Consider the following 258082-nt stretch of genomic DNA (forward strand, 5'->3'; position numbering starts at 1 on the left):
GTAATCATTTCAGACATCGTTACTCATGTCCTAAGCTGGGCCTTACTGGCTGCTAAAGGGGCCCCTCCTGGCTTGCATGATGCGGCCCTCTCCCTTTCCAACCCTGAGATTTTGCTATGGAGCCCTATGAGTGAGGGCAGTATTGTTTTAATAGTGCTTTCTTAGCCCCGGAAAAACAGAGGCCTCCGTGCTGTGACAAAGGCTTTCTTCACACAGAGCAGATGGACCAGCCAGAACTGTGAAGGAGCTATTCAAGGTGCTGAAACCTATCCCCCAAACAGGTTCAGCACCTTGGATAGCACTCTTACAGTTCAAGGTGGTTCTGATTGAAACCCAGAATGGATTTAGAGCCCCACTTAAATCGGAGCCACCAGCCTCCATTGCTCTCATGCTCAGGCGCACCCTCCCCACCTTCTCAGTGCACGGGTATGCCCTGCTGATTAGTGCTAGAAGCCGTGGGGGAGCATGCCGGCCCATGCTCTCCTCATCTGCTCCCAGTACGATCAGCTGGGCAGCGGGGAGGAATGCACATCAGCTGAAGACAGGCCAGTGCCTTATGCAGCCTGGGGCCTCCCGGTTGCCCAGCTGTGCTCTACATAGTTGGGATTCGGGCGAAGGGCACCTCCAGGAGCAGCATGTGGTTTCTGGGCAAGCCAGGAGCATCCCTGCTAGTTGGGGCTCCTGGTGGGCAGTGGGACGGTGAGAGGAGGGTGTCCAGTGGCCAAACGACGTCCATCCACTCCCATTCATTTGTTCCATGCTTGCCCACTTCGACCTAATGTTCCTCTTTGACTTCGTCTTGCCCCAGAACAAAAGACTCTCTCCAAAACCAGCTTCTCACCCAGCCTGGCCACACCCCAATGATTGCTCCATGTGTCTTTACAATTTAAACCTGCCTGAAATACCTTTTCATTAGCAAGACACTTCCTGGGTCCAATAAAAATGTTTGCTTTGGTCATAAACCATGGAAACACTCTGTGTGCTTTGTCCCCTGCACAAATACAGCCCATTGTGTGGTCTATAAATGCCACACTCAGGCTTGCATTTTGCACAGGTGGAGCGTGAATTGCCACCACGCCAGGGTAGGAATCCAAACAGACAGACAGAGAGGTGAGTACCCAACCAACCACTTGGTCCAGCTGTGGGGCACCTGGCCTGGGGCCCAGTAGCAGCCAGTTTTGTGGAAGTAGAGATCAGTGCAGGGTGCAAATTAATCCCTCTGACCTGGGTGTATCTCTTTAGTCTGCTCATCCTAGACACAGCTGCAATCAGAACAGAAGACATGATGAAAACCAGCAGCAGTATTGCCAGGGGGATGGGAGACAGCTTCCAGACCTTGGGATCAGGATGGTCCCTGACTGTCCATCGGGGACTAAGGGTGCATGTCTGTGTGCATGCATGTGTCTGGGTGTGTCTGTGTCTGTTTGTGCTATTGTGTGTTTGGGTGAGAGAGACGGGTCACTGTTGCAATTGATCAATGGGTCATCAATGCCAGACCTCTGCAGAAGGCAACAGGTCCCTCGGGGTGGACACTGCACTGGTCACTTAGACAGGGGCCTGAGGAATTGTGCAATATCAAGACACCATGGTGGTTTCTGACCTGGCTGGGATTGCCAGATTCCACCTATGATGCCGCTGTGTGCATGCAGTCCATGCCTGGTTAGTGAGACATTCCAGGGTTGCAGCAGTCGCACTGGGTTTGGATTCTTTCGAAACAGCTCACTGGACACGTGACATTTTGTGATACACGTTTTGTTTATGCATATCTACAGGCTGAGCATAAGAGGGGGGTTCACAGCATTAGCACATCAACAGAGTCTTGTTCCCCATCAGTCCAGCTCTAGGGGGACCCACAGCAGCATGGGATCTGTGCAGAGAGCAAAGTCATCTCTCTGATCCCTTTTCGGGCCCTGGTCCTGCTCTACCTGCTGGCTAACTCACCTGCTCTCCTTCTAGTTACCTCGGGCTCAACTGGAGCGTTCCTTGGGAGGGGCCCCAGCCTCCCATTCACAGACCTAGAGTTGGGGAGACCAAACCTGACCCACAGGTTTGACCCATTCTAGCAGTCTCTTTTCACAGCCACAGTTTTCTTCATGGGGGAAACTGGACCAGCTGGAACTCCCTGTTCTGCTCTGCTCATCTCGTAAAGATTCCAACAATGCTTCGTTTCGGCAAGCTTGGTCACCGCTTGGCTTTGGCAACCCCATTGCTGATGGGGGCCAGTCTACAGGGTCAGCCTCCTTCCCTCAGCCCCTTGGCCACCGCCCTGCCTTCCTCTCCACAGGTAAAGACGAAAAAAGATGGGGCGTTTCTCCTACTTCAGTCTTGGCCTCCTGGTTGTTGGGCTTCTCCTACAAGGTGAGTTCCTGCAGGGTCCCACAGAGCTGCAGCTCCTAAGCTCAGTTGTGGCTTGCACAGAACATTGTGGAACCATTTCCACACAGGCAGAACGCCGTGTTGTTGAGCTGTTTTTCTCGAGATGTGTGTTGCTTAAGGAGCCATTCAAAAAAACGAATCTATGGACAAAACCATTACACTGGAAGTGATTCTTGGCCCATGGACAAATTCATGGAGGACACGGCTATCAATCGCTACTAGTCCTGGTGGCCATATGCTACCTCCAGCATCAGAGGCATCTATGCCAGTTGCTGGGGAACATGAGCTGGGTTTTTTTATTGTACTCATTTCCTACTTCTGGGCTTCCTCATGGGGCATCTGGTTGGTCACTGTGGGAATCGGATCCTCGACTAGAGAGGCCTTTGGTCTGATCCAGCAGGGCTCTTCTTGTGATCTTATGTTCTTCAGGGCTCTCCGGAGAATAGGGTGATTCTCTGCCCATTTCCAGGAGCAAACTCCCATCTCCTCCATCCCACTTCTGCACATCCAATGTGCCCCCCACCCCCATGCCCCCACCACTGTAACCCCAGGCCAGCCTCTGACGGGGCTTTCCCTCCAACTCCTTGAGCAGGTGCTGAAGCCGACTGCTGCCCCATGGAGTGGTTGCCCTACCAGGGCTATTGCTACAAGCTCTTCAACAACAAACTGAGCTGGGCTGACGCAGAGGTGAGTGTGGCTTCGTGGCCCTGGGCAACCCACTCCCAAAGCACTGGAGATTTTTCTGCACAATCAGTCCTAAACTCTCTGTGTCCTGCTCCAGCTGGGCTAATGGCCTGTGAGTAGGGTGGTCAGGTGTCCTCTTTTACAAAGGACAGTCCTCTGTTTGAAGTGGTGCCTGAGGACTGTCCTCTCTTTGAAGGGCTGCCCTGCGCAAGTCCAGTTTAAAGATAAAGAACCATAAGAACAGTTGACCATCGAGTGTTTGCACCTGGACAGCAGACTGAACAGGCACACACACACCTCACCAGTCACAGTCTTACATGCTAGGGTGAGATGTACTGCATTTCTATTTAAATAATCATCATAGCAATAATGTCTAAATTTGCATTTATACATATAAATCAGCATATGCAAATGGTACACAAATGACTGTCCTCTTTTGGTGTCTTGCTTGGAGATTCATAAGTGGCCACCCTAACTGTGAGGCAGTTAGGCATGGTCCGAGGGCAACCTAGAACCAGTTGGAGGCAGTCGAGGGCCATGTCCGGATAGCCAGTTTCAGGCAGCTTGGTGAAGCTGGGCTTTGCAGAACCTGGGAAACGCAAGGTCTTTTGGACTGGAGTGGATGCGACAGAATCCAAAGTTTGGGCAAGTCCTCCTTACACACCCATCAAGGCCCAGTCACCAATGAAGTTCTCCTGGAGAAGTCGAAGGGGTGCTGCTGCTGCGCTGGCTTGGAGCCTGCTGCTGTGGCATCCAGCTGTTATAATTAACCATCAGAAATGAGCAATGTATTGTACAAAAGGTGAAAATAACTATACAAAACTGCAAAGAAAGGGGAACATACAAAGGCAAGCAGAAATTCATTCAAAGATGCACAAATCTGAGAATGCACAGACAGGCATCCAATAGAGTGTCCCTTTCACTGAGTCATTCACCTGTTCGACCAAATGGCAGGGCTGCTGGCGCCATTTATTATTGTCCAAAGATCAGCATGTTAAAAGGAACCCCTAGCAAGCCAGCACAGAAGAAGAAACATCTGACGTGTTTGGGCTTGTTAAATTCTAAATTGTGGCCTAAATGGAGGAATAACGTTCACTATTTCTGATGAGGATTGTTTAAACAGGCACTCTACCAGATGCCTATCTGTGCATTCTCAGATTTGCACATCGTCCAATGAATCTCTGTTTGTCTTTGTCTTTTGCTCTTCCTTTGTATGTGGGCTTTGTAGTTTGGCATAATTATTTCAAACTTTTGCAAATAAATTGCATGGGGGCGCACGCCTTAGAGGGCCACTGACGCCCCCCTTCGCTGTCTTCCATCCCTCTTGGGTAAAAATGCCCTTTCTCTTGCCCTCTCTCAGTTAGCCTGCCAATACGATGCACATGGCTCCCACCTTGCCTCCATCCATAGCAGTGCAGAGTCAGCTGAGCTGGCCAAGTACATTGTCAAGTATCGCAACGATGGCGGTAATGTCTGGATTGGAATGCGTGACCCCTGGAAGGTGGGTACCTGCTCTGGTTCCTTGGTTGCTTTTTTAAACTTTTACTGTTTCTAACATGTTTTTTGATAGTTTAGTCCACAGCAGTGGTACATCATAAAAAGATTTTGAAGTCAATAAAACAACTTGATTGTATTTATCTATTTAAAAGATGTGTCTCTTACCTTCTGGAAAAATATTTCTGAGGTGTTTAACAATAAGAATGTAAAATTCAACAAGTAACACTGATTTAATTTTTGTGAACCACCCAGAGAGGTTTGGCTATTGGGCGGTATAGAAATGAAATAATAATAATAATAATAATAATAATAATAATAATAATAATATAGTAGAACATTCCATTTGCAGAACAGCAGTAAAAACATTTAGTTCTGCAGCTGTTGAATCTCAGCAGCCAGAGAGGTGTGATTTGATCTCCAGAGGTTAGGGGTGAGGCTTCAGTAATCACACGCAGCTCTCGAGCCTTCTCAGCAACTAACAAAGCTGGGATAAATTATGCAAAATAATACAAATGACAAAATACATTAAATCAAATAACAGGAAGTATGCAACGTTATTGCTGGTTGCTGGCCCTGCAAATAGATCTGAGATGAGGTTGGGGATTGGTGTAATGGCTGCTGGTGTGTGGTGTCACAAAGGCAATGTTGGTTCCTTAAAGCAGGAGGAACACACAATATTCTCCTATGCAGTCCTGGGGAGGGAGCGTTTTGAAGTGCCTTCTCACAGATGATAGGTTGCTGGTTTTCCAAATGTGGTGTATTATCTTCATGTCCGTCTTTGCTTCTCATTGGTGCCTCTCAAATCCAAGCAGGGAATGAGGTTCATGAGGAAAAGACAGAAAGACTTGAAGGTGTATATGATGCATATAAATCCAGTGGACAAATTAACACATGGATGGACCAATCCTGGTGTGCATTCAGAGCACTTGATGGTTGGAGCACTCCACCCTGCCAGGTTCCTGGGTGGGACGGAGGGGTCTGGCCACTCCTCCCCTCTCCCCATTTTTCATTTTCCTCCCATTGTGAGCACGTAGAGCAGCTCTTGGGCTGGTCGGAATAACCTTCCCCCCTTGGGGGGCATGGTGAAGGACTGGGTGGGCTTTGGATACTGCATACAAATAACAAACATAGCAAACCCCTCTGTCACGTCTGCCCCCTTGAATCATAGAATCATAGAATACTAGGGTTGGAAGGGGTCTACAAGGCCTTCGAGTCCAACCCCCTGCTCATTGCAGGAATCCAAGTCAGACTCAGAGCATCCCTGACAGATGGCTGTCCAGCCTTGTCTTGAACGCTTCCAGCGTGGGAGAGCCCACCACCTCCCTAGGTAATTGGTTCCATTGTCGTACTGCTCTAACAGTCAGGACGTTTTTCCTGATGTTCAGCTGGAATCTGGCTTCCTGTCACCTGAGCCCATGATTCCGTGTCCTGCACTCTGGGATGATCAAGAAGAGATCCTGCTCTTCCTCTCTGTGACAACCTTTCAAGTACTTGAAGAGCGCTATCCTATCTCCCCTCAGTCTTCTCTTCTCAAGGCTAAATATGCCCAGTTTTTTCATTCTCTCTTCATAGGGCTTTGTTTCCAGTCCCCTGATCATCTTTGTTGCCCTCCTCTGAACCCTCTCCAGCTTGTCTGCATCCTTCTTAAAGTGTGGCGCCCAGAACTGGACACAGTACTTCAGATGAGGCCTAACCAGTGCTGAGTAGAGGGAACTAGGACTTCCCAGGATTTGAAGTCAGCCTCAGTTTGGCATATGGACCATTCAGTGCCACCGTCTCTTCCTTGATTAACCAAAATGCTTTGCTGTCAACGCAGAACAGAATGTGGAGGTGGACCGACCTCTCTTCAACCACCTATAAGGCCTGGAATGATGGAGAACCCAACAATCTAAGGAATGAGGAGAATTGTGTTGAGCTTTGGTCTCCCTCAGGTGAGCTCAGGTGACAATATTGGAGACAAAGTGATGTTGGTGGTCAATGAACAAGGCAAAACAGTGGTGGGTCTTGCAGGGATGGGGGTGAATTCATGGAATGAGAGCAATGTTTTGAACCCTGTCCCAGTCGGTTTCTAATAGTAGTGGTTTGCATTTCCTATGGACTTGACAAACCAGCAGGTTCACAGAACACTCTGCAATCTCCCTATTGGTATATCTAGAAGAGATGCAGGGCTGGCCCTACCATTAGGCAGAGTGAGGTGGTCGCTTCAGGCAGCAGATGCTGGGCAGAGGCAGCATGGTGTTGGAGGAGAGAGCTTCAGGCCACATGGCCTGCCCTGTACCCCGTAAACACGCCTGCTGCCCTCAAGTGTGGGGGAGGATGCCGTCCCATTTCCAGTGCTGGAGAAAGGTTCAAGTCCAGTTGGCTTTTGTATATTGAATGGGAGGGGACAGCATCTTGTCCTTAGCCTCAGGCAGCAAAATGTCTTTGGCCAGCGCAGAATAAATGGATAGCTATTTCAATGGAAGGATGTACAAAAAGGAGTCCCCCAAGGATCTGTAATTAACACATTCAAAAATTATCTGGAGTTGGTGGTGAGAAGTAAGGTGGCCTCATTTGTTGTTAACCCCACATTACTGAGGATGGCTAAAACAAAAGGGATTGCAAAGAGTTCAAAAAGGATCTCTCCAAACTGGGAGAATGGGCATCCAAATGGCAAATGCGCTTCAATGTAAGCAAGTGTATAGTGATGCATGTTGGGGCCAAACATTCTAACCACGTATACTCTGATGAGGTCTTAGCTAGTGGTGACTGACCAAGAAAGAGATCTTGGGGTTGTGACGGACAGCTCAATGAAAATGTCCACCTGGTGTATGGCTGGAATGAAAATGTCCACCAGTAAATCCCATGTTAAAATAAAACTGCCAGTCTCATGATGCTTTTATACAAAGCTATGGTGTGACCATACTTGGAATGCTGTGTCCAGTTCTGGTCACTGCACCTCAAAAAAGGATATCGTAGGACTGGGAAAGGTGTAGAAAAAGGCAACCAAAATGATCAAGAGGCTGGAGCAACTCCCCTATATGGAAAGTCTACATGGTTTGAAGGCTATTTAAATAAAAAGGTGAGGAACGGGGATCATGACAGAGCCATATAAAAATACACATGACGTGCAGAAACTGGATAATGCTAGAACCCAGGGTCAGCCCATGAAGCTGATTGGTGTAGGGATGTCAGAGAATTCCGTGACGGATCTCGGTGAGGCTGAATGCCAGTGCATTCAGCCCCCCCGAACCCCATTGTGGAACGAAGCCCCTGCCCCCCCAACCCACGAAAGGTGCACGGGACAAAGTGCCCGCCGCCCCCACCCCACGAAAGCTACACGAAACGGAGCACTTACCTGCTCCTGTTCGCGCTGCTGTGCGAATGGCGGCTGTCCTGCGGCCACCATTCGCTTGCTCCTCTTCAGCCGTGATAGGCTACGTAAATACTTACATAGCCTATCACGGCTAATGCAGGGATGCCATACATAATACTTACACCATACGTATTTACGTAGCCTATCACGGCAGGGGGGAAAAAACCCCAGAGTATGCAAATGGCAGCGGCTACCACCATTTGCGTATGCTCGGGTTTCCCCCCTGCCGTGATAGGCTGCATAAATTTTTACATAGCCTATCACGGCGAAAGAAAGGGACGCAAATGATGGCGGCTACGACAGCCGCCATTTGCATCCCTGCAAGGCTGCCCAGCAGCTGGATGTCCAGCTGCGGGGGGCTGGAGCCGGCTGGCGGTTCTGCAGCTTGGCCGCGGAGCGGAGCCGGCTGGCCAGGATTCTGGGGGGAGGCACAGAGTGCCTCCCCCCCGGCGAGGATTCCAGGGGGAGGGACGGAGCTTCTCCCCCCCCAGCGGAACCCAGCGGAGCCAGGTAAGCAGGGTTTTGTACACTCCTGGATTGGTGGGAAATTCAGGACAGATAAAAGGAAGCCCTTCACACAGCATGGAGTTAAACTATGGAATTTGCCACAGGAGACAGTGAAGGCCACAAACATAAATGGCTTTAAAAGAATATTAAAAAGATCCATGGAGGATCAGGGTATCAGTGGCTACTAGTCCTGATGGTCATATGCTACTCCCATTTCAGAGATACAGTAGTTTGCCTCGGTATACCAGTTGCCGTACAGAGAAGGGAAGATGGGCGGTTGGGTGCTTTTGCGCTCATGTCCTGCTTGTGGGCTTCCCAGAAGCATCTCGTTGGCCACAGTGGGGCACTGGATGCTAGAACAAATAGTCCATTGGCAGGAGCCTAAATTCAAAAGGCCACAGCGTAATGACATCCCCAAACGACTCATCTAGAACATTCTTGCTTCTGAGTGCATTGTCTTGCTTCCAGACATATTTGCTGAAAGCTGATGTTAAGGTTGTTTGCTCCTTCTAACTCCAAGAGTTGTACTCATTGTATTAGCCCCACCCTCAGGGCAAGGCACATTAATCAGGGACTCAGCACCTCTTAAAAGCTGCTGGATTCAATCTCAGAATGGAGCATCAGCTGCTGATTCCATTTTGCTTTCTAGGGTATATGCGTTGGAATGATGAGAGCTGCAAATCAGAGCGTGCCTTCCTGTGCAAGTACAACCTCCAGTGAAAGCAGCTGCTTTTCCTGGTCTCCAGAGGGTCCTCATCATCTGAGGAGGGCCCAGCCGAGATGACAGACTCAACAGACAAGGGGCTCTGCACTGGGAAAGAGCACTTTCCTGCCAACAAACCAAACCTACACCCCTATCTTTTATTGTACTCTCTCTGTAGATTGGCTGTGGGTTAGTTTGTTTATTTCTCTTGACTGTAGATTGGTGTAATGCCAAATAAACGCTGTCCTCCTTTCTTTGTTAATTGAATAAGATAAAATAGGATTCTAACTATTATCATCTTTATGGTCCAAATTACAGCCCACAAGAACAGTACAAACCCTGTTTGTTCTATAGGATGATGGGGCCAGTCCATTAGAGTATCAGAGGGAAAGCAGCATTAGGTATTTAATAGTAAACATAAAACAGATATTAAAGGAAGAGATGGGTGGGACAGAAGGGGGCTCTTGGAAGATGGAAGTGGGAGCTAAGGAGGTAGAAGAGAACCCAAGAGTAGAAAAGTCTTTTTTAATGTTAGTTGTTCTATCTGGTCTTGGTAGCTTGTTGTCAGTTGATTTTAGCTGTTGCAAACTCTTTAACCTTTTTGTGCATTATAATAGGTTTTAAATAGGTTTTATAATATATTCTATCATATTGTATTTTAGGATTTTAATTTTTGTGGACCTCCCAGAGAGGTTTGGCTATTAGGAAGTATAGAAATGTAATACCTGATCCTCTCTTAGCTGGAGATGCAGGGACTGAACGTGGAGTTTTCTGCATACAGAGCACTGGGCTTAGAGGGCACGTGGTCTTCTCAGAGCAGGGCTGGGGAGCCTCGTTGGGTCTTTGAATCCCAATCGGGGAAAGGTCTCAGGGCCATGTCCCATCTGTGGGAGGCAGAGTGTGTGGGGCCAACATGGGATTCTTGCTTATTTTAAGTCTATTCAGAAGTAAGCAGGATGAGCCTCTAGCAGGACAAGGACAAGGAAATAGGATGGAATCTCTCGGCAGCTTCCTGATCAGAGATAAGAGTTTTCCTTGCGGGGAAAGGGGACAGGGCCTGGGAAAGAAACTTGGTGGTGAGATGAGGAACCCAGACTAGCCACATTAGGCCTGTAGGCCAGAAGTTCCTTGTGACATTTTTAGAGGCTAACCAATGGTCATACCCTCCTTCCCTGACGGTTCAGCAGAAAATTTTGGGTGGAGCCCTTGGGCGTTAGCTGAGAAGGGAGTTTGAATGTGACATGTGGGCCCTAAATCCTCTAGAACTTATTATAGGGATGGCTGTCATGGCAAAATCCAGCCCTTTTGGGAGTTGGCAGCTGCCCCCAGCTCAGCTTGCATTTGTGAGCTGAGCCACAGGTTTTTACCCCAAATCCAGGAACTTTCTCAGTTCTTTTTTTAATCACCATTTACACAATTTACACAAATTGTGGCCGTAATATGCACAAGTTGTGGCTGTACTATGATTAATTTTGTGCAAATTGTACCTGGGTTCCTTAAGGAGGAAAAATGTGGGACATAAATGTAATAAATAAATAAAAATAAATAAATTGCACCTGCAATTTGCATAAATGGGCATCTAAAAAAAGAAAGAACAACAACGAAAATCTGTGAGCTGGCCAGCTGGATACAGATCAAGTCTGGCCAGCTCATGGGTAAGCCAGCTAGAGTCTAGGGGGCTGGGCTGCTGGAAGCTCAGCGAACTTCACCCCTGCCCCTGGACAGATTCCTCTGACATCAAAATCAAAAAAGGAACAGCTGCACCAATTGAATTCCCAATGTGTTTTGACACTGTTTTCTGTCAAGGGAAAAACTCCTAGAGATTCTTCTAGAGGATTCCCTCTCCTTTACGTCTTCCAATTTATGGCTGTATTTAGGTAAAACTAAGTGCTTTATGGCCACAAATGGTGTAAAATACGCCATTTACAGCTGTAACTTTCCTGCGATAAGCTAATGGCAGCCACCATTAATGTATCATGTTTTTCAGGCAGCTGGAGAGCTGCCCAATGGGAACTCCTTCAGACCCAGAGGTAAGGGCGGCTGGTCTGCCGCGAACTCCAAAGGTCAGATTCTTTGGAATCTGGCCTCATTTCAGTCCATAGAGGATTTCTCCAGCATCTCATTTATTTATTTATTTATTTATTTATTTTCTTAATCACCCATCTGGCTGGTCACCCAGCCACTCTGGGCAATGTACAACAGCACAGTCTAAAACAGTAAAATTACACATTAAAACATCATCTAAAAATACCCTAACCCATCCCAAATGCTTGCCTGAACAACCAAGTTTTCAATGCGTGGTGGAAGCTCATTAAAGAGGGGGCATAGCGGAGTTTCCTAGGGAGGGAGTTCCACAGAGTGGGGGTCACCACAGAGAAGGCCCTCTCCCTCATCCTCACCAGCCTAGCTGCCCTGGCTGATGGGACAGAGAGAAGGCCATCCAAGGCTGATCTTGTTGAGCAGCCTGTCTGGTATTGCTGGAGGTGCTCCTTGAGATTGGCTGGGCTGGAACCGTATAGGGTTTTAAAGGTCAAAACCAACACCTTGAATTTGGCCCAGAAAACAACTGGTAGCCAGTGCAACTCCTTCAGCACTGGAGTGATGTGATCATGCCGGCGGCTGCCTTTAATCAGGCAAGCTGCCGTGTTCTGTACCAGCTGCAGCTTCCGAACCGTCTTCAAGGGTAACCCCATGTAGAGCACATTACAGTAGTCTAGACAAGAGGAGACCAGGGCATGTACTACCGATGGGAGCAGATGGCTGGGAAGGAAGGGGCGCAGCCACTATCAGATGGAGTTGGTACAGCGCTGTCCGGCTCACAGCTGACACCTGAGCCTCCATGGACAGCTGGGAGTCTAAAATGACCCCTAGGCTGCAGGCCTGGTCTTTCAAGGGTTAGCCGTACCCCATTCAACACCAGGTCAACATCCCACAGCTTCCTCTTGTCTCCCACCAAAAGTACCTTGGTCTTGTCAGGATTCAGCTTCAGCTTATTCCTTCCCATCCAGCCACTCACCATCTCCAGACATTTGGACAGGGATTCCACGGCCAACCTAGGTGAAGATTTGAACGAGAGGTAGAGCTGCATGTCATCAGCATATTGATGACACCACACCCCAAACCTCCTGATGACAGCCCCCAGCGGCTTCACATAGATGTTAAATAGCATCGGGGAGAAGATGGAGTGGAATCCTGTGGCACCCCACAAGTGAGCGGCCACAGGTCCGAAACCTCCTCTCCCAGTGCTACCCTGTGGTACCTGCTGGAGAGGAAGGACCGGAACCACCATAATATGATGTTTCCATTTCCCAATCCCTCCAGGCAGTACACGAGGATACCGTGGTCAAAGGTATCAAAAGCTGTTGAGAGGTCGGTCAAGGAGAACAAGGAAGGAGCATTCACCCCTCCTCATATCATCCGCCAAGGCGACCAAGGCCGTTTCTGTCCCATGCCCAGGCCTGAAGCCTGACTGAAATGGATCTAGATAATTGGCTTCTTCCAAGTGTGCCTTCACTGCATTGCCACCACCCAAAATGGCAAATTCAAGACTGGGAGAAAGTTGTTCAGAACTTGGGGATCTGAGGAGGGCTTCTTTAAGAGTGGTCTTATCACTGCTTCCTTGAGGGCTGATGGCATCACTCCCTCCTCAAGGGAGGCGTTCACCACCGCCCTGATCCCCTCACCCAAACTCTCCTTGCAGCTCATAATGAACCAAGATGGGCAAGGATCAAGTAAGCAGGTGGTCGGCTTTACAGATGAAAGCCCTTGTCCACTTCATCAGGAGGAAGAAGCTGGAACCGATCCCACAAAACCGGTTTGCCACAGGCCGCCTCTCACTCGCTAACTATCCACGGCGCACAGAATAACATTCCTGATCCGATCAATTTTATCCACAAAGTGCCTTGCCAAGGCCTCACAGGAGGCCTTAGAATGCTCCAGCGGTTCTGGAGCAACTGGACCAACCAGGCGTCGGACCACTTGGAACAGCCTCAAGGGACAGCACTCAGCAGATGTGATAAAGGCAGCATAATATTCCTTTTTTGCTGTCTTCATCGCCATGTGATAGGCTGAAGATACAGCTCTAGCCTGTGTCTGATCGTCTTTGGAGCGAGACTTCCGCCACCGGCGCTCTAGCCGTCTCACCTCCTGTTACGAGCTCCTGTTTCAGAGCTCGTAACTGCGGATTGAACCATGGTGCAGTCCGAGCCCTGTTCAGGGGGAGTGGGTGTTTTGGAGCCACCCGATCTAATGCCCCAGTGATTGTGGCATTCCAGTTACCCACCAGGGTTTTGACCGAGTGGCCATTTGCGTGCTCCAGAGAATCCCCAAGCGCGTTCAGGAATCCATTTGGATCCATAAGATGCCTGGGGCAGACCATTTTAATGGGTCCTCCACTCCTGCAGAGGGGTTCTGGAACCAAGAAGTCCAGCATCACCGGATAGTGTTCTGACCATGACAAGGGGGTGGTGGATATACCCCCGACTTCCAAATCACTCCCCATTTCTCCAGAAACAAACACAAGGTCTAGCGCATGACCGGCTACATGGGTGGGCCCAGTTGGAATAGGATACAGCTCCCAGGAAGCCATGGTCTCCATGAAGTCCCGAGGTGCCCCCATGAGGACGGCCTCCAAATGTACATTGAAGTCCCCCAACACCAATAAGTTAGGAGACTGCACACACACATCAGAGACCACCTCAAGCACCTCAGCCAGGGAGTCAGTCATGCAGTGGGGTGGGTGGTATATGAGCAGAATCCCCAGACTGCCCTTCAAGCCCAACCTCCAGTACATGCACTCGGCAACCTTGGTCTCCCAGAGAGGGGGTCTGGTGAAGACCAAGGACTCCCAGTAGATAGCAGCCACTCCCCCTCCCTGATCCCCAGCCCTCGGCTGCTGTGTGTATGAAAATCCAGCTGGGCACATGGCCGCAAGAGTTGGAGCAGTGGCCTCAGCCAGCCAGGTCTCCGTAATACATGCCAGGTCTGCACCCTCATCCTGGATCATGTCATGGATGAGGGATGTTTTCTAGGTAACAGACCTGGCATTGCAGAGCAGCAAATGAAGGCCAGAAGGTGGAGTCATGCCTCCCCCAGCCATCCTTTGGCTCTAGACAGGGCCAGAATAGGGGACAGATATTACACATCTCTCCCTTGTTCCCCTTACCTGGCCCCTACCCCGGAGTTTAACTGTGGGGAAGCCACATTTTTGCAGAGTACTTTCAGTCTGTTGTTTTTCTTTACTTCAGCTTCCCTGCAGTTCAGCTGCTGTGTGCCCATCCCTCCACTTTAAATTTGGTAGGATTTGCAGGGGGGGGGGGTGTCCCTAGAGGTGTGGCCATGCCCTCAGTAACCTATGTAACTACAGAAACTCTCCTGCCTTTCCCACACATCAAAGCCCTAGAGCACTCTTTGGAGCCTTCCAAATCACCCTGCTCATCCTTTTCCCCAGTGGGAGCAATTAGCCTCAGTTTGCATTATGGCACTTTGGCAATGTTATGTTAAACCGCTTCTTTGATGCCATGCAAAGTTGCTTCTTTGATGTTATGTATAGTTGCTTCTTTGATGCTGTGTAAAGTCAATTCTTCACTTTATAACAGTACCAATCTGGTGAGGTATTGGGTGGAGCCTGCATTTGCAAGCAGGGAGGAAGTTCCCAGAGAAGGAGGGTGTGTGTGGAAGCCAGAACTCCATAACAGTTTTCTGGACTGGGGCAAAATGTGTGTGTGACGGGGTGCTCTCAGGGGGATCCTTCAGATGCTGTACTCGGAAACTAGGGATTTTGGCTTCTCAAGGCAAAAGTGCGCACATGGGGGGAAATGGGGTAGGAGCAATAACTCCATGGCAGATTGCTGGATGTGGTGAAATTGTTGGAGGGGGCATGCCCTCATAGGGAGCCTTCAGATGCTGCACTGGATAACTGGGGATTATGGCTTCTTCAGGGAAATCTATCTGCACAAATGGGGAAAAATTGGTTGCTCTCCATTCTCAATAAAGTAGTAGCAGCAGGGAGCCTGGACATGGCCTGGGAAACAAGACTCTCCCATTGGCTGAGCAGCCCCTGCCAGTTTGATGATGTTGAGACCTACTCACCCCACCCGGACGTACGTCCCTTTCAAATGCTGTGTGACCCCTCAAAACTTGCTTTGAGTGGCCCTGATGGACCAAAGTTTATCCCATGAAAATCCAGATAATACTCCAACGTGCTTCTCATTCCATTGCCATGAAGATCCCCCCTGCCAGGAGAATGTTGTATTACATTTAAGTTATGTTTTTCCTCCAGGGGTGAAAGCTCTCCCCATGTTTATCCTCATAAGAACCCTGTGAGGCAGTTTAGGCTGGCCGGCCCAAAGTCATCCCATGAGAAATGGGAGGCATTTGCTGGTCCTCCTCAGGCAGCCAAATGTGCTGAGCCAGCCCTGGGAGAACGTGCGTGGATGCATGTCTCCATTCTGTGCCCGAATGAGGCAAGGAGTCTCAATTTCAATTTCACCACATCTGTCTCTCTCTCTTGAGCGTGTGACTGACGGATGTGTGTATGTGAGACAGATTCAGTGTGTGTTTATATTTTCTGTGCCTGTGTGCTGCATTCTGTAAAGGAGGAAAGTTGCCTTTGCATTTGAGTTCTCTGCCATGGATGAAATATTAGCCTTTTGCTCCCAGGAGAGCATGGAAGGTGATTTCCACTAAAATCTGTAATAAAAATGTTTTTGCATTTTATGTTTATCATTATACATGAAATAGCTTTCTTTGAGTGTGTGTGCAGCACAAATGTTGCGTGAGAGTTCACTCCTGGGGGCAGAGCAGGAGGCCTGCTTGAGAGGGCTAGCCCCAGGGCCCACCAGGGCCTTGATCCGGCCTTGGCCGCATGGGCAGTGTGGCTGAGTGCCAAGATCAGGATCATGGGGTTGGGATCCAGCAGCCCTGCTACATACGTAACACTTTCTGGAGAGGCCCTTGTGGGCTGAGAGACCGACACTTCCTCCTTCCTGGTTCTTGTTCTGTAGTGACTCTCCGCTTGAGTTCAAAGGCTGCATCAAAGGGACGCTTCTGGTGGTTCCATTGTTTGTCCAGCACTTCTGTTTTGCTTTGCTTGCTTGCTCCTAACAACCATGCTTCAGGTTTATTTGTCCAGCACTTTCCAAAGGAATGCAAAATGCTTCACACAATAATCATTTCAGGCATCTATACACATGTCCTAAGCTGGCCTTATTCGGCCTTTAAAGGTTCCCCTCCTGGCTTGTGTCCTCTCCCTCTCCAACCCTGAGATTTTGCTATGGAGCACTGTGAGTGGGGCTCTCCCGGACATTTGCAGAGTGGGGAATCTGGCCCTCCACTCCATTGGAGTTGAGACCCTAGCACAACATGCTTTGGACTTGGCTACTCCTAAAGGCAGAAGACTCCAGGGTACAGGGATCTTGGGTCCAGCAGTGATGGTCATCTAAAATGGGCCTCGTTGCAGGGCAGAAAGGCCTAAACACGCCCTCCCCACCACCCCAGTGCTGGTGGTGCCCCACTGGTTAGTGCTAGAAGCCGCGTGGGAGCGTGCCCATCAGTGCTTCCCCTTCTGCTCCCAGTGGCAAGCAGCTGCAGTCAGACGAGTGCCATACGTGGCCTGGGGCCATCGTTGCCCATATGTGGGGCTGCTTCACCTGGCGCTTTTAACCTGCTGTTGAGATTGCTCACTCACGGAAGTCTGCGGGCCCTTTAGAGGACGCCGTGAACCTCCAGGGCGTCTCCTGCATTAAATGACCCTTGTTCCATTTTTAAATAGATCGGAGATAATGAGGTATCAAATTACCCTGCTTGTGTTCTGCTTGAGTTCCCTCCGTGAAAAAGGAAAAGCCGCAAGAAGATCAATGAAGCATATGGAAGGGAGAGAAGGAGGGGGAAAGGGGAGGGGGGAAAGGAAGCACGTGTCAAGGGAGTCCGTTGTGATCCTGCATTTACAACAGAAACAGAAAGCCAATGTTAAATGTGGGATTTTAGGCTGGTGTTGAGATGCTCGTGCTCAGCGTAGTTGGGATTCAGGCGAAGGGCACCTCCAGGAGCCGCGTGTGGTTTCCGGGCAGGCCAGGAGCATCCCTGCTTGTGAGTGATCCTGGTGGGCAGTGGGACGGTGAGAGGACGGTGCCCACCGGCCAAGCGACGTCCATCCGCTCCCATTCATCGCTCATCCCACACTTACCCACTTCAACCTAACGTCCCTCTCTGACTCAGTCTTCCCCCAGACCAAACAGCAGGAGCAAAATGCCTTTTCCCAAAACCACCTCCACATCCCAAAGCCAGGACTGCCCCCTGTGTTTGCACAATGTAGGCCCCATCTACCTTACAGTTGCTCAAGCAAAACACATCCTGGTTGCTCGGTCAAATAGCAATGTTTGCTTTAATCAGAAGCACTCGAGACCATCCCCGTGCGCCTCCTCCTGAAGAGTTCAGCCCATAGGCTGGTCTAGAAATGCCTGAGTTTGGCTTGCCTTTTGCGCCAGTGGGATGTAGACTGCCGCCACGCCAGAGCAGCCATCCAAACAGACAGACTGAGAGGGCAGTACCCCACCGACCACTTGGTCCAGCCGTGGGGCACCTGGCCCGGGGGCTCAGCAGCAGCCAGCTCCCTGAAGCAGAGATCAGTGCACGGTGCAGATTAATCCCCCTGACCTGGGTGTGTCTCTTTAGCCTGCTGGACACCCCAATGACCTTAGACGCAGCTGCACAAAAGAAGAGGACAAGGTGAAAAGCAGCAGTGACACTGCGAGGGGGATGAGAGACAGCTTCCAAAACAAGGCATCAGGACTATCAGGGACGAAGCACGCATGCGCATGTGCATGTGTGTGGGGGGGGGGCAGTGAGAGAGACTGCTCCAATTGGTCAATAGGGAATGAATGCTGGACCTCTGCAGAAGACAGCAGACCCTTTGGGGTGGACCCCGGTCCCTTGGAGAGTGGTCTGAGCAATTGTGTAGAACCAAAACACCACTGTGGTTAAACTGAGGATATGAGGAGAAACCACTCTGCAGATGCTCACAGCAGCCTTTTCTTGGTAGTTGTTATTTCCTGGAGCTGGAGGGGCTTGGCATTGAAAATAGGCCCCCGGGCCTGAGCTGTGGTAAACCCTAGAACTGCCCCATGGTGGTTTCTGACCTGGGTAGGATTGCCAGAGTCGATATATGATACCGTTATCTACATGGACCCCACGTCTGGGTGGTGAGGACTGTCAGAGGTACAGTACTCACCCAGGGTTCAATTTCCTTAGAAGGAGGTCACTGGAGACATATGCCATTTTATGATATAAGCTTTGTTCACACACACACACACACACACACACACACACGGTGAGCATAAGATGTGGGTTTCACAGCATTAGCACTCCAGCAGGTTCTTCCCCATCGCATGCCTAGGGAAACCCTCATTCATTCATTCCATTCCATTCCTGTATTGCCCATTCACCAGAGCTCTCTGGGCGGCGCACGGGATTTCCTGCAGAGCCATCTCTCCAACTCCTTTCCAGACCCTGCTCCAGGACTCGCTGCTCACTGACATTCTTTGTCGCTACCTCAGGCTCCACTGGCAGATTCGGGGGGGGGGGGGGGCTTCCATTCAGAGGTCTAGAGTTGGCCAAGCTAACCCATCTGAGCGCCTGTCTCTTTGGCCTCTCCTTTCCTCTACTCCGCGTCTTTTCATGCCCCGTTTTCCCCAGCCCGTTTCTTCCCAACTCTCTGGCCAGGGTCGCACGATGGTGGGGGTAAAAGGAGCTGTTGTGGTTTCTCCCCAGCCCCCACGCATTAGCCAAACGCAACCAGTTTGAATGGGACAGGACTGACGGCTTCCACATGGGATGCTGCAGAGAGACACCGAGCCCCAGCGTCGCGAAGAGGAACATTTCTAGGCATCTGGTGGGACAGCATGGAGAAGAAGAATTCTGTCCATGGCTACTAGCCACGATGGCCCCACAGGACCCCCGTGCACGGAGTTAGTGGCTGCTGCAGAGCATCAGCAGGCGAGGGCCTCCCGCCCCTCCGCACTCTCCTCCTGGGCTCCCCAAAGCCATCCGGGTGGCCACAGTGGGGAACAGGGTGCTGGTCCCGAACAAGGGCAGGCAGGCCTGTGCCCTCCGGACATTTAGGACTGCACCTCCCATGATCCCTGCCCATTTGGCCATTCTGGCTGGGGCTGATGGGAGCTGCAATCCAAAACATCTAGAGGACACCAGGTTGCCCACCCTTGGTCTGGACAAAGTCCCTTTGGCCTCATCCAGCAGAGCTGCACTGATGCCAACAGGGAAAACAGCATGGACTCCCGCCTTCACGGGCCAAAGAGGGGCCCTTGAAAGGGAGCACCAGTATTTGGAAGGAGGGGGCTTAGCTCTTCCCCGCCTGCTGATTGTCCCCTGCAGAAGCTCCAGGCAGGCTGCTTTTAACCAGGTTCCCTCCCTGCTCTGAAATCAGGCGCACGCCCAGCAGTGGAAGAGGCAGTGTGTGTGTGGGGGTATTTGTAGGCAAGGATCAGCAGGCATGGGGAGGGGAAGGGACACTGTCCCTTGTACCTGTCAGCTCCCCCCTAAAATGCCCTCCGCCCCCACATTATCTCAGCACACATGCCCGACTCCTCAGGGTCCACCCCCCCAACGTACCTTTACAGCAAGGAAAACCACAGCCTTTCTCCCTGGACTGGTGGCTTCTTGTCTCTGCCATCATTCATCACCTGCCAGCTCTACAAAGACCAGCCAATGGGCAGCCTTTCCTTGTGTCTCTGTTTGCTTTGTGCTGTGATGGATGCACAGGCTTGTTTGCTTCAGCATCATCTCCCTTCCTATAAATCTGCAGGGGCGGCCAGCATCTTGACCAGGATCAAGATTTGGCTCCAGGATCGCCTTTGGCTCCAGACCAGCCCCCTAGAGAAAGGCCTCGTGTGTATCTGTGAGTATATGCTGTGGGCGACAGCAGGTACCCAGGGCCTGCAGAGGGAAGGGCTCTCCACTGCTATGAGCTGGCCTGGAATGAACTCCTTTGAGAAGGGCAAGCCACCAAGGTGCTGGGTAGTAGTGGAGGTGTCCATTCTGTGGAAGTGCCCAGCAGGACTGGGTGGCAGCAAAGCTTGGAACTCTCTGATTCAGTCCCTGCAAGGACTTACCTTCCACCAAGGCCAAGGCCAAGAACCTTGCTTTCAGTGCCAAGGCTGAGCCGTGGCACCGGGCTCCAAAGTTTTGGGCTCTCCTTGTTAGCAGAGCCAATTCCACTGCCACCACCACCACCACCACCACCACCTCCATTTTCCTATCTGGCACAAACTATATTTAGGTAACTCTGGCTGTGGCAACTTGCTGCCCCATCACTCGTGTTGGGTATATTTGTAATTCCTGTCTGAATGAAACTAAGGCCTTTATACTCTGACATTTCAAAAACATGCAAAACAATAACATTTTGTGTGTTGTGTCATATATCATGCATTTTATGTTATTCAAGTAATAAAGCAATTTTAGATTTGCTAAGAAAAGTATTATTGCACATTTTTCACTATCCCCAAATGTCCATCTCCCTCCCCACAAAGCAAATCCAGAAGGACACACACACACACACCCCAGCATTGCTTCAACACTGATGGCCTTTTCTGTCTCCAGCTGCGATGGGTGTTGCTCACACATCTCCCTAGTGAGGTTCGCCTGGCACCTACATTGCATTCCTTTCGGCGCCAGGTGAAGACCTTTTTATTTTCCCAGGCATTTTAGCATTTTAGCTTTCTAGACTTTTAGCTTTGCTGTTTTAAATCTGTATTTTAAACTCCTGCACTGCTGCTAGGTTTTATTGTGGCATATTGTTATATTGTGGTTTTAATGTTCTATATATTTTAAATTGTTTTATTGTGTGCTGTTTGGTTTTAATTTTTGTGAACCGCCCAGAGAGCTTCGGCTATTGGGCGGTATAGAAATGAAATAAATACATAAATAAATTTTCCCAGGAGGACTGGAAGATGGGACAGGGCATCTACCTAGGACTCTGCCTGCTGGGCTGCCTGATCTTTAACCCCTCAGTGGAAGGTGAGTGTTCAGAGGGACTCTAAATCAAGGGGGCTGACTGGCTGGGGGATGCTGGAAGTTGTAGTCCAACACATCTGGAGGACACCAGGTTGGGGAAGGCTGCTCTAACCAGTACATATGCTGGCCTCCAATACTAGCCTGCAGGCCCCCATGGCCCAATGTAAGCTATTGGTACCAGAAAGGAAGAAGTACCAATCCCCTCCCAGCTTCTCAAAGAATGTACTGCCAAAGTACCTGGAGACAACATCTACTCTCAAGGGGAGCATTTTTTGCATGCTTGAGCTTCTGCTGCTGCTGCTGCTGCTCCCCCATCTTCCCCAACATCTTTCATTCCCATCGTCCTCCAGCCTTGCCAGCTTTCTGCACCATGCAGTGGGGGAAGAGGGGCTGAGAAAAGAACTTGGAGAGAAGAAGCAGAGGCTGCAGCTTCTCCTCCTTCGCTGGCTGCTTTAAAGGGAGAGAGGGAATCTCCAGGTTGCAAACTAGCAAGTCTGACATATGAATAAACACACAGACTGGGTTTCCACGATCACAGAGGGAAAGTAAGCCACAGTGTGCTGGTCACGAGCTGCCTAACTGGCAGAATTAATCTCAGCTGGCGCGGGTTGTTGTGACATCCGTATCTGGCAAGGTTGGGTGGCCGGGGTGCTTTGCAAACCACTCAGCACCCATAGAACAAGCCCTGGTCTTCAGGGTGGTTTGCAAACCACCCCGGCCACCCACCCTCACCAGGTTTGGACATCATGACAACCTGTGCCGGCAAGGGTAATTAGATTAATTAGGCCACTCGTGACCGGCACACGTCAGGATTGAAAATAAGCTGCTGTAGCTTATTTCCCCGCCCCCCCCCCCATGTTCGTGTAAACCTGCCCACTGCTTCCAGTGGGGTTCTATCTGGCAAGGCAGTTTTTGGGGCTTCAGTGTTCTTTTGATAGTCGGGGGAAAGTCCACAGTGGAATATGGACCGTACCCACTTGTTTTCGCTGACCTTTCATTCATTCTTGGGCTGCTGTTTTTATTGGTAACCTCTGTGTTTATTGCATTTTCATCAGTCACCTCTGTTTTCATTAAACATTTATGAATATATATTTATTGAATTTGATTGTTGCGGCTTTGTATGGCTTTTATCTCATGTGCTGCTTTGAGAGGGTTTCACCCTTGAAGGCAGCCTAAATACAGTTCTAAATAAAAGCAGGTATTTAGAAGAGGCCTGTATTACAAGAGACCAGTTTTCCTTCCGATCCGTGTCTGGTACGGCTTCATGCCACTGTGGGTGGCTCTTGTTTTGTCCATCCGTAGGGCTGAGGAGACAAGACGGGTTGCCACGCAAAGGACACTGGGATGCATGCAGGGAGTGGGCTGGGGAACTGAGGGGGAGAGAAGCCATGCCAAGCTACTACGTGCCCCATCGCCTGCTGGGAGTCATGGGGGTTGGCGAGCGAACAACCAATCCATGGTGGCTTGTCCTGCAGGGTGGCTTAGTGTGTCTTGCGAACCCACCCTCTGTGTTCATGATGGAGGGAGTGTGAGGCTGTATGTGATGCTCTGCTTGACTGCAAGAAAGCTCTGTGTGTTCTGTCGCTCCTAATAAAGAGGAAGCTGTTTATCAGCCTGGCTATGCCAGGCAAGTGCCGACCCGAGAGCAGGGCCCACTGGGGCACAGAAGCTGGAGCTTAAAGCGACTCCCCTGCTGTGCTCCTTGGCTGGAGAAGAAACCGTGGGATGGCAGTGTGTGTCTTCCTCAGGTGCTGGCAATCACACCGTGGCCCCTCGCTCTCGATGTGGCGCCGGCGGGTTCCCCTACAAGCAGTACTGCTACTACTACATCATGAATCCTGTGTCATGGGCGGATGCAGAGGTAAAATTCAGCTAACAAGGGGAAGTGTCCTTTCTGCTCATCAGTAGGGGCAGAGGGAGAGGGAGAGAAGAGCTGGTGTGCTCCACGCGAGAGTGGCTAAGAAGCCACGGAGGCTTGAGCCACCCCTGAGAGTGTCCGTTGGGTGCCAGCTGATTTCTGTAATTCCCTTGCCAGGTGCAGGGTGCCGCGACGTCTGCGAGGGTGGTGGCTGGGGTGGATAACAACCCCCCCCCCCAGCAACCCTGCAACGGAGCCTCTGGGTTCGCATGATCGGGGAGGGGGAGGCGCTGCAGTGGCTGCTCTTCCCCATGCCTTGCGTGCTGGTGGTGCGGTGCCTTATGTCCATCGTCACACTCGCTGGGCGCTGGTTGCCATGTCGTCCAGACCCAGAGATCCGGGCAGCAGGGGCGGCTGCCAACTGCTCCACGACTCATGGCTTGTTCTGGAGTTTGGGGGGGCTCGGAAGCCTCCCCTGCTGCCCGCCCTGCAAAAGCCTCCTTGGGCGCCACTGGCACTTCTGGGCGGGCGCTGCTAGGGCGGGAAGGCTAGCAGCACAGCATGACTCTGTGACTGCAGCAGCTCTGGCCTGAGCCTCCCCATCCTCCCCGTCATATCCTCCCCGTCATGCCAGGGGCTCTACTGCTGTCCCGTGTAAAGGAGAAGGGCCTTTGTCTCGTTGGGGCAGAAGCTTCACTAGTCCCCTGCAGGCTTTGCTGGGGCCCATCGAAGTATCTCTCCGACTGGCCGGCGGGGTGCTTGTGCAGGCGATCGGGCACAGACATGGGTGAACTGTGGATGCTGCTTTACTCTGGTTGCCCCTTTCTTCATTTGCAGGCCAAGTGCCAGGAACCGGGACCTTGGTCTCAGCTGGCTTCCATCCATTCTTCCAGGGAGGCGGCTGTAATATATGCTCACCTGAAAAGGGCTGGCGTTAGTGATGTCTGGATTGGTCTGGAAGCCACACAGGGCATATCGGTGGGTGCCCCTTTGGGCTCTCTTCATGCTGATTATTTAAACTGTTCGGATCTCGCTGCTTGTGCTTGGTCACTGGTGTTTCTTCATTCAGGCGTGTGATTGTTTGCCCTTTCTCTGCTGCATGCCTTTCCTTTAAACCATGACACTTAAAGCTCACTCAGCCCTTTGGGAGATGGGGTTATTTCTTGCATGGGGCAGCGGAGGCCCCTTGAAAGTTTTCCAGCCTGTTTCCCAAAATGGCACAAAGGAGTTTCTGGGCAGGGCCAGGGGTGGGGATTATGCTCCCAGATTTGGGGTGCGTGTGTAGCTATTGCTTCTCAGTGCTTTCTTTTCCTAAGACGAGAAGCTCTTAGAGCATCACCTCAATTCTCTTGCTGCACCCCAGAGAATTTGCAAGGGCCTCCTTCACATCCCAGAGGGCCTTGGGGCACAGACCTCCTCTATGGCATGAGATGGAACTCCAGCCGGCTCAGAGTTCTGGGGGCGGGGGGGGGGGGGCTTCCAGACAAAGCTTTCGTTGTGCAGTGACCCTGCCTTCCCTTGCCCTTTGGACAGCTCCTATCAGCCAGGATGACCTAACCAGTGGTTGGCCTCACAGCTCCAAGCTGAACAATATGTTACCATGAGATATATCAGTGGTTTGATACTGACAATACTTGGATTATTCTTCCCTGATACCTGACATTTATTTGATCTTTCTTTCTTTCTTTCTTTCTTTCTTTCTTTCTTTCTTTCTTTCTTTCTTTCCTCCTTCCTTCCTTCCTTCCTTCCTTCCTTCCTTCCTTTTCTATCCTGTGGTCAGCAGGGCTGGGAAACCAGGCGCTCCTGGCTATGGCAGCTCCAGGAGTTCATGGCTTCTCCTCTTGGTGCCCTTCTCAATGTTGTGAATCTCTGCTGTCTCCCCTCTCCCATGACACAGACACACGCCGGTTGTCTTTAACCTCAACAGCCCGAACCGCTCAACTCCTTTAGCTCTGGGAAGCAGCTCCAGGCCCTGGATCGTGGGGACTGCGCTGGTTGCCCGGCCGCCTGCTCTGTCTCTGTGTGTGTGTGTGTGTAATCCCTCAAGTCCCCCTTTTATCCCAAGAGGTTTCTTTCTTTTTCTTTCTCTGCAGCAACTGATCTGGGAATGGAGCGATGGATCCACCTACATTCCGTCGCTCTGGGATGGCGAGGGCCCCAGCGCCTTCTTCTCGGCAGCACAGTGTGTCTCCCTGCACAACTACTGGAACACAAGTACGCCGGACAGGGCGGCTCTTGGCAAGGAAACCAGCTGGGATTGTGGGGAGGGAGACGATGAGTCCAGGGAGGGATCCAGCAGCTTCCCCTTGGCTTTCTTCTGTTGACGGTTTCTCGCACGTTCTGGCAGGAGAGGGGAAGCCTGAGTGGCCCTTTGGTTAAGGGCAGGGCCCATAGAACTCTGCACCGTGCAAAGGTGGAATTTACGCCAGAAGTCAGTATTGCTTAGATGACGAGAGATAACAAGTTTCTAGTCATTATTTATGTATTTATTAATCATACTTGTATACCACTTGCTGTGACAATATCTCCAAGCAGTTCACAGCCAAAGCATTAAAATGCACTATAAAAATACTCAGATAAACAATTACAGGTACAGCAAGGATAAATAAACAGAAACAACTCACACAATTTAAAATATAACAGAAAAGCATCAAATGGAGCAGCATCATGTTAACAAATACAAGCCAGGCAGAGGTATCTTTTCAGGAGGCGTTTAAATAAAACTCAGCACATTTCCTGCCTCCTGAACGGTGCGGGTGCGGGGCGCAGGGGCTGTGACTTCAAAGGCCTGCTTGGTAGATGTTGGTTGGGTGTGGAATGACCAGCAAGGCCCCCTTTGAGGATCCTAATGGTCAGCTGGACATCTGTAGGGGAAGGCGGTCTGCTAGGTACCTGGTCCAGAGTTCTTTAGGGCTCTGTATGTTAACAACAGAACCTTGAACATGGCTCGGTAGCTAACAGGCAGACAGTGCAGTTCTTTTAACTTCAGGGTAAAACCTGGTCATTTGGACGTTGGGGATTGTAAAGGCTGCAGATCAGGGCCAGTGAAAGGGTGGGGGGAGCTCTACAGTACTCAGTCTTCCTCCCCCATGGCTGCCAGAACCGGAGTTATTTATTTCTTTAGAACACTGATGCCCCCACTTCCTTCCACAATGTAACTTGAGGCAGCCCACATGGGGGATTCCAGGGCCATCTCCCAGCCGGGCGCTGACCAGGCCCAGAGTTGCTTGGCTTCAGCAAGGAGCCCTGGGCCCAAATGCAGGGGAACTTATTTCTGGTGGGGATGGCATTTCATTTTATGACTCTTGTTGTCGATCCCTTAACGTTCTTAGAAGGAAAGGTGAGATATACACATTTTAAATAAGTCAATGGCCTTTTATTCCATTCTTAGCTGCCTTTCCTAAAAACAGCACAAGGCAAAGTTTCTCCTTGTGGGCCAAATGCAGCATAGAAGGCCTCATTGGGGAGATTATTCCCATGGTGGCACCACCACAGGGAAGGCCCTGCCTGGCGCACGTCCTCCACAGACTGTGCCTGGAGCAGATCCTCCTCAGCCACTTTAACCCCACAGTGAAATTAACACGATGGCTGGCTGGGATGCCCGGGGGCCAATCCTCAGACCTGAGTGGGAATAACCAGCAGCTTGGCGTGAGCCTGGAACCTAATGGGCAGCTTACTGCAGTTGAGCAAGGATGGGCAAGAGGACAGGCTCCCTTTGTCCCAATATAGTCTTGGAGCACTTTGACGTCTGTATTCAGGGCCCAGAATTTATCTGTCATGGGTTCAGAATTCCCTCTGGCAAATTGCTTGGATCTTTCCCAAGCAGGGTAATCACAGTTCTGATTTAAAGACCTGGGGCACAGTCTTCATCTTAAAGGATCCACAGGGTGCACTTAGGCCATCTGTAGAAGAGCAACATTCTGATTGCAGAACATCCCCACTATGCCTCCTGGCCTGCTCTGCATTTTGCTAGGCCCTAACATCCACTCTCACTCTTCTGTCCTACAGATTCCTGGAAATGGCTGCAGCGCGCCTGTTCTGATCACTTGCCATACCTGTGCAAATACAGAGCTGCGTCTTAGGCCTGTGATAGAGACCCATCATCCAGGACCACTTTGGACAACGCTTAAGATTCTTAGGTGCTATGGTGCCAAGGGACCAATCACCTGCCCCTTTCTCAGCTGCAAGGTCTCTTTTCCCAATTACTGCTGTGGGAACCTGCATAAAATAAAATCTCTTTTTCAGCTTTGGCTGGGAGCAGAACCAAGAAGGGTTTTTTCCCCCCAGCTTGGACTTCCATTCTATTGATAGGGTGTGTTCAAAAGTTCCTTTTTTCACATGGAAATTCTCCACATGATTGAACCCATATTTTTTCCCCTGCACTAACAGCACTCCCCCTGTAGTAAACAGATGGAAAAAGGCAGACGAAAATGGCAAGTTGTCCCAAAAGGGGAGGCAAAGCCTCAAAATGATGCTCAAGGGAAAAGAGCTTTTCGTGCACGAGGTGGCCCAGTGCCTTTCAGCAAGTCACCTTCTACAGGACAAGGAGGTTTTATTCCATTATTTTGTTGTTGCAGTTCCCTTAGACCATGAAACATCCATTTGTGGTCTGCAAAGTGAGAGGGGAATGTTTGATCCACCCTCTTGCAAGCTGCACATTGAACATGCACACGTCATGGCTCTGTGCTCTGAAGGGCACCTGTTCACCTTGTGTGGAAACGTACATGATGAGCACTGCTTGTTGATGCTCTGGCCAACCTCAGCCTTCTGTGGTGCCTTTCTCTAGGATGATAATAAATTATCTGCTTTGCATGCAGCTCCGAGTGTGTCTCCTTTGTCTTGATGCAGCCTCTGCCCTCGTTCTGCTTGCACACTGTGCGTGGCATTAGGGACCCTGTGGGGCAACCAGCTGTAGCCACTGAATGCCCTTCGGCCTGGCCCTACCACGGCGTGGGTTTCTACCCAGAACAGCTTTCCCCCTAGAAGGGGTGTCATGTGCACCACAGGACAGGGGGCCAGGGGTCAGAGTCTGGGGGTTGTTTCCCTCCTGTCTTGCTTGGGGGCTTTCCAGAGGCATCTGGGTGGCCACTGTGAGAAACAGGACACTGGAGTAGATGGACGTTTGGGCCAGACTTGCACCTCATGTCATATTGATACGATCCCATCATGGTGATGCTATATCCCTCTTGCGCATTTATACCTCATAGGACACACAATGACATCCGTTGCGGCATTTTGGATAATATGGCATAAAAAGGGGAAAATAACGCCAGAAAAGCAGTATACCGAATGCATAATGCACCCCAACACTTATCAGTGCGCTTATCATAGAATCATAGAAGAGTGGGGTTGGAAGGGGCCTGTAAGATCATCGAGTCCAACCTCCTGCTCAATGCAGGAGTCCAAGTCACAGCATCCCTGAAAGAGGGTTGTCCAGCCTCATCCTGAATGCCTCTAGCATGGGAGAGCCCACTTCAATCCTGATAAGAAGCACTGGTGTGGGTCTGGCCTTGGTGTCATGCAGCACGGCTGTACTGATGTGCTAAGCCGGAGCTCTACGGGAGGCCAAGCCTGGCTGCTCTCGGGAGGGACACATCGTCCAAGAGTAGCAAGAGAGATTCAGTAGCCTCGGCCTCCCAGGGAACTGCACCAGACTAGCCCAAGGGTGAGCCAGCTCCACCTCCCCATGGTCTATGGGGAATCAGGCTTCCTTCCTTCCTTCCTTCCTTCCTTCCTTCCTTCCTTCCTTCCTTCGCAATATTGATAAACCACTTCTCATTTTAAACAAATCCTGAAGTGGTTTACAAAAGAATAAAAAACAAAATGAGACAGAAACCACATGCGCGCGTGCGCGCACACACACACACACACACACACACGTATCAAAAAAAGACCACAGACACATATGCACACAATAGCATCAGGAGATTGGTGCAAAGACAGCTCATGGCTGGCGAAAAGCCAAAGCAAACAGTTACATTTTCAATAAATGCCTAGAACATGCCAGCGTTGCGGGCTGACATACCTGTCAGGGAAGATTATTCCACAGAGCGGGTGCCGCTGCAGAGAAGGCCCATCTCCATGTGGCCGCCAAACATGAGACCATCAGAAGAGACCTGCTGGGTGAGACCAAGGGTCCATCTTGTCCAGCATTCCGTTCACAGCGGCCAACCAGCTGTCGACCAGGAACCCACCAGCAGGACGCGAGTGCAAACGGAAATCCATAGGCTGCTGCATGGACAACATGGCCTCCAGTGAAGAGCGAAGCGGCCTGGGAGGTTGGCGTAGGGGGAGACGTTCCTTGAGGTAACCTGGTCCCGAGATGGAGAGGGCTTTGTATACGACTACCAGCACCTCACACCTAGCTGGGCAGCACACCGGCAGCCGGTGGAGATCCTTCAGCACAGGCATGATATGCGCGTGGGAAGGCAGGCCAGTCAGCAGCCCAGCCACTGCACACTGCATGAGCTGCAGCTTCCCAACCCGCCCTAAGGGCAGCCCCACACAGAGCACAGTGCAGCAATCCAGTCTCGAGGATGTCAGCCCATGGATCACAGTGGCCAGGCTGTCCCTGTGTGGCAGCAGGTGTAGCGGGCCCACCGGCTGAAGTCAGTAGCAGGCGCTCCTAGCCACGGAGGTCACCTGGGCCTCCAGTGACAGTGATGGATCCAGAAGCACCCCCAAGCTGCGGACCTGCTCCTTCTGGGGGTGTAACCTCAGCGAGAGCTGGACAGTCCTCTAATTCCTGGGCCTGGGAACCCCTCCCCACAGTGCCTCCCTCTTATTGGGGTTAAGCTTCAGTTTATTGGCCCCCATCCAGCCCATCACTGTGTTCAAGCACTGATCTAGGTTGTGCACAGCCCCTCCTGATTCAGACATAATGGAGAAACAGAGCTGGGTGCCATCAGCATACCGATGGCACCTCACTGAATCCGACAAAGCTGACTTCCCCTCAGCTGTTCAGTGTGACCGAACTGCAGGTGATGTTGTACGTGTGGATTCATTTGCAATTGTGCCACATGATGGATTCCGTGGTCTTAAAGCTTCATCATGACTTTCCTGTTCTCTCATTCGAATCTGCCTGTTGCTGCATGGGAATGGTTGCCTCAGCTCTACCCAGAAGGCCATCTTGAAGAATGGGTCACATGAGAATGGGGATAACTTGAACAGAGACAACACTTAGCTTGGATGAATGAACAGGCTGCACATCATTTCCTGACTGAGAGTAAAGAAGCCACATTGTATCTTGTTAGGCAGCTCAGTTCAAAAGCTGGGGGCCACTTCTAGAAAGCCCCTGCTCCTCCATGTCAAGGTCCTGACCTCCCTGAAAACATAGTCTTTGTGTTGTGGCACCAGAAAAATATAAGAGGGGCACGGAAGGGGCAAAATGAATATGCAGGGGGCGGAGGAGCATGTGAAAAGTGTTTTTCCATCAAATAACCACAGGGGTCCAGCAATATGGAGGCAGGTGGGGTGCGAGCTACTTGTCTGTGAGGAAGCTTGTCTCCCCCCCCCCGCCCCTGCCTATAGAGTCCTTTTATTTGTCCAGTGAATGCAGGTGGGGGCAGGGGAAGGAGGTCCTCAGATTCCTACGTCCGGGGTGTGCTGGTAGCTTCCCACCTACAAACACATGGCAAGATGCTCCAACCAGGTTACTTACTGGGAGGCAAGATACCATTGGGCCTTCCTGGCTCAGACCCCGAAATACTTTGCTCTGTCCTTGTTCTTCAGGCATGTTGCTGTGAGGCTCACTCACTCACTTTCAGCTTGAGGCAGACTGCACTCCGGCTTGCCTAGGGTTATCTGGGGTGGGGTGAAGGGTGGGTCTTCTACATAATGTTTATGGTAAGACGCCAAGTGAAAGATAATACAGCTACAGCTGTGTCTGACCACCATCGGATGTGGTGGACCATCGGTTTCAGGGTCAGGGCCTTTTCTGTTGTGGCACCCAGAATATGGAATGGCTTCCCCAAAAGAGAGGCTGCCTGTCCCATCTGTTGTCTGTGTGGCCAGCTGCGAGATCCCAGTCCAATTGTGTAATCTGGGAAGAGAGTTGAAACCAAAAGTGTGAAACTTGAATACTTTTACAATGCTGTATTCTTTCTCCTATAATGTGCGGACACTTCAGCCCTCTTCACTGATGAAGTCCTATATGGTGCCGCAGTGTTGGCTGGGTGCCATGCTGAGGTGAGGCTCTGACACTGATCCTCTGGGTTGCAGGCTGCTGGATCCCCCGCTCCCCCATGCTGCAGCCCCAATCAGATTGTGTGTGGGGAGGGGCTGTGGCTGCGTTTACTTTTTAAACCCCACATTCTCAAATGGAGGGTAGTATCCCTGGCTCAGCAACCCACCCCGGAGGCAGCTGGACCAGAAGAACGAAGACACGCTCGGGGCTGGCTGCTCAGAAGAGGATTTATTACCCCAGAGGGAAAAAGAGACACCAAAGAACGCGGAAGCTGGCCAGGAGGACAACATGCAGTGCGCATCATGTGCCATATCGGCCACCATCCAAGGGTCCGGATGGCCAGATGGAGGGGAGTCCATTGGACTCCACCCCCTCCTCAGACTCCCACACCATCCCTATAGGAGCACTCTGGAGAAAGAGTGATGCGATCGGGGTTTGGGGAGAGAATCTCAAGAAGGACAAGGACAAGGAAGCCGGACTGAATCACTCCGCAGCTTCCTGATCAGAGATAAGAGCTTTCCCTGCTGGGAAAGGGGACAGGGCCTGGGAAAGAAATGGGGGGGGGAGATGAGGAGCCCCCACGGGCCATATTAGGCACGTAGGCTGGGACTTCCCCATGCCCCTTTTGGAGGCTAACCACTGGCTATGCCAACCAGTGCCCCCTTCCCTGATTTTTCAGCAGAACATTTTGGGTGAAGCCCTTGGGCACAGGCTCAGAGGGGAGTTTGAATGTGATCCTGGGGCCCTAAATCGTCTGGAATCTGTGGCTCAGACAAGAGATGGTAGACAGCTTGTCCTGACCCAGACGCTCCTCTGCCAGCCCTCCCGCAGAAGTCAGGTTAAACCAGTTTTAACCTCAACACAATGCTGCTAGCATGAACCCTGCGCATTGGTGACCCATGGGCCACACCAGACTGTGTGGCAACGAAATAGCTCAAGGGCCTGTAAAGCTGCAGAGAAAAGAACGTACCCAGCAGGGTGTGGAAGCAGACAGTGCAGAGGAAACCAGCCATCTGAGCCATGCCACGAAGGCGCTCACGCGCACGGGGCATGGAGTTGTTCATACGTTTCACTGCAGCTGTTAAAATGAGCTAAAAAACAAAGGGGGTGTTTGGGACACTTGGGGCTATTTTCCTTGTCAGCCACGCACGGTGTGGGTGCAATGTAGGTGCTGGCTTCCCCGCCCCCTGAGCGGAAGTGGCCCTTGGAAAGCAGGGGTCGCACTTCTGGCCAGGAAGAGATGGGGGGATTTGGAATTGCAGCAGCCTTTTGTGGAGAGAAGAGCAGCGGGGCTGGAAGCTGCTTCCTGCTGATAAGGAGAAGAGAGACGAGCTGCGCGATTCCCGTGCTGAATGCTAGAAACGGCTAAGGAGTCGCTCGGGGAATTGCTACGCTTTGCTAGAGTGCTCCTACGCTGAATCGTTATTGGCTGGGAATCACTAATGGGGGGCTCTTCCTCCTTGGCCGAAATCACTACTAGGCTGGGAGGCTTAGAGCATCTCTACACCAGCCTAAAATCCCACCTTTAAACCAGGGCTTTCTGCTTTCGTTTTAAATGCAGGATCGCAATGGACTCCCTTTACACGTGCTTCCTTCTCCCCCTTGTCTGCGTCTTCCATACGTGTCATCGCTCTCGCTCGGCTTCTTGCAGCTTTTCCTCTTTCACCGAGGGAACTCCAGCGCAACACAAGCAGGTAATTTGATACCTCATTATCTCCGATCTATTTAAAAATGGATGAAGGGTCATTTAGTGCAGGAGACGCCCTGGAGGCTCCTGGCGTCCTCTGAAGAGCCCGCAGACTTCCCGAGTGAGCAATCTCAACAGCACAATGAAAGATCTGTGTGAAGGAGCCCTTAGAGCCACGCTAGTACCGTGGAGCTGCCTTAGCAATCCGCATTGGCTTGGAGCTGCAACGTCACTGAGCTTCCCCAGCTGGCCTGGTGCAAGACATCGCACCGCCCGCCGGTCCTGTGCCGCCTTCCTGCTGCCACCTGCCTGCCGGGGTCCCTGACTGCAATGCACCCCAGTTGTTGCAGCTGCCCCTGCAGGTGCAAGACATTGCAGCGCTCTCCAGTCCTGGGCCTAGAGGATCCCTGCTGATTGGCTGCATCCCTGGACTGTGAGTAAGGCCCAAGACACAGATGTCCACTGGCATAACCAGACCTTGGGAGAAAGTGTGGCGTGTGGGACTGAAATATATTTTTGGTTTCTTATGTGGCTGATCTCTCGTTACTTGACTGTTGGCTTGAATAAATACCATCACTCGTACATGCCTCTGGAGAGTGTGTTGGGGGAAGGTTGCTACTCAGACAGCCAAATGGGGGTCCCAGGTTTCCTGGGTGGGGGCTTGAACCAGAACTAAAAAATAAGTGAAGAATAACCCCTAGGCACTGAACCCGGCCCTGGCTGCCAACCCAAGGGGTAGAGGCACATCTAACTGAATATGTAGTTAAATAAATGTCATTCCATTTTGCAGTGAAATATGACGTTAGTGTGTTTGGGATACCCTGGAAAAGCAGGGAGGGCAGAGGCTCCAGCTTCGCAGGGAGGGGGGTATCTCTGGCTCAGCCACCCACCTGAGAGGCAGCTGGACCAGGAGAAAGAAGAGGCACTCAGGGCTGGCTACTCAGAAGAGGATTTATTATCCCAGAGGAAAAAAGAGACACCAAAGAACGCAGAAGCTGGCCAGGAGGACAACATGCAGTGCGCATCATGTGCCTCATTGGCCACATTCAAATGCATAGCCAGGTTTATGCATTTTCAGGAACATTTATTATTCGTTTCCACCTCCCCCCACTCCACCCCACCCCACCCCCACACACTTTGCAGCACACAAAATGTGTGCTTTCTTTGCAAAATGGAACAGATCATACAGTTTAGTCTGAGCTCGAACTGAGCTGGGTGGAATGTCCTTCACAAGAACTTTGGTATGTCACCAGATAGGGTGCATTTCATACCCTCAAAATGGTATGGTCTTCAAATCTAGCAGCAGGGCTTTTCCCTATGGGACAAAAGCAGATGTTCCCATTTGCTCTTTTAGAGCAGCGTTAAAGGCCCAAACTGGCTTTGGACTGGAAACACGCTCTCTGTTTCTGCTCTGGATCGACATGGTGCAAGAGTGCAGCACCTTAGGTAGAGAAAGGAGGCGACCCTGCACAGCAGCGCACAGGAAAAGGGGATGTTGCTAGTAGCGATTAGGGAGAGAATCTCAGGAAGGCGGGAGGTGTTTGGTCCGACACTGCAGCATTCAAGGATGTGGGGTGTTGCCAGGTGCAGCCTTCACCTCCTCGGTTGCTGAGGACATCATCCATTCACACCCCAGATGCTGGGTGCCCTCTCCAGAGTCCAGGCCTAGTACGAGGCTTTGTACTTGCAAACATATGACAAGGTGGTGGAGCAAGGGCGCTGCAACCATCTGGAAGCCACTGGAGCACAGAAGAACACACCTGGGCATTAGTGGGTGGGTCACATGTGGAGGCAGCAAGGTGGGAGGCTTGAGGATTTGCTCCAGTCAAAATCCAGCTCTTAGAGGGCCAAAATGGCAACCAGCTGGCCCTTTAGCGGAGGGGGCCTGCACCCCTGGATCCCTCCCATGAACTGGGGTGTAAATACTGTGGATCCAGCATTTCTGTGCCACTGTATCCCAGGACAAAAGCCAATTCTGTCCTTTGGATATATTGGCAAACTACGCAAATTTCCCTGTTTATTTTGAATTCTTCATCGTGCATTTCCATCCGGGAGGGGCAAGGAGCTGCTCCATGTCCCTCAAGAGTCCTGCTTGTCTCCTCCACCCACCACAAATTCTGGGAATTTCATTCTTGGGAACAGGTCCAGAATGACATATAGTAGAGGTGGACAACATGACCCCCGTCTGTGCTGTCACCACATGGACAAAATTGGGGATGGAAGCAAAAACTGTCAAATTGCCACCAATTTTCAGAGGCAGAGCACTGCGGAACATCGCAACAGCCAAAGTACCTTGTTTTCAAGCTAAATGTGGCCATTGTAGTGTTCCATAGTGGTTTGCTGCGAAAGTCGGTGGCAAATTGACACATACTTTGCCGCTACTGCCGAATTAAGCCTGGTGGCAGAGGAGTGCAGGCCGGGGGAAACAGGGAGGCAAAAATGGCCCCCTGACCTCCCGACGTCACCCATCCCTGACATATGGTCTAGAAACTTTAGAAGAAAAATACAACATTGTAATGAGGAACTCTGCATCAGATAACAAATTCTACACAACATGGTTGAATTATGGATGCACTGAATGTTTTCAGCCCCATTCCTGCCTGAGGCTGAGAGAGAGAAAAAGAGAGAGAGAGAGAGAGAACTGTGAGACACTCCTGAATCATAGGATCATAGAATCATAGAACAGTAGGGTTGGAAGGGGCCTACAAGGCCATCGAGTCCAGCCCCCTGCTCAGTGCAGGAATCCAAGTCAGAGCATCCCTGACAAATGGCTGTCCAGCCTCGTCTTGAAGGCCTCCAGTGTGGGAGAGCCCACCACCTCCCCAGGTAATTGGTTCCATTGCCGTATTGCTCTGACACTCAGGAAGTTTTTCCTGATGTTCAGCCGGAATCTGGCTTCCTGTAACTTGAGCCCATTATTCCGTGTCCTGCACTCTGGGATGATCAAGAAGAGATCCTGGCCTTCTTCTCTGTGACAACCTTTCAAGTACTTGAAGAGCGCTGTCATATCTCCCCTCAGTCTTCTCTTCTCAAGGCTAAACATGCTCAGTTCTTTCAGTCTCTCTTCATAGGGCTTTGTTTCCAGTCCCCTGATCATCTTTGTTGCCCTCCTCTGAACCCTCTCCAGCTTGTCTGCATCCTTCTTAAAGTGTGGTGCCCAGAACTGGACACAGTACTCCAGATGAGGCCTAACCAGTGCTGAGTAGAGGGGAACTAGTACTTCCCGGGATTTGGAAATGATTCTTCTATGAATGCAGCCCAAAATAGCATTTGCCTTTTTTGCAGCCACATCACATTGTTGGCTCATATTCAGCTTGTGATCGACAACAATTCCAAGATCCTTCTCGCTTGTAGTGTTGTTGAGCCACGTATCCCCCATCTTGTAACTGTGCATTTGGTTTCTTTTTCCTACGTGCAGAACTTGGCATTTGTCCCTATTAAATGTCATTCTGTTGTTTTCTGCCCAGCGCTCCAGTCTATCCAGATCACTTTGAATTTTGATTCTGTCTTCCAAAGTATTAGCTATCCCGCCCAATTTTGTGTCATCTGCAAATCTGATCAGCATTCCCTGCACCTCCTCCTCCAAGTCATTCATAAAAATGTTGAAGAGCACGGGGCCCAGGACTGAGGCCTGCGGTACCCCACTCGTTACCTCTCCCCAGTTTGAGAAGATCCCATTGATAAGCACTCTTTGAGTCCGATTCTGTAGCCAACTGTGGATCCACCGGATCGTTGTTTCATCTAGCCCACTTTGAGCTAGTTTGCTCATCAGGATATCATGGGGCACTTTGTCGAAAGCTTTGCTGAAGTCAAGGTATATGATGTCTATAGCATTCCCACGGTCTACAAGGGAGGTGACTTGATCAAAAAATGAGATCAGATTTGTCTGGCAGGACTTGTTTTTGACAAATCCATGTTGGCTTCGAGTAATCACGGCATTGTTGTCAAGGTGCTTCCAGATGGATTGCTTTATGATCTGCTCCAGAATTCTCCCAGGGATTGATGTCAGACTGACTGGTCTGTAGTTCCCAGGTTCCTCCTTTTTACCCTTTCTGAAGATAGGGACCACATTAGCCCTCCTCCAGTCATCTGGCACTTCCCCCATCCTCCATGATTTCTCAAAGAGAATAGACAGCGGTTCTGAGAGTTCTTCTGCCAGTTCCTTTATGACTCTAGGATGCAGTTCATCTGGCCCTGGAGATTTGAACTCATTCAAAGTAATGAGGTGTTCCTTGACCATATGCCTATCGATCACAAGCTGCAATCCTGCCCCTTCAGCCTGTACTTCGCCTTTGCCAGGGGGCTCATAGACCCTCTTTTGGGAGAAGACTGAGCCAAAGTAGGAATTGAGTACCTCTGCCTTTTCTTTGTCATCTGTTATCGTTTTGCCATCCTTATTTAATAGCTGAATCACCATTTCTTTCCTCTGCCTTTTACTATGCACGTAGCTGAAGAAAGCCTTTTTGTTGTTTTTAGCATCCCTCGCTAACCTCAGCTCATTCTCAGCTTTAGCCTTCCTGACGCCATCCCTGCAATTCTGTGCTATCTGCCTGTACTCTTCCTTTGTTACTTGGCCTTCTTTCCACTTCCTATAGGTGTCCTTTTTTGTTTTCAGGCCATCCCTAAGCTTTTTGTGAAGCCACATTGGCTTCTTCTGTTGTCTTCCACCTTTTCTTCTTGTTGGAATTGCTTGTGATTGTGCCTTGAGAATTTCCTTTTTTAAAAGCTCCCACCCATCTTGGACTCCTTTTCTCGCTAGCATCGCTTGCCATGGGACCTTACTGATCATTGTTCTGAGCTTATGAAAATCAGCTTTCCTAAAATCCAGGGTACGCGTTTGACTACACTCGGCTTTTGCTTCCCTTAGAACCAAGAACTCAAGTACAACTGAGCTCATGGCAAAGCGATGGAGGGTTTTTCCCCATACCCTCCCCTTCCATCAGTTGGTCTGCTGAGAACCTTCATACATACGTGTTGGATTCTGGATATTGGTGAGGGAGAGACACTCCAAGGAGGAGACAGAGGTGCTGGGGCTCCTGTTGTCCCAGAGAGGAGATCCAGATATGTATGAAGACCCATCGCTCCATTCCCAGATTAGCTTCTGTGGAAAAATGGAAGCCATGGGGTGGTGAAAAACAGATCTTTCAATCGCAGCTCACATAGGGTTTAGGTAGAGAGATGATGATAGGTAGAGAGATGATAGACAGACAGACAGACAGACAGACGATGGGCAGCCCTTTCCCTTGAGATGCTGCAGCTGCCCCCCTGCCCCTGTTGACAATCTCCCACATACTCCGCTTAGGATGCTTAAGAGCAAGTTGCTTCAGATGACTCAAGAAAGTGAGCCAAGCATATGCTGCAGGAGGGGATACCTCCTCCTCTCCCAGATGAGCAGGCCATCTGACCTAGGAGTCTTTGCTCATGACCTCCGTGCTGTACTGGCCCATTCAGAAGTGCAGGGGCTCACTGTGGCTGTCCCCATAGCCAGGCCTCCATGGACAGTCCAAACATACAGGCAGCGGCGTTGACCCACAGCAACAACCTGGTTCCAGCAGTTTTCATCTCCACTGAGAGCAGTTCTTCTATAAAGGGAATGGGTCTGAACTGCCCATTCAAGATCAGGCCATTACTTTGCATTACAACCAGGACTGCTCATGAGGATTTATTGTTGCTGGGAAAATCCATTCCCCCTACCCCCCTTCTGCCATGGTGAGGATTGCAGCTAAGCTTAGGGGAACCAGGGAAGCCCCAGGGGGGCGGCAGGTGATGCCAGCACTCCTGCTGATCAAAAAAGTCCCGGGGCTTCAACCCTGTGAGCCCGGATCCACTACAGCCCTGCAGGTAAGGGGGAATTCCCAGGAGGAAAAGGGTCCTGAGGCATTCCTGGCAGGTCAGCAGTCCTGATGCAGGGAAGGGTCAGTGGGGGGCAGGGGGAGGGAGGAGGAGATTGGCCTCACCCATAAGGAACATTCACCTGCCGTTTGGGCCCATTCGCACTGTTTCGGGCCAACCGCAGACCCACTCTCAGCCCAGTCCAGCAGTGGCCTGGTGTCCAGCCTGATGCCACAGAGAAGCAGAGTTTCTCTCAGGGATGTGTTGTTGGACCCTCCTAAACTCTCCAGGGGGAACTGCTGTGTGACCCCCCACACACACTTGGTGGCTGCAGCAGGTGCACTCCACTCACATCTGACCTTGGTCCTGTTCACAATGTCCTCCGCGAACGGTACTTGTGAAGTCACGCTTGCTGGGTCTACTGCCCCCACCGCCGATAGTTTTGGCCAAACAAAATATCCACAGTGCAGCCCCCCCCCCCCCCCGTAATATACTCTCCCAGAGTGTGCAGTTATTCTACATATTACAGGTTAGAAGGAACTGATTTCTACAGGAGGCTGCTAATCGCTGTGCCTACTTTCAGTTTCATCGCAGAATTGAGATCCGAGCTTGACACAAAGAGCTTTTCCTTTCCTGCCTTTCCGCTACATAGCCTCTAGGTGGAGCTGTGCCACAGCGGAATAGCTCAAATACACACAGAGAAACAGTGTGTTCAGAAATAATAGCCCATTTTCCTCACACTAAAGAAGCCCGGGAAAGTGCTCTGACAAAATAGAAGCGAAACCGGAGGATCACATTGTTGTCTAAAGAACCCGTAAACAACTGTGAGTATCATAGAATCACAGAATAGTAGGGTTGGAAGAGGCCTATAAGACCATCAACTCCAACCCCAGAATCACGAGCGCATAATACATGTCTCATGCAGAAAAGCTCTAAGAGAGAATGAATGAGTCTAAAGGGGGGACGGGAGGCACCAACCTTTGGTATACGTGCAGCGTGAAGACCAATCCAGACATCGTTGACTGTGCTTAAGCGCCTGATGTGAGAGGAAATTACTCTTTCCTCCGCCGCAGTGAGAATGGAAGCCAGCCCAGCCTCATTCCTCTGGTGCTGGCATTCAATCTACAAATTGAGCACAAATCTTCTTTTGAAAGTGAGCAAAAATATTGTGTGTGGGTCACCAGTTTGCCCCCTCAGATGAATGGCCCTGCACCCTGGCTCCCTGTGGCAGCCACCTGTTTCAGATGAAGGGTGCACCCAGACCGAGGGAGGATTCCTGGTGCTAACGATGACAAGGGATTGTGCAGCAATTCTGTCTTTTTGTCTTACTGGATTTTCTGCCATAAGCAATGGTGGGAAGATGCAGGAGGGCATCAGATTGAAGACAACAACATCTAGACTGCCCATAAACATCTGTGAATGAGGCAGGGTGATGGCCCTGGAAAAGCCTAATCTAGAAAGACTCTAAGATGTCCTGCCTTGATGTTATCATCCATGCCCCCTGATATTTGAGAGTCTGTTGGGGCTCCTAGCGCTACCAGTGGCAAGGCATTGTACTGCTGTTGTGTCTTTATTCTTAACAGATTTTTTTTTTTTTGCAATGGTAGGGACAATTAACAAGGGAGAACTGGTGTGTATAACAGAGAGAGAGAGAGAGTGTCCCCTCACCCTCCTCCGCTTTTGACTCCCCTGCAATTCCTCCCCCAGCCCCCTTTCCCCCCAGCTAGGGGTTGTGAAGGAGGAGAAAGAGTCCCTTGGGCTTCAAAGTGCATCTTGGCCTCTGTGTAACACATAACTCTGTCTTAAGTAACTAGCGATGCCACTGAAACCTGTATGGATTAGTCCATCCATGCTATGGATCTAGCATATTATTTGTAATTCCCATGAATATAAAATGAACCCTGACTTTTGACATTGCAGTATGTTTGTAATTGGAACTGAGATTTATTATGGGTGATATTGTTGCTGCTTCTGCAGCTGGTTCCCCCAAGCTGCAGCCTATAGCTCTGTGCTGATCGGCTTATAAACAGAACGTAGGATGGGCCGTGGAGGAGGGCAAAGGCATGGACTGAGTTTGCTCAAGCACTGTGGCTTGTCATGTCATCCAAACCCAATGGGGGGAGGTTGTGTGAGGGTTAAACAACCAAGCAGCTCATGGGTTCTACGAGGGTTGTTTAATCCTTACACAACCCACCCCCGCTGGGTTCAGACGGCACAACAAGCAACAGCTTGAATATTCAAAATGGCTGCCAGCTAGGGCTGTCCGGATTTTGTGAAATCTGTCCTGTGTTTGTTTCGTGGATTGTGTGGTGTTATTCGTTCTGATGCCCATTCACAGATGCATGCAGTTTTCCCTGTCATGTGGAAAAATACACAAATAGCTCCATAGGAGTTCGCAACAATTTACGTAATTTATGTTAGTATGTAACATTCACTGCATCGTCCCACATTCTATTCAGCTTTTCCCTGCAGATATTTTCCAGGATGGCATGTGTCTCAGCAGAAACATACATATTTTCCTACAGATAAATTTGTGTAAATTTCGGGAAAGTAAAAAAAAAAAGATCCGAAAGTCCACGGACTCCGTGTGGCTTGAGGAAGTCGGTCCGCAGCAGATTCCGCAGGTCGGTTTCTTAGAAATACAAACTCATTTTAGTCTGTCTTGAATTTCTCCAGCATCTCTACTGCCAGCACGCACCACAACCCACCGCGACTTAGTTATAAACCCACTGTGGCTTATTTAAGCCACAGTGGGTTGTTTGATTGTGTGAACAGACTCATCCTCTCTGGTGCCCCAGTGGGCAGGAGTGACAAGCAAGAAGATTTCTGCTGAACTTCAGAGGAACATCTTTCAATGGTAAGATCAGTTTGGCAAAACACTTTCAAGTCCAATATTTTGCATTTTGAATGCTTCAAATTTTGGATCTAGTGTAGGGGAATCACATGTTCTATATGGTTGTGTGAATCGGATCTCAGATTCAATGGAGACTGTATACCAAGACATGGTGTCCCCCCCCCCAACCTTTCTTTCAGTGGAAGCACTTACCTCCGCTGTGTCCCATGAGGAAGAGCTTTCAAAAAATTTATAACAGTGCCTTCTATAGTAAAGGGCCCCACCAGGACACATAGCTCGAGCAGCCAATGGGTCACCTGCAAGAAACAGAGGACCTCTAGATCTGGAATGAGTTGCCATCTGGGGGCCATCAGACCCCAATATTGCAGGCTTTTAGGAAGGCCCTGAAGACGGACTTGCTTACTCCGGCCTTCCCCTGGTTCTGGCCTGTAGCTGCAATTATATTGTAGGTTTTTAGTAATGGGATTTCTGAGAAGGCTGAAGAGAGAATCCCTCTCTCAGAAGATCGTGTTTCCCTCATGCAGACAGCTCTGGAAGAGTGAAGAGGAAGAGAGAAGAGGGAACCTCCAGGCAGTGATCATAAACACACTTTCTGGAGACTAAGTCCCATTTGACCAAAATGGGACTTAATTCTGGGTCAAGACACTTCAGAGTCCTGCCTGTGGGGAAGGGCACTGTGAACTTGCAATGGGGAATATAGCGCTATATTAAGTGCCACCTAGAAACAGTTATCCAGTTGTGCTTCCAGTGGTGTTACCCCATCAGCCCGCTTGTTGTAGCTGGGACCAGTTCTTGGCCGTTATGGTGCAGAGGAGCCATCTTATGTAGCAGACTTCCCTCCTTTTTCTCAGAGAAATGGAAGAACACAGCAGAAGCTGTGTCTAGCTCTCTGGGATCAGAGACCAGAGTCGAGGTCTCCATGACCAAGGTACCAAAACCGTAACCTGCAGAGGAGGCACCCATAACAGAACACCACTATGTTCCATAACTTCCTAACCATAACTGCTCCAAATTAAGAGATATATTAGAAATAGTAGTTAAACAACCTAATCGAAGTGGCCAATTTAAGTCATGGGGGCAAGGTGTGTGTATGTGTGTGTGTGTGTGTGTGAGAGAGACCCTCCTTCTATCTAGGCCAGGGGTGGGAAACTTGTACCCCTCCAGATGTTTTTGGACAGCAACCCCCAGCATTCCTCACCCTCCAACATCTGGAGGGCCACAAGTTTCTCACCCTGATCTAGGCCGTGAGAAGAGGTCTTGTACCACCACACTTTTGTGTTAATGCCCAGCTATCTAATGCATTGGGGGTCATAAATGCTTCCAGGTTGATCCCCCACCCTTTGCTGGACATCAGGAGAAGACCCCTGGAAGACTCCACCACCTGCATTGATGCTTATATCTTCGTGAAGTAGTCTCAGTAAATGAGGTTCTTTAGTCCAGGCACAATTTCTTGTGTTCATGTGGGTCCTTCATTTCATTTATTATATTTAATTTATGATATTTCTATACCACCCCATAGATGAAGAGCTCCAGGCAGTTCACAAAAATTTAAAAAAACATTAAAATACATTATATAAAGTATAAAACCATTCATGTAATGACATAGAACAAATAGCACACACAACAACAACATATACCTAAAACAATTTAAAACCATCAGCCAGAGACTATCAAAGAGACTCATTACATGCTGCCAAATGCCTGAGAGAAGAGGGCAGTTCTTGCATAAACAACTCTCCTGCAGCTCCCTCGCTGGGAAAACCATCTTGGTAACTGCTGGTGACAGATTAGCAACAGCTGAGCACCACTACGAAGGCGGCCTTGTGTGGGAAGGATCTTCACTGAAGTAACAATTTGGTTGAGAGTCCCAACACTCACCTTCCACTAAGGGGTTAAGGAACAGGCAGCCAAGCAGGCAGAGTCCAAGGTAGATGACCTGTCCCATCTTCTGGCTGCCCTGGAAAACAACATATGTGAGCAGCATCCCAGCATATTCCTGTTGTTTTTGCTGTCTGGTATAAAGACTCCCATTTCTTTCTTTGCTTCCTTGAAAGGGAAGGGGCCCATTTATCTCATTTAGAACCAAAAAACACCTGCAGGCTTCAACATTTTCAAAGGGAGAAAGAGGCCATTGCTTTTTGCCCTTCTGTACTAGGCACAAACTAGCTTAATCAGTCTACAAAGACCTTCCTGAATGTGCATCTTAATGAGAGGGCCACATATTGCTGGCGCCACCATCCTGAAGCCCTTTCTCAGCACACTTTTTCTCTTCTCAGTTTGCTCCACATCCAACGTGAGGAAGAATTCTATGAAACTCAAAAACTATCTCATTCCTTTCTGACTTCCAGTTGAGGTCCTGCACTTGAGGTCTAGTAAAGGTCCTGTGGTCCTGCAGTCCTGCTGCTGTTTGAAACTACCTAACCAACACTGGTGCCCACATTTTCTGTCTGAACTAGAAGATCCAGTTTCAGAGCAGGATGGAAGAAAGGTTGCTATACAACAGAGACTGGAAGAATAGGCTGTTGTTGCTTAGATATGGTTAGATTGTATCAAGCTCAGTTTCCCCTTCCTTGAATTTTGTGCAGTACCTCCTCTCCTTAGCAGAAACCCAAACCCCAAATATGTATGGGGTGGGGAAATATATGGAGAAGTTCCTCGAGCTCTCACCTCGTTGCCTGTTCTCCTTCTGGGTGGCTGGTCCGAGTGAAATTCTGTTTAAAGATTTGTCTGTAGGGTCATACTTCCTAGGAATATTTATAGGATGAGAGAGGTAGTGAGGATGGCATACAGACAAACAAACCTAAGCCTTCAGTCACACCCCAAATCAAAGAGAAATCTGAGAAACTGCCCCATCCGTTTTGGCAAACCTTCCAGGAAATCAGGCATGGGCAGGGGGGGGGAGTCCTTCCTGGGATGGGGAAAGGCTGGGGAATGTCAGGGGGAAAGCTAGCGTCCAAGGTTGCCAGGGTGGTGCCATACCTGGCTGTGGGGCAAGCAGCGATTCATTCCAATTGCCAGGATTACAACTGTCGCTATTATGGCCAATCTCACGGAGGACACTGCCTTGCTTTGGAAGGCTACGGGCGCTTCCGGACCAGGCTTTTTTCGTGCAATAACTCTGCAGTAACTCTGCTTCAAACATGGGAATGGATCAAGATGCTGTCATCTGCCATTTGTAACCCTCCTGTGTTTTCCCCACTGCTTCTTTCTCCTTTTTCTTACCAGAAAAAAAAATCTGTTAAGGAAGAAAAAAAGGACTAGGTGCACAATCTCTTCTGACTGGCAGCTCTAGGAAACCTCCATCTGGATGTGCCCTACGAGAATTTATACAATCCTTGGGCTGGTCAGTGCCTGACAAAGGCCACATGGAAGCAGCCTAAGTCACATGATAGGTGGTCCAAGCAGTGGCCAAAACAGGCAAAGCAGCATGCCACGCGCATTGCCACCACCACATGGAAGTTGCCCCTTCCTTTCTCACCGCTGCCAGCACCCACCATGAGACCACAGAGACTTTCCATATGATTTCTTCTTTCCCAGTTCAACATGGGACAAAACCCACCCACCTTTCCAGAAACGTCTCAAAGGAAATTGCGGGGGGGGGGGGGGCTCAAGAGCCCTAAAGCTCAATCAGACAAAAGACCCATAAGTCCAGCATCCCGTTTTCCACAGTGGTCAACCAGATACCCCAGGGAAGCCTACAAGCAGAACATGGGGGCAACTGCTACCCAACATCTTGGTGACTTTCCTGTGCCCTTCCATTCCAAACAGGTTGTGGGGCTGACTGTCCTGACCTGAGCCCCAGCATGGGAACTTTCTCCACATCCCAGCTGTTTCCAGTAACTGAGACTTGAGATGTGCATCTGGCAAATTCAGTAGCCCTGAGTTGTTCAGACGAAAAGCCTCCTTATGTGTTCTTTGCTCCTGAGGGCTCACGTTGTTTTGTTTGCCTAGAAGCTAAGTGGACTTTCTGGATTGGACTGACTGGGTACTTGAGACCTTCTCGATACACTTAAGAGGTTGCACTTTTGTTCCATGGAGGAAGCAGCCCTCCGCGACTCACTGAAGCTGGTACAGAGGCCACAATTGGGAGGAGTTGGGGGCCTTGCGTTGCAAACAGGTTCTTCAGTATTGAAGCATTAAAAGATTGCTCCCCCCCCCCCCGCCTCCAGTGCCAGTACAAAACCACATTCACAGAGGATGACTCTTCTTTTCCCACACTTCTGCTCAGGAGATCCAGTGTACAAATGGGCCCCTTCGATTCAAGACGAGATACCCAGCACATACCTGCCAAGTGACCTGCTCCAGGCAGTGCTGCAAATGGGGGCTTGAACCTCATTAGACACGCACACAGAGCCTGCACACCACATCCCTTGTGACAAGCAGACACATGGATAAGGAAGGGCAAACATCCAGCCAAGCTCCCAGCTAGCGAAGGAAGCAGACAAGCTGGAGAGGGTTCAGAGGAGGGCTGGGCAACAAAGTGATCAGGGGACTGGAAACAAGGCCCTATGAGGAGAGACTGCAAGAACTGGGCATGTTTAGCTTTGAGAAGAGAAGATGGAGGGGAGATAGGATAGTGCTCTTCAAGCACTTGAAAGGTTGTCCCAGAGAGGAAGGCCAGGATCTCTTCTCGATCATCCCAGAGTGCAGGACACGGAAGAATGGGCTCGAGTGACAGGAAGCCAGATTCCGGCTGAACATCAGGAGAAACGTCCTGACTGTTAGAGCAATACGACCATGGAACCAGTTACCTAGGGAGGCGGTGGGCTCTCCCACACTGGAGGCGCTCAAGACGAGGCTGGACAGCCACCTGTCAGGGATGCTCTGACTTGGATTCCTGCACTGGCAGGGGGTTGGACTCGACAGTCTTATAGGCCCCTTCCAACCCCACTATTCTATGATTCTATGATTCTAGCCTCAGTTTCATGGCTGGGTTCATACAACACGCTAACCCACACTCAATGGTTGAGTGTGGGTTGTTGTTGAACCATGGGTTATCATGAATGTGGTGTGGATTGTTAACCACCCTGAATGTGGTGTGGCTTGTTAACCACCCTGAACAACCCAACAACTAACCATGGGTTCTCAAGGTGGCTTGTTCAAGAAAAATAAGCCACACACATGGTTAACAAGCCACCTTGCAGAAAACACGCTGCATTCAGACAACACGATAACCCATGCTACAGCAACAACCTGGGCTCAACCACTGTGTGTGGGTTAGTGTATGGTGTGAATCCAGACCATGTGGGAGAGGGTGTGGAGAGGTGTGTTTTAATTGCCGTGCCTCATTCATGGAATTTTATTGGAGATGTCTTCTGTCTGAAACTCTCCCGTGTTGTCCCACTGCTTCTTCTGTCTTTTTTTTTTAGCCACAAACAATCCATTAAGGAGGGAAAGATGGAATAGCTGCTTGTTGCCTTTCAATTGGTAGTGTAGGAACTGTCCATCTGGAAGTGCGGAAGAGCTCCCAGGTTTAAGCCCAGAGTATCATCACATCACCCCAAAACAAGGACTGTGTGTGTGTGTGTGTGTGTGTGTGTGTCTCCATGAGCAATTTACTCCAAGCTGGCTGCGTTTGGAGGTCGTTAGGGATACATGACATCGTGGCCATGCAACAGCCACCCCGGGGCTTATCGGGGGAAAACGGATTTCCTGAGACTGCGTAACGTCCGATTCTTTTCCTTAAGTCGGGCTCTCCATGATATAGTTGCTGTGCGCCCCAGCCCCCACATTGACCTCGGGCAGGCCGGCCCCACCCAGGGGGGTGCCTTTCACCGTGACCCCAGTCAAGGGTGTTTCCTGTCCCTGTGTTTCCCATCACAAGCCAATGGGTGTCTACTCAGAAGTAACTCCCGTTGTGGTCAGTGCTCTTGTCCCCCTGAATGTGCACACCAGAGATCCCCCTCAAATGAAATAACACATTTTAAAGCACTCATTCCCTAAAGGCTGTAAAGTGCTTTCCCCAAGCTGCGGTTCTCCCTGGTTTGATTTTTATTGCCTTCAGAAGCAACTAATTCAGACCTTCGTTCCTGCGCAGCATTGGGCTAGAAAGGGGGCTGGTTTCCCTTTGTTTCCCCTCTCTGGTTCCCCTCTCTGTTTTTGTTTCCCCTCTCTGTTTTTCCCAGCAAAAACATATATGTGTCTACTCAGAAGGAGCTCCCATTGTGGTCAATGAGTCTTGTTCCCAAAATGCACACTGAGATTCCCATGAATCAAAATAACGCATTTAGAGAGCCTTAATGTCGAAGCTTTGACTGATCGCACCAGGGCAGCTAGAACACCATGTTCCAGAAAAGATTGTTTATTTAAGGAAGTAATGGGGGGGGGGAGAGAAAAGGAGATTGTTCCTGTCCCTCCTGTGTTTCTCAACACAAACCAATTAGTGTCTACTGAGAAATAACTCCCATTGTGGTCAATGAGGCTTCTCCCATGAATGCAAGGGAACCTCTCTTATACTCAAAGGAGGGAGAGCCTGCAGGGGGGAGTGTGATACACTTCCTTGTGGAACCCTGCGTGGAGCAAAGCTGGCTCCTTGAAAAATCCAGGAAAGCCACGATTGGCTTCTCCTTCTGTCTCCTTCCATTGTCGTGGAGACACCCCCCCCATCTCTCTCACCCAAACACATAACAGAACAAACAGACACACACACACACACACACACATGCATGCACATAAACATGCACCCTTAGTCCCTGATGGACAGTCAGGGACCATCCTGATCCCAAGGTCTGGAAGCTGTCTCCCATCCCCCTGGCAATACTGCTGCTGGTTTTCATCATGTCTTCTGTTCTGATTGCAGCTGTATCTAGGATGAGCAGACTAAAGAGACACACCCAGGTCAGTGGGATTAATTTGCACCCTGCACTGATCTCTACTTCCACAAAACTGGCTGCTACGGGGCCCCAGGCCAGGTGCCCCACAGCTGGACCAAGTGGTTGGTTGGGTACTTCCCTCTCTGTCTGTCTGTTTGGATTCCTACCCTGGCGTGGTGGCAATTCACGCTCCACCTGTGCAAAATGCAAGCCTGAGTGTGGCATTTATAGACCACACAATGGGCTGTATTTGTGCAGGGGGCAGAGCACACAGAGGGTCTCCATGGTTTATGACCAAAGCACACATTTTTATTGGACCCAGGAAGTGTCTTGCTTATGACAAGGCACTTCAAGCAAGTTTAAATTGTAAAGACACATGGAGCAACCATTGGGGTGCGGCCAGGCTGGGTGAGAAGCTGGTTTTGGAGAGTCTTTTGTTCTGGGGCAAGACGAAGTCAAAGAGGAACATTAGGTCGAAGTGGGCAAGCATGGGATGAGCAATGAATGGGAGCAGACGGACCTAGCTGCTGGGCGCCCTCCTCTCACTGTCCCACTGCCCACCAGGAGCACTCACAAGCTGGGCTGCTCCTGGCCTGCCCGGAAACTGCTCCTGGAGGTGCCCTTCGCCTGAATCCCTACTATGAGCATGACTGGGCAACTGGTGGCCCCCAGGCCGCATATGGCACTTGTCCGGTGTGCGTGCTGCCCCGCTGATTGCACTGGGAACAGATGAGGACAGCATGGGCCGGCATGCTCCTCCACGGCTTCTAGCGCTAATCAGTGGGGCATCCCTGCGCACTGAGGAGGTGGGGATGGTGCGTCTGAGCATGAGATAGAAAGAGAGTCAAGGAAAGCTGTGCAGGTGTGCATCTGTGTGTGAGAGAGGCTGTGATTGGGGCAGTGGAAAAGCTCTGTGTGTCTTTGTGTATGTCTGTGTGTGAGAGAGAGAATCATAGAATCATGGAATCATAGAATAGAAGGGGGAGAGGAGCTCAGCCCCCACTGCTGGCTCTGGCCATGCCCACCACCAGTACTTGGCACCCAGCCTACTGGCCCATCCCTGGTACAGAGGCTCAGAATGAGGGAAACGCAACGCTTGATCATCTGCTTAGCACCCTACGGTGCCCAGCCCCCAGGCTAGATTATGAAGCGGCTCAAGCAGGGTTAAAGGTGGCTCTCTCCCCCCTGCAATGGGGGCCCATTACAGTTGAGCCTCACTGCTCTTCCCAAGAGCCATTGAGCCTGGGGTGTCCTGCCTTTGGGACTAACTGAGTCCAGAGGATGTATTTATTTCACTTCTTTATTCATTTATTTCATTTCTATACCTGTTGCAATAGGTGCCATTTCTATCCAGCGAAAGGACCACAGGGAGACTAGAAGCTGACTTCCAGTATAGAGGTCAAGAGGGAGGCGCCTGGGCGAGCCCTGCAGATCTTGTTTCATTCTCAGTAAAGCTTTAGGGCATCTCTACACCAGCCTGAAATCCTGCATTTAAAACGAGGCTTTCCGATTCCATTTTAAATGCAGGATCACAATGACTCCCCTTTACACGCGCTTCCTTCCCCCATCCCCTTTCCCCCTCCTTCTCCCCATATCTGAGTCTTCCATATCTTTCATTGATCTCGCTCCTCTTCTTGCCACTTTTTCTCTTTTCATGGAGGGAACTCAAGCGAAATACAACGGGGTAATTTGATAGCTCATTATCTGCGATCTATTTAGAAATGGGGAAAGGGCATTTACTGTGGGAGATGCCTGGAGTGATCATGGCGTCATGTAAAGAGCCTGCAGACTACCGTGAAGGAGCAGGGTAAGAGCTCTGTGTGAAGAAAGCCGTAGTCACAGCACGGAGGCCTCTGTCTTTCCGGGGCTAAGAAAGCACTATTGAAACAATACCGCCCCCACTCATAGGGCTCCATAGCAAAATCTCAGGGTTGGAAAGGGAGAGGCCGCATGCAAGCCAGGAGGGGCCCCTTTAGCAGCCAGTAAGGCCCAGCTTAGGACATGAGTAACGATGTCTGAAATGATTACTGTGTGAAGCATTTTGCACTTGTTTGGAAAGTGCTGGACAAATAAACCTGAAGCATTGTGCTTAGGAGCAAGCGAAGCAAAATGGAGTACTGGAAAAACAACTGAACCGCCAGACGCCAGATGCACCCCTTCGCTACAGCCCTTGAACTCACACGGAGGACACGGAGAGCCACTACAGAACAAGGAACGAGGAAGGAGGAAGGAAGGTCTCTCAGCCCACAAGGGATTCCCCGCAGAAAGTTGTGCAGCAGGGCTGTCAGGTCCCAACCACATGATCTCAATCCTGGCACTCAGCCAAACTGCCACGGGGCCAGGGCCGGATCAGCCCCCTGTAGCAGGTCCCCGACTCTGCCCCCATACTTTGAACTCAGAGGGAAAGCCACTACGGACGGACCAAAGAATGAGGAAGGAGGAAGCGTCCCTCTCTCCGCCACAAGGGATTCCCTGAAGAAAGTTCTGCAGCAGAGCTGTGTGAACTCACACACAACATTTATGCATGCACACACACACACACACACAAAGATGGTTGTGCTATGCACAACGATAATGCAAGAACATTTTTATTACAGATTTTAGTGGAAATCACCTTCCATGCTATCCTGGGAGCAAAAGGCTAATACCGTGTCCACGGTAGTGAACTCAAATACGATGGCAAACCTCTTTTACAAAATACAGCACACAGAAAACATAAACACACACCGAATCTCTCTCACATACAGCAGCAGGCTTGTGCACACTCCCTCCCAGGTTTGGGGCACGTGTGCAGCTCTTGCTAATTAGTGTTTTCTTCTATTAACATGAGAGGCTCACCGAGCATCCCCTTCAACCTCTTGCTATGATGCCATGATCACTCCAGCAACCCCAGAGAATTTGCAAGGGGTCCTCTGCCACCCCGGAGGGCCTTGGAGCACTGGCCTCCTCTGGGGCACGAGACGGAGCTCCAGCTGGCTGAGGGTCTGGATCTCATAGTCTACAGGCAGCCCCGCTGCATGGAGAGGGAGACCCTGACAGGGGGCTTCAGCTGCCCTCAGTTTGAGACTCTTCATAAAATCACAGGGTTGGGAGGTGCCATTTAGCCCACTGAGTCCAACGCCCTGTTCAGCGCAGGGATCCAGTGTAAAGCATCCCTGACAGGTGGCTGTCTGGTCTCTGCTTGAAGACCTCCAGCAACTCCCTAGGGAGTTGGTACCATGATCTGACTGCTTTGACCAGTAGGAAGTTTTTCCTGATGTTCAACCAAAATCTGCCTTCCTGTAACTGAAGCCCGTTCTTTCTTATCTACAAGCTTGGATGACGGAGAGCAGGTTGTGGCCCTCTTCTGTATCACAGGCTTTTCGGTACATGAAAAGTGCTCCCATCTCCCCCCTCAGTCTTCTTTTCCCAAGGCTAAGCATCCCCTGTTCCTCCAACATTCCATCATAGGACCTGGGAGATCTCTACACCAGGGCTTTTTGTGCGATTGTCATTCCTCATGCACGGTATTTTCTGGGAGCTTTGCACAGCGTCCTGGTCCTGCAGTCATTTCCGCTCGCCACCCCCCTGCTTCTCCCGTGTTATTTCAGAACGGGGAAAATGCAGCACTTTTCTGAGCCCGGGCCACTCCTGCCATTGCGCAACAAGCGGCTTTGTGTGGGCAGTTCTGGGGGGCGTGGTTATGATGATGTTGCCGGTGACGCTGGTGGGGTGGGAGTGTTGCCCCACCCCCCCTGTCCCTTTTTGCCTCTTGGCCATTCTGCTGCTGGTTGGCCTGCAGAACACAACATGGGGGACGCTGCAAGCGCAGCGGAGTGGCGCTGCAGGAACGCAGCTGAGACCGCTGGGACCGCTGGGACCGTAGCCTCTATAACGGGAGCGGGGTCGTAGCTGGTGCGGCGCTCCACTCTGCAGTTGCTGCCCAGAAACCTTTACCCCCTTTCCACTCAATCTCACCATGTACACACAGATGAGAAAAGTGTAACTACTTGCTTGGGGGGTGGGGGGAGAGCAGACTTCCCAAGCTGGGGCAGTACTGTGAATTCTGTATCAAAGTGGCAGAGGTCGGGCTCAGAGGCAGCGGAAGTGAGAAGGGCAGGCAAGGAAGTTGAAATGGAAAAGTTCACGCCGAGTCGGGGGAAGGGCTACGCCAGAGGGGGTGGAGGGAAGGCGGACAGCTCACGTAACGCCCCACCAGGCTCCACCTACCGGTGTAAATGGCAGGTAGCAATATGCATTGTTTGTTTGTGTGCATCACAACAAACTGTGGCAAATTCTTAAAGTGATGGGAGTACCAGACCACCTTACCTGTCCCTGAGAAACCTGTACGAGGGTCAAGAAGCAACAGTAAGAACCGGACATGGAACAACCGATTGGTTCAAAATTGGGAAAGGAGTATGACAAGGCTGCATATTGTTGCCCTGCTTATTTAACTTATATGCAGAGTACATCATGAGAAACGCCGGGTTGAATGAATCACAGGTCGGAATTAAGATTGCTGGGAGAATTGTCAACAACCTCAGATACGCGGACGATACCACCCTAATGGCAGAAAGCGAAGAGGATCGTAAGAGCCTCTTGTTGAGGGTGAAAGAGGAGAGTGCAAAAGCTAGTTTGAAACTCAACATTAAAAAAACTAAGATCATGACATCTGGCCCCATCACTTCCTGGCATATAGAAGGGGAAGAAATGGAAGCAGTGACAGATTTTATTTTCTTGGGCTCCAAGATCACCGCAGACGGTGACTGTAGCCATGAAATTAAAAGATGCTTGCTCCTTGGGAGGAAAGCTATGGCAAACCTAGACAGCATAGTAAGAAGCAGAGACATCACCTTGCTGACAAAGGTCCGCATAATCAAAGCTATGGTTTTCCCAGTAGCAATGTATGGCTGTGAGAGCTGGAGTATAAGGAAGGCTGAACGCCGAAGAATTGATGCATTCCAACTGTGGTGCTGGAGAAGACTCTTATGAGTCCCCTGGACTGCAAGGAGGTCAAATCAGTCCATCCTAAAAAGGAAATCAACCCTGAGTGCTCATTGGAAGGACAGATACTGAAGCTGAAGCTCAAATATTTTGGCCGCCTAATGCGAAGAGAAAACTCCCTGGAAAAGACCCTGATGCTGGGAAAGACTGAAAGCAAAAGGAGAAGGGGATGGCAGAGGATGAGATGGCTGGATAGCATCACCGATGCAATGAATATGAACTTGAGCACGCTCCAGGAGAGAGCGCAGGACAGGAAGGCCTGGCGTGCTATGGCCCATGGGGTCACGAAGAGTCAAACAGGACTGAAGGACTGAAAACAACAACAACAACAATATGCATTAAAAAAAAAAACAGGCTGTGTAGAGAACTGACCTTAATCCCACAAAGAATCCAGAAGCAGAAGGTGCGGTAAAGATGCGGGAGAAAAGCTGCATGTGATGAAGCCCTTAGTTTCTAGTCCCCTGATCCTCTTTGTTGCCCTTCTCTGAACTCATTTCAATTTATCTGAATCTTTCTCAAAATGTGGGGGTCCAAAACTGGACACAGCATTCAAGGTGAGGTCTGACCAGGGCCTGTCTCCATGACAACAGAAGGAGAAGCGAATGAAGGAGTACCAGACTTTTAAAAAGGAATCAGCTTTGCTGCGCTTTGGTCCATGCAGGGCTCCACGAGCAAGTGCTCCACACCAGTATAAATTGCTTCACAGAACATACTTGCCAGCAGGCGTGGGGGTTGGAGTGAATGTCATCTGACTGGCAGGGGCTGCTCAACCATTAAGAGAGGCTCCCCCCCCCACTCTTTCCCTCTTCCTCCTTTCCCCTAAAGCTCCAGGCGCACCTGCATTTCAGGAGCAAGCCCCACTGACCACAATGGGAGTACTTCCAAGCAGACACACATATGCTTGTGCTGGGAAAGGCTGGGGGACACAGGGATGGGAAACCAACCCCCTTTCTAACCCGATGCTGCCCAGGATCTCTATAACAAAGGTGTGTAGTAGTTACTTCCTACAGCAATATTCCTTCCCGTGATTTAGAAACTAGACTTCTGTTGATGCAACCCAAAATCAAGCATCTGTCCCTCTTCTTTATATAGAACTAGTGGCCACCACGTATCTCCTGGCAGTTGTGTGATGAAGAATAACCTCCTTTGGCCCGTCCTGAACCTACAGCTCAGATGTTCATTGTTCCACCTTAGGAACCCTCTTTGTGCCTGTTATAATTTTAGGAACCACTGTCATATCCCTACACATGCTGACAAGTGCCACCACCCCTTCCCCTTCAGTCGCCTTTTGCCCCAACAGCCCCAGCCACTTTACTCTTTTATTGCAGGGCTGCAACTCGTGGTTGTGTGAAATGTGCTGCTTTGTGTGTATGCATCTGCCTGTGTGCGCAATTCTTCAAGTTCCCCCTTTAGCACAAGAGGTTAATTTCTCTCTCTCTCTCTCAGCAGCAGTTGGCCCGGAAAGGGGGCGACGGATCCTCGTACATGTCACCTGTCCAGGATGGTTGGAGCCCCCGCCCCGCCATGTCTTCACCCCGGAGTGTCTCCCTGCACAACCTCCAGAATACAAGTATGCAGGACGGGGAACCAATCGGGGTGGTGGGAGGGAGACAATGAGTCCAGGAAGAGACGCTGCACCATCTGCAGCCCACCAGGTTCCTCTCACATCCCCCCCACAAGACTGGAAAAGGTCAGTTTACATTCCAATTCCAAAGAAGGGCAACGCCAAAGAGTGTTCAAACTACCGCACAATTGCGCTCATTTCACATGCCAGCAAGGTGATGCTCAAAATCCTACAAGCTAGGCTTCAGCAGTATGCGAACCGAGAACTACCGGAAGTACAAGCTGGGTTTCGAGGAGGCCGAGGAACTAGAGATCAAATCGCCAACATTCGCTGGATCATGGGGAAAGCAAGAGAATTCCAGAAAAATGTCTATTTCTGCTTCATTGACTACGCTAAAGCCTTTGATTGTGTGGATCACAACAAACTGTGGCAAATTCTTAAAGTGATGGGAGTACCAGACCACCTTACCTGTCTCCTGAGAAACCTGTACGAGGGTCAAGAAGCAACAGTAAGAACCAGACATGGAACAACTGATTGGTTCAAAATTGGGAAAGGGGTACGACAAGGCTGCATATTGTCGCCCTGCTTTTTAACTTATATGCAGAGTACATCATGAGAAATGCCAGGTTGGATGAATCAGACGTCGGAGTTGAGATTGCTGGGAGAATTATCAACAACCTCCGATATGCAGACGATATCACCCTATTGGCAGAACGCGAAGAGGATCTAAAGAGCTCTTGTTGAGGGTGAAAGAGGAGAGTGCAAAAGCTGGTTTGAAACTCAACATTAAAAAAAAAAAAGATCATGGCATCTGGCCCTATCACTTCCTGGCATATAGAAGGGCAAGAAATGGAAGCAGTGACAGATTTTACTTTCTTGGGCTCCAAGATCACCGCAGACAGTGACTGTAGCCATGAAATTAAAAGACGCTTGCTCCTTGGGAGGAAAGCTATGGCCAACCTAGACAGCATAGTAAGAAGCAGAGACATCACCTTGCCGACAAAGGTCCGTCTAATCAAAGCTATGGTTTTCCCAGTAGTAATGTATGGCTGTGAGAGCTGGACTATAAGGAAGGCTGAGCGCCGAAGAATTGATGCTTTCGAACTGTGGTGCTGGAGAAGTCTCTTACGAGTCCCCTGGACTGCAAGGAGGTCAAATCAGTCAATCCTAAAGGAAATCAACCCTGAGTGCTCATTGGAAGGACAGATACTGAAGCTGAAGCTCAAATATTTTGGCCACCTAATGCGAAGAGAAAACTCTCTGGAAAAGACCCTGATGCTGGGAAAGACTGAAGGCAAAAGGAGAAGGGGACGGCAGAGGATGAGATGGCTGGATAGCATCACCGATGCAATGAATATGAACTTGAGCACGCTCCGGGAGAGAGCGGAGGACAGGAAGGCCTGGCGTGCTGTGGTCCATGGGGTCACGAAGAGTCGGACACGACTGAATGACTGAACAACAACAAGTCCTTATGGCACCAGGGTAAAGCCTGGTAATATGGATTGGTAAAATCTCAAAAGCCGTGGGGAGCCTGTCCTCTTGCCCATCCTTGCTCAACTGCTGTGGGGAGGCCACAGATCAAGGAGCAGTGAAGCGGCTCTGCAGTGCTCCAACATCCTCCCCCATGACTGTCGGAAGCAGAGTTCTTTCTTTCTTTAGAACACTGATGCCCCACCTTTCTTCCACAAAGGAACTCATGGCAGTCTACCGGGGGTGGGGTGGAGGGGTGGGTTCCAGGGCTCCCTTGAAGTTTTATAAGTGTTAGATAAAAAGTCCTTGCTTTCGGTTTAGAAGAAAAGAATGCCAGGCAGGCAGCAGTGGATCCAACACTATTTTATTGAACGTTTTGCAAAACGGGTGCAGAGCAGTCTGGACCCCGAGACACGTGTGCAAAAGCCCTTTATATCATATCGCTTCTATTGTTCTCACCAGTAACCAATGAAACAGTTAGTACATCGGCTCACTAAGTTAATATCCAATAAACAGTCACTATCAGCTTACCAAGCCGTTAGTCATGAGTGCGTCAGTATGATTCCCTTTTTGCTCCGCCTATATTTTCCCGCCACTCGGGCTCTTACGTAACTTGAGACGCCAATGGTTATGGAGTCTCCTTTTTTCTAACATAAGGAAAGGTGGGATATACACATTTTAAATAAGTCAATGGCCTTTTATTCCATTCTTAGCTGCCTTTCCTAAAAACAGCACAAGGCAAAGTTTCTCCTTGCGGGCCAAATGCAGCATGGAAAGCCTCATTGGGGAGATTGTTCCCACGGTGGCACCACCACAGGGAAGGCCCTGCCTGGCGCACGTCCTCCACGGACGGTACCTGGAGCAGATCCTCCTCAGCCACTTTATCCCCACAGTGAAATTAACATGATGTCTGGCTGGGATGCCCAAGGCCAAGCCTCAGACCTGGGCGGGACTAACTAGCAGCTTGGCATGAGCCTGGAACCTAATAGGCAGCTTACTGCAGTTGTGCAAGGATGGGCAAGAGGATAGGCTGCCTTTGTCTGGATATAGTCTTGGAGCGCTTTGATGTCTGTATTCAGGGCCCAGAATTTATCTGTCATGGGTTCAGAATTCCCTCTGGCAAAGAGCTTGGATCTTTCCCAAGCACGGTACTCACAGTTCTGGTTTACAGACTTGGGGCACAGGCTTCATCTTAAAGGATCCACAGGGTGCACTTAGGCCATTTGTAGAAGAGCAACATTCTGATTGCAGACCATCCCCACTATGCCTCCTGGCCTGCTCCGCATGCTGCTAGTCCCTAACATCCACTCTCATTCTCCTGCCCTAGGTTCCCTGGAAATGGTGCAGCGTGCCTGTTCTGATCACTTGCCATACCTGTGCAAATACAAAACTGACTATAAAACCTCTGGTAGATCTGCAGCTTCCAGGACCTGGACGGATTTTCCCAGCGGCCAGAATGGATCCAGCCACTTTGGGCAACAACTCAGATTCTTGGGTGCTGTGGTGTCAAGGGACCAATCCCTGCTCCTTTCTCAGCTGCAAGGACCCTTTTCCCAGCTGTTGCTGTGGGAACCTGTGTAAAATAAAATCTCCTTTTCAGTTTTACTTTGTTGGCCAAGAGCAGAGCCAAGACGGGTTTTCCCATGGTATTGCCCTGGCTGTGGGCTGCTAAGGTTTGGAGGTGCCGAGATAGTGATAAGCCAGATCCTGGTTTGCTTACACCTTTTGACTTTATTTGAAGTACTTACAGCACACAGGCGTACCCAATGGTTGGATCAGACAGCTTCTCTGAGCCCAGAGCCAAGGGGTAAAATTTATACCATACATGTCAGCAGTGAGGCAGCATGACAGCAGCAAGTGTTAATTAGCGTTCCTCTGCAACTTCCCCAGCATAGACTATCAGCCCCACATCAGAGGGGAGACACCCTGCAACTTGGGCCTTTCATTCTATTGATAAGGTATGTTCAAAAGTTCCTTTTTCCACAGGGAAATTCTCATCATGATTTGAAACCCATATTTTTTTCCCTGCATTAACTGCACCCCCATGTGGTAAGCAGATGAAAAGAGGTAGACTAAAGGGACAAGTTGCCCCAAAAGGGGAGGCAAAGTCTTGAAATGACTGTTCTTGTTGGAGGTAGTACGCCCAGAGCCTTTCAGCGGGTCACCTTCTACAGGACAAGGAGGTTTTATTCCATTATTTTGCTGCTGTAGTTCCCTTAGAGCAGGGGTAGGCAACCTGTCTCCCTCCAGATGTTTTGGATGACAATTCCCACCAGCCCCAGCTGGCATGGCCAATGATTGAGGATTATGGGAGTTGTCATCCAAAGCCTCTGGAGGGAGCCAGGCTACCCACCCCTGTCTTAGAACATGAAACATCCTTTGGGCACTTCAAGGTGAGAGGGGGAAGTTTGACACAACCTCTTGCAAGCTGCACATGGGGACTGCACACGACAGCTCTGAGCTTTGAAGTGTGGCAAGGTGCACGATGCGCTCCATCTGTTGATGCTCTGCCCAGTGTCTGCCTTCTCTGGCACCTCCGTCTAGGGTGATAATAAATTCTCTGCTGAGCTGCAGCCTGGAGTGTGTACCCTTGGTCTTCATCTTGCCTTTGGCATCCTACTGCAATGCTTATGCACAACGCATGACACCTGGGATCATGTGGAGCAGCCGGTTATAGCTGCTGGATGCTGGGCAGGGTGGAGGAGCCAGTCAGCAGCATCCTCATGCCAAGCCACGCATGGCCTTGAAGGGCGGCCGGTGCCTGGGGCAAGAGCAGCTGGGCAGCCGGAGATGGGCAGAGCATGTTGGGCCATCCAAGGGTTGAGATGGAAAATCACAAGCTGGGGCTGAGTAGAATCACCAGGCCTGGCCTGACGGTCAAGCCAGAAGTCAGGAGCCACAAGGGAGACTGGCCCATTCACCTGATAAAGCTCCCAGGAAACTTTGGGCCTCTTGTGCAGGTTCCTGCAAAAGCTAGCCAATGGGAACACATTCTGGAGGTGGGCTGCGCTTGGGAAAAGGCAGGAACCGGATCCAGGCCTTTCCTGCGGCCCGAGGGCCAAGGTGCCCTGAAACAGAGAGCTGTGGTTCCAGCCCTCCGGATGGCCTGACAAGCTCCTCCTCCTCAGAGAATGCGGTCTCCATCCTCTGCCTCTGAGCAGGACGCCTTCTGAGCTTCTGAGCAGGAAGAGGTGCTGGACTTGCTGGCTGTGATGTGGGAGAGGTCCGGGCAGGGAGCGTGGGTGAGCGCATTGCTGGCAAGGGGCAACTTGGGCAGAGGTGTCCTGAATGGAAGCGTGTGGCAGGAAGAGCTGGTTTCTGGTGGCGTGGGGTTGCACTGGTGTTACCGGCATGGTGGGGGGGGGCAATGATAATGCGGAAGAGCCCTGCAGCTGGGTCAGACCACAGGCCTATCTCATCCTGCGTCCCGGTTTCCCACAGTGGCCCACTGGCCGCCCCAGGGAGGAGCCCACAGGCAGAGAGCTGGGCCACCCTGAAGCGCGGGTGACGGCAGCAGTGTGTGTGCAGAGACAGACAGGCAGAAAGACAGGGTGGGCGGGGGAGGAAGACAGATATGGTGTGTGGGTGGCTGGGCAAGGGGAGACAGATGTGGCACATGGTGGACAGTGGTGAAGGGAGTCAGACACAGGGGAGGGGGCAGTGACCATGGCAGGTGGGCACGGCGGGTGTACTCTACTGTTTCAGGCGACAAGTGGGTGTGCCCTGGCCCTGGCAGCTTCCTGTGTGCCTTGGTTTTGTGAACGATGCTTATCCACTTTCAAGAATTTAAGTTCTGGCCTGGAGCCCTGATTCGATCTCGGGTCTTGCACGGAATCTGCATAGGGAGTGCTGCCTTCTTGCCGTGAGTTTTACAGTATCCCTGGTAAAAGGCACCTGCCTTTCCCAGGGCCCCTTCTCTGTTCCTAACTCTGTTCTCCGGTCCAGCATACACACACACACAGATGGGCCTGGGGTAGCTGAGAAACCGCTTAGCAAGGTGAGAATTAAAAAAAGAATGGAAACATATAGAAAGCAGACATACCATCAGTGCGGGCTGGGGTTCAAGATTGTTGTCCCAGGACCAGCTGAACTTCCCATAGGCTTCTGTTGAACATCCCACTGGTTATCAGTGCATCTCTGAGCCCAGTTTAAAGTGGTTTTGACCTTTAAAGCCTTAAACTATTTGGGACCAAGTTACTGGACAGGCTGCTCTCACTCATATCAGCCAGCCAGGACTTTAAGATGAGCAACATAGGCCCTTCTCACTAGTCCACCTCTGAAGGCAGTTAGGTGGGTGAGTACACGAGGGCCTTTTCTGCAGTGGCCCCACACCTCTGGAATGGGTTGCTCTCAAGGGGCTGTCAGGCCCCAACACTGCAGGCTTTTGGGAAGGCCCTTAACACTGACTCCCTTACTCCGCCCTCGCCGACTGTTTTATTGGGCAGTAGCTGCAATTGCAATGTAGGTTTGTAGTACTGGCTCGGTCAGATGTTTCATTGCTGGTGTTTCTTGTTTTTATGAATGTTTGTTGTTTTAATACTACATTAGTCTATTTTATTGTTGTAGATCACCTTCTCCCCAAAAGACTGCCTAGAATGACTGTAAATAATAAATTAATTAAATGTGCTGGATCAGGACAAACGTGATGCACGCAGAGCTTCATGCTGAGAAGAGAGTTTATTGTAATACGACTGGCTGAGAGAGAAACAGTAAGAAGGCAGAAGGGGGCCCAAGGTCAGCAGACATCCTGTGCTGTGCTGCAGAGGCCACTTCTGAAAAAGAACCCAGGTGGTACATCTTTGCGCAGCTCGCAAGATGATACGGCTTTCGCTCACATTTCAGTGCAGAAAGGGGCGTTTCCTTGACCTTCTCAGAGCTGGACTGAGTAATCCACAATTTAGGTGAAGCTCAAACTAGCGTACTAGGGTGTTCTGTATGTGCACATCCTCTGTTTCACCACACAGGGGGCACCTTTACTACAGAAAAAATGACACGGATTTCAAATTTCACAGTGAGATTTTCCCTGTGAAACAAGAAACGGTTAAGCCATCATCAAATTTGGCTTTTAGGCGAATTAGAAACCGAGTTGGACTTTGGCCTGGAAAAACCCCTCTTGGTTTCTGCTCTTGGACAACAGAATAAAACTGAAGAAGAGGGTTGACTTGATGCAGATTCACAAAGCAGGAGTCAGGGGAAAGGGACATTGCAGCTGAAGTCTGGGAGCAGATCTTTCAAGAGCGGGCAGGCAATTGGTCCCTTGACACCGCAGCACCCAAGCATCAGAGGCATTGCCCGAAGTGGCCAGATCCATCCTGGTCACTAGGAAGCGCCGTTCAGGTCCTAGATGCTGGGCATCTACTACAGGCCTAAAACCTGGCCCTGTACTTGCACAGGTATGGCAAGGCGTCGGAACAAGAGCGTTGCCACCATTTCTGCGAATCTACAGGACAGAAGAGCGAGAGTGGACGTTAGGCCCTGACTGGCAGCATGCAGAGGAGGCTGGGAGACTTACTGGGGAAGTTCTGCAGTCAGAACCACGTTCTTTTGTGGATGGTATAAATTGGGGATGGGGAACCTCCAGCCCACAGGGCGTCAGGGGAGACCCCTCCCCAAAACTTCCCTCCCTGAAGCCCCGTTTCCCTTTCAGAAGGGAGAGCAGGCGGGGGTGCAGCTGAGCCATATCTCAGCCACTGTGCTCCTCCACCTTCCCTGCACAGGGGAGGCAATGGAGGACCGAAATTGGTGCCTCGGTGGGCTTCGCTCCACCCGGGCTTTCCCTAGCTGGGGATTTTGAATTATTCTCGTTCTGCCAGCCATGGGGACGGGGGAGGGACAGAATGTCAAGTAAAGCAGAGCAACTCCGCTGCCCCCGAAATACGGTTTCCTTGTGGCGTTTGAGATTTTGCCAGGTCCTTAGTCTCAATCTTTACTTTGAAGCCATAAGGGCTAGGAACTTGGTGTTGGTCTTTCTTTTTGAAATTCCACCTTTTCAGGGTACAATCATGGGCACAGAGAGTTCACAGGGCCCTGAAGTACCAGAGATTCACTCCTCCTCCTCCTCTCTCTCTCGCTCTCTGGAATGTGTGGATAAGGGTGTGAGAAATGAGGCCTTGTTCTCTCTGGGCATATCTCCCTACCTCCTGCCCCCAACCATCCATCTTTCTGCCAAGACCACTGCTGCGTACTTGAGTTCTGGAGGTTGTACAGGGAGATGCACTTGTTTGAGGAGAGGGAGGTGCTGGGGCTCCATCCATCCCAGAGAGGCGAACTGTAGGAGGATCCATCGCTCCACTGCCAGATCATATGCTGCTGGGCGAGAAATGGGAAGAAACTTCTTTAAGGAAAGGGGAGCTCAAGGCATTGCCCCCTGGAGCAAGGTCAAGACAGCCTTCTCCAACATGGTGGCCTCCAGACAGGCTGTGCTGGCTGGGAACGCTGGGCGCTGCACACAGTGGGGAGGCCGGGCTCAAGACCACCGCAGGGCGTCTGTGCTGGTGGGGGAAGAAGCACGGCAAGGATCTGCACACACACGGATGGCACAAAGAGGGCTGCTAAGGGGAAGCCGTGGCCATCTGGCGCTGCCATGGAGCGAGCCAGCCACACACCCCTCCGGCCCAGGACTGGCTGCTCTGGCTTGCAGTGGCTCACAGAGGACTCCGGCAGACCCCTGACATGTCAGGTCTCGAGCCTGGGATGTTCTGAATGCCACGGATCTGCTCCACCATGGAGCCAGAGGCCTTTCTGCTCCTGGGAAACCAAAACACAGGAAGGCAGGGGTGGGGGGCGGGTGTGCGTGCCGCGACGCAGGAGGACGGTGGGTTCAGGGTGAACAAGTGGAACTGCCAGGAGATGTGGTAACGGGCACACGCATTATGTGAAGTAATGAGTGGGACCTCCAGGCACAAAGGCGGTATTCCACTGGAGAGCAGGTGCTGGCACAAACGGCAGGAGTGGGTGGTTCCTGTTGTGCGTTGCTGGCGGGCTTCCCAGAGGCTTCAGCCTGGCTGCATCGGGGAACAGGCTGCTGGCTTTGACAGGCCCACCTTGATCTGAATGCACAGGGGCGTTTGCGTGTCAAGGGATCGGTTGTGGTGGCAAGATCTTTAGGGAAGAGGATGCCAGTGAAGCAGCCATGTGCAATCTCAGAGGGGCACCCCAGGATCCAGGGATGCGGAGGACTGCACATGGCTGCCCGTAGCAACCTCAGCAAGCTTGGAAGTCATCCTGCCCACGTGCCCTATGTTACAGAGGGCAGTCCTCTATTTGAAGGATGGCCAGTCCAAAGAGAAAGACCCCTAACGAGGGAGAGCAGCAGGGGCCTTGGAGTTGCCCCCCCCACAGCCAGCACCTAGACAGCGGACTGAGCAGGCACACAGGGCCCCTGCCCAGTCTTCCCCACTAGGCTGAAATGTGCTGGATGTCTACTCAAATCATGGTAATTATGCCTAAATTCATACCTATATAAATGAATTTGCACGTGCAAATTTTATGCAAATCTGCAACCTTTTTTGCTCTGTTTTGCCAATGCGGCCACCTTAATCATGGGGCCTCCTGGACAGATCACAAGGAGCAGCTTCTTGAGCCAGGGCTACAACCGCAGCTGATGTGCTCTGACATAAAGGATCAGGGGAGGGGAGGCTGGAAGTGGCTGGAGCCAAGAGTCTGTTCTGTTTCAGCTGGCAAGCCCAGTCACAGCGAGAGCCTAGCTTCGTTGGGCACTATGCGGTCTGGCTCACACCAAGGTCTTATGGCAAATCAGGTTCAGTGGATTCTGACCGAGGAGGAGCCAGGTTTCTCAGAGAGGCAGGAATAGGACTAAAGTAGCACCATGGAGAGCTCCAGGAGATGTTGGGGCTGAAGCCAGAAAAGCTGGCCTCTATGTTGCTCCAACAAGCTGTAGATTGCAACTGAGCCTTAAGTATGGTTTTGGCTTCCTTTAGGCTGGTAAGTCTTGCCTCCCTGTTGATGGAGGCCTTCTCCTTTAAAGGGGCTTGGTCTGTTTCAGCAGCCTTAGGCTGCAGTGACACCGAGGTGGCTGCAGCATGGTGGTATCTTCATGGCTAGAATCCTCAGAATCCAAGATCAGCTGTGTGACTGTCTCTGGACACAGGGCAGCTGGTGCCTGTAGCCTTCCTGGAGAACTTGATCCTAAGGAGGTGGGAAGCTCATGATGCCCTTTTGTAACCAAGCCCTCTCCCTTACCTATTAATCCAGGAGCTTCAACCTCTGAGGATGAGGGGTTGGGCCCTAGACCATGACAGAGTCACAAACGGAAGGCAGACGCAGCCCCCAGTGTCTTCATGCAGATTGTCTGTTTAGCTCTTGAGACCCAGTCTCATGGCAGACTGGAGCTCAGTCTCATGCCTCAGAGGAGGCCCATGCTCCAAGGCCCTCTAGGATGTCAAAGGGGCCCCTTGCAAATTCTCTGGGGTGCAGCAAAAGAATCAGGGTGATGTTCTGTGATCCTCTCATATTAGAAGAAAACAATAATTAGTAATAGCTGCATGTGCCCCCAAATCTGGGGCACACAGGGCCCAAGCACTGAGAGAGAGGGTCCTGTATCTGGGCCTGAGGTTCAACGGGGCACAGTGTGGGTTGCAAGCCCCAAGCCATGGGGGAAACAGTGGTGAATTGTCAGTTATGCTCAAGGAAATATCTATGCAAACATATTGCCTTTTATTTCTGTGCAGTCTTATAAGATCTTGTGAGATTTGCTGAAATCAAGCAAAGGTATGTTGGAACAGAACAAGCCACGTTCAGAGCAGCGAGCAGTTCCTGGTCCGGGAGGGAGGGAGAAGTATGCCTCCCTGCGTGACATGTTCTCTTATGAACTACGCATCCCAGAGTTCCTTACACTTCCTGCTGGGATTTCCTGTGCACAAGCAGGAGGGGCAACAGGATGTGGCTGTAGGAGGGAGGGAGGGAGGAGCAGGAGCCCCAGAATAATCAGGGGCATTAAAATTCATCCAGGGACTGCTGGAGGGAGCTGGTGCTGCTGCTGACATGGTCCAGGCCCCAGAACAGATGGGGGGAGGACATGAATTGAGCGTGTGGTCCCCAGCGTGTGCTGAAGAGGTGAAGCTAGATTCCAGTGGCAGGAAGCAGTGTCTACAAGGCATTTGTCTCTCATTTTGTATCACCGATACACATACAGATCCTATTGCCATGTTTGTCTATGTTATTATGAGTTTGGGCGTTGGATCCCATCCAACTCAGTCGTTCTCGACTGGCCATCATCTGGCCTGGGCAGATCTACTGATAGGTGAATCAACCAGTCGATGGGCCTTAATGGCCAACAAAGGTCTGAACGGCCTCTTCCCCCTGATGAATGTCGCGGTCCTCAATGTCTCTGTGGAAAAAGCAAGCAGCTTGTAGTCCTGAAGCAGCTTGGGGACTGAGACAGAGGGGAAGCAGGGTCAGGGAGTGAAGCTGGAGCTCAGGATGACTGTGTGTGTGTGTTCTGCTGGGGTATCTAAGCCCACCACCGCTTCGCCTGTATACTTGTGAATAAATGCAAATATCACAAAATGGCAGACACCCTCCGCTGACCTCATTCTAAAGGAAAGCAAAGCGGGTAAGCCCCGTGCCCCTGCCCACAGAACCGGGGTGAGCAGAATGACATATACCAGTCAGGCAGCCAGAAACGCACAGAGCTTAAGCAGAGATTCTGAAACAAGTTCAAGGAGGTCAAGGAACTCTCCAGTTTTTTAAGAAACAGACAAGCGAGCACAGGTGGGTAAAGGGGAGCCCCCCCGCTCCGCCAGCCGTCATAGAGGTGGGAACGGGACCCAGATAAATGATAGGTAGGATGCTGTAAAGGGCATTTTAGGAACCAGTCTCAGAAATACCCCACACAGATCCCCAAGCCCTCCACGTGAAGGGCTAACACCTGAAGGGGGCACTGAAAGACACTGATTCGGAGTGAAGAGAGATCCAGTTAGGGATGGCGGAGAATTCCGCCATGGATTTCAGTGAGGCCAAATACACTGGCATTTGGCCCCCCAAAATCCGTGGTGGAATGGCCTGCCCCCCCGCCCCCCCGCGGATCCCCACCAGGACGAGACTTACCTGGGGCGGACGTTCCGGATGGCAGTGGCTCCAGCAGCAGCTTTGGTGGCGGCTGGTGTTCCGACCGGCTGCCATCGCCACCATTTGCAGTCTCATTTTTTTTTTTTTTACATAGATGTGATAGGCTACGTAAAGACTTACGTAGCCTATCACGTCTGGGTTAAAAAAAACACACGTACGCAAATGGCGGTGGCTACGGCGGCCGCCATTTGCGTTCCTTATTCTTCGCCGTCTTAGTCTACGTAAATATTTACGTAGACTATTATGGTGAAAATAAAGGGGAACGCAAATAGCGTAGTGGGCACTATTTACGTTCCTTTTTGATTCGCTGTTTTAGCCTACGTAAATATTTACATCGGCTAAAACGGCGAATCAAAAAGGAATGCAAATAGCGTCTACTATGCTATTTGCATTCCCCTTTATTTTCGCCATAATAGTCTACGTAAATATTCACGTAGACTAAGACGGCGAAGAATAAGGAACGCAAATGGCAGCCGCCGTAGCTGCCGCCATTTGCGTACGTGTGTTGTTGTTTTTAACCTAGACGTGATAGGCTACGTAAGTCTTTACGTAGCCTATCACGGTTGAATACAGGGACGCAAACGGTGGTGGCTACGGCAGCTGCCATTTCCGTCCCTGCTACCCAGCGGCCGGATGTCTGGCTGCTGGCGGAGCCGGCCGGCGGCTCTGCGGAATCCCCATGGAGCAGAGCCGGCCGGGCAGGTCTCCGGGGGGAGGGACAGAGCGCCTCCCCCCCCCATTGAGGATTCCAGGGGGAGGGATGGAGCGCCTCCCCCCCGTGAAGCAGATCCACGAAACGGTAAGTAACTTTCATACATCCCTAGATCCAGTGAGTACACCTGAATGAGGGCACCCACCACGCCACTGCGTGTCGCCTGCAGACCGATCCAGACACTGTTGATCGAAAAGCTTCTCAGATAATCGTAAATTATTTCCCCCTCATTTACAGAAAGAATGGAAGCCAGCTGAGCCCCGGAATTTCGCTCCTGGCACTTGATCTGCAAAGGGAAGAAAAGCAACAAATAATAGGATATTTTCACTGCTTTGCACCCAGCAGGGCTGAAATTTCTCAGAGCCTCCTGCCCCTGGAATTATCTTTTTTTAGTTCTCCCCACAAACTGGTGGAGAATTCCACCACCCCCTGGAAAGTTCAGCAAGATAGCACCCTCCATTTTCCTGCCACAAGTAGGGCCGGGGACTCGGGGAGGCTGCTTTTGCTCAGCCCTACCCATGGCCTCTTTGTTTTGCTGCTGGAGGCCCACTCGCTGTTTTGTGTTTTAAAAGATTGCTTGTTTTATTTTCTTTGGTTATGGAAGACCTCCTTAGGTCCCTTCCAATGGAAAGGCAGGGTATAACTTTTCAAACAGATCAGCAAGGCACCGCCGCATCTCCTGTCCCACGTCAAGGCTGCCCAGACTGCGGGAGCAATCCCAGGTGCTGGCGGCGGGGTGAGGCTGGTGGAGACGACACTTTTCAGGGCACCCAAGGAAGCCCTGTGGGGCCTGATAAGATTCTGCCATCTGGCGTGCCCGCCAGGCAGTGTGCCGCACCCTCCTGGCCGAGGCAGGCTGCAGGCGTCCTGCCAACCCACAACCCGAGCCGGGTGCTCCAGGGTCCCTCGGCCACTTTGCGGAGCCCTAGAGTGCGTGTGCACTCCACCCACCCAGGGCCCCGTTCCCCACCCCAGCTGCTGCCAGTCAGGGCTTCGCCAAAACAAGGACTAGCACTATACCCTGTAACACAGGGGCGGGCGAGCGTTTCGCCCTGGAGGGCTGCGTGCATGGTGGCCAGTTAGTTGGGGCTGCAGGCTGGTGGGCAGGGCCTGGGCTGGGGCTGGCCATGAGCAGGTCCAGCATTCCCCTTCCCCCTCCCACAGCCTTCCTTCCCTTTCTCTCTCTCTCTCTCTCTCACACACTCTCTCACACACACACAACACACACAGGCTCTTTGCAGGGATGGAGGTCATTGGCCATCCCCCTCAGAAGCCCCTGTTCCACAGCTGGCGTCAAGGGTAGGCCTGGTTGGGCATCTGCTGAGGGCCCTCACCAGCAGGGCCCCATGACAAGAGCCCCCTGGAGTTGCCCCTCCTCTGCAGCATTGCCGCTTGCTTTTTCCCCTGCCTCTCGCTCCGGCCCAGACAGAGGTGCTGGAGAGAAGGAGGAGCAGCAGACACGCTGGCCTCCTTGCTCCCTGGCTCTCCGCCTGGCAGTGACAGGAGGAGGAGGAAGAGCAAGAGCAGCTGGTGACTGTGGCGGGGAGAAGGTGGACTCTCTGAGGGAGGGGCCCTGGAGGGGGTCTGGCCCAAGGGCCCCCCAAGACCCGGGCTGGCCGTGCCCTGCTCCCTCTGAGCTTAGCTGCAACCCTCACAGGAGCTGGGGTGCGGGGAGACACGCCTTTCCCAGAAATGGCGGGGCTCGTTGTCTCAGTGCAAAGTACTTCGGGGTGGCCTGGTCTTGAATGGGCATTTCAGACCCACTAGCTTTGCAGAGGACCTGCTCCTGGCAGAGATGGGAATGGCCAGAACTGGGTAGCTGATGGGGATTGAGAAGGCTTGAGGCCTACAGAGGCAGGGTAAAAAGGTCAGGCCTAGAAGCAGGGGGTAGGGTGGGAGTGGTAACCTTCAGAAGAGTAGTTTCATTTCTCCAGTTAAGTTTCATTTTTCTGAGTTAGGTTTCATTTCTCCAGGTTTGAAACAGTACTTTTGTTTTCAAGGGAGGAGGGTGTAAAAAGAGAGAGTTAGAAAGACCAGAGCAGTAAGAGCAGAGCTGGGGAGTCTAGAGCCTGAAGAAGGAGAGGGAAGAAGCAGCCTGGGGAAGTCTAAGTGCAGCTAGGGTAGAGGAACTCGTGTTTTTGCAACATTTATGTTCTCTTAATGCCTTTTGTATCAGAATAGCTCTATTCTGTAAATACCTTTAGTTGTAGTTTGCGTGTTTTAATTTACCAGTAAACTGTTGTGGTTAAACCCTGTGCTGGAGTGTCGGTCGCCCCATGTCTATAGCCTAAACCCCACGTTATTGGAAAGGGAAAGGTGAAAGAAGGAAGCTGGGACTGTTAAGGAGGCAAGAGATCCTTCAGGAGCTGCTCAAGGGGTCCAGGACACAGGGGAACCCTGACAGGGATCAACATCATTGCCTGCCACTTTGGGCTCCCCTTGGGGGCCTGGCCCTGGGGACGGTCACGGTGCGTGCCTGCCCGTCAGAATTTACCGCTGCACCCCTGCTTGTGGGAGTGGGAATGGCAGTGGCAGCGGCTCAGACACCCACAGGGGCTGCGCTAAAAAGCCCTCCATGGGCACATGCAGCCTGCCCACCCGTCCTCGGAGATGCCTCCCGTCCAGTCACACATCTTGTTCTTTTCTGTCATTCTCCTTTGCACCCCCACCCCACTCGTGTGCTCCCCCCTCGCCTCTGTCTCGCTCCCCCCTCCCCAGAAAACACTGGCCTTTCTGCTCCTCAGGTGCACGTACCTCCGCGGTTGCCCATGAGGTGGCGCGGCCAACCAGCTCATAGCAGTGCCGTTTGTAGTAGAGCACGCCATCGCCGCACAGGGACCGAGAGGCCACGGTGGCATTGCTGGCGCCTGTGAGAGACAGGGGGCATTTGGGACTGGGACAAGCAGCCCAAACTCTGGCCGTGACAAGGACATTGGAAACCAGAAAACTGCCGTGGTCAGCTGGAGCCCTGCTGGGCAGCAGTGTGTTCACACATCCAGGGCTGCCGTTTTGCCACCCAGACCTTTGCCCTTAAAACGAACAGTTAAGCAACGGGTGCCGCTGCCCGGCTTCTCCCGGGGCGTGGTCCGAAGACACAATGAGGCAGCCCCATGCTGAAGCGAAGCAGGGCTGGGTCTGGCCCGTGCTTGGAGGGGAGACCACCAGGGAATTGATTGTAGTCGCCTTGAGTTCCAGGGTGGAAGAAAGGTGGGATAGAAATGTAATAAATAAAATAAAAATTCTCCCCTCTGCTCCCCCCAAGGTCCTTTCGTTGGCCCCTCTACCCACCGCCTGCGCCAAGCAAGGCCTGCACGAGTCAGATGGAGGCTGAGATGGGCTGTGCTAGAAACACATGGAAAAGCAGGAACGTGAAGCGTGGGCCAGCCAGAGCCACGTGCCTGCTTCTGTTTGGTGAGCAAAGACAGCCTCCGGACCAGAAGGCGGGGGAGGTTCTTCCGGAAAACTGAAGAGAGACGGCACTTCTTTCTTCCGGATGCAATTACCTTACATTGCCCTGTTTGGGCCTGCGGGCCAATAAGCACACTTGTGGGCTGATTAAGCACCAGCGTCTCTGTGTCAACAGAACTGGCCCCCCTCTCCATCCCACCCCCTGCAGCTTTCTGCCACATGCGGCACTGTGACCTTGTTGCCACTTCTTTCCTGCACCTCTGCCTTCAACAGCAGCCAGGCACAGAGACAGTAAAAAGGCAACTTTTCTCCAAATCACTTGTTCGCAACAATAGGGAAAGCTTCCCCTGCTAAATGTCTGGGCCTCAAGCTGTTGAAGGGGGCAACAAAACTGTGTGTCAGATACACGGCCCATTGTCCAAGCCAATTTAATAACCAATTAAAACTCATTTCTTTAATTGGCTAAAAGCCCTAGATGAGCCTTCCCCAGTTTGGTCCCCTCCAGATGTTTTAGATTTCAACTCCGATCAGACCAAGCCAACATGGCCGAGGGTCAGGAAGGCTGGGAATTGTAGTCCAAAACATCTGGAGGGCACCAGGTTGGGGAAGGCTGTCTTAAATAAAAGCAAATTGAAACACCCCCCTCCTTGATTTAGAGTTCCTCCAAACACTCACCTTCCACCAAGGGGTTAAAGATCAGGCAGCCCAGCAGGCAGAGTCCAAGGTAGATGCTCTGTCTCATCTTCCTGGGAAAACAACAGATGAGCAACATTAACAAAGAGGAGAAGGGGGAGGAAAATGACTCTCCGTTTGGCCTCTTCCAGGAGTTTTCATGAAATTGGCATGGCTCTGTGCAGGGCTCCACGAAGGACTGCACTGTACCATTATAAGTCACTGACGGAAACATACTTCTGGGTGGGGTGGGGGGATTGGAAGTGGACGTCATCAAACTGGCAGGGGCTGCTCAACCAGAGAGGCTCCCCCTCCAGGCTCAACTCCCCTTAATGGCAATCTAGGGAACAAGCCTCATCAACCACAACAGGAGCTACTTCTGAGTAGACTTCCCAGACCAATGCCCCATTCCGCCCATGTTTTTTCCCCCCTTTCCCTCTAAATACTAGGCTACCGCATTAGCAGACACCCCTGAATAAATGCGCAATAGTGCAAATGTGTGATAGTGCAGTTCGGGAATAAGCCTCATGGATTACAAAAGGAGTCAGCAGGTGCTCCTGAACTAATGTACAAATGCGTGATAGTGCTATTGTGCAATAGCATAAATACGTGTTAGTATCTTGCTATCACGAAATAGCACTGACATAGAGGGTATATGTACTGATGGAAGATCTCTGCAATGCTGTTATGAGATAATGCCTTAGTGTGTAATATGAAAGCTGAACTATGAAGTTTGCAAAATGGCACCAAAGGACACAAAGGAATATCAGCTGCGGATCCTCCCCATGTGTCATTCTGGGGAAGTGACCTGACAAAAACTGATTTTCAGGCTGTACTGGGAGTACTTGCTTGCCTGCGGTAGCACACTTATACACACTTGTGCTCTAGCACAATAACCCTAAAATAAGTGCTCTAGCACTTATTTTCAAAGTTTTTTAAAAAAGTTGGTCCCTCCGTATCCTGCTCCAAAACAGCATTGAAACGTCTGGGAAACAGGGAGAAAAGGGGTTGGGTCAGTGAGGTCACAGGCAGGTGAGTGGCACGCCCCCATGGGCAGGACTCTGATACCGAAGCAAGTGCGGGTGATGGAACACACCCCAACAGGACTGTAACCGAGCCAAAGTAAAGACGAAAAGTTGGACTATAACCAGTCTCAGAAGAACCATTTTTTCTGCAGTAAATTCCGGGATACCTGCTGGATGGCCACGATGTCAAGTAAAATATGCGACCTCCACACGCAGCGAGATTGGAGTAAATCGCTGGTGGAAACACACCCCAGGTTTCTCTAGGGACGGTGGAGAATTCTGCCACGGACTCCAGTGAGGCCGGATTCTTTAGAAGCCTCCTGCCCCCCTGCGGAATCCCCCCAGGACAGACTTACCTGGTGGTGGCTCCAGCAGCTCCAGTGGCAGCTCCGTCGGCGGATGAAGCGGCGGCAGCAGCTCTGGCTGCTGCTGGGCTGCTGCAGCCGCAAATGGCGGCCATCATAGCAACCACCATTTGCGTCCCTACGCTAGCCTGTGATAGGTTATGTATATATTTACGTAGTCTATCACGGCTAAAGCAGGGACGCAAATAGCATAGGGGATGCCATATGCGTCCCTGCTTTAGCTGTGATAGGCTATGTAAATATTTACGTAGCCTATCACAGGCTACCATGGGGACGCAAATGGCGTCCCCTGTGCAGGACGCCATTTGCGTCCGCACCAGCCCGGCAGTGGCTGGAAGCCCTGCTGTGGATTGGCCCGGCCAGCGGCTCCGCGGCATGGCTGCGGAGCGGAGCCGTCCGGGCAGGATTCTGGGGGAGAGGACTGGATTGCCTCCCCCGCGTCGAGGATTCCAGGGGGAGGACCGGATCACCTCCCCCCTCCCCAGTGGATGCCCCAACCGGAACCAGGTAAGGGATTCGTACATCCCTAGGTCGCTGTGTGCTCACGGCAGCTGTAACTGCCCTCCTCTTCTCCAGAGGCTGACTTCCTCGTCTTGACTGCCCAAGAGGTGCTCCTGCCCTGATGCTACCTATTGGCAGTTTGGGGAAGGAGGAGGAGGGAGGGCGAGGTCACGGGCCAGAACTGGCTCTTGGGACTCCAGGTGCTGACCAATAATGTAGCCCCTGGTAAAAAGTTCACTAGAGTTAGAAGGTGGACCTGCCAGTCACTCAGCTGCTCCCCCTCCCCCTGCAGAGTTTAGAGAAATGAAAGCAAAAGATGCCACCTGGAGACATATAAGTCTGTGTCCATGTAGCATATCTGATACACGAGCTGCAAGCAAAATCTTGTTCTGGAGTGGCTTCAGTTCTGTTGGCTTCAGAGAGAAGCCCACTTTGCCTCTGGACCCAACAGAATTGGACTGAAGAGGCCTGATTCTGCTCAAGCTTCAGATTTGGTCCAAATCCGTTGCACATCCCTAGCTACTAGTCACGATGGCTATAGGCTACCTCCTGGAGGCTGAGGAACAACAGTGGGAGGGGGCTATTGCGCCCATGTCCTGCTTGGGGGCTTCCCAGAGGCATCTGGCTGGCCACTGTGGGAAACAGGATACTGGACTGGACTGATTTTTTCTCTGATCCAGCTTGGGTCCTCTTATTTTCTTGACAGGTAGTGGGGTGGGGGCAAAGGTGTGGAGTTGCACAGACTCACCTGCTTGCTCGTTTCTTCCTAGATGGCTGCTTCTCCAGAGGGGTTGGTGTCCCAGGACAAGTAAGTGCAGGATGGTCTCATTTCCTTCCTATATTTATAGGACAGGAGGCGCTGAGCAAACAAAGCTGGGCATCCACCTGACCCCAGACAAAAAGTGATCGGAGAAACCTCACCATCCAATTTGGCAGATTTCCCAGGAAACTGGGCACAAAATAATTCTAGGCTCAGGTGGCAGGGAGGCTGATGAGGTCATGAGAAATGCTTGGCGTCCGGGGTTGCCAGGTGGAGATCACCCTGGGGCGCACGGCAAAGACAAGATCAGCCATTGCCAGCATTACGACGGGTTTCTGGGAGATACGTGAGGCATCTCTCACCATATCCTAAAAGGGCTATGTGAATCCATAGAAGCGGACTCCGGTCCAGGCTGGGGTGGGGGCTCCAGCTGGGGCTGCACAGCAGCTGGGGCTGGAAGCGAAGAGGCACGCAGAAGCAGGTTCTCCTCTGTTGTCCAGAAAAAAGGCGTTGTGAATCCAGAGGCCTCATCCTGCTTCCCAATCTCAGCCATCAGCAGGGGCGTTGCTAGACCTGGGCCCAAGGGGCTTCAGTCCGAAATCTCTGTCCTAGTGCCCCGGATCTCTTCCCCCGAGCCCTGAGTGTCCATCAGTGCCAATAGAAGGTTTTTTGCTTAATTACCATGCGAGGGGCGAATTTCAAGGGGAGCTGCAGCTGGGGAGGGAATTGTTAACTCTCCCCCACTCTGGAAAAATCTTCCCCTGCATGGCAATTAAGCTTAGGAAAAGAAAAACCTTTCCCATTGGTTGGGATGATCTGCAAATTTATTGAAGGATATTTTATTTGGGATTATTTGGATGAGAAGTTAATTGGCTGCCTCTGCCTCCTGTGAAATATAATTAAATCCCAGTAATGTTTGCATGTTGTTGTTCAGTCGTTGTGTCCAACTGTTCGTGACCCTATGTGTCAGGGTGGACACTGAGCCCATAGAACCTCAGAGCAGTTCTGATTCTGAGGAGGAACAGCCGTCCATGGGAGAGGAGCGCGCTCATCCCTCCCAGGCCCTGCAGCTGGCAGAGATTCCTCCTGCTGGCATTCCATAGATAGATAGCAGTCCTGGGAGTGAAAGAGCGTTGGAGGAGGGCTGGCTGGATGCTTGACGCAGACGCAAAGAGCTACGGAGGGCACGGAAAGGAGGTGTAGCGCCTGTTTGGCGCACAAGCAACGGTCAAAAGGGGGAGGGACTCTCCCAAGTTCAGGGTCTGCAAGTGATTCTTGTTCAAACGGGGACCAGCTGTTTCCAACCCGGGGCATAGGTTACTCTGCTGTTCATAGCTTAGTTGCTGGTGATTGAGTTATTAAGTCGTAAAAGGAATAAAGCCTTGAAAAGAATCCTTTGTCTGTGTCTGGAGTTGGCTACTGGAGTAGACTGAAAGAGGCCGGCTAGGGCCCCCTGACACCATGGACCATAGCACACCAGGCCTTCCTGTCCTCCGCTCTCTCCCGAAGTGAGCTCAAGTTCATATTAATTGCATCAGTGATGCTATCTAGCCATCTCATCCTCTGCCGTCCCCTTCGCCTTTTGCCTATATAGATATAAATCAACATACAGACATTTTAGGTAGATGGGCCTGGCCATGGTGTCGATGGGCCTGGCTCCTGGCTCTTTTAAGGTGCCTGGTAACATCCCAGGGGATGAGTGTTGTGCGCCCCAACTCCTTTCTGTGCCCAAAAATGGCCCTGAAGTTACGATAGTGGATGTGCAGATCACTCTAGGGGGGTGTGGCCATCAGACCTGGGAGAAGATTGCATGACCAGACTGAAATATATGGAATGTGCAACATCCAGCTACTAATTCTTCCTAAAGGGCATTATTATTTTAAACAGGGTACATCTGTGGTTGGGGCTGCCCCCCAAATGCTGAGCCCTGGCATTCAGATCAGGTTCTGAGCCCCAGCATTATTCAAATCAAGCCCGGGTTATGTAGCTTTTGTCCATCTTCTGGAGCTTTTCACTAACAGGGCTTGGGAATTAGCAGCAAACATGCTCAGTGATGCTGTGCAAGGAAACCCTGATGTGGGGCTACTTCCTTGTTCCTGGTTCTTTATTCTCCATGTCTAGTCACATAATTTTAGTACAACAGAATAATGCCCATGCAACTGCTGACATCAATGGCCTGGTTGCTTTCTCTCCCACAAAGCTGCGATATAATGGCTGGGCTCAGACAAAAACCCTGAACTGAAGCCAGGATTCCTGACAGCTGGTTTTGAGGTTGGTCACAACTATCTTTAAACAAACTGTATCCCCAAATGACCGGATGGAATGCTCCTGAGCAGTTGCTCTATACACCAAAGCACCGTCTCTAGTTCTGAGAACGAGACAGGAGGCAGCATTTTTTGTTATGGTTCTTCTCCTTCGTATTAATAATCATGTTTCCCATAAGATCCATCTATCTAGTGCTTCACAGACCACGAGAGAGCGGCCCTGCGGAGGCGGCAGTCTGACATCCAAAAGAGGGGAAACCACCAAGGAACAGGGGAGAGGCAGAGGCTACAGGGATAAGCGGGGAACGATGGCCGACGATGCGGTCGCTTCTCTTACGCACTTTCAGAAGGTGCGGGGGGGGGGGGCGGCGGTCCTCAGGTACAGGGCCAAGAGCTTCACGGGAAAGGCTAGCTTTCCCGTTCCAGAAGCCCGCAGCTTCTGTTTTCGGCGCCGCACGTCCCTGTTTTTTGCATCCGTTGCAGTAGCGGATTTCTGTATTCATTTCGTCTCTCGGCTGCCCGATAGCCGGGGCGCTCCGCAGCAGCCCGCCGCGCGAGGCCGGGCATCAGGCAAGACGGCGAGCCGCAGCATCGCCGAGGCCCTGCGGCCCGGGGCCTGGCCAGGGCCAAACGGCAGCTCGCCAACACCGGGGCTGCTTTCCCTCGCGCGGGACGCCGGGCGCCGCGCCTTCGCCGCGCTCCTCGACGGCGCCTGGGCAGGCTTCGCCCGCCGCTCGCGCGTCCCCCCGCAACGCCCGGCCGGGGCGGGGGCGCGGGCGGCCACGTGCGCCTCTGACGCTGCGAAGCGCCCGCCCCGCCCGCTCCCCGGACGCGCGCCGCCCCCGGGGGCTGCGCGGAGCGCGTGCGGCGCCAGCTCTCGGCAGCGCCCGGGGCCGCGGGGCGAGCTTCTGCTGCCCTGGCGCCGCGCGCCTGCGCTCTCGGGGGCCCTGGGCGGCTGGCCCTCGCCCAGGGGGGCCCAGCCTGCCGCACCCCGCCCGCGGACCAGGCCGGAGCCCCGCAGCCCGCGCCCCGCCAGGCGGCCCCTCCGGCCACGCAGGCTTCCGGGCGCCCGCGCTGCTGCCCCCCGGCCGGCCGCTGCTTCGGAACCCGGAAGGCTCCCCGGCGGACCTCCGCAGGCGGCCGCCGCTGACCGGCCCCGCGGGCTGGATGAGGCCGAACTGGGCCCTCCCGGGCCCGCCTCCGTGGCCGGCCGCCTCCGGGAAGCCCAGCAGCAGCAGCAGGGCGGGGCGGCGGCGCCTGGAGCTCGTCGCCCGTACGGAGGCCAAAAGGGAGGGCAGCGTTCTCTGGGCATGGGCAGAGGGCCCTCCCCCCCGCGCCGGACGTCTCGCGCCGGCCCCGGCCCGGGGGAGGAGGCGGAGGCGGCGCCGCGGCGGGGCCGGTTGCCGGGAGACGAGGTACACAATGGGGCTCGGCCCCGCGGCCGGCTCAGTCCCGCGGCCGCCTCTGTTGCTCCGCAGGCGTCTCCGCGGTCCGCCTCGCCGCGCGGCAGCTCCCCTGCGCTCCGCCTCCAGGTCGGTGCCCCCTCCGCGCACGGCCGAGCCCCGCTTCTGAGCCGGCGGAGCGACTTTGGAGGGGTGGCGCCTCGCCGCTCCGACCCGGCCTAGCGGGGACCCCTGTTCTGGATCGCCCCCGCCGCGCCTCCCTTGCGGGGACCGAAGATCCCCCCGCGGGGCCTCTCCTCTGCCGGCTCCGAGCGTGGGGTGCGGCGGGCGGGGAAGCCTGGCGGGGCCGGGCTCGGGGCAGTGGCGCGGGGCGCCAAGGAGAGCGGGCGGGGCGGGAGAGAGCCGGGACCCCGCGCCCCCCCGCGCCCCAGTATCGCCCGCAGCGCTCGGCCCCTGAGGAAGAGCGGCTCTCTCGGGGAGGGAAGCCGGCTGCCCCCGGCCGCCCCGCCACCGACCCCCAGGCGCGAGGCCCCGGCCCCGGCCGCGGCGCCGTATCGCTTCGGAGGGTGCGCGACCGGAGGCTGCAGCGGCCGGCGCGCGCGCTGGGCCCCGGGGCCTCGCTGCTGCCCGCTCGGCCAGGGAGCTCGCGCGGGAGGGGCGGCGTGGGGCCGGGCGCCGACTCTCAGCCGGGCGCGCCCGCGGGGTGGTTGTGAGGATGGAGCGGAGGCGGGGAGGGGGGACCGCGCGAGCCCCCTCGGGCGCCTCGCCAAAGGAAGAAGGCGGGTTGGCAGTGCGGCGACGACGACAGCAACGACGGGCCACCCGTTGGAGGGCCTTGAGAGGGGGGTCGTGCACAGGCACGCAGGAAAGCGCTGTTGCGCTCGTGTCCGGCTTGTGGGTTTCCCGTGGACAGCCGTCGGCCACTGCACGAACAGATGCTGCACTGGTTGGACCCTGGGTCAGATCCAGCACCAGGGCAATTCTGATGTTCAGGAAGAGGTCATGGGCAGTGCCTGACTAGTTGTCCCTGGAGGCATGGCAACCAGGCCACAGAGAGGACTTGCAGAATCCTGCCCAAAGCCCCGAAGCCACCCTGTGGCACGTCTCTGTGTGCTGCCTTGGGTTTGAAAGTTATTCAAGAGGCGAGCTGGGCAGCACACAGCCAAAGGGGGGCTAACACCCCAGTCTTAGCCACATTTTTCTAGGGAGCAGGTCCCCTCGAAATCTGTGGGGCTGCCTGGCACAGTTTATGAGCAGTATCTTTTCTTCCTCTTAGCACCAGTGTTGGGACACAGTTAATTTATACAAAACAAAAGAAGCCTAATGAAACCCTGTGACAAAATTAGACCTTCTGAATTCATTTACACCACCCCATTGCCAAAGGGGACCAATGCATTATATAAAAACATAACCACTTACCGATGAAAGTGCATATAAATGGAAAATATGACTAATGCTACCCTAATCACCGACCCCACATTCTTCCAGCAAGTATGCCAGCCAGTATTGAAATTTCTTGCAATGTTTTAAATATATATATATATATATATACACACACACACACACACACACATACTTAATTGAGCTCAGGTTTTGGTGAGTGTTCACTTTATTTATTTATTTATTATTGCCTTTCTATACCGCACATTACCCAAGGCTCTCTGGGTGATTTACAAGAGATTAAAACTTTAAAAATACAATATAGAACATAATATAAAAACCATTTACATACAAAAGAATTTAAAACACTCAACAATAAACGTTCCAGGACCGGTTAAAAACCTGTCAATGTGCTGTCAAATGCCTGGGACTAGAGGAAAGCTGAATCGATGACATTAGTGCCAGGCAGACTTCAGTGGGGAGATTATTCCACAGTTGGGGGACCATCACGGAGAAGGCCCTCTCCCTGGTTGCCACCTTCTGAACCTACCTCAGCAGAGGCACCTGGAGGAGGGCCTTAGATGCTGAAGATAATGTGGAGGTCAGTTCATACCGGGAGAGGTGCTCCGGCAGGTATTGCAGCCCAGAGCTGTGTGAGGTTTTATAGGTCAAAAGCAGCACCTTAAATTGGGCTCAGAAAGTTACAGGCAGCCAGTGTAAGTGGGCTGGGATTGGTGTTATATGTCCAGATCTTCTGGTCCCCAGAATCAATCTGGCTGCCGCATTTTGCACAAGCTGCAGCTTCCGAACCATCTCCAAGGGTAGCCCTATGGAGGGTGCATTGCAGTAACCTAACTTGGAGGTTACCAGAGTGTAACTACTGAAGCCAGGTTATCCCTGTCCAGATAGGGGTGTAGCTGGGCCAGCAGCTGAAGTTGGTAGAAGGCACACTGTGCCACTGCGGACACCTAAGCCTCAAGTGACAAAGATGATGCCAGGAGAACCCAAGAGCTGTGAAGCTGCTATGAATAATACAAGAACAGCTGAAGAGACCTTTGTCTCACGTGGGGGGCACAAGCCCCTGCTGAAATTTGGGAGCATCACAAAGAGCATGGCTAGGTAATATCAGCTGTGTAGGGAGCTAATTGAGCAGACCCCAGTCCATTTCCAAACTGCCTTCAAAGGCAGCTCATGTTGAGCACACTGTAGTAGTCTAACCTGGAGTAGTAGGGATGTACGAAAATCACTTTCGGGGATTATGCTGATGGTGCGGGGGGAGGCGTTCCGTCCCTCCCCCCGGAATCCTCACCGGGGGGGGGAGGCGCTCCGTTCCTCCCCCTCCCGGAATCCTGGCCGGCCGGCTGGCTGTGCTCCGCAGTGATTCTGCGGAGCCGCCGGCCAGCTCCGCCAGCAGCCGGACATCCGGCCGCTGGCTAGCAGGGACGCAAATGGCAGCGGCCGTAGCCGCCGCCATTTGCATCCCTGCAGTCAGCCGTGATAGGCTACATAAATGTTTACGTAGCCTATCACGGCTGATTAAAAAAAAAACCCAAAACCGCGCGTATGCAAATGGCCATTTGCGTTCCTTATTTTGGCACGTCTTAGTCTACGTAAACATTTACGTAGACTAAGACAGCGAAAATAAGGGGAACGCACGCTATTTGCGTTCCCCTTATTTTCGCCGTCTTAGTCTATGTAAATGTTTACGTAGACTAAGACGTGCCAAAATAAGGAACGCAAATGGCCATTTGCGTACGTGCATTTTTTTTTTTTTTTAATCAGCCGTGATAGGCTACGTAAACATTTACGTAGCCTATCACTTTTTTTTTTTAAACTGGAAATGGTGGCGGCAGCCGGTTGGAAGACTGGCCGCTGCTGCTGCTGCCGCCGCCGGCCCACCGCTGGAGCCGCCGCCGCCAGGAAGATCCACCTAAGGTAAGTCCTGTCCTGGGGGGGGCGGGGGGGCCGTTCCGCCACCGATTTCGGGGGGCTGAATGCGCTGGCATTCGGCCTCCCCGAGATCCGTGGCGGAACTTTCGTACATCCCTAACCTGGAGGCTACTGGAGCACAGATAACTGAGGCAAGGCTATCTGTGTTCAGTCTGCACAGCCTAAGCTGGTAGAAGGGACTCCATGCCACTAAACCCCTTGGGCTTCTAGTGACAGAAATGGGCCACGCAGAGCTCCCAGACGGCACACTTGTGTCTTCAAGGGAAGGGTAAACCTGTTCCTGCCCACTCTCTTGGGCAGATGAACCACCAAGCCATAGTACCTCCACCTTGTCTGGACTGAGCTCCAGTTTATCAAAACCCTCATCCAGTCCATTGCCGCAGCCGGGTACCGATTTAGCAGCACCTCATCAGAATTAAATGTCTGACAAGGAAAACCGTCTGTCATCAGTGTCACTCCAGGCAGAACCAAACGCCGTGCATCAGCAGCACTAAGGGCCCAAGGGTGGGAAGGCTACCAGCGGCCCTGGGCTGATGGGAGCCCCGAATCCTCTGTGCTGGGCGGCCCTTCCCTTCATGCTGGCCACTGTGCACCAGCGCGCCCTTTCCCTAAAATCTCTCCGGGGCTGCGCTCCAGTGGTGGGTGGAGGCAAAGGGCTGGGGCCAAAGCACCAGCATGTGTTAGTTTACAGCTCTCCCTGCCAGCAGTGAAGCTTTAGGAGGGGCATTTCAATCTTTTGGAATGGGTGGGGGGCTGCAGAAAAGCCAGGAGACCAGCAAATGATTGTTGGTCAGGGGAAAGGGGAGGGGCCAGGGGAAGGGGCGTGGTCATCTGGGGAATCCTGGAAAGCCAGATGGGGACCCCAAGAGGGCCAGGTTTGGTTCCTGGACCTGAGCTTCCCCACCCCTGGCTTAGAGGCAAAGCCACTCCTTGGCCAGGCATTTTGCTTAAAATATTCTCTCCTGATTTCCTTTCAGAGCAAGCGGAAGGATAGCACGAAGCATTGGACATGTCCACGGATGTATGGGTGGGCAGTTGGCGACCCCACCGGCCCCGGGGGCCAATCGCTGCCCTCTACAGCAGCCCAGGGCCCAAATATGGGCTCCCAACGAATGTTGGTGAGCAAATGCGGGGAGTTGAGCTATGGGCACTGGCCCATTCCTAAAAGGGGGGACGAAGACCCTGTGTCCTGTGTCGTAACCCTAGCACAGGCCAGCTGGGTGGGGGCATTCTCATGCTTTCACAGCAGCCAGCCACACATTACAAAGAACAACTTTCTCACACATCTCACACATGCACATGCACATCACTAGCCTATAAGACTTGTGCAAACCTGAATTTCCATCCTCCCTCTGTTGTGACAGTCACCCTGGGCACCAAGGACACTCATCCCCAGTCTTTCCAGGGGACATTTGGAGTATCTTCCAATCTTCCTGCCTGTACTCATGATGCCTTCTGTTGACACCCCCCGCCCCCCGGCCCCTGCAAAAGAAGGAAAAGGTGCATCTGGTGCGCTAGGAAATTCAGCATATGAAAAAGACCAAAGTAGATGAGCCTTGAAACCTTTCCCCAAGCTGGTAACAGCTCCCTCAGAAAATGGCCTTGGCTGGAAACATTTAAATTCCATGGACTCCATTGTGAGCTATGCTCCCTTATACTGAGCGTGTGCATTTTTCCAGTCTGCATTCTCAAACCTGGTGTGAAATTGTGACACAAATAAGATTCCAAGAAGGGGAACTAGCATGATCCATGGGACGGATCTTCTTCCCAAGGAAAAAAGGCTTAATAGCCTGGGAATTTTCAGTTTTTGCCTTAAAGCGGGGGGGGGGGGATTGCTGAGAGAGATACCATATAGACAGGTATACCATTTGGTGAGGGCAGGTACAGAGAGTAAATATGGAGATTTGACTCTTTCCATCCCTTGACTTTGGCTGTTTCTACACGAGGCATTTATCGTGCGCTCGTGACTGGCCACTCATGGAAGTCTGCGGGCCATTACATAATGTCATCAACCTCTAGGTCTCCCGCTCCTTCCCTGGGTAATCATGCTGTAACCCCCCCACCCCTGAGAAATAAGCTGGACTTCTTTTAAAAAGCAGGTTTGGGGCAGCCACTAGATGGCACAGTTCCATTACAAACATCGGGAACCCCCTTGCATGGCCAGCCAGGAGGTGGCGCACTTCTGCCTTCTGAAAGAGCACACCCTCATTGTGCCAAGGGAATGGAAGCAAAATGCCCTAGTAAGGCTGCAAAATGTCCTTTAATGTAGAGACACCCAATGAAAAACTTCTGACACGGACAAGTGGCAGGTTTCAGTGGTGCTTCTTTACACAGCATGTAAAGGATCAACATGTGGAACTCGTTGTCACTGGATGTTTTGATGATGGTCGGGCGAAAAGGGATGTACAGAAGATTAGACAACTAGGTGGAGGAAACATTTGTCAGTGGCTGCTGTCAAAAATGAAAACCTCCTGCCTCTTCTTGCATCCAGACCCTAGGGGCAAACCAGAGGGCACAGCTACTGCTGCTGTGCCCAGCTTGTGAACTTTGCTGCGAGTGGTCACTGCCGGCAGAGAGAACACTGAGCAAGCTGTTCCTTAGGAAAGCCTTCCCCAAGCTGGTACCCTACAGATGTGTTATACTGCAACTCCCATCATTCCCAGCCAGCACGGAGGGCTGCCTCACAGACCGTCACTCCTGTCTTCGTCCCGTCTGTGACGGAAACGCTCTCCTCCTCCTTGCAGGCTTTCAGCAACATGACCCTTCTCGCTACCGTGCCCCCGCGTTCAGCTTTGGCACCCGCCGGTTCCAGGAGCAACTGAGCTGCTCTCCCGGTCCGGGCTACCTCGTCCCACCCAACATGACCATGAAGGGCCGGGACGGGATTCCTGCGTTCTCCATCTACGGACGCCCCAGGGATGTTGTGACTTTTATGACTCCAGGGCCAGGTCAGACTCGGGAGCTGGGCACAAAGCACCTCCAGGATGCGGTTCAGAGGGGGGTTGACAGGGGAGGGCTGCCAAGGAGTAAACTGGTCTCCCCATTTTTCCTCTGGGAATAAAGGGGCACCAGCAGCGAGACCAAATGTCCTTATTCCAGTTCAGTCGCTTTCAAATGTGGAAAGTGTGACTACATGTCTGACAATGAGCCCTGAGGGTGTTGGCTGTGGAATTCTTGCACATTGCAAAGGATTCTGGGATACATTTTCAGGTGCACACTCAGTTAACAAGATGCCTGCTGGGCCTCACTGACTTGTGAACTGAGAGTGTGGCCTAAAGTGCACTCTGTACTTCCCTGCATTGTCACATTGCGGGGCAGAACGGATGGACTGGGTGTGTGTGTGTGTGTGCGCGCGCGCGCGCGCGCACGTGCAGTGCAGCTGTCTTCCAAGAAAGCTTCTCTATCATTCCTGACCTTCGCATGGAGGAACGCTTGATAATCCCTTGATAATCTCCCCAGAACATGCTTTGAAAATTGCTGTTGTAGATTAATGAATTAGGAAGAAATGCTGCCAAGACCTTGCCTAACATCTCCAGATCTCTGCCACTAAGCTGTGGATCCTCTTCTTCTCAGAAGCAAGAAGAGACAGGCATGTTGTTTACTCTAATCCATCCAAGCTAGGACAGGACAGGACAGGGAGACAGATCTTGGCTGGAAGTGGATGATTCTTTTTAGGAGGATTCAAAGCAGTGCAATGGAGGCATTATTGGTTTTGGTGCGCACACACACTGCTTTGCCCTGTTTTTGTCTCTGGTCAAGGAGGTTTTTTAAACACTACAAATCCTAGCAAACCTGTTCACCAGAGTCAGTAGTGGGTTAAGCGTAGATCCCCATGGGCAAGTACCCTCCTATGGCAACCTATCTTCCCCACCCTGGTGCCTTCCAGATGGGTTGGCCTACGATGCTCATAATTCCCCAGCCAGATTATTTTATTTATTTATTTATTTATTTATTGCATTTATACCCCGCCTTTTTTCCTCTTGCAAGGAACCCAAGGCGGCTTACATTCTCCTCCTCCTCTTATGGGATCTGTTATTATTGTGATTATCACAAACCATAATGTGATTATGGGATCTGTAGGCCAGAACATCTGGAGGGCACCAAGTCAGGGGAGGCGGCAATATTTGCATCTCTCGCAAAACCACCTCCAGCCTCATGGTCAAACCTGGAAGGAACCTGAAACGGCAAGTGCAGAAACAGCTTGCGGAGAGCGCGGAATCTCTGTCCCCGGAGAAGGCTGGGCAGGAGTCCTTTGTGGTGGTGCTTTCAATGGCAGAGGAGCCGCAGTTCTGTGGGAGAGTGCTTGGTTGGGATGCAGAAGTCCCAGTCTAGTCCTGGGCTTGCCCAGTTTAAAAAGGCTGCCCAGTGGGTAGCAGAGCTGGGAGAGGAGCCCCTCTTTGTCCGAGACCTGGAGGAGCTGCAGTCTGTCGGCATACCACGGGCCGACTCGGTCAGCCGTCTTCAAAGTGGGGCTTCTGAATAAGGAGCTCGTTGTCTCTCCTGCAACTCCATGCTTGTTGTCACATGAGACTTTGGGCCGAGATGTTGCGAGGGGTTCTTGGCTTCTGTTGAGGGCAGCATCTCGGTGTCTCGTCTCCACAAAAGTGTCTGTTCTGAGAGCTAAGCTACATGGTATGTTAAATGCATCGCATGTAGCGGATCCTTCCTTTTTTTACCTTCAAGTAAGCATGAGTTACCCTGATCTGAATGGGGACGGTTGCACGTGGGTAGAGGAGATTTAAGCCTCCCCTCCCCCTTTGTTGTTGTTCAGTCGTTCAGTCCTGCCCGACTCGTCGTGACCCCGTGGACCAGAGCACGCCAGGCCTTCCTGTCCTCCGCTCTCTCCCGGAGTGTGCTCAAGTTCACCCCCTCCCCCTTGCACTGGGGCTAAAAGAAGAAGAAAAATAATCCTCCTCTGGTGCTCTGTTGGATTCCTGGGTCCTTGTAGGGGGCAGTGACAAGGCCCCCAACATCACACCTGCCCCAGGCCCCATAAGCCCCTGGGATGTCCCCGCACCCCACCCCTCACAGTCAGGGAAGTAGCTCAGGGAACTCCGAGCGCAGTGATTTTTAGTCACACACTGCCTTTTTCCTAGATGTTACCAGGGGAAACTTAGAGTAGCTGCTTTGGGTGGTTCTTGATCTGAGGTGTTTGTGCAGGGCATGTAAAACCAACATCGGCTAGAATGCTCACTTACACGACAAATGACTCTCTGCAGTAACAGTGATCGCAGGAGACAGAGAAAAGAGCTCTGGAAAGGTTCAGCGTCTCGTGTCCAAAAATGCTTGACAGTCCAATGAATTCAGCCCCACTCTCATTGCTTTTCGCAGGCCGCTATTCCCCAGAGAAAGCCGGGAGGTGGGCCTACCCCTCCCCCCCCATCTACTCGCTTGCCTCACGGACAAAGGACTTCGAGAACGACCAGACACCAGGTGAGGGAGGGGTGACAGGACCCAAAGTGTGGCCTCCACTCTTCTTTCGCTATGCTCCTTTGCTAGACCAAAATATCCCCCTAAGTCCGGTCCAGAACCTCAGTACCCAGCCCAAATCCGGCCCTCCGGGGCTCCCCTTCCTCCAACCCCAGCCCTTTCCCCCAAACCACTGGTTGTTTGGTGGTTTCCCAGCTTCGGTGCAGCTTATCCCCATCCTAAAAAGTTGTAAAAGATGAAAACAGACATTTTCACCTGGTGGCCTGGCTTTGCCCTCGAGGCTCTGCTGTTCTCTCATGAATGAAGGCGGCGTCGGTATCCCTTGCCAAGGGTTGCCCTCAGCAACAGCCAGCGTGTGGCAAAGCCTCTCCTGGTGCTTCCCCGTGGAGCATCGCCCAGCCACGGGTGCCAGTGCCAGCTCTGGAAGCAGGTTCAGGCTAGTCCTGGAAGACGCAGCCAGGGCCTCTGTGGTCCACGGGTGACTCACCCCAGCAGGCGGACAGCTTTCGAGGGGCGTGAGGACCCAGACTGGAATTCAGGGCAGGCCCAGGCTCCCTAGTTCTTTTAAAGCAGGGGCATTGAACCTCAGGTCCATGGGCCAAAGGCGGCCCTCCTGGGGTAGCAATTGGGCCCTCCAGGGCTTCCCAGAAAGCCACACACCCTTTCCCCTGATGGATGGTTGTGGGAGGCTTCCTGGCTCTTGTACAGTCCCCCCACCCCCATGCCAAAAGGCTGAAGTGCCTCTCCAGGGGCTTAGCGACTGGCACGAGGGGCTATAGGTGAAAATATGGTAGCATTTTTGGTCCCGCCCCTTTTGCCCGTGGCCCCGCCCACCACTGGAATGCAGCCCCCAAGAGCTTCTCTGAAATGGAATTCAGCCCGAGGGCCAAAATCAGTTCCAAACCCCTGCTGAAAGGGAGGCCTAGCCCACCTAGGTGTTACTATCTTCAGATCTTAACCTTTTACTTGTGTTAGGTTCTCAGTATTTCACTTTTTATTTCTATTAGGCTAAGAGAAAACAATAGAAATATTTAGAAAGTTAAGGGTGCAACCCTATGCATGTTTGGAGAGAAAAAAGTCCTACAGCTCCCAGCATTCCCCAGGCAACATGGCTGACTGGGGAAAGCTGGGGACTGTAGGGCTGCTTTCTGTCTAAACGTGCATAGGATTGCACCATAAACGTCACTAGAGAACTCCATCCATAAAAAAGTTCCCTGATAATATGACGCACATACGCGTGTGTTGCATGCTTTGCCACTTGATGTGGGGACTGTGGATGAGATCATCCGCCTGAGTTACTGGCTCTGTGCGTATTTCTAGATCTTGGCTTGTGCTCGTGGTGGCCCATTGTATGGATCATGGTAGGTTGATAGCGATGGCCTCGTCTCATCGGTGGGGGCCAGCCTTCTCCTTCAGTGAGAATCCCACCCTGGGTGAGCATTGAACACCAGCCAAGGTGTGAACCTGTTCCGCCCACAGCAAGGCCACCCCATCCCCTGCTGCTGCCCTATGGGGAGGGGCTGCAGAATAGCCGCTGTGGCTAGGTGGCCAAGGGACTGTTTTGCATGCAAAAGATCCCAGCTGGGTTCGTTCCCTGCCGTCTCCAGTTAGAGAACATCTGGGTGCTGGGCTGGGCAGGGCCTCTCTCCGAGGACTCCTCTGCCTGTCATGGCGCGTGAATGTCCCTACTTACGGGTGTGGTGTGAGTGCGCCCGTGGCTGTGCTGGTTGGGAGGGATGGAAATTGGGCTCCAACACATCTGGAGGACGCCAGGCCGGGGAGGCTGACCTGGTAGAAGGAGCGCTGTCTGGAGGGGAGGGGCCAGGCCATAGCTCAGTGCAGAGCCCCTGCTTGGCACGTGGAAGGTCCCCGGTTCGACCCCTGGCAGCATCTCCAGGTGGGGCTAGGAAAGAATCCTGCCTGGAGCCCTGGAGAGCTGCTGCCGCCAGTCCGCGTTGACAATACTGGGTGAGGTGGACCGAGAGTCAGACTTGGTACCAGGGAGCTTCCGATGTTCCTATGGGATTTGCCAGTCCCTCCCTCTACCTCCAGGGCAACCACCTGCCCAGCAATCTCACTGGTGGCCTTTGAGAACATTCTCTGGTCCCCTGATGATGGATGACCCATCTCTGCCTGTCTCACCCACAGTGCTTCTTTCCAGGGCTTGGGGAGCCAGAGACCTCCTCTAGATTTGCTTGGTGCTTCTCCTAACATTCCCCTACCAAACCTCCCTGTGCTAGCTGGGGGGTTATGGGAGTTGTATTTCAACACATCTGGGCAGTGTCAGGCAGGTTTTGGTCATCCGGTGTGGAGTCCTGTTTTTTTTTTTTACTGAACCACACTTTCTTTCCCCTCCCTGCCCTTTTCCCTGCTTTAGGGCCTGCGGCCTACGGGCTCCCTCCCATGCTTGGGCCCAAGGTGGTCAACAAGAGCTCAGCCCCCAATTACTCAATTTTTGGACGCAGCACGATCGGCAGCTTCTACGAGGATCTCAGCAAGGTGAGCAGCGGCCCTGCTGAGTTTTTGACAAGCAAGAATAGGAGATTTCGGTGTCCCCACACCCCGCCCCTGGATGATTTATTATTTATTTTATATATTCTGCCTTTTCCTTCGAGGAGCCTGAAGCAGCATACATGATCCTCCTCACCATTTTATCCTCACAACAGCCCTGCGAGGTAGGTTAGGTTGAGAGTCAGTGACAGGCCCAAAGTCACCCAGTGAGCTTCATGCCTGAGTGGAGACTTGAACCCAGGTCTCTCCAGCCCCAGTCCAACACTCTAAACACAACTGATGAATGCACATGTGCATTGATTTGGTTCACATTCTTAAACGAATACCATAAGCAAAGGAAATAAGACACTTGAAGTATCTGTATTTTAAACACTTTAACCTTTACTGTTCCATTCTGCTTTCAAAGCCTAGTCTAAGAAACTCCTGCTTAAGTTTGCTGGCAAAGGTTCCAAGCTTTTCTAGCATCTGTTTGTAAAACGTAAATGTGACCTATTTAGCAGCTCAAGTTTAGCAAAGTTTATTCTGTTTCACCTGCAAAGGAGCCGAGGCCTTGCAAAGAGCTCTCCTTCGATTCTAAAGCTTGAGTTTTGCCATCTCTACTTAGTTTGGAGGCGAGCTGTGTTGCAGAGTACTTTGCTTTGATCAAGCAAGGCCACTTCTTGGAAAGCTTACCTCAACTGCCAGGTTTAAACTTTAAGAAAACTAGCAAAAATGTGTTAGCAAAACCCAGAGCTATACAAAAAAGCGGGGGGGGGGGGAGAAGAAGAAGTACGCAAAGTTTCGCTCCTAGGGTTCAGCCCCCCCTTTTTTTATTCACTGACTCTTAAACTTTCCTGCCTTCTGATTAGCCTTTTCCTTCTTTTCAGCCGCCAACTAGAAATGTGGTTCTAGACTGGTGAAAGACATATAGGGTGGGCAGAAACCTGCAAAAACAGTATTTTCCCATAGCTTTAGGAAGCTGGTGTTACCTTAGGACTCATCAGGATGTACGGGAGCATCCCAGACTCACAGAGCTGCTAGCTGCAGGGAATAGCAAACACAGCAGCTATTCTGGGTTTGCACTTGATGGTCTTCATAGGCCCCTTCCAGCCGTACTATTCTAGGATTCTCGGATTCTCATAGTGGCCCCTTGTTCCACCACTTGACCACAGCTTTGCCTGCATGGCTGTCTGTGCTCAGGCTCCAGGCAGCAACAACCTCTGCCCTCAAGGGAAGACAGGCCTGCTTGTGAACCAAGGTTTCACTCCTAGTCCATGGCTTCCTTCGAAGCCTTCTGTTCCCAGCACTTGAACCCCCCAAAAGACCTGAGTAAGGCTTACTGCCCCTGTTCCTGGCCTCCACATGTTGACAGAGCTTTGGGAAAGACGATGGCAGACAGGCACCACAGGAGTAGGAGTTCCCAGTGGCTTGGGGTGGGGGGCAGAGGTCCCAGTGTGGACGTGGGACGTCTCCTGGGAACGGGCTGCTTGTGGCCCTTTGTCTTTCTTGTATGGCAGACTCCTGGGCCCTGCAACTACCGCCTGGTGGACCCCAGCTGCTACAAGAACCGCCCGCCACACTTCAGCATGCTTGCTCGCAACATGCCTCCAGGGGACAACAGTGTGAAACCGGGCCCAGGTGCATACAGCCCTGAGAAGGTGAGAGGGGGAGGGACGTCCGTAGAGCTCAGTGTGTGTGTGTGTGTGTGTGTGTGTGTGTGTGTGTACGCCTGTGTGCAGGAGGGGCTGTTCTGCGGCAAAGATGTGAATATTGCAGGATGGTGGGAGAAGCGTGTCTCCCCTAGCATCAGAGCTGGCGTGAGCCTCTTTAGCTTCATGAACCTCCCCTCTTTAGCTTCATGAACCTCCCCTTCTTCTGAGGTTTCAGTAACGGCCCTCATCTCTGCAAGCGCTCGCATGCTGGCAGCCTTCGCAAACCTGTGAAATTCCACCCAGCTGTGCTCCCGGTAAAGGCCAATCCACACATGACCTCTGTGGCGTTGCCCACACGACTCCAGGAAGGCTTGGGTCCAGGAGCCACTTGGGCCAGGCCAGTGCTGTGGCCCTCCCATGCAGTTGTCCTGGCTGAGCAATGGGAAGCAGCCATGCACATGGCTCCTGAATTACTCCTGGAGCCATGTGGGAAGAAGCCACGGGAAACAGGCATCCATGCGGCTGGTGGGCACGATGGCTAAGACTGGTGAGCACGATGGCTAAGACTGGTGAGGTTTCCAGCGTGTACAAAGCACTGAAATGGAGATCTAAATCTACCATAGAGACTGTATGAAACTGGGCGGCAGAGGGGAGAATGCTTGCTCTTGCATAATTACTGTGGGCCTGCACACCAGTTGCTGGGGAACATGGGCAGGAGGGTGCTGTTGCACTCAGCTCCTGCTTGTGGGTTCCCCGTGGGCAGCGGTTGGCCACCGTGTGAACAGAATGCTGGACTTGATGGGCCTGGATCTGATCCAGCACGGCTCTTCTGATGTTCAAATAAAAATGGTGCCCCAAAAGATACCAAGTCAGGTGCCAGGCAAGCCACCAGGCACCACAAATAAAATCCACGTATTCATGAAAGGCACAGTCCTCTCAGGTCAATTCAGAACGGAGTCACCAACTAGAAGTATTTTTAAAGAACCCCCAGGTGAAGAATCCCCCCTACCCCATCAGATACTAAATTGACTTGTAACGTTCGTTGTTGTACATTAGATTGGCTTAAAAATTTGTTTTGTACACGGGGGGGGGGGGGGCACTTACCTCCTGCACACTCATCTCACTTCAAACAGAGCAAATGCCCCTGGAGCATAGCAGTTGTTTTGTGAGAGCCAGCCAAAGGGGCTGCTTGCCAGGTGTTATTTTGGCATGGAAAGGAGACCCAAGGCACAAGTGTCTTGCGTCGGTTGCAGGTGACATGTGTGCATTTAAATTGCTGCCCTGCCCAGCAAAACGCGCAGAAGAGCGACCAGGCAAAGGCTGGCTAGTCCCCCAGGTCTGTGTGTTTTGCCGAGAAAAGCAGCCTTGTAAATGCATGGTGCCCTTTTCTCGACTGATGCATTTCCCTCGGTTTTGTCCTTGCATTTCTCTCGTGCAGTGAAAAATGTAGCGGGAGAAGCAGCCCCGACAAATGTGTCCCCTGGGACCCTAAGGCCAAGTGTCAGATCACATGACATAAGTGAGTGTAGAAAAGATGCAGGTTTGGCTGTCATGGCTTCCACTCTCACCACCACCAGGAACCCTGGGAACTGTAGTTCTGGGAAATTGGAGGCCTCTCTAGCAGAATCCTTGGCGCCCCTGCCAGGCTGCTCTGCCTGTTCAGGAGTTTTCTCTGCACTGGCCCTGACGCTGCTTTTCTCCTCTCCCTCCCTTGCAGTATACCCAGAATCGTGGCTTGACCTTCGGGATCCGCCACTCGGACTACGTGGCCCCTCTCATCGTGGATGTGGTGGAATAAGTCAGCCCAGCCGGCGGGGACGGGTTGGGCAAGAAATGCTCGTTTGGGAACACTCCGACCTCTCCACGCTTTGTGTAGTTGCCGCTGGGGGGGGCAGCGTTGAAGGCTTGGGTGGCTGCTGCGAGCCGGGGCTCAGGGACCCCCCCAGTCCCCTCAGGAGTCAAGGGAGCAGCAGCCCCCTCGGCTCCCCTTTTTCCCAGATTGTCTGACTAGAGTGCTTTGGGGCTAATGGAGAGCCAGGGTGGGCAGGCTGCCTTCCCCATCGCTGCTCGGGGGAAAGAGAATCGAGTGGCAGTGGGGAGGGCAGGGTCTGAGGAGGCAAGGGCTTCCCCTGCTGATGCCCCACCGCTGTCCTCGGGGCCTGCTGTTCTCTGTGCTTCAAACAAAAGTCCACATTCTGCACGCAGAAATGCTGGACTCTGCAGCCTGTATAAATTATGCAAACGAAGCAAATTTGCATACACTTTCCAATTTGCATAACTTGCTCTGCTTCTCAGCCAGAAGCCCCGCCCTCTGACCTCCAGAAGCCCTAATCCTCCTGTCCTCTCTGCATTGCTCAGATGCTTCCAAGGGTATATTCCCAACCATCAGGGCTAGGGGCTTGGTGTCTTTTCAGATGGAAACGGAGCTTCCTAGGAAGCTAAGCTCTGCGCCAAGGCCACAATCTGCACGGGCCCGTGGCTGACCGTGCGGAAGCACACCCCTCTCGCAGCCCTGGCCCCCAGTCTGTGTCCCCTGGGCTCTATTGGGCAACAGGGCTGCGGCACTGAGACGTTGTACTCGAACGTCTCTGTTGGCCAACTTTTTCCTCGCAAGCTTTCAACCAAGGAAGTGTCGCACCCTGCCGGGGCACTGATTCCGCTGCTGTGTTGGTTTGTTGCAGCAAAACCAGCAAAGAGTCTTGTGGCACCTGACAGACTCGGACGTTTGCTTTGTGCCATGAGCGCCATCAGATGCTGCTGTGTCCTCCCAGAGAAAGAGTTCTTTCTGACGTTCAGCCTAAGCGCTCTTCATTGCTGGGAATGGGCGGGCCTGCTTGGTTCTGCTCTGGGGGCGGGGGAGTTAGCTGGATCTTTCCTGTGGGTTTTGCCAGTTTTGGGGGTGGTGGCTATCCACCATCAGATTCTTGCAAATGTAATAGAGCCTGGTGGGGTCCGGGGGGCGTCGGCAAGCTGCTGGCCCAGGCAGGCAGGAACCAAGGCTTCCGGCCTGCTAGGGCATGATCCGCCCGTCCTGTGGGTCCCTGGAGCTGCCTTCTGCTGATCAGGCCCTTGCCTCATCTGCTGCTCTGCTCTGACAGGCCACAGCTGTTTGGGGTCTCGGGCAGGGGAGTCTTTCTCAGACGCTTGTGTACCCAAATCCTTTTTAACTGGAGATGTCAGAGAGCCGGCCTGGGACCATGCGCAGCAACAGCCTAGGCTCTGCCACTAAGCTAAGGTCTTGGTCCTGTGGTGTCTTTGCACTCTCTCCATGGGTGTTTGCGTGCAAAAGCACCCTGGGCTGTGTCATGGAGGAGAAGACTATCAGTGGCTACCACTCATGATGGCCAAGTATTGCCTCGGTATCGGAGACCCTTTGCTCTGCATGCCAGTTGCTGGGAACACAACCAGGAGGGTGCCATTGCACTGACATTCTGCTCGTGAGCTTCCTGGAGACATCTGGTTGCCCACTGTGTGAACAGAATCCTGGACCAGCGAGGCCTTTGCTCTGATCCAGCAGGGCTCTTCTTGCGTTAGCCCGGCTGGATTCCAAGGACTTCTTGTCTGTATGAAAGAGTATTCTGTGCTCTGTCTCTTTGCATCCATTGCTTCTCATCCTGTCCTCATGGGAAAGAGTGAACAATTATTCCAAGCCCCCTTTTGTTATGGAGATCTTCTGAACAGAATTTGGTTATGGGGGAGAGTATCACAAAGGGATTTTTATTACTGCTTCCAAAAATGGGAATTTGTATTCACCCAATGTGATGGTTTTGTAAACATGCCCAGTTATGGAGGTCTTTTAATTTAAGGATGTGGAAAATAAATTAAGAATTCATTCCTATGTGGGCACACCTGATCAGCCTACGGCTTAATGGCGCTCCCTCTTTCCTCCCTCCCTCGTGCATGCAGCACAGCCCTCGGAAGCAGAGGCAACAGTAGAGCCGAGTACACGTCTCATGTATCCAACTGGGGGCAAGGCCCTAGATGATGAAGTCCTTCTCTAGCTGGGAGGAGGAGGGGGGAAGAGAGAATTCCATGGAGCCCTCTGCCTACTTCACCTGGTGCATGGAGTGGAATCATGGCCAAGGTGTAAAACTATTGATTCAGCAAGTTGACACTTGATATTATTTTAGCAAGACATGATGGACGTGTTCTGAAAGTATTTATCCCCCAAAGTTGACTTTTCAAAATACAAGCTCTGTTTGTGTGTACGCGCGCTAGCAGCCCATGAGCTATCTGGATGAACCTCTCCAGCCCCAACAGCCTTCCCCAACCTGGTGCCCTCCAGATGTGTGGGACTGCAACTCTCATCATTCTTGCATAATGGGAGTTGCGGTCCCACAATTCTGGAGGGCACCAGGTTGGGAAACACTGTCTGGTGCTATCCAAGTGAGAGGTCAGATCACCTCTGTGCCAAAGGGGCTCCATCCTTCCTGGAAAGATCACTTCCCCTGGATGGAGTGACATGTCCTGGGCACCCGGTGCTTGCAGCCATCCCGAAGCCAGTGGCAGTTTGCCGTGGGTGCTGTATCTATCACCCTCTCTCTCCCAGGCCTGTGCACAGGTTGCTGTTTGTTTGATGTAGCATCCTCCATTCGCGGAGTAAAAAGGAAGGGCGCCTGCAAAGCGCAAAATGAAAAAAAATCTTGGCTGTTCCTAGGGATGTACCTTTCGGGGATTATGCTGATGGTGCGGGGGGAGGCGTTCCGTCCCTCCCCCCGGAATCCTGGCCAGCCGGCTCCGCCAGCAGCCGGACATCTGGCTGCTGGCTAGCAGGGACGCAAATGGCGGCAGCTGTAGCCGCCGCCGTTTGCGTCCCTGCAGTCAGCCGTGATAGGCTACGTAAACGTTTACGTAGCCTATCACGGCTGATTAAAAAAAAAAAACGCGCGCGTACGCAAATGGCAGCGCCGATGGCCGCCGCCATTTGCGTTCCTTATTTTGGCATGTTTTAGTCTACGTAAACATTTACGTAGACTAAGGCGGCGAAAATAAGGGGAACGCAAATAGCGTAGCGTCTACACTATTTGCGTTCCCCTTATTTTCGCCGTCTTAGTCTACGTAAATGTTTACGTAGACTAAGACGTGCCAAAATAAGGAACGCAAATGGCGGTGGCCATGGGTGCTGCCATTAGCGTACGCGCAGGGTTTTTTTTGTTTTTTTTTAAGTCAGCCGTGATATCATGGCTATCACGGTGTTTTTTTAAAATCTAGCTGTGATAGGCTACGTAAATCTCTACGTAGCCTATCATGTTTTGTTTTGTTTTTTTTAAACCTGGAAATGGTGGTGGCGGCAGCTGGTCGAAAGACCGGCCGGAGCTGCCGCCACCAGGAAGATCTGCCCCAGTTAAGTCCCGTCCGGGGGGGTGGCAGGCCGTTCCGCCACCGATTTCCGGGGGCCGAATGCGCTGGCATTCAGCCTCCCCGAGATCCATGGCGGAACTTTCGTACATCCCTAGCTGTTGCTGGGTCGTCACTAGTACACTGGCTCATTTCACACGTACTGAAAGGTGGAGGCATTTCCTCCTCCGCCCATCTCTCTCCAGCACACTGCTCCCAGCCCCTCCTCTCCTGAAGACACTGCAAAGGTTTTGAGGGCTGCCAGGCTCTCATTGCAAAGGATGTTCCTGCAGAGCGGGTGAGAGAGAAATGTCCCTCTGCGCGGGAGCGTCCAGCCCCAGCTTTGGTCCTGCAACACCATGGGCGCCGCCGCCGCCTCCCTCTGTCCTCTAAACAGGCACTGCGATGCCCCCCTTTTGCACGTGTGTTTGGGCACAGCAGCAGGGCTGTCGAGAAAAGGAGAGGATCCTACGGTGCTTTGGCCTGCAAGCTAGGTGTGTGGCAGGTGAGGTTATAGGCCAGGGGAGCATTCGTCTTGCGCCGTTTCCAGGTCATCCAGGACTCCTTATTTAGAAGTTGAAATTTGGCCCTGACTTCAGAATGAAAGTACGGTGTCAGCTTGGCAGCAGCTTCACTGACCTTCATAACTGTCCTTCGCATGGGCTGATAGGCGGGAGCTAGCCCCGCCAATTGACATGCTCTGAAAACTTTCACGGGCTGATTTCTGCCCGCCAAGTGGCTGCTCGAGCTGCAAGAGCAGGCCAAGCCATCCCGCCGCCCACTGTCAGTTGCAAAGAAAGTGGCATCATGCCTGCATGGGATGGTTCGGGCTGTTTCCAGTCCCAGTGGCCACTGGGCGCCAAGGGAGGCGTATCTGGGAGCGTGGAGCAGAATATGCCCAGCAGCTTTTCTTGCCATCCAAATTTGGGAGGCCGAAGGGCAGAGCCCCTCGGAGCAGCTGTCACACCCTGCCCCAGACCTGGGCTCCAGGATGGTCCCTCTGCCTTATGGGCCCTTTTGTGCCACGCACAGCTGAAGCTGACCCAGCAAACCATGGGTGCCTCTCCCCGCACGGGCTACTCCGAGTAGCAGCATCTCAAACAGAGAACGGCCTCCCCCCGCCCCGCCCCAGGAGCCGCTTCTCGCTGGAGATGCCCCTTCAAAGCTGGTGCCTGACCCCAGACCTCGCCACCTCCTCTGAAACTGCTGTGTAATAACCAGGGCCAGTCAATGATTGATGGGACGTTAATCAGCAGCCCAAACCCAAGGCAATCCAAGCGCACGCAGAAGGGATTAAAGTCTAGAGGTCGATCAGGACAGGATATCACAGGCTGGGCAAAGGAGATGCTCCCTTGGGGAAAAAGCACGACAACCATGACAACCCTTGCCTGGGCCAGAGCGAGAGGCAGGCGAGCAAGCAGGTGGCGCGGGTGAAGCAGAGGAGCAACTCCAGGGCCTTGCCAGGGGGCCCTTGGCAGGTGCCCGACCAGGCCCACCCTTGACACCGGCGACCCTACTGGCCAGCCAGTGGTGAGGGATCGTGGCAGTGGCAGAGCTGAACATGCGAGGGCCACAGGTCGCCTTTCCTACAGCTCTTGCCAGACGGCCAAATGGAGCATGTCCCCTCCTTGACTGGCCCTGTCGTCCTGTGCCTGTAAAGGCAGCCCGCCTGACGTACACAGATCCTGCTGCTCAGGCTTTCGCCACCTGCATGCCAGGAAAGGGATCTGTGGGCCTGGCAGGCTGCTTGCTCTTCAGGGCACGGCAGCAGGGCCAGTGAAAAAACACTGGCAACCATCACTGAGGAAGGAGAGGAATGGGGGGACCGTCAGGCTGGAGCCTTTTGAGGCAAGTGGGGCAGAAGACGTGGGCGAGCACGAGGCCATCCTGGCTCGCTAGCCAGCTAGAAGAGAGGCAGGAGCAAAGGAGCTGCAGTGGGCCCAGCACAGCTGCTGCCCCGTCTTTTCCACCCTGCAGCTCCCCTAGTTAGCAGAGCAGCGAAATTTATTTACAGAATTTATATTCTGTGCTATATCTGACAATGAAAAGAAACTCGGATCAGACTGAAATCACATTAAAATTAGATTGTGCCAAAACCCCAAACCCGTGGTCAGCCAAGGAGGACTTGTTTAAATCAGCATGTCTTCAGCAAGCGCCGAAAACAAAACGACGTTGGTGCCTGCCTGACATCGACAGGCGGGAAGCTCCACAGAGAGGGAGCCAATACGCTGAAGGCCCTGCTCGGAGCGGGCTCCACGTGGGCCGCAGGCCCTTGCAGAGCCAGCAGGAGCGCCTCATTCGACGACCGCGGGGCCCAGGCTGCTCCAGGAGGAAGGGCCCCCCGCAAGAGCTGAGGCCGCCCGGGGCTTCGCAAAGAGAGGGGGAGGGGCCCCGCCCTCCCGACCCGCGGACTTCGTGTCCTTCCCTCCTCTCTGTTCAGGGCCTTGAATGACGGAGGGGGATCTCCGGGAGAGCCCGTAGCCTGCGGAGACCCGAAGGGCCACCGGCAGGGAGGCCTCCTCTCGCAAGCGGGCGCCCAGCAGGGCCCCTCTGCCGAGCCCGGCGGGCACCAGCGTGCGTGCGCGGACGGAGCCCTCGGGGCGCCTCCCGCAGCTCCGAGGCGCCGCCGGCGGGCCAGGGCGCTCGGCCCGTTCCACGCAGCCTCGTGGCGAGGGCGACGCCAGCGGAACGCCCGGCGGGGCGGGGCGGGGCGGGGCGGGCGGGCGAGGGGCGAGGCCCCGGCCCGCCTCGGCTGCGTGGCGCGTGGGGACTTCGCGCTGCTGCTCAAGCAGAGTCATGCTGGGGCCAGCGCGAAGGGCAGCGCCGGCAGGGCGGCGAGCGGAGCGGGGGGCCCGGGCGCGCCGCTGGGGCTCCGCGGGGCGGGGCAGGGCTCCGCCTCCGTCCGCGCGGGCCCAGGCCTGAACCCCTCCCGCCTGCGTGACGCCGTGTCCCTCGGGCAGGGCGGGGGGTCGCGGCTTGCCGGGAAAAGGCCCTGGGCAGCGTGATCGGGCGACGGGGCAAGAGAGCCAGGGCGTCGGGACGGCGACGCGCTGGGCGGGGCGGGGCGGGGCCGGGGGCTCTTGCGCTCGAGAGTCACCTGCGCGGATCAGACGCGCGCGCCCCTGGCGCAGCGCCGCCCGCGCGGGGCCCCGGGTTCGCGATTCGTTGGACTGGCGGGGCGCAGAGGAAGCAGCGCAGTGTCTGCTTTGGCTCAGCGGAAGTGCCTCGACGTCGCCAAAATAGCAGGCGTGTAGCTTGTGTTTCATGTGACGTCCAAACCTGACTCTTAAAATGGAAATTGCGGATAAAAAAAAATGGTGTAGAATTTGGAAAAATCAGATTCAGGGTTTGTTGATCAGAGAGTTGAGAGCGTCAGCCGTCACTGAGAGTTTAGGTCCAGAGAACAAAGAAAAAGGTGTTGCGGCCTGTAGCGCAGCCGCAGACTCGAGAGCCACCAGTCGGGATGCTTCTAGTGGGCTTTGGGTGGACAAGGCGCGGAAACTGTTCTTATTCTGTGTCGCAGCGGGATGGGATTTGGAAACACGCGGCGTTTTTAAAGAAGACGTCTGCAGAAGACCCTCACCAACAATTTACCAGTTACCAATTGTCAGCTGGTGTGACATCTATCTCCATTTCAGCCAACTGGGTGAATGAAATCCTCCACAGAAATTTCCCCCGTCTTATTAGATGGCTCACTGACATTTCTCTTAATGTTTTCCGCCTCAGGAGCTCCCCGCAAATCCATTTCAAATGTTGATATGTGCAAAGCTTCAGTGATGCCCACCCTCTTGGCCAAGGCCTGTTATCACTCCGTGCGGTTTGAGTGGAGCTGCTTCTGGTCCCCTGCTGACATGTGGGGCAGAGCGGGAGGAGAGCAGGGCCAGCGCGACCCCTGCTGCCCCCCAACCCAACACTGAAAATTGAGCCAAAACACCCCTCCAGTTTGAAGCTCTGCGTGGATTGTAAAAAATACCCCCCACATGACTTTTTCTGCCCCTCCCCCATGAGAAAGGGTTTGCTATTTTTCATTCACTTTATTTTTTTCCATTGTTTTATTCTATTATTTTTTTATACCCATTGATCCCCAACATAGAACTTGCCTCTTTCACAGCTGCTGTATACATGGTTCATCATTTGCATTGAACTATCCACCACAGCCCCAAGATCTCTTTCTTGATCAGTCATCGCCAACTCAGACCATATCACTGGAAATGTGATAGTGGGATTCCCCTCCCCTCAATATCACTTTATACTTACACAGCATCACATTTGCCATTTTTGATGCCTACTCTCCCAGTTTGGAGAGATCCTTTTGGGGCTTTTCACAGTCCCTTGTTGTTTTAACCGTTCTAAATAATGTAGTGTTGTCAGCAAACCTGGCTGTGCTCACCCCTAACTCCAGATAATTTCTGAACAAGTTAGAAAGCACCAGACCCAATAGGGATCCTTGGGGAAACCCCTCTGTTTATACCCCTTCCTTGCAAGGATGGTCCATTTCCTGCTCTCTGCTTTCTGTTCTTTAACAACTGACCAATTCAGAAGAGGACCTTTCCTATTAATTCCATGCCTACTAAGTTTGCTAAGGAGCCTTTGGTGGAGGACATGAGAAAACGCCTTTGAAAGTTCAAGTAAACAAGGTCTGCAGGATCACCCCTGTCCATATGACCCCTGTCCATAACCAACTCTAAAAGGTTAGCAAGACGGGACTTGCCTTTGGAGGAGCCGTGTTGATTCCAAAAGGCAATATAAGAAGTTACAATAAAACCCAATAAAACTCCAGCAACTGAAGCTTAAAAGAGATGTTTGCTCTAATTGGCCACTGTGGGAAGGAGGATGGACTTGATGGACCTTTCATCTGATACATCAGGACTCTTCTTAGGTAATGATTGGTTATGATAGTTAAGAACAGAGCCTCCAGTCAATAGGCAGTCTACCTCTGAATATCATATGCTGGGGGATAGCTGTTGCTTTCACATCCTGATTATGGGTTTCCCCTAGGCATTTGATTGGCTGCTGTGTGGAACGGCGTGCTATCTAGTTCTGTGGTTCCTTCAGGCTCACAGGGGAAGCTGGTAGCAAAATCCAGGCAGGAAAGAAGTAGGATTTTGGATAGCCCCAAGTGGGTCCTGCTGACTGTAACTCTCTCCTACTAGGGCAATAGGACGATGCTGTCTCAGCAGGGAGCTAAAGCCAACTGAAGGCTTATATAGGCTGACAAGACCTGTAATGTGGATTGTTGGAGCTGACTGGATTGTTAAAGGGCACTTACCTGATTTTGTAGCCTGAGACTTCTGCAAGGCTGGGGAGATGGAGGTTCTGCTGGGGACTCATTCTCCCAGCCAGAAGAGGATGGCAGGGCTGTGGGCCCGGGTCTGGGAGGGCCTGAATAAGACTCTGACTGTCCTACCCTGGGGAACTGCCCCCAAACTGCTCACAGGTGACACTGTACATACCCCCCAAAGTCCACAAGAGTCACTATTTGAAGCCTGCTCCATAGGAATGGCCCGTCCTTCCACATGGCCATAAGTTCTAGGTGTCCTTTGTAATGGCCATCAGAATGCATTGGACTGAGATGAGCAGCTCCACAGAAAAGAGCATGAGCCCCCAAATTGCTCTCAGGTGATAGAGGGCAAACCCCCCAAACATCCCAAGATCCCAGATGTGATGCATGCCCCATTGGAATGGGCCCTCCCTCCAGATGGCTATAGCCATTCAGAAGTACAGGCCAGTTCTAAGGGGAGGTTGCTGGGTGAAGGGGGTAGGGTGGGGGCATCTGTAAGCATGGAAATAATCCTAGGCAATTTTTCAACCCCTATCCCACACGTCTAGGCCATTTGAAACTGGTGCTTACAGAACAATATGTGAGACTGCAGTGACCTTCTGTTTATTGTATTCCAATTTCTTCGTGTATTTGGAGAGGATCCTTAGAAACTGCTGTGCTGGGGGTCATAGCAGTTGTTTCCTTAAACTACTCTGTTAGTAAGATAGCTAATACTTTGGAAGACAGAAACAAAATTCAAGGTGATCTTGATAGACAGGAGTGCTGGACAGAAAACAAGAGAATGAAACTTAATAGGGAGAAATGCCAAGTTCTGCACCTAGGAAAAAGAAACCAAATGCACAGTTACAAGATGGGGGATACATGGCTCAACAACAGTACAAGCGAGAAGGATCTTGGAATTGTGGTAGATCACAAGCTGAATATGAGCCAACAATATGATGTGGCTGCAAAAAAGGCCAATGCTATTTTGGGCTGCATTAATAGAAGCATAGCTTCCAAATCCCGGGAAGCCCTAGTTCCCTTCTACTCAGCACTGGTTAGGCCGCACCTGGAGTACTGTGTCCAGTTCTGGGCACCAGACTTTAAGAAGGATGCAGACAAGCTGGAGAGGGTTCAGAGGAGGGCAACGAAGATGAGCAAGGGACTGGAAACAAAACCCTATGAAGAGAGACTGAAAGAACTGGGCATGTTTAGCCTTGAGAAGAGAAGACTGAAGGGAGATAGGATAGCGCTCCTCAAGTACTTGAAAGGTTGTCACAGAGAGGAAGGCCAGGATCTCTTCTCAATCACCCCAGAGTACAGGACATGGAAGAATGGGCTCAAGTGACAGGAAGCCAGATTCCGGCTGAACATCAGGAAAAACTTCCTGACAGAGCAGTACAACAGTGGAACCCATTCCCTAGGGAGGTGGTGGGCTCTCCCACACTGGAGGCGTTCAAGACGAGGCTAGACAGCCACCTGTCAGGGATGCTCTGACTTGGATTCCTGCATTGAGCAGGGGGTTGGACTTAAGGGTCTTGTAGGCCCCTTCCAACCCTACTATTCTATGATTCTAAGACGATCCCTAAAACCTTCCAGTGATTTCCTATGGCCGTTGGGAATGAACCAATGCATTTCAATGGCCATTCAGTGATCTAAGGTTTTAATAACAATCTTTTTATTCTAATTTCTCCTCTTTTATTTTTAAATTCTTGTGAACTAGCATTGGACTTATTTGTTTTCCTGATGTAGCATTACACTACAGAATAGTTTTAATTTTATTATTAATTTCACTTTATTTATTTATTTATTATTAAATTTATTAATTGCCCATCTGGCTGGTCACCCAGCCACTCTGGGCGATGTACAACATACAATAAAAACAGTTTAAAACAATAAAATTCTACAATAAAAACATTTTCTAAAATACCCTAACCCACCCCAATTGCCTGCCTGAACAACGTTTTTAATGCATGACGGAAGCTCATTAAAGAGGGGGCATGACGGAGTTCCCTAGGGAGGGAGTTCCACAGAGTGGGGGCCACCACAGAAAAGGCCCTCTCCCTCGTCCCCACCAGTCTAGCTGTCCTGGCTGATGGGACAGAGAGAAGGCCATCCGAGGCTGATCTTGTTAAGCGGCCTGTCTGGTGCTGCTGGAGGCGCTCCTTAAGATAGGCTGGGCTGGAACCATATAGGGTTTTAAAGGTCAAAACCAACACCTTGAATTTGGCCTGGAAAACAACTGGTAACCAGTGCAACCCCTTCAGCACTGGAGTGATGTGATCTCGCCGGCGGCTGCCTTTAATCAGGCGAGCCGCCGCGTTCTGTACCAGCTGCAGTTTCCGAACCGTCTTCAGGGGTAACCCCACGTAGAGCGCATTACAGTAGTCTAAATGAGAGGAGACCAGGGCATGTACTACCGATGGGAGCAGATGGTCGGGAAGGAAGGGGCGCAGCCGCCGTATCAGATGGAGTTGATACAGCGCTGTCCGGCTCACAGCTGACATCTGAGCCTCCATGGACAGCTGGGAGTCCAAAATGACCCCCAGGCTGCGGACCTGGTCTTTCAAGGGTAGCCGTACCCCATTCAACACCAGGTCAACATCCCCCAGCCTCCTCTTGTCTCCCACCAAAAGTACCTCGGTCTTGTCAGGGTTGAGCTTCAGCTTATTCCTCCCCATCCAGCCACTCACCGTCTCCAGACATTTGGACAGGGATTCTACGGCCAACCTTGGTGAAGATTTGAATGAGAGGTAGAGCTGCGTGTCATCTGCATATTGATGACACCGCACCCGAAACCTCCTGATGATAGCCCCCAGCGGCTTCACATAGATGTTAAACAGCATCGGGGAGAGGATGGAACCCTGTGGCACCACACAAGTGAGTGGCCACGGGTCCGAAACCTCCTCTCCCAGTGCTACCCTCTGGTACCTGCCAGAGAGGAAGGACCGGAACCACCGCAATACGGTGTCCCCAATGCCCATCCCCTCCAGGCGGTCCAGGAGGATACCGTGGTCAACGATATCAAAAGCCGCTGAGAGGTCGAGGAGAACAAGGAAGGAGCATTCACCCCTATCCAGAGCCCTCCTCATATTTTAAAGCGAAAGCCTTCTTGTGGTCTCTGTTTCAATTCTAAGAGGACGGATTTATGGTGACTGACAAGCTGTTTGTTCACTTGGAAGAAGTTTCCTCCCTACACTTGGGAGGAAGTTTGGAGTGCAAATATTTGCAATTCTAGGTTTCTGATATGGAAGTTTGGAGGATAGGCTGCAGTTAAAAAGAACAAAGACAGCTCTGGGTCTAGAAATTAATCAATACAGAACTAGGCTGTAACCAATGGAGCTGCAGGAAGAATTTGAGCTGTGAAGAGGTTTTATATGAGGGAGGAGTACATAAAGGCAGTTACTTGTTGGTTCGCTGTTTGCCTGCCTGTGGATTTTTGGGTTTAAAACGTGCCTTATTCCCCCCAGAGGGGGAAGGGACACCAGCTTGTTGCTTTCAGCTTCTTTTGGTTCCTGAATATCAAGAGGAGCTCCTCACCTTTGCTAAAGTTGTATTTTTTTTCTCCATATTTGTTTATTTTTCCAAGTTTTATTTTATTTTGAATTTTTGAGACTATTTTTATTCTTATAAGATTTCTTGACGTTTTCCTAATTTCTCTTAACCCTTGTGGATTATAGTCTCACCTGCATCTTAGAATCCTCTATGCATCACGGTAGGTTGATAAACATGTTTGGTTCTGTTCTAAGAATATTTGGGCTGCAATCCTGCACATATGCAGAATTGGCCAAAGAGCAACTAGAGTAAGGTAGACTAGCTTTTGAGCTAAGGAAGGATGTGTTGGAGAGATATGAGTGCTGGGTAGTTTTAAACAACTTCCTGGATAGATTGCTCTGTCAATGGTTCACAGTGTTTTGATGGATTCTCTCGCTCTTGTATCTGTGATTAAAGTTATCATTTATTTATCTATCATTCTCTAAGATTTCTAAGTCTAACCCTTACTTTGGGGGGGGGGGATGTATTCTAAATATGTTCAACTTCTTGCTTTAATTGTAACTGACTTCTTATAATACATATTATTGGTATAAATCTTTCTTATTTAAAGCCAAAGGCCATCTCAATTTCAAGTTAAAATAACAAGTAAAATACATGAGTAAGAGACCCAAAAAAAGGAAGAAGAAGAAAAAAACGGATAAAATACATCACAGTGAGAATACAAAGGAGGAGAATTAAAATATTTATAATAAAACAAGAAAGTGAGACTTCCCCCCGGGCAATACCGTAGGCACAAGCCTTCCCCTAAGGTTGGCTGGCAAGAGCAGTTAAACGCCTTGCCCTCAGCTTCCTGGCAGCACAAGCAAATTTGGCAACCTGTTGCGTAATATAATCATGGTTACCTGCCAGCAAAGAGCACACTTGTTCCATAGGGGATCTATTTTCCCAAGAATTAAGGGTATACTGGAGGAATTCCAGAGGGGGCAACGGAGGAGATAGTGATCAGTATCCCCAACCTCACCGGACTCACACACACAGAGTCGTAGATGGCATACGACTTTTTAAAACCTCCCATCCAGGGAAGCGGAGGGCGGGGGCGTGCTCTGTACTCTCAGGGCTGCAATGGTTTTCTCAGGGGAGCAACAGTGAGCAGAGTGAAGTAGCGCTCCATGCCATACGTTGCTTTATGCAGGGGATACCAGGTGGAGTATGACATATTAGAACGTTGTGCATATAGGGAAATCCTTCCCTTGTAGAGCTGCTTTACGCTGTCAGTGTTAGAGGAGGGCAAGACATCTGCACTAATCCCACAGTTATATAAAATGTGTCTTACAGATTTTACCCAAGAATGCTGTGCTGCTGTTTGCAGTTGTTCTGGAAGCCACGTTTTAGGTGAGCGGCAGTCACGCCTGCACGACACCTTCAGCCAGCGCGGAGCAAGGGCAGCATGCCCTGTGTGTCAACAGAGAGCATCCCTGTCTCTGCCCGCAACATGGGGGCTGGTGTAGCTTGGGGCACAGCTAGAAGGGATCTCATGAAGGAGTTCTGCACCACCCCTGGGATATAGACGTCTGTATATCCCCAGATCTCCGCACCATACAGCAATTGGGGCAGTATCTTCCCCAGAAATATCTCAACTGCTGGTGTAACCAGGCTCCCCCTTGAGATTTAAAGAAACGCATCAGAGGATATATGGAGTGGGAGGTCTTCCACCTAGCAGCCTCCAAGTGGCATCTCCATGAAAGAAGAGCATTCAGCCCAAGTCCTAGATATTTAGAACGGTGCTGTTCGTCAACGGGTTTATTATCCAGTTTCCCAGTATGTGTTTTTTTCTTATCTCCCAAAACTACCACTTCAGTTTTGGAATGATTGATTATTAGATGTTCATTTGTACAGAACTTGTTCAGTCCGGTCAGTAGGTCTCCACATTCCAATTAGTACAGTTGAAAATATGACAATGTCATCAGCACACGGAAGGACTGAGAGTTTTACATCCAGAATTGTGGCAGGAAAGAATTCCAAGCCGCTCAGTCCTTGAACAATATTGTTTATATAAAAATTGAACAGGAAGGGAGCCAAAAGGCAGCCTTGACGTACACCTCCTTCGGTCAGGATGTCTCCTGAAAGCAGGCCGTTTGCCCCAAGTCTGACCCTGAGGGAGGTATTGGAGCGGAGCATTTTAATTAAACGGAGCAGCCTTCTGTCAATATTTGTGGGAGATAACTTTTCCCATAGGCGACGTCTGTCAATGAGATCAAAAGCTGAGCCGAAGTCCACAAAAGCGGCGAATCGTTCTTTCCTGCCATGTTGAGAGTATTTTTGAATGAGACGGTGAAGAACAAAGCAGTGGTCTGTTGTGGACTTTCCCTTTCGGAATCCTGCCTGTTGCTCAGCAGTGACTGAGTTTCCAGCAGCCCAAGACTCTAGTCTGCGTCGTAGATATTGGGTGTATAATTTAGAGATGGTGCTTAGCAGGCTCATTGGTCTAAAGTTCTTTGGATCGGACTTAGGGCCTTTCTTATGAATTGGGACTGCGATACTCCCCCCAGCCCTGAGGAGCTCTCCCATGAGAATGTATAAAAGTGAATATGGTGGCGAGGACTGGACACCACCAATCAGAATTTGCTCTGAGCAGTTCTCCAGGGAGCACATCCTCACCGGGCACTTTTTTTATAGGGAGGGAGTTGATTAAGCCTTTTATCTCATCTGGAGTAACTGGACCCCATTCAAGGCAATGAGGGGCAACGTGAGTTTCGTATTATACAGTAGGGCTGTAGCAGGCCAAGGTGAGGAGTGACTGTGGAGTGCAGAAAAATAGGTGTGCCTCTGCATCGATGCAATTTGATTGTTGACGGGGCCACTAAAACCACGGAGCCCTTTGGTTACCAAAGCACCAAATCAGGATGAGTCCCTTTCCATAGCCACCAGGCCCAATTCCACCCATGATTTGCGCATGTATTCATTCTTTTTTGAGCACAATACATTTTTATATTTTCTTCGGAGAAATATAAAACAAGTAAAATTTTCTCTTTTTTAAAATATATTTTTATTTATTTTATTTTTATAAATGAAATAAACAATACCAAAATTACCAACAACCTAATCAATACTTCAGTCTCCCAACAGTACAATATTCTGATGAGGACACCACAATAACAAAGAGAGAAGAAAAAAGAGGGAAAAAAGGGGAAAGGGAGGAGGAAAGGAAGTGAAGGAAAAAAAATCTCTCCCCTTCCCTCCCCCTCTCCCTCCCCCTTAAAGAATTGAGTTTAAACTCCAACACCCCCTGGCCTCCAATGCCATTCTATTTTAAAAACTATATCTATAACCTGAACAATATTAAAGTTTAATAACAAACTTACATTTCTATATCATATCATCAATCTTATATCAAAGAAACAGGTCTACAATTCATTCCCAAAAGCCTATATTAGTAGTAGTAGTAGTTGTAGTAGTAATAATAATAATAATAATAATAAAATAGCATTATAATAAAACTTAATATATACCTTCAATCATCAGTAATATATTTTATACTAGATATATTATCTATTTTAAAATAAAAAATAAAGCAAGAAAAAAAAAGATGAAAGAGAGTAAACCAATATAAATATAATCATTGATCTTCTGAATTAGCCTGGATCATGTAGACTAAACACAAACAGTTAACAAAGCTTGTATAAAGATTCCAGTTCATGGGGTTGTGACAGAATTCTCACACATTTTTACGTTAAGCCATGCCTCCGCCATTTCATGATTTAGAAACTTCTTCATCTGACCTTCAGACACAATACAAAGTGTAGCAGGATATTTTAAGTAATATTGTAAGTTCATTTGTTTTGCCATATTCTTTGCTTTGATAAATTGCCTTCTTTTGTTCGCCACCTCTTTGATGTAGTCTGGAAATAACATAACTTTATCTTGTTTCCAGGAAAGGCTTCCAGCCTCCCTTGCCAAACGCGGGATATAATTCTTTGTGGAGACTTTTGCAAATTGAGCTATGATCGTGTAATCAGTCCCTTTAGCATTTGGCACACGAAATGCCTGCTCAATATCAAGTAAATAATCAGATGGAATAGGGAGTATCTCATGCAAAAGTTTATCCACAAAAATAGGCAATTTTACATCATTAGGCAGATTTTTAATCCCAATAATACGTACATTGGATCTTTTCGTGAAGGCCTCCAGTTGAGAGATTCTATCAGAGATATTCTTAAAACACATTTGTGTCATAGTTTCATTTCCTGCCCCTTGGTCTTCAAGCTCATTAATTTTCGTCTCCATTTTTTGCTGTGACGCATTAATTAAATCTACAGCTCCTTGCAGGGCGGTGATGGAATTTTGGATTAAATCCAACCTTTTGACTTGTTCCGTAAGTTGCGAAGATAAAGTCTTTATCAACATAAATAATTCCCCTATATCTTCTGTTTTCGACACTTTTGACACAGAGGATGCGGGGGGAGTAGATGCCAGCTCCCTTCTTCTCCTTGGCACAGACATGTTTCTCTCAAACAGATCTTACAGGTCCTCAGATGTTTTCGAATATTGTTAACGTTTCTTAAATCATCCCTCAGAGGTTGTTGATATTTCTTAAAGCATATATTATTATGGAACACGGCAGCCCTGTTTTCTCCTATAAAATAGGAGTCTCAGTACAGCTTTTTGCATTGGTAAAGCTCTGGGAAGAAAATCCTGGAATCCAGCCCCCCCACTATCTCATGGGGGTTACTTTTCTCCAAGATGTTGTCCAGAGCATGCCTTGCCCCCCCTTTCAATTCCAGTGGGGAGATGAAAAGGTTGTTCAACCTTTTAAAAAGCTGTTTGAGAAAGCTCCCATGGACATCCGTGGGAAGCTGCCAGAGCGACATCGGTCCCAGCCAGAAGTCAACTCAAAACAAGTAAAATTTTCTACAGAGTCCTCACACCTCAGTTTTCTTATGGCCTTTGCTAGAGTGCACTTCTGGGCTATTCACTGAGCATCAAACCAACTTCTATTAGAAGGTTTCAGTGGATGGATAGCTTTAGAAGTGACTAATAAAGGTCTAATCATTTGAACCATTTTCTTGAAGATTACCAGGGGATCTCCGGCAGTCAAGAGTTTATCTCTTAGTAACAGCATTCCAGGGGACACCAGGAATTGAGATATCTCTTCCTGGATCTTTCCATGCCACTGTATACGTCTTTCGCCTCGAACAGTCAGATTTTCTGATGGTATTGTAGGTAAGGGAGTTGATCCCGTGCTCAAAGAGAGAGAGAGAGAGAGTTGGATTGGCATATGATCACTCTCTGGCCTGATGGCAACCTTGAAGTTCAAAAAAAGGGCTGCAGCTGGTTGAGAGAGGATCATAAAATCCAACACACTCTTGCCCCTCAGTCCAATATATGTATATGAATCAGTATCATAATCTCCGTCCTTCCCATTACAAATATGTAAATGGAATTTAAGAACAAGGGCAAATAGTAATTGGCCAGCTTTATTAATCCCAGAATCTTTAGAGTTCCTGACAGGGAGATGGGTGAGCTCTTCAGGGCTTAATCCCATCTTTTCTTCTATCTTGTTGTTATTTTGCCCAGTTCTGGCATTCATATCTCCTGCTAATATAATTACAGGGCCGACATTAGTGTCAAATAAAAAAGTAAGTACATGATCTAAATCTGACCAAATTTGGGATCCCTCGTGCTTTAAATTATATGGGTGACAGTAAATAATCAGGAATTTTTTTAAACCAGTTGTCCTGGCAATTTGGAGGGTTATGATATTGTTAGTAAAGCCTACATCACCAGGTGATATAATTGGGTTAAAGTCAACTGAGACCAGAGTGGCAAGACCACCTCTTGGATGCCCTTTATTTTCTACTTTAACTGCAGGTGAAGAATAGGAAGCATACCCAGGTAGGGAGGGAAAAGTTGTTAATGTGACCCAGGATTCTTGAATAAGAATGGTTTGAAATTGGATGCACAATTCTTTAAATTTCTCATCTGCTAGTTGAGAGGTCCAACCTGCAACATTCCAGGAGAGAATCTTCATCAACACCGGGTGTCTAGAGCGAGGCTGGGCGGGTAGTCAGCATTGCTCTACCTCTGCAGACATGCTAGGGGCAGGTTTACCAGGTATCTCTCTATTACGCTGAACGTCTGTGGCTTCTTTTCTATAGTTTCTGCCCTTTGACGGACTTTTATTAGGAACAGGTTGGTGATATTCACATAGAGGGTCTACTCCTGTGGTGTGGTTTTCAACTATACAATTTTGAGCAGCATGTAGTATAGTTGGAGTCAGTAAATGGGCAGTAATTTTAACTCTTATTGCAGGTACAAAAGGGGTAGGCTGTGGATTAACTTCTGCCACAACACTTTGGAGTTTGTTTTGAAAATAGCCCTGCTGGACTAAATCTGGACCCTTTGAAAGGGCAGAGTTGGCAATACCTGTATCACATGGTTTGAATAAATCCTCTTGATAAGGTTGTAAATGTTCTGGCTTTTCCTCCCTACATTTGTTCTCCAGGAGATTGGGGGAAGGGGATCTACATTCTCCCATTATGAACAACCTCCTAGATGGATTAGTCTCTCTCTTGCTTGTGACCACTTCTGCTTGTTGTGGGGGGATGGCCAGCTAGAAGAGGATTACTCAGAGAAATCCCCATGCCCTGATGATGCTTGGATGCTAATAATTTTTGTAAGGAGGATAGTCTCATTAAAACCATCTGTTGATCCCATCCCGGAAGGGCATCAAAGCTTTTCAACAGCTTACACTCTTCAGGGAAGAGTTCCTCTTCAAATTTACATTCTTCATTTAGAGGAAATAGAGATTTATCCTCCTCCCTGCACTGCAGGTCAAGATGGAGTTGACTATGTGTTATATCTCTGGCAGCTCTTCCCCCACTAGTGGAGCTGTATCTGGGGCTTGGGTGTGAAGAAGTAACACTTCTTTTACCGGGGCGTTCTGCTTTCGAAGGGCTAAGTGTACTTCTTCTAACATATTTGACGTATTTGGGTGAAGAGAATGGCCCTGATACCAAAAATCTTATAAACAGATTAACTTCCCAGTATTACGAGTGGTGAATCATGATCCTGGATCCTTATGGTATATAGCCATTATGTTATTCGTTTCAAAAAATCTAGACACAAAGAGTTCCAGTTTTAGATAATCCTCTTTTTTAGCATATATGTTCTTCAAAACTTGCCAAGAACTAAAAGTCACCACAGAGCAGGCATGACGATAATCATAAAACAAATACTCTATCTCATCAAAATTAATGAGCTGCGGAATTACTTTATCAACCGAAGGAAGTGCATTTTACGTTCTGTTTGAGAAAGTGCGCCTTTGGGCTTTGGGAAATGTGAAAAAACCAACTTTTGGCGGCTTAGAACTAATCACCATTTTTCATTTATCTTTGGCTTAATTCTTTGGTGCGTTCCATTTCGGTTTTTGATCTTTACGTCTGTCCCAAGGACAAGCTCATGCTGCCATGGATCTTGTATTACATCTTGTGCAGAAGGAGCGACACTAGGAATCCCGCTCTCGGGGGTTTCAGTTAAAGGTTGTTTCGATAATCCCGTAGCGGCAGCAGATGCTCTTTTAGATAATGCTTCTTTCTTTGCTTTTGATGAAGTTTTGGTGACTTTGGGAGGTCATCTAATAATTTGAAAAGTTTGCAGAAATCCATTTTATTGTAGTGTTGGAATGTTGTTGTTTTTTTACCAAAAAAACAGAGATCTCTAGGAACAGAGAGTTCCTAGAGATTTTAACTTTTTTAGATTTTCTTTTATCTATCTTCCTAGTTTGGCGATTTTTCTTTACTTTATTAAGCTGTTTGTTAACTGTGCCCTTTTTTTGACCTATTTTAGAAGGGAGTCCATCATTTATAACTTCGCTTTTTGAGAGGGTGTCCACTGAGGCCTCAAAGTTCTAATATAGTTCAGCCATGGTAGATAAGAAAATGTGGCATTCTGCCAAAAATTTCTTCATTAGATCCAGGTCTTCAATGTAGGGTTGTACGAAAGTCACTTACCTTTTCGCAGCTTGGCTTCGCGGTGGGGGGGAGGCGCTTCGCTTTCCCCCCCGAAGTTCAGGCGAATGGGGGAGGCTTCCTGCCTCGCCCGGCCGAAATTCAGGCCGGGGGGGGGAGGCTTCCCGCCTCACCCGGCCGAAATTCAGGCCGGGGAGAAGCACCCCGTCTCCCCGGCTGCGAAACAAAAAGTAAAAAAAAAAAAAGACCCCGTGATAGGCTACGTGACGATTTACGTAGCCTATCACGGCTAGATTTCCAAAGTCAGCCGTGATAGGCTACGTAAATCGTCACGTAGCCTATCACGGGTGACTTTGGAAAAAAAAACAAACACGTATGCAAATGGCGGCGGCCCATGGGCGCCGCCATTTGCGTTCCTTATTTTGGCACGTCTAGTCTACGTAAAGATTTACGTAGACTACGGCGAAAATAAGGGCACGCTATTAAGGGTACGACGCCATTTGCGTACGCGCTTTTTTTTTTCCAAAGTCACCCATGATAGGCTACGTGACGATTTACGTAGCCTACCACGGCTGACTTTGGAAATCTAGCCGTGATAGGCTACGTAAATCGTCACGTAGCCTATCACGGGTTTTTTTTTTACTTTTTGTTTCATGGCCGGGGAGACGGGGCGCTTCTCCCCGGCCTGAATTTCGGCCAGGCGAGGCGGGAAGCCTCCCCCCCCGGCCTGAATTTTGGCTGGGCGAGGCGGGAAGCCTCCCCCGCTTCGTCTGAACTTCGGGGGGGAAAGCGAAGCACCTCCCCCCCACCGCGAAGGCAAGCTGCGAAAAGGTAAGTGACTTTCGTACATCCCTACTGGTAGATGGATATTAGATTTCAGTCATTTTTAATGCAATATATTGTTTATTTTATACCACATCTTCACTTTTTATCTATGAATTTTCATCCTTGTCTGTTATTACTTTTTTTTTTTTTAACTGCTGTGGTTCTAGCATAATGACCACTCTCTATTCGCTCACTGGAGCCAACTGAAATAGACAGAATAAAGAACTAGGGCTGTGCACCACTTTTGTCCGAAACCCGAATAATGAAGCGAAGCAGGCTGCTTCGGAGGTGCCTTGGCATGACCCAAAGCGAATCAGAACAGCACCGCGGCACCATGAAACAACGTATTGTAAGAGAGAGTTGGCTAGATCTATATGGTGTGTGTGTTTATACTGAAGCTTCGTCTTTCTTTTTCCTTCCCAATTCAACTATTCTCTTTTTTTATTGTGTAGATTCTTTATTTAAAAAACCAAACATTTAAAAAGAACTTAGTTTGAGTTTCCTCCTTTCCTTGCCTGGTTCTTTGTCTCCCCACATCCCTTCTCTAATACCTTTCATCCTATTCTTGATTGTTTATTTTAAAAACCATAAAAAAAACTACTTTAGTTTTCCTTGCCTTGCCTCGATCTTTAGCTTCCTCCCCACCCTTCTCAATTCTCAACCATTAGCTTACCCTTACTTTCATTCTATCTATCTATCTATCTATCTATCCATCCCTCCCGCCCTCCCGCCCTCCCTTACCTTATTCTTGGCTCCCTTCCACCACCACCACCGCCGCTCTTCTCAATTCCTGTATTTCTTCCCTTCCAATTTTTGATCTCTTTTCCTAACCCCCCCCGAAAACACTCTTTTATCTTCTGTTAGGATTATAGATAGTCCCCCCGTCCCCCCCGCCACTGCTTGTAGGTAGTTCAGTATTTGCTTTTCTTTTGCTCTTGTGTGTGTCTCTTTCTCTGTCTGTGTGTGCATGTGCTTGTGTTGTGGACAAGCAAACCGTGTGTGGCAAAGCACTACACCCACATTAATATCTATTATTTAAATTATATAATACTATGTTGTTGTGTGACATAGGAAGCCCAATATGAGGCAACTTCAGGGTCTTGTGGGCAGGGGCAGAGTTGGGCGAGGTACTGCTGGAACTAGCAGCACTGGCAGGCAAGCTGGCACTCCCCCAGTCCTGATAGTGCATCCTGGTGTAGGGCAGCAGAGTGCGGAGGCAAGTCGCAGTGCCTGGAGGTCACTGTTTGAGGAGGCTGGTGCAGGCTGCAGCACTCTTGTCAAAAGAGCAGCATCTCCTTCTGTAGTGGAAGAGATGGGTGGGGGAAGTATGGGTCCACAAGGTGGAGGTTTCCAGTGCCTGACCAGACCCCCAACTTCATATATAAATATAAATATAAACATAAACTGGATAATGATGTGCACTTTGCTACACTCTCAGTTCCTTTGGTTCACTTGCATCATTTTTTAAAATTAAAACTGTCTAAAATTTGGCAGGTGTGGTGTGGCTATATACATACATACATACATACATACATACAAATAAATAAATATAAAATATTGATTTTGTGTGTGCTGAAAAAAAGCACATTAGCACAAAAACTACTCCAGCTCCAGGTAATGTGTATTCCAAATTCATCCAGAGAGAGCCTGAGTTCATCCACTGTGAAGCTGAATGGGAAAGGGGAGAGGGGTGTTGCACTTCAAAGAAACCTACAGCAGAGATTAGGGATAGTGGCCTCCTCTGCTTCAACACCTAACTTCTCTGATTATCCCTTTATGACTTTTGGTTTGAATTTCTGAGAACACATTTTACCAGTGCATAGCACAAAAACTACTGGGCCAAACTGTCTGACCTTTGGCAAGTTGGATCCCCTCCATGGGGGCTGCCAGGTCTCCAAATTTCATGCAGTTCTGTGGAAACAGTGACAAGTTACAGCTCTTTGCTTTGAGAGTTTTTGTTGAAAAAAATGAAATTTCACCTGTGCCTAGCACAAAAACTACTAGGCCAAACTGTCTGAAATTTGGCAGGTGGAATCCCTTCCATGGGGGTGGATAGACCCCAAATTTCATGCATTGATCATGAAAACTGAAAAAGTTATGGCTGTTTCTATTTTCCAATGCAAGTCAATGGGAAAATGTCATATCAGAATGATTCGGATATCCAAATCTTGCTTTGGATCCAAATCTGAAGCGAAGCGGATGGGTTCCGAATCGGTCTGAAGCGAAGCAGGGCTGCTCTGGAAGGTCTGAAGCGGCATCTGAAGCGAAGCGGGGGGTCCGTGCGCAGCCCTATGAAGAACCCATTTTTCATTGTTGTGCTAATTATTCCTTTAATGTTGCTGCAGCTGGACCAAGTTTTCCATAGCAGCTCCCACTCCCAATAGTGAAGGCATCCATCAGAAGTGAGATGCTACCTCTGTTCACTTTCCTTGACACACCATGCCATCTTCTAGACCCTGATTTCTCCTTTGGACACTTGTGGGTGGAGGTCAAACCTTCACGCTTCTCTGAGCTCTCGTCTCCAGGCAACAGAAGCAAGACAAGCCATGTGTTCCCACAAGGCAGGAACTGTGCTATTGTGTCACAGGGGCTGGTTATGTTCAAGAAAACCCAAAACAAACATCCACACATGACAACATTTGCAGCCACATCACCCAATGCTAGAATTACAGAGTGCAGGTAGGACGTTCCCCTTACTTTTGGTGATGTCTGCGGCAGGGTCTCTGGGTGATCTGCAGTAGATTGCCAAGGATTTCTGATTCACAATGGTATAACAACAGCAGCAGTAAGTTGACACATGCCAGGTTAAATTATGCTGCTGCAATGGAGAAAGCTTGGGCTACCCAGGAGTGGATTTGGGTGAGGAAGGACTGAGAGCTGTGCTCAGTTCTGGTACTCAAGCGCACATTCCTGGGCCAAGAATCCTTTAATTCTATGTCTTTTGCACCAGGCCACAGCTGGTGGATCTGGTAAAAAACCAAGCAGAGCCACAAGCCTGAAGTTTGCCCAGTCTGGGATACGGGGGGGAAAGGCACGAAAGGAGGGGGAGCAGAGGCTGGGCTTTGGGGCTTACGGCCCCCTCTAGCTCTGTGCCCAGACTGCAAGCCCTGGCTTAACGGAACCAAAGCATTCAAACGGGCAATTAGCTGAGCAGACAAATCTGCTAGGTCATGTTGCATTCAGGCCTCCTTTCCCCCTCCAACGGTTAACCACAGCGTTTATTTCAACAAAACATGACTGATACTGCAAACACTTCGCAGCGTCCAAAACATTTGGTGTGCGCTTTGGCTGGGGGGCTGGCGGCAGGCGCGCCCTTGGGTGACTGCGCTGGGGGAGCTCCACAGCTCCCCCAAGGAGCTGGCGCAGGGGGGCGGGGGGCAGGTAGGCTGAGCAGAGAGGCCTGTGGAAAGCACAACTCAGTATGCTTAAAAGTACAGTAAAATAAAATACCCCCCCTTTCGTTTGTATACTTTACTTCCCCATGCGGCCATTGGCTTTCTGTTGTTTTAAACGTACATTGCTTCTTTCTGTTTGTCAAAATAGGGTCACTTGGCGCCAACATCGTTATCTTTTCGGCGCCAGGTCTCTTCTCCCAGGCATTGGGCAGCACGTGATGAGTTTTAACCAGTCCTGGGTGTGTCGTTGGTTCCGACTGACTGTTCAGAGTTGTTTTTAGTTACATGTTGTTTGTGTAAATTCTCTGTGTGCTTTTATGTAAATGGCTTTTAAACTTTTTATATTGTATTTAATGTTTTAACTTCTGCAGACTGCTCAGAGAGCTTTGACTACGGGGCGATATAGAAATGTAACAAGCAAACCAATAAATAAAATGTCCATGGGCGTTGCCTCCTTGAGGTCCTCCTCCTCCTCCGTCAGGCCTCTCTCAAACCCCCCTCCTCTCTCCTCCTCTTGCACTGAGAAGAGGCTCTGGACATCTCCAGAGGCAGCGCCAAGAACCAGGTCTTTGGGATTCTGCTCCTGGCCTTCGTACCAAAGGGAGGATCTCAGCACTGACGGGCAAGTTCTCCAGGCGTGAATGGTGGTCCCAGGTGTGCTAAGCAGCCTCTGAAGAGACCCTTGTGGGCGGGAAGGGCGGTCGGCTGATGCCACCTTGAAACGGCATGGCCACAGGTCCCTCTCTGACTGTCTCCTGGGTCAAGGCCATCATTCCGCGTTTGAATTTCTCCTCCATGGGTCATGCCAACACGCTTGCAGCTCCGTTTCAGCCCATTGCTGGCAGTGCTGAGTTCTCCCTCTTTCTCTCTGGATTCGACTATGAAAGACTTTCAAACTCGGTGCCCCTCCTGTAGCATGATGGCTTCTCGGGAGGACTTCACCAGTGTCCCTGCTGGAGGGACAGTGAGAGAGACGCTGTGGGCCTTGTATTTCTCCAGACATCTCCCAGTCAGTGGCTGCTGTGGTGTGGGCCACGGAAAGTGCTCATACAGTAGAACAGACTCAGACTGGGCTGTTTCTTTTTTGAAGTGTTTATTTTATTTATTTATTTTAAACATTTGTTTCCCACCCTATATCCTTAAGATCTCAGGGTGGCGTACAAATAAAATCAATTTATCTGAAGGAGTTGCACTGGCTACCAGTTGTTTTCCAGGCCAAATTTAAGGTGTTGGTTTTGACCTTTAAAACCCTATATGGTTCCGGCCCAGCCTATCTCAAGGAGTGCCTCCAGCAACATCAGACAGGCCGCTCAATAAGATCAGCCTCAGATGGCCTTCTCTCTGTCCCATCAGCCAGGACAGCTAGGCTGGTGAGGACAAGGGAGAGGGCCTTCTCTGTGGTGGCCCCCACTCTGTGGAACTCCCTCCCGAGGGAATTCTGCCATGCCCCCTCTTTAATGAGCTTCCGCCATGCCCCAAAAACTTGGTTATTCAGGCAGGCATTTGGGGTGGGTTAGGGTATTTTTAAATAATGCTTAATGTGCAGTTTTACTGTTTTAAATTGTACCGTTGTACATCGCCCAGAGTGGCCGGATGACCAGCCAGATGGGCGATTAAGAAATTTAATAAATAAATAAATTTAAACAGTATAAAAACAGTACATGTTTGCTTCTCCTAAGGGTGCCTCTCAGCAGGGCAGCAAGATGGTGCCCGGGTCATTGTCCTAAACTTTGCAGATGCTGCCTCCCTCTTGTGCTGGATCATAGCCCTCACAGTTGGCATAGGGTCCTTCTGGCCTCCTCTGACAAGCACAACAGGTCCACTAGCATCGCCATGAGCCGCAAGCCGCAAGATCTGGTTGCGAGATCTGGCTTCCTCTCCGGAGTGCTCGGTGCTCGCTGTGTCTCTGCTAGCATAGATCTAAGCGAACGGCCTGCCCACGGGCAGACGCCACTTAGAGCATTTCCTTCCTGTAGGGCGAGTCCCAGCAGGTGGGCACCTGCAGCAGCATTTCTTTGTCCCAGGACAAGTTCCAGTGGGTGGGTCCATTTTGCAGCGCTCATTGTCCCAGGGCAGGTTCATGCTGGGGTGATGTTGTGATGTGCTCCTTGGTGCAGATGCTGGTCTTTGGGGGCACCTCATCTGTCATGATAAAGGACAAAGAAGGCAGGGACCTAACAGAAGCAGATGAGATTAAGAAGAGGTGGCAAGAATACACAGAAGAACTATACAGGAAAGATCTGAATGTCCCTGATAGCCATGATAGTGTGGTCACTGAACTTGAGCCGGACATCCTAGAGAGTGAAGTCAAGTGGGCCTTAGGAAGCACTAGTAACAACAAAGCTAGCGGAGATGACAGTATTCCAGCTGAGCTATTTAAAATCCTAAAAGATGATGCTGTTAAAGTGCTGCATTCAGTATGCCAACAAATCTGGAACACTCAACAGTGGCTGCAAGACTGGAAAAGGTCAGTTTACATTCCAGTTCCAAAGAAGGGCAATGCCAAAGAGTGTTCGAACTACCGTACCATTGCGCTCATTTCACATGCCAGCAAGGTGATGCTCAAAATCCTACAAGCTAGCTTCAGCAGCATGTGAACCAAGAACTACCGGAAGTACAAGCTGGGTTTCGAAGAGGCAGAGGAACTAGAGATCAAAACGCCAGCGTTCACTGGATCATGGAGAAAGCAAGAGAATTCCAGAAAAACATCTATTTCTGCTTCATTGACGGCTCTAAAGCCTTTGATTGTGTGCATCACAACAAACTGTGGCAAATTCTTAAAGTGATGGGAGTACCAGACCACCTTACCTGTCCCTGAGAAACCTGTACGAGGGTCAAGAAGCAACAGTAAGAACTGGACATGGAACAACCGATTGGTTCCAAATTGGGAAAGGAGTACGGCAAGGCTGCATATTGTCACCCTGCTTATTTAACTTATATGCAGATTACATCATGAGAAACGCCGGGTTGGATGAATCACAGCTCGGAATTAAGATTGCCGGGAGAATTATCAACAATCTCCGATATGCAGACGATACCACCCTAATGGCAGAAAGCGAAGAGGATCTCAAGAGCCTCTTGTTGAGGGTGAAAGAGGAGAGTGCAAAAGCTGGTTTGAAACTCAACATTAAAGAAACGAAGATCATGGCATCTGGCCCCATCACTTCCTGGCATATAGAAGGGGAAGAAATGGAAGCTGTGACAGATTTTACTTTCTTGGGCTCCAAGATCACCGCAGACGGTGACTGTAGCCCTGAAATTAAAAGACGCTTGCTCCTTGGGAGGAAAGCTATGGCCAACCTAGACAGCATAGTAAGAAGCAGAGACATCACCTTGCCGACAAAGGTCCGTCTAATCAAAGCTATGGTTTTCCCAGTAGCAACGTATAGCTGTGAGAGCTGGACTATAAGGAAGGCTGAGCGCCGAAGAATTGATGCTTTCGAACTGTGGTGCTGGAGAAGACTCTTACGAGTCCCCTGGACTGCAAGGAGGTCCAATCAGCCCATCCTAAAGGAAATCAACCCTGAGTGCTCATTGGAAGGACAGATACTGAAGCTGAAGCTGAAATATTTTGGCCACCTAACGCAAAGAGAAAACTCTCTGGAAAAGACCCTGATGCTGGGAAAGACTGAAGGCAAAAGGAGAAGGGGACGGCAGAGGATGAGATGGCTGGATAGCATCACCGATGCAATGAATATGAACTTGAGCACACTCCTGGAGAGAGCGCAGGACAGAAAGGCCTGGCGTGCTTTGGTCCATGGGGTCACGAAGAGTCAGACACGACTGAACAACAACAACATCTGTCATGGCTCACCACTGAAGCCAATTCTGGAAAAGAAGTGTCCTCAGGAGAGATCTTTTCCAGCAAAGCAGTACTAAGGTAATAAAGACTAGGAGTCCTTCTCCCCCAGCCAGCATACTAAATCTGGGAGTGTCCGTTGCAAGCACACCATTCCAGAGTGTGTGGCGCATCTGTGCCTGTCAGCTGCCACGGTGGCTTCCATTTCACGGTTGGCATCACAGGTAGGCATGGTTGGGCACCTGCCGAGGGCCCACACCCCAGCAGGGGGCCACTGGCAAGACCCCCCAGAGTGGCTCCTCCTCTTCACCATCGCAATCTGCTTGTTCACCGGGCCCTTGCTCTGGCCCAGACAGCAGTGGTGGTGAGGAGGAGGAGATGCCGTGGCCTGCTTGCTCCTGGCTCTCTGCCTGCCAAGCAAGCAAGTGGGAGCCATGATGAGAGAGAGGAGGAGGAGCGAGAGCAGCGAGTGACACTGGCGGTGAGCAAGTAGACCCACTGGGGAGGGGCCCCAGGGAGGGGGTCTTGCCCAAGGGCCCGGGAACTGGCACTGTTTATTTCATTGCTTCCTACGTGGGCAGCTGTTGCAACGGGGTGCCTGCAAGAAGCCAAGGTGGAAGAGGCAAGGAGTAAGGCAGGGCGGGTGACCTGGCAAATTGGATTGACTTCTGCTGGCAGGAACTGGGGTGGCGGGATTGCTGGTCTTTATGCACTGCAGTGGCGCCGACACGGCCGCTCACCTGGCTTCCCCCACAGCTCTGTAGCTTGGCAGACATCGCATGGGACCACAGACGCGTCCTTTGGGTTGGGTGTGGAGTAACTCCATGCACAATTAGTGGCTCGTGCTGGTGAGCCAGCTGCAGAATCTGAGTCCTTGAAATTTGCATTATGTGGAGAATGGCAGAAGAGGAAGTGCTGTGTGCACATCAGTTTAAAATGCTGACCATGTCATCGGGAACAGAGATTCAGATGGCAAAAATAAACATTGTTAACGATGGAATTCAACAACAGTATAGATCAGTCAGAGCCCAAGGTTGAAAAGGGAGAGGCGTGTCTTGGAAACATGTACCAGAATGCTGTGCCAAGTTGACCACTCCCCACATCTTGGCTGGCCCCAAGGTTGGTTTGAAAAAGGAGTTTATTGGAAAAATGGGGTGGGTTAGCATTGGATTTGTTTTCCTGGCAGGGCTCTGAGGTTTTTAACAACTGGAAAACATGCAGATGTCAGCAGAGGGAGCTTTCTCCTAGGAAGGAGGCTCAGGGATGGCCAGAGCTTCCCCACCTGGCGCCTGTTTCCACGAGTGATTTACTCGGAACCGGCTGCATGTGGAGGTCGTTAGGGATACATGACTTCGTGGCCATCCAGCAGCCACCCTGGAGCTGATCACGGAAAAACCGATTTCCTGAGACTGCTTAAAGCCTGATTCTTTTCCTTAAGTTGGGTTCTCCCCGGTATAGTTGCTGTGTGCCCCAGCCCCCACATTGACCTCTTGTATGCTCGCCCTGCCCAGGGGGGTGCCTTTCACCATGACCCGGGTCAAGGGGTGTTTCCTGTGTGTTTCCCATCCCTGCACAAACCAATTAGTGTTTACTCAGAAGTAACTCCCATTGTGGTCATTGAGGCTTGCCCTCTGAATGCCCACATCAATACTTACAGAGATCCCCCTCAATTGAAATGTTTAAAGCACAATTTAAAGCACAGTTTAAAGCACAATTCCCTTAGTGCTGTAATCCATGATCTCAAGGCTCTGATTCTCCACTGTTTGCTTTACTGCCTTAGGAAGTAACTACCCTTTGCTATAGAGATCCTGCAGGTTAAAATGGGGGCTGGTTTCCATCTTGGTGTTTGCTGTTCTCTTTCTCACAACAACAAACCCATTAGTGTCTCCTGAGAAGGAACTCCCATTGTGCTGAATGAGGCTTGCCCTCTGAATGCCCACATCAGTACTTACAGAGATCTCCCTCAGTTGAAATGGCACAGTTTAGAGCCCAGTTCCCTAAGTGCGGTTAAGCACGATCTTGAGGCTCTGATTCTCCATTGCTTGCTTCATTGCCTTAGGAAGGAACTAAATTGCAGCTTCGTTATAGAGATCCTGCGCAGTATCGGTTTGCTTAGAAAGGGGGCTGGTTTCCCATCCCTCTGTTCTCCCCCCACCCTTTCCCAGCACAAGCTGTGTGTCTACTCAGAAGTAACAGCCGTTGTGTTCAGTGAGGCTTGGGGCATTGGGAGGTATGTCTTATTGATACGCATGAGGGGAAGTAACTCCTTCACACCATCCTTGCGGAGCATGGAGCAGGCAGGGAGGGGAGCCCTTCTTATTGCTTGAGCAGCCCCTGCCACTCAGATGATGTTCACTCCACCCCCCCTCCCCGGAAGTAAGTTATGTGAAGTCCCTTAGAATGGCACAATGCACACCCTCGTGGAGCGCGGACCAAAAGCGGCTCCTACAAAAATGCAGGCGAGCCGCTTCTTCTTCCGTTGTCATGGAAACAGGGCCCTGGTTTGTGTGCTCCTCCTGGGCCGGCCCCTTTCCAGGGCACAGATGCCCTAATATCCATTCTGTGGTTCGTGTCCGTCATGGAGATGGTGAGGGATTGGGGTGGGGGAGATGCGTGTTCCTGGTGCACTTCGACCATCCTGAAGGGTCTGTTGCGTTGTCCTCCAGATCTGGATTTTAACACGGAAATTTCAAATGGAAAAAATAATGGCTGTGAATTTGGAAAAAATGGTCAGGTTTCGGTTGGGAATGTAAGCTCTAACAAAGAGCAAAGGGAGCAAAGGGAAAGCTGCAGCGGAACACACTTTGAAGTTTCTTGCGGGGTGGGGGTTCAGCTGGGGTAGGCCTTTGGGGAAGAGGAGGAAATCTGCTCTGATTCGGTGCAGTTAGTGGGTGGCAATGGGATGAGAATCAGAAATATTTTAAAAGAGGATGGTTATGAAAGATCTCCACAAATAGCTTACTGGATGCTGCAGCCAACTTGCAACAGATAAACAATCTTACGACAGTTATTTCCTTTTATAGCCAGGCCTGTGTTTGAAACCCTCCTAAGACTTGCAACATTTCTTATGATTGAAAGTCCTCTGATATTTTTCACCTCAGGAGCGGCCCACAAGAGACACCAGAAGAGCCCTGCTGTATCAGAGCCAGGGACCATCTCGCCCAGCATTCTGTCCACACAGCAGCCAACCAGCTGCCTGTGGGAAACCCACAAGCAGGGCCTGAGTGCAATAAGCCACTGCAGGCTTTGCTCTGTGCAACATTTCTGTGACGGCAAGCAAACCTATAGACCCAGAGACTCTGGGCTGCCATTAGGTTACGTATCTGTGGTCACCTGGCGAGGGGACCAGGTCAGCAAATAAGCACTTGGGAATGACTCCCAAGTGGAGCCTTGCAAGCGGTGACATTTTGCTGGCATTCCTTGAATATTATTGCAGCATTTACAGCACAGAAACTAGGCCAGAACTCTGCCTGAGAGGCATTTTGTTGCTGTTGTTCAGTCGTTCAGTCGTGTCCGACTCTTCGTGACCCCATGGACCATAGCACGCCAGGCCTTCCTGTCCTGCGCTCTCTCCCGGAGCGTGCTCAAGTTCATATTCATTGCATCGGTGATGCTGTCCAGCCATCTCATCCTCTGCCGTCCCCTTCTCCTTTTGCTTTCAGTCTTTCCCAGCATCAGGGTCTTTTCCAGAGAGTTTTCTCTTCGCATTAGGTGGCCAAAATATTTGAGCTTCAGTTTCAGTATCTGTCCTTCCAATGAGCACTCAGGGTTGATTTCCTTTAGGATTGACTGATTTGACCTCCTTGCAGTCCAGGGGACTCGTAAGAGTCTTCTCCAGCACCACAGTTCGAAAGCATCAATTCTTCGGCGCTCAGCCTTCCTTATAGTCCAGCTCTCACAGCCATACATTACTACTGGGAAAACCATAGCTTTGATTAGACGGACCTTTGTCGGCAAGGTGATGTCTCTGCTTCTTACTATGCTGTCTAGGTTGGCCATAGCTTTCCTCCCAAGGAGCAAGCGTCTTTTAATTTCAGGGCTACAGTCACCGTCTGCGGTGATCTTGGAGCCCAAGAAAGTAAAATCTGTCACAGCTTCCATTTCTTCCCCTTCTATATGCCAGGAAGTGATGGGGCCAGATGCCATGATCTTAGTTTTTTTAATGTTGAGTTTCAAACCAGCTTTTGCACTCTCCTCTTTCACCCTCAACAAGAGGCTCTTGAGATCCTCTTTGCTTTCTGCCATTAGGGTGGTATCGTCTGCGTATCTGAGGTTGTTGATAATTCTCCCGGCAATCTTAATTCCGACCTGTGATTCATCCAACCCGGCATTTCTCATGATGTACTCTGCATATAAGTTAAATAAGCAGGGTGACAATATGCAGCCTTGTCGTACTCCTTTCCCAATTTTGAACCACTCGGTTGTTCCATGTCTGGTTCTTACTGTTGCTTCTTGACCCTCATACAGGTTTCTCAGGAGACAGGTAAGGTGGTCTGGTACTCCCATCACTTTAAGAATTTGCCACAGTTTGTTGTGATCCACACAATCAAAGGCTTTAGCGTAGTCAATGAAGCAGAAATAGACGTTTTTCTGGAATTCTCTTGCTTTCTCCATGATGCAGTGAATGTTGGCGATTTGATCTCTAGTTCCTCTGCCTCTTCTAAACCCAGCTTGTACTTCCGATAGTTCTCGGTTCGCATACTGCTGAAGCCTAGCTTGTAGGATTTTGAGCATCACCTTGCTGGCATGTGAAATGAGCGCAATTGTGCAGTAGTTTGAACACTCTTTGGCGTTGCCCTTTTGAAGCATTTATAGTGCTTCAAAAGAGCGCCAAGCTGCCTCCCCTCCTGTTCTTGCTGCAAGACACTCGGAGCTGCAGCTGAGGTTTGGGTGCCCTGCCAAGGTGGGGCAATAGCATCCACCACCACAGTCCAAAATGCATCATTCGCTTTGGTTTCTCCCATGCTGTGTCATGATTAGTTATTGGGTGTGGGTGGGAACATGGCTAATGGGAACCAGGGGGCATTGCAGTCGCACATTTGGCTTAGCCGGGTGAACTGGGAGGCTGTTGTGGCTGCATCAACTGCTGGTGCAATCCGGGCCAACTTGGAGAGCTTGAGCAAGGGAAAGAGAAAGAGGTGTGTGTGGAAATATATGCGAAAGCTCCCCCCACCACGCCCAATCCGCCATACCACAGAGCAATCCCCTCCCTGTTCAAAGAGGTGGCCACTCCACACCCAGCATCCCTTCCCTCGTCTTGGGTGGTCCCAAGGTAAGTTTGCACGTAGATGACTTGGCATTCTTCATCGGCAGGGTGGGCTGGTTTGGGTTGGCTGCTTTCTTTGTTTTGCAAAGTCTCTCAACCCTTTGAGAAAGTGGTACTGGATCTCCTTTATTCACTTGATATGCCCAGGTGAGAAGCCCTGTTGCCTGCAAGGAGGAGCTTAAAGGGGGTATTTCATTCCCATGACAAAGACAATGCTGTCACCTGGCCAGTGACACCTTTCGGAGTTACCTGAGGGCAGCTGAAAAACTCCCTCTGCCTCTGGCAGAGTGGAGTGCTTCCTGCTATGTTCATCTATTATTAGCAGTCTGCCTCAAGGAGTGTGCTTTCTGGAGACTTTTAATAAGGAACAGACACGCTGAATAAGATGGGCTGTCCGCTCCCCATACAAGCCCCACAGATCACACTTCTGACCCCTGCTTGTTCTTCCCCACTCCTTTAAAGGGGCTCTGTGACTGAATCTGGTGCATAATAGGGCAGAGCTTCCAGCATCACTGCACCTTCATTTTGGTGAAATCCTGCACTTGTTGCATATGTGCAGCAGCTGTTACAGGGACAGAGAGCTTAATTTCAGCATGAAAAATCTGTGGTACAAACTTGTGTAGAATTCATTCCTGATCCAGAAGATTAATCCCATCGATTCAGAATGAGATTTGGGGGCAGGGGAAGGAGCATGAAGGGTCTGCAATTGTTTTAATGACTCAGTGGCTGTGAAGTTTGTAGTGACTCTCCTACATCATGTAGTGATGGGTCAAAGGCACTCTGCACATACTCAAAGTCATGCTTTCCTTGTTAACATTACTTCACATTGTCTTCCATAAAATGCAACCTGGCTGGGACACCAATTTCCTTTTCTCCTTGCTTTTCTGGGGCTGGACTGGAAGTCAGCTCCTCACCTCTCCAGTCCAAACAGATCTATCAACCCACCACTACATCCAGAATCCAATATGATGAGCCTCAGAGGGAGAGGAACTGTTTTCAGGGTGAGAGGAAGACAGGGCATCCTCTCTACTGTCTGCAGGTTGCGGGTGGAAGAGGCTGTCTGCTTAGAGGGGTTCTTCCTTTACTTTTCTGGGTGGGTGCTGCATGTCAAGGAGTCTGCTGTAATGTAAGAGGTGCTGGGGCTCAAACCTTTGCAGGGCCTGCTGGCTGGATGCACGGGAAGGGCACTCTACTCATGCATAGAAACACTCTGTTCTCCAGGCAATTTTCAAAGAAAAGACTCAGTTGATGTGCAAGAGAGAGAGAGAGATTGCACTTTTACACTTCTGCTGGTTTTTATTCTGGTTAGTTTAACCTTTTAAAAGTTTTATATTATGTTTTATTATGTTGCTGCATTTTATGGTTTTTATCATTGTGAACCACCCAGAGAGCTTCAGCTATTGGGTAGTATAGAAGTGTAAGACATAAATAAAATTTGAAGCAGCGGACGGGGGTGAGGAGGAATCCTGGCATTTACCCAGGACTGCGAAAGAGAGAAGAGTGGATGTTCACTCAGTGTGCGCGCACGCGCGCATGCGTGCGAATGCATGTCTATGTGTGGATATGTAATGTATGAGCGGGTAGAAATTGGGGAAGTTTCTTCTGAGAAAATGTGCAGAGTACAACCCCTTCCCAGCCTTAGCTAGCTCAGGCATCTGAGGTACAAGTCCAGGGCTTTGAAGCCCCAGGACCATCTCAGGCTGGCATCTCCTTCAATTGCTGCTGTGAAAACCCCCCTAAGGGTGGAGCAGCCAGGATCAGTTGTTTAAATAAAAACAAGAGAAAAAGCTAAGAAGAAAGGACGGGGGGGGGGGGAGACTGAGTGCTGTCCCCCTGAAACACTATGTTTAGAATGCATCTCTACACCAGCCTAAAATCCTGCGTTTAAAACGGGGCTTTCAGCGTCTGTTTTAAATGCAAGGTCGCATGACTCCCCTTTTCACGCGCGTGCTTCCCCCTCCTCGCCCCGTATCCGAGCCTTCCATTATGTTTCATCGGTCTCGCGCCTCTTCTTGCCGCTTAACTCTTTCCCCGGAGGAAGCCGAAGCAGAGCACGGGGGGGGGGGCGCGCGCGCGCGATTTGGTAGCTCGTCACCTGCGATCTATCGGAACACGGAACAGCGGGCGTTTAGCGCGGGAGGCGCCCGAATGATCACGGCGGCACGCGGAGAGCCCGCCGCCCTCCCCGCAGGAGCCGTCTCACCCGCGCGGGGCAAAGCCCGTGGGAAGGAGCCCCGCGTCGCTCGAGAGGGCGGACCCCGCGCGCGCGCGCGCCTTGCCGCCCGCGGGGTTCCTTCCAGGGGCGCGGCCGTGTTCGCCTGTCGCGGCAAAACCAGCAAAGGGCCTCGCGAGGACATAAAGCAGACCGCGTCCGTGCAAGCGTGAGCTAGAATTAGGACGCGATCCTGCGCACGTTCAGGCAGAAGAGAAGTCCCGCGCGCCCAGCATTCTCCCGCCAGCAGTGGACGTTTTTCTGCCTCAGCATGCGCAGATTTGGGCTCTAAATGCGCTAGCCGGGAGAATGCGGCGAGGCCCGCAGATCAGCCCTCGGCTCCTCCTGCGGGTTTCTGGACGCCTGTTGCGAAGGCGACTTTCGGCGAGGGAAGAGGGGCCCTTCGCCTTCTCCCGGAATACGAGGCCTTGGGGTCACCCGATGAGCCTGGTTGGCAGCAGATTCAGGAGGACGGGCAAACAAACGGGTGTTCCTCTTCACACAGCACGCGATTCACCTGCGGAACGTCCTGCCACAGGAGGTAGTGATGACCACTTACTTTGACCGTTATAAAAAGGGTTAGGCAGAGTTCATGGGCAGCCGAGGTCTGTTAATGGCCATTAGGCAGGATGACCCTGTTGAAGCTCCAAATTCCGGGGCGGCAGCGGCCTGTCATCCTCGCGCCTTGCGAGCTGATCTCGTGGAAGCACCTCGCTGGCCCGGGGTTGAGAACAGGAGGCGGAACGAGAGAGGCCTTTGCTCTGGTCCAGCAGGGCTCTTCTTACGTTCTTAGGAGTCAGTTGCACTTTATGGGCGTAGGGGACATCCGTTTCACTGGAAAAGAAAAAATGCAATGAACCCAGTAACTAAAGGCTTCCCCTATCAGGAATAGAAGCGGACTAATCCCTAACCACTCCCCCGCTCTAATAAAATGGGCAGAACTTGCAAGCAGGAAGCTTTTAATAAACATGGAAAGGGACCTTTGCTGAACTGGGCCTACTTGTGAGTAAACTTTATAGAAGGATCTTGGCCATGGGGGGAGGGGCACTGCTGGATAATAGCATCCTATGTGGGACCACAGTTTTAATTCCACATCCAAGTAACTGTGGAAAAGTGATGCCTGAGCAGCGCCAGAGGCTGTACTGTGGTAGTAGCGCAAGAGTCCATGGTTCAGTGAGATGTAAGTCCAGACTGTTGAAATCCAAGTTCACAGTTCTATCTACTGCACTCTCCTGGTTTCCAAGCATTTCTGTGCAGCAAGAGCACAAGGCACTTCTATTTAAAAACAAAGAAGTTGAGGTAGGGAGTCCCTGAAATGGCTGGAAAATATCGGTGTGTTGGGTAGTTACTGCAGTATATTTTATTTATTCGTTTATTTCTATATCGCCCAACAGCCGAAGCTCTCTGGGCGGTTCACAAAAATTAGAACCACAAAGTAAGTTTTGTGATTAAGGCAGCTCCATAACAGAGATAGTGAGGAATTGCAGGCGGGGAGAGGCTCATTCCCAGTGCAGGGACCTGTGGACTTGCAGGTTGATGGTGCGTGGAGAGGCCATTAGGGGGGCGGAGGACAAGAGAGAGGGGAAAGAGCTGATGTGGCCACTGACCATGTCACCATCCTTTTCAGGTGATGTCATCCTCAGAAGGTGCCAGCGATCCAGGTGATTTCCCCACATGACTTCAGGGGCAACTGAGTTGTGGGGTGGGGGGAGAGATCCGTTACCATTCTATTACCACCCTGAGCAAAGGAAAAGCTCCAATGAGGTGGTGGCGGGAGTGACCCCAAGGCACCACTGGGGACGGTTCTTGCTTTCAGGAGCTGGGCTCAGTTCAAGTCAGGACTCACTTGGGAGCCGCCATAGAGCCCGTTTCAAATGCTCAGCTTCAGGCCTAGAACACATGAGATAGTGCTAGAAGATCTCTGGGCATGTACAGAGTACATTTCCCATCTTGATGAGGAAGGGGCTCCTGTACCTTGAACAGTTGCGTAGAAGAAGGCATTTTAGCAAGTGCAGCTTCTCATTCTGCCCCTGCTGAGATTCCCTTTCCTACACAGTTATGTATGGAATAGGAGCCTTGCCCATCTCAAGAGGAGAAATGCACTTTGCACATGCTCTTGAGATGTTCCTTGTTCTTGGGTTGAGCCCTGGCATGGGAAATAGGCCCCAGGGCTGATCCCAAGTGAGCTCTGGCCACTTTGCAGCTGACCTGAGCACACAACCTGCTTCCTGGCTAAGAGGGGGAAGGGGTCCCGGAAGGGTTCAGATCAGCATCATTCGTGCTGGGAATTAGCCACTGCCAGCGTGGCTCATTTGTGCTGTCAATTCACCTGGGATGGCGCAGGAGTAAATCTGTTCCCCTGCTAGGTATGGGCTCAGCGATGGTTGCTGCCCCTTGTTAACAGCTGCATGGAGCCTAGAAATTCAGCAGGGGGAGCTCTTCTACCCATGAAGATGGAGCAATGGGGAAAACTCCACCAGTGGAATATCTGCCTGTTGTGCAGCTGTTAGACGCATGAGAGCCCTGCCAGAGGAAAAGGTGGCAAACGCAGAGCCAGTACAGATGACAGAGCACCGATGTACAGTCAGGGCCAGAAATATTGGAACAAGGATAACTGTTTTGGCAGTTGGCCTCTTCACACCATCACATTGAAGTTGAAAGGAAACACACTCAGATGGGAACGAAGTCTGGACTTTCAGCTGTAATTCAAGGGGCTCGACAAAAGTGGGGCACTAACCATTCAGGAAGGACAGCCAGTGGCATACACCCCCCCCCCCAGCATTAGTGGCTCATAAGTAATGGAACGAGTGGCTGACAAGCAGCTGCATGGCCAGGTGTGGCCTGTTTCCTGGGTGCCCCATGACCAGTCAAGCAGATAAGAGGCCTGGAGGTGGTTCTGAGTGTCACATTTGCATTTGGTAGCTGTTCATTGGAACTCCCCACATGAGGGCCAAAGAGGTGTCCATGCGAGTGAAGGAGGCCATCATTAGGCTGAGGAAACAACATAAACCCATCAGAGAGATCGCAAAAACAGTGGGAGTGGCCAACACAACAGTCTGGAACATCCTGAAAAAGAAGGAATTAACTGGCAAGCTCAGCAACAGCAAAAGGCCTGGCAGACCACGGAAGACAACTAAAGTGGATGACCGCAGAATTCTGCTCATGGCGAAGAGGAACCCTTTCACAACATCTAGCCAGGTCAAGAATGCTCTTGCGGAGGTGGGCATGTCATTGTCAACATCTGCAGTCAAGAGACAGCTTTATGAATGTAAATACAGAGGCTTCACAAGAAGGTGCAAACCACTGAACAGCTCATGATCCAAAGCATACCACCTCATCTGTCAGACATGGTGGAGGCAGTGTTATGGCCTGGGCATGTATGGCTGCCCATGGAACCGGGTCACTGGTGTTTATGGATGACCTGACTGCTACTAAAAGCAGCTGGATGAACTCTGAAGTGCATAGGGCTATACTTTCTGCTCAGATTGAGCCAAATGCTGCCAAACTGAGAGGACGCCACTTCATCTTGCAGATGGATAATGACCCAAAACATACAGCAAAAGCTACCCAAGAGTTTCTCAAGGCAAAGAAGTGGGATGTTCTTCAATGGCCAAGTCAGTCACCGGATCTCAACCCAACAGAGCATGCTTCTCACTTACTGAAGACAAGACTGAAGGCAGAAAGACCCACAAACGAGCAGCAGCTGAAGGCAGCTGCAGTAAAGGCCTGGCAAAGCATCTTGAGGGAGGAAACCCAGCATTGGGTCATGTCCATGGGTTCCAGACTTCAGGCAGTCGTTGACTGCAAAGGATTTTCATCCAGGTATTAAAGGCGATCCTTACGTTGGAAATGATGTTGGTTTGCTCCATTACTTATGAGCCACCAATGATGGGGGCGTGTGTATGCCACTGGCTGTCCTTCCTGAATGGTTAGTGCCCCACTTTTGTCACCCCTTGAATTACAGCTGGAAGTCCCGACGCCGCTCCCATCTGGGTGTGTTTCCTTTCAACGTCAATGTGGTGGCATGCAGAGGCCAACTGCCAAAGCAGTCATCCTTGTTCTGATATTTCTGGCCCTGACTGTATGTAACTGCCTCTGTCAATGGAGTCTTCCGTCTTTGTGGCTTGCGCTCCTCCCTCTGTACCCACAGAATCGTGAGGATTTACCCTGTACACAGAGCCAGCTGCATGCATGGCACTGCACAGTGTACACGAGGACAAGTCCCTGTCTCAAGGAGCTTACAATCTGAAGTTTAACACAGGGTGGTGGAGGGAGGAAAGCAGAGGCGGGGCGGGCGCAAGATGCCAGCCTTGCAGCTACAGCAACCAGGGTTAGTTGAAGGCTCAGTTACGAGCTGGGGCAGCCTTCCCGATCGCTGCCCTCCAGATGTTTTGGACTGCAACTCCCAGCATTCCTGACCATTGGCCATGTGGGCTGGGGATAATGGTAGTCCAATACTTCTGGAGGGTGCCCGGTTGGGGAAGGCTGCAAGAGGACCAGAGCCCGAGGGGGTGGTTGGGCCAAAAGGCACTATGGAGAAGGTGGGTTTTGAGGAGGGGGTTTAAGGAAGGGGGAGAGGTGGCACCGTGTGGGTGTTCTGCAAGGCAGGCAGGGAGGGGGCTTGGAGGGATGTTGAGGCCACAGCGGGTGGAGCTGGAGGAAGGCAGGCCACAGGCAGGGATGTGTCAGGATGTGCGGGGGGGGGGGAGGCTCTCTGCTCAGGAGACCCTCTCTTTCTCTCTTGCTGAGGAGCAGGTATTTCTTGCCCTCTCTTTCATGGCTGACATGTTGGCTTCGCTTGCTTTGGCAGTGCCTGGCCCCACCAGCTCCATGGCCCCCAATCCAAGCGGCCGGCTCAGCATCCCGGAAATAATCCGGAAGAAGCGGGATGGCGAGAAGCTGCAGGAAGACGAGATCCGCTACTTCGTGCAGGCCGTGACCAGGAGGACCTTGCAGGAGGGGCAGATCGGTGAGGAGGCCCATGGAGGGCAGAGGGTCGGGCGTGGGGGAGGGGGAGCTCTGGAAAGAGGGAGAGACGCTTGTGCTTCAGGACAGTCAAGGTAAGCCTTTTCTCCACCCCTGCGTGGGTGGAAGTCGCCATACGCTTTTGCAGTGTTTTTAATGTTACCAGCGCCCCTCTGGGCTGCCACGTCCTTTGACATAGCAAGAAAGGTGGCCATGTGTCCTCTTTTACAGAGGACCATCCTCTGTTTGAGAGGCTGTTCGGTCTAATTCTGGTTTAAAGATAAAGAACCATCAGAACTGTTCCCCATCCGTAGTTCGCACCCGGACGGCAGGCTGAGCAGGCCGACACACAGGCGTGGGTCACTCTTTCGCAATCTGCACGGTGGCGCAGTGCACTGCATCTCAATTAAAATTATAATTACTGTTTCTAAATGGGTATATGTAAATATGAACCAGCATGTGCAATTTCAAGGTCCACACACAGTCCAACTGAGGCATCAGGCAACTGAAGTCAATGCCTGCAAGAGAGAGAGAGAGAGAGTGAGTTTGGGTTACATAATCACAGCATTTTAAGTTCACAGAACGATCAGAGAGCAGTTGTTTTTTTAAACTGGCTTTAAAAGAAACACCCCAGTTTATCCTGAGTATGTCACAACACAGAGAAAGGCATTACATAATCACAGGGTTTTTTGAAGAGATGGGCCAGCAAGCATTAAACAGGAGGAATTCAGCCAGGAATATGTGTTAACTTGCACCACCAAAAGGAAAGAAAGAATTTTTAAAACCACAGAGGAAGCAGTTTCTAGCAGAGCTCACTTCTCAAACATTGAAAGCAGAGGGGAGGGGGAACCCCCCCATTTCTCACACACATATGCTTGCTTACATGGGAGTAAGTCCCATTCAATTCAGTGAGACTTACTTCTGAGTAGACCTATAGAGGATTGCTGTACATATCCTATCATTTAAAAGCACATGGAGCATTTGGCACATACACAAGCAAATAATACCATTGTGTATTCTATAACAACAACAACAACAATAGTGTCATCTTTAGTTATTGCAGCACCATAAATTGAAAAGGGTTTGTATTAAGGGTAGAATCTGCCCACACCAAGCGAGGTATCGTCGTTGTATATATATCATACACACACACACACATGTAAGAATTTATCAGTTTGCAAATACCACATGCATGCACGCATGCCAAGCCCAAATACATTTTTATACAACAGGGCAGCACAGGCTTAAATACATTCCCCAAACCCCTATTTAGTCAGTCACAGCCCTGTGGAAAGATTTTTAAATGAACTAATTGGGCTCTGATGGGAATGGATTTTTAAACCAAAATCATTGTGCTGAGGGAAATGGCAGGAAAGTGCTGCAGGAAAGCGATCCCCTACCTGCCCAGACGTGAACAAAAGAGATCAGCAGCCACCAGCAGCAAGAAACATAAAACCAGTAGCAGTAAGGGCATACTGGTGGTAGTGATAATGACATTCTTGAAATGGTCCCCCAAAGGTTCACTGAACCAGCCAGCTCAGCCCATTCGCTCTTTCCTTGCCCAGAGGGGCTCCTTTCCCATCACCTCCTTGTAGAGGGAGCAGGGCTGCCTGCCACTGGCTGCCAGCAGAGCTCCCTCAGACAAAGTGGTGGCACTGGCCCATTCGCCTACCTGTGCGCAGTTGCCGAAAGGAGGCTGTGGGCCAGGAGCCCTGCCCGATCCCCAAGCAGGCGCAGGAGGAGAGAACAGCTGGGGAGGCTGGGTGAGAGGAGAGAGAGATGGCGATCGCCAATAGGGAAGGGCAAGGAAGAGTGGAGCCCAGATTGTCCCATGGGAGGACCACCGCCGAGGAGCTTCGTAATGGTCGCTTCATTTACAAACACACAAGCAGACCACAATGGAAGCAAGCAGATGCTCCTGAAACAAGCAGCACGGGGGGCTCGCTGGCCTGGCCCCAAAGGCTGCACCCCTGCTTTAGCTCCTGCCCTCTGGACGTCTGGGGCTCTCTCCAAATCCAAATCACCTCCAGATTGTTTCTCTGCCTGTTTTTGTCATGTTCTCTAACTCTGATGGAGAGAGATTCCTAGGTATTAAGGAACATCGGTGATTTTCTGTTGAAGATGCTGTGCTCTCAGGCTGCAACCCTTTGCACACTTACCTGGGAGTTCCACTTGGGCCTCTGGCCAAACAGGTTTTGCAGGTTTTTCAAACAGTACAAAACCCTTTAAAGCTTGTTGACCACACCAAATCCAGCATGTAGGGCCTACACGGCCACTTCTGTGCTTGCTGGCCCAAGCTGAGGCGTGGGTTCCCTTTTCCTTGGAGTTCAACACCACACTTCCCACCGTTCAGCGAATCCCTCTCTTCTAGGAGCCATGCTGATGGCCATCCGACTGCGAGGCATGGAACCTGAGGAGACTCTGGCCCTGACCCGGGCGATAGCTACATCCGGGAGGATCCTTGAGTGGCCAGACAAATGGCGAGGGCTCCTGGTGGACAAGCACTCCACTGGGGGGGTGGGCGACAAAGTCAGCCTGCCCCTGGTGCCAGCCTTAGCGGCTTGTGGGTGCAAGGTGAGTTGAGAAAGCCTCCAATCCCCCTGCATCCTGGCCAAGGGTAAAGAAGGTCACCCCCTGTCCCCAAGCCATACTTGCTCTCCTGACTCGTGTGAGGCACACTGGATTATGAGGGAGTCTGCCCATGAGTCCTTCTTAACGTTCAAATCCAGGTCAAAGTGTAGTGCTTCAGCTCCTCTGCAAATTAAGGTACACTTCCCTAAATCTGAGCTGCTAGACAGATCACATTTAAGGTCTTACAATGAACAGACCTTGCTGAAGATGTCTATCTTAGTATTTAGAAACCAATTCGAATAACAAAGGGTGAAGCCAAACATCACTGTGGGCAAGAATCCCTTAGAAGAAATGGAGTAGCACTCATCGTCAAAACAAGGGTGGGAAAAGCAGTACTGGGGTACAATCTCAAAAACGACAGAATGGTCTCAGTACGAATCCAAGGCAAACCATTCAACATCACAGTAATTCAAGTCTATGCCCCAACCACTGAGGCCGAAGAAGCTGAGGTTGATCGGTTCTATGAAGACCTACAACACCTTCTAGAACTAACACCAAAAAAAGATGTCCTCTTCATCACAGGGGATTGGAATGCTAAAGTAGGAAGTCAAGAAATCACCGGGATAACAGGTGTATACCATGGCCTTGGTATACAAAATGAAGCAGGACAAAGGCTAATAGTTTTGCCAAGAGAACACGCTGATCATAGCAAACACTCTTTTCCAACAGCACAAGAGGCGACTCTACACACGGACATCACCAGATGGTCAATATCGAAATCAGATTGATTATGTCCTTTGCAGCCATAGATGGAGAAGCTCTATACAGTCAGTAAAAACCAGACCTGGAGCTGATTGTGGCTCAGATCATGAGATTCTTATCGCAAAATTTCGGCTTAAATTGAAGAACATAGGGAAAACCACTAAATCATTCAGGTATGACCTAGATCATATCCCTTATGAATAGACAGTGGAGGTGAGGAATAGATTTAAGGGATTAGACCTGATAGACAGCGTGCCTGAGGAACTATGGACGGAGGTCCATAACAATGTTCAGGAGGCAGCAACTCAATCCATCCCAAAGAAAAAGAAATGCAAGAAAGCCAAGTGGCTGTCTGATGAGGCTTTACAAGTAGCTGAGGAAAGAAGGGAAGCGAAAAGCAAGGGAGAAAGGGGAAGATATATCCAACTGAATGCAGAGTTCCAGAGAATAGCAAGGACAGACAAGAAGGCCTTCTTAAATGAACAACGCAAAGAAATCGAGGAAAACAATAGAATGGGAAAGACTAGAGATCTCCTCAAGAAAACTGGAGATATCAAGGGAACGTTTTGTGCAAAGATGGGCATGATAAATGACAAAGAAGACAGGGACCTAACAGAAGCAGATGAGATTAAGAAGAGGTGGAAAGAATACACAGAAGAACTATACAGGAAAGATCTGAATGTCCCTGATAGCCATGATAGTGCGGTCACTGATCTTGAGCCGGACATTCTAGAGAGTGAAGTCAAGTGGGCCTTTGGAAGCATTAGTAACAACAAAGCTAGCGGAGATGACACTATTCCAGCTGAGCTATTGAAAATCCTAAAAGATGATGCTGTTAAAGTGCTGCACTCAATATGTCAACAAATTTGGAACACCCAACAGTGGCCGCAAGACTGGAAAAGGTCAGTTTACATTCCAGTTCCAAAGAAGGGCAATGCCAAAGAGTGTTCGAACTGCCGTACCATTGCGCTCATTTCACCTGCCAGCAAGGTTATACTCAAAATCCTACAGGCTAACTTCAGCAGCATGTGAACCGAGAACTACCGGAAGTACAAGCTGGGTTTCGAAGAGGCAGAGGAACTAGAGATCAAATCGCCAATATTCACTGCATCATGGAGAAAGCAAGAGAATTCCAGAAAAACGTCTATTTCTGCTTCATTGACTACGCTAAAGCCTTTGATTGTGTGCATCACAACAAACTGTGGCAAATTCTGAAAGAGATGGGGGTACCAGACCACCTTACCTGTCTCCTGAGAAACCTGTACGAGGTCAAGAAGCAACAGTAAGAACCAGACATGAAACAACCGATTGGTTCCAAATTGGGAAAGGAGTACGACAAGGCTGCATATTGTCACCCTGCTTATTTAACTTATATGCAGATTACATCATGAGCAACGCCGGGTTGGATGAATCACAGGCCGGAATTAAGATTGCCGGGAGAATTAACAACCTCAGATACGCAGACGATACCACCCTAATGGCAGAAAGCGAAGAGGATCTAAAGAGCCTCTTGTTGAGGGTGAAAGTGGAGAGTGCAAAAGCTGGTTTGAAATTCAACATTAAAAAAACTAAGATCATGGCATCTGGCCCTATCACTTCCTGGCATATAGAAGGGCAAGAAATGGAAGCAGTGACAGATTTTATTTTTTTCGGCTGCAAGATCACCGCAGACGGTGACTGTAGCCATGAATTTAAAAGACGCTTGCTCCTTGGGAGGAAAGCTATGGCAAACCTAGACAGCATAGTAAGAAGCAGAGACATCACCTTGCCGACAAAGGTCCATCTAATCAAAGCTATGGCTTTCCCAGTACTAATGTATGGCTGCGAGAGCTGGACTATAAGGAAGGCTGAGCGCCGAAGAATTGATGCTTTCGAACTGTGGTGCTGGAGAAGACTCTTTTGACCTCCTTGCAGTCCAGGGGGCTCATATCAGTCCATCCTAAAGGAAATCAACCCTGACTGCTCATTGGAAGGACAGATACTGAAGCTGAAGCTCAAATATTTTGGCCACCTAATGCGAAGAGAAAACTCCCTGGAAAAGACCCTGATGCTGGGAAAGATTGAAGGCCAAAGGAGAAGGGGACGGCAGGGGATGATATGGCTGGATAGCATCACCAATGCAATGAATATGGACTTGAGCACACTCCGGGAGAGAGCGCAGGACAGGAAGGCCTGGCGTGCTATGGCCCATGGGGTCACGAAGAGTCGGACACGACTAAACGACTGAACAACAACAAGCCCTCAATGCGGTCAGTTCAAATGCATCTTCCCATCTCCAGGGCTGAGTTGGGGGTCGGGTGGGGGAGCAATTCTGAAAGTCTGAAGCCGAAGTCTGAGGCTATGCCAGGTGCTGAGCTGCTGCCTTCAAAGAAGTCACCAAGAAGCCTCCCCCTCCCTGCATCTCCAAATCATTTTGCAGTTTTGAAAGAAGTGTGTTTCTCTCTCTCAAAAGGATGGATGCATGCACACATAAATGCTCACGTAGCACTTTTATGCACATTTTTAGAACAGAAGAGAACCTGCCTGATGCATGGTCGGGCAGCAACACTGATAGGCCCCGTGCATGGCGGGTGGTGGTGGTACAGTTTCCCAGAGTCCAGGGGTGGGGGGCTAGGATGAAAGCCCATTCCCAGGAGAAAACGGAGTGCTAAATAGGTCCATGCAGACTTATTTCCTTTATGTCCAACTCTTGTAAGATCTTGAGAGGTTGCTGAAGCTGATCAGAAGCCGTTTTAAAAAAGAACAAGGCACGTTTTGAACAGAGAGTGGTTCCTGGCCCGGGGGGCAGGGAGAGGTAGGTGCCTCCTTATCTGACATACTGTCTCAAGAGCTGCAAGTCCCAGAGTTCCTACTGGAGCCAGCAAGATGTAACAGCAGGAGGGAGGGGGAGAGGAGCCCCAGAATAAGAAGGGGCATTGAGTTCTCAGCGGTAGCTAGAGGGTGCCTGTGCTGCTGCTGCTGCTAATAGGGCTTGCAGGCCCTGGAATATATGGGAGTAAACAGTTTTAGAACAGCCGCCGCCAACCAGGCACCTTCCAGATGTGTTGGTCGACAGCTCTCATCATTCCTGGCCAGCGCGGCCATGATGGCTGGGGGTGATTGGTGCTGTCGTCCAAGACATCTGCAGGGCACCAGGCTGGGGAAGGCTGGCCTAGAAGAACAGGCACAAGATCCAGGGGAACAGAACAGCATCCCAAGGGCATCATATACCTTCAAGCCCAACTTCCCTGCCTGGCCAGAACTCCATCCTGAACTCCAAGAAGCCTAAGCAGCTTAAACAAAGGCAGCAAAAGGGAGCCAAGGGACACCAAACAGAGAAGGGGTGGGGTGAGGGGCTAAAATCTGCTCTTTGGATTTGGGGTTAAGGGGTGGAGTTTAAATCTGTCTCTCTCCTGGCTACTCAAATGGAGCCATTCATGTTCAAATGCTGGAAACAGTAAGCAGGAGCCAGAAGACCCAGTGGCCTTCGTGGCCTGGGCGGGGCGGGGCGGGGGCCTTCCTGCTTCCAGGAATAATGCTGTGCTCCCCTTCACCATCAGTTGCCAAGGGGATCACTCCCCCTGCCTGCCTCTCCCAATTTGGTGGCAGGAGTTTCCTCTTTCTTTTGACCAGGTGCCCATGATCAGTGGCCGAGGCCTGGGCCACACTGGCGGCACCCTGGACAAGCTGGAGTCTGTGCCTGGCTTCATGGTCTGCCAGAGCCCAGAGCAGGTGAGCTGCCCCACGCCGCAACAGTGGCGACCACGGGACCGGGGGCTTTGTTGGGGGTGCATGGCTGTCTGGATGGAGCAGCAGCGGGGGGCATGGCTGGTGCTTGACCATTGGCACTTTTGCCATCCCAGGCAGGAGAGGCCAGGGCATGTTGGTGGGCGCATGCTTGCTGACTGACTAATTGATATCTCACCCCCCCCAAATGGAACCCAATTTGGCTAACAATAAAAGACCAAGAATAAAATAAAACAAAACAAAGTAAAACAGTCATAAAAAAGCAAATAAATGAACAGCACAATTAAAAACACAACAGTGAAAGAAATAAATGGCACCAACCCCTTCACATGCAGAAGGTCCCACATCCATTCCCATGCATCTCCAGATGAAAGGGCCCCAGATATTTGGGCTGGGATGGGCCCTGGCGAGCTGCTGCCAGGATCTGGACCAAAGATCTGGCTCAACACAAGGCAGCTCCACACCCTCCACTACAGAAATGTCTCTAATCCGATCCGGGGCCTCATTGCACCTTGTTTGGAGGTTTTGGTGGAAAAGCTTGAGGAGAGCCATCGGCTGGGCATCTCTTAGACCAGGGCACAGAAACTCCAGACCACCTGGGTTCTAATCTGGCCGTCCGGGTTTCCCCAGATGCCATGCCCCTTTCCTGCGGCCCTCTGTGTTTTGGACAGAGAACACCCCAGTTGGGCTCTCCCAAGTACAAGACACAAGGGCTCTGCTCCTTGTTCACAGGTAGTCATGGAAAGACAGTGTGCTGTAGCAGTTAAGAACACAAGAGCCCTGCTGGATCAGACCAAGGGTCCATCCAGTCCAGCATTCTGTTCACACAGGGGCCAACCAGCTGCCCACAGGAAACCCACAAGCAGGACATCCTGCAACACATCCTCCCACCCATGTTCCCCAGCAACTGCTGTACCTGCTCGTTGCCTCTGATACTGTAGGTAGCACATAGCCATCAGGACCAGTAGCCACTGATAGCCTTCTCCTCTTCCACGAATTTGTCCAACCCCCTTTTAAAGCCATCCAAATGGGTGGCCATCCCCACATCTTGGAGTGTCGAGTCAGGACTGGGAAGGACCAGGTTCAAATCTCCACTTACCCAAGAAGCTCCCTGGGTGACCATTTCTCAGCCTAACGGAACAAAGGGCATTTAGTGCAGGAGACAGCGTCATGTAAAGAGCCCGCAAACTTCCGTGAAGGAGCCATCTCAATCGCAGGATAAAAGCTCAGTGTGAAGGAGCCCCCTTTGTCCCCCTGCAGATGAAGCAGATCCTGGAGACGGTTGGCTGCTGCATCGTGGAGCAGAGCCAAGAGCTGGTCCCAGCCGACAAGATCCTCTATGCCCTGAGAGATGTCACAGCTACTGTGGACAGCCTGCCGCTCATCACAGGTATGGGGTCAGATCCTGTCCTATAATGGCTGGTGCCGAGTCCCTTTGGGCTCCTTCTACTAAAACAGCACATACTGCTTGTATGTGCCTAACTTATTTGATTTTCCCGTTGTATTCTGTGCTTCCGGATGAGGCATTTATGGTGCCATCATCCTGCCTCATCTCCATTTTTATGATTATTTTTATCATCATCATTAATATTATTAAAATATTTCTTGGCCACCTTTTAAGGCAGAAGACCTCCCAAGGGGGTGCACAGCAATAAAATTCGTAGACTTTTTCAAGGGTCCTGAAGACCTCGTGTTCCATTTGTAGCCCTCCTGTGTTTTCCTCCAGCTCCTTCCGAGTTTTTTTAAACCACAGAAAATCCATTTAAGTGGGAGAGGCAAGATGGCTGCACAGTGTCTTTTGGTGGGTAGCACTGGGAGCCGTCCATCTGGAAGCTCCCCGAGTCTAGGTTTTAGAAATGCAGTTACAGCTCCTTAGCAGGCCAAGACTTTGACCGGCCGTGCAAGTTGAGCAAGTTAAACAGGGAAACGGTATCGGGTGCAAGGACATCAGTGCAATGTTGTGGGTTGTGGTATTACATCGACACAGGATTGCACTATTTTTCACCTACTTAGCACTGCTCAGGTGCATTGAGTGTATTGTGTCGTGTGACAGATATGCAGAGATGTATCCTTAGGCTTTCAAAACGTTATTGATAAAGTCTATCACTATAGGCTCCTATCAGGCAGTCTAGCTGTCATGGGATGACAGGTTCCTTTATGGATCAGTAACTAGATAAAGAACAGGAGGCAGAGTAGGAAAAAAATGGACAGTTCTCACAATGGAAGGAGGTAAAAACTGGGGTCCCCCCAAGGATAACTATTACGCCCTTTGTAACTGGTTCATAAATGATCTGGGATTAGGGATGAGCAGCGAGGTGGCCAAGTTTGCTGATGTCACCAAATTATTCAGGGTGGTGAAAACAAAAAGGAACAGTGAAGAACTCCAGAAGGATCTCTCCAAACTGGGGGAATGGGCAACAAATTGGCAAATGACCAAAAAAACTCTTAACTTCACATACATGCTGTTGGAATCTGAGCTTGCAGTGACTTACCAGGAAAGCGATCTTCGGGTCAACACACAAGAAGATCTCAACAGTTCAATGAAAACATCAATCCAGTGTCTGGTAGCTGTGGAAAAGCAAATTCCATGCTAGGGTTCATTAGGAAAGGGCTGAAAATAAAACTGCCAATACCGTAATGCCATCATACAAATCTATGGTGTAGCCACACTTGGAATACTGTGTACAGTTCTGTATACATTTTCAAAAGCATGTTGCAGAGCTGGAAAAAGTGCAGAAAGGGGCAACCAGAATGAACCAGAGGTTGGAACATCTTTTTTGAGAAGAAATGTTACAAGACTTGGGGCTTTTTAGCTTATAAAACTATGACTTAACCGGGGGGCGGGGGGTGGAGTGATAGAGGTGTACGCAACGAGGCATGGTGTGGAGGAAGTGGATACTTTCTCATAATACCAGAACCTGGGGTTGTCCAGTGAAGCTTAATGATGGGAGATGCAGGACAAATGAAAGCAAATACTACTTCACACAACACATTATTAATTTATGGACATGGCCACCACCAACTTAAAGCTGGCCTTAAAGCAGCTTAGGCAAATTCACAGACAAAGGGCTGCAGGATTGCCGTAGCCCACCATGAAGAAAGGGCAGTCCCACAGAACAGGATGTGTCCCTTTGCATCCAGGCATGAACTCCTCCCAAGGCTCTGTATCACCAAAGCAGCTCCCTCACACAGCGCAGTTAAACTATGGAATTCACTACCACAGGACGTAGTGATGGCCACCCATTTGGAAGGCATTAAAAGGGGGTTGGACAAATTCCTGGAGAAGGCTATCAATGGCTACTAGTCCTGATGGCCATGTGCTACCTCCAGGACCAGAGGCAGTGAGCCTATGTACACCAGTTGCTGGGGAACATGGGTGGGAGGGTGCTGTTGCCCTCATGCCCTGCTTGTGGGTTCCCAGTCAACAGGTGGTTGGCCACTGTGTGAACAGAGTGCTGGACTAGATGACCCTTGGTCTGATCCAGCAGGGCTCACCTCATGTTCTTACGTTCTCTTTCTTGGCTCACAGGTTCAATCCTGAGTAAGAAGGCTGCAGAGAATATCTCTGCCCTGGTGCTGGATGTGAAGTTCGGCAGTGCTGCCCTGTACCCCACCCTGGAAAGCGCCCAGCAGTTGGCACAAAGCCTGGTGAGTCAGCCAGGGGAGGGCAGCCACTGCTTCCAGCTCCATGGGTGCTGGAATGTGGGGCCGAATCCTCTTGCGGGGTGTGTGTGTGCTGGATCGCACAACCCCAAGGGAAGAATTTGGCTGTGTCAGGCTCTCCCCTGCTGGTACCCCGTGTTCCAATTAGTGCAAGAGACAGATTTCAATATCAGATGCTTCCATTTATCCACAGGGAGTGTAGGACTGGTGGCCTTTGGTGCAATTGGAGGTCTTTCGAGCCCCTAGCATGGCCTAACCCAGCTTTCCCCAGTGTGGCATCCTCCAGATGTGTTGGACTGCAATTGTGAAGCCACAGGGCTTTTAGAATGCATGCACCCTAATTCTAGGGCTGTGCACTGCTTTGGAGCCAAGACCGAATCCTGAAGCAAATGGAGGGGGGGCTTCAGGGGAGCTTCGCTGAGCTCCTAAGCAGGTGAGGATAGCCCCGAAGCACCTTGGGGCATCTGGGAGAGTCAGAGCTATTCTGAAGCCCAGGAAGCCTGTCTGTAAAATGTATCAACTTGAGAAAGATCAGGAAGGGGGGTGGAGGGGGGCCGAGGGGGAAGGGGAGAGGAGGAGGAGGGAGGGTGAGCCTTGGCGAGCAGCAGATCTAGTGCCAAGTGAGGGCTGACCGCAGCTCCACAGTCCCGATCAGCGACAGTGGCGGAGGAGGGCGGGGGAGTGCCGCATATAGCAGGCGACGGCCGGTCGGCTTCCGTTTCGCTGCGAGAGAGAGCCGGCTGGCGAGATCTGCGTGGCGGCGCGTTCCCCTGCAGCTGCGCTCGCCATCCTTCTTCCCTGCCACCCATCCCTTCTCAGCTCAGCTGCTCCTATTTGTCTTCCCTCTCTTTCTTTTCTAGATCCTTTCTTTTAAAAAAACACCAAAAACCAACCCTTCAAAAAGTACATTCCTGGCCTTGTTCTTTGGCTCCCCTTGCCCCACCCTTCTTAATTCCTGTATTCCTTCCCTTCCCATTTCAACTCTTCTTTCTAAAAAAAATACAGCTTCTCCCCCCAGACCCCATTCTCTTCTGTTAGGCTCTACAGCGCTCTCCCTCCGCCCCCCAGCTTGTAAGTAGTTTTTCTTCCTGTATCTCCTTTTCTTCTGCTCTTGTGTGCGTGCATGCTGTGTGTGTGTGTGTGAGCCAGGCTGGCTTGCCCCCAGTCCATTAGCGCATCCTGGTCCAGGGCAGCAGCGTGTGGGGCCAGGCACAGTGCCCGGAGGTCCTGGTCGAGGGGGTGGGCGCAGGCAGCGCAGCCCGGCAAGAGGAGCAGCGTCTCCTCCTGCTGTGTCGGAAGAGGGGGCCTGCTGCGCCCCTCCCCGGAGCTGCCCCGTTTCCCCAGGCAACGTGCCTTCCATCCAGCCACAGGGAGCCTGCCGTCATCCAGTGCAAAGCTGAATGGGTAGGTGCTGGGGACAGGGGCTATTTGCACTTTAAAAAGCCTACAGAGATTTGGGACAGTGCCTCCTCCTAATCACCTCCAACACCCAACCTCCCTCCCTTTTGATATTACCTTTGGTTTGTTTCTTGAAAAAAGCACTTTTTACCTGCACCTAGCACAAAAACTACTGGCCCAAACTGTCTTGAGGTTTGGCAGGCTCAGTCACCTCTACTGAGGCTGCCAGGTACCCAGATTTCATGTATTTATCATAAAAACAGAAAAGATTATGGTTGTTTCTGTTTTCCAGTGCAAATTAGTGGGAAAATATAAAATCTGAATAATTCGGGTATCCGAATCTTGCTTTGGATCCAAATCTGAAGGGAATTGGATCAGGTCCAAATTGGTCCAAAGTAAAGCAGGGGCAATTCAGAAGGTCCAAATCGGCATCTGAAGTGAATCGGGGGGCTGTGCACTGCCCTGCCTAATTCTGTTCCGATGTCTGTCCTGCAACCAGCTCCAAAGCCCTCAGACAGAGCCCTACTCCCTCAACCTCCCTACCAATGGGAGGGTTGAACATGCTGCTTTCTTCCTGCACCAAACATGGATGTTCCACCTGAGGTTCTCTCTCTCTCTCTCTCAGATGTCCGTTGGGACCCAGCTCAAGATCAGCACAGCCGCAGTGCTCAGCAGGATGGATGGGCCCCTGGGATGCCGAGTAGGTCACTCCTTGGAGGTGCTCGAATCCTTGGAATGCCTGGAAGGACGAGGCCCTGCGGATCTCCGTGAGCTGGTGACCACGCTAGGTCTGCACTGGTGGGCGCCCTCGTGGCATTCATTACCTATGAATGGGGCTGTGTCCTGCTCTTTGGACAACTGCCTCTCGTTGTGATGTGTGCGGGCGTGTGTGGGGGGGCCAGCGGCAAGGGCAGGCCTGGCTGGGCACCTGCTGAGGGCCCACAACCCAGCAGGGGCCACTGACAAGAGCCCCCAGAGTGGCTCCTCCTCTTCCCCAGCGCAGCTGGCTTGTTCCCCTGCCTCTTGCTCTGGCCCAGACAACGGCAGGGTGAGGAGGAGCCGGAGAGGCCACGGCCTACTTCCTCCCTTCCTGTCAAGCAAGCAAGTGGGAGCGAGGAGGAGGAGGAGGAGGAGCAGTGGGTGACCAGGGCGCGGGGAAGGCGGACTCCCGGGGGGGGGCATGGAGGGGGTCTGGCCCAAGGGCCCTCCGAGGCCTGGAACAGGCACCGCAGACATCCAAGTGTGAGGGAGAGGTGGGAAGGTGCCTTGCCTGGTGTGGCAAGTTCAGTTGAGCCCGCCAGGGCCCGGCCTCCTGGGGTTTCTCTCCAACAGCATCCGGTCTCTTCGTCTGGACAAATCCTGGGAGAGAGGCCAGGCCATGGTTCCCTCCTCTGGATCTGCAGCAGGGGCAACATGCTCGAGGTCACTCGTGCCGCAGTTGCTGGGTGCAACTGTAGGCGAGAGCTGCTGTTTTGCCTTCCTGTCCTGCTTGTGGGCTTCCCGTTGGGGCATCTGGCTGGCCTCTGTGAGGAACAGGATGCTGGGCGAGATGGGCCACTGGTCTGGTCCGGCGGCAGGGCTCTCCTACTGTCCTACATTTGGATGAGTTGCTGCTAAGGCTCCTTTCACCCACTTAAACCATCTTCTCCACACAAACCTATTCATGCTGCCTCCTTAGTCCAGCGCCTCGGCCTTTAGCACTGTCCAGGTGCTCCTGTGCGCACTCAGGGGACACAGATAACGAGCACTTCCAGAGGAATACTGTGTTAGGGCACAATCCTATGCATGTTCAGATAGAAAAGCATCCTGCAGTTCCCAGCATTTCCCAGCAAGCGTGGGGATTGCTCCTAAACATGCATAGGATTGCAGTAAAATCAACAGTCTTGTGAAATGCAAACAGTACAGCCTCTGACAATTCAATTAGAGCTTAAAGGTATGCAAAATATGCATAGTTACCTTTCACAACAGCAGTAATTGGTGACAACATAATCATTGTAGCATTGCTAAGCAAATTAACACCTGTAGTGGGACAGGAAACCATTGTCTCTATTCAGGCTCAAACAAGTAGAATTAAATATAAATATTAGTTCTTACTCAACTATTTCATGCTAAAGTCTCTTTGAAAGTCCTCTCGGAGAACAAATTCTCCAGTTAGCGGTGAAACAGTGCATGGAGAAGCCGCAACCCTGCCATACATGTGTTCATTTGCACTGTGCTTGTGTGTCTGGAACCTGTTTCTCTGTTGTTGTTGTTCAATTGTTAAGTCATGTCTGACTGTTCGTGACCCCATGGGCCATAGCACACCAGGCCTTCCTGTCCTGCGCTCTCTCCCGGAGCGTGCTCAAGTCCATATTCATTGCATCGGTGATGCTATCCAGCCATCTCATCCTCTGCCATCCCCTTCTCCTTTTGCCTTCAATCTTTCCCAACATCAGGGTCTTTTCCAGGGAGTTTCCTCTTCGCATTAGGTGGTCAAAATATTTGAGCTTCAGCTTCAGTATCTGTCCTTCCAATGAGCACTCAGGGTTGATTTCCTTTAGGATGGACTGATTTGACCTCCTTGCAGTCCAGGGGACTCGTAAGAGTCTTCTCCAGCACCACAGTTCGAAAGCATCGATTCTTCGGCGCTCAGGTTTCCTTATAGTCCAGCTCTCACAGCCATACGTTGCTACTGGGAAAACCATAGCTTTGATTATACGAACCTTTGTCGGCAAGGTGATGTCTCTGCTTCTTACTATGCTGTCTAGGTGTGCCATAGCTTTCCTCCCAAGGAGCAAGCGTCTTTTAATTTCATGGCTACAGTCACCGTCTGCGGTGATCTTGGAGCCCAAGAAAGTAAAATCTGTCACTGCTTCCATTTCTTCCCCTTTCATATGCCAGGAAGTGATGAGGCCAGATGCCATGATCTTCATTTTTTTAATGTTGAGTTTCAAACCAGCTTTTGCACTTCTAAACCCCGCTTGTACTTCCGGTAGTTCTCAGTTCACATGCTGCTGAAGCCTAGCTTGTAGGATTTTGAGCATAACCTTGCTGGCATTTGAAATGAGCACAATTGTGCGGTAGTTTGAACACTCTTTGGCGTTGCCCTTCTTTGGAATTGGAATGTAAACTGACCTTTTCCAGTCTTGTGGCCACTGTTGAGTGTTCCAAATGTGTTGGCATATTGAGTGCAGCACTTTAACAGCATCATCTTTTAGGATTTTAAATAGCTCAGCTGGAATACTGTCATCTCCGCTAGCTTTGTTGTTAGCAACGCTTCCTAAGGCCCACTTGACTTCACTCTCTAGGATGTCCGGCTCATGTTCAGTGACCGCACTATCATGGCTATCAGGGACATTTAAGATCTTTCCTGTATAGTTCTTCTGTGTATTCTTTCCACCTCTTCTTAATCTCATCTGTTTCTGTTAGGTCCCTGCCTGCTTTGTCCTTTATCATGCCCGTCTTTGCCCAAAACGTTCCCTTGAGATCTCCGATTTTCTTGAAAAGATCTCTAGTCTTTCCCATTCTGTTGTTTTCGATTTCTTTGCGTTGTTCATGTAAGAAGGCCTTCTTGTCTCTCCTTGCTATTCTCTGGAACTCTGCATTCAGTTGGATATATCTTCCCTTTTCTCCCTTGCTTTTCGCTTCCCTTCTTTCCTCAGCTACTTGTAAAGCCTCATCAGACAGCCACTTGGCTTTCTTGCATTTCTTTTTCTTTGGGATGGATTGAGTTGCTGTCTCCTGAACAATGTTATGGACCTCCGTCCATAGTTCCTCAGGCACGCTGTCTATCAGGTCTCATCCCTTAAATCTATTCCTCACCTCCACTGTCTATTCATAAGGGATATGATTGAGGTCATACCTGAATGGTTTAGTGGTTTTCCCTACGTTCTTCAATTTCAGCCGAAATTTTGCAAGAAGCAGCTCATGATCTGAGCCACAGTCAGCTCCAGGTCTTGTTTTGACTGACTGTATGGAGCTTCTCCATCTTTGGCTGCAAAGTACATAATCAATCTGGTTTCGATATTGACCATCTGGTGATGTCCATGTGTAGTCGCCTCTTGTGCTGTTGGAAAACCGTGTTTGCTATGATCAGCGTGTTCTCTTGGCAAAACTCTATTAGCCTTTGTCCATGTCGACTACTGTGTGTGGCCAGGCTGCTTTCTGCTGGGTCCCCGGAATGAACATACATTCCCCAGTAGGTAGCAATGTCTGAACAGTGCCAAAGTTACACCTGACTGGGCCCAAAGTATTTATGTATCGTAAGTTGTATAAATGATTTATTTAGTCATGTATTATTATTTGTTGTTGTTATTACTGCTATTTCTACCATCTTTGTTACCTGCTTTTTCACGGGTCACAAAGATATGTACAACATAGTAAAAGTACACACAGTACGAAACATTCATGTGACAGCAACTTCACTAACTTCCATTCATTTATGTGACCGCAACTTCACCAACTTTATCCCTCCCCTGAACAGTTTTAATCATTCCAGGAGGCCCGGGATGACAAAACCCAGGAATCCCTCGCTCTAGCATGTGTATGTAGCAGCCCTTCCCAGTATCTTGGAAAAATGAGCGATTGGAGGGTGTGATCTACTCGGGGTCCAGCATGTGATCCCAATCCCACATTTGTTCTTGTAATGGGGGGCACCTGCTGCAGACTGGCAGGTGGGAGCGCTCAGCTCCGCCATGGCCCGCAGGTCTGTCCTGCAACAGCGCCCCCGCCCCGGGATCACTTCCAGCTTCGGCCCAGACCAACACCTCCAAGAAGGCCCTGGCCGCGCCGCGGAGGGGCTTCCGCGCAGGCCGGCCGGCCGGCCGGCCCGAGCACTCAGTCAGAAGGCCTCGGGCCGCCGCCCGTCGGTCTTTCCCCCTCGTGGCCTTTCCCGGCGGGAAGCGAAGGGGAAACTTCGGGCGGCGCCGGCTCCGCCTGCCGGGCGGCGCCGCGGGCTCGCTGGGGTTTCCGAGCTGTGCGGGGAGCCGCGAGCGCGGCGCGGGGGCTGCGGGCGAAGGGCGGGCGGGCGGCTGGGCTCGAGGCCGCCGGCTCCTGCAGCCACCCCGGCCGCCACGCAGCGGGCCCGGCGCGCCGCCCCGCCGCCGGGGCAAGGCGCCGGCGCGCTGGACGCCTCGCCGGCCCGCCCGCGCTCCCCCGCGGAGGCCTCCCGCCAGCCCCGGCGGGGCCACAGGGCCACGGGCGGGGCCCGCAGCCGGCCGCTGGAAGGGGCCTGCGCGGGAGGCGGCCGCGCCGCGCAGAGCCTGACGCCCGCCCGCCGTCTGTCCCGCAGGAGGCGCCTTGCTGTGGCAGTGCGGGAGCGCCGGCTCGCCGCCGGAGGGCGCCGCCCGCGTCGCCCGGGCCCTGGACGACGGCTCCGCCCGGCGCACCTTCCAGGCGCTGCTGCAGGCGCAGGGCGTGGCGGCCGCCGCGGCGCGCGCGCTGTGCGCGGGGACGGAGGCGCAGCGCCTGCGGGTGCTGCGGCGCGCCCGCGCCCAGGAGGAGCTGGCGGCGCAGCGCGACGGTAAGCACGGAGGCCGGCGCGGGGGGCGGGGACCCGCCGGGCCTCGGCCGCGGCCAGCGCCGGCGCGCTCTTCGAGGCGGGCCGCGCGCCCCTCTGCGCGGGGGCGGCGGATGCGCCGAGGGCAGCCGCGCGGCGGGGCTCGGCCGGGGCCGGGGCGAGCGGCTTCTGCCTCGGCCTCGCGCGCGCCTGGGGCGCTTTTCCCGGCCGGGCAAGCGTTGGTTTTCAGCGGGGAGACGGTGTGGGGTGCGAGGAGAGGCGACGCGCCTGCTGCGCCCCGCCGGATCGCCCCTCTTGCACACGGCCGTGCCCGCAACCCTCTGAAGGGGAGGCGCGCGCCCGCCCGCCCGCGGGGCCGTGGCCGCTCGGCCCCAGTTCTCTCTCCGTTCAAGCTGTGAAATGAGCTGCCCCCCCCCGCCCCAGCAGAACCTGGGCCCCCGGCCCCACTCCTTCAGGGCAGCGGGCCCTTCGGGAAGAGGAGCGCCATGGCTGAGAAGGGGGGGGGTTAGTCCCCGGCTCCCCTCTGGAGACTCCCCAGGCAAAAGGCTGTTTGACACAACAATGGCTGCAGACAGCCCAGACTCCTAACCGCACATCTTGGAGGATGATCCAGAAAGAGATGGGGTATCGCCTGCCAGGAGGTTCTCCTGCACAAGACCCACTGAAAGGAATGGCTGCTGTGCAGGAGAGCTGCCTTGCCAGATACGCCTAAAGAGTTTTTGGCGGGCAGATGCAGACAGGCGCTTTTGTGCACTTGATTCCATGTAGCTTTTGTCCGCCATCAGACTGACCTGGGGCTCTTGCCCCGAGGTGTGTTTGATTCTTTTTCCTGGAATGAAAACAGAGCCCGCAATTCCTTAGTGCTGAATCATGAGATGAGATTGTGCCATTGGCAGGGCTTAAGGTTCGTAAAACAGCCAGGTGGTGTATCTGCTTGATTGTTGTTTCTGTGAAAAGAAATTGGCAGACGAGATTAACCAGGTACCCAGGTGAACAGGTGCACAGCTGGAATTGACACAAATTCCTTGCTAAAAGGGCAAGAGAGGAAAATGCTTGGATAAGGAGGAGAGGGTGGGCGATAGCCAGGAAGAGGAAAAGTGCACGATGTCTTGCATCTCTCGAGGCGGGCACTGGCTTTTGCACAGAACAGTAAGAAGTAGGTTGCAGACAGTGTCTGCGGATCAGTGTAACAAGCATACCATGAGGCACGTTGGAGCAACCCACCCCCACTTCATCATAGACACAAATTCTTGGTTGGGGCGGGGGAGGTCTACTCAGGGCTACTAGTCATGATGGCTATGTGGAACTTCCCCTTTCAGAGGCAATTTGCCACTGAATAAAAGTTGCTGGGGAGTGGGAGAAGTCCATTACCGTCATGCCCTATTTTGGGGCTTCTGAGAGATACCAGTTTTGCCACAATGGCAAGAAGGAGACTGGATGAGATGGAACATAAGAAGAGCCTGAAGCTGGATCAGACCAAAGGCCTCTCTAGTCCAGCATGTTCTGTTCCTACAGTGGCCAACCCGCTGCCCCTATGGCAAGCCCACAAGTAGGACACGAGCGCCCTCCCGCTACTCACGTTCCACCGCAATTGGTATTGAGAGATGTCCTGCCTCTGATGCTGGAGGGAATATACAGCCACCAGTGACTAGCCACTGAGTGCCCCCTCCTCCATGAATGTGTCTGCTCCTAGGAGAAGGGGCCAGCAGAGGATGAGATGGCTAGATAGCATCACCGATGCAATGAATATGGACTTGAGCACACTCCGGGAGAGAGCGCAGCACAGGAAGGCCTGGCGTGCTATGGTCCATGGGGTCACGAAGAGTCGGACACGACTGAACAGCAGCAACAACAACAACAAGCTGGTGGCCACCAGTACATCTTGTTGCAGTGCATTCCACAGCTTAGCTCTGCCCTGCGTGAAGAAGCCCTTTCTTCTGTCTTTCTTGAATCCCCCACCATTCAGTTTCTCGCGATGAACCTGGGTTCTAGTATTATGAGATGGAGAAAACCTCTCCCTATCCACACCGTGCAGAATTTTCTTCACCTCTGTCGTGCTCCACACCAAGAGGAAAGGGTTTGCAGTGGGGCTGGGGTTGCTCCTTTTCCTCCCAGAGCCCATCTCCCTCATGCCTCTTCTGAGAGGGGTGGGGGTGGGGGGCTGCCTTCTTCCACCAGCGGCAGATGCTTTCAAGGGAGGCAGTTGTGCACCCATCACTGCAGATCCATCGCCCCAGTCTTCTCTGCCTCAAGACTCCTTGCTGCCCTGCCCTTCCTGCCCATGCTGGCTGGGAGGTGGCGGTGGCCTTTGGCCAACTGTCCTCCTGTCCTTCCTCCACAGGGGTTGTTCAGCAGATTCTCGCCTTGCCCATCGCTTGGGTGCTACATGGCTTGGGAGCTGGCCGCACCCAGAAGGGGCAAGCGATCAACCACCGGGTGGGTGCTGAGCTGCTGCTCTCCGTGGGGCAGCGAGTGAAGAAAGGTAACAGCCTGCAATGCACTGGGGGCGGGGGGCTGTGATCCACCAGGAGGTCAAGTGGGAGTTTTGCCATCTTTTCAGGACCCAGAACACAAGTGCTGCCCAGTCTAAAATGCACAGCCCAACCTTCCACATGGCTGTGACTGAGCAGACTAGAAGTGCTGAGCCAGCATTTCTCATCTGCTGAACTCCAGACCTGCAGGGTGGATCTGGTTGGACCCCAGTGACATCACTTGAAGGGCGACAGGCTCTGACCCCTTCCCCTCTGTGAGCCTGCAGACCGCTCTCTGCACCCCACCCACCTGCTTCCCTGATGGAGAGCAGGTCCTCTCTCCCTCCAGTGCCTGGGTCACTGTGCAGCAGCACTCCGGACGCTGGGGAGGAAGGGAACCCCCTCTCTCTGGCCTGCCTGACACTGGAGGAGGAGGAAAGCAAGAGCAGGGGAGGGAAGGGGCATGGAGGCTCCTGGGCGGGAGTGGTTTCCGTTTTTCTCTAGCTCAGATAAAGTCCAAGCCAGAGAAGAACTCTGGGGTTGTAGCATGTGCCTTCATATTGAGTTGCTGAGGTTTGTGTTTCAAGCCAAGGTGTACGAATTTCAGCAAGTTCTCTGATGCGAAGCATGTGTCTTGCCACTGAGTTATGGCTCCTCCAGTGTTAGCGACCTCTGTCCTACCCCTCGTGGGCTGCTTCCAGCAATCACACTGGTATGTGGCCGGCAAACAGGTCAGCAGTTGATCAGGAAAACGGGAGGCTGCAGCCCCCAAGGGAGCGGCATGTAACTAATATTCAGAGCCCAAGCGCAGTAGCTGGAGTCTTTAACCAGGCTGATGTGGTTAAAATCCCACAGCAGGTCCTTCTGCTCTAGGCCTTTCCTGGTGCAGTCAGCTTGGGCAACCATCCCAGAGCTGCCGTTGTTTTCGTTCTTCCACTGTAGCTCTTAAGAATGCTGGTGGGGCTCTGCCACATGCGACAGGGCTGCCTCCACCTGCTTGTTACACAGAAGGCCCCAGATTCAGCCCCCATCATCTTCGGATAAAAGGGTCTCAGGGAGCAGGTGACAAGAGAGACCCTTCTCTGCCTCAGACCCTGCAGAGCCAGTCAGTGCAGATCTAGGTGGACACCCAGATTTGGCCTGGAACTAATTAAGGGTAGGGGCCATAGCTCAGTGTGATGGAGCACCTGCTTTGCATGGAGAAGGTCCCTGGTTCGACCCCTGGCTTCTCCAGGTCTGCAACCCTTGAGAGCTGCTGCCAGTCATGTCAACAGTACTGGGCTAGATGGACCAATGGGCTGACTCAGTATAAGGCAGCTTCCTACATTCCTAAGCATTTCTGATGTTCCTGCCTCTGGCTGTCAAACGCCACCTTCCTCCATCCAAGTGTCCTCCCAGCAGAGGAAGAGGTGCTACTTTTCTTGGACACACCAAAGTCGGCAATAAAGTCCCTAGCTAGGCACAGATGTCCATAAGCTCAGGAAAGCATTTGCCCCAGGAGTTGTGGCCTTCTGCTCACAGGGGATTGGCTTCTGTGCTTTCCTTACCCTCCTTCTGTTCCTCGTAGGGCCATCACGTGCAGCCAACAAGCACGCGTGCCGTGGAGATGGGGACCATTACTGCGCACCCTCCTTCTGCTAGGCCTGCTCTTCCACCAGTATATGCAGTGCTCTTTCGTGTGCCAAGCCCGGTACAATTCTAAACAGTCGGCACAACATGACCCTATGCAGAGTTGTTTCCCCAATAATGCAGCAAACGTTACCGCTGTTATTGTAGTTATTGTTGAACTGGGCATTCTGCAAAATCTGTGCACAAAAGACAGAGGCTGCCTAGGCTGGATAAATCGGGGGGGGGGGGGTCAGTTTGCAGGCCCCAGTGAGGGTGGTGGTTGGGCAACATGATGGCATCCTGAGCTGGCCACCATTTTAAAACAGGAAGCTACGGGTCACCATCATCTTGATTCCTAACTGCATTTAATGAGTTGGTGCTAAAATCAAAGGAGGAATGCCACCTCCCCACCCCTCAAGGACCACTTTCCCTTCTCTTCCTACCATTAATTTCCCATTATCCTTCTCAGTAGCCCTCAGAGGGAGACAGGTAGATCACAGCAAACATTATTTTCCCTCTCTTCTAGGATCTCCATGGATCAGGATCCACTATGAAAGCCCCGAATTGAGCGATGCTGATCGACGCAGCTTGCAAGGGGCCCTGATTCTGGAAGACTCGGAGCCTTTCACTCCCGGCTTAAAAGTGGTGAAGACAATTCTCCCGCAAACACGTCCAGAAGTGACGGGGTTGGTGGGGGGGAAATGAGGCCTTCCTGAGCAACAGCAGGGCTTGGAGGACTAAACAGAAGAACTCCAGTGAACCCTGGCTTCACCGCTTGGATGGCCTACAACAGGGCACTTGGCATTTTTTTCCAGGCCTGAAGGCATATTTGTCCTCAGTCATTTGAGCCCCCACACACTTATTTTTGGGATTCCCTCTTTTCTTGTCTCCCCTTCCAGGTTTCCCACACCCATGGACTGAGCACCATTTCATTTTTTACTGAACCCCAGTTAAGCAGGGTGAGAAAATGTGACTTTTGCAATATCCCACTGGTCTTTCCCATAAACAGGTAGAATTAAATGCTATCTCGCAACCTTTTGTGTGTTCCCAAATTGAGTTGCCAAGATAACATGAACCCAGGAGCAGAGGGCACATTTGAAAGGGGAAGGGAATCGGGAAGCAATGCTGAGGGGCACTTAAACCCTCCTGCACCTGCCGATTCTTCCTTGCCAGTGCCCCCGTAAGGCTGTCATCTTCTCAGCTGGGCTTTCTTCTGGTTTCTGAGCTCAGCTGGGGTGGGTGGTGGGGCAGAGACTTTGGAACAGCAATGGAGAGCTCAGTGGAAACATCAGCCTTATGGGCCAGTTCAGGGGTAACCATTGTGGCCTAATTAGTCATGCTTTTACCTACCTGGTTGGGTGCTATGGGAAACTGATGCTGAACTCACTGGACCTTTGGTGTGATCACACAGGGCTGAGCTTAGGTTCTTATGGACTTGTTCTCTTTTACTTTATAAAGGACATACATGGCGCTAAATAAACAAATGCATAAATTGTACCTCTTCTGTGCATCTGCTCTTTTATGGGGAGGAGGAAGATGCAGAGATGCATGCCCCTGCTGTGCTACTCACAGGGATGACAAAGTGCTAGATTTCTCCGTGGTCTCCTATGAGCAGCTGTCACTATCTCCTTCCACACTAGCCATTAGCTCTGGAATGGTTCTCATTTGTTCATTCACTTAGGATGGAGCATCCAGAATCTTGTATTCCAGTGTTGCCTTGGTTACCGTTCCCATCTTTTTAAAGGTATTGTATTTTTTCTGACTTTCACAGTGCCAGTCCGTCCTGTGTGGACTGGTAAAGCCCTGTTGATGCACCAGACAGGAGTGAGGGTGAGCCCACTGGGGATGTCATTGGGGACTCCCCAGCTTTCTGTATTACTTACTCTGCATGTCCTGGTTTTGCTGCCAGTTGCCAACTTCTGCCAGCCAGTCCTTCCCCTAGATTTGCAATTTTGTCTCCCGTTGTTTTAAATGTTTCATTTTTGCACAAGTAGGCTAATAATATTTTTAAAGCCAACATTTAGTTAGTTTTCTGATTGTCTTTCCATTTGTTATGTTTTAAAATGTGTCTTTAACTGGAGCATGTACTGGAGGTTGGGCCCGAAGGGCAGTCTGGGGATTCTGCTCGTGTACCGTCCACCCCGCTGCACGACTGACTCCCTGGCCGAGGTGCTGGAGGTGGTCTCTGATGTGCGAGTGCAGTCCCCTAACTTATTGGTGTTGGGGGACTTAAACGTACATTCGGAAGCCATCCTCACAGGAGCACCTTGGGACTTCATGGAGACCATGGCCTCCTGGGAGCTGCACCATATTCTAACTGGGCCCACCCATGTAGCCGGTCATGCGCTAGACCTTGTGTTTGTTTCTGGAGAAGCGGGGAGTGATCTGGAAGTCGGGGGTATATCCACCACCCCCTTGTCATGGTCAGATCACTATCTGGTGACGTTGGACTTCTCGGTTCCACAACCCCTCCGCAGGGGTGGAGGACCCATTAAAATGGTCCGCCCCAGGCGTCTTATGGATCCAAATGGATTCCTGAACGCGCTTGGGGATTCTCTGGGGCACACCAACGGCCACTCGGTCAAGACCCTGGTGGGTGGCTGGAATGCCGCAATCACTGGGGCATTAGATCAGGTGGCTCCGAAACGCCCTCTCCCCCTGAACAGGGCTCGGACTGCACCATGGTTCAATCCGCAGTTACGAGCTCTGAAACAGGAGGTGAGACGGCTAGAGCGCCGGTGGCGGAAGTCTCGCTCCAAAGATGATCAGACACGGGCTAGAGCTGCATCTTCAGCCTATCACGTGGCGGTGAAGGCAGCAAAAAAGGAATATTATGCTGCCTCCATTGCGTCTGCAGAGTGCTCTCCCAGGAGGCTGTTCCAAGTGGTCCGGAGCCTGGTCGGTCCTGTGGCTCCGGAACCAGTGGAGCATTCTAAGGCCTCCTGTGGGGCCTTGGCAAGGCATTTTGCAGATAAAATTGATCAGATTAGGTGTGTTACTCTGCATGCTGTGGATACAGTTAGTGAGCAAGAGGCGGCCTGTGGCAAACCAGTTTTGTGGGATTGGTTCCAGCTTCTTCCTCCTGATGAAGTGGACAAGGTGCTTTCATCTGTAAGGCCAACCACCTGCTTACTTGATCCTTGCCCATCTTGGCTCATTATGGGCTGCAGAGAGAGACTGGGTGAGGGGATCAGGGTGGTGGTGAACACCTCCCTTGAGGAGGGAGTGATGCCATCAGCCCTCAAGGAGGCAGTGATAAGACCGGTCTTAAAGAAGCCCTCCTTGGATCCTCAAGTTCTGAACAACTTTCGCCCAGTCTCAAATCTGCCATTTTTGGGCAAGGTGATTGAGCGGGTGGTGGCGGTGCAGTTGAAGGCACACTTGGAAGAAACTGAATATCTAGACCCATTTCAGTCGGGCTTCAGGCTTGGGCATGGGACAGAAACGGCCTTGGTCGCCTTGGTAGATGATATGAGGAGGGATCTGGATAGGGGTGAATGCTCCTTCCTTGTTCTCCTCGACCTCTCAGCGGCTTTTGATACCGTTGACCACGGTATCTTCCTGGACCACCTGGAGGGGTTGGGCATTGGAGACACCGTATTGCGGTGGTTCCGGTCCTTCCTCTCTGGCAGGTACCAGAGGGTAGCACTGGGAGAGGAAGTTTCGGACCCGTGGCCACTCACTTGTGGGGTGCCACAGGGTTCCATCCTCTCCCCGATGCTATTTAACATCTATGTGAAGCCGCTGGGGGCTATCATCAGGAGGTTTGGGGTGCAGTGTCATCAATATGCGGATGACACGCAGCTCTACCTCTCATTCAAATCTTCACCAAGGTTGGCCGTAGAATCCCTGTCCAAATGTCTGGAGACGGTGAGTGGCTGGATGGGGAGGAATAGGCTAAAACTGAACCCTGACAAGACCGAGGTACTTTTGGTGGGAGACAAGAGGAGGCTGGGGGATGTTGACCTGGTGTTGAATGGGGTACGGCTACCCTTGAAAGACCAGGTCCGCAGCCTGGGGGTCATTTTGGACTCCCAGCTGTCCATGGAGGCTCAGGTGTCAGCTGTGAGCCGGACAGCGCTGTATCAACTCCATCTGATACGGCGGCTGCGCCCCTTCCTTCCCGACCATCTGCTCCCATTGGTAGTACATGCCCTGGTCTCCTCTCGTTTAGACTACTGTAATGCGCTCTACGTGGGGTTACCCTTGAAGACGGTTCGGAAGCTGCAGCTGGTACAGAATGCGGCGGCTCGCCTGATTAAAGGCAGCTGCTGGCGAGATCACATCACTCCAGTGCTGAAGGAGTTGCACTGGTTACCAGTTGTTTTCCGGGCCAAATTCAAGGTGTTGGTTTTGACCTTTAAAACCCTATATGGTTCCGGCCCAGCCTATCTTAAGGAGCACCTCCAGCAGTACCAGACAGGCCACTTAACAAGATCAGCCTCGGATGGCCTTCTCTCTGTCCCATCAGCCAGGACAGCTAGGCTGGTGGGGACGAGGGAGGGGGCCTTTTCTGTAGTGGCCCCCACTCTGTGGAACTCCCTCCCTAGGGAACTCCGCCATGCCCCCTCTTTAATGAGCTTCCGTCATGCATTAAAAATGTGGCTGTTCAGGCAGGCATTTGGGGCGGGTTAGGGTATTTTAGAAATTTTTTTTATTGTAGAATTTTATTGTTTTATTGTATGTTGTACATCGCCCAGAGTGGCTGGGTGACCAGCCAGATGGGCGATTAATAAATTAAATAATAAATAATAAATTTAAAAAATAATAATCCTTATTTCATTTTTCCTCCAAAAAAAATATGCCAAGAAGAATGAGGTGTTTCCCGAGTGCAGAATTCAGGCAGCAAAGGTGTCATGCTTGTGTTTTGAAATAGCTCCTGCCCCTGCTGACCACCAGGCTTTAATCAATTAGACAGTTCTACTTTGCAGTCACCATTTCCTTGTTCATTTTTTAAAAAAAGAAATCATATTAGTGTAACTGCACTTTCAAATTTTGCTTTATTACCAAGCCAGAACTATAATAATAAAAAATAAGAGCCCTTTTTTGTTATAGGGGTGCAGGACCAGCAGCCTTGGAGCCGGATCCAGCCGCCCTGGGGTCTCAGTCCTGCCCTCTGGGATTCCCCAGATGACCATCCATGCCCCCTTTTGCGCACAGGCAGCGTCCTGGCCTTTGTGCAGCTTCCCCCCATTCTCCGAAGGCGCCGTTGCTGGCAGTAAGAGCTTTAGGCTGTCTTTACATGACGCATTTATAGTGCACTCACGATTGCTCACTCATGGACGTTTGCTGGTCATTTACATGATGCCATCAACCCCCAGGGCACATCCAGCTGTATTTGATCTTTATCCCACTAAAGGAAATCTGAGAGAATCCACTATTTAAATGTCGATCCACTTCAGTGGCTGTGTGCGAATGTGAGGTTCCCGCTATAAACACAGCCTAGGAAGAAAAAGCCATTGGGAAGAGCAGGCACGTCGCAACTGCTCTCCCCGCTCCCCTCCTCCAGCACGTCTGCCTGTTGAGCTGGGCTGGGAGGAGAGTTTTCTTGGCCAGGCCAGGTGAGGTTCAACGCGAGCATGGAGCTGGCCGGGGAGGACGAAGATGAAGACAGCGGCTCCCCAAGCAAATGGCTGTCAGCAACGAAGCCACACGCTCCACCCCCTGCTTTGCAGAGAGCGAGTGAGAGAGACTTGAAGCCCTCGGGAGTAGGGATGTGCGAACACGCCCCAGCTCAGGTTCTCTGGGCACCCACTGAAGCACCGCCCCCCCCCCGGCGTGCGCTTGAGCCCCCACGAGCTTGGCGAGGCACCCACACTCGCCACAACCCCATCCGGTGAGTGCCCGCCATTTTGCTGCCTTTTTTTTCTGCATAAAAAAAGGGATTTTAAAAATGAGCATATTTAAATATGTGCAATTTGGGGCCCGGGAAAGCTTAATATGCGCAATATTAGAGGCATTATGCCTCATGGCAAAACGGCGGGCGCTTGCTGGACAGGGTCATGGTGAGTCCAGGAGGGCGCGAGTGGGCGTGAGCAAGGACGGGCTCGGTGGGTGCAGTCTGGGGGTTGCAGGGGGGGGGGTGGCTGACAGGCTCCCGGTCCCAGTCGGGCTCGCGCGACATCCCTACTTGGGAGACCCACTCATTCACCACTCGCGCTCTGCCCCAAGGCTGTGGAGAACTTCTCTGTGTAAAGAGCTGATCTTTACCTCGCTTAGAATGCAGAAACGGAAGCCCTGGTAAATTGTGAAATAGCCTTATGTGATGAACCCCTTGAAGAAAAATATGCTGGCTCTTCTGACCAGATGGAAGGTGCTCAAGCTGTTCCGAATGGGGTGCCACTCCCCTTGAAGGAGCGGGTCCGTAGCTTGGGGGTCCTCCTGGAACCATCTTTGTCGCTTGAGGCTCAGGTGGCCTCAGTGGCACCGAGTGCCTTCTACCAGCTTCAGTTGGTGGCTCAGCTGTGCCCCTGTCTGACAGGGATAACCTGGCTTCAGTTGTCTATGCTCTGGTAATCTCCAAATTAGATTGCTGCAATGCACTCTACGGGGGGCTCCCCTTGAAGACTGTTCAGAAGCTTCAGCTTGTGCAAAATGCAGCATCCAGATTACCTACTGGGTCCAGAAGGTCTGAGCGTATAAAACCAATTCTGGCCGGCTTGCATTGGCCGCCTGTATGTTTCCGAGCCCGATTCAGGGTGCTGGTTTAACCTATAAAGCCTTACGCTGCTCGAGGCATCAATACCGGATGGGATGCCTCTCCCACGAACCTACCCGGACGCTCCGATCAACATCTGGGGCCTCTGAGTTCCTCCTCAGAGGGAGGCTTGGAAGGTGGCAGCAAGTGAGAGGGCCTTCTCAGTGGTGCCCCCCCCCGCCCCGAGGCTTGTCTGGCACCAACACTGTCATCTTTTCAGCACCAGATTAAGACTGCCCTCTACTCCCAGGCATTTAATGGCTTATGATGGGGCATCTATGCCAGCAATCTGTATATGTCTAGTATTCTGTTGTAATTAACTGTTTAAACTGTTTTGAAGTTTGTATATTTTAATTTTTTATGCTGTTTTTATCTGTGTATTGTTGTGAACTACCCAGAGAGCTTCAGCTATTGGGCAGTATAGAAGTGAAATAAATAATAATTTTTGGCCCTGCCCACTTTGGCTTCAGCCCCGCCCACCACAGGAAGGCGGCCCCTGAGAGCTTCTCCAAAACTGAATTTGGCCCTTGGACTGACAGAGACTCTGCACCCTTGCTCTGTAGCATCTGCCCATCCTAGAATAAGGAGCACTCTTGTTCTTCTGTGTACATGAAGGGGAGAGGCCAGTTTACCTGTTGGGGCTTCCAGTTACGGAGCCCTGGGTATTGTAGCTCTGTGATGGGGTAAGGTGGGAGTCCCCAGCCTTTTTGGACCTTTGGACCTTTGGTGCTGTGGGCACCACCACAAAATGGCTCCCATGTCACATCATGACTGTTGTGGAGACCTGGCTAGTCAAAAGTGAGCTAAAGAAGTGGTGGCAGGGGAGAGAAATAGCCAGGCTAGAGGCTGGGAGGGAGGAGGAAATAGCAAGGCAAAGGGGCTGAGGGGAGAGAAGGAGCAAAGCTAGAGGCTCGAAAGGAAGAGAAAGAAGCCTGCCCTAACATTTCCCAAGGTTTTTCTTAACACCATGTTTTTGAAGAAGGCAGGGAGGGGAGAGCTTTGTGGGTGCCGTTGGAAGTCCCAACAGGCACCAGCGCCAATTTGGGGACCTCTGGCAAGCATGGATAGGATCGCACCCTTAGAGCTTTCTACACAAGGCTGTTAATCTGCTGTATCTACTTTCAGTTTTGTCGCAGAACTACACGAAGAGTGTTTTATTTCCTGCTTTTCTGCTACATAACCTCTAGGTGGCACTGTGGTATAACAGAATAACACAATTGCACAAGTTAAGTAATGGTTTTATTTCACTTTTACAAATAATACTGTATTTTCCCTGCTTTAAAAAAAACCTCACTGAAAGTGCTGTTTAAAAACATAAGCAAAACTGGAGCTGGAGCTCCAGTTGTCCGGCTCCAATGTCCGGCTGGAGCCAATGTCGCCCTGACAGCATTCTGCGGAGTCTCTGTGGGACGCTATCTCAAACAGCTTTTTCAAAGGTTGAAAAACCTTTTTATCTCTCCCCTGGAATTAAAAGGGGAGGCAAAGAGCGCATCTGGATGAAGTCTTGGAAGATTAGTCTCTTTGTGGAGGAGCAGGGGGGCTGGATTCCGAGACTGGCCTGCCAGAGCTTAATCATCGCTCAAAGTTGTTGTGAAACTCCTATCTAATTAGGAGAAATCAGGGCTGACATGTTCCATTGTAGTTTATGGATTAAGAAATACCAACAATATCTGAGGAATGGTTTAAGATATAGGGATGTACGAAACACTCCGCCTATCACGGCTGCCTGCAAGGACGCAAATGGTGGCCGCTACGCCATTTGCGTGGCTACCTTTACCGTGATAGGCTACGTAAATACTTATGTAGCCTAACACGGCAAAGAGCAGGGGCGCAAATGGAGTAGCGGCCACCATTTGCGTCCCTGCTCTTTGCCGTGATACATATCATGGCTGCCTGCAAGGATGCAAATGGCAGCCACTACAACGGCTGCCATTTGTGGCCGCAGCAGCCAGGCAGCGGCCGGCCGGGAGACCAGCCAGAGCCGCCGCCGCCACCACATCTGCCCCAGGTAAACTCTGTCCGGGGGGATTCCGTGAGGTGGTAGGGGGTGGGAGGCCATTTAGAATCTAGCCCCCCGGAGTCCATGGAGGAACGGACTACTCCCCCCCCCTGAAATCCTCCCTGGACGGGATCTACCTGCTGCCAGCTGGTCCGGGTCCGTCCACTGCTGCCGTCCATCCACTGCCTGGATGGATGGCAGCACCCTGGACTCCGTGCTCTTTTCGGTGATAGGCTACGTAAATATTTACGTAGCCTATCATGGCAAAGAGCAGGGACGCAAATGTAGGGATGTACGAACGTCACTTACCTTTTGACGAAATGTGATTCGAGGTGGGGGGGAGGCGCCCTGTCCCTCCCCCTGAAATTCTGGCCGGGGGGGAGGCGCCCCGTCCCTCCCTCCGAAATTCTGGCCGGGGGGGGAGGCGCCCCATCCCTCCCGCCGCAAATCCTGGCCAGCTGGGCCTGCAAATGGCTGCGGCCGTAGCTGCCGCCGTTTGCGTCCCTGCAGACACTACGCTATTTGTGTTCCCCTTATTTTCGCTGTAGTCTATGTAAATGTTTATGTAGACTAGACGCGCCAAAATAAGGAATGCAAATGGCGGTGCCCATGGGCGCCGCCATTTGCGTACGCGCGGGTTTTTTTTTTTTTACTCAGCCATGATATGTAAACATTTACGTAGCCTATCATGGTATTTTTTAAAAATCTAGCCGTGATAGGCTACGTAAATCTTTACGTAGCCTATCACGTTTGTTTGTTTGTTTGTTTTTACTGGAAATGGCGGCGGCGGCAGCCGGTCGAAAGACCAGCTGCTGCCACCGAACCGCTGCCGGAGCCGCTGCCGCCGCCAGGGAGATTCTCCCAAGGTAAGTCCCGTCCTGGGGGGGGGTGTGGGGGGGGTGGCAGACCGTTTCGCCACCGATTTCGGGGGGCCGAATGCGCTGGCATTCGGCCTCCCCAAGATTCGTGGCGAAATTCTCCGACATCCCTACGCAAATGGCGTCCCCTATGTTGGACACCATTTGCGGCTGCAGCCTGGCGGCGGACGGAAGTCCGGCTGCAGATGGGCCCAGCCGGCGGCTCCGTGGACTCGCCACAGAGCGGAGCCAGCCAGGCAGGATTCCAGGGAGAGGGACGGATCGCGTCTCCCCCCCACCGCGGACGCCCCCAACCGGAATGGTGAGTGGGTTTTGTACACCCCTAAATATTGCCAATGTTATAGGTATAATTCCTAAGTAGAATGGGATCTGAAGTTGGTGTGATCTTTTTTCTTCTTTCTTTTCCTTCTGTTTTCTTTCTTTTTCTCCTTTTTTGTTATTGCTGTGTCCTCCTAAGAATACTGTATTGTTGGGAAACTGTAGTTACTGATTAGATTGTTGGTTGTTGGTACTGTTTATTTCATTTAAAAAGACAAAAATAGAATAAAAAGTATTTTAAAAAATAAAAAAGTAAGCAAAACTGGAGGGCCACGGCATCCTCTACATAAAGAACTGTGAGTAGGGAATGACAAGTGCATGATAAATGCCTCATATAGAAAAGCTCATATTCATATTCTTCCAGCCTCTGCTCTTTCCATCTGTAATATGGGAAGAGCAATACTGCTGGTCTATCCTACAGGGTTGCTGGGAAGATAATAGAGTATTGGTGAAACTGAGCACGGAACTAAGCAACAGTGCAATCTTAAGCATGTTTACTTAGACCCATGGAGTCCAATGGGATTTACTGCCTAGTAAGTGTGTTTAGGACTGCAGCCTACGTCCACTGAAATCAACGTACATGAAGGATTCTGATTTAGAATTCCAGCCAGATCTATGTGCAGCACCTTGAAATGTATTATGTAAATGTTAAATAAGAATGCAACAACAGCCCTGCTGGATAAGACCGTGTGCCTGTCTTGTGTAGCATCCTGTTCCTCACAGGAGCCAGTCAGGTTCCCATACAGATACACATACAAGCAGGGCAGGATGGAAATAGCCCCCCCCCCCCTGGGGGGGGGTGTTTTCCTGCAACTGGCATTCAGAGGCATGCTGCCTCTGGTCCCGGAGGTAGTATATAGCTATTGTGACCAGTAGCCAGGGATAGCCTTATCAGTTGCCTCCAGGAGCTATAGAATATTGAGTGTCACTTGGAAATGAACAATAGAAACCCTGCAAAAAAACAACCCTGCAGAGAAGCCAACCTTGTGTGTGTGTGTGGATATTTTGGATGAATCTGTCAGTTCTGCACTCATTACTCTCCTGCCCTATTTATGGGCTTCCCAACGCCTGTGGAATTACGGCAGCACTGAACGATTAATTGTGCAACCCTGTACTCAGAAGTAAACCACACGGAGTTCAGTGGGACTTACTCCTAGGTAAGTGTGTGCAGGATTGTGGCCTAAGGCACACACTTGCCTGGAAGTATGTCGCACTGAACTCACGAGGCCTTACGTCTGAGTAAACATACATAGGATTGGAGCCTAACACTTCTGTATCATTTGATGTCTCGCCCTCTGCACGAGGCCTGCAGCTCAGCTCTTTTCGATCTGAAGGAGCAACTTAGCCCTTCTGGGTGTTTCTGAGGAGTTCTGGGAGGAGATTTGTGAGGAGATTCTGATGGGAGAAACAGAAGGGGCCGCAGAGGCAAGGCAGAAGGCGAGAGCGTGAGTAAAACAACAGTGCCGCCCGCCCAGTGTGGAGGTCGGAGGACGGAGACCGAGGCCTGTAGCTCACAGGAGTTTCCCCCACTACCTTCTTTCAGGAAATGTGGAGCTGGTGGGCTGGAGGCAACATGTCTGTTTCAGGGCACTAGGATTCTCCTCTCTCACCCAGTTCCATCTCATGACAATTTCAAACCCAGGTCCTATAATTCACACAAAAAACGCTGGCCCGCGGGTGGCAGGCCCAGCGCCAGGGGTCAGCTTCTTTGGGCAATTGCTGATGGCCTGAGCCCTTTGGAGGGCCCACTACCCATCTCCCTGCCCCCTCACCACTTCCCTTACTGCAAGGCAGGTGTGCAGTGTGCCACCCAGCCACAGCAAACTAACGTGTCATTTCAGTTCCCTCACGACATTTCTGGGCCCTGATAGAATGATGCACCGGAGCGTTGCACCACCAGGATCCCAGAGGCATTGGGGAGGATTAAAATGTCTGCCACTCACAGCAACGCTTGCTGACTTTTTGCTGCTGCTGCTGCTGCCGCCTCACGCCTACCACACAGGAAGGGAAGGCCAGCCATCTCCCTCTTTGTCTTGACCCGGGATTCTCCTGGGGCCTGCCTGGCATGCTGCCTGTTCCTTGCAATCTGCTCCTAGCACTCTCCCTCCGGACCCTTCCTCTGGGCACTTGCATGACCTTGCTGCCTTGTTTCTGCCGACAGAACTTGAAGCACCCATTCTGCATTTAGGCAATCTCCGTTCTGGCAAAGCTGCCCAACCACACTGGGAGCATTCAGTTGCCTGCCTGCCACACTTCAGGGACTTTCATTCTGTGTGTGTAGCTGCAGTTTTGGGGCTGCAGACCTTAGAGAGTTGACCCCCTCAGAGATCCATGCCTCACAGTGAAAGGAAGGGCTGTGCGCCTTTTCTTGATCTTTTGCTGCTGCTAGGAACCATAAGGGAATAGTCTGCTGCTCCAGCAGTAACGGTTGCATGCCAACCAATCTCTTCCTTCTCTAAATAAAATAAAAATGTGTATTCTTTACACTTAAGCTTTGTCAATGTTCTTGAGCTAATTTCACAGCATACAATCTACCAGGCGCACGCCTCGTCGTATTTCTGTGCTTGTCAAGTGCATGGGCACTGATGCGTGTATGATGCTGTGCATACAAGTGTGACTGACTGACAGGCAGGAGCAATCCCAGTGTTGGGGCAGAGTGCTTGGATTCAGCCTCCACGGAAAGTCCTCGCAGCCAGGCAAGATGGGCATGGGAACCCCCACATTGCCCACCAGTGCTGAGGACTTAACACTGTTGAGCAGGGAAGCCCCACAGCGGTAGGTGGGGAGACCATGCCCCTTTGCATCAAAAACAACTCAAGAGCACCCTGAAAGTGAGCAACGGCCCCACCACGGCTGCACAGCTTCAATGCACAGTTACCACGTGAGAGAGCCCACACTGGATGCCGCCTAGCTTAGATTCCACAGGCGAGACTTTGGACCACGGGAAACAGCCCAAGAGAAATTTATGGCAGAAGGGAGTTGTAGAGCTGGCCCAACACAGGCCGATGACTCAAGCTGTATGGGATGTGTGAGCAGCTGGGACAGACACAGTGAGGACAAAATCAGCGCCAGAATATAGGCACACACCATGTTCCTTCAGAGTATGAAATGGCCTTTATTAGTTGCATTTACAGAGACATCCGCTGAAGTTTCCATGAAGTCAACAGGGCCACTGAGCGAGTGCAAGAGAGGGCTGCAGCAGAGGGGAGGGTGAAGCACGTGTGTGCGTGTTCCCTGTTTCACTGGAGCAGTCTCTTGCAGAGACACGGGTGTGCCTCAGTGCAATCCTTGATGGCTGCATAGCCACGGCCAATAAAGACACAACTGTCCACAGTAGAAGAAGGCTGATTTCTTAGTGCAGACCTGCCAGGGAAAGGAATGCTTATCTATAAAACACAGTATTGGCGACTGGAAGATTCCTCTTACCTAATCCAGCAGCAACAACAAACAGAAAGCACTTGTTGCAAGGCATAGATAAAAATAATGGTAGGCATGGGGGGAGACAGCAATCTCAGCCAAATTCTCCTAACTTGAATTTTCCAGGGGAAAAAACGTACTTTAAATTATTGCACTCTGTGTTTGTGTTTCAGTTATGGATACTGTTGGATTTCAGGGGTTAAGACATACATATGGAATTTAGCAAGTCAATTCTTGCTTCGCTGCAATTCTGTGGATGTCTACACAGGCGTAAGCCCCACTGAATTCAATGGGACATACTCCAAACTAATTGCAGCCTGCATTTCCTGTTCTTCTTGATCTAATTTGTCTCAGAAAACTACATGTTGAGATGTCAAAATGTGAGCCTTTAGATTCTCATTTCAATTTCAAACAGTTAATCACATTTGTTACAAATCTTGCTTAGAGATATAAAATTTCTAGAAATTTTGAAGCCACGGACAAAAGGCTTTTTTTTTTTACAGAAAAAAACTGAAATTTCAGTAAAAACAGAAAAAAAGCAATACTTGTTCTTTAAGCGTTCTTTACAGATCTAAAGTCACTTTGTTGCCTTGGGGCAGCCTTTCCCAACCTGGTACCCGCCAGATATTTTGGATTTCAGCTCCCATCAGCATCAGGCAGCATGGCCATGAATGCTGGGCATTGTAGTCAAAACACTGGAGGTCACCAGGTCGCCTTTAGGTTCCTAAAGTTACATTATGTAGAACTTGACTTGCTCATAAAATAATCATTACGGTCACAACCCTATCCAGATAGTCAGCAGCCTCCGAGCTATCCAATGCAGTGTGGGAGGAGAGCAGCGGCTCTGCCCTCCAGCCACCCGACGTTTCTGCGAGATGGGCGTTTTCACCCGTCTAGCAGCAGCACCTCAGAGGGAGAGGGAAGGAGGCTGGGTCGGCCATAGCAAATGGTATAAGACAGCCGCCCAGTTTCCTCCCCTCCTGCCCCTGGAAACGCTTTCTTTTTCTTGTCTCTGGGCTCCAGTTTCCAAGCACGGAGAGTTAGCTGGTACGGTTCTGTCCGAGCTGGCTACAAGGGGGATGGGGAGGGTGCAGGGAGTCCAGTCTCCTGTCTCCAAGCTCTGAGCCCTGTCTCTGAGCTCAGTGCCAGGAAACCGAACTAACCTATGCCCCCACAGATGCTGTCTGGTGGGCATAAGATTGCGGTCTATATTTAAAAACCTTTGAAAGTAAGTTCAGTTAGTAAATGTGTAATTATTGTATGAATAAACTATACTTTTACATTTAAGATACCATACATGATAAATTTATAAGCAAACCAAGTTATACACAACATATTTTAGGTTCCTATTTTATGTCTGACCAGAGGGAACTTCAGCAAGTAGCCCCTGAAACATCTAGAGGCCAGAAGAAGCAGGAAGAACTGGAGGCAGAGAGAGACTGGTGTACAACATCTGTTCCTGTTTGTAAGAAAGTTTAGGGAAATTCCTAAATCTGTTCCTGTTTGTGGGGTGGAGGCTTAGGGAAATCTGATCTGAAGGAAAAGCTCTTAAGATTTTATTTAGCTGGGAAGGACTCGGCTTAGGAATGGTAAGCAACCATATTTAAGAACTGTTAAGCAATCTCAAACCATTATTTGAAGTGTGACATTTTACTCACTATTGTAAATAACTTCTGTTAATAAACATCTTACTTTTTGCTCATTTTGAAAGATTGTGTCTAGTGGTAGGGTCAATTGCATGCCTATGCCATAAGAACCAGGCTACTGCGTTTCTTTTTGGTAAAGAGGGTTTATTCTAGTGGCAGCAGTTAACAGGTTTTATAACTGAGGCAGCATTCCCTAATGGTGAAGTCTAATTGAGAACTTTATTAAAAACCCTGGCAGTGAGTTCTAGAGACCGAAGCCTCAAAGTTAATTTTTTAAAAAGAAACATAGGTGGGATAGGCCACATACTGTTCTGTCGCACTGGTGAAAGTGGCAGAATAACCTACAGTGTTTTTTTCAAATGTGCGTTTAGATTAGAATTACCTTAATTGACTGCTACAGCATCTAGCCAGAACAAGCCCAGAAACACAGGACTCTCTAGAACAAAACCCAAACTGTCAAGAATGCACATTTTCTTCCATTTTTTCTGAGCCTTCATATCTCTAATCTTGCTTCCGCTGTTTACCAGCACAGGTTTACTACATTGAAATCTGCATGAGGCTGACATGTATATCAGATGAAGGGATATTAGGCATCCTCTATAGAATTTCAACAGATGTGTCTTCTTTCTCCTCCTTTGCATGACAAGCTCTGTCTTCCAGGTATGTGGGGCAGAACATTTTCTGTAGGCAATTTTCCATATTGGAAAATGCTTCATAAAGTTTTTCACTCTATATTTTTCTGCAGTAAATCTTCGATTTCTAAAAATGCATTATGAATTAATTAATTAGTACCATAATGAACGAATACAGTATTAGTCAAATTGGGCATGTTCAACATTGTAATTCACTTTTTCTCTGATAAGAATACCAAGGAAATGCCTATATCTCTAATGTATATTTCTTGGGGATATTAGAAATACAGATATTTCCTTGGTATTCTCATCTTAGAAAAAGTGCAGTGGAGGCCTAGGGATAGGGTTCAGCACCTGGAGTTGTGGCTGGCTCTAACTAAAACCCAGAATGGAGTCACCCTCCCACCAAAATCGGAGCCACCAGCTTCCACTGAAAAAGTGAATAAAGGTGCCATCCCATGCATGTTTAGACAGGAAAAAGCTTTACAATTCCCAGCATTCCCCAGCAATGCTAGGAGTTGTAAGACTTATTGAGAATCTGATCTCATTTTTTGATCAGGTAACCTCCCTTGTGGACCGTGGGAATGCTGTAGACATAATATACCTCGACTTCAGCAAAGATTTCAACAAAGTACCCCATGATGTCCTGATGAGCAAACTAGCTCAAAGGGGGCTAGATGAAACAACAATCCGGTGGATCCACAGTTGGCTACAGAATCGGACTCAAAGAGTGCTTATCAATGGGGCCTTCTCAAACTGGGGAGAGGTAACGAGTGGGGTACCGCAGGGCTCAGTCCTGGGCCCTGTGCTCTTCAACATTTGTATTAATGACTTGGAGGAGGAGGTGCAGGGAATGCTGATCAAATGTGCAGATGACACAAAATTTGGCAGGATAGCTAATACTTTGGAAGACAGAAACAAAATTCAAAGTGATCTGGATAGACTGGAGCGCTGGGCAGAAAACAACAGAATGACATTTAATGGGGATAAATGCCAAGTTCTGCACCTAGGAAAAAGAAACCAAATGCACAGTTACAAGATGGGGGATACGTGGCTCAACCACACTACGAGAGAGAAGGATCTTGGAATTGTTGTCGATCACAAGCTGAATATGAGCCAACAATGTGATGTGGCTGTAAAAAAGGCAAATGCTCTTTTGGGCTGCATTCATAGAAGCATCGCTTCCAAATCCCGGGAAGTACTAGTTCCCCTCTACTCAGCACTGGTTAGGCCTCATCTGGAGTACTGTGTCCAGTTCTGGGCACCACACTTTAAGAAGGATGCAGACAAAGTGGAGAGGGTTCAGAGGAGGGCAACAAAGATGATCAGGGGACTGGAAAAAAAGCCCTATGAAGAGAGACTGAAAGAACTGAGCATGTTTAGCCTTGAGAAGAGAAGACTGAGGGGAGATAGGATAGCACTCTTCAAGTACTTGAAAGGTTGTCACAGAGAGGAAGGCCAGGATCTCTTCTCGATCCTCCCAGAGTGCAGGACACGGAAGAATGGGCTCAAGTGACAGGAAGCCAGATTCCAGCTGAACATCAGGAAAAACTTCCTGACTGTTAGAGCAATACGACAATGGAACCAATTACCTAGGGAGGTGGTGGGTTCTCCCACGCTGGAGGCCTTCAAGACGAGGCTAGACAGCCATCTGTCAGGGATGCTCTGACTTGGATTGCTGCATTGAGCCAGGAGTTGGACTCGATGGCCTTGTAGGCCCCTTCCAACCCTACCATTCTATGATTCTATGACTTCTTTTGGTCTAAAATTAGTCAGCTAACTGTTTTCAGAGCCTTCATTTTAATTTGTCAGATTTACACAAAGAAAAGGAAGCATGCTATTTAAGGTATTCCATGCTTCACTGGGTGTGTGTTTTGTGTTTACCTAATCAAATATTTCAGTTCAGATCTTTTGGGGCCTAGAGTATCTCTTGTGAGATGTTTAGGGCACAGAAAAATGTTTTACAATTTCCAGCATGGCTGGCTGGGACATGTTGGGACTTGTGGGACATTTTTCTAACATTATTTATATTCATTTCTATGCTGTAGTTTAAAACATACTCAAAACTGCATACAAAATATTAAAATAAACATTAAAAATAATTATAAAACTAAAAAAGCAAACATTGAAGCAGCACCACAATATTATAAAATTTAAAAAGCAGAAAAATATCATAGCTCAAACAACTGTCTGGGGGAAACAGTTTCCACAGTCTGCATAAAAGTTGGAAGAGAGACAGCCCATTGGATCCACACACCCCATGCCAGGATGGGAATTCCACAACTGTGCCTCTGCGCCCCCGCCCAAGAAAGCTGCCAATGTGAAGTAGAGAGCTGTGTGGCTTTTTAGTTTTGGTTACTACATGCAAGTCAAATGTGCAAAATCTGATCCCTGTTCATTTAGGACATCAGAAGTTTTTCCGATGCAACATCTACCAGAAAACCCACATCGCTGCTGTCTTCTGAAATGCCTTCTTTGTATACAGCTCACTGAAAGGTACAGGGGAGGCCCTGTCCTTTCACATATGATTGCCTGGCCAAATCCTCTAGGCAGAAGACAGGGCGTCCTGAGTGAATGGGGAACGGAGGTGGGATGGGTGCTTTAGGCGGCATTTTCCAGAGAGGACTCCATTTCCATATCTCCAACCTCAGTGCTGTGATCACCGTAAGGAGATGCACCAGAGATGCACCCTGTGGAGGGCACATATAATCAGAAGGTGAGGGGCAGCTTTGAGCATAGTTCATTATCTGAAGGCACTGAAGAGATAGAGGGAGCATGTGCAGCTAAGACCATGACGGTTAAAAGTAAAAGTGGAGTGGAGAAAAGAGAGAAACAGTATTAAGGCAAAGTTTGAAATGATGCACACCCCATCCCAGCCATAGCATCGAGCTCATTTCTTTCTAAGCAACAGAAAAGGATGGAGACACAGAAATGGAGTCCTTTCTGGAATCCGCTGTCTAAAGCAGTTGCCTCCTGTTGCTGCATAGTGGAGTCAGGCCTGGGAGGGGGCAATGCAGGGTTGTGGGGGGCGGGGAGCCTCACAATCTGAGGTGCAGGTTCTCTCCATCTACCCAGTGCCATGTTTTCTGAGTCACGTTGTACTTCAGACCAATCCAGTAACGTTGGTTTATGCGCCGGTTGTGCTCCATCACGAACCACTGACGGGACTCCAACAGCAGGAATTCCTGTGGGAGAGGGACACGATGTACATGATGTTTGCTATTGTAGAAGCTCTGGGGCTTCAGGATTGTCATCTGAGTAAATACATGGGATAACAGGTGTATCTTTACAAGTCCAGCTCCCGAGTACTACAACCCTCAGGATTCCAAAACTCACTGTAAGAATCTGCAGAGTGGATACATCTGTTGTCAAATGAAGAAAGCTGGTATTCAGGGAAGATGACTAGCAATCACAATATTTAAACTAAACCTCCCTGTTCAGAGGCAATAATATACCTCAGAATTGCAGCTACTGGGGGTGAACAAGGGAGCAAGGAAGGCGGCTGCCTTTACACTCCGCTTGTGGACTTCCTGTAGGCATCTGGTTGTCCATGGTTAGAAACAGGATGCTGGACGTGATGAATCTTTGCGGTCTTATCTGGCAAAGCTCCTTTTCTTAAGCTCCAATTATATTCCATCAAACAAATGGGCACTTTTTAGGGCATGCGTCACTCTCTGACCCAAGCTATGACAGAGTTTCACAGACCGTGGGCTCAGCCACCCTTCAGGTGGGTCTCACTGCTGCAGGCTGCCCAGTGACTTTTTGCTCCCCCCGCCCCCTCCCATGCCAGCGGGAGTTGGTTGGAGAGCAAGGCTAATATTTTTAATAATAACAATAATTATGAAAACCTGGGAATAAAGAGGAAGGGGATAAGAGAGGGAAACTCTTATAGGAGGAAGTGAATGTAAAAGTAGCAGGAGGGAGGGCTGAAAAAAAAACAGGCAGTTGGGGATAGGATACAAGTTAAGTGTGAATCTGAAGAATGGAAGAAGAAATGACAAGAAATGGATAAGAAGTCTTTGAGAGGCATGAGTGGGGAGGAGAAAAACAACATAAAATAAACAGTTTTCTCTGCTTAGAGCACTCTCACAAAATGGCTGCCATGGATTGACTTGCTCATTCATAAAATGGCTGCTGTGGTGGGCACGGCTGGTCACAAAACACTCCTTTCCCAGAAAGCAAACTGGTGAGACTAATAGAAAGTATATGGCCTAAGAACCTAAGAACAAGAGAGAAGTGGGGGGCTGAGCTCCAAAATACAAAAACACTCTTTTGAACCCCAATAAAGATGGTGCTGGAGGGCAGCACTTTGCTTTGCAGCATGGCAATCTTCAAGTAAAAAATAAATAAGAAATAAGAATAATAATCTTAAGAAGTAAAATTAACATTAGGAGAGGCAAGGAGCTGGGTGGGTGCCAAGAGAGTTGTCCGCGGGCACATTGGTGTTCATTGGCACCATCTTGGAAACCCAAACACACAGCCTCTGGATCAGCAAATTCTTCCTGAAACAGGGAGAATGAGCAACGATACCTCCAGAGCCAATGCCTATATTTAATCTGAGGAAAGCTGAATTATGGAACTCTCTGCTACCAGGAAATAGCTTTGGCAAAGAATTAGCAATTTTCAAGGAGGGATTAGGTATCAGTATAAAATTGTGTCAGCAGTGTAGGGAGCGTGGCTATATGGGGACTCAAGGAGGGCCAGATTTGTCCCTTGAACCTGAGTTTCTGCACCTATGCCACAGTTCTGAGTCCAGGAGCACCCCCATTCTGAACATGTGTGGCCTTAGAGTGAGATCCAAACCTCTATCCAGACTAGCATATTTCCCAACCCACTGTACTTCCATCTTATGCGGATTCAGTTTCAGCTTGTTAGCCCTCATCCATTCCAGGACTGCCCTCAGATACCTCTCCAAGGTTTCAAAGGCCTCCCTGGAATTAGATGGTGGAGAAGAGAGATAGAGCTTTGTGTCATCTGTGTTACCTCAGGGTTGCTGTGAGGAGGGCGATCATATATGCTGCCTTGAACTCCAACATAAATGTAAAAAATAAATAAATGTTGATGACACCTCAGCCCAAACCTCCTGATGATTTCTCCCAGAGGTTTCATGTAAATGTTGAAAAGCATGCAGGGCAAGATAGAAGCCTGAGGCACCCCAAATGTCAATGGCCAAGGAGCGAACAAAAAGTCCCTCAGCACCTTCTTCTTGGTCCATCTCCCCAGGAAGGACTGGAACCACTGCAACAACATGCCAACAAGTCCCATCCCAGAGAGACAGTCCAGAAAGATACCATGGTCAATGATATCGAAAGCCACTGAGAGGTCCAGGAGAACCAATATGGTCATGCTCCCCTGCATCCATTCCCCAGGGTAAGTCAACCACCAGGGCAACCAAGGCAGTTTCTGTTCTGAGCCCAGGCTGGAAGCCAGACTAAAATGGATCTAAATAATTAGTGTCATCCCAAACTCCTTCCTCTTCTTCTTCTAACCCATGAAGAACTATAACTATAATAGGATCATACTACAGGGTTCTGTAGTTTTATGACCACTGGATGTAAAAGTACTGAATTTTCCAGATTAACACTAAACAGTATTGCATGGCCTTAGTGTTTTGTCTTGTTTTTAATGTTTCCCTAAAATTCCCAGATTTTAAAATTTGACTCTAACATTTTGAAAAAATCTGCTATATTTTAAAAAATGGTTTAAAATGTAATTCCAGTGTTAGACACACACACACACACACACACACACTCTACCAAAGACAGAAGACCCAAAGAACCTTCACCATTTCTCCTTCAGTGCTCCCAATTAAAAGACTGGCTTTGTGTTCCTGGCAATGTAGTATGCATTGTTCCCAGGGTATTGCTTGAAAGGTGCGCAGATAGCACGCATCTCCCCGCTGGAGCCAAGGCTCGCCGCATGGTTTACAACTCAAATCTGTGGAGAAAAAGCACAGGGGATGAGGCTCGCTGCTCTGCTGTTTCCCCCACCCGCACCCCCAGCAATGGTTTAGAATGCACCCCTTCCCCAGCAGTCAGGCACTAGGGCAATTCTTCACAAACAAGGGCTGATTTTATTGTTTAAATATTTCAGTTTATGGAAGTTTGGTTGTGTAAAACATATATTGTATTATGTATAAACATGTATTGTATTATGTATTATGCACTGGTGTTCATGTTCATCTCGTCTGATCTAACTAAGCAGGGCCAGTCAGCCCTGGTTAGTACTTGGATGAGAGACCGCCTGGGAATCAGGCTTCCTGCATTGAGCAGGGGGTTGGACTCAATAGTCTTGTAGGCCCCTTCTAACCCTATGATTCTATTATTTTGTAGAATGTCCCTCTGATGAAATGCTGGATATGGGCTGAAATAATTGGGAAGCTGGTATCAAATTTCATATCTCAGTTTTGCACTCCGTTGCTACCTACTGATTTTCTCTTTGTGTTGCTTCAGTGCTGCCACCTTCTTGTGGCAAGCTGAACTGAGCTGACCCTTTAAAATCCCAGCAAGGTTTAGAGCAGGGGTCCCCAACCCTCGGTCTGCGGACCGGTCCTGGTCCGGGTCCATGGCCTGTTAGGGACCGGGTCGCAGCAAGGGTGTGGGAACCCCCCTTACCTTGGGTCCGTGGGGGGGGGGGGATTGCCGAGTCCTCAGAGCTGCCGGCTGGCTCAGGCCACTGGCGGATTTCCACTGGGATGGAAATGGTGTCCACGCGAACGACATTTGCGTCCCTGTTCTTCAAGTAATAGGCTATGAACGTAGCTGATTACTTGAAGAACAGGGACGCAAATGGCGTCCGTGTGGACGCCATTTCCATCCCAGCAGCCAGAAGTCCGCCAGTGGCCGGAGCCGGCCAGCAGCTCTGAGGACTCGGAGCGGAGCAGGCCAGGGCTGGCCAGGATTCCGGGGGGGGGGGAATTGCCCCCCCCATGGACCCAAAGTAAGGGGGGTTCCCACACCCCTGCTGCGGCCCAGTTCCACACACCCCCGGTCCATGGAAAAATTGTTTTCCATGAGACCGGTCCCTGGTCCCAAAAAGGTTGGGGACCGCTGGTTTAGAGGAGCCAGTGCTGAAAGACAGAATAGTTGGTAGAGGCCAGGCTGGGACATTCAGAGACAGAGGTCACATGCCCTGTTCCATGGCTTCTGGGGTTCCTCATAAGCTTACGAGGGCTTCCTTGGTGAGAAGTGGGGCCAGCTCAAACTTTTGTTGCCCCAGGCAAAAATACTAATTTTACTCCCCTTTCACTTGTAGGGGATGAACTGTATTTTCTCCTTGAGGATTGCTTTTCCCTGCTCCATATAAGTGAATGGGCTAGAAGTGGGAAAATCATGTGTGTGTTTGGTGTAGGGGAAATTGTATTCCTCTTGGAAGATATTCCCAATTGGTGCCCCTGGAATTTGGCTATCAGAAGTAGCTGTATGTCTTATCTTTGGGTTGTGCTAGCCCTGGGGGGATCTTCACGACAACAGAATAAGAAGCTGATTGGAGTATTATCCAGATTTTCATGGAATCAGCTTTGGTCTGATAAGGACACACAAAGCGAGATAAGCTGAGTGTACTGTACCTTTAAGATCTGGTTTTCAGGGGTCACACAGTGTTTGAAAGGAACATACTTCTAGGTGGGGTGAGGGGAGCAGAACTGAACGTTATCAACCTGGCAGGGGCTGCTCAACCAATGAGAGAGGCTTTTTTCCCAGCCTGTGTCCAGGCTCTCCACTGCTACTACATTATTATGAATGGAGACCAGCTAATTTCCCCCCATGTGTGCAGATTCCCTGAAGAAGCCAAAATCCCCGATTATACAGTGCAGCATCTGAAGGCTCCCTGTGAGGGCATCCCCCCGCAATGTCACCACATTCCAGCAATTTAACGTGGAGTTATTGCCCCCACCCCATTTTTCCCCATGTGCGCACTTTTGGCTTGAGAAACCAAAATCCACAGTTTTCGAGTACAGCATCTGCAGGTTCCCCCTGAGAGCATCCCCCCCCCATTTTGCTACAGTCCAGCAAACTGTTGCAGAGTTATTGCTTCCACCCCCACCTCCTTTCTCCTTCTCTGGGCGCTTTCTCCCTGCTTGCAATGACAGGCTCCTGAGAGCTCATCAGATCGGAGAAGTGACTTTACATAACATCAAAGAAGTGACTTTACACAATATCAGAGATATGATTTAACACAACAATGGAGAAGTGAAGTAATGCAAACATCAGAGAAGTGCATCATCATGGAGGCTAATTACTGGTGAAATGGGTGTGCAGGGCGATTCTGAAGGCTGGAAAGGCTCAGTGAGGTCATGGCCAGGTGAAAGACACACCCCTGGGCAGGGCTACAATGCCAAAGTAAATGTGGAGGATAGGGACACACAGCACCAGAAGTGCAGAGAACCCAAATTAAAGAAATAAAACAGAATAAAAGTAGTCTTAGAAAATACAGCTTTTCCACCAGAAATCTGCAGGGTGGCTGCAGATTGTCCATGACATCATCTGCTGCCAACTACCTCAAAATGCTCCCAATTCACAGCAAATCCCTTGTGAGGACAGCCCCCCTGATGAGAAGATCAGTAGAGAAGCTTCCTTAAATGACAGACTGGCTCCTCGCCTCCTCCTCACCAACACAAGGGAATCTCTTTGTCTCTGTACAGTAAGTTCACACCAGGGATGCTTCCAAATTACTCCTTACAACGATGAGAACCAGCGTAGTGCAGGGGTTAGGGTGCCAGACTAGGCATGAAGAGACCCTGATTCAAATCTTTACTTGACCTTTAGCTAGCCATTCTCTCTCAGTCCAATCTATCTCACAGACATGTTGTGAGGATAAAATGGGTAGGGAAAGGAGATCTCCTTGGAGAAAGGACAGGATAACACTATAATAAATGAAACAATAGCTTACAAATAACTTATACAAGGTGATGCATTTTAAGAGCACCACTGAAGCTGTACACACAACCCAAGAGGTGTAACCAGGATCTCTCTCAAAGTCGCAGAGAATGTTGGGATGTAAGCCCTGAATTGTATGAAAGATTCTGGGATGCAGCTCTTTATTGCCCTGCTCCCATTGCAAATCCTGACCTTAGCATCTCCTGCTTGCCTTGCTGGCAAAGGAAAGTGAGCTTCACTTGCAAGACCTGCATCTGTGCTGTCAAGCAACTCAGGTTGAGTCATATTTATCTTAATTAACTTACAAAAGCCAGCTCTTTGCTCTAGCAGGCTCAGTTCTTGGAAAACTTCCTTTGGCAGCCAAGAACACTGGTTGGGAGCCCAGAATAAAGGTGAAAAATGAAAATGCTCTAAGGCAGTTTGCCCCACCCCGAGGTCAGAATTAAGTATTGCAAAAATCTCTCTACAAAGTGGTTGAATTTTGTGTGGCTGCAGAAAGCTGATTCAGCCATCCCCAGCAACTTTAAGAAAAAAAGCAGCGATGGTCAAACCAGTTTAGGTCTCCCGTACAGATTTGCCCTAAAGTATTCCTGTGATGTGGTGGGCTCACTTGCCATCCAGGTGGCCCAGTTGTGGGGAGGGGACAGAGGGGAGGGTGTCATGGATCTCTAGAACCCTTTGGGCACTCACTTCTGTCTCCTGCTTCGTGCCTTACAGCCACCTTTAGCCTGTTCTCCCAGCCTTGCATACGTGAAATTGCAGCATCCATGTAATCCGCCTCCCTGATGACTGAAAGGAATGAGGAGCAGTTAACAAGAGGTCCTTTTGTGGATCAAAGAGATGCTTTTGCAGGAAGGAGCCCTCCTTGCGTATTCCAGCTATTTATATGGCAAAGTGGCCAGACGATACTCCCTGTCCTGCTTCCCAAACCCAGAAGGGCAGGTAGAATCCTCACCCTGCTTCCTATAACTGCTTGGGAAATTTTCAGTCTCACAATTCAGATTCTGATGTCTGTATTAGATCCCAGAATTTGACACCTGAGCTTTGGAGATTAAGGGCTTTTCTACATGAGGCTTTTAACCCACCACTTACTGAGGCTTCTGCTTCTGGATTCTTTGTGAGATTAAGATCGGCTCCTTTACACGTGTTTCTTTCAGCGTTTTCTCTTTCTCTGCCTTTCTATGTGTTCCATTACACAACCACTAGATGATGCCGTGTTATAGTGGAATTGCGGAAATACGCAAGGGTTTCATGCCGCCATTCACAGAAATACCAGACTTTCCTCGTTAGAAAAACAACAACGCTATAATGGCTGCAAAGCACAGGAGAGGCCCTGGAGGAGGATAACATCATGTAAAGCACCCTCAAACTACCAGGAGTGAAGAGTCATGAGCACAAAATAAATGCTTCCTGTAGAAAAGCTCTAAATTTAGTATAGAAGTTAGAAATTCTATTGCAAATCAGTTACCTGATAATGTCAGACACTGATTGCTACAGCAAAACCGTCCAATGCCAAAGGCTGGTGCTGAATATGAAATATATTTGCTGACTATTTTGCACATCCAGAGTTCTAACGTTAACCATTTCGTATACACCCCTCCCCCTCCCCCTGAGCAGTACAGCAGGCCAGAAGAACAGGAGGGTCGGCTCGGCTGCAGGAGCACCCCAACCCAAACCCACTCAGCAGTGTCCCTTGTGTTCCCAGGACCTGCTTCCTGCCCAGACTTCCCCCTCATCTTTAACAGCTCCATGGCAGGCAGGTACATCATGGTCCTCTCTGTGCTGGGAATAGCTGGACCTACCGAATTTGGCTGATGCTGATGGGAGAGAAGTTTCTTTCAGTTCATTTTTGATAAGAATTTACCAAAATTCACAAAGGTCTTCATGTTCAAGGGAGAAAGCACTTGAGATTTTAAAAATTAAAATGCAGGAGAAAACAGGATTGAAAGATTTGCCCATCCCTACATTAGAGGTGCAGATCTGAGAAGGAAAACACAGGACACTTAAGTTAGGACACTTCCACAACCTCCTGGTATCCTCCTAGCCTTCAGAATCAGGTGACCCTACAGTATGGGTGAGCAACCTGCAACCCACAGGACAAATCCAGCCCACAGGGCTCCATCCAGCCTGCAGCGTCTCCTTCTCAGCCATGGCCTCTCCTACTCTAGTCTGCCCCCCAAAGCGAGATGCCCAAGGAGTGCTTTGTTTCTCCCCAAGCAGCTTCTGCCATTCTGTGCTGTGTGCTGAGAAAGGAAGGCCCCCTACTCCGCAGGCAGCACAAAAGAAAAGCGAGTGGCCTGGGAAGAAATAGAGTCCACGGTTTCTCCCCAGGCCAAAAGGATTTCCATAGTGTGATTTCCATAGTGACAGAAGCTGGGCAAGGAAGGATTAATCACCCCACCCTGCACACTACCATCCACACAAAAATCCCCGTCCCCACCCTCCCGCGGCTGCTACATAAAGCACCTTAATGGCTCCACTGGGTGTTTATTTTAAACCTGACAGCAACGTTTGTGTGTGTGTGTGGGGGGGGGCAGTGAATGACAGATTAAGTATGTGACTGTATCTGTGCTATGTGTGAGAGAGAGTGTATGTGTATCACATGTGTAAATGTATATGAATGGGTGTGTATGTTTGCATTATGTGTTTGGATATGTATGAACGGGTATGTGTGGATGTATTTGTGATTGAGAGACCTGTGCATGCCCACCATTGGCATGCAGCCCCTGGAAGGATGGCCACAGGGGAATGTGGCCCTCAGGCTAAGAAAGCTTCCCCACCCATGCACTACAGCAGGGATGCAGAACCTCTTTCAGCCCAAGGGCCAAATTCCATTTTGGAGAAGCTCTCGGGAGGGGCCAATGTGCTGCGGGGGGAGGCCAAAAGTACCAGCATATTGTAACTTAAAGCACTTCCTGCCAGCAACTAAGGGCTTCTCTGCACCAAGGTTTTATCCCGCACTTTTACTGGGGCTTCTGCTTCTGGATTCTTTGTAGGATTGACGCATGTGATTTCCTTTCTGTGCAAGTTCTATATGTTTCATTATAAAGCCACTTGATGGCGCTGTGGTATAGCAGAATTGCTGAAGTACACACAGCTGTTCTTGTGCTAAAAAAAATATGCCAGGCTTTCCCCAGTCTTACCAAAAAACCAGGACAGAGGTTATAAAGCATGGGAGAGGGCTTGGGCTTGACGGCATCGTGTAAAGCAGGGGTCCCCAACCCCCGGGCCACAGAGCGGTACCAGTCTGTGGCCTGTTAGGAACTGGGCCGTACAGCAGAAGGTGAGCATAGGGGTGTGTGAAACCCCCTTAACTTGGGTCCGTGGGGGTCCGCGGGGGGGGGAGTTGATCTGTCCCTCCCCCCTGGAATCATCGCCAGCCCTGGTCGGCTCCGCTTTGCGGCAAGTCCACGGAGCTGCCGGACTTACGGCCGCTGGGATGCAAATGGCGTCCGCATAGCGGACACCATTTGCGTCCCTGTTCTTCAGGTAATAGGCTATGTAAATCTTTACGTAGCCTATTACTGCAAAGTAATAAATGTAATGCGCTTGAATCATCCCAAACCATCCCCCCCAGTCCGTGGAAAAATTGTCTTCCACAAAACCGGTCCCTGGTGCCAAAAAGGTTGGGGACCGCTGGTGTAAAGGACCTAGAAATGTCCATGTTCAATCACAAACACACAATAAAAGTCTCATGTCGAGATGCCCTAAGCCATAGGAGAGTCATTTCAACCTTTTAGGATGGGGAAAATATTGCACAAAACCCAGGAAACCACTAAATGATTGGTGATCTGGGGAAACAGGGTGAGGCTGAGGGAAAGGGGAGTGGCCTTCTGGGGAACCTTGGAGGGTCAGTTTGGGACCCCAGACCTGAGGTTCTGCAGCCCTGCACTACAGAGTCAATCCTATCTGTCAGTGCCTGGAAAAAAAACTCCCAAGATTGCCGTTCTCCCTCAGGCTAATCTTGGAAACTAGTTACCCACCTGCCACTGGCAGGTTGGCCGATTACCTGACCAGCCAGCCAGTCTATGCGGCTATCTTTCTTCTGCTCTCCCTTTCCCTCCTGCCTGTTGCCCGGGTATTGGTAGCCCTTGGATCTGAGAGCCAAGTACACAGGGTTCTGTCCCTGAAAGGGGCTCTTAGTGAAGGAATCAAGGGAGACTGCAGTTTCCCTAATAGATCTTAGGTGCTCACTTGCCGTGACAGTGGGGTAGTTTGTCAGAGGGGGGAGCATAGGGTTGGTCTTTGCTGCCACCACTGAAGATGGCCATAGGGCAGTACTGCAACTCAGCAGTGTCAGGTGACACAAATGGCCAATAGGGTTCCACTTGGTCCTATAAAGCTGCTGACTCTGGCTTGGCTCTTCAGCCATCCCTGAGGAGCAGACTGAGCTGCTATAAAGCTGCGTCTCCCATGTAGCTATTGGTCAAGGAAGGCAGGGCCCCCTGTTTGGGAATCCTTATGCTTGCCTGCACGTCCACTTACTTCAACTGGTCAGCACTTGCTTGACTCCAGACTGCTAGCCCTGACAAACACTAGCAAAACACCCATCATTATGCTGGCATGGGTCTTGAGAAAGCGAGATAAAAGTCCCTAGACTGCGTGGAAACCCGTGAGGTGCAGTGCAACCCAGCCATAACGCCTATGATTATTTCCACCTCAAACAGGGCAATAGGTGCCCTCTCCTTGGGAACAGCGAGAGATTGGAGGAAAAGAGGCCATGGAAGGTGGGCGTGGAGGAGGAGGTCCTTTAAAATCACTTCGACTCACACCACAGATACTTACAGGCACCAATAACACTAACCAGAATGAAGAACAAGAGCAGCGCTGTAGCCACTAGGGTAAATGCAGATATCGGCCACCAACTGACAACGCCAAGAAAGCCTGGTGGGGAAAAAATCATATTTATTTTAAATATTTCTATCCTGCCTGGAAAAAGGCCTCTGAGGTGGCTAATAATAATAAGAGAAAACAATGAACATAATAAGGGGTTTTTTTTAAAGGCAGTGCTGACTTATTATGGCTCCCACTGGGGTGCAACTAGGTAAATTTAGATACTGGTCTTAATGGTCTTACTGGGGGGGAGGGGGGGCTGGTGGTGCCTTTAGAGGCCCATGTGTATTTCATGAGTTGTGAAGCACATAACTGACATTTCTCTACTCCCTCTCCCACCCACCCCCACACAACATCATGCCATACTTTAAAACTGCTTCTGCATTCTTGATATACAGTATTAAGATCATAGCAAACAAACAAACAACCACAAACCCATTTGCCAACCCTGATTTTAAAAAGAAGAAGAAAAACTCTGAACATGCACAGTTTCACATATTAAACTCACTTAAATCATAGCACCATACTGACTACAGGAATAAAATGAAGTTTTCTTCTGCTTCTTGGGAACCATTTTGTTGCAGAAAAGGATCACTGATTTTTAAAGTAAAAAAGAATAAAGTGAGCATCTGTAACTATGTACATGCCCACCTGGCTGCCTTCTAACTATAAAATAAGTTAAAAAATAAAGGATGCTGCAGTGAGCAATGTCACCCTGGGAGGCCCCCAGCATGCTATATGGCTTCTCCCACCCTGCTCCACTCCTAGGCTTTCCCCTTCAGCCACCTCTTATTTAACAGTAGTAGCAATAACTTATTCTGCCCTCTCTCCCTCTCTCAACACTTGAAGCACCACCACCAGGAAGATGCGCAGGCCCAGGCTCTGGGGATTCCCCAAGTGAAACTAATTTTAGGTTGGGGGTGACCGCCAAGTACACCTCTACCCAACTTTGAGGATCTGATTTCATGCATAGGTGATTTGCTTATGAGAGGGTTCCGGCTCAGTTTTAGATTGCAGAGGAACTCGTGGGAGGGTGGGGGGAGGCTTTTAAGTGTCCTTGGCCCCAAGCCATTTCCGGCTTTATGGCTGACATCACCACCACCTTGAATTGAGCTTGGGAAGTAATAGGCAACCAATGCAGGCAAGCGCTGGTATAATCTGCTCCCAGGAGTCACCCCACCTCCCACTCCCCACTCAGAAAGCAGGATTCATATATACCAGCCTTCCCCAGCTTTGGACTGTAAAACATATGTAGAGCACAGGGTTGGGTAAGGCGGATATACAGTCCCCATCACTGATGAGTTGTCAGAGATGAGAACCGTAGCATACCAAAGTGGTGACAGTGTTGGACTGGGAGCCGGGAGGTCCAGGTTCTAGTCCTCATTCGGCCATGGAAGTTCACTGGGTGACTTTGGGCCAGTCACAGACTCTCAGCCCAGCCTACCTCACAGGGTTGTTGTTGTGAGGATAAAATGGAGAGCAGAAATGGAGAGGAGGAGGACAATGTAGGCCGCCTTGGTTTCCTTGTAAAAGGAAAAAAGGCGGGATATAAGTGCAATAAATACAAAAATAAAAATACAGGCTGCACGTGGCCCCAGAGAGCCTGTGTGTGAGAATCTGAGGAGCCTTCAACTGAAGGGAAAAGAAAAGTTTTCTAGTCCTCGTGTTTATCGAGAGAGGCCTGAAACTGGGAAAAAGAGAAGCAAAGGAGGGTGCCAGTGGCATAAATGGCCTGTGCAACCTAAGGTGCGGGGTCAGGTGGCCATTCTGCAAACCATGCAGGGCACATGGATCGGATGGCTGTTCTTCGCAGCCACACACGCGCACCCCAGGCCTGTGCGAGAGCCTTGCCCAGCCAATACTTACTGGGGGGCGCAGGGACCGTGTCCTGTTTCTCCCACTGGGGTGGTGGGGTAAGCAGTTCCCTCCGCACCTTAGGCGACGTGTCGCTCCAGAAGGCTGGCCCTTTCATGGTTTCCCTCACCTCCGGGGGGTTTGGTGCGCGGCGGTTCATTTTTAGTGGTGACCTAGGCATATCTTTGATGAACTGCCCCCCTGCCCAGGAGGGCTCTCCCTTCTTAGGCTCCCATGACATGCTTGGCCTCCTTTCAGCAAGTTTCAAGGACAAGAACCGAAAGCGGAGCGGAGCAGCCCCTGCCAAGGCCTCAGTGGTGGAGCCGACAAAGTCCTGCCACCCAGGCCCTTCACAGGCTGTCAGGAGGAGGCCTCAGTGCCTTCTCAGCTTTGAAATTCTTTTCTCTTCGGGGAGCACCAGAGCCTTTGCCTGCTCAGACTCCAGGCACGGCTCCCCTCAGCTGTGGGGTCGGTGGCCTGGGCCTGGGCCTGCTCCAGCCTGGCAGCTAAGAGCACCACCAGGTTGGACCTAGCTGGGGTGGAGTGAGGGAGCCGCTCCCCAGAGGCGCCGGTGCTTCTCGCCCCCCGCATGAGAGGAAGGCCCTGTGAGCGGCCCGTGAGCCAGTTTCCAAACAGGGGAGACGTCTGGACAGTTTCCCTGAGGGCCCAGACACGGTTTCTTTCCCCCACTGTGGATTAGATACCCCTCATTGCTGGCCCTTGTGGAAAGCTTCTGTGGCTGGCTGCTAGTTTGGGGTTCATGTTCCTTCCTCTTAATCCCAGTTCTATTTTGACATCTCATCCTGATTTATGTACTTACTGTAAAAAGACTCAAGGGTGTGGTTATTGTGTGTGTGTTTTATTGCTGAGGAGGGTTTTACAATTAGTTCAAATAAACTGATTTGTTTGTTAATTAAACTTTGTACGTTTGTTCCAATATCCTATGTACATTTTTAGACAGAAAAAAAGGCTTATAACTCCCAGCATTTCCCAGCCAGCCCTTCTTCACTGTGGTGAGCTGTACTGTATTTCTGTTTAAATTATAGTTATTATTTCTAAATTTGCATATATAAAAATTAGCAAATGTTATGCAAATAGTTGAACGTAGGGAAAACCACTAAACCATTCAGGTATGACCTAAATCATATTCTTTATGAATATACAGTGGAGGTGAGGAATAGATTTAAGGGATTAGACCTGATAGACAGCGTGCCTGAGGAACTATGGACGGAGGTCCGTAACATTGTTCAGGAGGCAGCAACTCAATCCATCCCAAAGAAAAAGAAATGCAAGAAAGCCAAGTGGCTGTCTGATGAGGCTTTACAAGTAGCTGAGGAAAGAAGGGAAGCGAAAAGCAAGGGAGAAAGGGGAAGATATATCCAACTGAATGCAGAGTTCCAGAGAATAGCAAGGAGAGACAAGAAGGCCTTCTTAAATGAACAATGCAAAGAAATCGAGGAAAACAACAGAATGGGAAAGACTAGAGATCTCTTCAAGAAAATCGGAGATCTCAAGGGAACGTTTTGTGCAAAGACGGGGATGATAAAGGACAAAGAAGGCAGGGACCTAACAGAAGCAGATGAGATTAAGAAGAGGTGGAAAGAATACACAGAAGAACTATGCAGGAAAGATCTGAATGTCCCTGATAGCCATGATAGTGCAGTCACTGAACTTGAGCCGGACATCCTAGAGAGTGAAGTCAAGTGGGCCTTAGGAAGCATTAGTAACAACAAAGCTAGTGGAGATGACAGTATTCCAGCTGAGCTGTTTAAAATCCTAAAAGATGATGCTGTTAAAGTGCTGCACTCAATATGCCAACAAATTTGGAACACTCAACAGTGGCCACAAGACCGGAAAAAGTCAGTTTACATTCCAATTCCAAAGAAGGGCAATGCCAAAGAGTGTTCGAACTACCGTACAATTGCGCTCATTTCACACGCCAGCAAGGTGATGCTCAAAATCCTACAAGCTAGGCTTCAGCAGTATGCGAACCGAGAACTACCGGAAGTACAAGCTGGGTTTCGAAGAGGCAGAGGAACTAGAGACCAAATCGCCAACATTTGCTGGATCATGGAGAAAGCAAGAGAATTCCAGAAAAACGTCTATTTCTGCTTCATTGACTACGCTAAAGCCTTTGATTGTGTGCATCACAACAAACTGTGGCAAATCCTTAAAGAGATGGGAGTACCAGACCACCTTACCTGTCCCTGAGAAACCTGTACGAGGGTCAAGAAGCAACAGTAAGAACCAGACATGGAACAACCGATTGGTTCCAAATTGGGAAAGGAGTATGACAAGGTTGTATATTGTCGCCCTGCTTATTTAACTTATATGCAGAGTACATCATGAGAAACGCCGGATTGGATGAATCCCAGGTCGGAATTAAGATTGCCGGGAGAATTATCAACAACCTCAGATACGCAGACGATACCACTCTAATGGCAGAAAGCGAAGAGGATCTAAAGAGCCTCTTGTTGAGGGTGAAAGTGGAGAGTGCAAAAGCTGGTTTGAAACTCAACATTAAAAAAATGAAGATCATGGCATCTGGCCCCATCACTATAGAAGGGGAAGAAATGAAAGCAGTGACAGATTTTACTTTCTTGGGCTCCAAGATCACCGCAGACGGTGACTGTAGCCATGAAATTAAAAGACGCTTGCTCCTTGGGAGGAAAGCTATGGCAAACCTAGACAGCATAGTAAGAAGCAGAGACATCACCTTGCCGACAAAGATTTGTATAATCAAAGCTATGGTTTTCCCAGTAGCAACGCATGGCTGTGAGAGCTGGACTATAAGGAAGGCTGAGCACTGAAGAATAGGGATGTCAGATAATTTCCCCACGAATCTTGGGGAGGCCGAATGCCAGTGCATTCGGCCCCCTGAATTTGGTGGAGAAACGGTCTGCTCCCCTGCCCCGCCTCCCGGGATGGGACTTACCTTGCTCGAATGTCCCTGGCGGCGGCGGCTCCGGTGGCGGTGCAGCGGCGGTGCAGCAGCGGCGGCTGGTCTTCTGACCGGCTGCCGCCGCCGCCATTTCCAAGTAAAAAAAAAAAATACACACAAACAAACGTGATAGGCTACGTAAAGATTTACGTAGCCTATCACAGCTAGTTTTTTAAAAAAACACCGTGATACGCTACGTAAATCTTTACGTAGCCTATCACGGCTGACTTTGAAAGAAAAAAACAAAAAGCGCGTACGCAAAAGCCGGCGCCCATGGGCGCCGCCATTTGCGTTCCTTATTTTGGCATGTGTAGTCTACGTAAATATTTACATAGACTACGGCGAAAATAAGGGGAATGCAAATAGTGTTCCCTTTATTTTCGCCGTAGTCTACGTAAATGTTTACGTAGAATATACGTGCAAAAATAAGGAACGCAAATGGTGGCGCACATGGGCGCCACCATTTGCGTACGCGCTTTTTTTTTTTAAGTCAGCCATGATAGGCTACTTAAACATTTACGTAGCCTATCACGGCTGACTGCAGGGACGCAAACAGCGATGGCTACGGCCGCCGCCATTTGCGTCCCGGCAGGAGACGAGGTTTCGCGGCCGGAGGGATGGGGCGCCTCCCCCAGGCCAGAATTTCGGGGGGGAGGGGAGGGGCGCCTCCCCCTGGCCAGAATTTCAGGGAGGAGGGGCAGAGCGCCTCCCCCCCCGTCCAGAATTTCGGGGGGAGGGACGGAGCGCCTCCCCCCACCGTGAAGCAAGCTGCGGGATCAGGTAAGGGACTTTCGTCCATCCCTACTGAAAAATAGGAATGTCAGAGAATTCCGCCACAGATCTCTGTGAGGCCGAATGTCAGTGCATTCGGCCCCCCGAAATCTGTGGTGGAATGGCCTGCCACCCCCCCACCCCCCACGGATCCCCCCCGGGGCGAGACTTACCTGGGGCGGATTTTCCGGGCGGCGGCGGCGGCGGGTCTTCCGACCGGCTGCTGCCACCGCCATTTCCAGGCTTGTGGGGGAAAAAAAAAAAAGACGTGATAGGCTACATAAAGATTTACGTAGCCTATCATGGCTAGGTTTAAAAAGAAAGAAAAAAAAAGACGTGATAGGCTATGCAAATATTTGCATCCCTGTTTTTTTTTCACGCGATAGGCTACGCAAATATTTGCGTAGCCTATCATGAAAAAACAGGGACGCAAATGGCGTCCACTACACCATTTGCAGCCCTGCTTTTTTTTCCGCGATAGGATACACAAATATTTGCGTAGCCTATCGCATGAAAAAAAGCAGGGATGCAAATAGCGTCCAGTATGCCATTTGCGGCCGTAAAGGTCTTAGTTTAAGCTAAATGCAGCCATACGGCTGCATTTACCTTAATCTAAGACCTTTACAGCCGCAAATTGTGTAGTGGATGCCATTTGCGTCCCTGCTTTTTTTTCACGCGATAGGCTATGCAAATATTTGCATCCCTGCTTTTTTTCCACACGATAGGATACGCAAATATTTGCGTAGCCTATCGCATGAAAAAACAGGGACGCAAATGGCGTCCACTACACCATTTGCAGCCCTGCTTTTTTTTTATGTGATAGGCTACGCAAATATTTGCATAGCCTATCGCATGAAAAAAAAGCAGGGATGCAAATGGCATCCAGCACACCATTTGTGCGGCCGTAAAGGTCTTAGTTTAAGCTAAATGCAGCCATTTACGGCTGCATTTACCTTAATCTAAGACCTTTACGGCCACAAATAGTATACTGGACGCCATTTCTGTCTGGAGACAGTCCCGCTCAGCCAGTGATACGGCAATGGCAGCTGTATCGCTGGCGCTTCGGAGCTGGCTGGTGGTTCCGCGGAATTGCTGCGGAGTGGAGCTGGCCAAAGAGGATTCCGGGGGGAGGAATGGATCGCCTCCCCGCAAAGGTGGATTCCCGGCCGGAACAACAGGTAGGGAATCCGCCCATCCCTAAGTATGATATGGAAACCTGGTAGCTAGAACTGGGGATTGCCAACCCCAGCACCTTCTGGAAACAACAGAGGAGAGAAGAAGATGAATCTTCAATCATCCCATATCCTGTATGAAAATTTACCCCTTGACTGCCCTTTAACCATACTAATTGTATGAAATACTGATTAAAGATTATTAATGCATTACACATATTGAGCAATATTGTGAATGGTGGGTTGCTTAGACCCCAAATTAACTGCAGCCACTGGGAATTTTAAAAGTCAACTATCTTCCTTGATCTTGGACTGCCCCTTTGCCTTTCCTTTTTGGAGGTCAGGAATAGTTAAAAACAAGTAATAGCAACAATAATAACATTACAGAAACTCTGGAATCATGGGCTAAATGTCTACATGTTTGTGCTTAGTGTCTTTTTCCTCTAAGGAAGAAAGTTTTTTCTTTTTCTTTTTAAGAACCTAAGGCCACACTGCTTCTGAGCATGTGCCAAGATCATCCCTCTCTTGTTAAGGGAGCTATCTTCTGTTTTAAGGGTCATAATGGAACAGATCTGAGCAAATCTTCCCCTAAGCCTTATTAGGCTGCAAAACAAAAAGGTGGCTTGGGGCACCTTCATTAACTAATCTAAGTGAAGCATGACTTTCCATAATTTTTTTAAATGTCCTTTGCTGTAGCTTCCAAAAGCCTGAACTACCACACACATGAATAGTATTTATTATGGGTATTTATACTCTTACTTTTAATAAAACCTAAAGGTGTTTTACAATAAAACACAGTTTAAGAAATACAATTTAGGCTGCAATCCTATACCAGGGAGTAAGCCCCATTGAACTTAATGGGCCTTACCTCTGAGTAGATATGTATTGGATTGTACTGTCAGGCCCCCCCCCCCCAATAAACATTAAACAGCACATAATAAGGCAGTAAAACACAAGCAGCATTAAACAGAAACAAAACCCATGCATGATTTAAAGGCTTTAGAAAATGCATCTCTGGATAGAGCAATTTGAAATCAGGGTGCTACCCCGAGAAGGCCTAACTGAGAACATCTCTATCCCCCTTCCGCTCCCCTGACATTATGTGTACCTGGGTCAGAAGAGGGAATTCTAGCTGGGGTTGGCAACCCTAGCGTGGGCTGGTGATGACAGCAGTGTGTGTAACTGTGGGTGGGTGCACAGGGCACCCTCACTCGCTGTGGGCAACAGCGCTGCCCACAGCCTGCTGATGCTTTAACTTCTCTGTTCCCTTGGCCCGGCTCTCGCTTGGCCTGAGGGGCAGGGTTGATTGGGACAAGGGCCTCTCCTCAAGTTCAGGAGGGTCCGAGAGCTGCAGGGCCTCTTCCTCTAAGCTGCCGCTTCCTTGCGAGGCCTAGAGGCTGAGAGAAACTTGCCGGCCAGTTTTGTGAGGGCCAGCTTCTCACCTCTGCCTCAACGCTACCCAAACGCCACATTGGTGTCTACAGAAGGGCCAGTGTGAGGCCCAGTTTTCACATGCGCAGCGCATGTACTATTCACCTGCACCTGAATCACTCACTCACCCGACCTCCAGCCTCCCGCCCGAAAAACAGTCAAACCTCAGTAGGTGCTAACCAATGTAACACACTCTACCACTTGAAATAACATTTCTGTGAAGAGGCACACACGCTGAAAGGAAAATGGAAAAAATAATCATGAGGAAAATACTTCCTCTCTGTGACAGCCCCTGCGACAACATGCAAGTCATTTCCTGATGTTGCATCCAGCGCAAACGTCTGGGTATGTGTGTGTGTGGGGGGGGGGGGGGATAACATGATGCCACCAAATCACTGCAACAATAAAGTCCTGGATTTCTTCATTGTCTCCTATGAGCGGCTTTGTTACCCTTCTGATGAGGGGGTGGCTGTGTTTGTCGCAGCAAACTCCAGAAGAGTCCTGTGGCACCTTAGAGACTGCCAGCGTCTGCCACGCTAAATCTCCCATTCTTTAAGGGGTCATGGGGTTGGGTTGTGTGTGTGTCCACTATGGAAAGATTAGAGTGAAGGCTTCAAAAATAACCAGGCAGTCTGCTCTGCTGCTGCAAACAAAAGGCCTGTGTGTAGTCCACCATCTCGTCTCACATTATTACAGTTAACCTGGCAAAACGGGCAAGTCCAGCTTATCATTTGATATAAAATATTTTACAGGTGTTTTTGAATTGAAAAGTGGATAAGATTTTTTTTAATTTGTAGGGAAGGTTTTGATGTTGTCATGACAATATACCTATTTATATGTATATATTTTGGATGTACTCTTCTCTTTTGCTTTCAGGTTGTGGTGGCAATAAGCCCCCTATGACAACTGGGCTGCAGAGGTGCACTGTGGGCGATGTAGTCCTCTTGTTGGAGCCAAGGTCCTGAGGGGATGATTGAAAAGTGGGAACTACAACTCCCACCCTGCAATCTTACTCAAGCCTTAGGCTGCCAAGCCCTAGGCCTGACCTACGCTGAAACTTACAGCCCTGTTCTGAAGAGATCCCATCAGACAGAGGCCTCTCCTCCCAGACCGTCTTTTCTTCCACTCTTCTGGAGAACCTCATCTGAGGAATTCACTTCTTTGGCTTGAGAGGGCTCAGCAATCTGCTGCTGCTAGCCCTAAGGCAGACATTTTAGGCCATCATTCAGGGGGCCTTTTTATGATGTTTGTGCTGCTTTCTTTCAGCCTCACAGGGTGCTGGAGCCTGGCTGTCTGAAATTTCAGGGACTCCGGGACTCGGGAGTGGATTTTGTGGGCTAAAGAGCCCCTTGAAGTCAGCAGGCGGGGATTTTTTAAGGGTTTTTTTTTTGGGGGGGGGGAATCAGCACCGGGTGCCAGCTGCTGAAGAGGCCAAACCGGCATTGATCATAATGCTGAAGCAAATACAAGTCAAGCCTGCGCCTGTGTCTGAGGACTCCATTAAGCAGACACTCTCGATGCAAAGTAGTGCCTCAGAGCAGGCGCCCTCGCTGCTCACTGTTCCCTCAGAGGAGGTGTCCTCACCGCACAAGGGTTTCTCAGAGCAGGTGTCCTCACTGCGCAGTGTTTCCTCAGAGGAGGCACCCTCCCTGCACAGGGTTCCCTCAGACCAGGTGCCCGTGCTGCTCACTGTACCCACAGAGAAAAATCTCTTTAAAAAAGAGCCCACGTCTCCTCAGGAAGAGCCTATACCCATCACCGGGAGTAAGCACTTGAAAAGTGGTGGTGGTACCCCAAGGGATACATTGGGCCTGCTGAAGTTTGGATGGCCAAATAAATTTTAGTGATTTTCTAGGGGAGTGCATTCAAAGGAGTGGGGGTTGTCTATTGAAGTTTAGCAAGATTCAAGGATTCCTGGGATCTAGATTTAGCTCTGGAGAGGGAACCCTCATTTCTTGAGGGGCTGCAGGAAGGGAACTGTGAGCCAGGAGCCCTCGGTCCCCAACTCTGGAAATATTTATTTGCCAGTCATATGGCATGCAAAAAGCTTTATACTTCTGATTCACAAAACTGAACTGATGTAACATTATGGCCACAAGACAGCTGCGAATTAAGAACGCCCTGATTGGAACCAGGCACCTGCCATGGTCTCTCCAAGTGGCCTTAGGCAAGCTGTAGTCTCTCTGCCTCACAGTCCCCCACATCTTTATACCTAGGATCCAGTCCAACAATATAGGGATATTAAGAATGTCCTGGCTTACAGAGTCATTGGAAGGATTACAAATAGCTGCACATATGCACATGCACATTAAACTCCCAAAAAGGGAATATATATGTTCAATTTTGTTAGAAGCACCTTCTAAGAAATAGATCTAGACCTACTCAACTGTTCCATTTCCTAGTACAATGAACGCTTGAGGATGGGGAGTATGCTAGCTCTACACGCTCCGTCACTCTTTCCATTGTCCTGTACACATGGAGGGCAACTTTCTGAAGGGGAGAGCCTCCTCTATGAAGGCTCTCCACAAAATTTGAAAACCTGATTTTCCAGGTCTCCCTGTTTTTCCAAGCCTTGGACAGCAGCTGCCAGTCACAGGACTAGGCTAGGACCAATCTGGCGCAATCTGTGGCAGCGTCAATGGTCAAATAAAAGTCCTCCATACAGCACGTGGTAATCATGGCCTTTGGGCAAATGAATGGGGAGACGTTTATCAAAGGGTATTAGCCATTATAGCCAAGTGCGGCCTCCATGTTCAGAGGCAGTGGACTAATACCAATACAATGTACCAATAGTTTCTGAGGAGGGGGCACAGTGGCCAAGGACTGTTGCTTTCATACCCTGCATGTGAGCTTCCAGGAGCAACCAACTGGCCACTTTTGGAAACAGGACCAACCTGATTTATGGTGTAAGGTTCCTGGATAAGTTCATTATCAGTTTTAAGTTATTAATTCAGCTACAGAGATATCACTGGCAACTCAGGACACCTAAAAGTCTAGTTGGTTCCTCTCATACTTGTCCCTTTCCTTCCCATTAGAAGATTTCATAGAGTCCACCAATTGGTGTTGTACTACCATTGGCCTCCTGTTCATCTGTGCAATTCTGCTGACTCTGGTAATCATCATGAGTTCCCAAGGTATGTGAGAGTTGGAAAGAGGACTATCTCACCTTTACAATAATGAACCTACATTTTGGAGGGACTGGGCTGTCTGTATACAAGTGGTCTTAAGGGGATGGACAGAACCTCACAGTATCCAGTCTTTGGATGGATAGGAGGACATTTAATCCACACTTCTCTGTTCTTTGACTAACCTCCTTCTATTCTCAAAAGTAGTCTAAGCTAGAACAGATGTAATATCTAAGAATACGTACTGACATAATGCATATGAAGCACTTTTAATGCTCTGTATTCCATGACACGGGTTATCTTGGTCCATTTCAAGCTAGTTTTAGACTTTGTTATGGAATGGAAATATTGATTAAAATGCTTGTGACTGACTGGGCTTCATTCATATATATACATATATATATACACACACACACACACACACATATATATATATACACACACACACACACACACATACATATAAACATACATACACACAAGTGCTTATAAAGACTGCAGATGGCAAGCACCAACTTAAAAGGGGCATTTGTAAGGCGAAGTTTGCTACAGCTCATTTGCGCATCATGTGAAGATAAAGTAAGCATGCTTTTTGCTTTAGAAATATTGATTTTAATCATAATTGCACAGGCAAACACCTTTTGATTTTTCCAGACCTTTTTAAAAACATGTAGCTTTTAAACCCTGCTTTAGCTTTTCTGGTTTTCACTGTTCTTTGTTTTCTTGGATCTGTTCTTGATCTTATCTGATGGTGTTTTAATACTGCGTTTGATCTTACTATAATTTTATTATATCATTATATATTTTTTTACATTATTTTATTTTGCAAGCCACCCAGTTAACTTTTTGTTATGGTGCAGCCTATTGTTGTTTATTCGTTCAGTCGCTTCCAACTCTTCGTGACTTCATGGACCAGCCTACGCCAGAGCTTGCTGTCAGCCATCGCCACCCCCAGCTCCCCCAAGGTCGAGTCTGTCACCTCCAGAATATCCTCCATCCATCTTGCCCTTGGTCGGCCCCTCTTCCTTTTGCCTTCCACTTTCCCTAGCATCAGCATCTTCTCCAGGGTATCCTGTCTTCTCATTATGTGGCCAAAGTACTTCAGTTTTGCCTTTAATATCATTCCCTCAAGTGAGCAGTCAGCCTTCTCCAATCTTGTGCCCTCCAGATATATTGGACTACATCTCCCAGCATCCCCCAGTCAGACTGGTTGGGAAGGCTGATGTAAATAAATAAATAAGATAGATATATAATCAATTAAAGGCTCAATCCTATGCATGCTTAGACAGAAAAAAAGTCCTACAACTCCCAGCATTCCCCAGCCAGCCATGCTGGCTGGGGAGTGCTGGGAGTTGTAGGACTTTTTTCTGTCTGAACATGCATAGGATTGCACCCTGAAACTCTTATGATTAATCCATTAATATTTTTTTAAATGGGCTGCAGCCCTACTTATTACAAATGTTCAGAATTTCATATTGGCAGAAAAACCCTCACCCACAATGCCACCTTTGGGATACTCAGCATCTCCAAATCCAGGTTTAATGCTCAAAATGAAAGAACTCTAGAGGTGTGCCTCCAAACGCAGAAATTCCTAACTATGGTGGAATAACCAGCAGACCCTTTTGTGAAGGTACTATGGCTAAGGAAAAGCTATGATTTGACCAAAAATTCATGAAATTGATCCAGTAATTCAAGGAGAAATAGTTTTGTGAAACAAGCTCTCCCTCAACTTTGTTTCTCTAAATCATTTCACGGATTCTTCAGCACATTTACTTTGGTGTAAGTTCTACTGAACTCAGTGGGACTTACTTCTGATTCGACATGCTTAGGATTCTGTTAATCTGTAATTGTCCCATCTCCTCACCCCCACCCCAAGAAAAACCTCACAGCACAGGACACCTTTTACATCTTTGGGTCTGCTTTCAAATAAAGCATCTCTGGCAGGGATCCCCAACTTTTTGAACCTGTGGGCACATTTGGGAATTTGTGACACTGCTGTGGGCACCATCACAAAATGCCTAATCAGTGGATCGCTGCTTTGTTGTCTACCTGTAATGTCTATGGATCTTAGGCTGTGTCTTATTCACCAAAAACTTTTGTTTTGTGTCCATTGGGCAATGCAAAGCCTCTTTAATAAGGGATCATCTAATTTGGCTAATTGCTGGTGGTGCAATACAGCTAATGCTTCTTTCTTCTAGATCCATTTCAATTGGGCTTCAGGCCTGGTTTTGGAACGGAAACTGCCTTGGTCGCCCTGTGGGATGACCTCTGCCGGGAGAGGGACAGGGGGAGTGCGACCCTGTTGATTCTCCTGGACCTCTCAGCAGCTTTCGATACCATCGACCATGGTATCCTTCTGGATAGGTTGTCTGGGTTGGGAGTTGGAGGCACTGCACTACAGTGGTTCCGCTCCTACTTGGATGGCCGATTCCAGAAGGTGGTGCTGGGGGATTATTGCTCTGTGCCATGGCAATTGTGCCATGGGGTTCCACAGGGCTCTCTTTTATCCCCCATGCTGTTTAACATCTACATGAAACCGCTGGGGGAGGTTATTTATTTATTTATTTATTTATTGCATTTATACCCCGCCTTTCTCCCTCTCGCAAGGAACTCAAGGCGGCTTACATTATCCTCCTCCTCACCGTTGTATCCTCACAACAACAACCCTGTGAGGTAGGTTGGGCTGAGAGTCTGTGACTGGCCCAAAGTCACCCAGTGAGCTTCCATGGCCAAGTGGGGACTAGAACCCAGATCTCCCGGCTCCCAGTCCGTCACTCTCACCACTACACTACACTGGCTCTCTTTCTCATCAAAACCAGGTGAGGCAGTGGCTGTTCTGAACCAGTGCCTGGGCACGGTAATGGACTGGATGAGGGCTAATAAACTGAAACTCAATCCAGACAAGACGGAGGTACTGTTAGTGGGTGGTTCGTCTGCCCGGCTAGGTGATATTCAACCTGTTCTGGAGGGGGTTGCACTCCCCCTAAAGGATCAGGTTCGTATTTTGGGGGTGCTCTTGGATCCAGAACTGTCACTTGAGGCACAGGTGAACTCAGTGGCACGGAGCACTTTTTATCAGCTTAGACTGGTATACCAACTACGCCCTTATCTGGACAGAGATAGCCTTGCTACAGTTATCCATGCTCTGATAACTTCTCGTCTGGATTACTGCAATGCGTTATACGTGGGGCTGCCTTTGAAAACGGTCCGGAAACTTCAGCTGGTCCAAAATAGGGCAGCAAGATTGTTAACAGGGACTGGCCTGCGAGCTCATATTACGCCAGTACTTTTCCAGCTGCACTGGCTGCCAGTCCATTTCCGGGCCCGATTCAAAGTGCTGGTGTTAACATTCAAAGCCCTTAACGGCTTGGGGCCAGGTTACCTGAAGGATCGCCTCCTCCCATATGTGCCTGCCCGGACCTTAAGATCATCATCAGCGGCCCTTCTCCGTGAGCCCCTGCCAAAGGAAGTGAGGCGGGTGGCTACTAGGAGGAGGGCTTTTTCTGTTGTGGCACCCCGGCTCTGGAATGAGCTCCCTAGTGAGGTTCGCCTGGTGCCTACATTGTACTCCTTTCGGCATTTCGGCTAAAATGCATTCCCAGGCATTTTAGCTTTCTAAATTTTTAGCTTTGCTGTTTTAAATCTGTATTTTAAACTCCTGTACTGCTGCTAGGTTTTATTGTGGTTGTATTGTTATATTGTGGTTTTAATGTTCTGTATATTTTAAATTGTTTTATTGTGTGTTGTTTGGTTTTAATTTTTGTGAACCGCCCAGAGAGCTTCGGCTATTGGGCGGTATAGAAATGAAATAAATAATAATAATAATAAATAATTAAAGATATGTTTTGGCAATGCCCAGTTGCTTCTTTTTCAGAGGAGGTTATTACACAGGGTTTTTTTGTATTGGAACAGTCTTTAATAGTCACTGATGTACATGCTCTTTTAAATTATCTGTCTGGTTCATGGAAATTAACAAATGGTCAGCATTAATGGATTCACTGCACCCTTTTGACAGATAAACACTGATATGACAACATTGGAACGATAAGCACTCACGTCCTATAATGCAATGGATTGAGGACCTTACTTATGGGATGGTATTGCTGCCTCTGGTTAGAAAGGCAGCTAGCAGAGAAAAAAACAAAAAGGCAGGATGGAATGAGTGTTTACCAGTCCCACATGCAAACAAAGCTAAAAAAAAGTCCAAATTTTTCTTTAGTGAAGGAAAGAAAACAATCCTATGGGATCCACCCTGAGCACTTGTAAGCCTCCGAACTTGATAAGAAAGATGGGCTTTAGGTAGATGGGATTTTTCACCTGTCTAGTGGAGGCTTTGAGGAGGGAAGGAGGCTGGGGACAGCTGGAGATAGCTCGGATCCCCGTGTTCCCGGTCTCTTCCCCTCCGTGCCCACCAGCATGCCTGCTTTTACCCCCGTACGAGTTCGCGTTTGCAGCTCATAGCACCAGCTGGAGCAGTTCTGTCCACGTCGGCTGTGAGGGGGAGGGGAGTGTGGTTCCCGGGCTCCAAGGTCAGAGCCCTGTATCCAACCTCAGAGCCAGGAGACCGAACAATCCTATGTCCCCCAGACACTATCTAGGGGCTATAGGATAATTCTTTTACTCACTAATATTCTTGCATATAAATGCAGATACAGTGTAGGGTTTCCAAAGAAGTGTGTTTGGCTCATTTTGTTTTCCATTACACAGGTAGGAGTGAGAGAGGGAGCAAGCAAGCACATGTGTTCTCCGCAATGGAGGAAGGTCAGAGAGACAAGGGAGGGAGGGAGGGGAGGAGCAGGAAACCACACTGTAGACTATCTGGATCCTAAGGCTAGCTGTGCCCCGAATTCCCATGCATTAACTAGCTAACTGCAACGCTGCCCCTTCCAGTAACTTGCAGATGAGGTTGCAATATTCCCAACACTTAACAACGGTTTCAATATTTTAATGGGTGGCATATAGACAGCACCTTAAAATGGATACTCATTTGGATATTTGGTCCACTTTTGTTGAAATCTATTTATAATTGCTACAAAGTTGTATGCATTTTATACAAAACCATGTATGCATATTTTTTAAAATGAGATATTTTTTAAAAGTTGGGGTGCCTGCAGGCTTCATGTTGGGGACCCTTTGTCAGGCACTACTGGAGAGAGGGAGAGAGAGAGAGAGAGAGAGATCCCTGGAGACCAAAATTCCAGGGCTTTTTTTGTATCACACTTATTTTGTATTGAGTTGGTGTCATGAATCCTCACAGGTATTCTGCTTGAAGGTCAGACCAAGGTGTCTCTGCCACCACCAAAAAGATTCTGTACAGCCAGGCATTATTGCTAAACTACTGCTAACCATCATACTAAACTACTGCTAAACTTCACTATATGTACTAGTTTCTTACAAGCCTAGATCATACCCTCTTTCCTTCAGTGAAGAAGCCTTTCCAGACAGTTTGCATTACTGCAAACATGAAAAAAATATCTTTAAGCAGTTAAGCAAAGAATATGTATACCACAAACTCGAGAGGTTTAGTAGTCATTCCCTCTCCTTGGGGAACTCTGGGAAATGTTATGGAACAGGCTAGGCATCTCTTAGAGAAACTTGTTAGCACACTCACCAGAACTAGAATTCCCAGGATTCTTCAGGGAAAGCCAAACAACTGGATCTTCTTGATAAATTTGAATGAAAAAAATGTGAAGTAATAATTTAGCTTGTCTTTTTTCTTTTTTTTTTCAGAGCTGGAAATGTAAAGAATTAGGGTATTAATTTGAAGTATTTTCAAGATGGGAAGTTTTGCTTGAGAATGCCCCCCTCCTTATCCCTAATCTATTTCAGCTCTAATTTATCCAGTTCTGGCCACACAAGACCTGGGTTGCCTCTTTCTGAAGGCGGCACATCCTCTTAACAAATTTACAGGAGTTGGCGGGATGGTTCCTTATCTTTAAGCTAGTCATACAGTTGTGACTATGTTTTTTCTCTTTTTGAAGTGGACAAGCTTTCAAAGAAGTCAAAGGAACAGGTCGATGTAATGCAATTGCAGATCCTTGTCTTGACTGAAATTCTGAGACAGCTACAAACCGGCAAAGGTAATGTTAGCACAGTAGAGAGCTGTGGAGATTTGCTAACCTCCTTGTAGCTAGCAAAACCTCTGAATATATTGCAGCGAATATTGCCTGCTTCCTAATGTTCCCAGGTTGTTGTTTGTTTTTTTGTTTAATATAGTCCTTTTGGAGAGGTGGAGTGCACAACTTGCAGCACAAATGTCCTCTCATTTTTTTGAAAGCATTGAACAATTTCCTGCCTCCTAGCTGAGCAGAGCAGAGGAAGCTGCTCTACGGGCTATACAAGCAAGCAAGCTCCCAGAGAGCCAACGAACAGGGAGAGCAAACAGGAGTTTGGCAGAGGGAGGTCAAGGGGGAGGTCCCTAACAAATTTTGTTTTCAGTTTTCTTGTAACACACACTTCCATACTAGTGGGCCTCTGTTGTTAACCTCCAGTGAATAGAGGACAAGGCACAGGCTATCCCAGTACCATCAGAAAGCTAGAAACATAACGGGAATAGAAACTATGGAAGGAAAACATTCTCCAGTGGTGGTGACCTGCAAGGTGTGTGCAATGTTTGTTTTCTTGCCTGAGATCAACATGCCTACATGTGCAACAAGTGCAAGTTTATTACATTGTTGGAAGAAAAGGTAAGAGGACTGGATAAGAGAAGATGAAGAGTTCTTAGACAGAACGGTGGAACTACAGCAGCAAAGTGAAGTACAGAAGCCAGAAGAGCAACAGCAAGCTGAAGCAGAGGAGGAAAATGCTGAGGCGAGGAAAAATGAAGTAGAGGATACTCCATGGAAAAGGGTGACAGGAGCAGAAGAACTAGAAGCCAGTCTTGACCAGTGGAAGCCGTGGAACTATGGAACCATTTTCAGTTACTTGAGGATGAGACTCGAGGACAGCCTGCAGAGGAAGAATTACAGGGGACCCTGCGTGAGAGCGAGCAAGAGGCTGAAGGTCAGTCAAGCAGAGGCAATGACACCAAGGCCTACAACAAGAAGGGAAGAGTAGTAGTTGTGGGAGACTCCTTGCTGTGTGGGATTGAAAATTAAGTATGTCGCGAAGACCCATGGAATCGCCAGGTATGCTGTCTCCCAGGAGGATGGATTAGAGACCTGACTAAAGGGTTGCCTACACTCATAGAGCCCACTGACAGGTATCCCTTTCTTCTCACCCATGTGGGAACAAATGATACCGCCAAGCAGAGCTATGAAGAAATGACATCAGACTTTGAAGCTTCGGGCAAGAAACTCAAGAACTTTGGGACCCAGATAGTTTTCTCATCCATCCTTCCAGTAGTTAGAAGAGGGATAGAAAGGGAAAGAAAAATACTCTGGGTGAATGACTGGCCATGAAGGTGGTGCTGACGTGAGAGATTTGGATTCTGGGACCACGGGCTATACTTCCTGGAAGATGGGCTGTTAGCAAGGGATGGGTTGCATCTCACAAAGACTGGGAAGAATGTGTTTGGCCACAGAATGAAGAACTTCATCAGGAGGGCTCTAAACTGAATCCTACGGGGAAGGGAGACATACAGTTGGGGGTAGCAGTGGACGAAAGCTCATGCGCCACAACGGACACAACAACAGCTCTAATAGTGCCCATAATAGTCTTCAAAAATATGTAGGAAGAAAGCCAGAGTATAAAGCACATGATCTTCGATGTCTATATACTAATGGCCAGAGTATGGGAAACAAACAGAACCAACTTGAACTCTAAATATGGGAGGGAAATTATGACTTGATAGGTGTAACTGAGACTTGGTGGGATGACTCTCATGACTGGAATACAGCAATTGAAGGATATAACTTGTTCAAAAAGAACAGAAGGAACAGAAAGGGAGGTGGGGTTGCACTATATGTGAAAAATACATATCTCTGCACAGAAATACAGGAGGATGAGCTTGGTAGCCCCATCGAGAGCATCTAGGTTAAAATAAATGGAGCAAAGAATAAAAGGAACCTGGTGGTTGGAGTCTACTACTGGCCACCCAATCAAGGAGAAGATGAGGATGAAACTTTTGAAAAGCAAATAGCCAATGTTTCAAGGAAGCATGATGTAGTAGTAATGGAGGACTTCAATTTCCCCGATATTTGTTGGGAGACAAATTCTGCAAAACATGGCCCCTCCAAGAAATTCCTGACTTGTGTGGCAGATAACTTCCTCCTACAGAGAGAAGAGGAAAGAACTAGAGGATCGGCTATCCTTGACTTGATCCTAACCAACTGAGATGACTTAGTGGATAAAGTAGCAGTTATAGGAACTCTGGGTGAAAAGTGACCATGTTATACTGGAGTTCTTGGTTCTAAAGGAAGCAAAAGCCGAGTGTAGCCAAACGCGTACCCTGGATTTTAGGAAAGCCAATTTTAATAAACTCAGTACAATGATAAGTAAGGTCCCATGGCAAGTGACTCTAATGAGAAAAGGAGTCCAAGATAGGTGGGAGCTTTTAAAAAAGGAAATTCTCAAGGCACAATTACAAACAATTCCAACAAGACAAAGGCAGAAGTGCTCAATTCCTACTTTGGCTCAGTTGTCTCCCGAAAGAGGGTCTATGACCCCGCTGCAAAGGCGAAATACAGGCTGAAGAGGCAGGATTGCAGCTTGAGATAGATACGCATATGGTCAAGGAACACCTAATTGCTTTGAATGAGTTCAAATCTCCAGGGCCAGATGAACTGCATCCTAGAGGAATAAAGGAACTGGCAGAAGAACTCCCAGAACCACTGTCTATTATCTTTGAGAAATCATGGAGGACGAGTAAAGTGCCAGATGACTGGAGGAGGGCTAATTTTGTCCCTATCTTCCAAAAGGGCAAAAAGGAGGCACCTGAGAACTACAGACCAGTCACTCTGACATCAAGCCCTGGGAAAATTCTGGAGCAGATTATAAAGCGATCAGTCTGTAAGCACCTTGAAAACAATGCAGTGATTACTTGAAACCAACATGGATTTGTCAAGAACAAAATCTCATTGTTTGATCAGGTCACCTCCCTTGTGGACTGTGGGAATACTGTGGACATAATATACCTCGACTTCAGCAAAGCTTTCAACAAAGTGCCCCATGATATCCTGATGAGCAAACTTGCTAAAAGGGTGCTAGATGAAACAACTCTCAGGTGGATCTACAGTTGGCTACAGAATTGGTCTCAACGAGTGCTTATCAATGGGAATGTCTCAAACTGGGGAGAGGTAACGAGCGGGGTACCGCAGGGCTCAGTCCTGGGCCCAGTGCTCTTCAACATTTTTATTAATGACTTGGAGGAGGAGGTGCAGGGAATGCTGATCAAATTTGTAGATGACACAAAATTGGGCGGGATAGCTAATACCTTGGAAGACAGAAACAAAATTCAAAGTGATCTTAATAGACTGGAGCACTGGGCAGAAAACAACAGAATGACATTTACTAGGGATAAATGCCTAGTTCTGCACCTAGGAAAAAGAAACCAAATGCACAGTTACAAGATGGGGGATACTTGGCTCAACAATACTACAAGCGAGAAGGATCTTGGAATTGTTGTAGATCACAAGGTGAAGATGAGCCAACAATGTGATGTGTGGCTGCAGAAAAGGAAAATGCTAGTTTGGACTGCATTAATAGAAGTATACCTTCCAAATCAGGTGAAGTACTAGTTCCCCTCTACTCAGTGCTGGTTAGGCCTCATCTTGGGTAGTGTGTCCAGTTCTGGGCACCACACTTTTAGAAGGATGCAGACAAACTGGAGAGGGTTCAGAGGATGGTTCAGTCACAGACTCTCAGCCCAACCCACCTCACAGGGTTTTTGTTGTGAGGATAAAATGGAGGGGGAGGAGGATTGTGTATGACGCCTTGGATTCCTTAAGGAGGAAAAAAGGCGGGATATAAATGTGATAAATAAATAATAAAAAAGAAGATGTCCCCTCCCCTCCCACCAGCATGCCCCCTTTCCTTCCCCTCCGGGTTCATGTTTGCCAGTTTGTACAGGCAACTGGTGTGGTTCTCTGTGCGCCAGCTGCAAAGGGGTGGGGGCAGGGAGCTCAGACTTCTGTCTCTGAGGTCACAGTGCTGTCTCTGGCCTCGGATCCAGGAATACGAAAAATCCTACGCTCCCCACCCCCCCCACACACACAAACTGTCTAGGGACCATAGCATTGCTCCCTAAGTCAGTGGCCAACATTCCTTGTGTTCCGGCTGCTTGAGGATATCCTGAAGGATACCCTTACAAATTCATAGAATCATAGCATAATAGGGTTGGAAGGGGCCTACAAGACCATTGTGTCCAACCCCCTGCCCAATGCAGGAATCCAAGTCAAAGTATCCCTGACAAGTGGCTGTCCAGCCTCATCTTGAATACATCCAGTGTGGGAGAGCCCACCACCTCCCTAGGTAATGGGTTCATTGTCATATTGCTGTAACAGTCAGGAAGTTTTTCCTGATGTTCAGCCGGAATCTGGCTTCCTGTCACTTCGGCCCCTTCTTCCTAGGGATGTACAAAAGTTCCGCCACGGATATCGGGGAGGCCAAATGCCAGCGCATTCGGCCCCCTGAAATCGGTGGCGGAACAGCCCGCCCCCCCGGGATGGGACTTATCTTGGGGGGATCTTCCTGGTGGCGGCGGCAGCAGCTCCGGCGGCGGCGCGGCGGTGGCGGCCGGTCTTCCGACTGGCCGCCGCCGCCGCCATTTCCAGTTAAATCAAAATCAAGAACAAAAAAAGTGACAGGCTATATAAAGATTTACGTAGCCTATCACGGCTGATTTAAAAAAACAAACAAAACGCGCGTACGCAAATGGCGGCGGCCATGGCCGCCACCATTTGCGTTCCTTATTTTGGCACGTCTTAGTCTACGTAAACATTTACGTAGACTAAGACGGCGAAAATAAGGGGAACGCAAATAGCATAGACGCTACTATGCTATTATATAGCGTAGCGTAATAGCGTAGACACTACGCTATTTGCGTTCCCCTTATTTTCGCCGTCTTAGTCTACGTAAATGCTTACGTAGACTAAGACGTGCCAAAATAAGGAACACAAATGGCGGCAGCCATGGCCGCCGCCATTTGCATACACACGTTTTTTTGGGTTTTTTTAAGTCAGCTGTGATAGGCTACGTAAACATTTACGTAGCCTATCACAGCTGACTGCAGGGACGCAAACGGCGGCGGCCGCCGCCATTTGCATCCCTGCTAGCCAGCGGCCGGATGTCTGCCTGCTGGCGGAGCTGGCCGGCGGCTCCGCAGAATTGCTGCAGAGCACAGCTGGCCGGCCAGGATTCCGGGGGGGGGCGGGATGGAACGCCTCCCCCCCAGCATCAACATAATCCGCGGAAAGGTAAGTCACTTTCGTACATTCCTACTTCTTCCGTGTCCTGCGCTCTGGGATGATCAAGAAGAGATCCTGACCTTCCTCTCTGTGACAACTAGAGATGTACGGATTACCCACCTTCCAATCCGGTGGGGAATCCACCTGGCGGGGGAGGCGATCCATTCCTCCCCCCCGGAATCCTCCAAAGCGGCTCCGCTCCGGGACAATTCCGCAGAGCTGCACACTGGCTCTGTACCATCCTGTCAACAAAGTTCTCGTCACAGCCTTTGTGAAATGCTTTGCTAAAATCAAGATATACTATGTATGTGGCTTTCTCAGGATCTACCAAACTAGCTGTTGTTGTTGTTGTTGTTCAGTCGTTCAGTCATGTCCGACTCTTCGTGACCCCATGGACCACAGCACGCCAGGCCTTCCTGTCCTCCACTCTCTCCCGGAGCATGCTCAAGTTCATATTCATTGCATCGGTGATGATGTCTAGCCATCTCATCCTCTACCGTCCCCTTCTCCTTTTGCCTTCAATCTTTCCAAGCATCAGTGACTTTTCCAGTGACTTTTCCCTTCGCATTTGGTGGCCAAAATATTTGAGATTCACCTTCAGTATCTGTCTTTCCAATGAGCACTCAGGGTTGATTTCCTTTAGGATGGACTGATTTGACCTCCTTGCAGTCCAGGGGACTCGTAAGAGCCTTCTCCAGCACCACAGTTCAAAAGCATCAATTCTTCGGCAATCAGCCTTCCTTATAGTCCAGCTCTCACTGCCATACGTTGCTACTGGGAAAACCATAGCTTTGATTATACGAATCTTTGACGGCAAGGTGATGTCTCTGCTTCTTACTATGCTGTCTAGGTTTGCCATAGCTTTCCTCCCAAGGAGCAAGCGTCTTTTAATTTCATGGCTACAGTCACCATCTGCAGTGATCTTGGAGCCCAAGAAAATAAAATCTGTCACTGCTTCCATTTCTTTCACTGCCTTCTCTTCTCAAGGCTAAACATGCCCAGTTCTTTGAGTCTCTCCACATAGGGCTTTGTTTCCAGTCCCCTGATCATCTTTGTTGCCCTCCTCTGAACCCTCTCCAGTTTGTCTGCATCCTTCTTAAAGTGTGGTGCCCAGAACTGGACACAGTACTCCAGATGAGGCCTAACCAGTGCTGAGTAGAGGGGAACTAGTACTTCCCAGGATTTGGAAGCTATGCTTCTATTAATGCAGCCCAAAATAACATTTGCCTTGTTTGCAGCCACATCACATTGTTGGCTCATATTCAGCTTGTGATCGACAACAATTCCAAGATCCTTCTCGCTTGTAGTGTGGTTGAGCCACGAATCCCCCATCTTGTAACTGTGCATTTGGTTTCTTTTTCCTAGGTGCAGAACTTGGCATTTATCCCTATTAAATGTTATTCTGTTGTTTTCTGCCCAGCGCTCCAGTCTATCAAGATCACTTTGAATTTTGTTTTTTGTTTGCTGCCTGGGCACGGTAATGGACTGGATGAGGGCTAATAAACTGAAACTCAATCCAGACAAGACGGAGGTACTGTTAGTGGGTGGTTCGTCTGCCCGGCTAGGTGATATTCAACCTGTTCTGGAGGGGGTTGCACTCCCCCTAAAGGATCAGGTTCGTATTTTGGGGGTGCTCTTGGATCCAGAACTGTCACTTGAGGCACAGGTGAACTCAGTGGCACGGAGCACTTTTTATCAGCTTAGGCTGGTATACCAACTACGCCCTTATCTGGACAGAGATAGCCTTGCTACAGTTATCCATGCTCTGATAACTTCTCGTCTGGATTACTGCAATGCGTTATACGTGGGGCTGCCTTTGAAAATGGTCCGGAAACTTCAGCTGGTCCAAAATAGGGCAGCAAGATTGTTAACAGGGACTGGCCTGCGAGCTCATATTACGCCAGTACTTTTCCAGCTGCACTGGCTGCCAGTCCATTTCCGGGCCCGATTCAAAGTGCTGGTGTTAACATTCAAAGCCCTTAACAGCTTGGGGCCAGGTTACCTGAAGGATCGCCTCCTCCCATATGTGCCTGCCCGGACTTTAAGATCATCATCAGGGGCCCTTCTCCGTGAGCCCCTGCCAAAGGAAGTGAGGCGGGTGGCTACTAGGAGGAGGGCTTTTTCTGTTGTGGCACCCCGGCTCTGGAATGAGCTCCCTAGTGAGGTTCGCCTGGCGCCTACATTGTATTCCTTTCGGCGCCAGGTGAAAACCTTTTTATTTTCCCAGGCATTTTAGCATTTTAGCTTTCTAAATTTTTATCTTTGCTGTTTTAAATCTGTATTTTAAACTCCTGCACTGCTGCTAGGTTTTATTGTGGTTGTATTGTTATATTGTGGTTTTAATGTTCTGTATATTTTAAATTGTTTTATTGTGTGTTGTTTGGTTTTAATTTTTGTGAACCGCCCAGAGAGCTTCGGCTATTGGGCGGTATAGAAATGAAATGAATGAATGAATGAATGAATAAATAAATAAATAAATAGTTTCTGTTTTCCAGGGTATTAGCAATCCCGCCCAATTTGGTGTCATCTGCAAATTTGATCAGCATTCCCTGCACCTCCTCCTCCAAGTGATTAATAACAATGTTGAAGAGCACTGGGCCCAGAACTGAGCCCTGCGGTATCCCCTTGTTACCTCTCCCCAGTTTGAGAAGATCCCATTGATGAGCACTCTTTGAGTCCAATTCTGTAGTCAACTGTGGATCCACCTGGTTGTAGTTTCATTTAGCCCACTTTGAGCTAGTTTGCTAGTCAGGATATCATGGGGCGCTTTGTCGAAAGCTTTGCTGAAGTCGAGGTATATGATGTCTACAGCATTGCCACGGTCTACAAGGGAGGTGACTTGATCAAAAAATGAGATTAGATTTGTCTGGCAGGCCTTGTTTTTGACAAATCCATGTTGGCTTCGAGTAATCACGGCATTGTTGTCAAGGTGCTTCCAGATGGATTCCTTTATCATCTGCTCCAGAATTTTCCCAGGGATTGATGTCAGACTGACTGGTCTGTAGTTCCCAGGTTCCTCCTTTTTACCCTTTTTGAAGATAGGGACAATGTTAGCCCTCCTCCAGTCATCTGGCACTTCCCCCGTCCTCCATGATTTCTCAAAGAGAATAGACAGCGGTTCTGAGAGTTCAGTCCGCTGTTATATCCTTCAATTGCTGTGTTCCAGTCATGAGAGTCATCCCACCAAGTCTCAGATATACCTTGTTGTTGTTGTTCAGTCGTTCAGTCGTGTCCGACTCTTCGTGACCCCATGGACCATAGCACGCCAGGCCTTCCTGTCTTGCACTCTCTCCCGGAGCGTGCTCAAGTCCATATTCATTGCATCAGTGATGCTATCTAGCCATCTCATCCTCTGCCGTCCCCTTCTCCTTTTGCCTTCAGTCTTTCCCAGCATCAGGGTCTTTTCCAGAGAGTTTTCTCTTTGCATTAGGTGGCCAAAATATTTGAGCTTCAGCTTCAGTATCTGTCCTTCCAATGAGCAGTCAGGGTTGATTTCCTTTAGGAATGACTGATTTGACCTCCTTGCAGTCCAGGGGACTCGTAAGAGTCTTCTCCAGCACCACAGTTCGAAAGCATCAATTCTTCGGCGCTCAGCCTTCCTTATAGTCCAGCTCTCACAGCCATACATTACTACTGGGAAAACCATAGCTTTGATTATATGAATCTTTGTCGGCAAAGTGATGTCTCTGCTTCTTACTATGCTGTCTAGGTTGGCCATAGCTTTCCTCCCAAGGAGCAAGCGTCTTTTAATTTCATGGCTACAGTCACTGTCTGCGGTGATCTTGGAGCCCAAGAAAGTAAAATCTGTCACAGCTTCCATTTCTTCCCCTTCTATATGCCAGGAAGTGATGGGGCCAGATGTCATGATCTTAGTTTTTTTAATGTTGAGTTTCAAACTAGCTTTTGCACTCTCCTCTTTCACCCTCAACAAGAGGCTCTTGAGATCCTCTTCGCTTTCTGCCATTAGGGTGGTATCGTCTGCATATCGGAGGTTGTTGATAATTCTCCCAGCAATCTTAATTCTGACCTCTGATTCATCCAACCCGCCATTTCTCATGATGTACTCTGCATATAAGTTAAATAAGCAGGGTGACAATATGCAGCCTTGTCGTACTCCTTTCCCAATTTTGAACCACTCGGTTGTTCCATGTCTGGTTCTTACTGTTGCTTCTTGACCCAGTTATACCTATCAGGTCATAATTTCCCTCTTGTATTAAGAGTTCAAGTTCGTTCTGTTTGTTTCCCATACTCTGGGCATTAATATATAGACATCGAAGACCATGTGCTTCATAGTCTGGCTTTCTTCCTACATGTGTCTGAAGACTATTACTGGGCGCTATCAGAGCTGTTCTCTCCGTTGCAGTGCATGCGCCTACGTCCATTGTTACCCCCAACATTACATCTCCCTTCCCCGTAGGATTCAGTTTAAAGCCCTTCTGATGAAGTTCTTCATGCTGTGGCCAAACACATTCTTCCCATCCTTTGTGAGGTGCAACCCGTCCCTAGCCAACAGCCCATCTTCCAGGAAGTATAGCCCATGGTCCCAGAATCCAAATCTCTCTCATCGGCACCACCTTCGTAGCCAGTCATTCACCCAGAGTATTTTTCGTTCCCTTTCTATCCCTCTTCTAACTTTCTAAGAAAGAGATCTTGGGGTTGTACTGGACAGCCCAATGAAAATGGTGACCCAGTGTGCAGCTGCTGGGAAAAAGGCAAATTCCATGTTAGGCAAAATTAGGAAAGGAATTGAGAATAAAACTGCCAAGATCACACTCCTATATACAGATCTATGGTGCAACCACACTTGGAATCTGTGTACAGTTCTGGTCACCACACCTAAAAAAGGACATTGTAGAGCTGGAAAAAGGGCAGAAAAGGGCAACCAAAATGATCAAGGGGCTGGAGCATCCCCCCTTTGAGGGAAGTTTACAACAGCTGGGATTGTTTACTGTTTTAAAAAAAGGCGAGTAGGGGGACAAATGATAGAGTTGTACAAAATTATGCACGGAGTGGAGAAAGTGGATAGGGAGACATTTTTCTCCCACTCTCATAATACTAGAACTCAATGGGATCATTCCATGAAGCTGACTGGTGGGAGATTCAGGACAAATAAAAGGAAGGACTTCTTCTCACAGCACATAGTTAATCTATGGAATTTACTTCCACAGGATGTAGTGATGGCCACCACTTTGGATGGCATTAAAAGGGGACTGAACAAATTCATGGAGGACAAGGCTGTCAATGGCTATTTGTCCTAATGGCTCTACAGTATCAGAGGCAGTATGCCTATCTACACCAGTTGCTGGGGAACATAGGTGGGAGGGTACTGTTGCACTCATGTCCTACTTGTGGGTTTCCTGTGGGGTAGCTGGTTGGCCACTGTGTGAACAGAATGCTGGACTAGATAGATGCTTGGACGATCCAGCACGGCTGTTCTTATGTTATTCATGCTAATCATGTGAAGTAAATAGCAGGTACAGGGGCCTAATCTGGATCAGGATCCTAGCTTCAACTTTTTGCCCTTGTTGTGATCCTTGATCCACCACCACCAACACACACACACACACACAATTTGCATTGGAAAAAATGAGCCCATTGTCTGAATGACATCCTGTCTAGTTTAGACCATATATTATGCGGGGGGGGGGGCATTCAGTCCACAGTGTCAGCAGTTTGAGGGATGGGGAAAGGGGACACATGACATTTTTGTATAAATGTGACCTGTTGGTGCTCAACTGTTTCTCCTTCTCTCTAGTTCATAACTGCAGTGTGTGCAAAGCTAAGTGGGTGCAGCATGCAGACAATTGTTATCTCTTCAGAAAGAGAGAAATGAGCTGGTATTCGAGTATGGGCTTCTGCAGAGATGAGTTCTCGACTCTGGCAGTCATCAACAACACAAGAGAGATGGTACTGGGGTTTGCTGCATTGTTGGAGATGGGGAAGACTTTAGTGTGAGGGTTTTTCTGCCATGCATTATTATGGTGGTTCATGAGTACCAACATAAGCTAGATATTATACTTTTTAAAAGGCCCCTTTAAACATTTCAGACTGCAGTCTAGGAAGTGGGAGCAGTGCTTAATTTTTACAGAGAGGTTTTGGGCAACCATGTATCTTCTCACGCTATTATAGACTGAATGTCAGGGCATGGGCTGGTGTCTCCACTGGTCAAGCAGTTATTTCTTCGATCCTTGCTTGAGGCACCTACCCTGTGCTGGTAAGTTAGCTTGCTAGTTGCCCATGTGTGTGGTGCACAGAAACCATGAAGAAGAAAGACAGGTTGCCTGTGTATGTGGTCATCTGTGTATTCACACAATCATAGTAGAAATCATAGAATCATAGGGTTGGAAGGGGCGTACAAGACCATCGGGTCCAACCATCTACCATCCCTGGGTTCATGGCTGTTGTGGCCAGCTCATGGACCTGAGAGAAAGTGGTGGGATCACCTGCTGGGCATCAGCACTGGGATGGTGAGGGCAGATTGGTCCGCTGTAGAACATCCCTGAATGTGGTTCCACACAGGCATTGAGCCCACATGTGTGACTGCACTGATGACCACTCAAAGAACTAGTTACAGGTAAGCAACCTTTTTTGGTTCAGATTGGAGCACATAACTAATCTACTGAAGGGACCCCAGTTTTATTGGGACTGGATGCCACAGAGTATGTAATATGATGGTGAATGAATCCAGCCATCCTTAATCCTTAAGGAGTATGCCAGTTAGGGATGGTGGTGGAGTATATTTTTCTTGAAGGCAGAAAATGCCAGATATCTGTCACTTTGCATTGTAGGACTTCCTGAAGCTGTCATCAAATAATTTTTTGTACTCGCCCTCTGGACAGTTAAAATTATACAAATTCTGGATCGGCCTAAAGTATGATGCTGGCTCCAAGCAGTGGATATGGGCAGATGGAACTCGCCATGACTCTAAGCTGTAAGTCTCAACCCGATGGCAACCCTGCGAGGTGACTCCAGCACCCTTGGATGCTCCTTACCCCACTTGGCATAATAGTGGGTAGTAATTATTTAGCTATTTTCATCACAAACCATTTGACGTTATTTGAACTTTGTACTGATCAGTTCAAAGGTTTTTTTTTATAGGTTCCACATAGTCCCCTCAGCATATTACTTACATGAAAAAATATCTTCTATTAGGATCCTTCAGACATAGAAGCAAGTCATAGGACTCCAGGGTCAACATAACCATTGACCCACAGCATAATATCAGAACAATAGTCCCTAATGCTCCCATAGTGAGTGGGGAAACCCCTTCAATGGGGTGGCCCTATGACAAAGTGCGTGGTTTTCTCTTCAGTACCCAGTGCATCCCATCACTGAAGCACAAAAGGAACATAAGAAGAGCCATGCTGCATCAGACCAAGGGACCATCTAGTCCAGCCTTCTGTTTGGGAAAGCCACAAGCAGGACATGAGTGCAACAGCATCCTCCCACCCATGTTCCCCAGCAACTGGTGTACACAGGCATATTGCCTCTAATACTGGAGGTAGCCTATAGCTATCATGAGTGGTAGCCACTGATAGCCTTCTCCTCCATGAATTTGTCCAATCCCCTTTTAAAGCTATCCAAATTGGTGGCCATCACTACATCTGGTGGAACTGAATTCCATAGTTTAACTATGTGCTGTGTGAAGAAATACTTCCATTTATCTGTTTTGGATCTCCCACCAAATTCATCTTCATGGGATGACCCCATTGGGTTTTAATATGAGAGAGAGAAAAAAATGTCTCCCTATCCACATTCTCCACACCAGGCATAATTTTGTACACCTCTATCATGTCTCCCCTTACTCGCCTTTTTTCCAAGCTAAACAATCCCAGCTGTTGTAACCTTCCGTCATTAGGAATGTTAGAGGATTCCTCCACGGACTCCAGTGAGGCCGGATTCTTTAGAATCCGCCCCCCCGGAGTCCGTGGCGGAATGGAGCAATCCCCTCCACCACCACACGAAATGTACGCGGAACGGAGCCTACCTTTGTCAGCCGTCTGCTGCCCCGCGAATGGCTGCCGCAGTCTGCGGCCACCATTTCCTGTTTACTTTAACCGTGATAGGCTACTTAAGTATTTACATAGGCTATCACGGCTAACACAGGGACGCCATTTGCGTCCCTGCTTTTTGCTGTGATAGGCTACGTAAATAAATACGTAGCCTACCACAGCTAACGCAGGGATGCAAATGGCGGCTGCTACAGCAGCCGCCATTTGTGGCCGCAGCCCAGCAGCAGACAAAAGTCCGGCTGTGGGCGGCCCCGGCTGGCGGCTCTGCGGAGTTGCCATGGAGAGGAGCTGGCCGGGGAGGATAGGATTCCAGGGGGAGGGACGGAGTGCCTCCCTGCCACCGTGTATGGCCCCAGCGGAACGGGGTAAGTGATTCGTATAATTGCTCCAGCCCCTTGATCATTTTTGTTGCCCTTTTCTGCATTTTTTCCAACTCTACAATATCTTTTTTTAGCTTCAGTGATCAGAGCTGCACACAGTATTCTAAGTGTGGTTGCACCATAGATTTGTATAAGTGCATCATGATATTGGTAGTTTTATTCTCAATTCCTGATATGGAGTTTGCCTTTTTCACAGCAACTGCACACTGGGGATATCCAGCACAGGGAAATCCGACCCTCTTGGAGCTTGATGGATTTCCTTGGAGCCCCCGGCTTGGCTTGTGTTTCGTGAGCTGAGCCGTGTCTTCCTGCTGGAAACCGTGGACTCCCAGCCACAACAGGTCACTGAGCAAGTTTCTGCTTCCTCCTCCCAGGCCCTGGGAGGGAGAAGGAGAGACTTGCTCACAGCATCGGCAGTGGTGGAAGTCTTCAAGCTAGGCCAACTCAACACAGGTTGAGCTAGAGCCTGGGGGGCTGGGCTGCCAAAAGCTCAGCAGTCTTTACTCCTTGGACGGATTCCTACACAAACCCTACTGTGCACTAGGTTGACATTATCATTGAGCTGTCCACCAATACCCCAAGATTTCTTTCTTGGTCAGTCACTTCTAGCTCAGATCCCATCAGCTTATTCTTGAAGTTGGGATTTTTTGCCTTAGCCGGCATCACTTTACCCTTGCTTACTGTCAAGCACCCATCCTGTAGACTCCTTTGTAGTCAAACAGGGAACTTGGGAGTGCTAAATTATTACTGCTATTATGCAGTCTACAGCCAGATAAACAGTGCCTCAGGTTACAATTGGAATCCGCAAACACCAAAAAATTGCTGTGTCTTTAGTCCACTTTGCATAACACCAGACAGTGTAGACTACAGGTAGCTCCCTTTGGTTAATGCACTATGTTAGTTGCAACAAACTGCTGCCAACCCTCTCTTCAACAACCTGAGAGGCTTTCCAAGCTGTGCCCTTAGGGTGGGTATTTCCAGAGGGACCTCTCCTGGGCGGCCAGCCTTGTGGAATGCCTTATGACCTATCATTAATCCTCCCACCTGACCTGAAGTCCCAACTTTGGGTCTCTTATTCCCAATTCCTCCTCCTCCTTAAGATCTTGGAGTGGGCTCTGGCTGGCTATTATCCAGCTGATTAGCTTGCATCAGGACATCCTCCTCTCTGTGACTGTTATTCTCCCACAACCTTGGCTCTTTGACAACCCCTTCCTCCTCTTCCCTGTCTGACTGTGAATCAGTTCCCATGCCTTCTTGAGGTGCATCTGCAGAGGTACTAGGCCCAATTCCCACATTTACATTGAAACACACTTGGCATTTGGATGCCCATTCTCAGTTTGGAGAGATCCTTTTGGAGCTCCTCACAATCCCTTTTTATTTTAACCACCCTAAATAATTTGGTGTCATCAGCAAACTTGGCCACTTCACTGCTCACTCCTAATTCCAGATCATTTATGAATAAGTTGAAAAGTGTTCATCCCAATATAGATCCCTGTGGGAGAATTTACATCTCTCCATTGGGAGAATTTACCATTTATTCCTAGTCTTTCTGTTTTTTAACTAGTTACTAATACATAAGAGAACCTCGCCTCTTATTCCATGACTGCTAAGCTTCCTCAGGAGTCTTGGTTGAGAGACTTTGTCAAAAGACTTTTGGAAGTCCAAGTACTGGATCACTCCTGTCCACATGTTTATTGACACTCTCAAGGACTCTAAAAGGTTAGTGAGGCAAGACTTACCATTATGGAAGCCTTGTTGATTCTTTTCTAAGCAGGGCTTGTCTTCCTATATGCTTACTAGATTTATCGTTAATAATGCTTTCAAACAATTTACCCAGATCAGAAGTTAAGCTAACCAGCCTTTGATTTCCCAGATCCCCACTGGATCTCTTTTTTAAAATTGTTGTTACATTGGCCATTCTTTAGTCATTTGGTACAGAGGCTGATCTTAGGGACATGTTGCATAGTTTGGTTAGTAGATCAGCAATTTTACATTTGAGTTCTTTAAGAACTCTAGGATGGATACTGTCTGGGCCCAGGGATTTAATAAGTTTCAACTTGTCGATAGAGAACTTTATCTTTTGTCACCACTATTTGCCTCAGTTCCTCAGACTCCCTTCCTGAAAACGTCAGTTCAGGCACAGATAAAAAGGCAAAGGTGTCCCCAACCAGTCGTGTCCGACTCTAGGGTGTGGTGCTCATCTCCATTTCTAAGCCGAAGAGCCTGCGCTGTCCAAAGACGCTTCCGTGGTCATGTGGCTGGCATGACTGAACACCAAGGTGCACGGAACACTGTTACCTTTCCCGCCGAGGCGGTACCTATTTATCTACTTGCAATTTCTTGCTTTCGAACTGCTAGGTTGGCAGAAGCTGGGACTGAAGACAGGAGCTCACTCCGTCACGCAGCACTCGGGTTTCGAACTGCTGTCCTCCCAACCTTCCGGTCTGCAGTTCAGCATCTTAACCACTAAGCCACCGCGGCCCCTTAAGATATCTGCCCTCTATCTTCTGCTGTAAAGTCCAATGCAAAAAATTCATTCAGCTTCTCTGCAATCTCCTTACAATCACAGAATCATAGAATAATAGGGTTGGAAGGGGCCTATGAGACCATGGGGTCCATGCAGGAATCCAAGTCAAAGCATCCCTGACAGATGGCTGTCCAGTTTTATCTTGAATGTCTCCAGTGTGGGAGAGCTCACTACCTCCCCAGGTAATTGGTTCTATTGTCATATTGCCCTAACAGCCAGCAAGTTTTTCCTGATGTTCAGCCAGAAACTGGCTTCCTGTAACTTGAGCCCATTATTCTGTGTCCTGCACTCTGGGATGATCAAGAAGAGATCCTGGCCTTCCTCTCTGTGACAACCTTTCAAGTACTTGAAGAGCGCTATTGTATCTCCCCTCAGTCTTCTCTTCTCAAGGCTAAACATGCCCAGTTCTTTCAGTCTCTCCTCATAGGGCTTTGCTTCCTGTCCCCTGATCATCTTCGTTGCCCTCCTCTGAACCCTCTCCAATTTGTCTGCATCCTTCTAAAAGTGTGGTGCCCAGAACTGGACACAGTACTCCAGATGAGGCCTAACCAGTGCTGAGTTGAGGAGAACTAGTACTTCACATGGTTTGGAAGGTATACTTCTATGAATACAGCCCAAAATAGCATTTGCCTTTTTTGCAGCCACGTCACATTGTTGGCTCATATTCAGCTTGTGATCTACAACAATTCCAGGATCCTTCTCGCTTGGAGTATTGTTGGGTGAAGTATCCCCCATCTTGTAACTGTGCATTTGGTTTCTTTTTCTTAGGTGCAGAACTTGGCATTTATCCCTATTAAGTTTCATTCTGTGGTTTTCTGCCCAGCGCGCCAACCTATCAAGATCATTTTGAGTTTTGTTTCTGTCTTCCAGGGTATTAGCTATCCCACCCATCCTTATTTTCTTTTAGTATACCTTTGACTCCATTGTAATCCAACGGTGCAACTGCCTCACTTGCTGCTTTCCTGCTTCTGATATATTTAAAGAATTCTTTATTGTCAGCCTTGATGTTGTTAGTGAAATGCTCCTCAAAATGCTTTTGTGAATCTATTTTTATTTTATTTTTATAAATGAAATAAACACTGCCAACAATATAATCAGAATCTTCAGTTTCCAACATTACGGTATTCTAAGAAAAAGACAAAAAGGAGGATAGCAAAAGAAGGAAGAGAAAAAAAAAAGAAAAAAGAAAAAAAGAATTATATTAAACTTCAATAAGAACAAACCAAATATCCAAACAGTCTTATAGCACAGAAATAGAAGCAAACAATCCATTTCCATTGGCCATAAATTACCATTCAGTTGACACGTATTAATAAACATTAAAGGTTTAGCCAACAAGGAATAGTAATAATAATAATCCCATAATGATATTAATAATAATAATAATACTAATAAAAAGGGGGGGAAAGAGAAGTTTAAGAAAAGCATAAAAACAGGAACAAATCATTTGTATATTTTAAGTAATATAATATCTAAAAATATATTTATATGTGTATGCACACATACACACAGAAATATGCACTTTATTACAATATAACATAAAAAAGAGGAGAAAGAAAAAAAATGCAAACATTTATTTTGGCATACTGCCCAGACATCTTATCAGCTAAAGCCCAAACAACACTTCAAAAGAACAGTAAAAATTGCTAAGTTCCAACTCCGGAGGCTGAGAGAGTTGGTTCCCTTAATTTAATTTTAATACCAATTAAAAATGCTTCTGTAGCATCAGGATCCAAAAATCTTTTCATCTGGCCTTCAGAAAGAATACAGCCGGACAAAATGTAGCTGGATATGTAATATGATATTGCAGGTTAATTTACTTTGCCAAACTTCTTGCCTTGGTGAATTGCTTTCTTCTGTCAGCAATTTCTTTAGTATAGTCACAAAAAAGCATAATCTTGTCATTTGCTGGTCCCCACCAGAGCTCACCTCGTTCTCTTGCCAGCGCATAAGGTAATTTTTTGTGGAGATTTGTGAAAATTGAACAATAACAGTCCCCAAAGTCCCTTTAGTGCCACATATTGAACCAGGAACACGATATGCATGCTCAATATCGAGTAAAAAATCAGATGGTAAAGCAAATAGTTCATGCAAACGTTTATCCATAAATTCAGCCAAACCTATATCAGTAGCCACGTCTTTAATACCAAGGATACGTAGATTCGCTCTGCGTGTGAAGGCCTCCAGTTGAGAGATTCGAGCAGACAAAACATTGTAAGACACTTTCATGGCCGTTTCATGAGCAGTAACCCGATCTTCAAGAAAATTAACCTTCGCTTCCATCTTTTGAAAAGAGATATTAAATAAATCCACAGCCCCCTAAAGGGCAATAATTGAGTCCTGAATTGTTTCAAGTTTCTTTGACTGCTCTGGTAGCTGAGAAGACATAGTTTTTATCAAAGCAAGCAACTCCTCTTCATCTCTGGCATTTCTAGAAACCTCTGCTGAGGAAGCAATTGGGGGGGTAGGTGGCATTTTCAAGCCTTTCCTTTTTTCATTTGGTACTGCCATCCCCCACTTTCCAAAGCACAACAAGCAAGTATAAATGTAGAAACAAAAAAATAAACACACAGATTTAGTTACAGGTCCTCAGATATTGCTGGTAGTTTAAATTCAGAAATGCTATTTGGAGCTGTTTCTCCTTGTGTCTCCTAATTAGGGGTGTACGAAACCCTGCTTACCTGGCTCCGCTGGGGTCCGCAGGTGGGGGGAGGCGATCCTTTCCCCTGGAATCCTCGACGGGGGGGGAGGCGATCCATTCTTCCTCCCCGGAATCCGGCCTGTCCAGCTCCGCTCCGTGGCCAGTCCGCGGAGCTGCTGGCCGGGCCAACCCACAGTGGAGTCTCCAGCTGCTGCCGGGTTGCTGCGGATGCAAATGGCGTCCTGCGTAGGGGACACCATTTGCGTCCCTACGCCGGCCCGTGATAGGCTACGTATATATTTACGTAGCCTATCATGGCTAAAGCAGGAACGCAAATGGCGTAGGGGACGCCATTTGCGTCCCTGCTTTAGCCATGATAGGTTATGTAAATATATACATAGCCTATCATGGGCCGGCGTAGGGATGCAAAAGGCGGCCGCTATGACGGCCACCATTTGCGGCCACAGCAGCCCGGCAGCGGCCAGAGCCGCCACCATCACTGCCACCGCTGCTTCATCCGCCGCCGGAGCCGCAGCCAGGTAGGCTCCGTTTCGCGGGGTGGTGGGGCAGGTTGCTCCGTTTCGCCACGGATTCTGGGGGGCCAAATTCACTGGAATTCGGCCTCCCTGGGATCCGTGGCGGAATTCTCTAACATCCCTACTCCTAATTGCTTAGGAGTTTCAAACAGCATTCAGTAGATGACACTCCGGCGTCTATTCTTCAGCCCCTGAAGATTTCAGCCCCTCTGTTTCTTCACAGAAGCAGCTGTTCTTCCAAGATTTCATCCGGATGGTACTGTAAGCTTCCCCTTTTAATTCCAGGGGAAGATAAAAAGATTTCTCAACCTTTTCTCAGCTGTTTGAGATAAGCAACCTGCGGCACTCCGTAAGTCACTGCTGGACACCATGGCTCCAACCGGATATGCGCCTCAAAATGCTTTTTTGCATCTCCTATTGTCTGCTTGTGTTTCTTTTGTGCAAGTTTGTGCTTCCTTTTTGTTTTCCTCATTTGGGCAAAACTTCCATTTTCTGAAGGAAGCCCTTTTTCTCTAATAGCTTCCTCGACACTGTTGATTAACCATGCCAGTGACCTCTTGGACTTGGTGCTACCTTTCCTAACTGTGGTATACATTCTAGCTGAGCATCTATTATTGTGATTTTGAGTAATCTCCAAGCATTTTGAAGGGATTTAACCTTCTTTACTTCCCCCTTTCAACTTCCTTTTTACAGTTCCCTAATTTTAGAGGTTTCCTCTTTTGAAGTCAAATGTGACTGTTGTGGATTTAGAAAATATTTCCTCCTAAATATTTATTCAGTCTGATAGCACTGTGGTCATTGTTTCCAACTGGTTCAACATTTACATCTCATACTAGGTCCTGGGCGACATCATTTAGGATTAAATCCAGGGTCGCCTCCCCTCTGGTTGGTTCCATGACCAACTGTTCTAGGGCACAGTCATTTAGGGCACTGAGAACTTTAACCTCTTTGCTGTGATTGGAACATGCATTTATCCAGTCATATCCAGAGTAAAGCATGAAAATGTGGATTTGGGGAGAGGGAAATGTACATTTGCATGTGTGTGCAAGTGCACACTTTCAAATGCAAACTCAGGTTTGGGAAATTACAAAACATTTCCAAGAATTGCAAGCAGGAATGAAATTCTCGTCCATCCCTAATTTAACTCTCTTGATTCCTCCTTTCAGCCTTCTTTTTACTAGTCCTCTCATCCCAGAGTGTATCGCAATTCCTTGGCAATTTTCCACTTGTTGTTGTTGTTGTTGTTCAGTCGTTCAGTCGTGTCCGACTCTTCATGACCCCATGGACCACAGCACGCCAGGCCCTCCTGTCCTGCGCTCTCTCCCGGAGCGTGCTCAAGTTCATATTCATTGCATCCGTGATGCTATCTAGCCATCTCATCCTCTGCCGTCCCCTTCTCCTTTTGCCTTCAGTCTTTCCCAGCATCAGGGTCTTTTCCAGGGAGTTTTCTCTTCGCATTAGGTGGCCAAAATATTGGAGCTTCAGCTTCATTATCTGTCCTTCCAATGAGCACTCAGGGTTGATTTCCTTTAGGATGGACTTAAATATACATTAAACTTGATAGCTGTTTCCAGTTGGTTCAACAGTACTTACACCCGACACAAGGTCCTGGGCCACACCACTAAGGATTAAACCCAGGGTCGCCTCCCCTCTGGTCGGTTCCATGACCAACAGTTCTAGGGCACAGTCATTTAGGGCATTGAGAAATTTAACCTCTTTGTCATGGCTGGAACATGCATTTATCCAGTCAATGTGGGAGTAACTGAAGTCATCCATTATTACAACACTTCCTTGTTTGGAGGCCTCCCTGATTTAATTTTCTATCTCAAGGTCACCCTGACCAGTCTGGTCTGGGGGACTAACACATTCCTAGTACTAAATTACTTTTGGAGCCTGGGATGGTCACCCACAGCATTTCTGTGGAAGACTCTGCCCCTTTTAGGTATTCTCATCTGCTCGACTCTATGACCTCTTTGACATACAAAGCTGTACCTTCTCCAGTATTCCCTTTCCTCTCCTTATAGAGTTCATATTGGAAGCTTCTCTTGCATCAGAGGCTGACTCCCTCAGTTCTTACTGTTAATTTATATGTGTATTAGAATATTTTGTATGTAGCCCTTCCATTAAGGAGAAGTCATAACAACATAAAGAAGAGCTGTGCTGGATAAGACCAGAGGCTTATCTAGTCCAGTAGCCTGTTTCCCACAGTAGCTAACCAGATGCCCCAGTGGAAAGCTCACAAACAGGACATGAGTGCAACAGCACCTTCTCGCTTGTATTCCTAGCAACTGGTATTCAGAAGTATACTGCCTCAATTACTGGAGGTAGCACATTGCCAGCATGACTAGTAGCCACAGATAGCCTAATCCTTCATGAATTTGTTTAATCCCCTTTTAAAGCCATCCAAGTTGGTACCACTACATCTTGTGGTAGCAACTTGCCAGATCTGGCACCCAATATAATGTGTTTAACTGTGTAGTATTTTCACATAATTAGAATAATAAAACAACAAATGCAATAATAACAATTAAAGCCAGCAAAGAGAAAATAGAAGAATGATCAAATCCCACCAAATGTATAAAACTATCCATTACAACTGATGGTAACATCCTGGCAGGCCTGGGCAAACCAAAAAGTCTTTCTCTGCACTGGAAAGACGTCAAATCTGGTGCCAGTAGGATTTTGCTAGGCCAGGTATTTCACCAGTAGGGCACCACAGCTGAACAAGCCTTCTCCCCTTCTTCTCGTTTGCAGGAATTTAGAACTTGTTCACAAGGGCTGCGCCTACCTCCAGAATGGAACACTTAAATCCCAGCAGTGCCACGAAGTGGCGAACTTTATTTGCAGGACGAAGGTCCAGTTTGACTGGAACTGAGCAGCTGTGGAAGGCCAGAAGAGGAACAGAAGATCCCAAGTTCCCAACACAGGAATCTTCTGTGATCCCAGCAGGAGCACTCCCAACCCCTGTCTTGCTGCAGTGTTAGGGCAGTTACTCAGATGTCTGTTGCCTGACTGTTACAGTAAATAAACTTGCATTTTTCTGAATCCACCAGTGCCTTGAGAGTTTTTTCTTCAGCTGCTAGCTACTGGAATAGATGAGGTACTCGCCAGCCTCTCAGCCTCTGCTAATGGTTTACTTTGCTTTTATTCTGTAGCTGTTTAAATTTGTTTTAGATTATAGACTACATTTTATTATAATTGTGTATGTTATAGTCTGAACCTTTACTTTGTGAACTGCCTAGACTCTAGGCACCAGAAGGGTTCATGTTTTCTGCTCAGCACCAGAAACCTTCAAGCAGAGGTCTGACCTAGAGAGCCTTAGCTATTGGCCAGTATAGAAATGCAGCCGAGAGAGAGGGAGAGGAGAGCGGGGGGTGGCGGGAGGGGGGAAATTTTTAGTTAGTTATTTAGTTACAACATTTTTATACCACTTCACATCTAAAACAGTTTCCGGAACGGTGAACATAAAAGGTAAAATGATAAAAACATAAAAAGAATTAAATTGCCATATTAAAATCTTCCTTTTAGAAACAGAATACCAATAAAAACCATGGCTGATCAGTTAAGAAATGTTCATAGCATCATAGAATAGTAGGGTTGGAAGGGGCCTATAAGACCATCGAGTCCAACCCCCTGCTCAATGCAGGAATCGAAGTCAAAGCATCAAAGCATGTTCCTGGAAAAGAGCTGTTTTCAAGAAGTGTTGGAAGCAGCACAGTGTTGGCACCTGCCTGACCTTCAAGGGTTGGGAGTTTCAAAGAAAGGGGGCCACCATATTGAAGGCTCTTCTCTTGGTGGAGTCCAGTCAGGCCATAGGTCCATGTGAAACCACCAGGAGCATGCCCTCTGAAAACCTCAGTGACTGGGCAGGTTGGTAAGGGAGAAGGCACTCTCTCAGGTATCCTGGTCCCAAGTTGTTTAGGGCTTTGTACACTAGTACCAAAACCTTAAACCTGGCCCGGTATCGAATAGGCAGCCAGTGCAGTTCGCTCACCGAAAGAGTTGCATGCTGAAAAGGGGCATTCTGCACTAGATCCAGGTTCTGGAGCAGGCTTCAGAGCAGCTTCACATAGAGCACATTGCAGTAATCCAGTCTTGAGGTTACCAACACCTGTACCACTGTGGCCAAGCTATCCCTGTCCAGGAGAGGCTGTAGTTGGTGAAGCAGCCGAAACTGGTAAAAGGCACTCTGAGCTGCCATGGCCACTTGGGCCTCAAGCCACAATGATGGATCTAGGAGTACCCCCAAACTATGAACCTGATCTTTCAAAGGAGTGCAACCCCATCCAGAACAAGCAATGAGCCTATCTTCTGGATTCGGGAACCACTCACCCACAGGGCTTCCATCTTGCCAGGATTCAGTTTCAGTTTATTGGCCCTCATCCAACCCATTGCTGAGTTTAGGCACTGATCCAGGACTTGCACAGCCTCTTCTGATTCAAATGTCACAGGGAGATAGAGCTGTTTGTCATCAGTGTACTGATGGCACTTTGTTCCAGATCCCGTAATGACCACTCCCAGTGGCTTCATATAGATGCTAAAGCACATTGGGGATAGTACCTTGCAGAACCCCACAGCTCAATTGCCAAGGGGCCAAGGAATGGTCACCCAATGTTAATCTCTGATATTGACCCCACAGGTAGGGCTGGGACCACTGTAACACAGTACCCCCAATGCCCATCCCATCGATCCAGGAGGATAGCATGGTTGATGATATCAAAAGCCGATGAGAGATCGAGTAGAATTAACAGGGTTGCAATCCCCCTGTCCCTGTCTCAATAAACGTTATCCATCAGGGTGACCAAGGTTGATTCAGTCCCGTAACCAGGTCGAAACCCAGACTGGAATGGGTCTAGATAATTGGTATTCTCCAAGAGTGCATGCAGTTGTTCTGCCATGATCCTCTCCAGTACCTTCCCTAAAAAAGGGATATTTGCAACTGGGTGGTAGTTGTCTAATACCATTGGATCCAACTGAATGCAGAGTTCCAGAGAACAGCAAGGAGAGACAAGAAGGCCTTCTTAAATGAACAATGCAAAGAAATCGAGGAAAACAACACATTGGAAAGACTAGAGATCTCTTCAAGAAAATCAGAGATCTCAAGGGAACGTTTTGTGCAAAGATGGGCATGATCAAGGACAAAGAAGGCAGGGACCTAACAGAAGCAGATGAGATTAAGAAGAGGTGGAAAGAATACACAGAAGAACTATGCAGGAAAGATCTGAATGTCCCTGATAGCCATGATAGTGCGGTCACTGAACTTGAGCCGGACATCCTCGAGAGTGAAGTCAAGTGGGCCTTAGGAAGCATTAGTAACAACAAAGCTAGCGGAGATGACAGTATTCCAGCTGAGCTATTGAAAATCCTAAAAGATGATGCTGTTAAAGTGCTGCACTCAATATCCCAACAAATCTGGAACACTCAATAGTGGCCGCAAGACTGGAAAAGGTCAGTGTACATTCCAATTCCAAAGAAGGGCAACGCCAAAGAGTGTTCAAACTACCACACAATTGCGCTCATTTCACACGCCAGCAAGGTGATGCTCAAAATCCTACAAGCTAGGCTTCAGCAGTATGCGAACCGAGAACTACCGGAAGTACAAACTGGGTTTCGAAGAGGCTGAGGAACTAGAGATCAAATCGCCAACATTCGCTGGATCATGGAGAAAGCAAGAGAATTCCAGAAAAACGTCTGTTTCTGCTTCATTGACTATGCTAAAGCCTTTGATTGTGTGGATCACAACAAACTCTGGAAAATTCTTAAAGAGATGGGAGTACCAGACGACCTTACCTGTCTCCTGAGAAACCTGTACGAGGGTCAAGAAGCAACAGTAAGAACCAGACATGGAACAACCGAGTGGTTCCAAATTGGGAAAGGAGTATGACAAGGCTGCATATTGTCACCCTGCTTATTTAACTTATATGCAGAGTACATCATGAGAAACGCCGAGTTGGATGAATCACAGGTCGGAATTAAGATTGCCGGGAGAATTATCAACAACCTCCGATATGCAGACGATACCACCCTAATGGCAGAAAGCCAAGAGGATCTAAAGAGCCTCTTGTTGAGGGTGAAAGAGGAGAGTGCAAAAGCTGGTTTGAAACTCAACATTAAAAAAACTATGATCATGGCATCTGGCCCCATCACTTCCTGGCATATAGAAGGGGAAGAAATGGAAGCTGTGACAGATTTTACTTTCTTGGGCTCCAAGATCACCGCAGACGGTGACTGTAGCCATGAAATTAAAAGACGCTTGCTCCTTGGGAGGAAAGCTATGGCCAACCTAGACAGCATAGTAAGAAGCAGAGACATCACCTTGCCGACAAAGGTCCATCTAATCAAAGCTATGGTTTTCCCCATAGCAATGTATGGCCGTGAGAGCTGGACTATAAGGAAGGCTGAGCGCCGAAGAATTGATGCTTTCGAACTGTGGTGCTGGAGAAGACTCTTACGAGTCCCCTGGACTGCAAAGAGGTCAAATCAGTCAGTCCTAAAGGAAATCAACCCTGACTGCTCATTGGAAGCTTCAGATACTGAAGCTGAAGCTCAAATATTTTGGCCACCTAATGCGAAGAGAAAACTCTCTGGAAAAGACCCTGATGCTAGGAAAGACTGAAGGCAAAAGGAGAAGGGGACGGCAGAGGATGAGATGGCTAGATAGCATCACCGATGCAATGAATATGAACTTGAGCACAATCCGGGAGAGAGCGCAGGACAGGAAGGCCTGGCGTGCTATGGTCCATGGGGTCACGAAGAGTCGGACACGACTGAACGACTGAACAACAGCAACAACAACCATTGGATCTAGAGTGTGCTTCTTCAGGAGTGGTAGCACTACTGCCTCCTTAAAGACAGCAGGGATCACCCCTTCCCGTAGACAAGCATTCACCACACCCTGGACCCATCCAATCATACCTCCTTGGCTAGCTTGTATTAGCCAGGAGGGGCAAGGGTCGAGAGGACATGTGGTCAGCTGCATTGCTGCAAGTACCTTGCCTGCATCATCAGGCCACAGCAATTGAAACTGATCACACAAATTCTGGCAGATGGTGGCGTCAGACACCTCAACAGGAACTGCACTAACAACGGTCTCAAGTTGGCTGCCGAGACAAGCGATTTTGTCCTCAAAGTGTGATGCAAAAAAGGTCACAGTGGGCCTTTGAGGGAACCAGGGCCCCATTTGCTGGGGAGAGTGTTAACAGCCCCCGGATCATGCAAAAGAGTTCCACTGGATGGCTACTTGAGGACATAATGGAGGCAGCAAAATTGGCCTTCTGCTGTCTGCACTTCCATGCAATAGGCACGATTATGTGCTCTAGAGCATGCTCAGTCATCGTCACTTTGAGTCTTTGCCATTTGCGTTCTAGACAGATTGCAGAAGGACCTTCGTCAGTCTTTGGTTTTCCTTTGCGTGTATAATGATAATGGCTCTGGTGAGCAATATATAATTGCTATGCTAAGTATTATTATTAATAGGGGATAGATTATTGGCCACTCCCCTGAAAACCCACTCATGTTTGGTCTTTGTATTTGCTATTAGTGGCAAGTACATAATACAGTCATATAAGAATCGAATGTCCAATCCCATACCCATGGGATTGCTTCCAGTATTTCCTTTAACTTGCTGAAATCAGCTTCCCGAAATTGCATGCCTAACTATGCTCAGTTTCCCCTTTCTACAGTATCCTCAGGATGACTCCCAAGATGATATGGTCACTTCCAGCCAAGGTCCTCACTTCACCTCATCAACTGTTTGGTGAGGATCAGGTCTAGGATAGCTGATCCCGTAGTCTCTTCTTTCACATTCTGGAAGATGAAATTGTCACCAGTCAAGAATTTATTCAATGTTTCATTCTTAGCAGAGTTTGACTTCGAATGGATATCAGCGTGGCAGATGACCTGTGTTTTATCTTTGCTGGTTTGAAGTAGGATGTTTCTTCATGTTGCTCTCTTAAGTTTAATTATTTTAGAAGTGTTCTACATTTTAAATTGTTTGTATGATATTGGTAGTATCCAATGGTATCATTCTACAAACCCACATAGCAGTAGCAGATCTCCACCAAAACTTTGTGTTGCGCAAGCTCTTGCACATTACGCTTCTCAACTGCACTTGCGCAAACATAACTTTAGTTGGATTCTCCCTTGTGCGTAGTTCAGAACCTACTTTCCGTTAGCACAACATCATTTGCACTAGTGGAATGTCACAGTTGGATACTGCCCATTATTTAAAATGCATTTACATCAGTTTGGTTATACTGTAAGCTGCCATTTTCCTAGAAAAGTGAGAAATGAATAGATACATAAATCTAAGGCTCCATGAAGGCTCCTCCTCCCACCACTGTTACAACCAGCAGCTATTTCAGCAGGCTGTATTGAGGGAGATGAGAGAGGGAAGAAGGGGCATTCCACCAGCTCTGATGAAAGCCTTAATTTTTTCATCCTCCTGCCTCATTACTTTGTCCTTCTGTGTCATGTTTTTAGATTATAAGCCTGTGGGCAGGGACTATCTGGTTTTAGTAATTGTATGAAAGCCATGCTGGCAGCCCTTTTGGCTGAGGAACAGGATAAAAATACCCTGAAAGAATGAATAAATAAATAAGGGGAGAGAGGTCAGTGGACATGGATAGCTTCAGACAACTGTTACTGAGGATATCAGAATGCTGGAGAGAGGGGAAGTTAAATGTCAGAGCCTGGGCAGTTGGTTAGGAGAAGAGGGGAGAGGATAGGGATGTTGCGAACGTTTGTTTCCAACTTCGTGTTCAACAATTGTCTTGCAGTTCGGCCTCCCGAAATGGAGTTCGCGAACCCTCCCTCTTGCCTGATCCTGTTTGGCTGCAGTCGAGCAGTCCCCTGAAATCTCAGGTGCTATGGCGTGCCTGTTTGCATATTTTCCCCAGCTCTCACCAGGCAGCTGCTTGGCAAACAGCTCCAGCGGCTATCCCTTCATTTTTTGCGCATTTGGCCCCCCAATGTGCGCATCTGCATATACGCGCATTTTCCATGCAGGAAAAGAAAATTCAGCGGTTGCCAGGATCCTTCTGATTTTGCGCATTAATTTGATTCTATATATGGTCATTTTCTGGGGGAAAATAATAATTGCGCAGCTACCAGGTCCCTTCTGTTTTTGCGGACAAACCTCATTTTCTGTATTTCTGCTTCTTGCATTTCTGTGTGTCTGTCACAGTGTGGAAGCCATCAGAAACCTCCCCCCCCCCAAGAATATACTACAATGGAGAGTGTGCATGTGTGTGTGTGGGGGGGGGAACATGCTACTTGAACATCAGTTTCCCTTGTATGGCTGGCTCTGTGATGATATCCCAGTGCAGACAGGAAAGATTGCAGGCGTGGGAAGAGAGCCCAGGACAAACCAGGGAGCACAGTTATACTAATACCATTTCCACCCTGGCTCTTATTGCACTGGGATGACTGCAGTGACATACGCTGTACACCAGTCCCATGAAACCTGTGACAACCACATAAACATAAATGCATTCAGGCAAAAATCATGACAATAGAGTATCTCTTTACTTTGCAAGGTCAATTAAAATATATAGAACAGGAATATTTTAATTGTATACAACTGCTCCATTAAGATGACAAGCAATATCATACCCATAATGCAGCCTGCACATATGCTAATTTCAGAATGGGGAAAACAAAAGGGACTGCAGTTGTGTAACAGATGGACCTCACTCAAGGGCTGTTGTGCAGTGCTTGGGGGAGGGAGAACGTGAATATAAATCGCCCAGAGGCAGAGGCGAGGCTGAAATTGTGCCCATGCAAGTTAAGTTGGTGGTTTTGTTATGCAAGATTTGGTTTTGCATATGGAAGATTGGCTGACCTTGAGCATTGCTTCATCACCAGATCCCACCCCCCCACCCATTATTACAGAAATCAATGAGCAAGGCTAGGTGATCAGTCTTTACACATCTTCCTCCAGGAGTCCATGGTTTTGGTTTGGTTTCATACCACTCTGAAATCATTAAGAAGGGTAGCAAGCTGCAGCTGCACTGTCTTCTCCTGCTGCTTTGGCACACTGCCCTAAAATTAGAGGGCAGTGGACACACGTGCGTGCGCGCACACACACACACACACACACAGTAGAGTAGAGTTCAAGGGGAAACTCAGCAGTGTTCAGTTTCGGAATTGTGTATTTATGCGCAGAATGAAATCCCTGATTGATTACTAACTACTAGAGTGACGTTTGAAGTCACATTGTTCAGGAGACAATGGGGGAGTCGAATTTTCAGAAGAGGCACAGTTTAACATTCTCAAGCAGAGGTATTGTTTGGTAGGTATAGAAAAGGAAAGGCATTTCTTTCATTCAGACACAGCAGCATGCACCTAAATCAGTCCCCCTCCCCCCTGCCCCTTCCACAGCCAGGCATGTGAATGAATATCTGACTGACCGTATTGATAGACATTCAGTTATATCTCCAGGCAGTCAGGTAAAGAGAATGAATGAGGTACTCAGTCACCTTCCCCAACCCGTCCTTTATCATTGAAATGCATTCTTAAAACAAGGGGCTGCGGTGGCTTAGTGGTTAAGACGCTGAACTGCAGACCGGAAGGTCGGCAGGTCAGCAGTTCGAGACCCGAGTGCTGCGTGACGGAGTGAGCTCCCGTCTTCAGTCCCAGCTCCTGCCAACCTAGCAGTTCGAAAGCAAGAAAGTGCAAGTAGATAAATAGGTACCACCTCGGCGGGAAAGGTAACAGCGTTCCATGCACCTCGGTGTTCAGTCATGCCGGCCACATGACCACGGAAGCGTCTTCGGACAGCGCTGGCTCTTCGGCTTAGAAACGGGGATGAGCACCGCACCCTAGAGTCGGACACGACTGGTTGGGGACACCTTTACCTTTTAGAGATGATTTTGCTTATTGCCCTCAGTTAGCAGGTGAACAGTTTTGCTGATTTCTGAGCTAGTGGGTCTTCCCACATTCTACCTAATGAACCAAAAAAACCTGTGCTGAGTGAGAGAAGTGGTCAAAGCCTCCACCTGCTTCCACAGAAGCCTCAGTCTTGCAAGGGGACTTTGGCTCTTTCAAATTCTTCTTCTTTTATTTATTACAGTTATATGCTGCTTTTCCCCTCCTTAAAGAACCCAAGGCGGAGTACATAATCCTCCTTCTCTCCATTTTATCCTCACAACAACAACCCTGTGAGGTTGGTTGGGCTGAGAGTCTGATTGGCCCTAAGTCACCCAGTGAGCTTCCATGGCTGAGTGGGGACTAGCAGTTCTAGAACCCAGGTCTCCTGACTCCTAGTCCAACACGGTCATCTGTCTCTCTGCATCAACATCATTTCTTCCAGAGATCAGCTTTTAATTTCAGCAAGCCTCCCTCATCCTAGCAGCCTTCTTTCCAGGAGGAAACTCATTCTGATGATGGATGGAGCTACTGCTGCTTTTTCCTCTCTGAGCTCCCTCCAAATGTCCCTGATTTACCAGGGGTTTGCCCCACATAGCCCAGTCCAGTACCTGTCCCAGTGAAGCCCCCTTCCCCTCCTCAAACACTGTTGGATAGAGGTTGCCACATCACAATGGCACATTTTCTGAGGTTTACAAAGACTCAAATAAGTTGCCTTCTGGGGGAATTAGCAAATGTAGCCTGAAGCCTACACACGCACACAGAGAAGGAGAAGTAGGGGCGGAGAGGAAGCTACAATTTGTAAAAGCATCCTCCCAACAAACAGAAGCAATATATTTTTCTTGGCTGAAGCCCTCTTCTGCAGACAGGAGCTAGTACGCACAACTCCTGCCTGCCTGGTGAAATTCCAAAAATTCTCATGTCTGCTGATCTGTGATAGCACTGAACTGAACTGACCCCTGACCCCCCCCCCCCCAGCATGTAATTGTGCATATTCTCAGACAACAAAAGACTCAAGTGCCCAGTGCCCCAGAGGCTTCTTGTCAAATGTCAATGCATTAGCAAAACAAAGGAGAGGAGAGGTGGAGCAGGCAGAATCAATGAGTGATTCATAGGGATGACTCAACATGCTAATGGCTTGTTGTTTATTTGGTCAGTCGCTTCCGACTCTTCGTGACTTCATGGACCAGCCCATGCCAGAGCCTCCTGTCGGCCGTCGCCACCCCCAGCTCCCCCAAGGTCGAGTCCGTCACCTCCAGAATATCATCCATCCACCTTGCCCTTGGTCAGCCCCTCTTCCTTTGGCCTTCCACTTCCCCTAGCATCAGCATCTTCTCCAGGGTGTCCTGTCTTCTCATTATGTGGCCAAAGTACTCCAGTTTTGCCTTTAATATCCTTCCCTCAAGTGAGCAGTCTGGCTTTATTTCCTGGAGTATGGACTGGTTTGATCTTCTTGCAGTCCAAGGCACTCTCAGAATTTTCCTCCAGCACCATAGTTCAAAAGCATCTATCTTCCTTCGCTCAGCCTTCCTTATGGTCCAGCTCTTGCAGCCATAGGTTACTATGGGGAATACCATTGCTTTAACTATGCAGACCTTTGTTGTCAGTGTGATGTCTCTGCTCTTCACTATTTTATCAAGATTTGCCATTACTCTCCTCCCAAGAAGTAAACATCTTCTGATTTCCTGGCTGCAGTCAGTGTCTGCAGTAATCTTTGAGCCTAGAAAGACAAAGTCTGTCACTGCCTCCACGTTTTCTCCCTCTATTTGCAGTTATCAATCAAGCTGGTTGCCATAACCTTGGTTTTTTTTAGGTTTAACTGCAGCCCAGCTTTTGCACTTTCTTCTTTCACCTTCATCATGAGGTTCCTCAGCTCCTCCTCGCTTTCAGCCATCAAAGTGGTATCATCTGCATATTGGAGATTGTTAATGTTTCTTCCAGCGATTTTAACTCCAGCCTTGGCTTCATCAAGCCCAGCACGTCGCATGATGTGTTCTGCGTACAGGTTGAATAGGTAGGGTGAGGGTATACAGCCCTGCCGTGCTCCTTTCCCAATCTTAAACCAGTCCGTTGTTCCGTGGTCTGTTCTTACCGTTGCTACTTGGTCGTTATACAGATTCCTCAGGAGGCAGACAAGATGACTTGGTAACCCTGTCCCACCAAGAACTTGAATGAATCCGACCATTTTTCATTCTGTAAGCTAATGGCTTACAGAATGAAAAATGGTCGGATTCATTCACTACACAGAAAGATCATTGTTCAATTGGGAAACACGGGCTGCCTGACACACATCATCAGCTTCTTCTTTTTGCAGGAGGGATGGGGCGTCTGTGTCAGCAGCAGGGCAGGCACTCCAGGCAGGCACTGGCAGGAAGGCAGGCAGGGGGGCAGGCAGGGTAGAGCGGGAACAGGCTTGGGAGACTAGGTGGCTTAATGGAGATGGAGTACTTCAGGATCAATACTCCCAGTAATAAAGTAAGCCGGTCCGTCCGTCCGATCGGGAAAAAAAAATTAGCACATTGCAGTAACAACTCAACACTCCTCAATACTGTATACATATGTTGCACAGATGTAGCTGAAAGTGTGCATTTCAGAGATTTAAGAGTGCGCAAATTTGACGCTTTGTGTGTGCACATCCCCTTTTGCGCATATCAATCTCTGAGTCAAAAAAAAAATGGCGAAGCCAGGACCGGTTCGTGGGGGTGATCGTCGGTGATCGTCGTTCATTGAGCACTTCGACGGACAGGAGGAGAGGCAAGCGGCAGGGAGTTCTCACATCCCTAGGAGGGGAGGGGTGTGAAACCGAAGAACCAATGTGTTGCTGGGATGCTGTGGGTTCTGTGGGTTAATTTTTGTGAATCCTGTGGGTTTGTGAACCACCCAGAGAGCTTCAGTTATTGGGCGGTATAGTAATGAAATGAAATGAAATGAAACGAATGAATGAATGAATGAATGAATAAATAAATAAATAAATAAATAAATAAATTCTGTGACTGAGGTGAAAGCTGTGATCGGACATTGGACACAGCAGCAGAGTTTGGAGGTGCAGCACTTACATTGCCTGAGTAGCAATGGACAGGACAGCTGCGAACAGCTGGGGATCCAGTAACCTACAATGCAAGGATCAGCTCCACGGCACTGAACAGGACTTGGTCAACAAAGAGGACTGAAGTCTCAGCACATTGTACAGGAAGGAATATGGCATCATAGAAGTATAATAGATTGAAGGGAAACTCTTTTGTTATTTCTTTATTATATATTGTTGCTTAAACTGAGTGTTACTGTATTGTGAATTTCAAACTCTCATCCCAGATAACACAACCAGTCTGTGGCTTTGCTCTCACCACATCAGCGTAGTTCAATTTCCCCATTATTACTACATCCCTCTGACATTTGGTAATGTGATATAGGAAGGCATCATCCAGCCCTTCTGCCTGGCTTTGTGGTATGTAGCAAACTCTCACAATGGCACAGCTGTTATATCCCTCTCCTGTTATTTGCCCCGGGTGACCTTGCCTGCTCAAATTCATTAATTTCCTTATAGTATCCATGGCATGTTCACCAGTAGTCCCACTTGAGAAGAGGCATTCCTTGCTTTGTGAGCAAGATGAGAAAGCCTTATCTATTTTTCTGGGAATCGACCACAGAGCCCCATTCCAAGGTCAGTTCCCGAAGAACTGACCTCCCTCCACTTCCACACTGCCTCGGAGGCAGCACAGAACACCCCCATGCTCCACACTCGCGAGAGGAGCGCAGAGTGGCTGAAATGGGGTGTTCCTGGAGGGCATTCCAGGGCAGGGAGGGCGGAAATGCCTGTACGACACATCCAATGCGTTGTACGGCAGCCTTCTTCCCCGTTCTGCCCTGCCACGGCTAGACCGCCGCAATCAGCTGTCTAGCCAAAAATGCAGGGCAGGAGAAGCGCGGAGGAAACGATCCCCTCCGTGCTTCTTCTGCCCTGCATTGGATAGGTGGTTACCTCCGAGTTTGGAGGCAGCTGCCAATCTGCATAGGATTGCGCCCTAATTGACTAAACATGACCATTCTAGTTGACAAATATCCACTGGATCCTCCTTTCTTGCCTCCTTCTGCCCTCTTTGGCAAAACCAATTTATCACCATAATATTCTGGCCCATGACTGAATTCCATGGGAGTTGTGTGTATTATGTCTTTTGTCCATGCAGGTTCATGTATAATTGGTACACTGCACAGCAGCAGGAGATGTGTAGTGTTGAAGATGTGGGAAGTACTTTGCTATTTTGAATGCAAATTCAGAAGAGGTGATTTTGCACAAACCCCATTCTGAAAACAGTAACTTGATACAAGGGATTTTGAATATGGAATGAACTTTTGAGCAGCGTGAGATATTTGAATAACTGGAGGATTTGGAACTGATATGAAATATATTAACTTCTTTCTTATTTAACAAAGGGGCTTTCTAACCTGATTCAAACTCTCTCTCCCTCTCTCTCTCTCTCTGTCAGATATAATGTGAGGTCAATTAGATAGATGCTTCTGTGAAATCTGGTTGGAACTTCTAAATATCAAATGCAACATCCAGAAATAGACTTCAACCACAGAGAAGTTTATTCAAGAAAGCCCATTACAAAGCCCATCCATTTATTGCAATCCAAGATGAACAGCTGACTTTTCTACAGCACAGACTTGCAGATATAGGGTAATTTTTTCTTACAGCATCCAGATTCCATTTCCTGAAACCCTGAAAGACAGTAAAATGGAGTCAGAGATGTTCCTGTCCTTACACATCATTTATTTCTTAATGGCAGACCCCGTTCTGATTTCTTTGGTCCCCTTTGAGGAAAAATATGGCAAAAATACTCTTCTTCACTTCTCCAACCCCACCGTGAAAACGCATGTTCTCCCAGAGTATGAGACAAATTGATCTTAGAGAGGCATGTATGGTATGATGGGCTTGTGAGTCCAGACTTTGATTGAGTTACATGATCAGGAAAACTATACATGCGCAGTTCTCTCATCATAGCTGTTCAATGCCAGGGGAAGCCACACCTGGTAGAATTTTCTGTTCTATGCAATACTTTAAAAGTGCAGGGTGTGCCCAGAGGGCTGGATCTGGAGTGATTGGCATTGGTGCTCTGGAGGTCTGTCAGGTGAGATAACAAGATGAAACTGGAGCTGAAAGACCGGGCCCTAGACCAGGGGCGGGGAATGCCCTGCCCCCAAGCTGCATGTGGCCCTGCTGACTCTGCCACCACTGCATTTACTGATGTGGTGGCAGCAGCGAAACCATCAGCACCTTGCCACGAAATTTTGGCGCCAAACCATGATGGTGGGCCCCAAAGGCCAAATCTAGGTTTAAATTTGGCTGGTAGCCAACAATTGTTTTGCTGCTGCTGTGGCTGCCACCACCGAAATTCAACACTATGCAGCAGTGTATGTGTGTCCCCCATGGGGTTCCAGGGGGTTGAAATTAGGCCCCAGAGTCCCATATGTTGCCCATCTCAAGGCAGTATAAATAAGCAGGGCAGTAGTCAGTACAGTGACAGGATACAAAGGAGGGCAAGCCACATTTACCTTCAATAGTGAGATGACATAGAGAAGATTTGAGCAGGATTCACTTTCCTCCCCACTAATGAACATATAACAGCCCTGAAGCCAGATTAGACCAAAGGCCTTTCTAGTCCAGCATTCTGTTTTCCACAGTGTCCAACTGGATGCCTATGGGACAAGGACGGGCAACTGAATTTGGTCTGGGGGCTGGATTGTCCCCCTGAGACCAAGCCGGTGGGCAGGATGACATCAAGGGAGTGGTGTGCTTCCCCTTCCTGAGATGACATGGACTCTGCCCTGCTCTCTCTTTTTTCTTTTTCTCTGTGCAGAGAGAGGCACACAGAAAGCCGCTCGGGGTGGGAAGAGACTTGGCTAGGGGAGCCAGACTCCACTCGCGTTCCAGTTGGGGTGTGAGAGCCACAGGAAGGGACTTGGCCGGGGGTTGCCATGGGGAGTCCCTCTGTTATCTCCAGCCACACATCAGAGGTGACTTGGGGATTTCTGTCCCCAGCACAGGGGGCAGGGCTTGCAGGACCCAAGGGTGGGGTCCACGGAGGCTCCCCAAACCTCTGTGGGCCAGACTGGGGAATCCTGCAGGCTGGGTCTGGTCCCATGGGCCAGAGGCTGTCCTCCCCTGATACAGGAGGCCTACAGCTAGGACTAGGGATGAACTAACATGCAACCACTGATTCTCCCACCACCAAATAAGGCTACTAGTAAGACAGCATGAGTCAAACATCTTCCAAGGCCCCATTCCCAGGGCACCTGCACCTCCATGTGATCCTCCGTGTGCCCTGTCAAATGAGGTGAGGTGGGGGGCCACTAAGGAGAGGGCCTTCAAGTGGTGGCATCCCAGTTGTAGAATGCCTTCCCCAGAGAAGCTCACCTGGTGCCTACATTGTGACCTTTTAGGCACCAGGTGAAGACTTTTTAAAGAAATTTCCCAGGATTTTTAGACCTGCAGTTTTGTTTTTAAATGTGTTGTTGTATTTTTAGATCTTTACCCTGTTGCTATTTTTTTTTTACTCTGGTTTTATTCTGCTTTAAACAATTAAAGGTTTTACAGTATATTATGTTTTTATCATGTTGTATTTTAGGGTTTTAATTTTTGTGAAATGGCCAGAGAGCTTTGGCTCCTGGCGGTATAGAAATGTAATAAATAAATAAATAAATAAATAAATAAAGTCGCACTTCCTCTTGTGGGCTCAGGTTGCTGCTTACCTCTTTCACCTGACAAGAAGGCACAGTATCCTTTTGGTTTCCCATCGTCGTCGTCGTCATCATCGTTTCTCCAAGGTCTGAAGTTGAATGGATTTGAATCAGTCCATTTCCACCGGTTGGTCTGGCACCATGCACACAAAGAAGAAAAAAATCAAGTCTGGCGGATTAAATGTGCATACAATTCTACCCTTAATAGACTCTAGCCCTCTTCAGGCATTCATCAAAAAGGCATGAAGAGGACTGCAAACCCCACTCCCAATGTCCCTGCCCCTGATGGAGACTTTTGCATGTCAAGTGGATGACTGTACAGGGGGATGCTAAATGCATTTGGCTGAATCCTGCCCTGTGATTGGGACCCCCACACACACACACACATTCACTAGGAACACCTGAAGAGGGCTTATGGCTCTACACTGCTGTCTACAGAACGTGCTACCAATGAATTCAATGAGGCTTTCCATCTTTCCTCCTCCTCCCGTCTCTTCATCCAACTACCTGCTTTGTCCTATTGCCTGATGGCTTCCTCATTCACAGGTGCACTCCTTTCTTTGGGTTGGTTCTGGGGCACTGTTCTGGGGAAAGCAGAGAGATAAGGGCTCAGCACTCACCCGGCGGGGGTCCTCCAGTCCAATCCAAACGTTTTCCACATCTGGGAAACTGAATTTTATGTGAGTAGCTATGACGTCCAGCTCCGACTCTGAGTTGATGGAGGCAAGATGGCCACCAGCCCCAAGGATCAGACATGCAGCCTGAACGAGGGAACATGGGCAATGGGTGACTGTATTGTCCTATTTTAAAATACTGATTGCATGCTTCCTGGGGAGGGATTGCTCTGTGATGTGGCTTATCAATAATGTCCCTTCATGAATTAAAGTCTTGGGCTCCATATCCCTGTTTATCGGCACCCAAATCCATGAAGCTCAAGGTGGTTCGCCTGCATACAGTGGCATCGGTGCCAGCCTCTGGGCCAGGATCTCAAGCTGAACTGACTTTGTTTCCCTTGGACTGCAGAGCCCAGTGTGCCCCCCCCCCCCAATGAGGGACAGCTCTTGCACTGCCGCTAAACTCCTGCCATATGGGCAAGCCAGTTACTGGACCATCTTTCTTCTTTTTAAAATAAGTGTTTTAAATAAGTTCAAAAAATGATGGTTTAAAGCAGGGGTGGGCAATTTCAGGGGTTCTGGGGGCCAATTTCAACTCTCTGGAACCCTCCAAGGGCCACACCCTGCCGCCTCCATGCAGGTACCTACCCACACTCATACACAAAGATACATACCCATAAAAACATGTGCTACACACACATGTCCCCCACACACATATCCCCTCCCCCACACAAATATACATTTCCTTGATTGAAAGCCAAGAGAGTGGCTTCAATGCAGCTGACATACATCCTTCCTGTAATTAAAAGAAAAATTTACTCAGATCAATTGACCAGGTGTCCAACACCGAATATTTATTTGTTTATTATTTACACAATTTATATACCACTCTACATCCAAGTGAACAAGAAAAGAGGGAAAGCAATAATAATAACTGAAATACAGAATTAAAATGTTTAAAATCAGATTGTGCCAATTGGGGATGTACGGACTGTGTAAAATCTGCTCTGTCTGTGTTTTGCGGATTGCCGGGCGCCTTTTGTTCCATTGTCCGCCCACAGATGGATGCAAATTTTTTTTGTCATGCAAAAAAATACACAAATAATTACGTAAGTATTTATGTATTTACATAATTTACCTTAGTACATAACATTTAGCGTATTGTCCCCCATTCGATTCAACGTTTCCTCAGCAGAAACTTGCATATTTTCCTACGAATTAACATGCGTGAGTTTCGGGAAAGTAAAAAAAACATCCAAAAGTCCACGGACTCCGTGCAGCCTGAGGGGTCACTCCACAGCAGATTCTGCGGGTTGGATGCTTAGAAATCCGAGCTCATTTTAGTCTATCTCGAATTTCTCCAGCATCCCTATTAAACTGTGGCTGGTTAGTCAGGGAAAGCTGACTTCTTTAAATAAAAATGTCTTCAGCAAGCTCTGAGAACAAAAGTGCCTGACATCAACTGGCAGGGAGTTCAACAGAGAGGGAGCCAGTATGCTAAAGGCTCTACACAGAGTGGACTCCAAACAGACTGCAGGTCTATGCAGAACCAACAGGAATGCTTCATCTGGTCACTTCAGTGACGAGGCTGGCTGGCAGGGAGAAGGTACTCTCTCAAATATCCTGGCCCCAAGTTGTTTAGGGCTTATACACTGATAATAAAACCTTAAACTTGGCCTGGTATCAAATAGTTAGCAAATGCAGTCAGGGCCAGCCCACCTATGAAGCAGGGTGAGGTGGTGGAGCCAGAAGAGCAATGAATTGCACCGCTCCATGCCACCATCCAAGCCCCAACCAGGACAGCCCATTGCTACCCCCAGTGGGTGCTCTAGAGAGCCCCGCCAGCCACTTTCACGCTGTGGCATTTGCTGCAAGGAGAAAGCAGCCAGCGGGGCTTCTGTTGCTGCTGGGCTCTAGGTCTATTGCGAGATCTCAGCCATGTTCCGTGACATCTCACGAGATCTCACCTATGTGCCAAAATCTCACGAGAGCCCCGCAGCCACTCATAAAATCTCTCGAGAGCCCCTGTGCAGCAGCAAAGGTAAGGGAGGATAGGCACATGTGGAGCAGAGACAGGCAGGGTGGTGCACATGGTATCAAGGAGGAAGGGTGTATGGCAACAGCCCAAGTTCTGCTTCAGGCAGCAAGAGCATTCATGGCAGGCCTGAGTGCAGTTCTCTCAGTATAGGTGTGACATGCTGAAAAGGGGCAGCTCCTGACAACAGCTGAGCTGCTGCACTCTGCACTAGCTGTAGCTTCTAGGCCAACCGTAAGGGCAGCCCCGCATAGAGCATGTTGTAGTAATCCAGTCTTGTACCACTGTGGCCAAGCTATCCCTGTCCAGGAGAGGCTGTAGCAGGTATACCAGTTGCAATTGGTAGAAGGCACTCTGAGCTACTGTTGCCAATTTGCTCTCTAACAACAAAAATTGATCCAGGAGAACCCCAAGATTACAAACCTAATCTTTCAGAAGCAGTGCAACCCCATCCAAAACAGGCAAGGAGCCTATCTCCTGGACTCAGGAGCCACTCACCCATGGGCCTCTGTCCTGCCAGGATTCGGCCTCAGTTTATGGGCCTTCATCCAGCCCAGCACTGAGTCTAGGCACTGATCCAGGGCTTGTACAGCCTCTCCTGATTCAGATGTCACAGGGAGATAAAGCTGTGCATCATCAGCATATTGAAGACAATTTGCACCAAATCCCCCAATGACCACTCCCAGCAGCTTCATATAGCTGTTCAACAACGTTGGGGACAAAATGGTACCTTGTGGAACCCCGTAGCTCAATTGCCAAGGGGCTGAGGAATAGTCACCCTGCAGGTAGGACGATGACCACTATAACACAGTGCCTCCAATGTCCAACCCATGGAGCCGATCCAGGAAGATAACATGGCGATGGTATCAAAAGCCAATGAGAGACTGAGCACCATTAACAGTGTCACACTCCCCCTGTCCCTCTCTCAAGAAAGATAATCCCTCAGGGCGACCAAGGCTGATTCAGTCCCATACCAGGCTGAAACTCAGATTGAAATGGGTCTAGATAATCAGTCTCCTCCAAGAGCGCTTGCAGTTACCCTGCCACAACACTCTCAAGTACCTTCCCGAAGAAAGGGGTATTTGCAATTAGGCGGTAGCTGTCAAATACCATGGGGTCCAGAGTGGGCTTCTTCAGCAGTGGTCACACTATTGCCTCCTTAAGGGCAGCGGGAACCACCCCTTCGCACAGAGACACATTCACCGCTCCCTGGACCTACCCAGTCATACCCCCTCAGCTAGCTCTTATTGGCCAGGAAGGGCAAGGATTGAGAGGGCACATGGTCAGTCACATTGCTGCAAGCAATATGTTTCCTCATGATGGCAAAGGATGGGGGATTGTTGGACGTGATGAATGGGTGTTTCCTGTCGCTCCTGCCAGTCCCACCGTTAAGGCCTAAGAAATACTTCTTACCTCGGCCTCGGCCCATTCCAGCGGGTCCTGAAAGATCCCAAGGCACTGATCATTATATTTCCTCCAGTTCCTGGGGCAGTTTGCAGCTTTAATGCCTGCCCAGGGAAGAGGAATGAATGGTCAGCGACAACAATGGGTTTATTTACTTATTTAAAATTATTTTCAAGCCATCTTTAATGGTCGAACCCTCTGTTTAAGTTACACATGGAGCAAGGAGCACAAATAAGTGGTGGAGCCAAAGAAGTGGCAGAGGCAGCCTGCGTGGTCCACTAGAGGATGACATTCTGAGGTTATGCTGCTGAACTGGATCTTGGAATTTAGTGGCCATTCCAAAAATGGTTTTAAAAGACACTGGGAGACACCAGGAAAAAAAATGGGATGCGCCTGACTGTAGATCTTGTGGCCAAATGGGTAATTTTTGTAAATGGCTGAATCTCATTCTCATGTTTTAGACCATTTGCAGGAGCTTATCAGAAATTAGATGTTTCTCAACCATCCACTGCCAGTGGAGTGGTAACTTGTCCCCATGTAATAGATCAGCCTTCCCCAACCTGGAGCTCCGCAGACTGCAGCTTCCGTAATTCCCAGTAGCCATGCTGGCTGGGATGTTCTGGAAGTCGCAGTCCAACACATCTGCAGGGTGCCAGGTTGGGGAAGGCTGTAACAGGTGGTCATGGGAGAGAGTTGGACATTTAGGGTACGAAAATGCTGATGGCGGCTTCACGTTGATGAACGGGGAGCTGCTGCTGAGGCTAGGGAAGACGAAGCGTCACTTAGCTTGGCGTTGGTTAACCAGTGCCAAGCCAAATTCACTCAGGAAAGTATAATTCCTGTTTAGTGAAACTTGGATTTCTTTCCTCTGCCAGAAGACTTTAGAATTAGGGATGCAGGAGAATTTCATTCCTATTTGTAAATCATGCAGACATGTGCCATTCTCAACCCTGAGCATGAGCAGGAATTCTCAGGAATTTTTTGCAATTTCTCAAACTTGCATTTCAGTTTGAAAGTGCACACGTGTGCAAAGGCACACGTCCCAAAATGCACGTATGTGCACTTACACACATGCACAAATACCCCCCCCAATTTGCACTTTCACTCTTTAACATATGAGGGGAATGCGCATTTTTGATTGGTAAACATGTGTCTTTTTTTTCAATTAGGAAAAATATACATTTAAAAGATGCACACTTTCCACATCGGAAATGCACATTTTTTTCTGATCAGGAAAAAGATGCTCACATTCAGGAATGCAAACTAGGCGAAAAGAGCTTCAAAGAAGAATTCAGAGAACCTCAGCGATCTCAAATATCGCATGTGCACCCATCCCTACTTAGAATCATGTTTAGTTGAAGCAATCATTATATTTTGCTCTTAATTATTTAAAAACACCCCAGCTCAACACATGTTGCCGTTTTGTATTTTGTATTAAATGAATACTGCTGCAGATTGGGTCAGACATGCAGTATTATGAGAGGGAGAAAAATGTCTCCCTATCCACTTTCTCCACACCTTGCATAATAGTCTATGCCTCTATTATGTCTCTCTGTACTCTCATCCTTTGAAAACTATACATAGAGAAATTGCTTCAGCCCTTGAACATTATGGTTGTCCTTTTCTGTGCCTTTTGTAACTCTACAATATATTTTTAGGGTGACCTCTTTTTAAGGTATGCTGACCTTTTTAGGTACAGTTGCCTTTTCACAGCAGCCTCTCACCAAGGTCTCTTTCTTCATCAGACATTGCCAAGCTAGATCCCATCATTGTATATGTGAAGTTGGTATTTCTTGCCCCAACATGGATCACTTTGCACTTGCTTACATTGAACTGCATTTGCCATTTTAATACCCATTCTGCCAGTTTGGAGAGATCCTTTTAACCACCCTAAATAATTTGGTGTCATCTGCAGACTTGGCTACCTCACTGCTCACTCCTAATTCCAGATCATTTATATTTTCCTACTCAGTCCTTTCTGCTCTGTAACCAATTATTGTCTATAAGAGGACCTCTCCTCTTATTCCATGACTGCTAAGTTTGCTGAGGAGTCTTTGATGCCAAATGCTTTTGGAAATCCAAGGGAGCAATGTCTACTGGCTCACCCCTGTCCGCATGTTTCCTGACACTCTCAGAGAACTCTAAAAGTTTAGTGAGACATTCCTTTGCTAATTTTAAGTAATGGGGAGTAAACTGAGGATCCCAGCAGGGACTCACCTTGCAAAAAGAAGTTAGTGGCCAAAAAGGAGAGGAGGAATAAGTTAACTGTCTCCATCTACATGTTTGGAGAGAAAACAAAAGAAGAGAAAGGGTCAGTATTGCCATAAATGCTTCCCTTGGAACATTTTCCCCATTTTATGTATAAAGTAGTATATTGATGCATCTTAGAAAGATTTGCTTAAAACAGTTGCTTTGCTTTAGACAAGAAACAAGTCTACAAATACCCTTCATCTACAGAAAGCATCAAGAAGGCCAGAAGGGGAAATAACATGTAGCAACTGAAACTCCTTTATGTGTAACTCTGATTGTGTCTATAACATTGGCATGCCACTGGTGATGATTAGCAAAGGAGGTGCAAGCTTAAATTAATACCAACAAGGCTGTATATTGTCGCCCTGCTTATTTAACTTATATGCAGAGTACATAATGAGAAACGCCGGGTTGGATAAATCACAGGTCGGAATTAAGATTGCCGGGAGAATTATCAACAACCTCAGATATGCAGATGATACCACCCTAATGGCAGAAAGCGAAGAGGATCGAAAGAGTCTCTTGTTGAGGGTGAAAGTGGAGAGTGCAAAAGCTGGTTTGAAACTCAACATTAAAATAACTAAGATCATGGCATCTGGCCCCCTCACTTCCTGGCATATGGAAGGGGAAGAAATGGAAGCAGTGACAGATTTTACTTTCTTGGGCTCCAAGATCACCGCAGACGGTGACTGCAGCCATGAAATTAAAAGACGCTTGCTCCTTGGGAGGAAAGCTATGGCCAACCTAGACAGCATAGTAAGAAGCAGAAACATCACCTTGCCAACAAAGATTCGTATAATCAAAGCTATGGTTTTCCCAGTAGCAACATATGTCTCTGAGAGCTGGACTATAAGGAAGGCTGAGCGCTGAAGAATTGATGCTTTCGAACTGTGGTGCTGGAGAAGACTCTTACGAGTCCCCTGGACTGCAAGGAGGTCAAATCAGTCCATCCTAAAAAGGAAATCAACCCTGAGTGCTCATTGGAAGGACAGATACTGAAGCTGAAGCTCAAATATTTTGGCCACCTAATGCGAAGAGAAAACTCCCTGGAAAAGACCCTGATGCTGGGAAAGACTGAAGGCAAAAGGAGAAGGGGACAGCAGAGGATGAGATGGCCAGATAGCATCACTGATGCAATGAATGTGAACTTGACCACGCTTCGGGAGAGAGCGGAGGACAGGAAGGCCTGGCGTGCTATGGTCCATGGGGTCTCGAAGAGTCGGACACGACTGAACGACTGAACGACTGAACAACTACTACTACTACTGTTTAATTAATTAATTAATTACATTTCTCTACCGCCCAGTAGCCAAAGCTGTCTGGGCAGTTCACAAAAATTAGTTTAAAGTTTAATAAATTATTATTATTATTATTATTATTAATAATAATAATAATATAAATGAATGAATGAAACAGTAGACTGTTAATCACTGGTTGAAATCTAGATTGACCAGTGGACCTCACAAGAATCAATCAGTCAATCAATCAATCAAACAAACAAACGTTATTGTTTAGAGAAGAGGGAAACACCAAAATAATTCAATTTCAACATAAAGTAATTTACAGTATATGGACTGAAATAAATTATTTCATGATTGTAAAAATGATTCTCAATATCTATCGCTCCCCATAGATGGGAGGGAAAAAGTGAATAATTGTTGGACCTTGTTCTAGCAGTAAAATCACCTGCTACAACTAAATTGCCATGGGGAACTGGGATTCTAAATTAACTAAATAGCTTCCCGTGGTATCCCACTATTCTTTTATTTGATCTCTCATAGAAAGAGGTGGAATATCAATATAAATGTTTATAAACAGGAGAGAGACACAAGACAATTATGCCTGTTACAGCAATTTGTTCACATGGGGGAAGCCAATTGATTGTTGCCTAGATGAAAGTGGAGATTAACAGCGGTATCCCAACTCTTGGTCTCTCTCTTCCTCTTCCTGGAGCAGCATTCAGATCATTAATCAGAAATCTGTTTACATTTATTTTTGTTGAAGACCAACTGCAGTAGAATTACATTGTACTACCTTAACAAGTTTAAAACATCCACATTCTTCAACTTGGAGACCAAGCCAACTATAACAACTGTCAAAGATTCAGGACTTTTATAGAGCCCAGAACAATGCAGTCCACCATGCCCCAAATTTTATAGAAATAAACTTTGAAGATTTTATTTATAGGAAGGGAAACATAGCTATCTGAATTTAGTATAGCTTTCTTAATAAGAAGCACCAGTGTTTAATAGTAGTAATTAAATTATAGTTACAAAAAAACCCCTACCTGGCATAAATCAGCAGAAAATGCATTTGATAGGCTTGAGTTATTATTATTTAATTGTCTAAAGACATTTACTTCTGTTAAAACTGAATTAGGATTATAAACAAAAAACCTAGTGCTAAAGTCTTGAACAATGGCTTCTTCTCTGAGTCTCTCCATGAATTGTGAAACAAAACAAGGATGCCCAGTCTCTGTTTGCTCTTTGCCTTATCTAGAGAGCCAGCTAGCGAGGAACATTAGACAAGACCACTTCATAAAAAGAATAACAGTAACAGTCTTAAGTATAAAATAGGTTTTTATTCATATGATGTAATATGGGATGTTGCAGATGTTCAAAATGAATCCGTTTTTATGTTTTTGTTGCTTTTCTCTTCCATTATATTGACCTAGTGTTCATGTAACAACAACTCATCAGTTTAAAAACTGATGAGTTGTCGTGCCTGAGCAGGAGAGCGTGGGTGTGCTGCCTTGAAGCACACCCACTTCCTCTACTTTTACTCAGCAACCCACAATCGGTTCCTGCTGAATGTGACATCCAAACCCAGACCACTGGGTTGTTTAGGGGCTAAAGAACCCAGCTGTTAACCCATGGCTTGTTGCTGGGTTTTCATGCTATGCAATCTTTTACATGCCAGATTATCAGGGATTTGCTCTCTAAGGCAGCAAGATTGATTAGAATTCTTAAAATTGTTCCCAACTCTTGATGGATAGAGATGATGGCATATATGTTTTATTTGCGCGTGTCCGTGTGTGTCTCTGGTGTGTAGCCAAACTAGATGTGACACCATCCATGTAATTTGTAATTGTGTGGATGCTCTGTTTCTGTTTTTAGAATAAGCAGCAGGTATAAGTGCAGGGCAACCTGGATAGGAAACCCAATGGGGAAGAACACATTTGCTATTTGCATTGGGACAGGGCAGGCCCAAGACATTTCGCTTGCTGAGGAGGAGCAGCAAATCCTTCCATCCCGCCACCCACCCAGTCAAGTACCCAAGGCCAGTCAGGTTTTTGGGCCATGTAAGCACAAAATCCCACAAGTACCACCACCACTCCCTAGCAGTAAAAATATTAGGGCTGTGCACCGCTTCGGTCCAAATCCCAAAGCGGATCAGAGTGATTCGGACTGAAGCAATCTGGTTCTGGAGCAGGTCACGATTGGGCTGAAGCAGCCTGAAGCAGGTCGGGATCAATCTGAAGTGCTTTGGGCCACTTCGGCCTGATTCAAACAGCTGCCCACCCAGCCGTGCGAGCCCCCTGCTCCTTACCTGGATGGGCCATTTACGCCAGTATTTACGCCATAGATGGCCCTCTTACAGCCGTAATCTACACAGTATTTAATTACTGGAAGAAGAAGAGTCACCACTTTAAAAGAAAATGGCAACTCCCTCCAAGACAGCAACCGCTACGGGCACTCCCCATGGGTCCAGGTAAGGAGGAGCAGGGGCTCGCGCAGCTGGGCAGGGGCGGTGCTTTGGCTGTCTGGATCTCACTTCAGATCTGGAGGCTGAAGAGGGTTGGCCCAGCTCCAGATGGGGCTGAGGAGGGTCAGAGCCGATTTGGAAGCTCTGAATCAGCCTTCGAAGCAGGTCGGGGGAATCCCTGCACAGTCCTAAAAAATACAACAATAATTAAATAACTAATATTTTTTCTACACTTTCATGACCCTAATCCTAACCCAAATCAGCTGTCAGAGACAGATACCTCACTCTGCCTAATGGTAGAGCTGGCCCTGCATTGGGAGGAAAATCCAGATGTACTGCTGAAATGTCCTCCACTGGCACTGCAGCCGTCACCACCAACTGAAATGGGCGGGTGTGTAATTATCTCCACTTATTTGTGTTTTTCAGAGTGGGGGCAAATTTTGAGTACAGGGGGGAAACCTACTATTTCAGCTCTTTGCTGCTGCCACCTTCCATTTTTAATTCCCTGGAGTACCTGGAGCAAGACTGTGTCCCTTTCACGGTAGCAGCAGTATTGGCTTGCCTTCCCCCCTCCAGGCTAGCATGCTCCTTTGGAAGAGGCTTATGTCCTGATGTAGCAGCATTAAAGGCATTCTGGGAAATAAAAAATGGGAGGTGGGAGCAGCAAAGAGTGAGGAGGAGCCCATGTGTGCCTTATGCCCCTCAACCTCAAAATTCACCCCAATCACTGAAAATATCGAAAACATCCCTCTCACCTTTCTGGCCTGCCAATGAGGCCGTGAAATTTGGGCCATTTGTGCTCAGCATTTACATCAAAGATATTCTCCTAGTTAATTTGGTTGAAAAAAAATCAAATCTATGTTCTCCTAATGAATTGTATTTTTAGGAAATCCACAATTAATGTTTCAGTTAAATATCTGGTGAAGATAACGTTACACAGACCTGAGCTTGGCATATTCAATAGTAACATTATTGTCTTAAGGTTTACCATCAACACTTAATTATTTTTCTGAAATAACCTCCCCCAACAAATCAAAATCAAGCAACATTGTGTTTAGTTATCTCAATGTAGGTGTATCCACCCTCCATGTGAGAAACTGCTGTCCCTGAGTTTCTCTCAAGGGACTGGCAAAGTCAAAGAGACCAAACTGAGAAGCTTACTCACTTCTTTTTCTGTAAGTCTGCCTCCGATTAGCTTCTCTGAAGTGATGGTAATTTTGTCCCTTCTCTGCAGGACAGTAAATCCTCCTCACCCATTTATAGATGAACAGGTGGCATGGGGCATGTACAGATTTACTCAACCTAAAAGGACACAAAGATCATTTTCACTGGAAAGTTCCAGGGCTGAGCAGTAACCTGGACACCAGGAGGTTGAACAAACTGTAGGTGGGATGGTGATGGAGAATAATGTCCTATACTACACTCTCTCTTTTTTAAAGTTAACTTATCTGAGAGATTGCCAGAAGATATGGTTTTTGGAATGGGATGCAGTTCAGTTACAGAGCCCCTGCTTTGCATGCACAAAGTTCCAGGTTCAATCCCTGGCATCTCCAGGTAGGGCTGGGAAAATTCCTCCTTAAACCCTGGAGAGCCATGGCTGCCAGTCAGTGTCAACAATACTGAAGTAGATGGACCAATGGTATAAGACAGTGTCATGTGTATATTTGTATGACCAGCAGCTCAGATTAGTGTAAAGAACATAAGGAATTGATCCTGCTGGATCAAACCAAGGGTCCATCTAGTCCAGCATTCTGTTCACACAGTGGCCAACCAGCTGCCCACAGGAAACCCACAAGCAGGGCACGCGTGCAACACACCCTCCCACCCATGTTCCCCAGCAACTGGTGGACATAGGCTAACTGCCTCTGATACTGGAGGTAATACAGAGCCATCAGGATTAGTAGTCATTGGTAGCCTTCTCCTCCAGGAACCTATCTAGTCCCCTTTTAAAGCCATACTAATTGGTGACCATCACTATGTCTTGTGATTGCTCATTAAGTTATCTGCTGTGAGAAGAAGCCCTTCCTTTTATCTGTCCTGAATAACCCACCAATCAGCTTCATGGGATGACCCCATTGGTATTGTAGTATTATGAGAGAGGGAGAAAAATGTCTCCTTATCCACATTCTCCACACTGTGCAGAATTTTGTACACTTCTATCATGTCCCCCCTCACTCACCCTTTTTCTAAGCTAAATGATCCCACCTGCTGTAACCTTCCCTCATAGGGGAGATGCTACAGCACCTTGATCATTTTAGTTGCGCTTTTCTGCACTTTTTCCAACTCTACAATATCCTTTTTGAGGTGTGGCGACCAGAACTACAAGGACTCGATATACACAAATAGGGCTACCAATGGCCATTCAAACCTCCATATTCAAGTAAAACATAACTCCAATTTCCTGATGTTGGGAACACGCTTCAGGAGATCCTGTCACTTTGTTACACCAGTTAGCTTGTTAGCCCTGCCAATGGTTATTACCACAATAGGCTATACGTAGCCTCCTGATTCAGAAGAATCATGCCACTGAATAGCGGTTGCTGGGTGGGGGGAGGGGACAGTGGGGGAGGACTTTTGCCACCATATCCTGTGGCAAAAAGGATGCTGGACTAGACAAGTCTTTGGTCTGACCCAGAAGGGCTCTTCCTATGTTCTTACATTTGTGGGCTTCCAAGAGGCACTTGGTTGGGTCTTGTGACAATGATGGACATTTTGGTGTGATACAGCCATTCAGTTCTTATGCTCCTCTGTTATTCACAAAAGTCTAAGAGGATGCAGGTTTGGAGATCTTGAAACCTGCAGATATACAGGCCACAGGTGGGTAGTTCTGTGAAAAGGTACATCCTAGCCTCCTGCCTAATGATCTAGAAGTTCCTTGACTGTTACTTTCCAAATTTTCTTGGCAACATCCAACTCAAAAAGAGATCCTGCAACTTCCTTAGGCAGCATTTGCAGTATTGCCTGTCCCTAGAAGTTGGCAATCTCTTTGCTGTTTTTAATCATAAACTCCCATTGTTCATCCAAATTTCTCATTGGGCTCTTCTTCTAATTTCCAGATAAGAAGAGCAAATATTTTCTGTTCTCCTTCTGACTTCTTCTCAGCCTTCTTCTAGACTAAGACTCTTATCTCTTTCCACCATTCTTCAAAAGATTTGTGTTTTGCTGCTGCTTCATTTTTGTAGCTGTTTGTGCCCTTTCCTTGGTAACATAACCTTAAACTACATTGTCCATTTGTGTCACAGAGCCAAGCTCATGATCCCTGATCAGTTAATTGCCTATGAAATCTGCAAAGGTATTCACAGTTAACTCCCCATCTGTGCTCATTGTTCAGATATTTTATTTCTTAAGGAAATCTCTCCATGTTCCAGAGGGCATAAGCTTTAGATTAAAAAAAAAATATTAGTAGGCCACTAACTCATTAATGTGACTAAAGATACAACATGCATTAATATATTTAGGGTGCAATCCTATGGCCGCTAGACAATGGCTAGACGGCCATAGGGTTTTTTATTTTCTAGGAACCAAGCTCAGAGCCAGTGCTCTGAGGTTGGTTCCCAGAGAACCGCTTCCCCCTCCCCTCCCCTGCCACCTCCCCTGGTGCAGTAGGACCCTGGCTCTGCAGCGCAGAGCGGGGGGAAAGGGGGCATTTCCAGGGGTGGGGAGGGGACCGCAGAAGAGCCAGTACAATGCTTCCTATGCATCATCTGGCCTCCCCCCTGCCACTTCGAAGCACTGCAAAATTGGCTGTCTAGCCGCAAATGCAGGGCAGCTGGAGTGCAGAGGAGAAGATCCCCTCCATGCTCCGCCCACCCTGCACTGGAGAGTCGGCCGCCTCTGAGTTTGGTGGCCAACTATCCCCACAGGACTGCACCCTTATTGGGGCTGAAATAACTGAGAACTTGGTCATCTTTCCATTCCGCCAGCCCAAGGTTCACATATCACCTGGAGAGCTGGCAAAGATGCAGAAAAGCACAACCAAAATGACCAAGGGGTTGGAGCAACTCCCCAATGAAGAAAAGTTACCGGGGGGGGGGGGGCAGCATAGAAAAAAGCCAGTGAGGAGAGAGACATGACAGAGGTGTACAAAATTATGCATGGTGTGGAGATAGCGGATACAGCACTGTCACTCGAGACACAGGCACAGGTGGACTTGGTGGCACGGAGCACTTTTATCAGCTTAGGCTGATATACCACTATTGGTGGGCAGCAAAAGAGATTTAAAGATGTTCTCAAAGCTAATCTAAAAAAATGTAACATAAGCACTGAGAACTGGGAAGCTCTAATCCATGAGCACTCCAACTGGAGGTCAGCCTACATTAAAGGCGCTATGGACTTTGAAGAAGCACGAGTACAGGGCGAAAGGGAGAAACGAGCTCAGCAGAAGGCACGTCAAGCAAACCCTCGCCGTGACCGCCTTCCTCCTGGAAACCTGCGTCCTCACTGTGGGAGGCTGTGTGGATCCAGAATCGGCCTCCACAGCCACCTGCAGACCCACCGCTAAGACTCAACCCTTGGAAGACAATCTTACTTGGTCACGAGTGATCTCCATGATGATGATGATGAGATACCAATGACACTTTATCTGGACACAGAGAGCCTAGCTACAGTGATTCTTGCTCTGATAACCTCTCGTCTGGATTGCTACAATGTGTTATATGTGGGGCGACCTTTGAAAGCAGTCTGGAAAATTCAGGGGGCCAAAACAGAGCAGCGAGATACTTAACAGGGACTGGCCAATGTGATCGTAGTATCCCTGTACTTTTCCATCTGCACTGGCTGCCAGTCCAGGCCCAGGCCACAATGTAGTGCTGGTATTAACATTCAAAGCCCTAAACGGCTTGGGGCCAGGTTACGTGAAGGATCGCCTCCTCCCCATACATACCTGCCCAGACCCTACCATCAGTTTCAGTGGTCTCCTCTGGGAGCCCTGCCAAAGAAAGTGAAGTGGGAGGCTAACAAGAAGAGGGCCTTTTCTGCTGTGGCACCTTGGTTGTGGAATGAGCTTCCCAGAGAGGTTCGTTTGGCACCTACGTTGTGCAATTTCTGGTGCCAGGTGAAGACCTTTTTTATTTTCTCAGACATTTTAGTCTTTTAGTTCTGTTGTTTTAAATTTGTTACTGTATTTTAAATCTCTGCATTGCTGCTAGGTTTTGTTTTGTTTTTACTTGGTAGTGTAGTTTTACACTTCTAAACTTGTATTAAACTTTTAAACTTGTATTTCATGTTGTATTTTGTGGTTTTGATTGTTGTGAACCACCCAGAGAGCATTGGCTATTGGGTGGTACAGAAATGTAATGTATAAATAAGTGGACAGGGAGACCATGCCTCCCTCTCTCATCGCACTAGAACCCAACTGGGTCATCCCATGAAGCTAATGGTAGAAGATTCAGGACAGGTAAAAGGAGGTCCTTCTTCACACAGCACGAAAGTAAACAATGGGGCTGGTCGCTATTGTAAAGTCTCCTATTGCTGACTATCCACTAGTCATGTGGGGTTGAATTTTTTTTCCAGTACTTAATTTTTCCACATGCAATTTTCCGTGTAATAAGTTCATTAGTAGAAATGAATGTATGCCAATTGCAAATAGAATATTAGGCAGCCTTGGCAGTTTTGTAATTAATGTTTTTCAGGTGATTGTCCCTAGCATGCATATATGTAATTGAAATGCAATAAGTCTCAGAGTGAATTGAACTAATAAATAACAGTGAAACTGGAGTTGCCCCAACACTGTTAGAGGAACAGGGTTGAACTCTTGAAATGCAGGAGTGGTTGTCAGCATATCATGCACAGTTCTTTGGGTTGCTAAAATTAACAACAGTTAATTTTAAAATTGTCAACAGTTTTCAGTACCTTTGGGTTTTTTTCCTTAACTTTATACAGTGTAAGTGAAGTACATGCTCTTGTCTTTAATTGTTTACAAGTATTCCAATAAAAATGTCTACATAATATAACATTTAAATCACATTACATGTGATTGAATTTTTTTCGCTCAAATATTGCAGGTCAAATACTTGTGTATTGGGCAAAAAGTGTAACATGCTACTTTGTTGTTTACTGAACGCAAGTAAAGTAAACATGATAAATTAGATCTCTCTCAGGCAGCGGAGGGCAACATGCGGCCTTTCAGAGGTTTTGGTTTGCAGCTTCCATCAGCTCTAGCCAGCATAGCCAGTGGTGAGGGATAATGGGAGTTGTTGGCCAAAACATCTGGAGGGCCACAAATTGCCCACCCCTGCTCTAGGGCATCAGAAATTTTTCCAACGCAAGCTGAAATTTTTCCTAGGCAAATGACACTATGCAAAGTATTTGCATTGCTGTTTTAGTAGCTAAAATAGGTCAGGTAATTCAAAATTTCTTCCCCAGTAAAGGAGGCCAATTGATAGTGCCATCAATTAAAATCTTTATAGGAAAAGTTAGTGTCCAAATCTTGAATGGTACAGAGTTATGGGGATGGAGTGACTTAAGTTCTTTGGACGTGATACGGAACAAATTCCTGAAAAGTTTACTGGGTCTGCCCTAGGGCACTCCAGCTATAATGCTCTGAGCTGAAGTTGAGCTGCCCACTGTGAAGGCCAGGATACATAAGACACCGTTGATGTACTATGTAAACGTGAAGCAAATGCCTGATTATAGGCTAGTGAAATGGTGCTTTCAGGAACAACTAGACCCAGATAGCTGAGAAGAGAGGTGTGAAGCACTGTTGGAGGATTATGACTCCATATCTGGGACATTAGGGACAACAACCGATTTTGGAGGGATAAAAAAATGAATCAAGGGTAAGGTGTTCAACAAAGATTGCAACTGGGATCTGGAAAATCTAGCAAATACGGTTTTCTCCATGGTGAAAGCATATAAAAGTAAATCATACTCTGCAGCGGTATTTACAAGACCTTACGTTTCTTTTATTTTAAAAAAGGCTGTTTCCATGCCACGCTTTCGCACTACGCCTATTGCTTGCTTGGAAGGAAGGTCCTTCATGTTCCATGGGACCAACGTCTCTGTGTCTGTTGGCAGCAGGAGGTCGAGGATATCTGTCATTACTTGTGTCAGGGGCCGCGCTACAGAGACATTTTTATCCTGTTTTTTTCTTGTCCTGAGATGTCAGTTTCTGAGAAAATTCATATGCTTCTGGCTGATCAGAGCAAATATTTTCTGTACCAAGTCTCACATGTGCAACAGCTGCTTTCAGAATTAGACACAATTATGTTTAAGTGGTGCAGATTATTTGATTTGATCCTTTATTGTGGATTTGTGTGTGGGGGGGTTCCCCCTTCTTCTCTCCATGTAAAACCTTTGGTTTTAAGCAATTAAAGACTGAACTGAAGCACTGGAAAAATATCCCAATACAAACTGAACATTTCCCTGTGCAAATGGCCCTATGCAAATTAACCTAATTAACCTAACCAAATCTTTCCACTTCAAGATTTTTCGGAAAACATCATTGCTATCCACTATTCTTAGTTCAAGAAACGTCCAGAGTGTTCTGTTTAACTAGAGGAAGACAACAGGTTTTCAGCAGAAAACTTGAGTTCATTATGCGGCCCTTCAGAGGTTTTGGTCTGCAGCTTCCATCAGCGGCCAATGTGTGTTATATCTTGTGTGTAGGCTTCAGACATTGTTGTGCATCTATATTTGCAACAGGATGTACTTTTGCATAAGCTGTGTAGCATTTTACATGCAGAAATGCTTGAAAGTTTTGTAGACTATTTCATTTGTGCAATTTAATGGGATTAAGTGAATGTTGATTTGATGTTTTGGCACAAATGAAATGTTAAAGAAAATAATTGGGGAATCAGATATTTTTTCAAGTTTTTTTCTTCAAGTTGCAGTTTCCTTGGAATGTCACAGACTGCATCTTGTGGAAATATCATAGAATCATAGAATAGTAGGGTTGGAAGGGGCCTATAAGACCATCAAGTCCAACCCCCTGCTCAATGCAGGAATCCAAGTCAGAGCATCCCTGACAGATGGCTGTCCAGCCTCATCTTGAACACCTCCAGTGTGGGAGAGCCCACCACCTCCCTAGGTCATGAGTTCCATTGTCATATTGCTCTCACAGTCAGGAAGTTTTTCCTGACGTTCAGCCGGAATCTGGCTTCCTGTCACTTGAGCCCATTATTCTGTGTCCTGCACTCTGGGATGTTCGAGAAGAGATCATGGCCTTCTTCTCTGTGACAACCTTTCAAGTATTTAAAGAGCACTATCATATGTCCCCTCTGCCTTCTCTTCTCAAGGCTAAACATGCCCAGTTCTTTCAGTCTATCCTCATAGGGCTTTGTTTCCAGTCCTCTGATCATCTTTGTTGCCTTCCTCTGAACCCTCTTTAGTTTGTCTGCATCTGTCTTAATGTGTGGTGCCCAGAACTGGACACACTACCCAAGATGAGGCCTAACCAGTGCTGAGTAGAGGGGAACTAGGACTTCACGTGATTTGGAAGCTATACTTCTATGAATGCAGTCCAAAATAGCATTTGCCTTTTTTGCAGCCACATCACATTGTTGGCTCATATTCAGCTTGTGATCGACAACAATTCCAAGACCCTTCTTGCTTGTAGTATTGTTGAGCCAAGTATCCCCCATCTTGTAACTGTGCATTTGGTTTCTTTTTCTTAGGTGTAGAACTTGCATTTATCCCTATTAAAGTTCATTCTGTTGTCTGTCTTCTACCCAGCGCTCTAGCCTATCAAGATCACTTTGAATTTTGTTTCTGTCTTTCAGGATATTAGCTATCCCGCCCAATTTTGTGTCATCTGCAAATTTGATCAGCATTCCCTGCACCTCCTCATGCAAGTCATTAATAAAAATGTTGGAGAGCACTGGGCCCAGGACTGAGCCCACTCATTACCTCTCCCCAGTTTGAGAAGATCCCATTGATAAGCACTCTTTGAGTCCAATTCTGTAGCCAACTGTGGATCCACCTGAGAGTTGTTAAATCTAGCCCCCTTTTAGCAAGTTTGCTAATCAGGATATCATGGGGCACTTTGTCAAAAGCTTGACTGAAGTCGAGGTATATGATGTCCACAGCATTCCCACAGTCCACAAGGGAGGTGACCTGATCAAACAATGAGATCAGATTAGTCTTGCAGGATTTGTTCTTTACAATTCCATGTTGGCCTCGAGTAATCACTGCATTGTTTTCAAGGTGCTTACAGATTGTTTGCTTTATCATCTGCTCCAGAATTTTCCCAGGGCTTGATGTCAGACTGACTGGTCTGTAGTTCCCAGGTTCCTCCTTTTTACCCTTTCAAAAAAAGGGACAACATTAGCCCTCCTCCAATCATCTGGCACTTCACCCGTCCTCCATGATTTCTCAAAGATAATAGACAGTGGTTCTGGGAGCAATTCTGCCAGTTCCTTTATTCCTCAGTTCATCTGGCCCTGGAGATTTGAACTCATTCAAAGTAAGTAGGTGTTCCTTGACCATATGCCTATTGATCTCAAACTGCAATCCTGCCCATTCAGCCTGTACTTTGACCCTCTTTTGTGAGAAGACTGAGCCAAAGTAGGAATTGAGCACTTCTGCCTTTTCTTTGTCATCTGTTATCATTTTGCCATCCTTATTAAATAGCTGAACCACCATTTCTTTCCCCTGCCTTTTACTGTGCACGTAGCTGAAGAAAGCCTTTTTGTTGCTTTTAGCATCCCTTGCTAACCTCAGCTCGTTCTCAGCTTTAGCCTTCCTGACGCCATCCCTGCAATTCTGTGCTAGCTGCCTGTACTCTTCCTTT

General features: G+C 49.3%; 9 protein-coding genes across 27 annotated transcripts; 5 read left to right on the forward strand and 4 right to left on the reverse strand.

Annotated features, from left to right (window-relative positions):
- Positions 1-1050: 1050 nt before the first annotated feature.
- On the forward strand, positions 1051-15838 carry LOC146339241 (C-type lectin lectoxin-Thr1-like). Of its 2 annotated transcripts, none has more exons than XM_084808878.1 (6): positions 1051-1110; positions 2080-2358; positions 2969-3063; positions 4421-4561; positions 6374-6488; positions 9069-15838. In XM_084808878.1, exons 2-6 carry the CDS (start codon positions 2301-2303, stop codon positions 9137-9139), a joined length of 480 nt encoding a protein of 159 aa, XP_084665004.1. In that variant the 5' UTR covers positions 1051-1110; positions 2080-2300; the 3' UTR covers positions 9140-15838. The 2 variants fall into 2 exon arrangements, with proteins under 2 accessions (XP_084665004.1, XP_084665003.1); XM_084808877.1 differs by having other exon boundaries at positions 2285-2358; positions 9069-11365.
- A 4103-nt stretch (positions 15839-19941) lies between these two features.
- On the forward strand, positions 19942-27829 carry LOC146339242 (struthiocalcin-2-like). Its single transcript, XM_084808879.1, has 6 exons — positions 19942-20034; positions 21074-21152; positions 22898-23010; positions 23845-23985; positions 25101-25221; positions 27016-27829. The coding sequence occupies exons 2-6, from the start codon at positions 21086-21088 to the stop codon at positions 27087-27089; spliced, it is 516 nt and encodes a 171-aa protein (XP_084665005.1). The 5' UTR covers positions 19942-20034; positions 21074-21085; the 3' UTR covers positions 27090-27829.
- Positions 27830-33809: 5980 nt separating this feature from the next.
- On the reverse strand, positions 33810-44294 carry LOC146339243 (regenerating islet-derived protein 4-like). Its single transcript, XM_084808880.1, has 6 exons — positions 44233-44294; positions 43444-43517; positions 41758-41861; positions 39690-39833; positions 37851-37980; positions 33810-34618 (listed from the first exon to the last, which is right to left on the reverse strand). Exons 2-6 carry the CDS (start codon positions 43508-43510, stop codon positions 34545-34547), a joined length of 519 nt encoding a protein of 172 aa, XP_084665006.1. The 5' UTR covers positions 43511-43517; positions 44233-44294; the 3' UTR covers positions 33810-34544.
- A 16760-nt stretch (positions 44295-61054) lies between these two features.
- On the reverse strand, positions 61055-73982 carry LOC146339244 (regenerating islet-derived protein 4-like). The gene is made up of 6 exons (XM_084808888.1): positions 73915-73982; positions 71279-71349; positions 69950-70062; positions 67341-67481; positions 62580-62703; positions 61055-61834 (listed from the first exon to the last, which is right to left on the reverse strand). The coding sequence occupies exons 2-6, from the start codon at positions 71343-71345 to the stop codon at positions 61761-61763; spliced, it is 519 nt and encodes a 172-aa protein (XP_084665014.1). The 5' UTR covers positions 71346-71349; positions 73915-73982; the 3' UTR covers positions 61055-61760.
- Positions 73983-75324: 1342 nt separating this feature from the next.
- Positions 75325-94362, forward strand: CIMAP1B (ciliary microtubule associated protein 1B). 6 transcript variants are annotated; one of them, XM_084808887.1, is made up of 8 exons: positions 77558-77722; positions 81901-82041; positions 83668-83871; positions 86255-86356; positions 87674-87714; positions 88731-88852; positions 90361-90501; positions 92213-94346. In XM_084808887.1, the coding sequence occupies exons 2-7, from the start codon at positions 81933-81935 to the stop codon at positions 90467-90469; spliced, it is 687 nt and encodes a 228-aa protein (XP_084665013.1). In that variant the 5' UTR covers positions 77558-77722; positions 81901-81932; the 3' UTR covers positions 90470-90501; positions 92213-94346. The 6 variants fall into 6 exon arrangements, with proteins under 6 accessions (XP_084665012.1, XP_084665011.1, XP_084665009.1 ...); XM_084808884.1 differs by lacking the exon at positions 87674-87714 and adding an exon at positions 80827-80908 and having other exon boundaries at positions 77667-77722; positions 92213-94362; XM_084808886.1 differs by lacking the exons at positions 77558-77722; positions 87674-87714 and adding an exon at positions 75325-76540 and having other exon boundaries at positions 92213-94362.
- A 9958-nt stretch (positions 94363-104320) lies between these two features.
- On the forward strand, positions 104321-156727 carry TYMP (thymidine phosphorylase). 10 transcript variants are annotated; one of them, XM_084808899.1, is made up of 12 exons: positions 104406-104807; positions 105923-105979; positions 129679-129712; positions 132862-133020; positions 135388-135590; positions 139962-140060; positions 141336-141465; positions 143605-143723; positions 145762-145924; positions 150406-150636; positions 152975-153115; positions 154672-154821. In XM_084808899.1, exons 3-12 carry the CDS (start codon positions 129682-129684, stop codon positions 154743-154745), a joined length of 1350 nt encoding a protein of 449 aa, XP_084665025.1. In that variant the 5' UTR covers positions 104406-104807; positions 105923-105979; positions 129679-129681; the 3' UTR covers positions 154746-154821. The 10 variants fall into 10 exon arrangements, with proteins under 10 accessions (XP_084665022.1, XP_084665019.1, XP_084665025.1 ...); XM_084808895.1 differs by lacking the exon at positions 154672-154821 and adding an exon at positions 155239-156727 and having other exon boundaries at positions 104468-104807; XM_084808897.1 differs by lacking the exon at positions 154672-154821 and adding an exon at positions 155239-156727 and having other exon boundaries at positions 104468-104807; positions 145762-145903.
- A 10970-nt stretch (positions 156728-167697) lies between these two features.
- Positions 167698-186414, reverse strand: LOC146339247 (C-type lectin domain family 1 member A-like). 4 transcript variants are annotated; one of them, XM_084811663.1, is made up of 6 exons: positions 185875-186393; positions 183961-184059; positions 179866-179964; positions 176085-176236; positions 173342-173484; positions 167702-167967 (listed from the first exon to the last, which is right to left on the reverse strand). In XM_084811663.1, exons 1-6 carry the CDS (start codon positions 186101-186103, stop codon positions 167844-167846), a joined length of 846 nt encoding a protein of 281 aa, XP_084667789.1. In that variant the 5' UTR covers positions 186104-186393; the 3' UTR covers positions 167702-167843. The 4 variants fall into 4 exon arrangements, with proteins under 4 accessions (XP_084667791.1, XP_084667789.1, XP_084667792.1 ...); XM_084811664.1 differs by having other exon boundaries at positions 167704-167967; positions 173371-173484; positions 185875-186321; XM_084811665.1 differs by lacking the exon at positions 179866-179964 and having other exon boundaries at positions 167698-167967; positions 185875-186414.
- A 7033-nt stretch (positions 186415-193447) lies between these two features.
- LOC146339248 (C-type lectin domain family 9 member A-like) lies at positions 193448-223791 on the forward strand. The gene is made up of 6 exons (XM_084811662.1): positions 193448-193941; positions 195213-195311; positions 201284-201382; positions 212403-212554; positions 213436-213578; positions 223498-223791. The coding sequence occupies exons 1-6, from the start codon at positions 193629-193631 to the stop codon at positions 223616-223618; spliced, it is 927 nt and encodes a 308-aa protein (XP_084667788.1). The 5' UTR covers positions 193448-193628; the 3' UTR covers positions 223619-223791.
- A 13474-nt stretch (positions 223792-237265) lies between these two features.
- LOC146339249 (C-type lectin-like) lies at positions 237266-244675 on the reverse strand. Its single transcript, XM_084811421.1, has 5 exons — positions 244618-244675; positions 242410-242504; positions 238968-239108; positions 238360-238480; positions 237266-237306 (listed from the first exon to the last, which is right to left on the reverse strand). The coding sequence occupies exons 1-5, from the start codon at positions 244673-244675 to the stop codon at positions 237266-237268; spliced, it is 456 nt and encodes a 151-aa protein (XP_084667547.1).
- Between the last annotated feature and the right edge of the window lie 13407 nt (positions 244676-258082).

Source organism: Heloderma suspectum, chromosome 7 (assembly GCF_057233095.1).
Source record: "Heloderma suspectum isolate Gila_16-S chromosome 7, 16-S_ref, whole genome shotgun sequence".
In the NCBI taxonomy this organism is placed as follows: Eukaryota; Metazoa; Chordata; class Lepidosauria; order Squamata; family Helodermatidae; genus Heloderma; species Heloderma suspectum.

Bases quoted from the DNA above. Each gene is read 5' to 3' on its own strand.
- LOC146339244 (XM_084808888.1), bottom strand. From the start codon at position 71,345: ATGAGACAGAGCATCTACCTTGGACTCTGCCTGCTGGGCTGCCTGATC. The intron at 70,063-71,278 runs GTGAGTGTTTGG...TGTCTCTCACAG, and splicing joins CTTTAACCCCTTGGTGGAAG to GCGCCAGCAATGCCACCGTG. The intron at 67,482-69,949 runs GTACGTGCACCT...TTCCCTTTGCAG, and splicing joins CCTCATGGGCAACCGCGGAG to ATCAAGTGCCAGGAGCGAAA.
- LOC146339249 (XM_084811421.1), bottom strand. From the start codon at position 244,675: ATGGAGACAGTTAACTTATTCCTCCTCTCCTTTTTGGCCACTAACTTC. The intron at 242,505-244,617 runs GTGAGTCCCTGC...TTCCCTGGGCAG, and splicing joins CACTAACTTCTTTTTGCAAG to GCATTAAAGCTGCAAACTGC. The intron at 239,109-242,409 runs GTAAGAAGTATT...TCCCTCGTTCAG, and splicing joins TGGAATGGGCCGAGGCCGAG to GCTGCATGTCTGATCCTTGG.
- LOC146339248 (XM_084811662.1), top strand. From the start codon at position 193,629: ATGCTGAAGCAAATACAAGTCAAGCCTGCGCCTGTGTCTGAGGACTCC. The intron at 201,383-212,402 runs GTAATGTTAGCA...CCTTCTCTCTAG, and splicing joins ACAGCTACAAACCGGCAAAG to TTCATAACTGCAGTGTGTGC. The intron at 213,579-223,497 runs GTAAGTCTCAAC...TCTCGTTTGCAG, and splicing joins ACTCGCCATGACTCTAAGCT to GAATTTAGAACTTGTTCACA.
- LOC146339247 (XM_084811663.1), bottom strand. From the start codon at position 186,103: ATGTCATGGGAGCCTAAGAAGGGAGAGCCCTCCTGGGCAGGGGGGCAG. The intron at 184,060-185,874 runs GTAAGTATTGGC...TTTCCCCACCAG, and splicing joins CACGGTCCCTGCGCCCCCCA to GCTTTCTTGGCGTTGTCAGT. The intron at 167,968-173,341 runs GTGAGGCTCCCC...TTTCCCTGGCAG, and splicing joins GAGAACCTGCACCTCAGATT to GTCTGCACTAAGAAATCAGC.
- LOC146339242 (XM_084808879.1), top strand. From the start codon at position 21,086: ATGGGACAGGGCATCTACCTAGGACTCTGCCTGCTGGGCTGCCTGATC. The intron at 23,011-23,844 runs GTAAAATTCAGC...CTTCATTTGCAG, and splicing joins TGTCATGGGCGGATGCAGAG to GCCAAGTGCCAGGAACCGGG. The intron at 25,222-27,015 runs GTACGCCGGACA...TCTGTCCTACAG, and splicing joins GCACAACTACTGGAACACAA to ATTCCTGGAAATGGCTGCAG.
- LOC146339241 (XM_084808878.1), top strand. From the start codon at position 2,301: ATGGGGCGTTTCTCCTACTTCAGTCTTGGCCTCCTGGTTGTTGGGCTT. The intron at 3,064-4,420 runs GTGAGTGTGGCT...GCCCTCTCTCAG, and splicing joins TGAGCTGGGCTGACGCAGAG to TTAGCCTGCCAATACGATGC. The intron at 6,489-9,068 runs GTGAGCTCAGGT...TTTGCTTTCTAG, and splicing joins TGAGCTTTGGTCTCCCTCAG to GGTATATGCGTTGGAATGAT.
- TYMP (XM_084808889.1), top strand. From the start codon at position 128,361: ATGCGGCGAGGCCCGCAGATCAGCCCTCGGCTCCTCCTGCGGGTTTCT. The intron at 141,466-143,604 runs GTATGGGGTCAG...CTTGGCTCACAG, and splicing joins CAGCCTGCCGCTCATCACAG to GTTCAATCCTGAGTAAGAAG. The intron at 150,637-152,974 runs GTAAGCACGGAG...CTTCCTCCACAG, and splicing joins GCTGGCGGCGCAGCGCGACG to GGGTTGTTCAGCAGATTCTC.
- CIMAP1B (XM_084808886.1), top strand. From the start codon at position 81,933: ATGTCCACGGATGTATGGGTGGGCAGTTGGCGACCCCACCGGCCCCGG. The intron at 82,042-83,667 runs GTGAGCAAATGC...TCCTCCTTGCAG, and splicing joins TGGGCTCCCAACGAATGTTG to GCTTTCAGCAACATGACCCT. The intron at 90,502-92,212 runs GTGAGAGGGGGA...CCTCCCTTGCAG, and splicing joins GTGCATACAGCCCTGAGAAG to TATACCCAGAATCGTGGCTT.
- LOC146339243 (XM_084808880.1), bottom strand. From the start codon at position 43,510: ATGGGACAGGTCATCTACCTTGGACTCTGCCTGCTTGGCTGCCTGTTC. The intron at 41,862-43,443 runs GTGAGTGTTGGG...TGTTTCTTGCAG, and splicing joins CCTTAACCCCTTAGTGGAAG to GTGACCCATTGGCTGCTCGA. The intron at 34,619-37,850 runs GTATGTATGAAG...TCTGTGCTCCAG, and splicing joins CAATATCCAGAATCCAACAC to TGGCTTCCAGATGGTTGCAG.